Genomic DNA, 273512 nt, shown 5'->3' on the forward strand with positions numbered 1-273512 from the left:
CTTAGTGAACTGAAAAAAGGAGCGGGTGCAGCAGAGGAAGGGGACACGTCCAAACCATTTAAAGACTTCTGACTGGCATGGGGGAGACGGTCCTGACTGAACAGAGAAAGGACCTAAAGAGCTGGCAAGCAGGACCCGGTGGGGAAGGGCGGATGGAGACAGCCGGCTTGGGTCCCTAACTTCGCTTTGTCGCCACAGGGCGGATCTTAAGGAGAGGCAGGGCCTGAGAAAGTTAGGAGCAGTCCTAACTGGCCTGGGAGAGTGAGGGGGCGAGACTGAACGAGGGGCGGGAACTGGAAATGGAGAGTAGAGAGTACTTTGGCGAGACTGGCACTAGGCTGGACTGTAAGGAGGAATAGGGACTGAGACCCAGTGAGGAGGAGCGGACGTAAGCGAGGCCTGGAAACCTGAGAGCGTCTGGCCAGGACTAAGAAAGGGGGCGAAGTAAGGAAGAGGAGGGGCCGGAGCTGCAAACTTGTCCTGGTTAGACAGGGCTGGGCAGGGAAAATGAGGGTCAGGATGGATGCAACGGATCTGAGGAAGGTGGGCGGGGTCTACGAATGGTAGAAAACCTCTTGAAGGGCGCTGTGGGAAGGCGGGAGTATGGTTCTAAGAGGCTTGTAAGGAACTAGGCTAGGCGGGGTGGGGTAGGGTTCAGAGTAGAGAACGGATGATGGGTACGCTATGGGAAAGGTGAGACCTGCAGGGTACAAAGATACTGGGCCGGTTGGAAGGGTGGGACCTGGAATGGGGAGTCTTGGGGCTCAGAACCTGGGAGAGAGTCGTAAGAGTCAATGGGGCTTTAGAGGCCGATACCAGAACTTCCAACTGCTGATGAAAAAGGGACCAAGTCTACACAACAGCGAACTGCAGACTGGAGAACCAAAGGATGAATGAGGACTGGTGAAGAGGGAGCCTTAAGGGCGGCGGAGGGGAAAAACCTAAGCGCTGGGAAGGCTAGGAAATAAGCAGGACCAATGAAAAATGGGGCGGGGCTAGGTGTCCGGGAGTCCCGGCGGGAGGGGAGAGAGGGAGGTATGGGGCGGGGCTAGATGAAGGGCGTGTCCGGCCCCGCCCCCTTGGCTGGCCAGACGCCGGGTAGCAGGGCGCAGGCGCTGGGGCGGGGCCAGCGGCTGCTGCCCGGGCTGCGGCGGGAGGAGGCGGTGCCTGCGGGAGCGAAGGGGGCGGGTCAGGGGCTGCGGGCTTCCTCCCGCGGCACTGTCCCTGGCCCGCCGCCTCCCTCTGCAGGTGCGGCGGCTGGTTGGTATCGCCTACCCACCCACCCCCGCTCCCGTTTCTGTGTCTCTCGATGTCTTTCTCTCCCTTTTCTCTAGTATTTGTCCCCTCGTCTCTGCCCTCACCACTCTGAGACTCTGGCCCCTCTTTTACAAGTCTCTACCCTCCCTCTGGGTCTCTGTCCCATTGTTCTCTGAAGGTGTCCCTCTCGTCTGAGTCTTTGCCCCCATCCTCTCCCCCAATTGTGTCTCTTTCGCCCCTCCCCCCAGTCTCTTTCTCCTGGTTTCTGTACCTTTTTCTCAGGGATTTGCCTCTATCTCTGGGCCTCTGTCCCCTCCCGGTCTCTATCCGTCCTCTTTGTGTCTCTGACCTCCACTACCCCATCCCCGCCCCTCCTCGCCAATCTGCCCCTTCTCTGGGTCGCAGTCCCCCTTGCTCTAGAACCCTGTCTCCCACTCTCTGGGCCTCTGTTCCCTCCATCCCTCTGTCTTCTTTGTGTCTCTATCCTCCACTCCCCTCTCCCAATCTCTACGCCCCACCCCCTTCTCTGCTCATTCATCTGCCTTTCTGTCCCCCTTGCTCTTGTTCTCTTACAACCTCCCTCCCAGTGTCTTTTTCCTCTCCTCCACCACTTTCCCTCCTTTGTAAGTGCCTTTTCTCTTTCTGCCCTTTCTTTTTCTCTGTCCCCCTATTTGGGTCTCTGTCCTTGCTCCCTGTGTCTCTTTTGCCCCCTTCTGAGTCTCTCTCCCCATTTCTTTGGGACTTTGTCCCGCTGTCCTTTGGTCTCTGACCCCCCCCCCATCACACCCTCTAACCCCCATCCTGGCCAGGACTCGAGGCTGCGTCACTGCGGTGAGAGTTGCAGAAGTGGGGCCCGTCCTGCAGACCAAGGAGGTAGCTTCCCTCACCCCCCAGACCCTGGGCTCCTCCTCTGCCCCCGATTCAATATCCTTAATCCAGTATCCGTGAGCAGTCCTGAAGCCCCCGATGGGACCCAGGAAGGCAGAGAAAAGACATCGGAGCTTCCTACTCCTCTCTGCCCAGAATTCTGGTGTATCCCCAGGCAGAAGCAGTGAGTCTTGAGGTGAGGGACTGGACTTAGGCTGAGGCTTGGGTTGGGTAAGGTTTCTGAGCAAGTCGGGTGTGAGGGTGGTGACTGGAGGAGGGGTTGGAGTAGGGGCTAGAATAAGGACCTAAATCAGCCATGCTCCCTTATATCCTCTCCCCTCCCCCCAACTCTACTTTTCTCTTCTGCTTTTGACAGCAGCCAGGCACGGGATCAAGTTACCAAATCAGCGATTTTTGCGGAGGTCAGAAGGTGTGGGAGAAGGTGCGAAGGAGAGGGAGGAGGCTGCCACAGGGGTGAATATGGGATGAGACTCCAGATTAGAGACCATAGGAGCAGGAAGGAGGCCCCAGGCTAAGGAGTAACAGGACAGTCCTGACTCCATCAGGCCCTGGAAAATTGAATGCCGTCACTCCTTCATGGCCCTCCCCAGACCCCACCAGGTTATGTGGGGGGATTTGTGAGCCTGGATTCTGTACCCGTGGGGGAGGCTTCTGGAGGCATAATGTACGCTCCAGCTATGGGACGCCCAGCCTTGCAGACAGACCAGAGGGAAGTGGACTCTATTTTTGGCCATAGACACTAGTAGGGTGTAGGCCAATATCTGTCCTCGTCTTCAGACCTTTCTCTTTCCTCCTCCTTCCCAACCTATCCTTTCCCTGAAATTTCTGAAAGCTCCAAACTCCCACCTCCGTCATCCTCGGCGCCCTCTTAATTTACCCTCCCCCATTCTCCAAGGCCTGGAATTGGGAAAGGGTATCCCGCTTCCCGATTTCTAGGAGCCCAGGTTCGTTCCTCCGCCCCCATTCCTATCAGTTCTAGGAAACGGGGTCTCCCGAACACTAAAGCTGAAAATATGGAGACTCTGCCTAGGAACCTTGGTTCCCCAGACCCTCCAAGAACCTTGGCCCCCAAACCTCGTTATTAAGGAAGAATCTCTCCGCTGTAATTTTTGAGTCTTCATCTCCCGGGTATCCCGCCTCCCAAACTGGGATCTGGGCCGTCTTACCGCCCCCGGTCCCTGTGCCTTCTCCCCCTCCCCCGTACTCACCCCAAGTCGAGGCGGGGCGGGGATGGGGGAATCCGGGGCTGGCGTTGGGGGAGGGGTGACCCAGCCCCGGCAGCTCAGGGCAGCAAGAGGCTGCGGAAGGGGGGCAATGACATCATCGCCGGAGGAGGGACAGCACAGCTCCCCCCAACCCGGGGGCTTCAAGCCCCGCCTTTATGGCGGACCCAGGGGGGTCTCAGAATCCCAGAGGAGAGAAGAGGAACAGAAGATGAAGTCTGCGGGAATCGTATCCCCACCCCTTAAAACAAGGGTTGGAAAGCCCTTTACGATTCAGCCACCACCCCCCACTGCCACCTGTCGCTGTCGTCGCGACCTGTCGCCTCCCACGCATGTTGTGGCTGCGCCCGCCCCCGGCAAGAGAACACAGCCTGGAATACAAGGTCCGTGATGCTCCGCGGTGCTGGGCGCCTTTGTCTACAGGGGGCATAGGCGAAGGGCTTCATGGGATTCGTAGTACAAGGCTCCCGCACCGGTGTGAGCCCTTTTTTCCTTTCTTCCTCAACTCCAGAGAGCTGAACGCTAATTTTTCTCTCCAAAAATCGTGCGCTTAAAATTTTTTTAAAAGCGGGGGGGAACCCAGGTAGGGTCAATGTAAATAACGGGTTTTTACTGAGTAGCTAGCAATGCTTCGGCTACTACTCGGTGCGCGTGCGCCTAGCCAGCGCGCCAACCGGTGTCCTGCGCGCGCGCGGGCCCGCCCCCTTGTGGTCCTGCTTCCCGAGAGCGAGCGCGAGCCAGCCCCACTCGGGCCCCGCCTGTTAGGTTCCCGCGATCGAAGACCGCTACGTAGGTCCGCAGGAAGACATCGCCGAGAATCCAGAGGGGCCCTGCAGGCGGAGGCATGTCCAGGGCCTGGAAGCCAGACAAGCAGAGGCGGACACCACCCCGAGCAATCTGCAGGGCGACAAGAGAGACCACTGGGTGTGTCACGCGCACCGAACCCTCCTCTTCCCGGGGAGCCAGAGCCTTGCCCCCGCCCACAATCCCGGGCGCCAGAAGTGTTTCTGCGGCCCCTCCTCGGCCCTGGTGATGTCTCACTCCCAGCTCCATCCCCTCAAATCCCATCTTACTGCATCACTCTGACTTGTTACGGCCACCTACCTGGATGACATAGTCCTGGGCTGTAAGGTTAAACCAGACCCCACCAAGGAGGAAGGAGACTGGAGGAAGTGTTGGAATTTTCGAGCACTGGATGAGGTACTGAAGGAAAAGAGGAACAAGGGGAGTTGAAGGATTCCTGCTCTGCTTAAAATAGATACTCAGAGTCTTGTGTGGTCAAGCTCTGCTGCCTTCTCTATCCTTACCGGCTCTGCCCACCACACATGTACATAATCATTGCCACTTCCTTTAGGCTCCCTTTTGATCAAACCTTTTCCTCCATCTACTTGTAGATCAAAAAATGCTGGCCCCGTGAGGCACACAGAGCCCACAGGTGTATTGCAATTGTCTAGCAGTTTCAAAAATGTTTTAAAAATTATTTACCAACTGTACACCACGATGGTACAGATTGTCTCCTTGGAGTCCAGTGCGGTGCAACCTTAGACAAGTCACTTAACCTCTCTGTGCCTCAGTTTCCAATTTGAAGGTGTTAGTTGATAGGAATACTTCAGAGATGTTGTGTGAGAAATAAATGAGTTAGTTTGGAAGAATGCCTGACACATACTAAAAGTGTTATTATTCATGAACCAGGAGGTTTCAAATAATGTTTTCAGCTTTCTCCAACAAACCGGAAGATCTGGCTTTCCCTGCACGGAAACACTTGGCTGGAACTGAGCGGCTGAGAGCTGCCTTTTTTAGATTGATGGGGTACCTGCTCTCCCATCCCACCACCCCCAAGTACGTAAGAATACAAAGCTAGGCTGTAAATATTGTAAACGTTTACACTTGGAAATGACTGTAATGTAAATGACTACCAGGAAGTCTATTTTCCTTAAAAACCAATAGTAATTACCTTGTTAGGAAGGTAAGGAATGGTGAGAATTTAATTTCAAGTGTATATCTCTCTTGAGAGAGATGACAGCATCAGAGCATTGTTCTGAGTACCTTAAGTGGGTTAATTGATTCAATCCCACAACATACCTAAGAGGTATTAGTGACCCTACTTTAGAGGTTAGGAAACCAAGACCAAGGAACACTAAGTGACTCGTCCAAGACAGCATAGTTCTTCCGTGGCAGAGCTGAATCCCAACCCCAGGCAAGCCACATTGAACCACTATGATCTCCCTGGTTCGTTGGCTCATTACGAGCCCGCATCCTGGACATTTGACTCAGAGCCCCACAAACCGAGTTTTCTCTACCCTCTCAGTAGTGCCAAAGAAAACAGGGATCGAGTCACAGAAATCCTGACCTGGAAGAACCCCCCTGTGCCCCCCTGGAGCTGCAGGGCTTCTTGACATAGAAGTGAGCAAGCAGCTTTGATGTGGCACCGTGCCCCCCACCAGGCCCGAAACCCTCTTGGCACAGCTTCTGTGAGCCTCCACTCTCCCGTGCCTCGGGCTGCTCCTGCCCTGTCTCCACTTCTGCTTTATGTGGGTGCTCCCCAAGGCTGCTTCTGGGATCTCTTCTCTCTCCCAGAAAGGGCCCCCCTCTTCTGTGGCTGCTTACTTTGGGGGGGCTAATGCCCCCGACTCTTCTTGAGCTTCCTTCACACCTCCCCCAGACCCCGCCAGGCTCCTTAGGCTTCTCACTCCCATTCAGTCCCGAATAAACCTCCATCACCATCTCCTCCTGTCCGGAGTGACTCGGCAGAGGCCTGGGAGGGGTCCTTGCTCCCTCCCACTACCCCCCCCCCGGCCTGTTGCTCGTGATGCCCAGTGCCTTTTGCCCTGGGATACCTCTTAACCATTTATTCCCACCCTGGGGCCTGGCACTGTTTTCCATCAAATCTCTACCAGACACTGGGTCCTCACCTCCCCCAACAGCAGGGAGACTCCTCCAATGGCTGCATGCAGGGCCTGGATCTCTTCAGTGGGTCCCGTGATGAGGGATGTGCCCGTGTCCAGGATGGCAGCACAGCCCTGAGCGCAAAGAGTCAGCCCTGTGCCCACGTTCACACTGTGAGACGGGAAGGGGTAGACATTGGAGCCAGTGTCCTAGGAGTCCAGGCCCTCTGCCCTTCCTCCCTCAAACACAGGAGCCCTAGCCCAGCCCGTCCTCCCTCAGACCCAGGAATCCTGGCCCCCAGCCCCTCCTCCCTCAGACCCAGGAATCCTGGCCCCAGCTCCCTCCTCCCTCAGACCCAGGAATCCTGGCCCCAGCTCCCTCCTCCCTCAGACCCAGGAGTCCAGGCCTCCAAGCTCCATTCTCCCAGGACACTGGAGATAAGGCTCTAGCCCATTCCTCCCAGACCTAGAAGGCCAGGTCCCTCACCGCTCCATGTGGATCTGCCAGTAGGCAGGGATCGTGACTGGCAAGAAAGTGAGGGGTGGGACATAGTGAGCTGGATCTGAGCCACCCAGGACCAACTCTCCTCCATCCGCTGCCTTAGGATCCCTGTAGAGGCAAAGGACTGGCAATGTCATGGGTGTTTCCCTTGCCAGCCTCAGGAGGGGCCAAGGAAGGGAATTCCTGCCCAGGAAAGGTCTCCAGGTTCTAGCTGGGAGTAGCGGGATACAGGCAGGGCCGAGGCGTGGCGACTGGAAGCAAAGCAAGAAGTGAAGAGAGAGAGGACTGTTCTTGAGGAAGGTCAGGATTGTAGGGTCCTGAGGGCTTTCTGAAGCGAGGATGGGACTTCTTAATTTGGCTGTGGGAGATGCAACTTTTGGGGTGGAATTTAAGTGGAGCATTGGGGTGTGTGAATTGGCTCTGGCAGGTGTGACTTGGGTAGAAATGGGGTGGCTTCCTGGGTGCATGGTGAGACCTTCTGAATTGTAGGTCTCATAATTCAGAGGTGGTAGACTTCCTACTTGGCTGAGAGTGGCGGGGAGGAAGGGCAGTGATTCCTGGAGGTGCAGGAGGAGAGATCTACACAGTGGGTTCACTGAGCGGGGCGGACATCAGGGTAACTGAAAGTGCATAGGATTTTATGCCTATGGGGGATGGGCCTCCAGAGGGAACGCGGGGACTTCCTGGATGGTGGGTGGAGCTTTCTGAACATAAGGTCAAGCTTCTTAAAAGGTACCTGGGACTTCTTAGATTAAAATGGGTAGCTTAGGGACACCTGGGTGGCTCAGTGGGTTAAGCCTCTGCCTTCGGTTCAGGTCATGATCTCAGGGTCCTGGGATCGAGCCCCGCATTGGGCTCTCTGCTCAGCAGGAAGCCTGCTTCCCCCTCTCTCTCTGCCTGCTGCTCTGCCTACTTTTGATCTCTCTCTCTCTCTCTCTCTCTCTCTGTCAAATAAATAAATAAATAAATATCTTAAAAAAAATAAAATGGGTAACTTCTGACTTCAGGAGTGTGTTCTCAAATGGCATTTGGGCTTTCTGTATGGTGAAGAGGGGGTTCCTAAGTTGAGTAGGTAGAGCATGGAGTTTCCTGGTTTGGGTTTGGAACGTGGAGCATTTAAAATGATGGTGAGTGTCTTTCATAGGTCTTAAGGTTGCTTGGTCAGTGGAACTTTTGAACAGGTATTGCTTATATTGACTGGGTCGGTGACTTGGTGAGTGGAGGATGAGACTTCCTTTAGTGGGTAAGGGACTTCCTAAAAACAGAACGCACTTCCTGGGGCTAGGACTCATAGGAAGGTAGACCCTTCCCCATTACCTGTTGAGGTAGAAGGAGAAGATGGGTTTATCCAGTAGCCCCTCGTCCACCAGTGTATCCAGTGGGGGCCGAACTCCTCCCACGGCCAGAATGGGGAAACCGAGGCCCAGGACCCCATCGAAGTGGGCAAAAGTGAAGACCAGGCTGGGTTCCCACAGAGCCTCTCCAAAAATCACTGATGCACCCTTAATTCCTCCAATCTAGGGATAGATGCAAATGAAGCAAGTTACTTCTTGGAGGACATTACCTTTGTAACCCTGAGATCTTGCAAACGAAGGCCTGAATCCGACATTTGGAGACATTTGAAGACAACTCCAACTGCCTAGGAAGCTTTGCTTCTCCGCTTAAGAAGCCCACCCCTTTAACCAGGAAGCCCCGCCCCTGCTTGAGAAACCCTGCCCCTTTTACCCAGGAAGCCCCGCCCCCCACTCCAGAAGCCTCATGCATTTGCCCTGGAAGCCCCGCCTCCTAAGCCACCTCCCTAAGCCAGATCATCTTAGACATTGGGGTTCTCCCAGGCTCAAGTCTTCCTGGGATCAAGGGTCACGCACAGTCAGCTTGTCCTCACTCAGGATGCCATCTAGCTTCCCAGTTCCATACTGAATGGCAAACTTGGTCCCATTGGGTTGGAAGGAGCTGGAGGCTTTGGAGTTGAAGCGGTGGTGGAACCCTAGGTCAGATCAGGGAGGTGTCACTGGGGAAAGGGAATATCCTCGGTGCCTCCTGCCTCTGTGCCTTTGTCACCCCTGAAGGCTTGTCAGAAGAGAACAATGCCTCAGAAATCCTTGGGAAGCCAAGAACCAGGCCTCCCTTCTCTCATCACCTCTGTTCAGCCTTATCATCCCTCATGAAATCTCACAGCAGCGGGGCGCCTGGGTGGCTCAGTGGGTTAAAGCCTCTGCCTTTGGCTCAGGTCATGGTCTCAGGGTCCTGGGATCGAGCCCCACATCCGGCTCTCTGCTCGGCGGGGAGCCTGCTCTGCCACCCCCGCCCCCCCACCCCTGCCTGCCTCTCTGCCTCCTTGGGATCTCGGATCTCTCTTTGTCAAATAAATAAATAAAATCTTAAAAAAAAAAAAAAAAGAAAGAAATCTCACAGCAGGGCAGACTCAAGAAGTGACATCTTATGGACGGGACCCAGAGGTTGGAGGAGCCAGTGTCAAAGACGACAGAGAAGTTTTGTGGAGGTGTTCCCAGTCCAATTTCCCCATAATACTGGGCCTGATGGCAAAACAGGAGAGAGGGGGAATGAAGAGCTTGGCTTCCTAAGTGGGGAGGAGGGCAGGGACTCTCTGGGGCAGTGACTCACATTTAGGTAGTTAGAGAGAGGTACAAAGACAGGCTTGTCCCCAGGGGATGGGGCCTCCAAACTGGAGGGCACTGCTGGCTTCCCCCATCCCCTCAGTGGGTTCAGGGTCCCATGTCCAGGGTAGACTTGGCGGAGAGGGATCCTGTTGGGGAGAATACTGACAGTTAGGAAACTACTCTTCCTGGAGACCCTCTATGACAGAATGTTCCAAATAGGATATAATGATAAAGCAAATGTCTCTATGGCCCTACAATAACTGTCATTACCAGAAACCCTACAATAACAACCTTCCAGGAAACCCAATGAAACACATATCAAACCATGATGACAAATTTCCCCAAAGACTTTATAAGAGAAAGCCATCCCAAACAGAGCTTCCCCCAGAATCTTTCAATAAGAGACATTCCAAATAACGTAAAATAAACCATCCTCAGGAAGTTGACATTCACAAAGGTTTCCAAAGACCCTAAACATAAAACTAGCCTTTGCAGGGCGCCTGGGTGGCTCAGTAGGTTAAAACCTCTGCTTTCAGCTCAGGTCATAATCCCAGGGTCCTGGGGTCAAGTCCCACATCGGGCTCTCTGCTCAGCAGGGAGCCTGCTTCCCCCTTTCTCTCCGCCTGCCTCTCTGCCTACTTGTGATCTCTGTCTGTCAAATAAATAAATACAATCTTAAAAAAAAAAACTAGCCTTTGCAGAAATTGTTCCTTGCATGCTTCTCATCATGATGTTAGAGACAATTTTTCTTACTATTGGTGGGGGGGAGAGGACAAGCACCAAATCCCAGTTTCATTCTTTATACTAAACTATGTTCCAGATAATCAAAGAGTTAAGGTGAAATGTAATTTTTTAAAAGATTTTTTTCTTATTTGAGAGAGAGTGAGCAAGAGAGAAAGAGTGAAAACAAGTGGGGGAGGGGCAGAGGGAGAGGGAGAAGCAGACCCCTTTTTGAGCAGAGAGCCCGATGCAGGGCTCGATCCCAGGACTCTGGGATCATGACCTGAGCCGAAGGCAGATGCCTAACTGACTGAGCCACCCAGGCAGCCCATTAAATGTAATATTTAAGAGCACTAGAATGAAGTAAATTGTTTAAATGACTCTGGCTTTTCAAAGCATAATAACAAGATCAGAAATTATTGGGGAGAATGTTGATGAATGGGACTCTATAATTTTAAAACTTTGTACTCCCTTTTCCCAACACACAAAGCTGTTAGAAAGGTTTTTTGGTTTTTTTTTTTTAATCTAGGGGAAATAATTACAGGTTATATGTCAAAGAATTAATACCTTTAATATGCAAAGAACTTTTACAAACAAATAAGAGTAAGATAAACAACCCAGCTTTGGGGAGATAATTTGCCATGGTTCTCTCACATTTCCAAAGAGGGACTTTGTCAAGGATTTCCTTTAGTGAATAGCCTTGGGAGAAAGACAGTGTCTCCCTCTGGGGCAAAGAGCAAACAGGTTTATGATCCACTATAAAAGGTTCAGTTTCCCTAAACTTTGGCTTCCTTTCCTGTAATATACCTTACTGCATGTGCACGTCTCAGCCAGCCCTCTTCATCTCACCCCGTGGTAACTGGGGTTCAAAGAACCGATATCCTGGCTACTACTGTTGCCAAGAGTAATAACCCATCCTTGGGGTGCCTGGGTGGCTCAGTGGGTTAAAGCCTCTGCCTTCGGCTCAGGTCATGGTCCCGGGGTCCTGGGATCGAGCCCCGCATAGGGCTCTCTGCTCGGCGGGGAGCCTGCTTCCTCCTCTCTCTGCCTGTCTCTCTGCCTACTTGTGATCTCTGTCTGTCAAATAAATAAATAAAAATCTTTAAAAAAAAAAAAGAGTAATAACCCGTCCTTGTCTCTGACTTGGGAGTTTTGTGTTTTCTATGAGCACCCATGAAATGAAACTGTGGCAAGCTAACTTCACAGTTCTTGATATCCGGTAGGAAAATAGGCAAAGGACATAAACAGGCAAAAGAAGTACAAACAGTTTCTAAACAAATAACATCTTTTTATGTTAGATGTTCAACCCCAGTAGTTGACAAAGGAATACAAATGACAAGAGTCAGAAACCTTTTCTGACCCTGCAGGTTGGCAAAGAACCACCGATACTGTTGGCTTGGGGTTGTGGATTGATACAAACTTTCTGGAGGATGATTCGGCAAGTATGTACCATAGAGCTTAAAATTGCACACCTTTTAGCCCAACTTAATTTCGGTTCAATGAGTTTCATCTACAGGAGATCACTGGACAAGTGCACTAAAAGGTGTTTATGAGGATGTATCTAATTTTGAAAACTGGAGACCAACTAGTTAGGACTTTGCTCTGCATGGAACATGCATAGAATGGAATCCATTCAACCACTAAAAAGGAGAAAGTAGGGGCACCCAGGGTGGCTCAGTTCTTAAGCGTCTGCCTTTGGCTCAGGTCATGATCCCAGAGTCTTGGGATCAAGTCCTGCATTGGGGCTCCTTGCTCAGTGGGGAGCCTGCTTCTCCCTCTGCCTCTTCCCCTGCTTGTAGGCTCTCCCTCTCCCTACTCACCCCCCCATCAAACAAACAAACAAACAAACAAATGTTTATGTGGTCAAATAAAAAAAAAAGGAGAAAGTAGCCCTCTATGCCAGTGGTTCTCAAACTTTAGCAGGAACAGGAACCACCTAGAGCAGGGGTGAAGGGCAAAGATTTTGTAAAGACTTCACCCACCATTGGTGTCTGTTGCAACCACTCACCTCTGTGAGTATGGCATGGAAACAGTCCTGGGCAACATGACTGGGTTTTGTCAAACTCCATAGCAGGATGAATTTGGCCCTTGAACTAAGTGTTTGCCAACCCCTGACTGAGAGGTGAAATTCAGAGCTTGTCCTTTCTGATTTACTAGGTCCGAGATGGAGCCTGAGAATTTGCATTTCTACCAAGTTCCTGGGTCATGCAGATGCCGTTGGTCTTGAAATGATTCTCAGAGAATCACTATCCTTTGTGCTGGCTTGGGAAATGGCCGTGAGCTTTTTGGTTCAAAAAGCAGGTTAGCAAACATCCTGTGCAGTAATATTTTTGTCCCGTTCTTAGTCACTCCTTGGAGCCCTGTTCCCTCCCTCACATCTTTGTCCCCCATGACTCAATCTTTGAGAGGCTCAAGAATGTCGAGTAGGGAAAATGGTTCCTGGAAGAGGACCCCCCCCAATCAAGAATTCCAGGGGATGGGAGAAGAGAGGAGAAGAAGTGAGAGATTGGGGTGTGGGGCACCGGAGGCCAGGGGAAGGGGGAGGTCACTGGGGTCCCCCAAACTGGACTTCTTGAGACCTAAACAGTTTGGAAGATGTGAGTCTGGGGGAGTCACAGCTCTGAGTCTCCAAGATCTTGTTGGGTTGGGGTATGGGGAGTTGCATGTCTGGAGACCCCAGTACAAGATCATCAGAGCTCAGGGTGGGATCTGTGGGGTCCTCCCAAAACTTGTCTGGAGACAGGAAGGACAGAGGAGTCCCCCAGTCCAGGGTCTCAGGGTTGGAGGACCTTAGACTGAAAGGGCTGCCCTCTTAGGACCTAACAGGGTGGAACCCTCCCTCCCCCTGCCGGGTGAGAGCCCCCTTTGGAGATCTGTGAACCCAAGAGATAGGAATCATGGGTCTTGGAGTGCTAGGCTTGGGAGTCACTGAACTGGGGGGCCCCAGACTTAAAGGGCAAGAGGGGGAGGGGCCGTCCCAGGTTTGGGGTGGTGATGGGGTCCCCGGTACCGGATCAGCGAGGCCCGGGCGGGCTCCACAGTCAGCGGCGAGGGCGGCACCAGCAGGAGCAGCAGCAGCGGTAGCGGGGACATCTCTAGGGACCCGGTGGAGACCCAAGCGTTTTCTTCCCCCAGAGTCTCCACCCTGTTCCCCGCCCACCTCCGGGGTTCGGAAGTGACCCCGGCCTGAAGGCTCTCTGGGAGTGAGGGGGGATGGGGGACGGGGGTCGGGAAGCTGCTGGTGTTTTTGCAGGGATGTGTGGAGTAGTTTTGCGGGGTCGCCAGAGAGGGTCAGCTTGTGTCCCCGGCGCGCCTCACTCCCAGCTTCGGGGGTGGGGGAGGGGCGGTCTCCTGCAGGGGGAGCCCCCCACCCCCACTCAATCCTTCAGCGGCTTTCGCTCTTATCTATGACTTTCATTTCACTTCACTGTTCTGAGACTCATTAACCACAAGAGTTTTCTTGGGCAGGAGAAGGGAGGGCGGGGGCTTGTGAAGGATGTGGGGGAAGAGGGAAGAAGGTTAGACAAGAGAGTTCCGTCCCATGGTAAGTGGGACCCTGACTCTTACGGGTTTATTTGGAAAATACTGAAACACACACGCCAATAAAAATAGCCCATAGCTCCATTACCATGGAAAGAGCATAAAATTAATGGGTAGCGTCTTTGTCTCTGGGCCTGCCCTCTTTTTCACTGACTCAGCTTCTCAAATATTAAATGAGGATCAGAAAAATCTACTGAAAGTGCAGATTCCTGGGCACCACTCCCAGGGATCCTGATTCCAAAGGCCTGAGACAGAGCCCGGGAATCTGCATTGTTAGCCAAGCCCCCTGATCAGGATGCTGCAAGCGTTTTTGAGGAACTATTTGATGTTTTTGGTTTCCTAGCTTAGCTCTGCAAATCAATATCAGCTTGCACGTTTTTTAAAGTAAATAGAAGCAGGGGCACCTGGGTGGCTCAGTGGGTTAAAGCCTCTGCCTTTGGCTCAGGTCATGATCCCAGGGTCCTGGGATCGAGCCCTGCATCAGGGTCTCTGCTCAGCAGGGAGCCTGCCTCTCTGCCTACTTGTGATCTCTGTCTGTCAAATAAATAAATAAAATCTTTGAAAAAATAAATAAATAAAATAAAAAATAAAGTAAATAGAAGCAGACTGTACTTATTGATCAGTAACTTCTGTTTCTTTTTCTGCACTTAACCATGTAACTTGGACTTTAACAAAAATTTAGAGGTGGGGTGCCTGGGTGGCCCAATCGGTTAGGGATCTGCCTTCAGCTCAAGTCACAATCCGGGAATCCTGGCATCGAGTCCCGCATTCCGCTTCCTGCTCAGCCTGGAGTTTGCTTCTACCTCTCCCTCTGCCCCTCCCGCCTCGTGCTCTCTCTCTCAAATAAATAAACAAAATCTTTTTTAAAAGGAAAAATGTAGATGTAACTTACATATAGTAAAATGCACTAATCTTAAGTGCATAGCACTATAGCTTGATTTATTTTCCCTGACAAATTATGAAGATAGCAATATTGAAGCGATAGCAAAGTTGAAAGAATTGTATAGTGAACCCCATTACCTACCACCTAGATTCTACAAGTCATATATTTTGCTGCATTTCCTCTGGTACACATCTATCCAGCTTGTCCATTCCTCTATTTGTCCAACAACCCATCTGTATTTTTGAACTCATTTTTTAAAAAGATTTTATTTATTTATTTGACAGAGACAGAGATCACAAGTAGGCAGAGAGGCAGGCAGAGAGAGAGGGGAAAGCAGTCTCCCTGCTGAGCAGAGAGCCAGATGTGGGGCTGGATCTCAGGACCCTGAGATCATGACGTGAGTGGAAGGCAGAAGCTTTAACCCACTGAGCCACCCAGGCGCCCCAACCCAGCTGTTTTTATTACATATATTTCAAATAAGTTGTAAACATGATATTCCTCTCCCCTAAACACTTGGCATTTATAAACATCATTAGCTTGATCCCAGGGTCCTGGGATCGAGCCCCACATCCGGCTCTCTGCTCAGCAAGCAGCTTGCTTTCCCCGCTCTCTCTCTGCTTGCCATCTGCCTTCTTGCGATCTCTGTCTGTCAAATAAATACATAAAATCTTTAAAACAAACAAACAAACAAATAAATAAATACCGGGTGGGATACCCGGCTGGCTCCGTCAGTAGAACATGCAACTCTGGATTTCGGGGTTGAGCTCCATGTGAGGGGGCTTTAAAAAGTGAAATCTTACAGAAAAAAGAAAAGGAAACACAGCATATAGATATACTTCATTCCTTTTTTTCTCCAGCCCTTAAGTATGAAAAATTTCAGACATAGAACAAAATGGAAAAATTTTTAGAGTGAAGACTCAGGTACCCACCACCTAGATTCTACCATTGCTTTATTTGCTTGATCACATTTCTTTCTTGTTTCTTTTTTAAGATTTTATTTATTTATATGACAGAGAGAGAAAGCGTGAAAGAGCACAAGCAGGGGGAGCAGCAGAGGGAGAGGGACAAGCAGACTCCCTGCTGAGAGGGGATCCTGATGCGGGGCTCTACCCCAGGACCCAGCTGGGTCCCAGCTGGGAAGCTCTTTTCCCTACAGGGATATTTGACATTGTCTGGGGACGTTTTGGGTGTCACGACTGGGGTGGGGGTTTACTGGCATCTCCTGGGTAGGGGCTAAGGAAGCTGCTAAGCATCCTACAATACACAGGACAGCCCCCCACCCCACCAACAAAGATCAGTAGTTCTGTCCATTCCTCAATCCGTCTGCTTCTCTTGCTTTCCAGGCAAGTGGCGGACATCAGTATCCTTCACCCCTTGCACTCAGTATGGTTTGTTCGTTTGTTTTTAGCATGTCTCATTCTTCAAACAGCTACACTGTATTCCAGGGGCTCCTGGCTGGCTCAGTAGGAAAAGCCTGGGACTCTTGATCTCAGGGTGCTGAGTTCAATCCCCATGTTGGGTGTAGAGATTACTAAAACAAACTAGCAAACTTAAAAAAGAAAAAAAAAGCTACATAGTATTCCAGAGTATAAATGTAATACAATAAACCCCTTGCCCCAGGTTAGTTATGTTCCTTTTTCGATATTATAAACAAAGCAGCGGTCATCTTCTGCATATGCATTTTCCTCTGGACTCATTCCATAATATCTGCATGACATTTTCTATTTTTTTTAAGTGATCTCTACACCCGACGTGGGGCTTGTGGGGCTCAAACTCATGATCCCAGGATCAAGAGTCACATGCTCTACCGACTGAGCCAGCCAGGCGCCCCTGTGTTACTATTTCTAGAACCATAATTGCTCCGGCAGTGACCAGATATAAGTTGTAGATCTGGATACATATTGCTTAATTACTCCCCAGAGAACCTGTAGTGATGTACAGGAGCGAGAAGGCTACATGTTATCTGATAGGTAAAGGGGGAAAGAAAAGTTCTTCCATTGTTCTTGAAACATTCATTCCCTGATTATTTATTTATTTATTTATTTATTTATTTTAAAGACTTTATTTATTTGACAGAGAGGAAGAGATCACAAGCAGGCAGAGCAGCAGGCAGAGAGAGAGAGAGAGTGGGAAGCAGACTTCCTGCCAAGCAGAGAGCCTGATGCGGGCTGATCCCAGGACCCTGAGACCATGACCTGAGCCAAAGGCAGAGGCTTAACCCTCTGAGTCACCCAGGTGCCCCCATTCCCTGATTATTAAAAAAAATTTTTTTTAAGATTCTATTTATTTTAAAAAAAAGATTCTATTTATTTGACAGAGATTCTATTCTAAATAGAATAGAATAGTATCTAAATAGAATCTAAAGATTCTATTATTTGACAGAGAGAGAGACAGTGAGAGACGGCACACAAGAAGCGGGGAGAGGGAAAGGGAGAAGCAGACTTCCCGAGGAACAGGGAGCCCAACCGGGGCTCAATCCCAGGACCCTGAGATCATGACCTGAGCCAAAGGCAGCCGCTTAACAACTGAGCCACCCAGGTGCTCCTCTACCCACACTTCTTACATGCACTCTCCCCTTTCCTGTTTAATATAGTTATGTAATTATTTTTGTTAGATTAACACCCAGCCCTGGGGCTCCTGGATGGAATTATAAGTGGGAGGAGGAGGGAGCTCAGGCAGAGAAGTGGGTCTAAGATCCGCAAGTTTCAGGAAGTATTCTCAACAGCACCATGAGGAAGTGTGGGCATTTGACGAAGGGGAATCCTAAAGGAACAAGAGCTCCATGGGTGTACAAACAATGATGCAAGAGAGAGAAGGAAACATTGCAAGAGGGAACGTTCTGAAGTAGGGAGAGGGGAAGGGATTGAGCCCAAGTGGAGGCGTTCAAACATGGTCATGGTCATGGGAGGGACAGCACTGTATGTACCTCTGTAGGTGAGCTAGCAGTGACCCTGGGGTAAGCATCGAAGTTTTCTTCTGGTGGCTTCTGTTTTTTCAGCAAAAGAAGAAGTGAGAGCAAAGACGGGGAGGGACGCTGGAGGTTTTGAGAGAGAGGGTGAGAACACGATTTCTTCGAGAATGGAGAACAGAGCCAGAGAGGCCTTGCAGATCAGTTCTGAATGGTCACTTGAGCTTTGCTGTCACACAGCTCAAGTGTGTCCACTTGCAAGCTCAGCTGGGTGGGAGCAGGCACAGAAAAGGCAGAGTCCGTTTTAACCAGGGCTGGGGGTTGGCCGGGCAGGTGTGCTGGAGGGAGAAAGAGCAAGGAAGTTAATGTCACGTGTGCAAGGACACGACTGCGGTGCTTAGAATCTAAGACAGGGAGAGAGGACATGAGAGGAAGTGAGACAATAAAGAAAAAAAGGGTAGGATCGAAGGATCAGAGGTATCTTAGAATCTAAGACAGGGAGAGAGGACATGAGAGGAACTGAGGCAATAAAGAAAAAAAGGGTAGGATCGAAGGATCAGAGGTACCAACGGCATCACGGAATTGAAAGGCCCTTTGTGGGGTGCCTGGGTGGCTCTATTGGTTAAGCATCTGCCTTAGGCTCAGCTCTTGATTCTGGGATTGAGCCCCACATCGGGCTCTGCTACCCCCACTCATTCTCTCTCTCTCTCTCTCTCTTTTAAATAAATAAATAAAATAAAAAAAGAAGGAAAGGCCTTTTATGATTTTGGCCTCATTCCCTCTCTGACAATTACCTCTCCCCACTCCCCCTTGCTCATTCAATCTAGCTACATTGGCCTCCTTGTTCCACGACAAACCCAGACACGCTCCTACCTCAGGGCCTTTGCACCGTCTGTTCTGCCTGAGTGTTTTCCCTCCAGAAAAACCCTATTCAGCCCCTCTCCTCCTTCAAATCTTTATCCAAGTATCACCTTCTTAGCAAAGTCTATCCTGAACACCCTATTGAATGTGGCAATCATCCTCTCCCCAAATTTCCAATCTCCTTTACCCTGACCTATTCTTTTTTCATAGCCCTCAACCCCTTTGAATATTTAATTGAGTCCAAGATGTCATCAATTGTAAGCTACGTGTATCTTAGGATCACTGATACTGTCTATACTGGTAATTCTGTTATCACATTGAATGTCTGTTTCCGCATTATAACCTAATCTCCACGAGGGCAGGCATCTTGGTTTCATTTACCACCGTGTCTCCAGCACCTCGGACAGTTCCCAGCATCCAGTAAATGCTCAAGTAAATACTTCCAACAACCCACTTTGAGCACCACTGCTTTAGGGGATATCCCTGACACAGAGGATGGAGAGTCAGTTTCTCCACAAGAAATCTTACATCTCCCCCTCCTCTGTCTTGGCAGCTGGAATATTCAGTCTGGACCCCTCAGCATCCCCTCACCCGGATTCTGCCTCCAGTCCTAATTCTTACTTGCCCCAAGTGATTTCTGAAAGGTGCTGCCTGCAAATTCCGAAAACGGCCACACGGTGGTGGTGTGGGCCTATTTCCCCAGCCAAGATCAGTCTGTCCCTACCCACCTCATGAGTAACTTTTCTTTTTGGGGGTGGGGGGGGCGTCCTAGTCCTGATTTATTCACTCTAAGAACCATACTCCCAACACCTAGAAGTGAAAAGCCTTGTGATTATTCTCTATTAGCTATGGGGGAAAAACTTTTCTAATCAGTCTATTTTACATGACTTCCAATAATACAGTTTCTTTTTTTTTTTCACATCAATTTCAATATACATTTTCTGAAAGTCTTAAAAAGTTAGTACACATGCTATAAAAATGGTGGAGTCTACACACATTTTTACATTAACAATAAAACTCAGAGCTTTTTTGTAATCGTGAAGAACCAGTCTCTTTCTTTAAAAAAAAAAAAAAAAGAAATTATTGGGGCACCTGGGTGGCCCAGTCGGTTAAGTGTCTGCCTTGGGCTCAGGGTCCTGGAATCAAGTCCTGGTCCTCCTCCCCCCTCCCCCATCATGCATGTTTTCTCTCACTCTCTCTCTGACATAAATACACCTTTTTAAAAAAATTTATTTAAAAATTTTTAAGTTAAAAAAATTTTTTTTTGGCTGGGTACATTATACTTTATTGATGGTACATGACAAAGTAGGGCTCCCCAAGCCCCTCCCCTTCTCCAGGGAGTCTGGGATGGAAACAGTGGAGGTTGGGAGATTCTCAGTGTTTTGGGGGATAAGTTGGGGCAGGGATTCCCCAGCAGCTGAGGGCCTCTCTCTTCTTCTTGCTCTGGCTGGGGCTGGTGGTCCAGGGGGCTCTTACTCCTTGGAAGCCATGTGGACCATAAGGTCCACCACCCAGTTGCTGTAGCCTAATTCATTGTCATACCAGGAAACGAGCTTGACAAAGTGGTCATTGAGAGCAATGCCAGCCCCGGCATCGAAGGTAGAAGAGTGGGTGTTACTGTTAAAGTCGCAGGAGACAACCTGGTCCTCAGGGTACCCCAGGATGCCCTTGAGGGGGCCCTCTGATGCCTGCTTCACCACCTTCTTGATGTCATCATATTTGGCAGCTTTCTCCAGGCGGCAGGTCAGATCCACGACAGACATGTTGCGGGAGGGGACACGGAAGGCCATGCCAGTGAGCTTCCCATTCAGCTCAGGGATGACCTTGCCTACAGCCCTGGCCACACCAGTGGAAGCCAGGATGATGTTCTGGGCAGCCCCTCAGCTGTCACGCCATAGCTTCCCAGAGGGGCCGTCCACAGTCTTCTGGGTGGCAGTGATGGCAAGGACAGTGGTCATGAGTCCCTCCATGATGCCGAAGTTGTCATGGATGATCTTGGTCAGAGGAGCCAAGCAGTTGGTGGTACAGGAGGCGTTGCTGACAATCTTGAGGGAGATGTCATACTTCTCATGGTTCACACCCATCATGAACATGGGGGCGTCAGCAGAAGGAGCGGAGATGATGACCCTCTTGGCCCTGTCCTTCAAGTGAGCCCCAGCCTTCTCCATGGTGAAGACCCCAGTGGACTCCACAACATACTCAGCACCAGCGTCGCCCCATTTGATGCTGGTGGGATCTCGCTCCTGGAAGAAGGAGATGGACTTCCCATTGATGACAAGCTTCCTGTTCTCAGCCTTGACTGTGCCATGGAATTTGCCGTGGGTAGAATCATACTGGAACATGTAGACCACGCAGTTGAGAGCGATGAAGGGGTCATTGATGGCGACAATATCCACTTTGCCAGAGTTAAAAGCAACCCTGGTGACCAGGAGCCCAATATGGCCAAATCCATTCACTCCCGACCTTCACCGTCGTGCCTCGGGCACGCGGCTGGCACTGCACCTGAAGATGCGGCTGTCTGTCGAACGGGGAAGAGCAGAGAGCCCAATTTAAAAATTTTTTAAAATTTATTTATTTATTTATTTATTTAATTGAGAGAGTGCCCAAGAGAGTAGGCATGGGGGAAGAGCAGAGGGAGAGAGACAACGCTCACAACCCCTGAGATCATGACCTGAGCCAAAAGCTTAACGGACTGAGCCACCCAGGCTCCCCTTGGGAAAAAAAAAAAAAAAAAAAAAAAAAAAAGTCTCTTAATTTGACATAACTTATTATAATCCAACAGGCATTATTTTTTAAGATTTTATTTATTCGACAGAGAGAGACACAGTGAGAGAGGGAGCACAAGAAGGGGGAGTAGGAGAGGGAGAAGCCGCTTCCTAGGGAGCAAGGAGCCCGATGTGGGGCTCGATTCCAGGACCCTGGGCAGATGCTTAAGGACTGAGCCACCCAGGCGGCCCCCAACAGGCATTTTTAAAAAAAGGTTTATTTATTCATTTTAGACAGAGAGAGAGCTTGGGTAAACAGGGGGAGGAGCACAAGGAAAGAGAGAGAAGCAGGCTCCCCACTGAACTCAGTGCCCCAGATCAAGCAGGGCTCGATCCCACACTCTGAGACCATGACCTGAGCTGAAATCAAGAGTCGGATGCTTAACCAACGGAGGCACCCAGGCACCCTGGCATTTTGTGTTTTTTAATATTTTTATTTTTAAGTCATCTCTACACCCAAAGTGGGGCTCGAACTCCCAACCCGGAGACCAAGAGTCATATGCTCTTCCGACTGAGTTAGCCAGGTGCCTGCTGGCAAGCATTTGTTAAGCACCTGGCCCAAGGAAGTAGTTAAAAAAAATTTTTTTTTTTGCTTTTAATTTTTAAACTGCACCTTTCCAGTTTCTTGGGCTGAAGTCCTGAAACATCAGGGTCTTTCTAGTCTCCCCTCCATTGTAAAAGAAGAAGAATAAACGCTTCATCTTTGGCGGCCCCCTGCCCAAGGTGGCCTTTCTGGGACTCCACACTCAGTTTAACATAATCCCACCAGAGGACTCAGGATTTGGCTGGCTAAAGGGTTACAGAATTTTTCAAGTCACCATTTTATGTAATCTCCTAGCAATCCTGTAAGAGAGGGATTATGATCCACACTTCACAGAGGGTGGAGACTGAGGAGTGGGGATAGGGGAGGGAACGGCCCTGGTGTGCTGGGCGCGGGTGGGGGAGGATTTGAACCTCTGTGTTGAAGTTTCAGACACCTTGGCCTCAGGCTTTCATTCAAATCGCCTATTACCTTTGCTCGTGTTCCATTGGCCAGAATCCAGTCACGTGGTTGCACCATCTGCGAGAATATGCTGGGAAGTGTAGTCCGCTGGGGTCACACAGGGTAAGGGACCGGTTTTCTGAGCGCTGAGCCAATGCTGGACACATCTGGCCTGCAAGGCCTCCTGATCCAACAGCCTTCAGGTACGATCTTGTCTCGCACCCTCCCCCATCCCCATCTCACTCAGCGGCTTCCAACCTGGCCTTTTAAAAATATTTGACCACAATTTGACCCTGCTTTCTTTTAATATTTGACCACAATTTTGGAAAAATTGTGTTGCACGCGACAGTGCTGCCTGAGCCCTCCTGTGTCAGACTGCTCTGTCGCTTTCAAATGTACAATAATTCTATCTTTTGAAATAAGATCTGGCTGTGTGTCTCTTGTGCGTCTCTGTTGAAGTGGGTGTCACTTTATTACACGTTAGCTTCTCTTTATACATCTTTTGTGTCGCAGTTGGTGAAGCAAATGTTATTTTGTTATGGGGACATAGTTCAGCTATATTACCTTCGGGTTTCACTTCAGAATAGTAAAGGCAGGGGCGCTAGGGTGGCTCAGTGGGTTAAGCATCCCAGTCTTGGTTTCACTTAGGTCTGATGTCAGGGTCAGGGGATCCACCCCCGTGCTAGGCTCTAAGCTCAGTGGCCGTGGGCTTGAGTTTCTCTCTCCCTCTGCCCCTATCCCGGCTCCCTCTCTCTCTCTCTCTCTCAAATAAATAAATAAATCTTTAAAAGAAGAATAGTAAAGTCAGAATTACACATTGCAAAGTATCTGTGAGAAAAAGAAATAGAATTAGCCACCAAAGAAGTACAAATTAAAACAACAATGAAATATCACAACAGTGAAATATCACCTCCTAGAATGGCTATAGTCAAAAAGATATAAAAACAAGTACTGGTAGGGGCGCCTGGGTGGCTCAGTCCGTTAAGAGTCTGCCTTCCGCTCAGGTCTTGGTCCCGGGGTCCTACGATCGAGTCCCACATCAGGGTCCTTGCTTAGCGGCGAGCTTGCTTCTCTCTCTCCTGCTGTCTCTGCTTGTGTTCTCTCGCGCTATCTCTCTCTGTGTCCAATAAGTAAATCAAATCTTAAAAAAAAATCCCAACTTCTTAAAGGAATGGATATATGTTCCATATAGATCTGATCATCATCAAGGAAAGACTTCAGGACAGTTTCCTTCTACCTAATCAAGTACTGTGGATTTTCCTTAAAAGCTATTATTTTTATCATTTTGGCATGAGAAGGCTATGCTTTTTTTTTTTTAGTACTTTTTATCAACAAGTTATTTTTTAAATGTATTTTTCCTGGGTCTAGGTTTGTAATTCAGTTCATTTAAAATCAATAACCAGCGCGCCTCTAAAATCAAGAAACTTGTTAACAACCAAAAAAAGACAGACATGCCTCAAATCAAACGTGTGCAAAAAGGAGCTAAAGGTCGGGAGGTTTACGCCGAGTATACCCTCGGCCCGGAGCCCAGAGAAGCACAGGGATGAGTTAAAGCCGCCCAGCTTCTGGACCGAAGGTTTGGGACTGGCCACACCCCCCGGCGGCCCGGCGCCCGATCGAACCGTTCCGGAACTCTTCTGCCAGGCCTCAGTGGAGCTACCCGTGACGGTGAACTTCCGGTGAGCACACAACTTCCGTGCGGGGCAGCCGATTTGGCTAGTCCTAAGCGGGCCGGAAGTCCGTCACTCCTGGCTACCCGCCCCTTTCCTAAAGTGACGCACGGCGGGGTTGCCGGAAGAAGTGGCGAAGTTACTTTTGAGGGGATCCGAGAAGCGGCGGCGTGCCAAAGGATACAGAGAAGGAGGAGGAGAAGCAGAGCAAGGGGACAGAGGCAGGTGCACTAGAGTGTGGGGGAGACGCGGGAGGCTCCCCGGGCCCGGGGCTTCCCGGCGTTCCCTGCGCCGCTCCGCTCAGCCCCCTTTCTCTCCTTTCCCCCCCTCCCTTCTGTAGCTCGCGCTGTCTCCGGTTGTTTCCAGGGCAACGGGAGTAGGAGACCCCGCGAGAGGCCGCCCACAAGACCCTCGCGCGCAGCCATGAGCCCCGCCCCCCACTGGTGTTCGGAGAGGGGCGGGACCTGGAGCGAGGTGTGGGGGCGGAGCGTGATGGGAGGAGGTGGAGGCGGGGCATAATGGGAGATGGGGCGGGACCTGGAAGGAGGGGTACCGGCGGGGCGGAGCAAGGGGGGGTGGGCGGAGCATTATGGGTAGAGTCAGGGTGGGACCTGGAAGGGTTGGGCGGGACCTAGGAGGAAAAGATGGGGGCGGAGCATGGGGAGCAGGTGGGGTCAGAGTGAAGTTGGGGGTGCTTCTTCCGCAGGGGTGGGGAGTAAGAGTAGGTAAGATAAAACTTGGTGGGGCGGAGGAAGTGAGGGTGGAGCACGATTGAGGCCGTACCTGGAAAGAGGGAGTGGGCGGGATCTGGGGTGGGTGGGGCCTGGGGGAGGGGCGGAGTCTTGAGACCCTGCAGAGACCTGGACCAGTAGGGGGTGGGCTCTGTCAGAACCGGAGAGGCTTTATAGGCTGGCAGGGATTAGGGGTGGGTTCTGCATGCAGTAAGGGAGGAGTCTGGAAGGATGGGAAGAAAGAAGTGTCCCATCAAGATGGGGGGGACTGGCCTCACCTGACCCTCCCTGGCCCCACAAGGCCCTCAGTCCTCCTGTTATCTGCAGGTTGCTCCGTGACTCCACCATGTCCACTCCCACCACCAGTTCCCTGGACACTCCCTTGCCTGGTGAGTGACCTCTTTCCAAGCCCAGTCCCCACTCCCGTTGCACACTAGTCAGGAGAAACTCACTGTGCTTCCCTCTCCCAGGAAATGGCCCGCCTCAACCCAGCGCCCCCTCTTCTTCACCAGCTATAAAGGAGGAGGGTCCTGAACTGTGGCCTGCGGGTCCAGACCCTGATGTCCCGGGCAGTGATTGGGCCCGCTCAGCCTGCAGCGTGGGTGAGATGGGGCTCGGGGGCAGGGGCTGGGAGTTGATGGGGGATTCGGGAAGGGATCTAGGAAGGGAGAAAGATCAGAAATGAGGATGGGAGGCTCCCGATTTCTAACTGATTTTTTTTCCCATACCTATTTGCCACTTCTTTTTTTGTCCTGTGAGTGTATTTTTTTCCTATTTGATACCTCTTATTGTTGTTTGTTCTTTGGGGTTCACTGACACACACACCTTTTCTTCTGAATTGCTGTCTCCCTGGATCACTCTCTGTGCTCTAGCTCTTTGTTTCTTCTCTCTTGTGGGGGGTGACTCTGGCTGCTGTTTCCGTGTGGCTCTGTCTCTAATGGCTTCTATCCACCTCACCCCAGTCGTTCCAGACCCTGCAGAGGAACCGGAGCGCAAGCGAAAGAAGGGCCCAGCTCCGAAGATGCTGGGCCACGAGCTGTGCCGCGTGTGCGGGGACAAAGCCTCCGGCTTCCACTACAACGTGCTCAGCTGCGAAGGCTGCAAGGGCTTCTTCCGACGCAGTGTGGTCCGAGGCGGGGCCCGGCGCTACGCCTGCCGGGGCGGTGGGACCTGCCAGATGGATGCCTTCATGCGGCGCAAGTGCCAGCAGTGCCGGCTGCGCAAATGCAAGGAGGCCGGGATGAGGGAGCAGTGTGAGTGTTGGGGGGGGGGCGGTGAGCGGGCCCTCTGGCCCTTCTGGCCCCTGCCCAGCCCTGGGGGCCTCCACTGAGGCCTGTGTCTCCTGAATAGGCGTCCTCTCAGAAGAACAGATCCGGAAGAAGAAGATTCGGAAACAGCAGCAGCAGCAGCAGCAGCAGTCCCCCGTAGGGCCGGCGGGGGGCAGCAGCTCAACCTCTGGGCCTGGGGCCTCCCCTGGAGGGTCTGACGGAGGTGGCCAGGGCTCCGGGGAAGGCGAGGGTGTTCAGTTGACCGCTGCTCAAGAACTCATGATCCAGCAGCTGGTGGCTGCTCAACTGCAGTGTAACAAACGCTCCTTCTCTGACCAGCCCAAAGTCACGGTACTGCCCGCCCCCCCTGCAGCCTTGAGGGGTGATGAGCCCAGTTGGGTAAAGCCAGCAGGGCTGAGGCCCAGCGCATGGGGAGGGATCAAGGCTCCAGAGGGCAGGGCCTTGGAGAAGAGGGTCCCCTAGGGCGCAGTCTTTGCCCCAAGGTGTCCCTACGGGCTTGGGCTCAAGGGAGGAGGCCTGATAGTGACCCTGGCCCCTGTGTCCCCAGCCCTGGCCCCTGGGCGCAGACCCCCAGTCCCGCGATGCCCGCCAGCAGCGTTTCGCCCACTTCACGGAGTTAGCCATCATCTCAGTCCAGGAGATTGTGGATTTCGCCAAACAGGTGCCTGGCTTCCTGCAACTGGGCCGTGAGGATCAGATCGCCCTCCTGAAGGCATCTACCATTGAGGTAATGGGCAGCCTGCCCATCCTCTACAAGGTCCTTTCTTCCTGCCCACAAGGAACCCCAGGACGGCTGTTGGGGGCATAGTGATGAGCCAGATTTCTCTAGTTGTTGCCCTTGTGGGGAGGATACCTTATAGGGGGATGCAAAAATACTAAACAGATCATCAGAGCCTCCCAGGGGCCAAGGAGAAAAAGGGAACGGGCTGAGGCTGAGAAAAATTGAGGATTGGGCTAGAACACTGCACTTCAGAGAATGTGGTGCTGGGAAGGCTATTCGGGAGAGTTGGCTTTTTTTTAAGATTTTATTTATTTATTTGACAGAGAGAAATCACAAGTAGGCAGAGAGGCAGCCAGAGAGAAAGGGGGAAGCAGGCTCTCCACCGAGCAGAGAGCCCGATGCAGGGCTTGATCCCAGGATCCTGAGATCATGATCCTGGGATCATGACCTGAGCCGAAGGCAGAGAGAGGCTTAATCCACTGAGCCACCCAGGTGCCCCAGAGTTGACATTTAAACCAAAACAACTGTAAGAAATAAGGTTTGAGTTCCTAGCATAGACCAGGCTCCATTCCAAGCGATGGGTATGTGGCAATGAACAAAACAGGCAGTGCCCATCCTCATGCCTCGTAACCACCTGGGGAGGGTATCCTAAGTGGAGGAAGGGTGCTGTGGGCACTAAACCTGGTTGGGAGAGAGCCTGAGTGGCTGGCACGCTGACTGCAGCAGGCTGGAGTGGCTGAAGGGACAGACAGAGGCAGAGGGGCAAAGGATGATTCTGGCAATAGTAGGTCCCCCCATAGGCCAAGAGAGCAGAGACCAGTGACTAAAGGGTCATAGGGACTCCAGGAGCCCCTTCCCCTGCCTACTCCTCTCCCTGTTGCCCCCAGATCATGCTGCTAGAGACGGCCAGACGCTACAACCATGAGACAGAGTGCATCACTTTTCTGAAGGACTTCACCTATAGCAAGGATGACTTTCACCGTGCAGGTACGGCAGAGAGTGGGATGGGAGGGTGCAGGGCTGGTGCCCCTGCTGGACCCCTATTGGACCCCTACTGGTAGGAGATTCCCAGGCCACCTCATTCTTGTCTGAGCCTCCATTCCTTTATTTCCAAAGCTGGGTGAGCCAGCGTCACATTGACATAAGGGTATATGTTCTGAGTGTCATGTCTGTGCACTGGGATGCCGTGTGAATGAGGCAGAGGGGTCTGCTGTCACATAGGGCATTTCGGTAGGAATTAAGAGAAGACACTCCCTCCTCTCAAAACCTGGTGTGACTGCAGGGAGCCTGGAGCTCAGTCCATTGTGAAGTATGCAACCTACCCAACTGTACGGGGCAGTCCTGGTCCCTCCCCTCTGAGAGCACTTCTCTGGGGATGACTTAGGCAGTGGGCTTCTGGAGGAAGTGCAGTTGAACTGAGACCTGAGGGGTGAGATACATCGCTTAGGAAAAGGGAGTTGGGGAGTGGCATTGCCCGCCAGGGAACCCCACATACAAAAAAGCTGTGTTACTTCAGTCTCGGCTTTGTAAGTTCAGCGCTCTCCCATCGTTTCTTCCTGGGGCACTTGTCTGTACTCCCACACTGTGTTCCTAACCCCATCTTCTTCCTTTCTTCTAAGCCCTGGCCGTCTCGGAGTATGAGTTTGACAGGGGAGCACTGGGTAGGGAGAATGTTGCTGGCAGGGGGCTGAGCATGTACAAAGGCTCTGAGGTGAGGGAAGAGCTGGAACTCCAGGGAGGCCAAGGCATCTGGAGCACAGGGAGATGGGGCTGGGAGAAAGTTGGGGTCCTGCCACTTCTCTCCACGCTCTGCCACTGTCCAGCGTGTCTCCTGGAACATTCCTGGGTCCCCTCACTGGGTTGTCCCGAATATGTCTGTTCACACAGCGGTCAGAAGGGTCCCGTTCATACCAAGTCGGCTCATGTCTGTTCTCTGCTCAGTACCCTGCATGACTCCTGTCTCGCTGGGAGACAAGCCAGAGTCCTTGCTATGGCCCACAGGCCCTGCAGGGGCCTCTCCATGCTCATCTCCCATTGCTCAGCTTCCTCCCGCCACACTGGCTTCCTCCCCCTTGTTTGCACCCACCAGCTGTGCTCCCACTTCGGGGCATCTGTAGCTGCTGGTTCCTCGGCCAGCATGGGTGGCCAGCTCATCCTGGCTCGCGTGGGAGCTTTGTAGTTTCAACGTCAAAAGTCTCGAGGCCCAGAAGGCTGCCCGGTCCTGGGCAGAGCAGACAGGTGGCACCTGCCTGGGACACTCTCACATCCTCATGACTCGTTGCTTTCCCTTCTGCAGGTTGTCGCTCAAAGGTCCCCCTATAGTAAGGCCTTCCTACAGCATCACTATGCAGTGGCCACCTTGTCTATGATGTTGATTTGGTTTTCGATGCCCCCATTACCCTTCTGTGCGTTAACCTTGGTCCACCAGCACCCATCCCTCTGACAGGCTGGATGGTGACAGTTCGCTTACGTGAATGCCTGTCGTCTGTCCCCACAACCCCCAAGTGCAAGTACCGCAGGAGGGGAGGCTTTGTCCTGGAAATAGCTCTACCGCGGGACCTGGCACATAGTGGCGCTTGATGAAGCTTGATGACGGAATGAATGGAATGAGCTTAGGCTTTACTCTAAGCCATGGGAGCCACCGCAGGCTAATGAGGTGTGACCTAGGTTTAAAAATCTAGGTCCAGGGAAGGTGGGATGGAGTAGTAGGAAATACTGAGTAAATGTTCACTCTTCTTACTTGTTCACTTATTCAGGCATGGTTAGGGCACACTTACCATGTGCCGGGTGCTCATCTGGGCAGCAGGGACCCAGGTGAACAGACGTGACCAGAACACTAGAATTACTGCTGTTTGCCTCACCCTGCTGACTGAGCAGTGTTAGGGCCTGGGCGTGGGGCCAGTTTGGGGCTGGGGGAGCTTATTGGGCCAGGCCTCCTGCCCCCACAGGCCTGCAGGTGGAGTTCATCAACCCCATCTTCGAGTTCTCACGGGCCATGCGGCGGCTGGGCCTGGATGACGCCGAGTACGCCCTCCTCATCGCCATCAACATCTTCTCCGCTGACCGGCCCAACGTACAGGAGCCGAGCCGCGTCGAGGCCCTGCAGCAGCCCTACGTGGAGGCACTGCTCTCCTACACGCGCATCAAGAGGCCACAGGTATGCAGCTCCCAGAGCTCCCCATAGCCCAGCCCCTCCCAAGGCCCTGGCGGGGGGGGGGGTGGGGGGGTGGGGGGGGCAGGAAGTCCACACCCACGTGGAGTCAGCCTGGGGCTGCGGTCTTGCTTCCTCTTCTGAGCTCCGGCTCCCCTGGCAGCCGTCTGAGCTCCAGCTGATGTCCTCTCCACAGAGTCTGTCCTCAGGCCTTGGTCCCTGGCCCAAGGAGCCAGGCCCGGTGCCGGCATAGGGATGGGGGCTTGGTCCCCGCACTGCTGTCCTGGTTCACCCCAGGGAGGGAGGTCCTCTTGGTGCTCCAGGAGGGCTGACCAGAGCCTCGCAGGGCAGGAGCCTGGCCAGCACCCACCTTCCTCCTGTCCCTCTGCAGGACCAGCTGCGCTTCCCACGGATGCTGATGAAGCTCGTGAGCCTGCGCACTCTGAGTTCTGTGCACTCGGAGCAGGTCTTTGCCCTGCGGCTCCAAGACAAGAAGCTGCCGCCTCTGCTGTCTGAGATCTGGGACGTCCATGAGTGAGGGGCCTGGCCTCCCTGCCCCACAGCCCTGTACCTTCCAATGAATGGACATTGTCACCCCTTCCTCCTCCTGGAGTGGGAAGGGGCCAGGCCTGGGGGCCACCTTGTGGCCTAGAGCATAAGCCCTGGCCCCACCAGCCCTCAGCCCTCACGTGAGCCCCAGTGAGGCTCCAGGAGGTTCCCTCCCTGCCCACTGAGTCTTCCTGGGAGGGCTGGATGGGTCATAGATCCCAACCTCTGACTCTCCTAGCACTACCAGCTGCCCTCCCCACCCAGCTTACACCTCAAGCTCACTGCGCAATGCACCTTGAGCAGAGGGATTGGGGGGCCTGTGGCTCTCCCCTACCTGCTGAGAAACCACAGGCCCCCCCTCTCTGTTCCATTTATTTAATAAAAACTAAAAAAAGACAAAAACAGAAAAATAAAGTATGAATAGAAATCTGCCCTGAGCCAGAGTGAGTCCAGGATATATACTGGGGATGGGCTGTTAGGGTCTTGTGCCACTCGCTAGGCTGATGGAAGGTTCAGGGTGATGTGACTGGGTTCTGCAGGGGGGAGTTGGTTCCAGGAGAGGCTGACAGCCTTGGTATCCTCTCCCTGTATAAGGTGAGTTGAAGCCCATTGAAGGACAAAGGAATTTTCAGTGGCTGAAGAGACCCGGGCTTTCACTAGGCAAAAAAATATTTGCTGAAGCCACTTGTGGGCGAGGTGCTGTGCTGGCCCCTGTGGGGTTGCAGGTGTTATTCATCCAACAAATATATATGGGGCACTTACTATGTGGCAAACACAATTTTAGGCACTGGACACATGGGAGAACAAGCTAAAATCCTTGGAGGTGGCTACCAGTCAGGGCTGGCAGTGGGGGCACCGAGGGGGCCAGCTAGAGTGTAAGAGATGAGGGGCTTTAATGGGGGCTGCATGTGGCTGTGTGGGGACCTAGAGGTAGAAGGCAGGCAAGTCCTCACACAGGATATAACGGCCCAGCAGGGACATAAACCAAGACGTGGGGGCTTGGCCCCCAAATTGAGGGAAGGGACATGCTGAGTCTGGAAAGGGAGAGGCTCTGGTGAGTTCGGTCCGGTCAGGCTGTGGTGTTCTCTTAGTTCCTCCTTCCCCAGGGCCAGGCCCTGAGCCGTCCCCGCAGTGAGCTGGGCGGACAGTCCTGGCTAAGGTTGAAGGGGGTGCCGCTTGGAGGGATGGGCTGGGTACTGAAAGGTGTGTTTTCCGGAGCGGGTCGGGGGAAGGTGACGGGGGAAGTGACTAGTTAGAAGCAGTTGTCCCTTTCCAAGCAGTGTGCTTGGCGGCCCCAGGTGGCAGATAAGGAAACAGGCCGTGAGACAGGAGGCTTGACCGGACTTCCCCTTCACGTCTGCTGGCAGACGTCAGGTGGCCCGCAGAACGGCACCCAGGAAGTCCTCCCGACTTAGCCTCCGACAGAAAGCAAACCCGCTGGCATAGGAGGCGCGCGGCGCCGGCGGGCGGGGAGGCGGGGCCGGGAGGACAGGGGACTGGCCGCGCATCTGCGTGCGCGGTTGGCGGAGACCCGCGAAGGTACCTTAAGGAGGGGGCATGGCTTGGGAGCAGTCGCACCCCTCCTCAGACGGGGCGGGGTTTGGCAAGAATTTATGGAAAACGGGAGGAGGCCGCATCCCAAATTGGAAAGACGGGGCGTGGCCTAGCGCCCGTCGAACGGGGGGGCGTGGCCCCGAGCCCTATGGGGCGTGGTCTCGCCCTACTTGGGCGGAGGGGTGTGGCCCAGCTCGGCGCGCGGCATCTCTGAGCCTGCGCGCGCCGGAGTCAGGGGTCACGGCGGCGTAGGCTGTGGCGGGAAACGCTGTTTGAAGCGGGTGAGTAAGGGGAGTAGGGAGATTGCAGGGATTCGGCTGACAAGGAAGGAGGGTGGAGGAGCTGGGCATGGAAGCCTTAGAAAGGGTTACGAGGGTCATGGAAGCGGGAGGGATCCCTTTGGCTCGGGGGCGCGCGGTACACGGGCAAGGGCCGGTGGTCGTGGGAGCGTGCGCGGGGGCGCGCGGGAAGATGAAGGGGTCTGGGGGTGCTCTCGGCGTGCGGTGGGCGCTTGTGCTGGGTGCCTGGCCCCCGGGGCGAACTGGGGAATGCACTCTGGAGGGTCTTTGGGGCGACGGGACCCCGGGCGCATTGGAGGACTGAATGGGTGCACGTGGGGGCATGGTGTCATCCTTTATTCACTAAATATTGAGTACCCTGTGCCAGGCACTGTTCTAGAAGCAAAGACTACAGCCCGAACAAGTCAGAGAAAGTCCTTGCTCAGGGAGAAGACAGACCGTAGACAAGTGATAAGTAATAATGATAAAGCAGTGCTTTCGGGGTTTGATATATCATACTAAGTGAAATAAAACAGGGTAGCCAGTCTCTTTAGCTGGGGTGATTTCAAAAATCGCTCCTCTGGGGAAGTGACATTTGACAGAAAAGTCAGTCATGTGAAGAAAGCCCTGGACAGAGGGACCATCAAATGCAAAGGCCCTGAGGCAGGAAGAAGCTTGGTGTGTTTGTAGCTGGAGCCAAGAAAAACAGGTGAGGTTGGAAGACATGTTGGGGAGCCCGATCCTTGTAGAAGTCGGTGTGGGGTTTGGCTTTTATTCTAGCTTCCCCAGCGAGCCACGGGGGCTTTTGAGCATCAGAGCAACAGGACCTGCCCTGTGTTTTGAAAAAATCAGGCTACTGAGTGAAGATGGTATTGTAGTGGGAACAGAAGTGGGAGGATAAAGGCCGGTTAGGAGGCAAGAGGGGGTAGTAGGTGGCTCAGACTGCACTGCCATCTGTCAGTCTCAGGTTGTCTTTGGGGTTTGAGCCGCAGGGTGTAAGGAAGAAGAGCTTAGATGGCTGGGGTATGTGGTTTGAGCAATAGTTTGGATGGAGAAGGCTGAAGAGGAGCGGGTTTGGGGCGCCACTCTGAGGTGGCAGTGAGTGGACAGGGTGATGTTAGTTTCTCAGCTTTATAGCCCCACCTATATGTGCCGGGAACCTATGGTTACCTGTGTCTCCCCCTCCTTGCTGCATGTCACCACCCAAGCCTCCTGTACCCTGGAGAAGGTGCCTTACTCGATGATGGCTTTTGCAATGCTGTTCCCTTCTCCTGCAATGCCCTTTCTTCTCTTCAGGCCTTCTTTCAGTCAGCTGTGCTTACATCAGGCCCTTTGCCGGGCACTGGGGAGCCGATGATAATTCAGTTTGGTCGGTGGAGAATAGATCTCAGTCCAGAGTGCTCTGAACCGATACGAGGCAGCGCTAGTCTTGGGGAGGCGAGAGAAGCAGCAGGGGCTCAGGAAAGACTTGTGGTGTTGGTGGCCCTCAAGAGGAGTCTAAACTGACACAACTTTAAGTGGCCCGTGTTCCAGGCCCTGTGCTGAGTCATGCTGGGACCCCGACTTGAGCGAGACCCTGACCCCTGTTTTTGAGGTGCTCATAGTCTGAAGGAACTGCTTCAGACTATGCTTCAGTTCCGGGTGCAGTGGGTGCCCCGAGGGGCCAATGAGTGGCCTGGAAGAGTTGAACTGGAGCGGAGTCTCTGTGGAGGCCGAGGAGTAAAGTGGCTGGAAAAGAGGGCGATCTCATCCAGCAAACATGTCCCAAAGTCAGGCTCTGTGCTGGGCACGTGACTCATGTTCCAGCAGGGGGAGACAGACAAAAAGCAATGCACAAAAGAAAGTTGCAGAGGATCTTAAGAGAGCTGGAGGCGCTGGGAAGTGGTGAGACTCAGATCTCATAGAGCCTATGAGATTTGTAGGTGGAACAAACAAGTGGTCTGAGGGGAAGGGAGAAGCTGGAGTGACACAATGTTGTTGGCCTGATGGGAGCTACCCTTTGCTGAACTGGGGGAGACTGTGGGGAGTTGGTAGGGAGCAGGTTTGCAGGGAGATGAGGGGCCTGGCTTTGGAGTGTGGGATGCAGAAACAGACATCCTCATGGTGAGCAGCTGCCTCTGTCAGGCCGAAACCCTGGGGAGGGGTCTGCGCCAGAATCTGGACAGGAAGCCCGGTGAGCATAGAGGTGGCAGTGAAAGCCGGGGGATTGGGAGAGATGGGACGAGAAGACCGAGGGAGGGAGCGTCGCAGAAACTAACATCTTAGCCAGGGCCCACTCGGCGTTGTTGTCTGTTTGCCAGTGAAGGGTCCAGAAAAGGAGAGATCACCGTGTTTCCCCAGCTCCCGTCCTGTGCCTGGGCAGCTGAGAGGGCACACACAGGGGTCTTTTTCCTTCTCCCATCACGCCCTCCAGGTCTCTCCCTGAAGGTTGGAACTCTGTGTGTCTCTGTGGCCTCCACGCTTTTTCCTTCCTGTGAGATGAGCCACCTGTAGAAACAGTTTGCATTCAACAGTCACAAAAAGGAGAGTCTGTCCCAAGTTTTCCGTCCTATGCAGAACTCTCGCAGAACTCTCATGCACGGTCAGAGCAGCGCAACTTGTAATAGGCCAAAGGTGCAAACAGCCCCATTTGTTCACTGATGGACAGATGGAAGTTTAAGCACAACGTGATACAACCGCATGGTGAGGAAGTATTCAGACCTGAAAGACAGACAGGACACACTGACCTGTGCCGCGTCACGGGTAGACCTTGAACACATTATCCTAGGTGGAAGAAACCAGACTCCAAAGGGCACGTATTCTAAGGTTCCTCATATAGGAAATGCCCAGAATGGGCAAATCTGTAGCAATAGACAAAGTAGCTTAGTGGTTGTTTTGGGCTGGGAGAAGTGGGATAGGGTCGGTCTGGGGTGAGGGTGATGACCAAGGAGTGCAGGGTTTCATTTTTGGGTGATGGAAAGGTTCTAAGATTGGCTATGGTGATGGTCACACAAGCTCTGAATATACTAAAAGCCACTGAACTCTACATCTGAAACGCATGGGGCATTTGGTATGTGACTTCGGTCTCAATAAAACTGTCCCATTCTGTCCCTTGTGCCCCCACCCCTGCCCCGGGAAGCCAGTGTTACCAGTTTATGACCTATCTTTCCAAAATTAGGCATTGAAAACAAACATGCTTTGGAGCGCCTGGGTGGCTCAGTTGAGCATCTGATAGTGACCTTCAGCTCAGGTTGTGATCTTGGGGTCCTGGGATCAAGCCCCCTGTTGGGCTCCCTGCTCAGCAGGGAGTCTGCTTCTCCCTCTGCCCCCCCCCGAATAAAATCTTTAAAAAAGTTTCCTGCCCCTATTCCCTCCCTTTTGTGACATTGACATTTTTGAAGATTCCCGACAGGTAGTTTTGTAGTCCAATCCTTACTTTGGTTTGATTGTTTCCTAATGGAAACATCAGGGCAAACATTTTTTAGACATTGTTTTAAAAGATTTTATTTATTTATTTGACAGACAGAGATCACAAGTAGGCAGAGAGGCAGGCAGAGAGAGGGGGGCGGGAAGCAGGCTCCCCGCTGAGCAGAGAGCCCAATGTGGGGCTCGATCCCAGGACCCCGGGATCATGACCCGAGCTGAAGACAGAGGCTCTAACCCACTGAGCCACCTAGGCACCCCAGACTTTTTTTTTTTTTTTTACTACAAGAAGATAACAGTGTAAGTGCACCATTCTGCACCTCGCTTTCTCTAACAATAGGTCTTTGAGAGCCATCCACATCAGTACATAGAGAACTTCCTCATTCCTTTACACAGCTGCATAATATTCTACGGAACAGAGTTAATGTAGTTTATTTAAACAGTCCCCCAGGTGGGGACATTTAGGTGGTTTCCAGTCTTTTGTGATCACAAACAGTGCTGCCGGAAATAACCTCGTAAATGCAGATTTTCGTATGTGATAGTATATCTCTAGCATAAACCCCTAGATGCAGAACTGTGGCTTTCCAGCTTTCCTGTTTTCACTGTGGTGGAATTGACATACAGTGAAATCCACAGGTTCTCAAATGGACAGTTGTAGGTAAGTTAAAGATTTTAATTATTTATTTGAGAGAGAGAGAGAGCATGAGCAGGGGGCAGAGGGAAAGGGAGAAGCAGGCTCCCCACTGAGTAGGGAGCCTGATGTGGGCCTCGATCCCAGGACTCTGAGATCATGACGTGAGCTGAAGGTCGACTCTTAACCAGCTGAGCCACCCAGGCACCCCTGAGATTAACCATTTAGTATGTTCATGCATCCACCACCTCTGTCTACTTCCAGAACATTTTCATCCCCCCCAAAAGGAAACCCCATGCCCCTGAGCAACATTCCCCGTTCCTCCAGCGCGTACTCGTGTGTCTGGCTTCGTCCAGGCAGCATGCTTTCAAGATTCGTCTGTCCTATGTGTCTATCAGTAGCTGCCTGCTGACTAGCGCTGAGAAGTATTTGCAACAACACATCCCCCGTCAGTTCAGAATTTGTCTATGCTGTATTGGTTAGGGTCTAGGCTAAGCTGCTGTAGCGGAGACCCCACAGCATACAGTGGCCCAAGCAAGACCCGAATGTATTTCTTCACACAACTGCCCTGAGGTAGGCAGCTCTGCCCCCAGAAAGTTGTTGAGGGGCCGGGGTTCCTTCTGTCTCCGAGCTTTGCATTCTCTGCGGTGTTGTCCGTGCCCCCGCGGTCAGGGTTGGTTCACCACCACTATATCCACATGCCAGCCATCGAGAAGGGGGAAGAGGCTACAGAGGCAAGCTTCCTTTGAAGGTTTTCTGGAAGTTGCACGCCTCCCAGTCATTCTTTCCATGGGATAGCTCAGCAATGTGACCGTCCGTAGCAGTGCACCCTGGGAAATGTAGTCTTGGGCTCGGCTTCCTGTGGCAGCTGCGAGGCAAGGTGTCAGTCCCAGAAAGGACAAAGGATGAGAGGGGAGAGTGGATATAAGGTTGGGTGGGAGCACTTATGGGATCCAGAGGTGTTAACTGGAAGCCAGGGCAGCTGACCTATCTACTCCCCACTGGGCCTGGAGTCTGCCCTAGGTTCCTATAATCTCTCTCCCGGCCTAGGTGCCAGGAGACATGTACTTTTTAAAAACTTCTTTCTCGGGCACCTGGGTGGCTCAGTTGGTTGAGCGACTGCCTTCAGCTCAGGTCATGATCCCGGACTTCCAGGATGAGTCCCGCATCGGGCTCCCAGCTCCTTGGGGAGTCTGCTTCTCCCTCTGACCTTCTCCTCTCTCATGCTCTCTCTCACTCATTCTCTCTCAAATAAATAAATAAAATCTTTGAAAAAAAATTCTTAAAAAAAAAACCCAAACAAAACTTCTTTTTCTTTTTAGAATAACTTTAAACTTATAGGAAGATCAAAAGAATAATAGTACAAAGAACACCTGTATGCCCTTTACCCAGTTTCATGTCTTTTAACATTTCCCCATCTTTGCTTTCTTTGTTTTGTGATTTGCATGTGCTCAGGCAGAATATTCTCTAACTGAACCTTAGTGAAGTTAGCAACCCGAATGGGCTTGAATACGGTCTTTGGTCAAACCTACCAGAGGATATGTACTTTCATGTCACTACATCTTGTCAAAACATAATGCAAAATAATTTTTTATATGTTGCAATCAAGAAAACGTATAAACAGGGGCACTTGACAGCCTTAGTTGGAAGAGCACACAACTCTTGATCTCAGGGTTATGAATTCGAGCCCCACGTTGGGCATAGAGATTACTTAAATAAACTTGATTTAAAAAAAAACAAAACGAGAAAACATATAAACATGTAAATTGCAGCCTCCGTTTGGTTTTTCGTTGTGTTTGCTACATTGGATCCTGGATGGGGGAGAGTACTATAAAGGGCATTTTGGGGAACAGTTAGAAAAATTGGAACATGGATTCTTTGTTTATGTTGTTGTTGAGTTGTTGTTAAATGTCCTGGATTTGATCGTCACACTGTGCTTGTTTAAGGGAATGTCCTTAGACTGCCTGGGTGGGTTGTTCGGTTAAGCGTCTGTCTTCAGCTCAGGTCATGATCTTGGGGTCCTGGGATCAAGCCCTACATCGGGGGGAGAGGGGGGGTCCCTGCTCAGCAGGGAGTCTGCTTGTCCCTCTCCCCTTACTCATGTACGTGCTCCTCTCTCTCTCAAATAAATAAATAAAATCTTCAAAAAGAGAGAGAAATGTCAATGGGGTGCCTGGCTGGCTCAGTCAGTAGAACACGCCAATCTTGATCTCAGGATTGTGAGTTCAAGCTCCACATTGGGTGTGGTACCTTTTTTTTTTTTTTTAAAGATTTTATTTATTTATTTGAGAGAGAGACAGTGAGAGAGAGCATGGGAGGTGAGAAGGTCAGAGAGAGAAGCAGACTCCCCTTAGAGCTGGGAGCCCGATGCGGGACTCGATCCTGCGACTCCAGGATTGTGACCTGAGCTGAAGGCAGTTGCTTAACCAACTGAGCCACCCAGGCGCCCTTGGGTGTGGTACCTACTTAAAAAAAAAAGAGGAAGAGACAATGTCCTTGTCTTTCAGCAATACATGCTGAAGTATGCAGGGGTTAAGGGGCATGGTATCTGACTGATAGGCAGCTAACTCAAACACTCAGGAAAATAGATAACGTGCTGACGTGTGCATATTACGAATAGGGGGGCTGATGAAGCCAGTGTGGCAACAAATTGATACTTGGGGATTCTGGGTAAAGGGTAAATAGTTCTGGCAATTTGGAATATTTCAAAATAAAAAGGGCTTTGGTTTGGTTTTGTTTTGAAGGGGGATGGGAAGCCTCTCAAGTGTTCTGGGCTCGGAAGGGACCAGATCCAATTTGTGTTTCAGGCCGCTGCCTGGCTCCCAGCACAGTGTGACCGGCCTAAGGGTCAGCCGCCCAGTTGTTTGTAGAACAGAGGCCTGGGCAGGTGGGGAGATGGGTGCGTGACGGCGTCAGAGGCAGAGGTTTATGGTAAAGAGAGGGGTGTGCTAAGGACTGAGTTTTTGGGGGTTGTGGGCAAGCAGCCAGGTGAAGGGATGCGGAAGGTTTGCGCGTGTGACGAAAGGGTTAAACTGAGGTGGGGAGTGGGCTGTCATTATAGTAACATTATAGTCATTATAGTAACATATAGTATATGGTGGTTTGGCACAAGGAATGTGCCAGTACCCCATGATCATGCTACTCCCGGGGCCCTCCAGGGAACAAAAGGCTCCTGGCCATGGTGGGTGCATGGGGGGGGCCATGAAGAAGATAGGAACCCTCCCCAGCCCTGACTTGCCCGGCAGGATGGATGGCAAGCGGCGGCCGGGCCCAGGGCCGGGGGTGCCCCCGAAGAGGGCCCGTGGGGGCCTCTGGGATGAGGAGGAACCATGTCAGCCATCCCAGTTTGAGGAGGAGCTAGCACTGATGGAGGAGATGGAGGCCGAGCACCGACTGCGGGAACAGGAGGAGGAGTTGGCGCAGCCGGGCCTGGACGGAGCAGCAGATGGTGAGACCTGGAGCGGGAACCCCCTGCACCCCCACACCAGTCCTGCCTGTGAACCGGGTCAGCCATAAAGCTTGCCTCTGACCTCTGACCTCTGGCCCACACTGTACCCCTACAAAGTGCTAACCTTTGACCCCATGCTAGTATGCCACCTTTGTTGCCTACAGCTCCAAGTCTGGCCTTGACTCTTGACCCCTTAATCTCTCCTGAGTTACTTGCCTGAACCAGAGCACCCTATCCACCTGACTTCCCTTTCATACATCGGATGCCACCTGGGAGGTCATGGGCTGCGCTGGGGGACCACGACTCCGTGTACCCTGCTTGTCTTCCCTCCCCTCCTCACCCAGGGCAGTTCTCCCCAACGGCCATAGATGCCCGCTGGTTGCGGCCCACACCGCCCCCCCTGGATCCCCAGACGGAGCCTCTCATCTTCCAGCAGTTGGAGATTGACCATTACGTGGGTGAGCTCGGTGGGCAGAGGCCTGGTGGGTGGGAGGTGGGGCCCTGGGCTTTGAGGGAGGAGATGGACCCACAGTGCCCACGCAGGTGACCAGGGCTGTGGGTGCCCAGAGGGGCAGCAAGAGGGGAAGGGGGCACAGGTGTCGCACAGGGCTTCTTGGAGGTGGGGAGTATCTTCCAACTGAGGCCTGAAGGTAAGAGCTGGCTCCTTGCTGAGGCGAGACACCTGTGGTTTGACGTCCATCCGTCCCTCTGTCCATCTGGTATCAGTCAGGAACAGCTGAGCATCTGCACTAAGACAGGCCCTATTTCAGTCAGACCAAGTCCCTGTTCTTCAAGGCTTACCTGGAAGGATAGGCAGAATAAAAAGGAAATGGAACCTCGGGTGGCCGTGAGGGTTATGGAGGGACATGGGGTAGGGCAGAGGTGCCAGACTGCGCATCTCCGAGGTCCAAGGAGGGAGAGGTCTGGAAAGTTTGAGGAACGGCCAAGAGACCGGGGCGGCAGGAGCAGGGGGCAAAGATGGGGGGAAGGGGCAGCACGTGAGGCCCTGTCTGCCCAGGCAAGGACGTGGGGGCTCCATTCTGCATGGGCGGGAAAGCCTTTGGCTCTGCAGAGATCACGCTGACTCGCAGGTTAGTAAGGCTCCCCTGTGAGAGAGTGAAGAGACAGGAGACCGGCAGGGTGGAAACGTCCGCCATCCACATACTGGACACAAAACCAGGACCGCGAATATGTAAAGAAGATCCAGGTCTCAACAGTCAGAAAACAGTCCGGTCCGGGAAGGGACAAAACACTTGATCAGACAGTTCACTCAAGGAGAGACCGTGGCAAATCAGCACTGGGGTGGACACTCAGGGTCACTGGCTGTCAGGGTGATGCAGAGGACAGCCACCATGAGACACAACACATCCTATTAGAAGAGCTCACACCCACACACACACACCAAGGGCTGACGAGGATGTGGGCCAGTGGATCGCTTGCTCGCGCCCTCCCCGGGGGGAATGCTGTGGTTTGTAGCCCCTCTGGGAAACAGCCTGGAAATTTCTTAAGAGTTCAGCCTACCCTTTATTCCTCCTCTAGCTTTATTGAGATACAAGAGTTAAATCTACTCTTTTCTTAGGACCAAGCAATTCTACCCTAGATATTTCCCCTAGAGTGACAGGAGCCAGTAGACTGTGTGCTCCCGTGTATGTGGACAGTCTCTAAACGACAGAAGTAGAATGATGGAGAGCAGACAGACCACCAGGGCCTGGGCTTGTGGTGGGAGGGGGTGTGACGAGGAAAGCACATCTCTCAGGAGCTGTCTGGAGTGACAGACCTGTCTTGTGCCCGATTTTGGTGGTGGTTCCACGAATCTACATATGTGTATTAGAGCTCATAACATTGGACCCACAAAGTCAGTATTATTTTCTAAAAGGAAATACTTCTTTGCAAAAAAAGACTCCCTCTAGCTCTACAGTGGCAAACGGACTGTAGGGACAACGATGGAAACAGAGGCTAGCAGGGAGGTGGTCGGGGCAGAGTGAACAGTGGACAGATGCACCCCAAGATGCAGGAATTAGGGGGCTGTGTTCCTGGCCCAGGAGGCGCCTGGGGAGGCAGGCCTTTGAGGAATCTGGGGGTTGCCCCTGCCTTATCTCATGACACCCCCAGGCCCAGCACAGCCCCTGCCTTGGGCACCCCAGCCGTCCCGCAACTCCGTGCCAGTGCTCCGTGCCTTTGGAGTCACCGACGAGGGCGTGTCAGTCTGCTGCCACATCCAGGGCTTCGCACCCTACTTCTACACCCCGGCGCCCCCTGGTGAGTGGCCCTGACCCACCAGACCCCCTCTCGCCCCCACCCATCTGGAGGCCCCCGCCCGACCCCACCCCCAGTGCTTCTAACAAGCTCTCCCACGGCCAGGTTTTGGGCCCGACCACCTGGGTGAGCTGCAGCGGGAGCTGAATGCTGCCATCAGCAGGGACCAGCGTGGAGGGAAGGAGCTCACGGGGCCGGCGGTGCTGTCCGTGGAGCTGTGCTCCCGGGAGAGTGAGTGCTGCCCAGGGGCCAGGCGGGTTGGGGTCCCTCCAGGCCGGTGCTAACTTCATCTGTCCGCAGGCATGTTCGGGTACCACGGGCACGGCCCCTCCCCATTTCTACGCATCACCCTGGCGCTGCCGCGCCTCATGGCCCCTGCCCGCCGCCTCCTGGAGCAGGGCATCCGTGTGGCGGGCCTGGGCACCCCCAGCTTCGCGCCTTATGAGGCCAATGTCGACTTTGAGATCCGGTACAGACCCTGCCTCTCTCCAGCCTCCACACCCCCTGCCCCCCACCGCCCCGGCCAGCTTCCGCCCACTGATCCTCACCCCCTCCAGGTTCATGGTGGACACAGACATTGTCGGCTGCAACTGGTTGGAACTCCCAGCAGGGAAATACGTCCTGAGGTCGGAGGGGAAGGTACGGGGCTCCCCAGGGGCAGGGGGGCCACAGAGCCAGTACCCTGCAGCCACTGACAGGCCCCATTCCTACAGGCCACACTGTGTCAGCTAGAGGCAGACGTGCTGTGGTCTGACGTGGTCAGTCACCCGCCAGAAGGGCAGTGGCAGCGAATCGCACCCCTGCGCGTGCTCAGCTTTGACATCGAGTGCGCTGGTCGCAAAGGTCTGTCTCCAGGGCCCGGAGCTCCTCCTGCTCTCGCTTCAGATATTGGTGACATGCTGGTCTCCTCCCAGGAGTCCCCATACTTCTTGAGCTCACTCAGGGAGAAGGGAGTGAACATGCAGGTAGACAGGTCGTTGTAAGATTCTCCATTGAAGAAGGATGGTGGCGGACAGTGACAGGACAGCTCAGAGAGGTGGGCAGGGAGGGCCTCAGGGGTGATGAGGCAAGCCTTGTGGAGAGGGATGAGGAGCCTCCCCCAGCACGCACGTGACTCTGCAAAGAATAGCAAGTGCAAAGTCCCTGGGGCAAGACCATCCCAGTCTGTGAGGGACAAGGAGAGGGCCAGAAGCTGAGGAAAGGGGAACCAGGGTGGGTTGCGTGTGGTCTCTAGGCAGTGGAGGCAGAGGGGAGTAGATGGTCTGGGGAGATTCGGAGATGCAGCCACCCTGATGTGTCATGAAGGGAAAGGAGGAGCCCGGTCCCCTGCATCCCCTTCTTCTTCCCTGTGCAGGCATCTTCCCTGAACCTGAGCGGGACCCTGTGATCCAGATCTGCTCACTGGGCCTGCGCTGGGGTGAGCCGGAGCCCTTCCTGCGCCTGGCACTCACCCTACGGCCCTGTGCCCCTATCCTGGGCGCCAAAGTGCAGAGCTACGAGCGGGAGGAGGAGCTGCTCCAGGTGGCTCTTGTTCTGTTTCCCCTCATTTCCTCAGAACCCCCCACCCAGCCTCCACATCCCAGGCTCAAGGCCTCTGGATGCTGAGACGCCTGGTCCACAGGTTCAGACCCCTTCACTTTGCAGGGGTGAACATTTCCCCTCTGGGTTCTGTGTTATTTTCAGAAGCACCTGCTCAGTCTTTCTACAGTGGGCAGGAGAGCTCTTGGGTTTTTCTGTGGGGCTTCTGGAATGTTCCAGGAATGGGGAGGACCCACGCCAGGGGGATGATCAGGATGACAACCAGGGTGACCCAGTGTGCTCCCACCCCCAGGCATGGTCAGCCTTCATTCGTGCCATGGACCCCGATGTGATCACTGGCTACAACATCCAGAACTTTGACCTTCCGTACCTCATCTCCCGGGCCCAGACTCTCAAGGTAGGGCAGGCAGGTCAGGGAGACTTACCCTACTGGGGGCTTGAGGGGTGGGCAGCCGCTCTGCTCCTCCTTGCTGCCTTCTGGCTTGTGGCTCTGTCCGCGGCGGGTGGTCCGCCTTGCCCTGTACCTGCAACCCACCACCCCCAACGGTTCCAAGGACCTCACTGAGAACCCAGCTCTGGCCCCATCCCTGCCTGGCTCGAAGTCCAGAAGGTGATTGTGGCTTTTGCAGAGGCAAGGAGGGCATTTACAGTTAAGTAAGGAGGGGCTTGTGTGTTTGAGGGGCAGACTGAAACGTGCAAGGGTATAGCATCTTCTGGACTTTAAAATATGTCAGCAAAAATTAAGGAACAGCGAGGGAGGTTCCTCGAAGCATATGGCAAAGACTTGATGTGAGGAGACACAATTCAGCTCACAATGGAGGTCATATTGTATTATTTCTTTCTTTTACTTACGTTTGGCCAATTTTGTAATGACAAGTAAAAATCACGTTTGGGGCACCTGGCTGGCTCAGTCACTAGAGCGTGCAGCGCTTGATCTCAGGGTTGTGGGTTCAAGACCCACATTGGGCGTGGAGCCTACTTAAGAAAATCAAATGCTATAAAAAAAAATCACGTTTATGGTCTCCTACAGCGCCAAGAAGTTCATCCTGGTCAGTTCCTCACGGGACGCTGCTCCTCTCCCCTCCGCCCCCCTGCCCTGCTACTCCACTGGCTCAGGCCTCTCCTCTCTACCCTGGCCCTCCCGCCTTCTCCTCTCCTGACCTCAGGCCTAGCTCTCTGTGCTGCCCCCTGCTGGGCTCCGACCCAGCTCTCCCCAGGCCCCTCACCCCATGCACACAGTCTCCCCACTGAGCTCAGCATCATCCCCAACTCTGCCCCTCCTCCAGCTGCCCATCTGAGGGCGGCTCCCCGGCCGCAGGGCGCCATCTGTAGCCTCTTGGCCCTGCAGCCATCAGGCCTCTGACTACCCGGTCCTGACCTCCTGTCTCTCACCTCCAATCCCTGCCTCTCTGACCGCAGAGGGCTTTTCTGCATCAGAACTGCTCCTGCTTCCGGGCTCTCCGCGGGAAGAGCGTGGCATCATGGGTGGCGTCACGGCCCTGGGGTGGGGGTGGGGGTCCCCGATCTGGGCCACGGCTCCCCACCGCAGCCCCACCCTGCCCACGGGCTTTGTCCTCAGGTGCACACGTTCCCCTTCCTGGGCCGCGTGTCTGGCCTCCGCTCCAACATCCGGGATTCGTCCTTCCAGTCCAAGCAGACTGGCCGGCGGGACAGCAAGGTGGTCAGCATGGTGGGCCGCGTGCAGATGGACATGTTGCAGGTACATGGCTGGGGTGGGGTGGTTGCCCCCCTCACGGGGCCGCTGGGGCCCAGGGCCCACCGTGCACCCCCTGCCTCAGGTGCTGCTGCGTGAGCACAAGCTCCGCTCCTACACGCTCAATGCCGTGAGCTTCCACTTCCTGGGCGAGCAGAAGGAGGACGTGCAGCACAGCATCATCACTGACCTGCAGGTGCCCGGCCCTGGCCTGTGACCTCTGACCCCTGCCCCTCCTGCCCCCACCCCCCCATCTGACTCTTCGGTCGACTCCTCTGACCTCGGCCTCCCGTCTTCCTGACCAGGGGGCTTCAGCCTCCCAGCTGTCCTGACTTTCACCTTGACCTCTTGGTTTTGACTTGTGACCTCACCCTGCAGGTGTAAGTCCCCACTCCTGCCCATTCACAGGACCTCTGGCACTGCATCCTTTATCCTGCAGTCCCGCCCGCATTTCTGGTCCACACTTGCTCTCCAGACGGCCCCCTCCTCCCTCTTACCCTGTCAGCTCCCCGACCTCCCCCTTCCACGCTCTGCACCCAGACCCTCGCCCTCTCCCTGACGCAGCCTCCTCCCCTGATGCCACCCGTGCCTGTCCCCAGAATGGGAATGACCAGACACGCCGCCGGCTGGCTGTGTACTGCCTCAAGGATGCCTTCCTGCCCCTGCGGCTGCTGGAGCGGCTAATGGTGCTGGTCAATGCCATGGAGATGGCACGAGTCACCGGCGTGCCCCTCGGCTACCTGCTCAGCCGTGGCCAGCAGGTCAAGGTTGTGTCCCAGCTGCTGCGGCAGGTCAGTGGGCGGAGCCAAGGGGGTCCCGGTCACGACACCCCCAGCAAGTCCCGACTCCTGACCTCTGGTCACCCTCTGTGTCTCCTGGGAGGTGACACCTGGATGCCCTTCCGTGCTCCTCCTCCTCCCTCTTCCTGTCTCCCCACGCCTGCCTCCATTTCCCGACTTCTCCCCTCCTAGGCCATGCGTGAGGGACTGCTGATGCCCGTGGTGAAGACAGAGGGCGGCGAGGACTACACCGGGGCCACAGTCATCGAGCCCCTCAAAGGGTGAGACCCCGTTGCTGGGTAGGGGCGGCTTGGGATTCCCAGGGCTGACTCCTCCTCGACCCCCCCAGGTACTATGATGTCCCCATTGCCACCCTGGACTTCTCCTCTCTGTACCCGTCCATCATGATGGCCCACAACCTGTGCTATACCACGCTTCTGCGGCCTGGGGCCGCCCAGAAACTGGGGTATGACCCCCTCCTCATCCTGTGTACCCCAGGACTTCCTGTGAGCCAGCTTCAGCCAGGACAGGGCCGGGAACCCAGAAATAGTGGAGAGGGGAGATTCGAGAGGTGGGGAGAGCCTGAAGGATCTGGAGGAGGAAGTGATGGGGAGGCCAGGTTCATGCCATCCTCCCCATCCTCCTACCCAGTCTGACTGAGGATCAGTTCATCAAGACACCCACAGGGGATGAGTTTGTGAAGACATCAGTGCGGAAAGGGCTGCTGCCCCAGATCCTGGAGAACCTGCTCAGCGCCCGGAAGAGGTGGGTTCTGGAGCATCGTACCCACCCCTGTGCAGACTTGCTCCTCGTTAGTTCCTGTCCCTCATGGTCACCCCAGAATTGCCATGTCAAACTTAACTGCAGCTGTATGTGAATTAGAACAAGACACCCCTCCAAACAGCTCCCATTTGCCTCTTCTGCTGGGTGCCTCTGTGCAGTGCACAGCCTGCACAACGGTACATGGCACCGATTTCTAGAAAGGCACCCTAACCAGAGCCCAGCCCCGGCCTCTCTTCTTTCCCTGAAACCTGGTGGACTGTATCAGTGGCCTTTGCTTCTGTCCTTCCAGGGCCAAGGCTGAGCTGGCCAAGGAGACAGACCCCCTGCGTCGGCAAGTCTTGGACGGGCGGCAGCTGGCATTGAAAGTGAGCGCCAATTCTGTATATGGCTTCACTGGTGCCCAGGTGGGCAAGCTGCCATGCCTGGAGATCTCCCAGGTGAGTGCTCAGTTGCCTCAGTAGACAGCCCCTCCCTAGGAGAACCAGGTCTCCGTGTGGTGGAGGTTGCAGTGCCCCAACTTGCTGAACATCCTCTGTGGGTCTGGCAGGTGGCGAAACAGATGAGGGTTCCTGCCCTCCTGCAGCGTGCAGCCACATGGGCACACAGATGGTGACAGCCGTAAATGCATATAGGAAGGTGGTTGGTGCCAGGGGCTCTGCAGACAGATGAAGCAGGAGGGAGGGGGAGTGGTGGGGTGAGCAGAGGTTTTGTTCGTTGCTCATTCGTTCCATTCATCATAGTCCATCTGACAGACCCCACCCACCTCCTCCCCTGGTGCCCGTGAGGGTAGGGATGCGGAGGGCGGGTTCCTACCACATGGATGGGCAGAACAGGGCTCATGGGGGCTGGGGCGGTGCTGGAGGCCGACCAGTAGCACACCCAGGCTCTGACGCTTCACGCGCTGTGTGAGCTCTGTCGCCAAAGGAGCCAGTGCGAGGGTGCTCCTTCCCACCCCAGCTGTGTGGTGCTTGCAGGGTGCTTGGTCAGTTCCCTGCTCTGAGAGGGGATGTAGACTGAAGACCCCACAGTGGGGTCCCAGGCCTGTTTACCAGAGGCAGCTCTGCTGCTCCAATGGAGAAACAGATCCATGCTTAGACCACAGAGGATCTGGGTCCAAGGTTCTGCCAAGCTGGGATCAGTGCCTCAGCTCATGGCCTGAGAGAGCCTTAGAAAGGTCTTCCTGTCCAGTCCCTTGCACTGGGGTTTGGGTCTCAGCACATTCTAAACTTGGTTGCCCCCTGCCATGGGAAGCTCCCTCTGTACCTGGGCACTATGTCAGTCCTCATGTGGCTCTGCATGGAAGACTTGGAAGAACTGCCAGTAGCTGGGCTTTTGGGTGGGAGAGACATGTGTACACTCCCACGCACCTTCAGTCCCAGAGCCCCCAAGATCACGCTCCCATCCAGTGATCCACCAGAAGGCCTTGAACTCAGAACCTACTCACGATTATGACTTTAATACAGTTAAAGGGTAGGGATTAAAATCAGCCGAGGGCAGGGTGCCTGGGTGGCTCAGTGGGTTAAAGCCTCTGCCTTCAGCTCAGGTCATGATCCCAGGGTCCTAGGATCGAGCCCCGCATCGGGCTCTCTGCTCGGCAGGGAGCCTGCTTCCCTCCCTCTGTCTCTGCCTGCCTCTCTGCCTACTCGTGATCTCTTGTCTGTCAAATAAATAAATAAAATCTTGAAAAAAACTTAAAAAAAAAAATCAGCCAAGGGCAAAGGCACAGAGCTTCTAGTTGTCTCTCTCAGTGGAGTCACACAGACAGTGCTCATTTCTCCTGATGCTGGTCTGTGACAACGTGCGCGGAGTGTTTCTCACTAGGAAAGCTCACCCAAGCCTCAGTGTCCTGGGTTTTTATTGGGGGTCAGTCACATAAGCATGGAGCCTCTGTGTGACTGACCTTTGTTACTCAGTCTCCAGACCCTGCAGACAGAGGTCAGGCTGACACCATGTGGCCCCAGGCCTCACCGTGAGTCATGTTGTTAGTACGGTCCAAGGTGCTAGGTGAACAAAGACACTTATTTTAGGTAGGAGATTCCAAGGGCTTAGAGGTTTCCTCTAAAAGTCAGGCCTCTCTTTGGCAAGGTTCATCCCATAGTGCATCCACCCAAACTCCTCTCATTGGCCTTCCATAGTCCCCTGGGGCCTCCCCAGTCTACTTGGTGGAAAGAGGTGGGTGTTCACCTGTTAGAGTCCAGCCGGTGAGAGGAGAGGCCAGGCCTGGAGGGTTTGGCTTTCCTTCCCCTGGAGCGCCCTCATCAGGACTGTTGCTTCCCGGTCTGTCGCTCTGTCTTTTCCTTCTTCACTCTTCTCTCTGTCCCTCTGTTTTACCTGTTTCTTAGCTTCATTTCTTATTGTTGTCTCTCAGGCTTACAAAAACAAAACAAAACAACCCATGGAATCATTCCAGGAAAAGATGAAGGGAAGAAGGAACACAAAACAGGTGGAACACACAGAAGGAAGATAGTACAGTAGTAGATTTAAGCCCAGATAAGATCTGTAATTATACTAAATATAAGTTGCCTAAACATTCCAGTTAAAAGACAGAGATCTCTGACTGGGTCCAAACAAACCAAAACAGAAGAGTCATACCCGTTTCTCCTTGGTGTGTGCCCCCTAGCCCCCCATTGCCCCATCTGCAGCTTCCTGTAAAGTAAGACTGTTGGAAAGTTTCTCCATGAGGCTAGCACAACTCTAACCCTGGGGGAGGGGGCACTTAACACATAGGGTCATTTCCTGTTGCCCAAAGATGTGGGGTGGCACTGCTGGCTTTTGGGGAGGGGGCCGGGAGCGCCAGTGGTCCTGTACTGTGGAGAGCTGCCTGCAGTGTCACCACATGTCACGGCCCCTCTGTGGAGGGAAACACAGTGTTGATGGCCCCTCCAACCTCAGGCTTGCCAACACGCACTTTTTGCAGTCATTCCTCTTCTGTGCCCAGAGCTCTGGGCCAGGGACCCAGTTCTTTCCAACAGACCGTTAAGGAGCAGCTTAGTAGCCCCATTTTGTAGATTCGCAAATCAAGGCTCAGAGGGTCAGAGTCCCTTGGCTGAGTCCACGCCCCCAGGAGGTAGTGGAGGTGGCAGCCTGAGCCCATGAGCTGTAGATGGCTCCGGGGCCCTCACTGCCTGGTTCTCTCCCTGACAGAGCGTCACTGGGTTTGGGCGCCAGATGATTGAGAAAACAAAGCAGCTGGTGGAGTCCAAGTACACGGTGGAGAATGGCTATGGTGCTAATGCCAAGGTCAGAGGCTACCCGACTTGCTGCCCAGAGATGGGCCTGGGACTGTTGGGGGGTTGCAGGGGGCTGGCCCCCTTCTCCCCCTTCCTCCCAGTCACACACACCCCTCCCCAGGTGGTGTATGGTGACACTGACTCAGTCATGTGTCGATTTGGTGTCTCGTCTGTGGCGGAGGCAATGGCTCTGGGGCGGGAGGCCGCTGACTGGGTATCGGGCCACTTTCCCCCGCCCATCCGGCTGGAGTTTGAAAAGGTAAGTGGACCTCCCTTGGGCTTGGAGTAGCCAGGTTTCAGAGGATCTCTAATTTTCAGGGCCTGCAAAGTGTAAGAAGGCATTCACATGAGGTTCTCCTGGTATGTCAGCATCTGGAGAACCCCAGTGTTGCTCAGGGTCTCTCCTTTTGGGGTGCCCTGTTCTGGGTACTCTGGGTATCCCATTCTCCATGTTCATATGCCCCAGTTTTGAGGAATTTTGCTGCCTGGATTGTCTCAAATTTGAAAACCTCTGACACCTTGGGCTTCGCTATGCAGGACGGTGTCTATTTTGTGAAAACCTTGTCAGTCTTCAAGCATCTCTGGTGTTGGGTGTAGGGGCTGCCTTAGGTGCTGGGGACCCTGATGGGGTGAATCCTGGATTGGGGTGCCATTGGCCAGTGCTCCTTGGAACTGAGGAGGAATCAGGCTGGGGTCTGGGGACACACACTACATGTTCTTTCCAAGGTTCAAACTTACGGTCAGGTCTTGGGTATACCTGCTCTCAAATTTGGAGCCTCCCAATTTTGAGAAGCCCCTATGTCAGGGCTCACTCCTGGGCCTAAGTCTCAGCTCCTTGAACCCCTGTCTGCCTCAGGTCTGTCCCAGATCCAGATGTGGGGCTGTCCAGGCTACACCCCCATGTCTGGGTCTCTGTGTTTATCCCAGTCTCTATTTCATGTCTGAGGCCCCTAGAATGCTGAGGGTGCCCCTGGGCTCAGGCGCTGGAGTCTTAGGGTCCATGTCCCCCAGTGTCCCCATCCCGCATGTCACAGATCAGCCTTGTGTGTCCTCAGTTTCTGAGGGAAGTCTCGGGCCTCTGGAAGTCTCGGGTCTCAGCCTCGGTCCTCCCCCAGGTCTACTTTCCCTACCTGCTCATCAGCAAGAAGCGGTATGCCGGCCTGCTCTTCTCCTCCCGGCCAGATACTCACGACCGGATGGACTGCAAGGGCCTGGAGGCCGTGCGTAGGGACAACTGCCCCCTTGTGGCCAACCTCGTCACTGCCTCCCTGCGCCGCCTGCTCATCGACCGGTGGGTGGGATCCCCTCCCCGAGACCAAGGAGCCCCGGCCCCCAGCCCCCTCCTCCCCTGGGGACCCAGGTGTCAGGCCCAGCTCGTCCTCAGTGGTGGAACGGTGGAAAGAGTGTGGGGTGGGACAGCTGTGGGTCTAGGCCCCGCCTCAGCCACCTTGCAGCCTGTGGCCTGGCCACATCCCTCCCTGCCTTGGGCCTCAGCCCCCACGGCACATCCTGGCCCCCCAGCCTTGGGGGTGGTGGAGGTACCAGCCTGGCCCTCAGCAGCCGCTGGCGACACCCCCCACCCCATTCCGGCCCTGCAGAGACCCGGCGGGCGCTGTGGCCCACGCGCAGGACGTCATCTCCGACTTGCTTTGTAACCGCATTGACATCTCCCAGCTGGTCATCACCAAGGAGCTGACCCGCGCGGCTGCTGACTACGCCGGCAAGCAGGCCCACGTGGAGCTGGCCGAGAGGTCTGCCCCAGGGGGTGTGCAAGACCGCCCAGAAATAACCCCTCTCCTGCCAGCTGGGCACCACTTCCTGTGCCCCCGGCCACCCCTGCCAGCCCACCTGCCCTCACCGCCTGGCCTCCCCGGTCTCCCCGCAGGATGAGGAAGCGGGACCCCGGGAGTGCGCCCAGCTTGGGCGACCGTGTCCCCTACGTGATCATCGGCGCTGCTAAGGGCGTGGCTGCCTACATGAAGTCCGAGGTCAGACCCACCTGGGCTGCCCGCTCCGCCCAGCTCCCCTCAGCTCTCACTTCTGCTTTCCAAGCCTGGCCGGGAGGGTGTTTCCCTCTGTGGGCCCCAGAGGGCCCTGAGAACCGCCCCCAACACACCCCTGGGAGTTGGCTCCATGATGCCTTTCTCCCAGGCCTCCTGTGCCCTCTGGAGGCCCCCCCACCCCGTTATTCTGACCCCCCCTCCTCCCCCTGCAGAAGAAGACCCAGCCTCACTGTGCACACTGAGTCTCACCATCTGTTTCTGTGTCTGTCTCCTTGGTCCTTCCTCTCCAACCCATAATTCTGTAGGATTCAGGTCCTCCCCCTCTACACCCTGATGGCCAGTGACCTCTGACCCCCACAACCCCTTCCTCAGTCTCCAGGTCTGGTCCTGCCCCCTCAAATCTTGGCTTCTGGCCTTTGCCTCTAGCTACTGTGCACCTTCACGCCCCCCCCCCAGTAGGTGACCTCTGACCCTTGCTTGGTATAACCTGAGGACCCCCACCCATGGACCCCAGCACGGATCATAGCTCATGGCCAGGGACCCCTCGGGGTCTCCGACACCATCCTGGATCCCTGCCCCCCCCCCACTGATGCCACCCCCTGCAGGGCGGCACCCGGGTCCCGTGACTGCCCCACACCGTTGCCCACCGTCACAACGGGGAGCCCCACCCCGTGGCTCGCAGTGCCCTTCGCCCCGCTGCCTGCGGAGGACCACAGCCCCGGGCCCCGGCCGCTGTGTTTGCAGGACCCCCTCTTTGTGCTGGAGCACAGCCTGCCCATCGACACGCAGTACTACCTGGAGCAGCAGCTTGCCAAGCCGCTCCTGCGCATCTTTGAGCCCATCCTGGGCGAGGGCCGTGCCGAAGCTGTGCTGCTGAGTACTCAGGGGCAATGCCCAGAGGGGAGCAGGGGGGCACCGGGGGTCTGGGGGGGGCCTGGGCCCACTGCCTGCCCTCACCTGCAGGGGGTGACCACACACGCTGCAAGACGGTGCTCACGGGCAAGGTGGGCGGCCTTCTGGCCTTTGCCAAACGCCACAGCTGCTGCATTGGCTGCCGCACCGTCCTCAACCACCAGGGTGAGCACCGGACTCCAGCCCTGACCCCAGCCCCTCGGGGGGACCCCAATCCCCCACCCTCCACCCTCTACCCAGCTCCTCTATCACTGAGGTTCCCGGCACCCGCCCTCCCAGCTGGCAGTGCCACCCGGATGGGCCTCAGCCCCTGGGCGGGGGCTCCCGTTCACAGGCGCCCCCTCGAGGGTCCTGGGCCCCCCGCCCCGGGAGTTCCCCGGGGAGTTTTCCCCCACACACTCGCTCCCTTGTTCTCTTGTCTCTGGGGACTTTCAGAAGCCGGGATGGGCAGCGGGTGGGGAAGGGGCAGGGACAGGGCAGCTCGGGCTCTGGCTGGGCCCCAGCTCCCCTGTGCCGACCCGCCCCCTCTGCCAGGAGCCGTGTGCAAGTTCTGCCAGCCTCGGGAGTCTGAGCTCTACCAGAAGGAGGTGAGCGGCAAGGCGGGGCGGGTGGGGGGTCGTGGGGACGGCAAGGGGAGGGCGAGGCGGGGGCCGGGGCCCCCCTTCAACTGTCTCACCCCCAGGTGTCCCACCTGAACGCCCTGGAGGAGCGCTTCTCGCGCCTCTGGACCCAGTGCCAGCGCTGCCAGGGCAGCCTGCACGAGGACGTCATCTGCACCAGGTACGCAGGCCCTCCCTGCAGGCTCCCAAGGCCTGGGGACCAGACCCCTGACCCTGCGGTGGGGGGGCACGCTGCCCCAAATGGCTGATGTTCTGGGTGTCCCGGCCTCGCTGTGGGGAGGGCGCTGCTCTGGGGACCAGCATCTGCCCAGGAAATGGCCACAGTTCTCTCTCTCCTGCTCTTTCTCTCTCTCTCACACACGCATCCATACACGCGCGCACACACACATGCACCATGGCCCAGCCCCCTCCCCCAGGGCGGGCCAGGCTTTCCCCAGGGAACGGGTGGGCGGGGCTGGTTCCCACGCCAGGTGACAGGTGATATACGGCTGGTGGAGCCCAGCGTCTCCGCGGGTGCCCGCTGTTACGGTTCCCCCCCATGCCCGCTGAGCAAACAGCCTGCCCCCGAGGGGGGTTGGGTGGGCAACAGGCGGGGGCCAAAGTCCTGGGAACGGCCCCGGCCCCATCACTGGGCTGGGCAGCGCCCCAGTCCTGACCCTGACCCCCACCCCACCCACAGCCGGGACTGCCCCATCTTCTACATGCGCAAGAAGGTGCGGAAGGACTTGGAAGACCAGGAGCAGCTTCTGAGGCGCTTTGGCCCTCCTGGCCCTGAGGCCTGGTGACCTCTGGCCCCTGCAGGCTTCTCACCAGGGCTGGGGGGGCGGGGACAGTCTTGGCGGAGAATTAATAATAAAGTTCAGGCCTTTTGTTTCCTGGTGCTTTGTGGTCTCCGGTGGGCGAGGTCCACTGTCCTGAACCCTGGCCCAGGTGGGTCATCTCCACTCAGTGGGGTCCCCTGACCCCAGGAAACCCCCGCTGAGTTCCTCACCTTCCCTCCAAGAGCACTGCTGCAGCCCCATGAAAGCCAGGCCTGCCTCAGTCTCCCCCTGAGACCCTGAAGGCCCTGAGGGAACGTCTAACCACATATCCTCCTCTGCCTGGACTGCCCCGCCCTCCCTCAGCCCCCACCCCCCCCTCTACTCCGCCTCCAGGTGCCGGACTGTTTCCTCCTGGCCTGGGGCAGCCCCTCGCTCAGAAGCCTCCACTCCAGGCACAACCCAGGGGACCCCCCTTTCCATGTCATACACCCACGATGTTTCCACCTCCGGGTCCTCACAGGCGCTGGGCCTGGGTTTTCCTCAGAGTAGCCCCCGCAGCCCCTCCCAGTCCACGTCCACTCCTGGGATTCCTGGCATCCCCACCTGGCCTTCAGATGCCATCGGTGTTTTGAGTCTGCTCCTCAATGTCATGTGCCCCCCACCCCCAGCAACCCACTCCCCCCCTCTGGCTCCTGGGCCCGGACCCCCACTTCACTGACCACAGGACCCCTTGGCTTCCCTACTTCCTTAAGGTCCCCTGGAATCCAGTTCCTCTCCCATCTCCACCACTCAGGGTCAGCCCCCCATTCCTACCCCAACTGTGGGGATCCCCAAATCCAGACGGGCCCTGGGCCTGCCCTCTCCACCACGTGTCCAAGGTGTTGTGCAATCCAGCCCCCTCCCCTGACCCTCCCCGAGGGGATTTTCGAGGAGGGCTGTGCTCTGTGCGGGCCAGCCGGCACCCCTGCCCCCCCCAGGGGGCTGGGCCAAGGCATAAATAGGGGTGGTGGCTGAAGCAGACAGCAGACCCAGCCCGGCACCACCATGCTTGCTCTAGAGGCTGCACAGTAAGTGGGGGTTCCCTAAAGGAAGGGGTCCCCCTGCCCTTAGGACCCTCTGCCAGGCCTCCCTCAGGGGTAGGGGGCAGGGGGGTGGGAGGGAGAGGGTTCCCCCTGCCTTTTGCCCGTTCTAGATCTCTTCCTTTCCTTTCTTGGCATCCTTCCTCCATCCTATCCCTGTCTCTCTCAGACATCGAAAATCTCTCCTTGGGATACCTGCCTGTCTCCCCTCCGGCTAATCGCCTCTCCCAGGCAGCCCCCCATGGGGCCTTGCGGAACCTCTGGCTTGCTCACTTGTTGCCCACTCGGCTGCTCATCACATTGTTTTGTTTCTGGGGTTCTATCCTCTGCCTCTTGCTCCCTCTCTGCCTCTGTCTTTGCCCCGGTCTCTTTCCAGTTCTTCCTCTGTCTGTCTGTCTGTCTGTTCTCTCCTGCTATCTCCCTGTCTCTCCCCCAGCCCCTTCCGCCGATCTCTGGGACTCAACTGCTTCCTGCATCAGCGAATGTGTCTCTCCACACTTTCCTCCCATTCTTGCCCAGTGGCTCTCCCATCTCCTCTGGTCCAGAGTGGACCCATTTAATGGACTTGATGACGGAGGCCCCCTCCCTGCCCCCATCAGCCCACTGGTGCCCACAGCGCCTCTCCAGGGACTTTCTCTCCCTCACTTTCCCTGCCCCCCAACCAGCCTCTGCCTATGCAAATCCCAGGGGAGGGGGGACATTTGCCTGTCCCCCCACCCCCCACTTCCTGTCCCGCTTGAGTGTGGTGGGGCTGGTCTCACACAAGGACACACAGCAGAAGAGCTGCGGTGGTCACAGCTGCAGCTGCCTCCCCCCTTCGGCCCCCCCACTGGTTCCCAACCACTCTGAGACTCCAGGCTGAAGGCACCCCTGACATGCCCCTGTGTCTCTCTCCCTCCAGGCTCGAGGGGCCACACTTCAGCTGTCTGGTGAGTCGGGGCCCTGGGGACCAGGGAGGGTGGAGGGGACCCACATGGCCCACCTTGACCCCCCTGCCTCAGTTTCCCCTTCCATTCCTTCCTGTCACTTTGTCTTTCTGACTCTCCCTCCATATCTCCCACCAGCACCGTCCTCCTCACCTGCCCCATCTCCTTCCTGGACCTTTCTCTGCCAGCTCTTGCCAGCTCTCAGATTCTGGGTCCACTTCCTGTCGTGGGGAAGGATTGGGGGTCCTTGTGTCTTTGGCTTTGTGTCTCTCCCTCCACCCACCCCACATTCAGCAAACTTATCGATTCCTTCTTTCCTTCTCTTCCTTGCCAAATTGTTTTCTCAAAAGCGTAGTCTAGTAGTTCAGACACACAGAATACTATGCTCTCACCATCCATAACCCACAACCCCGTCCAAGAACGAAAACCTCGCTCACTCCCTGTGCCCCATCGCCAGCATGTCCCACCTTGCTTCAACTTGATGAGTTTTTTGCTTTAAAAAAAAAAATGGAGGTTTAACCTACAAGTTGACAAAGTGGCAGATCTGGTGTGCAGCCCAGTGACATTTCACATTATGCACACACCTGTGTAACAGCTAACCAGACCAAGACATGGAATGTTTCCATCCCTCTGGAAGATTCCCAAACAACAACCACCCCTCCCCGCTGGGATCTTTTCCAACATGGATCCGTGTTGCCTGGTTTTGACCTTGATATGAAGTGTATCATGCAGGATGTCCCCTTTGGCTCTGGCTTCCTTCATCAGCATTCTGTATTGGGCATTGTTTTGCTGTGGTATTTAAGTACACTCTGTCCCCCATGTGGGGCTTGAACTCACGACCCGAGATCAAGAGTTGCATGCTCTACTGCCAGCCAGCCAGGTGCTCCAGCCTTGGTTCCTTTTCTCTGCTGTATAGTGCTCCGCTGTGCCCCCGCCCCACAACACACACACGCCACGATCACCTGTTTATCCACTCTCCTGTCCATGGGCTATTTCTCGCTTGGGGCTCTTGGAAAAGCTGCTCTGATTGTTCTCAAACAAGGCTATTTTGTGGACCTATGTTTTCAGTGCCGTGGGGTAATACCTGGGAGTGAGGCCGCGGGGACGTCTGGATGTCTAGCCTTGGTCTTGACTATAATGGCTAAAGCAATACAAGATTCTCGAGGGGTAGATCAAAGTGACAGATAGGTGGATAACAAGAAGCATTGAGATTTTCTTTGCCTCTGTAGAAACACTTCTACCCCTGGGACAGGTGAGCCTGGGGAAATTCTTCCCTGCCTTCCCCGCACCTTCCTAGGAGCCCATGGTCTTAGCAGGTGTTGGCTGCCATGTCCCTGAGACCCTGGGTCTCGGGGTTTCTGTACGTCTCCTGCTGTGTCTTTCATTGTGTGTGTGTGTGTGTGAGTGTGTGTTCCTGCTGGTGTGTATGTGTGTCCCTGCTTTCTGTATCTCTGTATGTCTCTTTCTTTGCCCCTGTCTCTGGTGCCTGGTCTCTATGGCTCTTTCTGTCCATCTCCCAGCCTTCCCCTCTTCTCCCTTGTCCCTGTCAGAACCCTTCTGCTGGCCCAGGATGGGTGTGGGGGCTCCCCAAAGCCTGGGATGACCCCTCTTCCCCCCACCCATCAGTATCCAGATGGCGTCTTCTATGATCTGGACAGCTGCAAACACCCCAGCTACCCCGACTCAGAGGGGGCTTCTGGTGAGTGGCCCTGCCCTAGCCATCCTCCTGACCTGGACCTTGGGCCCATTTCACAGATGGGGGAGCTGAGTCCCAGGGGAGGATGTCACCTAGTTCAGCAGGATAAGATTAGCCCAGGTCTCCAGACCTCCCCCCTTTTCCTCTCCCACCCACCCTCTTGCCCATGCAAATTCTGGGGAAAACATTTGCAAGGCCCACAATGGCCTCTCTGTGCTGGGGGCTTCAAGTGGGTGGGGCTGAGGCCAGACCTGGCTTCTGACTCATCGCCCTCCCGCCCTCTCCCAGACTCCCTGTGGGGCTGGGACCTCAGTCCAGCTGTCCCAGCCACATCCTATGAAGCCTTCAACCCGGCTGTGGCCACCTTCAGCCATCCTCAGGGTGTCCAGCTCTGTTACGGACCCTCGACCTACAGCCCCGTGGGGAGCCTGGACCCAGCCCCCAGCGTAGAGGCCCCGGGGCCCAGCTTCCCAGCATACCCCACGGAGGACTTCACCAGCCAGGTGAGGGGCAGGGACACGATTAACTTTCCCATCATCGGCTCGAGATTTCCTGGATGCCAGGCAGCGTGTGAAAGCTTCTGGGTTAAGTACCATTTCTGCTCCACTGCACGGGCCAGACAACAGAGGCGTGGATGTCAGACAAGGAGCTGCACGGGAGGCCATGTTCTGGGTTGGGCAGGCTTTCAGGGAGGGGGCCCGGGTATCCCTTGGCCATGCCATGGAGATGGGAACTGAGGCCAGAGCACAGGCTGTAAAGGGTGGGGGGGCACAGTGGGGAAGGCCACAAGGAGGACCCAGGAGGAGGAAGCTGAGGGAAGAGCAGAGGGAGGGAGGAAAGGGGGCCCCCGGACTGCGGGTGATCCTGACCTTTTGCAGACCATGGGCCCCCCGGCGTATGCCCCGTACCCCAGCCCTCTGCTGTCGGAGGAGGAAGACCTCCTGCTGGACAGCCCGGCCCTGGAAGTTTCAGACAGCGAGTCGGATGAGGCCCTCATGGCTGGCCCCGAGGGGAGGGCATCTGAGGCAGGTACGTAGGAGCTAGTGGGGTGTGGTGGGGCTCCAAGAGGAGATGGGGGAGGGGCTAAAGGAACCCCCGGCTTCTCAAGCACCTACTGTATACTCCAGTGATGAGGGTATTTCCCTGTGTGTGACCTGGGGCAAATGACTGTACCTCTCTTGGCCTGACTTTCCTATCTACCATGGGGATGACGTAAGTGTCTATTACTGGTGTGTGGGGATTAAGTGCGATAATACGGGTGAAGGAGAGTGGTGCTTGGCACAGAGCAGTCAGTCAGTACGTCTCCACCCTTTGCAGACATGATAGCAATGGACACAATCATATCAACACAAGTCCCCGGAACCCGTTTCTGCCCATGTGACTGACTCGTGGTTTGCCCAGTTCCTGGGCGGGTAGAATCGTGAATTACTTTCCCTACCTGGCTCTCGGTTTCCCATCTGTAAAATGGGCGGCAGCAGCAACAGCCCCATCTCCTGGGCTTCTGATGAAGATCAAATGAGCTCATAACTGTAAATGCCTAGAACTAAGTGCTTCACAAAGGTTTGTAAAACACACACACACACACACACACAAGCCTCATTTACAGCTGAGGAAAGGCCAGCTCAAGGTCACTGCTGGGAAATGGCAGACCTGGGGTTCTGGTACCCAATGGCCTGCTATGAACAGCCCCTGTCTGGCTTCGTGGGGGTCTCTGCTGCTGGTAGGAGCAAAAAAGAGACCCCCAGCCACCCCCACAAATTCTTCCAGGATCCCAGTCCCTCTGGGGCTGAGAAATGGCTAGCCGCATTCAAACCCACTTCAGATCTCTTTACCACCACTCAGCGCCCCGTTATAAGCCTTTGAAGGGCCCTGGCAGTCCATTCCACGGATCCTGTCCTCCACACACAGGGCAGACACGTATTACTACGTGCGGGCCACCAGCAGAGCAGAGGAGAGAAGCAGGTCCCCAAGATAAAGCAAGGCAGGGGGATGGGAGTTGCGGGGTAACAGCTTCGGGGAGTAGAGAGGCTTGCCTCCGATGGGGGTGGTGGTGGCCCAAGGCGGACCCAGGCAGATGCCGCCTCCCTCGTCCCAATGCTCTCGGCTGGGAGACTGAGGCTTGCTGGGGACCCGGGAGGGGTGAAGCGGAGGAGGCGGGGAGGCGTGGCGCCCCAAGGCTCGCTCCCCTAACGCGCCCCGACCACCGCAGGGGCCCGCAAGAAGCTCCGCCTGTACCAGTTCCTGCTGGGGCTGCTGACGCGCGGAGACATGCGCGACTGCGTGTGGTGGGTGGAGCCGGGCGCCGGGGTCTTCCAGTTCTCCTCCAAGCACAAGGAGCTCCTGGCGCGCCGCTGGGGCCAGCAGAAGGGCAACCGCAAGCGCATGACCTACCAGAAGCTGGCGCGCGCCCTGCGCAACTACGCCAAGACCGGCGAGATCCGCAAGGTCAAGCGCAAACTCACCTACCAGTTCGACAGCGCGCTGCTGCCCGCCGCCCGCCGGGCCTGAGCCCAGTGAGGGGCTCTCCGGGGCTCCACGTCTGCGTCACGTTGGCGTCCCCACACTCTAGGTCATAGGACCCGTGGATTCCCCACGCTGTTGGGGGTGGGGGGCTGCCATAATCCCTAAGCTCTGCCCAGGGCCCCTGTGGGACTCCACTCCACCCCACCCCAATCATGTCTGGGGCCCCTCTGGGATTTCCTTGTCATGTTCAGGATCGCCAGGATCCTCGTGTCTTGGGTTACAGAACCCATGGAGGACTATACTCTGTGTCTGTGCGGAGGGGGTGGGCAGGACCCTGCTTCCAGATTGCCTTTTAGTGTCTGAGATCGTCCAACCAAGCTCTCTGAGCTCCCTTGTGTGTCTGGGATTCCTCAGTCTCATCTGGGGAGGGTGAGCTCACAGCTCATCACACAGGGAGGGGGTTGCTGCTTGTAACCCTAAGCCCCGTCCACCCAGGGTCTCTCTGGGATCCCCTTCTCATGTCTGACACTCTCCTGTCAGATCTGAGATCTCCTACTTATGCCTTCTGGAAACCCTTTATCATGTCTCAAATCTTTATGCCCATCTGTGACTCTCTTGTCCTGTTCCCCGAAATATGTTTGCCATCTTGAGATCCCCCAATTCTCTGGAACCACTGTGCTATCACTTTTTTTGTGTGTGTCTGGAATTCTCCAGTCACATCCAGGGTACCTCTGGGATCCTTTGGGCATGTCTAAAAACAACCTTGTCAGGTCTATGGGAGACCTCAGTGAACTCTGTCTTGTCCAGGCCACCTCTGGGATACCCTGGTCTGTCTGGGATCTTTCCAATCACATCTGGGGCCTCCCTGGGATCCCCTATCTGCTCTGCCCCTTTGGGGACCCCATCAGCAGACCTGAGTTCTCACAGGGACCCTCCCCTTCCTGGGGTGCCCTCTGCAGGGCCAAGCTAGAGATCATTCTGGCCAGTCAACTGATTTCTGGGTGATCTTGGCAGCTCTCCCATGTCATCTCTAACCAGAGGTCTCACATTGGTACCCCTACCCCTCTAACTCCCTTTGGGGCAAATCAGATCTCCGGTGGTGGGTCCTTCTTTAGTTCCCTGCAGCAGTGAAGGAGATTTTACAAACTCCTTCCCTTCAGAGTTTGCACGATCCAGTAAAGGTGGGCAGCTTTGCGGTGCAGAGAGGCTGGAGGAGGGTGCCGGGCACCCTTAACGGGGTGCCTGTTCTCCAGTCTGTCCCAGTCCCCGCTGCCCCTGGCTGTCAGACCCCAGTGGCTTCTCTCAGTTGCCTGTTGGCCCCTGACCATTTGTGTTTCCAGCCCTGGTGTGAACCCACGGAGGTGAAGCTTGGGTTCACCGTGGGAGCTCTGATTCAAACCCTGTGGGGGTGTCACAGACTGTGGGCTAAGATGCCAGAGTCCCAGTCCTTGAGTCTTCGTGACTGGGGGATCTAGGGTGAAAGACTTGCTACTTCTGGGCCTCAGTTTGTCCCTTCTGTGAAAGGGGAGAGGAGGAGGAGGAGGAAGATAGAAAAAGTCCCTTGCAGCCCTGCTGAGCCTTTGATGCATCTTCTGGAAATCTACCCCACCACCCATTCATTGACGTCCAGGAGGAGGAGGACAAGGAAGTAACTTCAAGGACCCAGAGAGGGAAAAGGTCCTTATGGGGCACACAGCTGCTGGTAGCAGAGCCCAGGCTGGGACCTGCCCTCCAAAGGACAGCACACACCTTCACACTGGAATGGGGGCAGTGTGGGAAGGGAGTGCCAGGGACAAAATGTTCCCAGGGCCTCCTCTTGCAAATGAGGTACCTTTTGCAAAAACTATCATCATCACCCCAAGTGTGGAATAAAATAAAATAAATCAAGGTAGACAGGCTTCCTAGGACCCTTTGTTAGGGATGGCTCTCTGTCGGCCCAGGCCTGCTGACTGGCAGGGACACTGAGGCGGAGGCAAAGCGGACCACAAGAGGGGATGGAAGAGGCGTTCAGAGCCGCATCAGGCTGAGCTTTGAAGGCCGCGGTAAAGGGCTTCAGATGCAGGCACTGCTGGTTCCGTTCAATTTTTGCCTGTCTGCCTTTTTTATAAAGATTTTTTATTTTTAACCAATCTCTATACCCAACGTGGAGCTCCAACTCACAACCCCGAGATGAGGAGTCGCCTCTTCCGGGTTGAGGCAGCCAGGCTGTCTCCCTCTCTTCCCCACTGTCTCCCTGCTTCCCTTCCCGTCAAGGTGTCTGTCCCCCTTTCTGAATTTCTGCCCTTCTCTGTACGTCTGGATACAGCACTCGGACGGGCAGATAGGGCGGGAGGCTCCCGGCGGCGCGTCGCCCCCTGGCTCCAACCACTACACAACCCAGCCGGGCGCGCATGAGCGGTGTGGCTGTCTGCCTAGCAACCCGTGACATCATACAGAGGCTGCGCCGGGTTGGCTTGGCGCTCCACGGAGGCGGGGCAGTTTCCGACTCGCAGGGGGTTTTGGAAGAGCCGGGAAGGGGGAGACCGAGAGGAAGAAAATTGGGAGGGACTTGTATTCACTCAAACCTGCTCCCTCCGCCGGAGTTACTTCCTCTCCCTTCCTCCGCCTTAACCCCAAACCCCCACTCCCTACTCCCTCTCACACTCGCCTTCCTCCCCATAACACCCACTGCCTCTCTGAGACCCCTCTCTTCACCCCACTCCCCGGCTCTGGCCTCCTTCACCTCCCCCCATCCGGCGTCCAGCCACCACCACCCCCATTCTGAAAGCCACAGGTCCTCCTGCCGGGAAGGGCGCCGACGTCCGGGCAGCCCTCCAGGGCCTTCCCGGTCTCCCCACCCGCCCCGCTGGGGGGCACTCGCCCCCCTCCCCCGCGTCCGGTGCCCGCCGCGCCCGCTCCGGGAACCGTCGAGGGGAGCCGGCCGGTTCGGTCCCAGGAGGGGCACGCGGCCAATCCCGGGTCCCAGGTGGCCGCGGCCGCAGGCCTTCGGATGTGCTCTCGCCCAGGGGCGGGACTCGAGAGTCCTCGAGCCTCCGTGCCCTTCCTGCGGGCACAGAAATCGCCTCCCCACCCCCGCAGCCGTCTTGCCTACGCTGGGAAACCGGACCCTCCCTCGCAGCTCCGGTTTCTCGAAAACTCCTGACTTGCAGATACTAAGAATGGCTTTCTAGACGGTCTTCCCCTTTGGCCCCCACGGCAGAGTTCTGGCTCGGAGCCCTCACCCATTTTAGACCCCAGCCCCTTCATCTCCCGCCTCCCAGGAGTCAGGAGTCCAGGCCCTCATCCTCCATTTTCCTGGACCCAAGAATCCGAGCCCCAGACCCCGAAGTCCAGACCCTCCTCCTTCAGACGTGGGAGTCCTCACCTCCAGCCCCCTTCTTCCTGGGACCCGGGTGTCTGAACCCCAGGCCCCTCCTCCCCAGGGACTTGGCATTCGGCCATCTCGCGCGGTCCAGATGTTATTTCTCACCCTTCAGAACACGCCCCGCTGAATGTGGGGCAGCAAGGAGGGCGGGGAGACCAGGCTGATGCCTCCCACAGCCTCCTGGGAGTCTCCGGACTTCTTAAAGGGCTCCCCCTGGGGGCCCACCTGTTCGCCCCAGGGCGCTGAGGGACAAGCTGCGGTCTGAGGAGCCCAGGAGCGAGGTCTGCTGACATGCCTGAGGCGAAACCAGGTGACTTTCAGGACTGCCCTCCCTGGGTGGAGATGCGGTCCCCTTTTCTGAATGGGGGCTAAGGGCTCCTCTGTAGGTTTCGGAGAATGGGATGTGCTCTCTGTGTGGCGAGGGCTTCCCTTCCTTCTGTGGGGTGGGGGGCCGCATATCTGTGTTGGGTTGGTGGGTCTCCTTCCCTGTGCAGTGAGGGTGTTCCTTTCTCTGTAGGGATTTGGGGGCGGCATTTCTGGGTGCAGATAAAGATTATCTGACTTTGAGTCCTTTTTCTGCATAGGGATGGGAGTGCTGTGTATGTAGACCAGAGAGTCTTTGCCTGGTGATTGGGGTCCTCTACATTTGGGGATGGAGTTCTCTCCATAGGCATCAGGGTGCTTCTCTGAGTGAGGACTGAGTCCTTTCTCTGTAGGGGAGTGGGGTCCTTGTGTGTATAGAGGTTAGGGGTTCCTGTCTGGTGAGGAGAGCTCTTGTCTGGATAAGGATGAGGGGACCTCCTTTCAATAGGAATGTGGGCTTCCTCACGAAGGAATTAGGGAGCCTTCTCCATATAGGGGCCCCTTATGGGAGCCTTTCTCTGCCATTTGATGCTCTTCTCTGTATGGGACTGCGGACATTTTTAGCGTGGGGGTGTGGCTTTCTCTTTATGAAGAAGTGAACACATGAGATTCAAGTCCCTGGGAGGGACCCTCCTCCTGGGGTGTCCAGACCGCTGGCACCAGGCCAACCAGGCTGTGGAGTGGGGGTCCAGCCCCTCACTGCAGCTGGGTCGTGGGTGGGCCAGGAGCCAGCAGGCAGGGCGGGTGGAAGATGCCGTGGTCAGCACACGGTGTCCAGTTTCCAGCCCCGGGAAAGAGCTAATTATACCCCCAGGACCCAAAAGGTCAGGGCCTGGTGGCCTTAGTGGATGGGGCACGGCTTGTCTGGAGCAAGGGGAAACCTGATAGCTCAGACTCTCAGGATTAGAGATTAATTTACACCTGAAGGGACAGGACTTCTGCGTCTGAGGGAGGATGGGGGGGAGGGTGGGGGGCTAGAGTCCTGGGTTTTGGAAGAGGAGGGCACTGAGCACTTCCTCAACTGTGAACATCTTTTAACTCGCAGTAGCCAAAAAGGCCCCCAAAGGCAAAGAGGCTGCCAAACCAGCTCCCAAGGAAGCCCCCCCTGAGGAGGCTCCTGCAGAGCCCCCCAAAGGTGAGACAATGTTCCTGTGGGATCTGCAGAACCTGGCTTTTCATCCCCCAGGCTTCCTTTGTACCTCTGCAGCACCTTGCTCTCTCTCCTTTAGTCCTACCTCCAGAACTAATCCATCCTTCCCACACTCGCCCACAACCCTCCATGGCTCCCCGGTGCCCCCAGGTTAGAGCCCTGCCCCTCAGACTGGTCCCCAAGCCCCCGGCAGCTGGCTGATTCATCACGGAGTCCTGCCCAGTTCTGGATGCCGCGGTCTATTTCCACACCTCTCCTGCCCCAAAGCCATGTTCAAATGATCCAGTCCACCTCCCTCCAGTTCACAAATGGGGAAACTGAGGCCCAAAGGGGTGGAGGAGACTGGCCAAAGTCATGCAGCCACCTGCGTGATACATGGTCTTTCCGAAGTCACGAGAAGCCACTTTGCTCCATGCTTTGGCATCTGAGCAGAGGGGCCCTCACAGGCTCTAAGCCCCACTCATTAAGTGGCCTGCTGCCCCTTCCCCAGCCTGCCTCAGATCCCCCCAATCCTGTCTCCTAAGCAGAAGCTCCACCTGAGGACCAGTCTCCCACTGTCGAGGAGCCCACTGGCATTTTCCTGAAGAAGCCAGACTCAGTGTCGGTGGAGAATGGTGAGGGGGGATGAGGGAGGAGGGGGCTGGAGACATGACTCCTGGGTCTGAGGGAGGAGGGGGCTGGGGGTCTGGACTCCCAAGTCTGAGGGAGGAGGGGACTGGGGTCCAGGGCTCCTGGGTCTGAGGGAGGAGGGAGCTGGGGCCTGGACTCCCAGGTCTGAGGGAGGAGGGGGCTGAGGACCTGGACTCCTGGGTCTGAGGGAGGAGGGACTGGGGGCCTGGACTCCTGGGTGTGAGGGAGGAGGGGCTGGGGACCTGGACTCCTGGGTCTGAGGGAGGAGGGGCTGGGGGCCTGGACTCCAGGGTCTGAGGGAGGAGGGGGCTGGGGACCTGGACTCCTGGGTCTGAGGGAGGAGGGGCTGGGGGCCTGGACTCCCAGGTCTGAGGGAGGAGGGGGCTGAGGACCTGGACTCCTGGGTCTGAGGGAGGAGGGACTGGGGGCCTGGACTCCTGGGTGTGAGGGAGGAGGGGACTGGGGCCTGGACTCCTGGGTGTGAGGGAGGAGGGGGCTGGGGACCTGGACTCCTCTGTCCAAGGAAGGAGAAGCTCCCAGTCCTCTCTGTAGAGCCTCACAGTTCATGTCTGGCCACTCCCTCCCATCCCCACCCCCCACCCAGGAAAAGATGTGGTGATCGTGGCCAAGGTGAACGGGAAGGAGCTCCCAGAGAAACCGACCATCAAGTGGTTCAAGGGGAAGTGGCTGGAGCTGGGCAGCAAGAGCGGGGCCCGATTCTCTTTCAAGGAGTCCCATGACTCTGCCAGCAATGTGAGGACCCTGTGGGGACACTGCGGGTGTATGTGCTAAGGATGGAGTTTGGGCAGCCCCCGATTCTCAGAAGGCCTGTTGCTTGAAGCCTGGAGCCCCTGTAGGATGGAAAACAGGACCTCCAGGGATAGAGGTTGTGCGGGGCTGCTTGACGGAGATTGTGGGGAACAGGTGGGGACAATGTTTGGATTAGGGCAGGGCACACTTGGTCAGTCCGTGCATTCCCAGAAAGGTCTCTGGGGTCAGAGATGTGTGCCCCCAGGGTCAAGTTTGTCCAGGCATGTGAAGAGACAGCTGGCCCTTCCAGTGGGGCCAGGGTGAGAACCCAGAGAGGGAGATGTGAGGTGGGCTCTGGGGGGTGTGGAGTGGGGCTGGGGAGCAGTCACGCGCACCCACACCCCTGGCCCCCTGCCCCCAGGTGTACACCATGGAGCTGCATATTGGGAAGGTGGTCGTGGGGGACCGCGGGAATTACCGCCTTGAGGTCAAAGCCAAGGACTTCTGCGATAGCTGTGCCTTCAACATCGATGTGGAGGGTGCGCTGGTGGGGGGGGGTGGGGGAGCAAAGGATTTTGGGGGATGGGGCTGGGGTGGGTGTTTCAGCCTGGTGTAGAGAGCATCCAAATGTGGGGAGTGAGATTTGGGGAGGAGGGAGTAGATGCAGGGGTCGGGGCATTCAAAATTGGGGAGATAGTCTATGGGCTTAGACCATGAGGAGGTGTGGACTCGGGGTGGAGAGGGTGCAGGGTTTTGGGTGCCCAGCGAAGGCTGAGAAGATGAGCTAAGTAGATCCCAGGGTCTCAGTGGACAGGCTAGAGAAGGTAGCCATGAGGGCTTGGGAAGCAAGTGTGTCCAGGTTTAGGGCGAGGGTGTGCAAGCTTAGTGGGAGGTTATTATAGATTTGGGGGCATATGTATGGACCCCAGAGGGTGTACCGGCTCTGGGGTCTACAGCCCAGGATGCGTGGGGCTTAAATATGGGGGTCACAGGGAAGGCGGCTGCCCAGGCCCGGGGAGAAGAGTGTGCCAGCCCTGGTGTGTGGTGGGAGAGGCTGCTCGTGGGGCAGTGTGGCAGCAAGGGAAACGGGAATCCACGCTCAAGTTGCAGGATGTACTGGCCCACAACAGGGGGCCTGGGGGGAGGTTGTGCAGGCCTGGAGGGGCACTCTTGGTCTTAGATCAGGCCTTGCTTCCAGCTCACCTTCTGTCCCCCCATCTCCTCTCCCCAGTACCCCGCCAGGACGCCTCTGGGCAGGGTCTAGAAAGCTTCAAGCGTTCGTAAGTGATCCTGGAGCCTGGGAAGAGGTGTGGGGGGTTGGTGTCTGATGGTGCCAAAGACTATGGAGTGTCTTCCCTGGGCGGGGAGCTGTGGGAGAAGGGAAGAGTGGGGATCCAGGGCGGGCCTGAGGGCACCGGGCCTCCATGGGGTTCACACACCCTCTCAATGGCCACAGGGGCGAAGGGAAGTCAGAAGATGCAGGTGAGCTGGATTTCAGCAGCCTGTTGAAGAAGAGGTAAGCCTACCCCACTTGGCCTAGAGATGAGACATGGGGACTCATAGAGGAGGAGGTTCCATTGCCAGCCCTGGATGCCCCGTTTTCCGCTCTGTGACCTGCATCTACCCATTTCCCACCCATCCGGCTGTCTGTCCCTCCACCTATCCACGCACTCACCATTCACATTTACCTACAACCGCACCCACTCAGCCATCTGCCGGCCAGTTCCCCTACCTACCTGCCCTTCAACCCATCATCCTCACAGCCGTTTTCCTGTTCACTCAGGCTCTAATTCACCTGTACATCCCCCTGTGCACCCAGTCAAACACCCATCTGCCATTCTGGGTGAGGCAGCTCCACCCATCCACTCACCAATCACCCGTCTGTCCAACCAGCTACCTGTGTATCCATTGACTAATCCAGCCACTCACCTACCTGCGCACTTGCCCATTCATCCGCCCACACATCCATTCATCTACCCACCATCTCCCACCTGTCTATCCACTCGTCTGCCATTACACTCAGCTACCCATTCAGTAGCCCATCCATTCATCCTTCGCCCACCCGCCCCTTAATCCCATTTCCCAGCTAGGGAGGCACCACCAATCCACTTTCCACCACCCATCTGTCTCTCATCCATCTTCCTTCCCACCTGGGTATCTATCTGCACCTACATCTCTCTCCCAACTGAATCCGTCATCCCACCCACCCACCTGGCTATGCATTCCTCGATCAACGCTTCACCTCTTCAGTGACACACCCATCTACCCAGATAGCTCTCTGTGCGTGATCTATACGAAATTGCTGTTCTTTAGGTAAAAATGATGGGATATTGGCAATTTTATTCAATAAGTTCAATATGATGCTTTTCCGTTCGCTTGGTTATTCATTATCTACTGGTCCACCCATCCATTCTTCTATTCATTCATCTATCCCCATACCCAAATCCACAGCAACCCCGTCGAATGGCAGATTCATCTCCTTGTCTTTACCCAGCCAACCACCTACCTGGCCATCTCCTCTCAACATATCCACCCAGTTGCCGACCCAACCATTTGCCACCAACCCATCAGTCCATCCACTTGCCCAGCTATCTTCCATCCGCCCATTCATCTGTCTTCACACCACCCATCCACCACCTATCACCCATCCATGGACCCACACATCCATCACCCCAGCCATCCATCAACGCCTTGACCCGTGTCTGTATTAATTCTCCACCCAAAGCTCTGTACATCATTGCAGAGAGTCATATGTCCTCCTGTTCCCCACTCATCTCTCCTCTTTTTGTTCCCTTCCCTTCCTTCCTTCTTTCCAAAGATCTACTCACTTTCTCACTCAGCAAACATTTTCTGAAGCCTCCTGTCTCCCAGTCCCTGGGCTGAGATCAGGGGACAGAAAGAAGTTTGATTTGGTCTCTGACACTGAGTCACAGATTGGTTTGGGGAAATGGGTCTGGTCCAACAGACATAGACAGAGACCAAGATTGTTTAGTGTGACCAAAGAGAGGGTCTCACAGAGACCTTGTGAGAACCCAGAGGGAAGGCAACTCATTGCCTGGGAAGACCAGCAGTGCCTCACAGAGGAGGGGGCTTTGGCAGTAGGTCTGAAGAGGAGCGGATTAGGAAGGGAAAGTAGGGAGGGGTCATCTGGGCGGGGAAACATTTTGTGCAAGCCTGGGAGGCAGGAGGTTGGCCTGAGGGTTCAGGAAAGGCAAGGAACATGCTTGGGTGGTTGTGGGGGTGCTGATGGCATGGTGGGTGGCATCCTGACTGTCAGGCTGAGCTGCTGGGGCTTCCTCCTGATGGCAGTGGGGGACCCATGGAAGAATTCTGCACAAGGAAAGGATGTCATCTGATGTGGAAGTAAGGAATACCCTCCTGGGGCCATGTGGCGAGCAGGCTGGAGGGGAAGAGGCAGAATGGAGGCCAGGAGGTCAAGGAGGAGGCTGAGGCATCCAGGCGGAGAGGAAGGGGGCACCAGGCCCAGAGAGAGCGAGCGGCACAGCAAGTGGGTGAAGGCAGAGGGAGGGCAAAGGCAGAGGAAGCGCCTCACCTTTAATCCTAACTGCCCCGCCACCCCCTGTGGCCCCTGCCCACTCTCCCTGCCCTCAGGGAGGTGGTTGAGGAGGAGAAGAAAAAGAAGAAAGATGATGATGACCTAGGCATCCCCCCTGAAATTTGGGAGCTCCTGAAAGGGGCAAAGAAGAGTGAGTACGAGAGGATTGCCTTCCAGTATGGCATCACTGACCTCCGGGGCATGCTGAAGCGGCTCAAGAAGGCCAAGGTCGAGGTCAAGAAGAGTTCAGGTCAGCACTGCTCAGAGGGGAGGTGCGCCCTGCCTCGGGGATCCCAGCATCGTGGGTATTGGATATTTGGACCCTGGACCTATCTCTTGAAGGTTCCAATCTAAGGAGTAATAGAGCCCTGTGGTCAGGCACGTCCACGTTCATGGGAGGCTTCCTGACATTGACCTTGGAGAGCCCATGGTCTGGGGAGGGAGATGTGGCAGCTCTGGGGGTGACCAGGGCAGTGAGAACCTCTCAGCTCCATGCACCCTGCATCCTTCAATCTCCAGCCTTCACAAAGAAGCTGGATCCAGCCTACCAAGTGGACAGGGGCAACAAGATCAAGTTGGTGGTGGAAATCAGTGACCCAGACCTTCCTCTTAAGTGGTACAAGAACGGCCAGGAGATCAAACCAAGTAGCAAGTATGTGTTGAGGGACAGTCCCTCAGGGGGGTGGGGGGAGATCTGAGTCCCAGAGAGGGCCCAGATATAAATCAGACCGCTCTTAACCCAGGAAGAGCTCTCCCTCATTCATATGAAAAGTGTAAATACCTCAACAAAAAAAACCTGAGCCTGGCTGGCTCCGTTGGTGAAGCATGCGACCCTTGATGTCAGGATCATGAGTTCAAGCGCCATATTGGGTGTAGAGATTACTCCTTTTTTATTTATTTTTATTTTTTATTTTTTTCCTTTTTAATTTTTTTAAATTTAAGGGTTTTGTTGTTGTTGTTAAAGATCTTATTTATTTATTTGACAGAGAGAGAGAGACAGAGGGAGACAGCCAGAGAGGAACACAGGCAGGGGGAGTGGGAGAGGGAGAAGCAGGCTTCCTGGTGAGCAGAGGGAGCCCAATGTGGGACCCGATTCCAGAACCTGGGATCATGCCCTGAGTTGAAGGCAGATGCTTAATGACTGAGCCACCCAGGAGCCCCTAGAGATTACTCTTAAAAAAATCTTCAGGGGCGCCTGGATGGCTCAGTCGGTTAGGCATCTCTCTTCAGCTCAGGTCATCCTAGGATCGAGTCTCGCATTGGGTTCCCTGTTCAGTGGGAAGTCTGCTTCTACCTCTCCCTCTGCCTCTCCTCCTGCACATGTACGTGCTTTCTCTCTCAAATAAATAAATAAAATTTTTATAAATAAATAAATAAGCTTTTAAAAAAGTTGTTCAAGGTAATGAAGACAAGAATTTGGTTGAGAAGAAACCAATGGCCAATGTGCTGTGGAGGACACATTCAACCTTGAAAATAACAGCAACAACCACAATAATAATGCAAATAAGTAACAGTCTTTCTGCTCTCCAAATAGGCAAAGACTTTCCAAAATGATAAAACCCAGTGCTGGAGACGACATAGAGAAATGGGTACACAAATGCTGTTGGCAGGAATGGTACCTGCTAAATCTCTGAACGGGCGGTGTGTTAAAAATCTTTCAGATGGTGCAATTTGAGGGATTTATCCTAAGAGAATTATCATGGTTGTGCATATTTCGCTGCAAGGATGTTCCTGAAGGCATTTGCTATTGCAGCAAAAAATGGAAAACAACCAAAATGTATGATTCCTTGCCAAAGTTCTATGTGGTCACTAAGAAGGAGATCCTAAAATGTATACTAGTATGGGAAGCTGGTCAAAGTTTGCAAACGGGAAGAAGCATGGTTCCCATTTCTGCTTCACAAAATGTTAATCTACATACATATAGATAAAAAGATTGGAAAGACAGAGGCTGAAATGTTTGCAACAGTTATCTCTTGGATGGGTTCTAGTTTTATTATTTTTTTCATGGCTGTGTGTGTGTGTGTGTGTTTTAAAGTTATTAATTTATTTAAGTCGTCTCTACACACAACGTGGGGTTCTAACTCAGAATTTCCTAGATCAAGTGTCAGCATGTTCTCCCGACTGAGCCAGCCAGGCGCCCTGGCTGTGTCTTCTAAGTTTCTCATCAGGAGCATGTTGGATAAGATAAAAAGTTAAGTTAGTTAAGGTCCAGGTTAAGTTGCTGTAACAGAGTCCCTAGGTTACATTACTTGAAGTGAGAGAGAAATGTATTCCTAGCTGATTGAGGGTGGTGGGTTGGCTTTCTTCTTAGAGATTGTTTGGGGACCCAGGTTCCACATTTTAGGCTACACCATTTCTTGTGACATTGTCCTCATCCACATGATTGAAGCTGGGTCATGGGAGACAGGAAGGGGGAAGGAGAGAAGTCTGGAGCAAGCAACACAAAGGTGGAGATAAACTAACTAGCAGTTATGCAGCTGGAATCCACTCACATTCCGTTGGCCCAAGTTCAGTGGCGTACCATTCTAGCTGCTAAGGAGGCTGGGAAATGTAGTTCTCAGGTCGGTAGCTGTGTGCTATTGCTAAATGGAAGGGGAGGATGGATATGGACGGCGAGGGGGCAGTTAAGATTTCCCCTATGGGTATTTAAATACTAGAAATTAGACCATCTGTCTGCTCCTGCGCAATCTGGCCCTGAGAGGGAGTGACTTGCCCTAAGAGCTGGTAGGCAGATCTACCCCAGGCCCGGGATCTCCTCCAGGCTCTAGGCTGAGATAAGATTTTTGCACCAGGTACGTGTTTGAGAATGTTGGTAAGAAGCGAATTCTCACCATCAACAAGTGCACACTGGCGGACGATGCTGCTTATGAGGTCGCTGTCAAAGATGAGAAGTGTTTCACCGAGCTCTTTGTCAAAGGTGAGGCTGAGATTTGGGCCTGAGCTTAGGGAGTGGGGCTCTGGGGTGGGGGTGGGGGGTCCTGAAACTACTGACGTCCTGTGCCTCTGTGTCTCACAGAACCTCCAGTCCTGATTGTCAAACCCCTCGAGGACCAGCAGGTGTTTGTGGGTGACCGGGTGGAAATGTCAGTGGAGGTATCAGAAGATGGTGCCCAGGTCATGTGGTAAGTGACTCTTGATCCCTGAGCTCCATACAGGTGCCCACAGCTTCTTTGCCTCAGCTCTGATCTTTATGAGCCTCTTAGAGATTCTGAAACTTTACCCACTAGTCACCAGGAGACCTCAGCTCAGCCTTTCTCTATAAATCCTGACCTGCACCCATGATCTCTTTCTGGAACTTCTGACCTCTCCCTATCTTATCTTCTTCCAGCTCCTTCTCCTGATCCTTGCTATTTCAGATTCATTTACTCATCCATTCAACCAATCATCCATCCTTTGGTCCATCCACTCATGTATCCATTCACCAGCCCATCCTTTATCCATCCATCCACTCGTCTATCCCATTGGTTCATCTGTCCATCCATCCAGCTATCCATCCCCTCGCCCACTCACTCACCCACCCACCTCCTCATCCATTCATCCATCCCACATCTATTCACCCACCCAACAAATATTTATTGAGCACCTATTATATGATGGCACTCTTCAATGTATTGGAGATATAATGGTGAGAAAATATACCAATATGTCACCCACCCTTTTAGAGTTAATAATCTGGTAAACCTCTGGGGTGTATGTGTAGGAGAGGGAGACTTGTGTTAGTCAAGACATCACATGAATAAATATAAAAGTTCTATTTTGACAAGTGTTTCAGAAGAGCACTAACTGAAGCTATAACCACTTTTTTTTTTAAAAGATTTTATTTATTTTTTTGACAGACACAGATCACAAGTAGTCAGGGAGGCAGGCAGAGAGAGAGGAGGAAGCAGACTCCCTGCTGAGCAGAGAGCCCCACATGGGGCTCGATCCCAGGATCCTAGGATCATGACCTGAGCTGAAGGCAGAGACCTTAACCCACTGAGCCACCCAGGCGCCCCTATAACCACTTTTTAATAGGCAGAAGGGACTCAGGAGGTCAGGGAAGGCTTTCTGGAGGAGATGACAATGGAGCTGAGATTTGAATGATAAGGAGGTAGAAAAGAAGTGGGAAGGGAAGAGTTTCTCAGGCAGGGAAGTACCGTTTAGAGAGGCCACAATATTTGATGTCTCTCTGGGACCCCAGGACTCCCTCCATGCCCTGACATCTCCCAGTGACCTTTCATTCCAATCGGGACCTTGCGGCATCTCCCTGTGGCCTGTGACTTCCTGTGACCCACTATCCCACCTGTGACCCGACTATTCAAGATGTTTCTGTCAACCTGAATCTCTCCTCCCTCCTGGGACTGCCCTTCTGACCCTGACCTCCGCTCAGGACTGTCTCTCTGGCCCTCCCCCTGTGATATCCAGACCCAGGGCTATGTGGGTCCCTCACTTCTCTTCTTCCCGTTCCCCTTCACCTAGGATGAAAGATGGGGTGGAACTGACACGGGAGGATTCCTTCAAGGCTCGATACCGCTTCAAGAAGGATGGGAAGCGTCACATTCTTATCTACTCAGATGTGACCCTGGAGGATGGGGGTCACTACCAGGTCATGACCAATGGAGGCCAGTGTGAGGCCGAGCTCATCGTGGAAGGTACGGGGCCTCCAGGTGGGGAGGGGGGTGCTGCAATGTGTCAAGCTTCTCCTCACAGCTCAAAATTGCTCAGGCCCTGGGGTGCCTGGATGGCTCAGCCAGAAGAACGTGTGACTTTTGATCTCGGAGTCATGCGTTCGAGCCCCAAGTTCAGGGTAGAGTGTTTACTTAAATAAATAAAGAAACTTAAGAAAAATTGGTCAGGGGCGCCTGAGTGGCGTAGTCGGTTAAGGGTCCAGCTCTTGGTTTCAGCTCAGGTCATGATCTCGGGGTCCTGGGATCGAGCCCCACGTCAGGCTCTGTGCTTGGCACGGAGTCTGCTTGTCCCTCTCCCTCTGCTTCTCCCCCTCTGCCCCTCTCTCTCAAATAAATTAATAAATAAAATCTTTTTTTTTAAAGATTTTATTTATTTATTCATTTGACAGACAGAGATAATAAGTAGGCAGAGAGGCAGGCAGAGAGAGAGGAGGAAGCAGGCTCCCTGCTGAGCAGAGAGCCCGATGTGGGGCTCGATCCCAGGACCCTGGGATCATGACCTGAGCCAAAGGCAGAAGCTTAACCCACTGAGCCACCCAGGCGCCCCAATAAATAAAATGTTAAACAAACAAACAAACACTGCTCAGGCCCCGAATCTTGCAGTTGTCCCTGACTCCTCTCTTGGCCTCTCACCGGCATTCAGTTCACCAGCGACTCCTGGCAGCTTTCCCCTCAGAAGATATCCGGGATCTGACCGCTCTTCCCCTCCTCTGTTGCCCTCACTCGTCCCAGGCCTCCACCCCTCATGCCTGAACGACAGCACTGGTCAGTGGGTGCCCTGTTTCCATGGCTGCCCCCTCCCCCACTCATACACACCAGCCAGAGAGTGATCCTTGTAAAATGTAAGTCAGATGGTGGAAACTGAGCACACGGCCGTGTAGGGCCCAGGTCACTTTCCTGTTATGTAAGACGTCACCCTCTCCGCCAGGGGAAGCTGACTGACAGCCACGTAGGACTCCATGTATTACATTTGCAAATGCCTGTGAGTCTTTAATTCCTTAAATATAAAAAAATGAACCAACCCCAAACTAAGGTATTTATGAGCCAAATCAATTATGGTATGTCAATACGAAGCCCTTAAAAATGGACAGTGTGACATGCACTGATATGGAAGGATTCCCGATATACCCTGTTGTCAGGTAAAAAAGCAAATATGTTACAATTTGCAAGGAGGGGAGGGGAGGAAGGAAGGAAAGGAAGGGAGGGAGGAGAGAAAACATATATACCTATTTGCTTTCATAGTGATCAACTAAGCGGGTAGTGCCCGTTTGGAGAAGGGAGGATTGGAGGTGGGTAAGTAGGAGATAACCCCTTTACATCTAAATCCATTTCGTTTGTTTTCTTTTTTTTTTTTTTTTTGAGATTTAATTATTTATTTGAGAGAGAGAGAGAGAGAGTACAGGCAGGGGGTTGGGGAAAGGGAGAAGCAGACTCCCTGTCGAGCACAGGGCCCAACTTGGCGCCTGAGCCCTGGACACCGGGACCATGTCCTGAGCTGAAGGCAGATGCCTAACCGACTGAGCCACCCAGGGCCCCCAGTGCCTTTATTTTTAAGGCATATACATGCATTGTTTTGTTAAAAAAAAAAAAAAGTACGTCAGATCCCAGCCATCTTTACAACATTCTCTAGTGGCTCCTGCCTGGCTGGGAGTCCTCTCTGGGGCCCCCAAGGTCTGTGATCTGGCCCCGTCTGCCCCTGCCCAGCTCATCTCCTACCATGTCTGCCTCGCTCACTGCGCGCTGGTCTCCTCACTGCTTCCCACACCGAGCCTGCTCTGCTCCACAGGGCTTTTGCACGTGCTGTTGCTGTCACCTGGGGGACTCTTCTGCTGCATTCTCCAACAGACGCTTTCCCGCCGTCCTTCAGGCTTCGTCACTCCCTCTTGTTATACGTTTCTTTCTTTCTTTTTTTTTTTTTTTTAAATATTTTATTTATTTATTTCTCAGAGAGAGGGAGAGAGAGAGAGAATGCAAATGCATAAGCAGGGGGAGTGGCAGGCAGAGGGAGAAGCAGTTTCTCCAATGAGCACGGAGCCTGTTGCGGGACTCGATTCCAAGACCCTGGGATCATGCATGACCTGAGGCAAAGGCAGATGCTTAATCTACTGAGCCACCCAGGTGCCCTTGTTATATGTTTCCTTGTTTCCCTGGTCACCGACTGTCTCCACATTAGAATATGAGCTCCACCAGGCCGGTGGATGTTTCTGGGCTGTTCACAGCTATATCCCCAGTGCCTGGAACAGCGCTTGCGAATATCTGTGGGCCGCCTGGAGTTCTCATGGGCTCTTATCCTTCTCTCCCCGCGCAGAGAAACAGCTGGAGGTCCTGCAGGACATCGCAGATCTGACAGTGAAGGCCTCGGAGCAGGCCGTGTTTAAGTGTGAGGTGTCTGATGAGAAGGTGACAGGCAAGTGGTACAAGAACGGGGTCGAGGTGCGGCCGAGCAAGAGGATCACCATCTCCCACGTGGGGAGGTGCGGAGTAGACCGTGGAGGTGGTGGAGAGGGGAGGGGTGCGTGCGGGTGGCGTGTGTGTCAGTTGGCTATCGCTGCAGAACAACCATCCCTCTACTTAGTGGTTTAAGGGGAAGGGAGCCACAGGCTGCAGGGTCTTACTGCAAGGGGCACAGATACAGGGAGGGGAGAACCTGTGGCCGTGTCTGCCAACAGTCTCCTACAAAGTGGGGGAGACGTCTAGCTGGGGAAACAAAGGGACTGGAATTCAACAGGTGGCACAGGGACATCCAGGAGAAGTACCTGGTGACCTGTGGGATATGGAGAGCCGCCGTGAGGCCAGAACAGCACGCCCAAGCGCGTGTGCCCCCGTAGGGTGGTGAATTGCATTTCCTGACCGCGGCTCTTGGCAGAACGCAGGCTTTCTTCGGGTTCTGGGTCAGGAACACCGCCTGCCAGGAGTGTCGGTAACTCTGAGAATGAATCGTAATGCTTATGGGGCATTTATTACGTGCTGGGAGAGTTTTACTTCTTTATTTTTCTTAAGATTTTATTTATTTATTTGACAAACAGAGATCACAAGTAGGCAGAGAGGCAGGCAGAGAGAGAGAGAGGAGGAAGCAGGCTCCCTGCTGAGCAGAGAGCCGGATGCGGGGATCGATCCCAGGACCCTGGGATCATGACCTGAGCTGAAGGCAGAGGCTTTAACCCACTGAGCCACCCAGGTGCCCTGAGAGTTTTACTTCTTTACAACAACCCTGGTGTAGAGTGCTATCATGATTCCTCTTTTATAGATGAAGAAACAACACACAGGGGGCTTAGCTAACTTGCCCAAGGTCACACAGCTAATAAGTGGCAAAGCTGAGATTTGAACTCAGATGATAGCATTTCAAAACCCAGAATAAAAATGGTGGGCCTGGGGGAACAGCGCCTGGTGGGCTCAGTTGGTGAAGCGTCCGCCTTTGCCTTTGGCTCAGGTCCTGATCTCTGGGTCCTGGGATCGAGCCCCACCTTGGACTCTGAACTCAGTGGGGAGCCTGCTTCTCCCTCTGCCTTGCCCCTAGCCCCGCTTGTGCTTGCTGTCTCTCAAATTAAAAAAAAAAAGGTGGGCAAGGGGACTTAGAGTGCATCGAGAGGGTGTTTCTCTGGGAGGCTGGCTGGCTTTTTAGGAAAGATGTGCGATTCTCGATCTCTGCATTATGACTTCGAGCCCCACATTGGGTGCAAAGATTACTTAAATGAATAAACTTTAAAAAAAAGGTGTTTCTCGGGGCGCCGGGGTGGCTCAGTGGGTTAAGCCTCTGCCTTCAGCTCAGGTCATGATCTCAGGGTCCTGGGATCAAGCCCCGCATCGGGCTCTCTGCTCGGCAGAGAGCCTGCTTCCTCCTCTCTCTCTCTGCCTGCCTCTCTGCCTACTTGTGATCTCTGTCTGTCAAATACATAAATAAAATCTTAAAAAAAAAAAAAGGTGTTTCTCCATGGTGATCCGTGGGGTGACCCACCTGATTCCTGCCTTGTCCCCACAACACCTTAGGTTCCACAAGCTGGTGATCGATGATGTCCGCCCTGAAGATGAGGGAGACTACACATTCGTGCCCGACGGCTATGCCCTGTCCCTCTCAGCCAAGCTCAACTTCCTGGGTGAGGGTGCCCCTCTGTGTTCCCCAGGGGCCAGAGCACCCACCTTCCCAGACCCCAGAGCCCAGATCCCTCCTTCACGATTAGGTTTCCCTAGTGCGTATTAGGGGTGACAGCAGGTGGCGTCTGATCTTGTGGGAGGAGTCAGATGGAAACATGGAGGGAGAGAGCACTATACATTCTGATGAGTGTCCGCCTGGGGGGAGGGGCAGTCATGGGCCTGGACCCATTCCCAGCCCCCCGGGTCCCTGGGTGATGCCAGACCTTCCCCGCCGCCTCTGGGGTGGGAGGGTGGGATTAGGGGCCCACTGGATTTAGAGCTAACAGAGCCATCTTCTTTGTCCTCCAGAAATCAAGGTGGAGTATGTACCCAAGCAAGGTAAGGACCAGGGGCTGCTGTGCTAACCTGAGGGTCTGGACTCCTGGGTCTGAGGGAGGAGGGGCTGAGGGGCCTGGATTCCAGGGTCTGAGGGAGGAGGGGCTGAGGGCCTGGATTCCTGGGTCTGAGGGAGGAGGGGGTTGAGGGTCTGGACTCCTGGGTCTGAGGGAGGAGGGGCTGGGGGTCTGGACTCCTGGGTCTGAGGGAGGAGGGGCTGAGGGTCTTGACTCCTGGGTCTGAGGGAGAAGGAGACTGGGGGTCCTGACTGCTGGGGCTGAGGGTCCTGACTCCTGGGTCTGGTGGAAGAGGGGCTGGGGGCAGGACCCCAGGATTTCTATGGCTATTGGAGCCTAGCTCTTGGGGAACCCAGCTTGCCTTGGTGGGGATCAGGATGACCTAGCTGCCCACTCCCAAGTTCCCCAGTATCTCTTTTTTGCCACTAGAGCCACCAAAGATCCACCTGGACTGCTCAGGGAAGACCTCAGAGAATTCAATTGTGGTTGTGGCTGGAAACAAGCTGAGGCTCGATGTGTCCATCACTGGGGAGCCTCGTCCTGTCGCCACCTGGCTGAAGGGAGATGAGGTATGGCGGGGCTCCCCCTGACCCCGTGCCCTGACTTCTTCTCCCTCTCAGCTCTGCTGGGCAACTTGGGGCAAGTGGCTTCCCTCTCTGAGCTTCAGTTTCATTGTCTGTAAAATGAGAATGATGGTCCTTCTTTAGAGGATTGAAGGCTGGAGATTGTATTTGTCTATCACATGGTACTGGCCTGCCACATGGTGGGTGCTCCCTCCATCCCTCCTCCATCCCTCCATCCCTCCATCCATCCATCCATCCTTCCCTCCACCCATCCATTAATCAGTCAGCCAGCAAATCCAGCTATCCATCAACTCAACCATCCACCCATCTTTCCATTCATAAACTTATCGATTATTTAATTCATCCGGCCATCTTCTCATCTAGTAATTAATCCATTTGTCCATTTATCCATCAGTCAGTCCGAGGTTCCATCCATCCAACAAATATTTTTATTTTGTATGTTCCAGGCACTGGACAGTTCCATTTTTCTTCCATCCTCTAGGCTTCAGAGTCCTAGTCTGTAAAATGGATAGACTTGACTCAATCTTCATTCATTGCTTCAGTCAGCAAACACAGCCCCTGAGTCTTCCTCTGTGCGGGGCTCTGTGCACAGCACTGGGGATACCACCATGAGGAGGGAGGTGGAGGGAGGCGGACACGTGCCCGAGCAGCCATAGTCCGGGGTGACCGGGGCTGAGATGAAGGGGGGGTACTGGAAACTCTGAGACTTCAGGGGGTAGGGCCATCACTTTCAGCTGGGGGCTTCCAAGATGGCTTCCCAGAAGAGGCGACTTCTAGGCGAGTCCTAAAGGATGAGGAAGAGCAGAGCAAATAGAGGAGTGGCTGAGGGGATCGCGTGCCACATCTTTGGGATTTTAATTCAGGGTGGTGTTTGGAGGATGAGGAGGGCCGCAGGGAAGAATGGTGAGGCTGGGTGTCAATGCAACGGGTCCTCTTGCTCTGGGTCCAAGGCCCTGTGTGTTGTGTGGTGATGAGGAGCCGCTGGAGGACTCTGAACGGTCAGGGCAGAGGTGGGTCTGGGCTCGGGGAGAGATGGAACAAGGCCACCCCGCGGCTGTGTCCAGGTGTTCACGGCCACCGAAGGCAGGATCCGCATCGAGAATCAGACAGACATCAGCAGCTTTGTGATCGAGAGTGCCGATCGAGCGGATGAGGGCCGCTACACCATCAAGGTCACCAACCCCGTGGGCGAGGATGTGGCCTCCATCTTCGTGCGGGTTGTGGGTGAGCAGAGGGAGCTGAGGGAGTGAGCCAGGGTGGCTCCCTGAGGCCCCGAGGGACCCGCTGATCATCCTGTCTCCCACAGATGTCCCAGACCCCCCGGAGGCTGTGCGGGTCACCTCTGTTGGAGAGGATTGGGCCATTCTTGTCTGGGAGCCACCCAAGTACGATGGGGGGCAGCCAGTCACTGGTGAGTGCCCATATGCCGGAGTCCCCATAACCTCTGACCTCTCTTACTCCCCCTGCCCCACCACCCCAACGATCGCTTGGCCTTCAAGAGTTCTTAGCATCCTTGGTGATCTCCCTCTGAGATCGGTTTTCCATCTTGGATGTCTTGCAATTCCTTTGGTCTTCCCTCTCATTCTTTGCTTCCCAGCAACCTGGGGATCTTCGCTTACAGCATAGGGTTTTCTATGATCCCTGACTCCTGATTCATGACTCGTGACTGTTCCTGACCCCCAGCCCCATGACTGGTGACTACTGACTGCTCTGTGACCCTGAGACCAACCCAAGATTCATGTCCTCAGACCTCTCTGGGGTCATGTGACCTTTTGATGTGCCTCTCACTGCTACAACTGACCTGTGACCCCATAGTCTCCCCATGGGCATCACTCCTCTCTGTTGGGCGGGGGCGTCCAGGTTACCTCCTGGAGCGGAAGAAGAAGGGCTCTCAGCGCTGGATGAAGCTGAACTTTGAGGTCTTTACGGAGACGACCTATGAGTCCACCAAGATGATCGAGGGCGTCCTCTACGAGATGCGGGTCTTCGCGGTCAATGCCATTGGTGTTTCCCAGCCCAGCATGAACACCAAGCCCTTCATGCCTATTGGTAATGCTCCTCTGCACCCTCCCCAAACCCCTGTCCATCTCCAACCCCTGCCCTACCTGTTGCTGATCTCTGACCCTATACCTGGCCTTTGAACCCCCAGCCCTAACCAACCTCCCGACCTCTTACTGACCCAGTACATTAGTCACCAATCTCTATGATCCTAGACTCTGTGCCTTTGTCCAGATCCCTTATAGACCCCTGACCTACCAGACCAACACTTCTCCCTCCTCCTGGAGACCTCACCATCCCTTGATACATGTTGTGGTTTTAATGACTCATGATGACATGTCCTGGCTCGTGGACCTCTGGCCCACCATAATTCTCCCTTTCCTGATCAGTGACTCCAGCTCTGATTCCTGCCCCTCCCTGTGACCACCGACCCCTCATTTGCTTCCACTGTCTTTCTCTCTGGATTCTTACAGCACCCACGAGTGAACCCTTGCACCTGACAGTGGAAGACGTGACAGACACGACCACCACTCTCAAGTGGAGGCCTCCAGATAGGATCGGGGCAGGCGGCATCGATGGGTACCTGGTGGAGTACTGCCTGGAGGGCTGTGAGTGGCCCCGTCAGGTCTGGGGGTGGGGGCGCGGTGTCTCACACAGAGCCCTGCTGGGGGTCCAATCCAGGGGACTGCAAAGAGGGCAGTGCAAGGAGAGCTCTTTGGTGGGGTGGGCTGGCCTAGCCCTGTGTCTGTACTTGCTTGAATCCCTGAATGGGATGGCTCAAGCCAGGCCCCGTTGACCAGCTTGTCCTCTCTCCCTCCCTCTCTCCCATCCTCCTTCCTCCTTTCCCTGTACCCATCTTCCATACAGTAATACTTTCCCATCCATCTATCCATCCTCCCTGTAATTACGGACTACCTATATTCCTTCTTTCTCTCGTCCATCCCTCCCTCCATTTGTCCATCCATCCTTCCTTCCTTCTTTCCTGTCTTCCTTCCTTCCCTCCTTCCCGCATTCTTCCCAATCATTTGCCCACCATTGGTCATCCATCCAACCATCTGTCTATCCATCTGAAAATATTTTGGATCAACCAACTATCCATCCGTCTTGTAACATGTTTTCCATCTGTATATTTATCTCTTCACCACCATTTTTCTTCCCTCTTCCCTCCCTCCCTTTCACCTTCCTTTCCTTCTTCCCATTCATCCATTTCCCTATATGACCACTGTCTACTGGTCATGACATCTGTCTGCCGTCTCTCCATCTTTCTGTGTATCCATCCACCCATCCACCCATCCACCCATCTTTCCACACATCCAACTCTCCATTCTCCACTGAACAAACACGAACTGAGTGCTGGACTCCATGCCAGGCTCGGTGCCACGGCTGTTGGGGTACCTGCAACACGGTCATCTCACTGGGAAGACAGGCGTGATCATCTCAACACCGTATCCCAGGCCTTAAAGTCAGACAGACGGGGGTTCCCATCCTGCCCTACACTTCCCTTCATCTAAAAATGGACGAAGACAGTTGCCTCCTTGACAGGGTACAGTGATGACTGCGTTTGGTAATGCATGTAAATGATGGATGGTTGGACTCTCATCACCTTCTTCCCTCTTTCTCTTTCCAGCGCTCTTTACTCCATTCTTGCCCTTGCCTATCCCTCTCCCATCTGCGCCAGGCCACTGTGATGTTTCAGGACCTAGTCTCGTTAGAGTTCGCCCTGGTGGTTGTTGGTCTGACCCACATTGGTTCACCAACCTATGGCAATAAACCTAAGCTAGAAAGCAAGGGGGCAGGAAATCCGAGAAGCTGTCTCTAACCAGCCCCCCATTCCCTACACCTCTGAACCTTGATTTCCCCATCTCTAAAATGGGGATAACATAGGACAGAGGCAGAGATCAGTGAGCTAACTAACACGTGTGCCGCCCTTCCAGCCTGGTCATAATAAGTGCTTAACAAATATCAGCTGCTGCTGTTCATTGCGGTCAGCCCCAGGCACGGGAAGGGACAACCAGCTGAGGGGCTTCTAGAAGGTTCCCAGTATGACTTCTTTTTTGTAGCCGAGGACTGGGTCCCAGCTAACACGGAGCCCATAGAGCGCTGTGGCTTCACCGTCAAGAATCTCCCCACGGGAGCAAAAATCTTGTTTCGGGTAGTGGCAGTCAACATCGCGGGGCGCAGCGAGCCCGCCTCCCTGTTCCAGCCCGTCACCATCCGGGAGATTGTGCGTAAGTGACTCTGAGCCCGCTCTCCCAAAGACCAAGTTGCTGTCATCCAGCCTGCCCTTGCCATGTCATCATTAGGGCCTCCCCCAAGAACGTCATCGCCACAGTCTCTCTGTCCCTCCCTCGAGTGTCCCCCAGCCCAGCACTGAGCCCCCATTCCTGTGTCTGTGCCCTCAGAGCAACCCAAGATCCGGCTCCCACGCCATCTCCGCCAGACTTACATCCTCAAAGTGGGGGAACACATCAACCTCGTCATCCCCTTCCAGGTGTGCCGAGCTGGGGTCGGTCTTAGGGGTCAGGGCCCAAGGGTAAGGCCCAGGGCGGGGCCCAGGGTGAGACCCAGGCTGACCTCTCGGCCTCCCTTCCCTCTGCACCCCCCCAGGGAAAGCCCCGGCCCCAGGTGGTGTGGACGAAGGGCGGGGCACCCCTGGACCCCAACCGCGTGCACGTGCGCACCAGCGACTTCGATACCGTGTTCTTCGTGCGCCAGGCGGCACGCTCGGACTCGGGGGAGTACGAGTTGACCGTGCAGATCGAGAACATGAAGGACACGGCCACCATCCGTATCCGGGTCGTGGGTGCGCGGGCAGCTGGGGCAGGGGGAGGCACTGTGGCCCAGGAGATGGGGCGTGAAGAGATTGGGACGGAAACGAGGACGTGAGGCTGGGATGGGGCCAAAGGGCGAGGAAGCGGGAGTGGGGAAAGGCCTAAGCCTGATCAGAATCCCGGGACCAGGTGAGGGGGCTTAGGTGGGGAGAGATGCAGGGAGGAGGGAAGGGGTTGGCGTCTGACAACCGCCCCCCCCCCACCATTCCAGAAAAGGCAGGACCAGCAGAGAACGTGATGGTGAAAGAGGTGTGGGGCACTAACGCGCTGGTGGAGTGGCAGCCCCCCAAAGATAATGGGAACAGTGAGATCACGGGCTATTTTGTCCAGAAAGCCGACAAGAAAACCATGGTGAGAGACCCAAGGGCCGGGGTGGGGTGGGGTGGCCAAGATCTGCAGAGCAGATGCCATTGTCTCCGGGTCCCTGCTGGGGAAGGGAAACCCTCCTTGGAGAGAGTGGGAGCACAGGCTGGGGCTGGGAGGGAAGCCTTCTGGGCACAAGGTGGGTTTTCTTTTCCTTTTTTTTTTTTTTTAATAAACTAAGGTAAAATTCACATAAAATGAAGCATTAACAATTTTAAAGCTTTTAGTCTGTTCCCACTGTTGTGTCACTAACACAACTAGTTCCAAGACATTTTCATCTCCCCAAAAGGACACGTCACACCCACTAAGCATTCGCCCCTCCCCCCCCAGCCGCAGGCAGCCACTAATCTGCTTCCTATTTGTATGAATTTGCCTTCTCTGGACTTTTCATATAAATGGGATCATGTGATACGCACCTTCCTTCGCTCAGCAGAAAGCTTTCCGGGTCCCCGCAGGTTGCATCGTGGATCGGGGCTGTAGTCCTTTCCATGGCTGAGTGAGAGTGCCTGGTTTGGACCTACCACATTTTGCTTCTCTGTTCAGCCCCTGACGGGCACGTGGACTGTTCCCACCTCTTGGGCCATTTTGAACAGTGCAGCTGGGAACCGCAAGCTGTCTTAGCGGGGTGCACGCTTTGGTGTGCTTTGCTCACGCCCTGGGCTTTCTTGTGTCCGTGTTCCTGTGTCTGATTCTTCCGGCCCCTCCCTGTCTGTCCCCCACTGCCCCAGGAGTGGTTCACCGTCTACGAACACAGCCGGCACACCTCCTGTACGGTGCCTGACCTCATTGTGGGCAATGAGTACTATTTCCGCGTTTTCAGCGAGAACATCTGTGGGCTCAGCGACTCCCCCGGTGTCTCCAAGAACACGGCCCGGATCCTCAAGACAGGTCCTGCCACCCCACTTCGCGGAGTCCGATCTCCTCTCTTGGCTGGGATCCTACCTTGACTCCTCTCCCCGCCCCCAGACTCAAACCAGATGGCACCCGGTGACTGAGGAGAGGCAGTCAGGGGTCAGTCCAGATGGGCACCTGACAGGTGCACCTCCCTTTCCCCAGGTATCACCTACAAGCCGCTTGAGTACAAGGAACATGACTTCCGAACACCTCCCAAGTTCCTGACGCCTCTACCAGACCGGGTGGTCGTGGCTGGTTACGCTGCTGCCCTCAACTGCGCAGTCAGAGGCCACCCAAAGGTGCCGTGTGTGTGCACGTGCATGTGCGTGCGTGGATGTGTGTGTGCGACCCTAGAGGGACGTCTTCACCCAGATCCAGCCATACTACCTCCTTCCCCCTGACTTCTCTCTCCTCTGCTCATGCGATTTACTCGCTTTTAACCCACTTCCTGCCTCTCCCCCCTTCAAGCAGAGCCCAAGTCTCATAATTACACTCCAGCTTCCCTCGGAAACTGAAGACTTTGGCAGGAGCCGGGGGGAGGTCTGGACCCCCAGGGCTCCCTGGCAGCTTCTGTCCCGTCCAGTTTCCTGGCCGCTGTTGGGAATGTGGACACTTGCAACCTTGAGTTCCAGTGACTCACCTGGGCCAGGGGCTGGCAAAAGAGGGCTCTCTTTTCTGCTTGTCACCAGGATCTCTAAATCAAATGTTATTGGGATGCGGCTGTGCACGCTTCAGAGCCTGAAATAATGACTACCTGGCCCTTTACAGATGAAGTTTGCCGGCCTCTGGTCCAACTCCAAGTTTTCCGCTTCAGCCCCCGGAGGCCCCCCGTGGATTCATTAGTTCTCCTCCTCCATCGACGTCCACCCACTTTGTTCGCTAACTGTAACTCCTTCATTCATTCCGTTCATTTACTCGCCTACCAAGCCATTCGTTTCCTCGGCTCATTTATTCTCCCCATTTGCACTCTTAACGTCACTCACGCATGCGGTCTGTTCATACGCTCAGCACACGTTTTCAGAGGCTGTGTGTGTCGGTGAGCTGGACGGGAAGTTCCTGAATGTTGGGGGAGACTGACATGAATCTGAAGTCATGCACATGACGACGACACTACGAAGGGTGGGATGCATGTCAGAGCGCTGAGGGTAGTTGCGAATGTACAGCCGCAGCCCAGGGGCCTGAGAGGACATGTGAGCAGAGACCTGAAAGATAAGCCAGTGCTGATTAGGGGGAGAGAGGAGGGAAAAGCAGTACTGGAAGAGGGACCAGCCGGTGCGCCAAGGTCCTGGGATGGGAGCCTGTTGAGTCTGTTTGAGGAAAAACGAGGCGGCCCGTGTGGATGGAGCAGAGGGAGCGAGCGACAGGATGGGGAGAGGGCAGAAGAGTAATGGGACCAAATTGCATAGGGTTCTGTGGGCCACGACAGAGCGTGAGCTCTTCCTCTCACGAAGAGGATTCTGAGAGTCAGAGAGGAGAAATGACTAGTCCAAGGTCATCAATCAAAATCAGGTGGCAGGACAGCCAAGAATTGCATCCAGATCTGCCTTCCAAAGCCCACTTTGCCATCACCCGGGGACCTTCCCTAAGCTGGCCTCTTCTCCCACTCCACTCAACAGCCGAAGGTGGTCTGGATGAAGAACCAAATGGAAATCCGTGAAGACCCCAAATTCCTGATAACCAACTACCAGGGAATCCTGACACTCAACATCCGCCGCCCGTCTCCCTTTGATGCGGGGACCTACTCCTGTAGGGCTGTCAACGAGCTGGGGGAGGCGCTGGCCGAGTGCAAGCTGGAAGTCCGAGGTGAGTGCCCTGCCTGGCTGCCCCGAACCCCTTCACCCCCCCTCTCCCACACAGGGACCTGGAGGCCCCGGGCCCGAGCTGTGTGGAGGGCAGAGCCCAGTCATCCCGGTGCCCCTAGGTGTGTAACGGGGAAGCCGGATTCAGACCCCTCCAAGAATGATGCAGGGTGACGTGTGCACAGGGCACTGTAGGGGTGGGGCTGGGGAGCACCTGATCCGGCCGTGGCAGTCATCTGAGGAAGTTTTCAAGAAGGAGTTGAAGGACAGATAAGAGGTGAATGAGCTGGAGAAGAGCTGGCAGGTGATCACCAAGGCCCTGCTGGGCCTGGCCTGTGTGGGGAGAGGTGCAGGTACCCAGAAAAATGCCTCTTCTCCCCAGGCTCTGTCCCTCCCGTCCCTTCCTACCTCCCCCCACCAGCCCCACCCTGATCACTTCTTCCTCTGGAATTCTTGCCTGGCCTCCCTGCCTCCCATCTTTCCCTCCAGCCCACCCTGCACAGGGCCCCAGGGGCTGTAGGGGGTTATCCGGGGCTGACTTGCCCCTCTCCTGCCCGTGGCCCTCCCCAGGTTCCCCAGCAGCTCTGAAGCCTCTCAGCCTGGTGTCCATGGTCCTGCGCCTTCTCCCATGCGCCCCGCTCTGGCCTCATGTACCCCGTTTTCCTCAACACTGTTCCAGCCACACCAAGCTGTTGGCAGTTGGACAAACTGGCTGTGGTTTCTCTTGTCCCTAGGACTTTGCACATGCCATTCCCTCTACCTGGAATGCTTTTCCTCACCTCCTCTGCCTTGGGCTCCAGCCCATCAAACATCTGCCAGTCCAGGCTCACTGGAGTAGCCGCTACCCAAGTCCCTCAGATGTGACTGGTAGAAACACGGGCTTCCAGGGTCCCTCCCCAGTTGTGACTCCCCCTGGCCCTGATGACTGCCCAGAAGACAGATGTGACCATAGACTCTTAACAAGCGAGACCATCTCCGCAGCCTTACTGGCTGTCATTAAGAACACTGCTCTTCCAGGCTGAGCCAATTTGTAATGTTTTGCTATCCCCTTTATTAATTATTGAATCAGCTCGGAAATATCCCTACTTTGGGATTCCAGTGACAGCTTGTCACTGGCAGCTTAGAAATCCCTGATCAGAACATCCCAGTCTGGGGTTCAAAGACACAGGTATTGCCCGCACCATGACAGTGGTTTCACTGCCCCACTGAGACGTGAAGGACCCACGTGCTCCCCCTGCTGGCCCTGCAAATCCAGGGGCAAAGGAGCCTGGGGGTGGGGCACAGGGACTTGGGAAGCCCACCCCACCTTACCCGCTCTTTTCTCATTTCCCCTGCAGTGCCACAGTGAGACTGTCTTCCACCTGCCGAAGTAATTGGCTGCTGGGTCCTAACCTGGACCTCCCTGAACACTGTTTCCCTATTTCCTCCCACCTCCTCCCTATTTCCCTACTATTATCTTCCCAAGACAAGATAATAGTCTTGTCTACAACCTGTGTGTGTCTGTCCTTCTTGAATCTCTAGCTCCACTGCCTTCTTCCTGTAGGGGGTTAGTCACCTGGGGGTGGGTGATGGGGACAGCAGGTCGGGATGGTAACCATGATAAGACAGCCCTGATGAAACAGACCACGTTGAGGCTGCCATCTTGGAATGGCTACTTTAGTGATGCTACCATGTTGCCATGGCAATTACAAGTCTCAGGTGAGCCAAGATCTCATAGAGGAAGCCCTCTGGGACTAGCTACTATGAATGGGGAGGAGGCAGGCAGGCTGCAGTGGCAGCTACAATGAGTTAAAGAGGAAACAAAGCCCAGATGGGGAAGACCACTCTAGTGAGGTCGCCGTGACGGAATGGTGGGCACTAGGTCTCATGGTGGCCCCAGGAGCCACACATGATGAACCGAACACCATGTGGAGGCAGCCAAGTTGAACTGGTGATGTTGACAAAAGTGCTCATGACCTGCTTGTTGGTTCTTAAGTGGCCGATCTTTATTAACTTTAATAATTCATCTTTCTGGCCCTGAGATAGGGTACTTTGATCTCTGGTCCTTTGGTGACCTCATGGGTATTGGGAGGAATCAGAGTCCCCAGAGCTCCGAGGTCTGTGGGTCAAGTCTGGCTTCCATGGCTTGAAGCTGGGTATAAGAAAGAATGTGTCTCAGAGGCCTCGACCTGTGGATGTATCGGCAGTTTGCGGGTGGGTAGGTGGGGTGACTTTGTACTTACCTGGAAGGTGGGGGGAGTGGGAAGACACCCCACAGGTTTCAATGCTCCCACCTTCAAAGACTGGTGTTCCTCTCCTCCCCCTGGCCTTATAGGGAACTGGACATCCGGTTTGGCCCACCCTAGCCCTTCTGGGCCCAGGTGTCCCTCCCCCATATCCCACTGAAGTAGGTCAAGGGGAGAGAGGCTGGGGGATGGGGGTGCCCAGTTAAGAAACTTGGCTCGTGTCCCCAGCCCTGCCCTGCCTTGAGATCTTGCTGTCTCTACACAGAGATTTCATACCCTTTCAGGATTCAGGAGTGAGGCCTTCCTTGGCGCCCTGCGCTCTCAACACAGGAATCCAGGCCCCCAGCCGCTCCCACACACTCAGTAGTCCAGGTTCCCAGCCCTAGCTCAGGGTCGTCCAAATTTCCAGCTGCTTCCTCCACCCCCCCGCCCCCCGCCCCAACCCCGGAGTCCAGCCCCAGCCACGCCCTCTCCCCGCCCCTCCTCCTCCTCAGCATCCCCGCCCCTCCTCCCACCTCCTCCCGCTCTATCAGGTCGTAGTCCTCGTCGTCCTCGTCGTCTTCATCCTCCACCGGCGAGTACTCCTGCGTGAAAGGCACGGCTCCCTCGGCCGAATGGAAACGCAGTCGGTAGAGCAGCCGCACCCACTGGCCGAACTCGCGGTCTCGGCTCTCGGCCGGGGCCCGCAGCTGCAGGTAGAAGGCGCGGCCGGTGCGGAACTTGACCTTGAGCTGCCAGCGGCTTTCGTCGTGGACGAAGAGCTGGACGAACTGCAAGGGGAACAACCTGGGAGGGCGGAGGGGGCAGCGTCAGGTTCGGACGCTCCGTGGCTCGGCAGCCTTGCCATCCCGGGCGCCTTCAGGGTCGGGGTCGCCCACCCCAACGCCCCTCTCTCAGCCCAGAGACAGTCCCTTTTCACTTTCTCTGCCTCTTGAATTTTTTCCATCCCCACATTTCTTCCATCCCCACAGTACCTCTGTGTCTCCCGCTGGTCCTTCTAATAGGTAGCCGCCTTCTTGAGATTTCCAGCTGGATATGAGAATGACATCGGACCCATAACAGGTCCAACGACCAAATTCCTGACCTCCCCAACTCAAACCTGCTCCTCTTGCCTTCCGCATCCTAACTGCATCCTCCCACTTGCTCCGTCAGAAGTCGTGGGGTTGCTCCTGACCCCACGGTGCTCTCATATCCTCATCCAATCCTGCCACCAAATCCTGACAGCTCCACCGTTAAAATGCCACCGTCTCCAGGATCCGGCTACTTCTAACCCCTGCCGCCACCAGCCGGGGCCCACCACCCGCCCAGGCAGCGGCCTCAGCCTTCACCGCTCCGTTCCCATGCGGCCGCCAGAGGGCGCCGGCCAACACCCGAGTTCACGTCCCTCCGGTGACTCCTGTGGCTCCGAGAAAAGGCAAGGTCCCTCCGCACCTTGACCTTGGCCCCGCAGGATCCGCCTCCTCTGTTTACCTCTCTGCTCACTCCCCTCGCTCACTCAGCCCCAGCAACACCAGCCTCGTTGTTCCATAAACCTACCAGGGGAGCTCCTACCTCGGACCCTGGGTCAGGGCCGGAATCTTCCTCCAGCCAGCCCCATGGCTTGGCCACTTAATCTTGTCTTTCTCAAGAGGCGCCTTCTCTCTGGGGAAGGTGTTTTACCACCCTGTCCACCCTTGCAGTCCTCTCCACCCCCTCTGCCCCATCTGTCTCCACAAACCTTACCCCCTTGGACAAATTGTCATTTATTCTGTTTGCCTTCCCAGAGCGGGAGTTTGAAGGCAGAGATTTTGATCTCATTTTGTTCACTGCTGCTCCCAGAGTACCCAGGGCTCACACATGGTCGGTGCTCAGTGGATGCTTGTTGAGAGGGTGGATCATTTGGCCCAAGCCACACAGCAGGGATTTGGACCCAAGTCTTATCCACGACAGGTCAGCCATATACCACCCTCTGGCCCGGCAATGCTACCTCTGGGGACAAACACCCTCATGCCCGTGCGCATGGACGCCCTCTGCCTACCGTACTGGCTGCAATCCCAAGTCACCGGGCACCACTGTCCCTCAGTAGGTGGCTTCATCTCTTTATGACATTCCCAAGTGGCAGAATAACAGTTGACATTTACAAGGCGCTGACCCCTTGCCAGAGGCTGTTCCAAGCGCTTCACAAACATCTCAGTTATCCCCTGACAGCCCGGGAAGGTGGGCTCTCCTCTAATCCCCATGTTCCAGATGGGGAAATCGAGGCACAGACAGGTGGGGAATTTGGCCAAAGCCAGTGAAGAAGAGGTGAAGTCAGGATTTGAACCCAGGCAGGATGGTAACAGCACGAGATGAAAGCTTGGCGTCCAAGCTCGTGTATGTCCAGAAGAGGATGTGGGGCTTGTACTTATGTTGATATAAAGTGAATGCTGATACAGTGCTGATGAGGGAATGAGCAGAGAGGAAAAGTAGCATGCACCTGCCCCTGGTTTTAAAGGAAGGGTGAACACCCATAATATGCTTATAGAATGGGCCCAGGCCAGCTCCGGGCTGCAAGCTGGAAGTGAGGGACTAGGGACTGGTGAGTCTTGATGCTTTATTTGCAGAGCAAGTTTGGTGCTTTTACCTTGACGGTATGTTTTTTGGGGGGGATGGTGTTGAAGGGGTTCCAAGCACCCCTTGGCATGTCATTAGTGTCCCTCCCACTGCAGCTCACCACTCAGTGAGCGGTGAGGTCGATTGGTGGGACAGATTAGCACTGAAAGGAAAAGAAGCAGTGTAGAAGCGAAAATGCCCCCGTGCGCCGTAAGGTGTCAGCACACCGCTTTGTGGAATGTTCTAAACTTATACAGGGGGGATACATTAAAGGCTGTAAGTAGCCTTCATTTAGTTGAGGTCAGAATCAGATTCTGCCACCAAGTGGGTTGCAAAAGAACTTTTTAGGTTTCAGAACTGCAGACAAAGAACTGTGGACCCCTGTGTGTATGTGTGTGATGTAAGTCTTTCTTTCCTTTCCTCCCTTTCTCTCTTTAACTGTGAGATGTAATCAAAAAAGTGAAAGCCACTGGCAGAATGCTGTTATAGTATACTACACGTATGTACATGTTTTGTTATTGGCAGCTGGAGCTGGAGGCAGGAGCCTGGGATGGGCGAAAGGTGTTATTTTGTGCTTTGTAGGTTTTGTACCTTGATGTGTATTTGCATTCCTTTTTCAGTGAGAAAACGAAAGACCTGTAGGGCTTGTGTTTAGTGTGGCACTGGAGCTCAAGAGTCATGAGGTCAGGGGCGCCTGGCCGGCTGGGATCTAGCCCCGAGCCAGGCTCCCTTCTTGCTCTCCCTCTCCGTCTCCCTCTGCCATTCCCCCTGCTTATGCTCTCTGGCTCTATCTCTTTGTCAAATAAACAAAATCTTAAAAAAAAAAAAAAAAAGGAATCATGAGGTCAATAATCCCAACCCAACCTCTGAACCACTGTGGGTCTCTGGGTAAGTGGCTCCCTTCTCTGGGCCTCAGTTTATCTCTTCAAAGGATGGGACTAAGGGGCCCCACCATATGAGTATATCAGCGATGAGATTACCTGAATGGCCTACAGCGTGCCTGGAATGCAGCAGGTGCTGCATACATGGTTATTCTCCTGATCCTTGCCAGGGTGAGGCTGAGGACTGTCCCTCTCATGTCCATCTATCTCTGATTTCTAGCCCCCATGGATTGCCCTCCCTTTGTTCTTCTGGGTGTACAGCAGGCCACAGCGGGCTGGCAGCTATCCAAGACTCCTGGCCTGGGAGTCATCTGTGTGAGAGGAGGTGCTGCAGGGAGGGGGCCCAGGATGCCCAGAGCTGGGGAAGGAGGAGGTCTAGGCTGGGATGGGGGCAGTCACCCAAAGAGCTGCAGGCGTCCGTTATCCTTGGCAGGGCCGGCCAGCAGCAACAGGTCTGGGAGTTCCAGGGCTGGACTGGAGGCTGCCACCCCCATGGTGACCTTGTTGGCGACTTCTCCTAACCGGGTCACCTGGGGCCAGGGATTAGAGGTTAGAAGGCAGATAGATGGAAGGCAGGAATGGTGGGGTTAAGGGTCATGAGCCAAGTGTATTAAACACTGAGTCTGAGGTCAGACATCCTGGGGTCAGAAGTCAAGAGTTATCCAGGTGTGAAGTCAGGGAAAATGAACCAAGGGAATCAGAGGCCAGGGTTCACAGAGAAGCTAAAGGTCTAGAGGCATGGGGGTGGGGGTTGATCCAGAATGCCGGGAGATGAACGTTATGGGAGAATGGTCAGAAGTTGGCAGATCAGGGGTTCCCCAAGTCAGGAGGTCAGGGCTCAAGGTAAGGCTCGGTGTCAGGGGCTTCTGGGGCTCCACACCTGCACAAAGTTGCTCTCAAAGATGGGGAAGTCTCGCAGCTGGTCGAACTCGCCGCTCAGGAGGTGGCGTTGGAGCCGTCCGGGTCGGCCCGTAGGATAGCCCGGAACCAGGGGGCATTCTAGAGGGGCAAAGTTCAGGGGTCTAGTCCAGGAGACTGGGCCGGGGGCCCCTCCAGCTCGCAGGGCCCAGGAAGTCCCGCTCTGCCAGTAGGGGAATCCTGGCCATCAGTTTTCTCAACGCCAGCCCCATCCCTCACCTGGTTCCCTCACCTGGTCCAAGCCAGTCAGGCCCGGCTCCGCCTCTCACCTGCCATCCCACCTGGTCCCTCCTCACCTGTTCCACTGGGGGCCGGCTTAATCTCGTGCCCCCGCATCATCGCAACGCCCCGCCCCATGGGGAGAGCGGAGGGAGGTGCCGGCAGAGAAAACGGGTGGGTGGTGCCGCGGGCTCTACACGTCACAACGCGGCGGACCAGGCTTAAACGTCACCGAAGAAACGCCCGTCGTTGTGACGTCATCATAGGGGGGCGGTGCCCAGATACCTGGATGAAGCTACCGCCACCGGGCTGGCGTCAGACCCCGGTAGGGGGAGGGCGCTAGGGCGCAGGCGCGAAGAGCTGGCGCAGGCGCTTGCGCGGCAAGCTCCCAGCGCTCGGCTCTTTCCCTCCCCTGGCCTGATGGGAAGCGGTCAAAATGGCGGCGGTCGGTGCGGTGGCTACTCGACTCCTCCTGCTATTGCTAATGGCAGCAGCAGTCCCCAGCCGGGCCCGGGGCAGTGGCTGCCGGTCCGGGGCCGCTCTGCGGGGGGTGAGTAGTCATTGGTTCTGCACAGGGGGCGGCGCTGACGGAAAGCTTGGGTCTCGGGTGTTTAGGTCCGGTAGAGTGGGAAGGAGGTATTGCAGGGCCAAGAGAGGAGAAGACGTGAAAGTGAGTATAGTTAGGAAGGCTCTAGCTCGTGAGTATGCATGAGAGGGTGGGGCTCGGATGGATTGGCGCTGGGCTTTCGGTGCTTAAAAAACGAGGATGCGCCGAAGGAGGTTGGGGCAAGAACCCAGTGTTAACGTTGGAACGCCGGGAATCCGCAGTCGTTAAATATGCATGAGGAGGTGTGGCCCTGGCGAGCTTTTGCAAATGAGACGTAGGGGCGGCTAAAACGAAAACAGCGGAGAGGCTCTGGAGAGATAGGATAGGTGCTTCTTGCATATGCATGAGGAGGGCGGGATCTTGAGTTGGAGGATTAAAATCTGGACACGGGGTTGCGCAGGTGTGAGGGTTGCGTAGGTGCAAGGGCGTGGTTGGAGGATGCAGAGGTAGGAGAAATTTGAATTTGGAGAAGTGGACGGCGTGGAGTCTTAGGAGCCTTAGCCTAAGGAGCGTCTTTGTTGTGGCTGTTAAGGTGTAACCGAGGCCTCTTGTAGAGGCGCCTGGGTGGCTCAGTGTTAAGCCTCTGCTTTAGGCTCAGGTCATGATCTCAGAGTCCTGGGATCAAGCCCCACATCAGGCTCGGCAGGAAGCCTGCTTCTCCCTCTCCCGCTCCCGCTGCTTGTGTTCCCTCTCTGTCTCTCTCTCTTTCTGTCAAATAAATAAATAAAATCTTAAAAAAAAAAAAGGCCACTTGTATAGGTTAGGAAGGAATCTCAGGTATCCTTTAACCCACGAATGTTTACGATGCTAGGCATGAAGATAGTTGCCTTGGAACTGGAGATGGTTGCCTTGGAAACAAGGTTACACATCTTTGCAGGCTTTGGGTTTCTGGGGACCATCCAGATCATGAATTTTCATGAAATGGGCGGTTCCCGTTGGAATCGCGGTGGACAGGTGTCAGTGTTTGGATATGCATATGAAAGTAAGGTTCCTCTTTCAGCCTGAGTCTGTCTTGGGGTCCGGAGGTCCTGCCTTCTGCCGTGGGCTCTGATGGTCCTCACGTGGGGACCTCTCTCTCACCTGCAGGCGGGAGCAGAAGGTCGAGAGGGTGAGGGCTGTGGCACCGTGGGGCTGCTGTTGGAGCACTCATTCGAGATCGGTGAGTCTAGCAACGTCCTAGTCTGGGTACTTAGCCAGTGTCCTGTGAAGTCAAGAACTTGGGTCTGGATGCCACCCAATGTGAGACACACCGTCCGTTTACTGAAAGCTTTGCCCCTCAGAATGTGTTTGCATTATTCCGGGAAGGTTGGGGCAGGGAGGGCATGAGAGAGAAGGAACTCTACCTTTGAATACTCCCTTTACTGTAAGACACATCCTAGTTGCCTAGGGGCAACAGTAGAGCGGACTTCTCAGACCAGTCACTCTGTGGCCTGCACTAGGGGCTGGATGTTCTGTGTGTATTCACTCTAATGCCCTCCCCGCAGTCCTGCAATGTATAGGTATTAGAGAGAGCCCCATTTTCCAGAAGGGGAAGCAGGCCCAGAGGGGCATCACACAAGGTCCTTCTGTAAGTGAATGGTAGAGCCAGGACCTGCTCTGTGGCCCAGCTTAAACAACTACGGTTCAGGTGTTCAGATGCCCAGAGCACAGAGGTCAGTACAGTCCAGAGGTCTGAGCCCCCAAACCCTGGGGCACTTATTAGAAACACTGAAGCCGGGAGCCTCCACAGACCTCCTGACTCAGACCTTGGCCTCTGCTCGGGAAAGCCCCACTGGTTCTGACATGGCCCCGTGGGTGGAAGCCCCTGTGCTCTGCAGCTGGGAGAACTGAGGCTCAGAGAGATGAGGTGATGGTCCCTGGGTCACCTGGCGAGGCAGAGGCAGGGCTTGGAAGCTGTGGCGTTCAGACATCTGCCGTCAGCTGCCCTGTGGGATAGGAGGGCGGGACGTGGCGGGGGTGCTGGGGGGGGGTCCCCACTTTGCAGGTGGAAACATGGGGGCTTGGGAGGGGGAAGCAGCCCGGTCATTGCAAGGGTCGTGGGGTTCAGTGGTGGGGTGGCTGCTGAGTCCTGACTCCCCACAGATGATAGTGCCCACTTTCGGAAGCGGGGCTCACTGCTCTGGAACCAGCAGGATGGCACTTTGTCCCTGTCGCAGCGGCAGCTCAACGAGGAGGAGCGGGGCCGGCTCCGGGTGAGCAGGGCACCCAGGGCTTGCTTGGGGTGTGGGGGGACCTGTGCCTTGGACCACGCCATGCGTGTTTCACGGCCTTTGCCCTTTGCCTGTGCCATTCCTTCTGCACAGCACATCCTTTTCTCCCATGGTTTTCATATCGTTGCTCCTCTCACTCCTCCAGGTTCAGTCAAGATGCTTTACAGTCAGTTAGGAGGAGATTTGCTCGGGAGGAGAAAGAGATCCCCGGAATGGCCACAGTTAAATAAAAGAAGGTTATTTCTGTCATAGCCCGTCCTGTGGCTTCCTCAAGGCCAGGCTCCTGCCAGGCCTGGCTTGGTTCTCCCTAGGGATGGTGCATGGAGGTGCAGTAGGCCAGAGGAAGAGAAAAATGAGGGGTAGAGAGAGAAGCCGTCTTTTGGGGGTGGCCCACAAAAGCTGCCACAGTGCACTTGCACTCTTTCCCTTTGGCCGGATGTAATTGCCCGGGAGGCTGGGGACACCGGTTTCATCGTGGGCAGGCACGTGCCGGTGGGCACCCTTCCTGTGGGAGGTAGTCCATCCTGGCCAGCCGTGCTTTGTGCTTCCCACGTGGTTCTTTGTCACAGCTGTCACTTCTGTGGCTGGGTACGGGGTGGGCCTAGGTGCAGCTGGATCCAGCTTTGAGGAAAATGTCTTGGGACTCACTTCCTCCCTGGGCTGGGCTCTACTGCACTTACAGTGGCTTCTCCCAAAGGTGGAGTACCCGGTGGCTCCTGGCCTCACTCACCAGCAGGGCCACCCACTGGGCTAGGGATGAGGGGGATGCAGGCGGGTGAGACGGGGGAAGGGTCCCCTGGGCCCAGTGGTGGTCCGGGCCTGGCAGGGGCCGCGCATTGTCCTCACTGCCACCCTCCTCTGCCCTGCAGGATGTGGCGGCCCTGAACGGCTTATACCGGGTCCGGGTTCCTCAGCGCCCTGGGGTCCCTGATGGCTCAGAAGCTGGCAGCTACGTCTCCTCTTTCGTCCCCGCGGTGAGTCAGTGATGGGACCGTCCTTGGGCCCTCCCACGTGCCCCAGCCTGGCTTCCACCATTTGCGCCCTGGCGTTTATGGACAGGGAGGACTCAGACCTGGCCTTGGCCTCAAGGGCTGGAGGGGGGATGGTCCGGGTGGTGGGCCCTTTGATGGGACAGCACAGGACCTCATGGGGAGGCTGTTGCACTTGGACTTGTGCCCGAGGGAGGGGGGAACCATGAAGAGCTTTGAGAGATCCTCTGGGCCCTGTGAGAAGGGTTGGAGGCTTGGGGGTCTTGGTGCAGGCAAGGTCTGGGTGGCAACCCTGATCCCCCGTTCCCTCTCCACCCCAGTGCTCCCTGGTGGAGTCGCACCTCTCGGACCAGCTGACGCTGCACGTGGACGTGGCTGGCAATGTGGTGGGCGTGTCAGTGGTGACGCACCCCGGGGGCTGCCGGGGCCATGAAGTGGAAGACGTGGACCTGGAACTGTTCAACACGTCTGTGCAGCTGCAGCCACCGGCCACCGCCCCAGGGTGAGGGCGCACGGGGTGTGGGTGCTCCAGGGTGCGGGTGCAGGGCAGGGGCGTGGGCAGCACCCCCCACGACCTCCGCCTCAGCCATCCTTCTGCTGCCCTTGCTGTGTCCTTGTTGGCTGACCCCGGCCCCATAGCCTCTCTCCTCCGCCCACCCCTAGTCCGGAGACCGCGGCCTTCATTGAGCGCCTGGAGATGGAGCAGGCCCAGAAGGCCAAGAACCCCCAGGAACAGAAGTCCTTCTTCGCCAAATACGTGAGTGGAGCTCTGCTTGCCCCTGGTCCCTTCCCTCCTGAGTCCCGCTCTGCCCTTCTCTCCCCCGTGGCCCTTGGCCTGTTCCTCTTCCTCCTGGCCTCCTGTGCGTGGGGCTTGCCTGTCGCCTCCAGGCCTGTCCCCTGGCACCCGGGCTGAGCCCAAGGCCTGGATGGAGTTGGGGAGGACTGTTGAGCTGTGCTCCTTGCCCCTGCCTTGGTCTGCTCCTGGCGGCGGTCACAGGGTATCCAGGCTCAGCAAATGGCCTGCCCAGAGCCAGGCCGCTCTGGGAAGCGGGGGCAGCCTCTCAGGCTGGGGGCAGGAGGGGCACAGGCCATGCTGGTGTTGAACAGAGGCCTCTCTGGAGGAAGGGCAGTCAGGAGGGCGGTGGTCAGCGGAGGGCGGTGGTCAGTACTAGGAGGGGCTGGGAGCAGGCCTGGGCTGAGACAAAGCCTAAGCTGGGCAGGTGCTGTGAGGCTGAAGAAGGGAGGGAGGCAGAGATTTCAATGGGTTGGGCGGATTTGGAAAGGAGAGGACGGGTGGGGTCCTCCAGGTGGGGCTGGGATGCCTTTGGCTTTGGGAGGGCACAGTTAGGGGAGGCAGGGCTACGGGTGGAGATGCTCAGGAGGCTGGTCTGGAGCTGGAGAGGGGCCGGGCCTGTGCTGCCAGGCTGGGGCTGGTAGGAGGAGCTGGGGGCACTGAGGCAGAAGGGTGGTCTACCCAAGACAAGGGCAGGGGACAGCAGAGGCCACTGTGGGTGGGAGGATGCCAAGCCTGACTGCCCTGAGTGTGGTATCAGCGGGGCCTCAGGTTTGCCAGCAGCTCCTGACAGCTGCACTGCGGGGAAACTGAGGCCCAGAGAGGCCAAGAACCCACTTGCCACAGCTCTGCCCTCCCCAATGGCCACAGGACCCCATGGCCACCCCTGGCCCTGACCTGTGCCCCCTCCCTCCTCAGTGGCACCTCATTCTCGGGGGGGCTGTGTTGCTCACGGCCCTGCGTCCTGCCGCCCCGGGGCCCACGCCGCCGCCGCAGGAGGCCTGAGTGAGGACTGAGCCCCCTCCCGCCTCCACCCCACCCTGCGCCCCACCAGCCCTTCCCCAACCTGTAGTGATGTAGGGGACCTGGGCCCCCTTCCCTCACGTGGCCTCCCCTTCTGCCGGCTCCCCCACCTTCCCTGCCCTGGCAGAGTCTGGCTCATACTCACTTCTCTTCTTTCTGTCTCTCTCTTTGTCTGTCTGTCCACTGTCCCATCCTCCCATCTGGCCCACAGTGGATGTACATCATTCCTGTCGTCCTGTTCCTCATGATGTCGGGAGCACCGGACGCCGGGGGCCAGGGAGGGGGCGGCGGCGGGGGTGGTGGCGGGGGCAGTGGCCGCTGAGGGCGGGGGGCATCAGCGCCTGGTCTTCTTTCATGCAGGCAACCCCCTCCTGCCAGAGTGCTCTTGTCCTTGATCATCCCAAGAAAGATTTGCTAGCTCCTCCTGTCCCCATCCGGTGATGGTAGGGGGATACTCCTCCCAGGAGTCCTTTCCCTCTGGGTGGACGGGTGGCTAGATTCTGGCGTACCCTGCCTTCCCCTGTGGTCCTTCCATAGCCCCAAAGGCTTCCTCTTGGCCACAGCATGGAGCTCGAGCTCCTGGTCCAGCTCCGACCTTGTGTTTTTCCCCCATTCCCCTGAGCCTTGTAGTTTGGGAACATGCCGAGTTCTCTCCAGCCTCTGTGCCTTTGTTCGTGGTCTTCTTCTCGCCCTGCCTGTCCCAGGCCTGGCCAGAGGGTCCCCCTAACTTGTCTGACTGGATTGGGCCACACACTTTACACCTGTCTGCCCTTGAGGGGCCTGGCACAGAGCAGGTGTGGGCTGGCTATGGGTGTCCCTTGGCCCCATTCCAGCAGCCCTGCCTTGGGACCCCGCTTCGGCCTTTATCTGCCCATGGCTCCAAGCAGGAGTTGGGGTGTCCTGCCCTGTCTGGATGCCAGGCCTCCCACAGGCTTTGGGGCATGAAGAAATGTTTAAAGTAAAAACAGAGTAATGTCTGGTAGAGTTGAGAGCAGATGATGTAAATAGAATCCCTTCCCCGGCCTGGAATGTCTTCCCTGGGACAGGCCACCAGGAGAGGACTGCTGGCCTTTCCTATTTATCATCCCACCCCGCCGATCTATTTAAAAAATACCAGCAATCTATTGAAATACATCAGTGTTTTGAAAAGGTATGACTTCCAGCAACCAAATGCAACCGTTAACTTGGTTGCAGGGAAGTTCTGATGTTCAGGCTTTATTGAATTTTACTCTTCGCTCTGTGTATTATCCAGAAACACACAGAAATGGCTGTCACGGTCGCTGAAATATCTGTGTAACGCTTTGTGGTGTTGTATGGCGGTTTATTAAACTGTTCCCCAAATGTTCAACATTTAGCTTCCTGCTGGATATGGTTATAAATAGCATGGCAGCGAGTGCTCTCCAGTCTCTCTTTGGTGAGTGTGAATTATTTCCTGGGGATGCATGACCAAAATCACGATGGCAGATTGGAAACACTTATGAGAAAGTAATGCGTTTGTGTCATTCGACTATCAAAACAACATCAAAGGTGTGTGGTGGACAGGTGTCTCCCCCAGTTGCTTTCATTTGCTTAACTTCTCCATGTGTCAGCCTGTGCTGGTGCGGGCAGGGAGGGACACATGCTCTCCTTTTTTTGTAACGCAGAAATAGCAAATCCCCTCCACCACCTCGCCCTTGCCTCTTGGCTCCTGCGCCTAATGTTCTGGAGACTTCTCCTATTGGGGGAGTGGCCTCATCCTTGCACCCCACCAGAGACCTGCGCCGGAGCTCATTCAACCTGGCCTCTACCTGCGGCTGTCACTGTTTCCCGGATGCAGATGTAACCGGGATAAAACCCCAGCAGCAGAATGACCGGCCAGAGGAAGGTGGCATTTGTATAAATGTGACCCATGTTGCTAAGTTGCCCCCATTGAGCAGATGCCGGTCACCATTCCCCCACGGCCTCGCCAGCAGATGGCTCAGACCTCTCCGTGTCGTGAGGCTCTGAACTGTGTCAGGAGGGAAGTGGAGCCCAGTAGCACCACTGGGATTTTCTGGGAACCGTTCTTGTCCTTTGCTCAAGGGCAGCATTTAGGATTTTGAATTCCTCTTGTGATTTGTCTGATGTTGCTGACGCCTCAAGCCACCCCTGTTTTCTGGAGTACACTGCAGGGGAGCTCTGCCCGCTCCAGAGGGATTCCTGCCCTGCTGCGGCCCTTTCTTTGGCCCTTCTCTCCCCTCTGACCTCGCTCCCAGGGGCCAGCCGCTCCCCGCTGCGCTGCGACAAGTGGCCTGAGAGTCCCAACAGTCCCACCGATTTGCAGTTCCGCAGTATTTTCTTCGACTGTGTTGTGTTACACACCCACCAGCAGTGGGGGTTATCATTCGACCCGTTTCTTTGTGGCTTCAATACATAAAACAGTGCCCAAGGGGTGCTCTAACTTGGCCATGTCTTTCCTGTGCGCTCCACGTGAATTGCCCCCATGGTGTTTACTGCTGCTTTCTTGGACAAGGTCAGACTCAGAGTTCCTGACCCTTTGCCTCGTTGGCAGGTGCATTCTTGCCCCAGGCATTGGTCGGACCATTTTCTAATTCTGTCATGGACTGAGATGGAGCTCTTTACCCATCTCATTACCTCCTTTTCCTCTACAACTCTCTGGATCCTTCTGGAGCGGGCAGAGCTCCTCTGCGGTGTACTCCAGCCACTGTCTGAGCTGGCACAGGCTCCGTGGGGCTCTGTCCTCATGCAGCTTTTCTAATACTTGCCTCTTCATGGAGAGCTCACTTACTATTTCGTTTTCTTGACCAGGGTGTCCGGGGATATAGCACAGAACTCAAAAGATAACTGTAGGATCCAAAGCCAAGAGGCTTCTGCTCAGCACAGCCTGGCACCTGTTCCCCTCACCGGGGGCGGCCTGACTGGCCAGTCTCCTGCTCATTGCTCTGGAGATACTCTCCACATAAACAAGGAAACGTTTGTGTAAATCATTTTTACAAAAATGTGTAGCTCTAGTTTTTTTTTTTTTTTTAAAGATTTTATTTATTAGAGAGAGAGCACAACAGGGTGGTGGGGGGAGAGGCAGAGGGAGAAGCAGACTCCCTCCTGAACAGGGATCCCGATGTGGGACTCAATCCCAGGATCATCACCTGAGCCAAAGGCAGATGCTTAACAAACTCATACGCCCAGGTGCCCTGTAGTTCTAGGTTTGTTTTTTTTTTCTCTCTTTGAGTTGGAGAGGTTTCCATCTTGGCTGTAAAGTGCATCCTCCTACTGTGATGTGGCTGGCTTGGGGGTGACATCATTGGTCCCCATGGAGGGACTCTCAGGTTGTTGCAAGCAGAGCTGCAGGGATCCCCATGTGCACACGTGCATGTATGTCTGCAGGACATGCTGCCAGAGGGGTACTTGCTGGGGCAGTGTTGGGCACCTCCCATCCACACAGGAGCCCCTCTTGCCGACTGTCCTCAAACCCGTCTCCCGCTCAGACTCCCCTCCTGGTCTCCAGACCCATGGCTCCTTCCCCAGGCAGTGCTGCCCGGAGAGTCTCTGCCACCCATCCACCCCCAGTCGGAGCTCCTGCAGGAATCCTACTCCAATAAGTGGTGCCACCATCTACTTGGCCTCATAGGCTGGAGCACTGCGGTGCCCGACTCTGTTGTTCTTCCTGCCTCACCCCTTCTCCTGTCCCCCATGGCCCCAGCCCTGGCCTCATCCTTCCCCACCTGGACCTGTCAGCCCAGCCTCCTCCCTGGCCTCATGGGGGACTTCTGACACCAAAGCTCCCCCCCCCCACTCCTCCTCTGTTCCTAGCCCTCCCATGGCTGCGCAGTGTCCTCAGGGCAAAGTCCCAGCCCCTCAGCCTGGCTTTGGAGGTGTTTCCAGTCTGTTCCTCTTTTTCAGCCTCACTGAGGAGCACGTCCCAACCTTAATGAGTCCCTCAGATATCACCCTCTCTGCCCCTCTGTCCCTCCCTCTCCATGTCCACGGAGCTCAGTGCCCACTGTCTCCCTCCTGTGCCTTTCCCCCGGCCTCCTGACCTGTGGTCTAAGATGCGAGAACACCTGCAAGGTAAATAATGCTCAGTGAGAGGCCGGCCTCCCTCTCCAGTTTCCTGCCTCACCCTTTGGATGCGCTTCTTTGCCCCACAAAATGTTACCTGCTCTCTGGCATTTAGGAAACCCTTTTCCCCAGCCCAGCATTTCCTATGGTCATTTAGGTATACTTAACACAGTTATAGGACAGGCAATCTTTTAAAAAATATAAGGCTAATTTTAGTATTTGAAGACTTTACTATCCCAGATTGTGCATTGTAGCAGGTGGCTTTTGGAAGGAGTTCTATAGGCGCCTTTATTTAACCCATCAGAGAGACGCCATGGTGAGAATCGGGGACTAATCCCCGAGGCCTCTTTAGCTGTCAGTCATTCATCTTTGCCTGCACCCACCTCCCAGTCAGCAAGGCATAATGGTGTCATTACAAAGGAAAACTCGATGTGGCCCGATTCCTAGATATAGGCTCCCAAGCAAACTGTAAAGCAAATCCCACTTTCCTTAGTTTCCCATAGTGGTCATGTGTGCATTTCCATGGCAATGCAGAGGAGAAGCCAGCCATAGGATGACTTGAAAACACGAAGTCAGTCTGGAGGTGTACGTTGGCACACTTTGAAGCTTGCTGGGTACCGTGTTTACATATTGACCAGGAATAAAAATTTTCATTTTTGCAGAGTTTTGCTTGAGACCATTCCTGGTGTCTAATACAGCTGGGTTACAGTTCCGTCCCCTATCAGTAGGTGGCGATAAAAGAGTTCACCCTGCTTGAGAATGCCCCTCTGGCCCGCAGCATGCTCAGCTGGATACTCTGGGGAGGTCAGGCCCATGTGGACTCTCTCTCTGAAGAAAAGAGCTTTGCAGGGGGCGCTCTTGGCCCTTGAGGAGGTTGGGGTTCCCACGAAGCCTCTATCTTAGCAGGTGCTGGTCTTCAGGAACACGGGTGCCTATGTTCCCAACTGCGAAGTGGGATTCAGGTGAAGTCCTCCCATGCTCCATGCTTCCTGAGGAAGAGAAGATGGTGGCAGGTTGGGGAGAATGGGCCAGAAAGGAGGCAGCCCCCTTCTCAGCAAACTCAGAAGTTGAGGGATCAGGAGAGTGGAGAAGGAGCCACTTCCTGGCCAGCTGCAGGGTGGTTCAGCCCTTCCCAGCCCTGGCACTTACGTGCAAGTGTCTTAAGGCAACTCCCTATCTCTGAGCCAGCTCCTCATTTCCTCCTCGCTAGGCCGGGGGCAGGCGTCCTTCCTCCAGGCAGTGGGCAGCGTCCAGGACAGACAGAAAAGAGAGAAAATGGGTGTCACAGAGGCCCTTCCACCCTCAGGGTGGGGGTGGGGGTGGGGGTGGTGCTGGCTTGGCAGCCCTGTTCCAGGCTGCACAGATCCCTGGGAGGATGTCAGCTCCGAACTTCAGGAAGGCAGAGGGAAGGAGGGGAGGCAAAGGGAGAGGATCTCGGAGCTCGCGCTGAGGATGTGGCTGGCAGAGCCTGGAGGGGCCTCCCTGACACTGGGAGACAAGGTGCAGAGGAAAGGAGGCCAGTGGAGGGGAGAAGTCTGGGAGGAGAGAAGAGGGGACAGATTCAGAAAGGAGAGAAAGGAAAGAGGGAGAGAGATTGGGGGTGGGGAGAGAGAAGGGATGGAGATGAGCAAGAGAGGGGAGCAAAGAGGAAAGACGAAGAGAAAGTGTAGGGGGGAAAAACGAATGAGGAGAGGGGGAAAGGAAGCGAGAGATGAGAGAGAAGACAGGCTGGGGTGGGGGGCGGCCCCGAGCGAAGCAGGCGGAGAGGCGAGAGGAAAGGAGACCGTGGCGGGGAGAGCGAGGCTGGGGGAAGGAGGAGGGAGAGAGACGAAGGGACAGAGTCGGAAATGGAAGGCCGGGCGGAGGAGCGGCCCGGGAGCAGCCCAGGCGGACGGGGTAAGAAGGCCCGGACGGCGGGAGGGGAGGGGAAGGAAAGGGAGAGAAAGGGGGAAGCAAGGAGCGGAGAGCTTGCTGGCGGCCCGGATGCAAAGGCCAAAGCCGAGCGGGGCAGGGGAGGAGAGCGGAGCAGGCAGGAGGAAGGAAAGCGGAGGAAGGGAACACAGCAGGCGGGAAATAGAGAAAAGGAGAGAAATGAATACGGGAGTGTGGAGAGACCGCGAGCGTGCGAGCGCGCCGGCGGGAAAGAGAAGAGCAGAGGCGGGGAGAGGCCGAGAAAGGAGGGGTGTGAGGGAGGGGCGAGGAGCCGGGCGCGGGGAGAGGAGGTGAGAGAGAAGTGGAAGAAAACTGAGAGGAAAACGCCGAAGCCCGAACTGAGAGGAGTGAGGTGTGTAGTGCGGGTGGCGGGGCCGCACGGCGGGAGAGCGCGAGGAGGAGGAGAAGGGGTGCGCGGAAGGCGGCGGAGGGAAACCGCGGCGGGAAGAGCGGCCAGAGCGCGCACGCGCACAGCCGCCCCCTCCCCCGGCGCGCGCACAGTGAGGCGCGCGCGCGCGCCCCGAGGCCCGGGCTGGGGGCGGCGGAGCAGGGAAGCCGGGGAGAAGCGGCGGGAGACGAGGAAAGCCGGGAGCGAGGGCGGCGGGAAGGGCGGGAAGCGCGCGCGCGGGGCTCACATCCGGCCGCCGAGAGCCCGCTCGCTCCTGCCGCGCGGCCGCCGCCCAGGGAGAGAAAGGCGCGACGGCTGGGGAAACGGAGAGCGTGGCGAGCCCGCGGTGGCGGGGCGGGAGCCGGGCGGCGAAGGGGACCGGGGGTGCGACGGAGCCACAACTGCATTAGAGGGAAGGGAGGGCGTCCGCCTCCCGCGAGGAGACGCCGGTCCCGGGCAAGGGCGGCCCCCCCCCGCCCCCGCCCGTCCCGGGACGCGAGAAGCTGCGGACACCGGCGGGCTCCTGGTCCCCGGAGCGGGCAGGACGTGACACGAGTTTCGTGACGTGCGAAACGCAAATCACGGGGCCGTTTGTTCGGAGGCAGGAGACGCGTGTCACCAGCTCGCGGGGACGCCCGGCCCGCCCCGTGGGTGCTAGAGGGGCCTCCCGGCCGTGGGAGGCAGCGGGGGTGCAGCCCACGGGGGGGGGGCAGATGTGGAAGGAGAAGAGACCGGGAGACCGGAGAGGGTGGGCGAGGCGCTCGGGGGCGCGAAGAGGCAGAAAAATGGTCAAGGACAGTTGGGGGGACAGTTTTCCTGTCCAGGAAAGTGGGTTAGAGACGGAATGGCGGGAAGGGCCCCGGCGGTGAAGGCGAGTTGGGGAGAAGACGGAGGAGAGAAGAGTAAAAGAATCGATGAAAAGAAGGTACAGGAAAAGCCGAATCGGAGCGTGGTTAGCCGGGGGGCGGGGGCAGATAGGAGACCCCGCGGACCCCGTGTCTGTGTGAGGGACAGAGACAGGAGGACAGAGGGGAGAAGGGGACGGAAGCGGAAAGCAGAAGGAAAAGAGGCGCTCCCTGACTACAACCAGAAGGACGCGGGGTTGGTGTGAACCAAATATAAGGAAAAGAAGCTGGAGGCGAAGCGGGCAGGAGGAGAGGCAGGGGAGAGGCGCAGAGCAGCGCAGGGAGGGAAGAGGGCGCGGGGTGTCCACCAGCGCGCGGGGGTGGGGGGGAGGGGGCGCCACACGGTGCCCCAGAGCGGCCCTCGGGTCAGAGCTGTTGTGGGAACCGGACGGAGCAGGAAGCTCCAGGCTCGGGGATGCCCCCCCCCCAGTACCTCCTGGGGAGCAAAGGGACCCGGTAGGCGACGGGGCAGAGTGAAGCGCAGGGGGAGGAGAATGTGAGGTGGGGTAAGTCCTGAGGAAAGGAGACAAACTTCCAGAGAGGGTGAGAGCAGCAGGACCGGAAGCCAGACAGGTGGGGTTGGGGTGGATGAAGGTGAAGAAAGACAAGCCGCATGGCTTCTGGGAGAAACAGGAGAAGTGTGCGTGTGAAATAAAGGGTAGTTCTGAGGAGCACGATGAGAGGAATAAAGAAGACCTGTGTGGGGAGAGACGCAGATCGGGACAGAGAAGAGAGGAGGAGGAGAAGCAAGGCACAATCAAGAAAGTGTGAGCAAAGGAAACCAGAAAGTAGTGTGAGGAGGAAAGTGTGTGTGTCATAGACAGGCCAGAGACAAACTGTGTGGGGGACAGAGGAACAGAGGTGAGAAAGGAAAAAGATGAAGAGAGACAGAGGGAATCAGAGTGTGAGAGGGAATCTGAGAGAGGGAGAGTCAGAATCAGAGGAGAGACAGAATCTGAGAGAGAGAGAGTCTGAGGGAGAGAGAGAGAGTCTAAGAGAGGGAGAGAATCTGAGAGACAGAATCAGAGACAGAGAGAGTCTGAGAGAGGGAGAGAATCTGTTGGAGAGACTGAGAGAATCTGAGAGGGAAAGAGTCTGGGAGAGAGAGACAGTTTGAGAGGGAGAGAGTCTGAGAGAGAGGCAGAGTCAGGGACAGACAGTCACACGGAGAGAGACAGAGAGAGTCAGAGAGGGAGACAGAGTCAGAGAGGAAGAGAGAGAGAAAGAAACTGAGAGAATCTGAGAGAGGGAAAGAGTCTGGGAGAGAGAGACAGAGTTTGAGAGGGAGAGAGAATCTGAGAGAGAGGCAGAGTCAGAGGGACAGTCACACAGAGAGTCTGAGAGAGGGAGACAGAATCAGAGAGTCAGAGAGGGGGAGAGAGTGAGAATCAGAGAGAGAGAGAAAGAAAGAAAGAAACTGAAAGAATCAGAGGGAAAGAGTCTGGGAGAGAGAGAGTTTGAGAGGGAGAGAGAGTCTGAGAGAGAATCTGAGAGAGAGGTAGAGTCAGAGGGACAGACAGTCACACAGAGAGAGACAGAGTCTGAGAGAGGGAGACAGAATCAGAGAGAGTCTGAGAGAGGGAGAGAATCTGGGAGGCAGAGAGAAAAACTGAGAGAGAATCAGAGAGGGAAAGAGTCTGGAAGAGAGAGACTGAGAGAGAATCTGAGAGAGAGTTTGAGAGGGAGAGAGAGTCTGAGAGAGAATCTGAGAGAGAGGCAGAGGTCGGAGGGACAGATAGTCACACAGAGAGAGACTGAGAGTTAGAAAGAGAGAGAATCTGAGAGAGGGAGACAGAATCAGAGAGAGAGCCAGAGAGAGCCAGAACCTGAGTCAGAGAAAGAGACTGAGAGTGTCTGAGAGAGAGTCAGAGAGATAGAATCTGAGTGAATGAGAGAGTCTGAGGAGAAACAGTCTGAGTGAAAGAGAGAGTCTGAGAGAGAGAGTGTGTGTGTGTGAGAGAGAGAGAAAATCTGAGTGAAAGAGTCTGAGAGTCGCAGAGAGAGAGAGAGAGTCTGAAAGAGTCTGAAAAAGAGTTTGTCAGAGAGTCAGTCTGAGAGAGTCCGAGTGAGACACAGAGTCTGAGGGAGAGTCTGAGTGGGAGAGAGAGACAGAATCTGAGTCAGAGAGAGACAGTCTGAGAGAGGGAGAGAGAGTCTGAGGGAGAGTGTGAGACAGTCTGAGAGAGAGAAGGAGAGTCTGAGAGTTAAAGTCTGAGAAAGAGAGTCTGAGAGAGAGTTTGAGTCAGAAAGAGAGTCTGAGAATCAGAGAGAGGGAGAGTCTGAGAGAGAGAGAGTCTCAGAAAGTCTGAGAGAGAGAAATAGAGAATCTGAGAAAGTCTGAGAGAAAGAGTTTCAGAGAGTCTGAGGTGGTCAGAGAGTGAGAGAGTGGGGGGAGTTTGAGACAATCTGAGAGAGAAAGAGTCTGAGAGAATCTGAGAGAAGGAAAGTTTGAGAGAGTCTGGGAGAGAGTGAAGAAGTCTGAGAGGGAGAGAAAATCAGTCTGAGAGAGGGAGAGTGAGATTCTGAGAATAGAGGGAGAAAGAGTCTGAGAGAATCAGGGAGAGTCAGAGAGAGTCTCAGAAAGTCTGGGTGAGTCTGAGAGAGAGAAATAGTCGAGAAAGTCAGAGCTTGAGAGAGTCTGAGAAAGTCTGAGTGAGGGAGAGAGAGTTTGAGAGATGCTGAGAGAGAGAGTCTGAAAAAGAGAAAGAGTCTGAGTGTGTGTGTGTGTGTGTGTGTGTGTGTGTAAGAGAATCTGAGTGAGGGGCGCCTGGGTGGGTCAGTGGGTTAAGCCTCTGCCTCTGGCTCAGGTCATGATCTCAGGGTCCTGGGATCGAGGCCCGCATCAGGCTCTCTGCTCAGCAGGGAGCCTGCTTCCCCCCCTCTCTCTGCCTGCCTCTCTGCCTGCTTGTGATCTCTCTCTGTGTCAAATAAATAAAATCTTTAAAAAAGAGAGAGAGAGAGAGAGAGAATCTGAGTGAAAGAGCCTGAGAGTCACAGAGAGTCTGAAAGAGTCTGAAAAAGAGAGTTTGTCAGAGAGTCAGTCTGAGAGTCCGAGTGAGACACAGAGTCTGAGGGAGAGTCTGAGTGGGAGAGAGAGAGACAGAATCTGAGTCAGAGAGAGAGAGTCTGAGAGGGAGAGAGAGTCTGAGGGAGAGTGTGAGACAGACTGAGAGAGAGAAAGTCTGAGAGAGAGTTTGAGTCGGAGAGAGAGTCTAAGAGAATCAGAGAGTTTGAGTCAGAGAGAAAGAGTCTGAGAGAATCAAAGAGAGGGAGAGTCTCAGAAAGTCTGAGAGAAAGAGAAATAGTCTGAGAAAGTCTGAGAGAAAGTTTGAGAGAGTCTGAGGAAGTCAGAGTGAGAGAGTTGAGGGAGTTTGAGAGAATCTGAGAGAGAATCTGAGAGAAGGAAAGTTTGAGAGTCTGGGAGAGAGTGAAAACGTCTGAGAGGGAGATAGAATGAGAGAGGGAGAGTCTGAGAGGGAGAGTGTGAGATAGTCTGAGAAAGAGGGAGAAAGATGTCTGAGAGAGAACAAGAGTCAGAGAGAATCAGAGAGGGAGAGTCAGAGAGTCTCAGAAAGTCTAGGTGAGTCTGAGAGAGAGAAATAGTCTGAGAGAGTCTGAGAGAGAGTCTGAAAAAGAGAGAGAGAGGGAGAATGCAAGACAATCAGAGAGAGAGAGAGAGAGAGATCCTGAGAAAGTCAGAGAGGGAGAAAGAGTCTGAGAGAAAGTCTGAGAGAATCAGAAAGGGAGAGTCAGAGAGAGAGAATGAGTTTGAGAGAGTCTGAGAAAGTCAGAGTCTGACAGGGGAGTTTGAGACAGTCTGAGAGGGAAAGAGAGTCTGAGAGAGAAATAGAGTCTGAGAATGTCAGAGAAAGAGAGTCTGAGAGAAAGAGAAAGTTTGAGAGGGGGGAGTTTGAGACAGTCTGAGATTGGGAGAGAGAGTCTGAGAATCAGAGAGAGTCTGAGAGAGTCAAAGAGGGAGAGAGAGTCTGAGAGAAGGAGAGTCTGAAAGAGCTGAGAGTCTCAGAAAGTATAGTGTGAGTGAGAGAAATAGAGTCTGAGAAGGAGTCTGAGAGAGAAAAAGAGAGAGTCTAAGAGAATCAGGGAGAGAGTTTGTGAAAGTCTGAGAGAGGAGAGTTTGAGAAAGTCTGAGAGAAAGAGAATCTGAGAGGGGGAGAGTCTAAGAGATAGAGTGTGTGTCAGAAAGTCTGAGAGGGAGAGTCTGAGAGGAAAAGTCTAAGAGAGCCTGAGAGAGAGAGTCTGAGAGAATCAGAGAGTGAGAAAGTCTGAGAGAGGAAGAGTCAGAGAGTCTCAAAGTCTGAGAGAATCTGAGAAAGTCTGAGTCAGAGAGAAAAAGAGGGAGTTTGGGAGAGTTTGAGGAAGTCTGAGAGACAGAGAGAAAAAAAGAGTCTAAGAGAAATAGGGAGAGAGAGTTTGAGAAAGTCAGAGAGAGAGGGAAAGAGTCTGAGATAGAGAAAGAGTGAGAGCATGGGAGACTCAGGAAGTCAGAGATGGAGAGTCTGGGGAAGTCGGAGAGAGTCTAAGAATCAGAGAGAGGGAGTGAGAGAGTTTTTGAGAAAGTCAGAGAGGGAGCGAGGAAACAGACAAGAGAACTGCAGTGGGACAGACACTCAGAGGCGGGGAGACTGGCAGGAAGGTTCTCTTCCCCTTCTGACCGCCAGCCCTTATCTGCTGCTCCAGGTGATGGGAGCCCGGCCGCGGGCCGCAGGGCAGGAGAGAGAGTAACTTCCGGCTTCATGGCCGGAAGAACCAGCACCTCCTCCAGTGGGCACTAGCTGCCTCCCATGTTCTGTTCTAGTATTTTCTATCTTACTTTCTCTCTCGGTCTTAACTCAGTCCCCTTGTCCCTCCCCTACACCAGAGAGTGGCTATTATCCGCATTTTTTTTTCTAATGAAATCAAATTGGAGCTGAAATCTGTTGTCACCATCACTGTGAGGGGAAGACGATCTGCTTCTCCAGTGGTGGTGACCGAGACTCTAGAGTAGCCCTACATCCCTTCTGCCTAGAAAATTCAGAACTTCTACTACTGAGAAGGAACAAAAAGAAAGAGGAAGCCAGTGGAGTGGAAGGGGCAGGGCAGAATAAAAGGTTTAATGAGAGGGGTGGGTGTGTGTAAATTACCTAGCACACAGTTGGTGCTCAATTAGTGCCCCCGCCCTTTTCTGTTGGAGAGCACTGAGAGCAGGAAGGAACAGAAGAGGCGCAGAGAAGGGAAAGGGGGAAGGAGATTGGGGGGGTGGGGGGCGCTGTGCTTATTTAGAGCCCAGCACATAGTCGGTGCTCAATAAATGTCCATTCCAGTCTTCCAGAGAGAGGAGACAAGTCAGAAAGAAAGTAAAGAAACCACCATAGAGGAAAAGCAGCCTAAGGAGAGAGTCAATGATGCAAATTGCTGGGCATACAGTAGGTGTTTATATTAAGTGTTCTTTTCCCAGGAGAAACAAGAAAGACAGAGAGGGGAAGCTGCAGCAGAGAGAATGAGTAGGAGAAGCTGTGAGGGAAGGGACTGGACACACAGTAGGTGCTTAATACATACCCATAACCCTCCATGGTAGTGAGCACAGAAGCAGCAGCCAGGAGGAGCGAAGAAAGCAGAGAGGAAGAGAGAAGGAAGAACAGAGCCTGTGAGGCAAACAGTGACAGGGTATATGAAGAAGCAGCACACAGTAGGTGCTTAATACATGCCTATTTCCTCTCCCAGGAGAGAGCAGACAGGGCGGAGAAGAGTGGAGAAGCTGGAGGAGAGAAGGGGCCCAGGAGAAGAAATGAGAAGAGTGTGTGTATAGGTTAGGCTGTGGGCACCCAGGAAGCACTCAATAAATGCACATTGATTTCCTAAGGGGGTGGAGAGAGCAAAAGGGAAAGGAAGGTGCAGGCACAGGCAAGGGGAAAGGAAAGTTGGCTAAGGAGGCTGATTGCATAGGAACCCGTAAAGCCGGCAGGCCAGAAGGTGGAGGTAACCTCGAGAACTGGCAAAGGAGAGGACGCACACAGAGGAGGCAGTACCGGCAAATCATGGGGCACACAGGAGGTGCTCAGTAAATGCTTGTTGTCTTCCCCAAAAGAGGGCCTAGAGAACACAGGGAAGGGAGAAGCAGGCAGAGGGAGGGGGACAGGGAGACAAAGGCAAGAGGAGATGAGATGAGACATTAATTGCCTGATATACAGTAGGTGGCCCATAGTTGCTTGTTCTCGTCCCCAAGAAAGAGCAGACGGAGCAGAAATGAGGAAACAGGGAGAATTGAGGGGGAGGGGGTATAAGGAGATTGTCTGGCATACGATAGGTGCTCAATAAATGCCAATTTCCTTCCCTGGCAAAGAGCAGAAAGCAGCAGAGGGTAGCAGAGACCACAGGTCAGTGAAAGGGGAGGCTGAGAGGAGGGTAGGGAAAGCACAGGCCATTGGTTGTCATACCACAGGTGCTCAGTAAATGTCTGTTCTTTGCCTTGGAAGAGAGCAGAGAGCCCAGAAAGACGAGGGGACAGAGGAGAGAAGAGGAAGGAAGAAGGTATGAGGAAGGCAGAAAAGATGTGTAAACTACCCTGCACCCAGTAGGTGCTCAATATATGTTCATTCTCTCCCTGCCCCCCCGACCCTGGAGGGAGCAGAAAGTCAGAAAGGAGAGGAAATCAGGAGAGAGTGGAGAAAGGAATTGAGGGAGAAAATGTGGAAGGAGAGGAGACTGTAAATTTCCGAGCACACACTAGGTGCTGCACCAGTGTGCATTCTCTTCCCAGGAGACCAGGCAGATCAGGAAGAAGTGCAAGGCATCTGGGTGGAAGGGACAGGAGAGCAAAAAGAGTAGAAGGTGCAGAGGCCGTGCAGAAATTGCCTGGTAAACATTAGGAACTTTAAAAATGCCCCTTTCCTCCAAGAATGGGAGCCAGAAGCTTAGGAAGAACAGCAGAGCGCGGAGGGGAAGGGGGGTGCCAGAGGAGGCAAGGAGGCATTTCAGGTGCATACAGCAGGTGCTGCATAAATGCTTGTCTCCTTCCCTGGCAAAGCAGAAAGTGGGCTGGGAGCTCAGGAGGAGGATGAGGGAGAAGGGGGAGTCTGAGGGTAGAGGCCAAAGGCAGGCCTCCTGGTGGCTTTCCCTCCCCTGGGGCCCAGCCCACCCTCCAGCTGCCCGACTGGGACAAGGGCGCATTGTCCCCGGCCTGGCTCGGCCTGGGGACAGGGAAGGGGCTGCTGTGTCTGGGGGTGGGGCGCTGCCTGGTCTCTGAGTCACTCTGTCTCTGCATCTCCCCACCTCACTGTGTGCGTCTCTCTGCGTCTCTGTGTCCTGCCATCCCACTGTCCCACTGTCTCCCCTCTCTAAGTCCGTGGCCCCCTATTTTGGTCTCTGTTTCACCGTTTCTGGGTCCCCCCTGCCCATCTGTCTTTCTGTCTCTCCCCAGTTGCTCAGTCTGTCGTTCAGGCTCTGTTTTTGGGAGGGAGGAGCAGGCTGGACCCAGGCGGATGAGAGGCGAGGAGTGAGCAAGGAAAGGAGGAGACAGGGGAGCGAGAGAGTGAGGACAGAACCGCTTTATTGAGCAGAAACCGCAGCAGAGGGCCTGGTGGCCTCCCTCAGGAGCTTGGGGGCAGGGGTGGGGGGTGGCGAGGGGCAACGAGAGGGACTGGAGACAGAGGGACTGAGAGACGGTGGGGGGAGAGGCGGAGAGACACAGACAGAAAGGGAGAGAGAAACTGAGGCTAGGAGCAGCAGGGGGAGGGATGGAGAGATGGGAGGAGGAGGGAGAGATGTGGGTGGGAGGAAGAGTCCGAGACGGAGAGAGGGAGAGAGAGAGAGAATGAAGGGAGACAAAAAGAGACAAAGGAAGACCAGGGAGCAGGAGAGACGAGGGAGGGCAGGCGGAGATCTAGAAACGGGAGAGGAGGGAGGGGAGCGAGAGGGACCGAAATGGGAAGAAACCGGAGGACGGAGAGAGACAAAGGGGAAGAGGGGATGGAGCAAGGGAGACAGACGGATGCGGAGAGAAGGGGGCAGGCAAGAGACAGGGACAGAGAGAAAAAGGGAGAGAGAGAGAGAGAGAGAGGCCCCAGCTGCTGGGTGGACAGCGGAGAAGTCGAGGAAGGAGCGCGGTCCCTCTCACCTGACATCGGCGGCGGCCGCCCCCCAGGCCCAACTGGGCAATTTAAGGGGCGCCCTGGGGGCGGGACCACCTCCCCTCACTGCCTTATCTGGTCAGCCCTGGGCTCCGAGAGCTAAATCGGGCCTCAGCTGTCAGCACCCCGGTGCGCGGGACAGCTGTCACCCCGCCCTGCACCTGCCACCTGCCACATGACTGCGGCCGCCCCAGCGGGGAGCCCGGTGCCCGGGGCTGGCAAGGGGGCAGGGGGCGCGCTGCATGGTGAGGGGTCAACGGTAAGCGCACCCTCAGCCCGCAGGTCTTGGAGAGCAGGAGGGGTTAGTGCCCCAGGGGGGCTGAGAGCAGCAGGGGAGGGAGGGCCCGACCCCCGCCCGCCCCGGGGTCCCACCCTGGCGCTGCGGCTCCTCGCTCGGACCATATTAGGCCACGGCTGAGAAGGCACCTGGGGAGGTCACTCAGGCCCAAGAATAGAAACACTCAGGGAGTCCCGCCAGGCTGTCTGGGACCGCAGGGGACCGGCGACAGGCACGGAGGGCAGGAGGGGGCCCCAGAGGACCCAGGGAGACAGAAGCTGAGAAAGACGTGGAAACATCCCAGAAGGGAGACAGAGAGAGGGACACACAGCGAGGGACGGAGGAGTCAGAGACCCAGGTGTGGGAGAGCGAGCAAGCTGGAGAGGCACAGAGGGGGCAGGCCGGGTGTGGGGACCGTCCCCCAAGTTGGGGTGTCCCGGGACCCCAGCAGTTTCTAATGTGCTGTTGACTTTTTACTTTACAAGTTGCCCTTTGACCTCCAGAAGTCTTGGGAACCCGAACCTGCCAAGCCCCAGTCCCAGCAGCACCCGCGGGCCTGACAAGCCTCCGGCTGTGCCCGCACCCCCATCTTCTGAGGGCCCTACCTGCTTCTCCCTGCCCGTGGCCTCCCTGTCTCTGGGTCCCCCATTTCGCCCACTCCTAAAAGGGGACCCCGCTTTTGCCCAAGCCCCACTCTACCTGATTCCCTCCCTGGGCTCACACACACTCATGCCTCCTGGAACAGGCCAGAGACCCCCAAAGCCATCTCCGGAGCCCCTGACCCGGCTTCCCCTCCCCCCCCACCATTTGTCACATCCCTTACATCCCGCATGTCCACCAATCCCCAAACCACTCTTCATCTGTTGGGGGTGGCCGCACTGTCCCAGGGTCCTAGGGCCAGATGCCTGGGCGCCGCCTTCATTCCTTCTCACATTTGCCCCCAGAGCCGAGCTGCCGGACTGTGTCCCTCCTCTCCCTCCCCAGGGTCCCGGCTCAGGCCCCCATCCTTTCCCCTCTGGATTCTCAGCCTCCTCCCAGGCTGTCCCCACCACCCGCCCCACGGGGGCACTTTAGCCCGGGACTGACTTGCTGCTCCCCTTGCGGCCCCCACCCGCTGTCCTGGACAAGGTCCAGCCCTCAGCGTCCCCGTGGAGGCCCTGTGGCCTGGGCCTGGTGGGGACCCACTCTCGTCCGTCAGCCCCTGGTCAGTGACAAGTAGCGACGGCTCCCCTTGTATTGCGGGGCTCTTGCAGAGCTGTCTCCCGGTCTGAAAGAGCCCCTTCCTCCCGCTGGCCCTTTGCGGAGGGCCAGGTCCTCCCCCCAGGTCCCCTCAACTTCCTCCGGCCCCCTGGGGGTCCCTCTTAAAGCCTCCCGCCCTGAACTAGGACTGGGGAGGGGGCTCCTGTCCCCTCGTGTCTGCCTCCCAGCCTGAGAGCAAGCGCCTGGCTTCATCTGCGGACGTGCCCGGAGGTGCTGCAGGACCCGGGGGTGGGGGGTGGTGGGGGAGTGTCAATGCCAACAGGACAGGGAAGCTACAGCAAGGGACGGTGGCGGCCCCTGGGGAAGGACACAGAACAGGAGGGGGTCCTGCTCCTTCGAGAATGTGGAAAGAAGACACCTGGTGGGAGCCTGTCCTCCTGCTCAAATCCCTGAGGGCCCCCATCGTCCCCCTTTGCCACACCAGCCTTCCCAGGGCCTTTGCGCTGGCTGCCCCCTCAGCCCTTTCCTCTGCACCCCCGCAGCTCCCCTTCCCCTTCTTCCAGTTGCGGCTCCAAGGGCTCCGTTGCCCTAAATGAATCCCCCCACGCTGTACCGGCTCCTAAGGCTGTTTCTTCGCTCACACGTGCGGAGGCCGGAAGTCTAACGTGCCTCGCTGGGCTGGAGTCAGGGTGTGGGCAGGGCTGGTTCCTCCTGGGGCCCTGGCCCTGGTCTGGGCTGCCTCCACTTCCCCGCTCTGGCCCCTTCTCGTCTCCAAAGCTGTCCACCACGTAGCGTCTCTGACCCGCTTCCTTCGCCAGGTCTCTCTTGGCCTCTCCTCTCCTGCCTCCTCCGCCGTCAGGACTGCGGGCCCGCCCGGATAACGCGGGGTCTTTCTGAAGGTCAGTGGGTTAGCAGCCTTCGTTCCCCTCCGCCACGCAGCCGAACACGGGGATAGCGGCGTGGCCCCCTCTTGGAGCCACTGATGGAGAAGAACTGAGACTCCAGGAAGAAACTTGCTTTCTTCTCAGCACTTAGCCCACCGAACACTCTAGATTGTGCCTATCGGCTCCCGGTCTCCCCCGGCCCACAAGAGCAGGGATTTGTGCTGTTTCTGGCTGTGCCCCCCGACGAGGAAACAGAGGCCCAGAAAGGTGGGTGACTCACCCGGGCTGGTGGAGCGGGAAGGCGGGGGAGCATTTGGGCTCCCGGGCTCCCCACAATGCCCGCCTGGCTACCAGCCTCTCTGCTCCGCGGGAGCCCCGGAGGGAAAGGGTCGCCCCAGGCAGATGCAGGCCAGGCTGGGAGCAAACGAGCAGATTTATTGAGGCAGCAGCGGCGTTGAGCAGGGGTATGGGAAAGGGGTTGGGGCCTCCGCGGGGTCCAGGAGGAGCGGGGCCTAGTCCTTCCCCGGCACTCAAGGGCCAGCCGTGTGGACGCACAGGGACTGCCCGGGCGGCCTGGTTCCCTCCTCTGCGGGGTCAGTCTGTCTGCAGCCAGCAGCCCTTTTCCTCCACCTCCTTGGTCACCACCAGCAGCACCTCGCACAGGCCCTGAGCCAGCGCGGCCGCCAGGAAGGCCCTGGGCAGAGAAATGAGGAGACTGAGGCCCAGGAGCCTGTGTGTTGCCTCCAGGGGAGGGGGGCCCTAGCGCCCTGCCCCAGCCCTCGAGTCACCTTGCCCTCACCTGACACCGTCCTCGTCCCCCAGGACCTCGGGCGCCCGCAGCTTGGAGTCCAGGTTGTAGTAGACGCCGTCCACCTGGCGGAGGGCCACCCAGTGCCGCCGGCGCAGGGGCAGGGACAGCAGCCCCAGAGACATGGGTGATGGCAGGTTCAGGATCAGTCCCAGCACCTGGGGCAGGGCCAGCTGGGACAGGGGCCTGTGTGGGAGGAGTGCGGACCCTGCCATCAGGGTCCTGGGCTCACCCGCTGGCCCAAGGGTACTGAGCTTGTGGGACCCCGGCTGGCAAGGCAGCAGTGGCCCCCCCGAGCCTGCCCAAAGACGCTCCTCCCTCAGCACAACCTTTGTCTCCTTCCACTCACCCGATCATGCGTGCACCCAAACCTCCCAGCCATCTAGTGACCACCCCCGACCAAATACCCATCTGTCATCCACCCAAACATCATTCACCTACTGACGCAACTGACCAGCCAGCCAGCCACCAACTCAGCAACTTACCCACCATCCTCCAGTCCTCAATCACTCTTTACCAATCCATCCATCTGTCCATCCAACCATCTAACTACCCAACCACCTGTTCACTATCCACTGTCTACCAATCATCCATCCTTTATTCATTCACCCAACCACCACCTACTCAACACATCCAACTACCAATTTACCGTCCACTTCATCACCAGATGACCATCTGTCTCTCCGTCATCCACCTCTCAGCCCATCCTGTTGTCCACCCAGTCATCCACTCATCTTTCCACTATCTCCCAACCCATAGGTCTACCATCCACCCATCATTCAGCCATGCCAACCATCCACCCATCTATCCCTTCTTTCTCGCCTCCTGTCCACCCATCCCTCTCCTGCTTTGTCCCACATGGATACTGTCATGCTGTATCCACTGTCCAGGCTTAGCACACATGACACGGTACTTGGGGTCCCACCTCCTTCTGTCCCACCACACGGTGGCCAGGCCCAGCCCTTGCAGGGCGGCCATGATCACGTTGACGTCATAGTTGCCAGTGCCCAGGAGGCTGCGATGGGGATTCAGCCGGGAGTCGGGGGCCAACCTGGTCGGGGGATAGTCAGAGCTTGAGTTGGGGGCCCCTGAAAAGGTTGTACCCTCCCCACAGAGCAAGAGAGGCCCAGGGTCCTTGAATCACCCAGCCTTTGGACTCTTTCCTTTGTTCAACCCAATGGCTTATCAGCCCCAAGCCTGATTCCTTCTGTCCCCACCTCTCTCTGCTCTGTCCTGGAGCCACATTTCCCAGCTCAGGCCTTGTCTTCCTCCCACCCGGGACCCTCCTCTGGCCTCCAGTCTCCAATCTCAGGGGCTCTTTCCACACCCGACACTCACGCTGCATTTCCCCTGCTCCCAGCCTTCCCTGGTTCCCTGTCACCCCAGGATAAAGTCTCAGCCCCTCAGCTGGCCTCCTAGCCTCAGTTCCCCCCCAGCCACCTGTCTGTGCTCCTGCCTCCCAGCCTCTCTCCTGCAGCTCTCCCCCAGCTCCGGAGGCCCACCCTGCCACCACTTGTCTCTGGATCCTGCCTTCTCCAAACAGTGGCACCTTTGTTCTTTCTCCGGGCCCTTGGTGGGCAGGGCAGGGGGAGGGGTTGGAGAGGAAAAGTCCGTGTATTAATTTCCTGTGTATCTGTCTGCCTGGCCTCCTGCAGGGGAGGGCTCCTACTGGACTCATCTCTGGGTCTCCAGCATAGCCTCTGTGTAAAAGAGTTGGTGGACCGCTGTTGTGAATGCCAGACGAGATGAATAAATTCTGTAATAATCGGTCTGAGGGGCTGGGACTCTGTTTGAGGATGCCAGGGGTCCACGAGAGGGCTGTAAGCAAGAGTGGGAAGACACGGTCTTCTCTGGGTGTAGCATCATGTGGGTGGTTACTGACAGGAGGAAGGATCCAGGAGATGACGGGCTTAGGCTAGGGCCGGGGCTGTGGGGACGGAGAGGAGGAGACAGGGGAGAGCAGGAATAAAGAAGTGATGTTTGAAATCTTGCAGAGTGAGGAGAAACATTCCAGGCTGCCGAGAGAAGGAAGCTGTTCCAGACAGGAAGAATAGCTCATGCAAAGGCCCAGAAGCATCATAGCAGGGCTCATTCGGGGACTGGGGAGAACTGTGGTTTGGGGGTGCAGTGAGGCATGATGCTGAAGAGGAAGACGGGGACCAGAGCATGCAGGGCTTTGGATATATTAGGCTGCAGGACCTGGGGCTTCTCCCAGGGCTGCTGGGGAGCCACAGGAGGGCTGTGAGCAGTGGAGGGCACGCTCAGTGCTGGGGCTGGGCAGAGCGTGGACTGATGGAGAAAACCGAGAAGCTGAGAGGCTGGAGGGGATGTGGGGATGAGGGTCCAGATAAGGGAAGATGAGGCCTGAGCTGGGGCTGTGGCTGTGGCAAAGGGCAGGTGTGAGAGGCCACGTCTCCATCTCTCAGTCCCAGGGTTCCCCAGGCAGGTGATGAGGCAGCTCTGTCGCTGCCTCGCTGTGAGACCTAGTTGGTGGTTCTGCCCACGAGCCCCGCTTCTCCAGGGGTTAGGATGGGTGACGGTCACCTCTTGCAGATCTCATCGGCAGCCTCCTGGCTAAAGAGCTGCTGCTGCAGAACGTTGTTGAGGGCGTGGACGGCACACAGCTCCAGGCGTTGCCGTTCGTGATAAACAGAAGGCGCGTTCGGCTGTGCTCCTGGGGCCTGGGACATGCCGTCCTCGGCTCCTGCTTAGGGGCGACGGAAGAAGGTACTCGGCCTGGGATCTGGAAGCCCAACCTGCCAGCAGGCCCTGGGGGCACTGCCATTGAGGTGGGGGGCTCAGGGCAGCCTGAGGGGACACCGGGTCACTGAGCCTGCGCCCCAGGCACTCTCCTGGCAGTGGGGTACCTCCATCCCCTACTGCTAGTGAAAAGGCTCTCCTCACCTAGCAACAGAGAACCCCCCCCATCCCTAAGTGAAAGGGTCCCTATGGTGGTCACCTAGCAACCCCCCCTCCCCTGTCTCTAGGTAACAGGCTCCCTCTCTGGTTACCTAGCAACGGAGGACCCTCTCCCCAACTAGGTAACAAGCCTCTCTGGTTACTTAGCAATAGAGAAATCCTCCTCCCCTGTTTCTAGGTAACGGGGTCTCCTCTGGTCGCCTAGCAACAGAAGACTCCCCTCCCCTATCACAAACAACAGGGTTCTCAGCTCCTGTAACTCAGCAACAGGGCCCCCTCCCCGGACACCAAGGAACAGAGCCCTTTCCCCGACCCGTACCCCAACCGCGGCGCTCCCCCGTTGCCTGGCAACGCCCCTCACCCCGCCTGCCTCTCTGCTCCCCGAGACCAGGGGCTCCCGCATCCCCCTGGGCGGCGGCTGTGGGTTCCGAGTGCGGGGCGGGCAGCACGGCGCTGACTGGCCAGGCCGGAAGCACACAGCTCCCGGCGGCCCCCGCGTGCCGGACTACGTCTTCCGGCAGCCCCTGCGAGGGCCCGCTGCTCGGTACGGAACTTCCGGGCGGCTTGGTTCAGAAGTCCACTGTCGCCCCGAGAACTCGGAACTGCAGTTCCGCCGCTGCGGTGAATCCCGGAAATATGCCCCACGGCGGCCCTCCCCCACGGCCACGCCCCCTGGTGCTCAGAGGATTCTGGGAAATGTAGTGGGTAGGCTCTCGCGATAACTTCCGGGAGTGATGCTCCCTCGTGTGCTGTGCTCTTCCTCTGCGGTGGCACCAAGCCGGGTGTGAAGTCGCAGCGTGACGTCAAAGAAGGGAAACAAGGGACGAGAGACACCAGACCATGCAGGGAGAAGAGCCTCCACTATTTACTGAGACAGGAGGGAGGTCGGGGGTAACCGAGGCCAGGGCGGTGGTGGGGGGACGTAAATGAGACGAAGGTGTCCCCTAAGGAAGGAGGCGGCTTCTCAGCAGAGATGGATCCCCGGCCTGGAGGGGAGCTGGCAGCAGCCTGCGGGGGAGATATAGGGAGTAAAACGCTGGGTCCGAGAGATGGGAGACGGACGCCTGATGGGACGGACAGACCACGGTGGGGGTGGAGGAAGACAGAGAAGGACTGAGACCCGGAGGGGGACCGAGACACACAGTGAGAGAGGTTATAGGCTCCCAGCGAGAGGAGGATACGGAAACTCAGGGAAAGGAGCCTTGGACAGAGATAGATCTATCAACATTCAGAAACGTGGAGTAGAAGGTGAAGGAGACACAAAAATAAAGATCAGTCAACTGAGACAGAAACAGAACTGCAGAGCCAGACGGAGCCCGAGACCCAAGCTCCGCAGAGCATGGGGCCCAGGGCTTGGGGAGAGGGGCCGCACCCAGGAGGCTGCGCCAGAAGGTGGTAACAGTGGCAGAGCCCGTGACAGCGCCGGGCTCAGCAGGATTCTCTCTGTGGGTGTGCACAGCAAACCTTCGCCCTGTGGGGCCTGGGGGTCCACTCAGCTCCACGTCCACCACGTGCATGTCTGTGAGGCTGGGGCAAGCAGGGTGGTCAGTCTGGCTGGCCCGGCCCCAGCCCCAACCCCCACAAGCCTTCGCTCACCTGAGATCTGCCACAAGCACCCCAACCACGCCGTCAAAGCCCAGGCTGGGGGCGGCCAGTGCGGCAGCCGCCATGGTGTTGGAGTTGCGGGGGGCAAAGGGGCAGAGTCCGCGGATGGGGCCTTCATAGAGCACAGTGCGACGCCCAGTGCTGGGTACTGCAGCCAGCGGTCCCTCTAGCCGGAAGCCATCGGGGTGCGTGGCCATGGTGACGCGAAGACTCTGGAAGTGACAGCAAGGGTGACAGGACCGGGGGTCTCTGTAGGCCCGCTCTGGTTCGACTGGGAGCCCAGCGGGCCCTCACCTGGAGGCCCCCAGCTGCGTCCAATCTGGTGATGTCCTCAGTGCCCCACAGGGCCCCCCGGGCCACAAACACAGCGTGGTTCCAGCGGTGCGAGGCCTCCAGGAGCTGGTGCTCTGTGGCCTGGTCAGCCAGGGCTGAGGGGGATCCCACCTGGGGTGGGTGAAGGTGGGGAGGGTCTGAGGTCAGGGGACGGACCCCACTGTAGGGTGGGGTGGAGCTGAGGCAGGCTGGGCAGGGCTCACCAGGAGATTGGCACAGCGCAGGATTTGTGCTCCAGATTCCTGGATTATTTTTGGATGGGCCACTTCCACCACAAGGTCGGGGTGCCTGGGAGAGGGGAGAGATGGGGGAGGGCCTTGCAGAGGTATTGGGCTTCCCCTCCTCCAATTCCCTCAGAGTCTCCAGAGGCCCGTCACTCTTCACCCTGGCCTAAGAGGGGAAGCGGGATGGCTTGTCCTGTTTCACATTTGGCCCAGAGAGGGTAAGAGACTTGCCAGAGGTCCCAGCGCCTAAGGGAGGTCGGAGCAGGAGCTTCAGGGAGTCTAAGTCTTTCATGGTGAGATCACTGACCTCTCCCCAAGAGCAGCGAGGTTCTGGAGCTGCAGGGAAGGGGGCACATTCCCTGCCATTCGCCCTGGGTCACGATTCCAGACAAAAACAAGTTCTAGGCCCAGTTCTGGTCCCTGAGTCAGCAGGTGAGAAACAAGGGACTGTCCTGGGGAGAGGGAGGTTCAGTGAGAGAGGGACAGGGACCACAGGGAGGGGGACAGGGACCCAGGGGGAAGGGATAGGGACCCAGAGGGAGGGGGACAGAGACCCAGACGGAGGGGGTCAGGGGCCCATGGGGAGGGTGGCAGGGACCCAGAGGGAGGGGGACAGGGACCACAGGGAGGGGGAAAGACCTAGAAGGAGGAGGTTAGGGGCCAGAGGGAGGGGGACAGAGACCCAGAGGGAGGGGACAGGGACCCAGGAGGAGGGTGGCAGGGACCCAGAGGGAGGGGGTGATGGGGCCCGTGGTGGGAAGTGGATGGTTCTCAGGCAGACATAGAGGCAGAGCCAGGTGCACATGAAGACGTACATGAAGGTGTGTTTGTGGAGGGCAAAGGGCTTCGGGGGATTCTGGTCGGGGCCTGCAGAAGAGGCCCCAGAGGGTCAGTGACTCACCAAGGCGGCCGTAGCCCACTACCCCTACCCTCCTCGGGACCCGGTCGAGAGCCATGCCCTTGAATCTGGTGGTCTGCGTGAGGCCTGAACTCGGTCAGCCGCTCGCTGCCCCCCCCCCTCGAGGACTGGGCAGTGGCTGATCTTTGGACATTTGACCGTTGATCCTCTCCAGAACCTTCCCCCTTCCCCACAGGGGCCCAGTGGAGAGGGTGTAGGTTTGCTGGGGGTGGGGTTGGGGGATCCTGGGGCAGTGGACACAACGACTTGGGGTTCCAGGACCCCATGTGGCCCCCACTATACCCAGCCCCTTCCTTCTCTGTTTTCTACCCTCCTCCCTTCCTGCTGATGTGGAAAATTTCCTCTGCAGTCCCCAGCCCCCCTTTCTGGCCAGCCAAGTTGTCATGGAAACTGCATCCTGCTTGGGGTGGGGGTAGAGAGGGTTGGGAGCCAGGGAGAAGAGAGGCTGGTGGGGACTCTGGGCTCCCAGTCTGTCCCTTGCTCCCGAGTTTCTGGTCCCCGCGCTCGGGCCTGTAACCCACCCCCCGACCCCATGTCTCAGCACCCGTGTTTCTTGTCAACATTCCTCCCCATCTTTTCCTCCTTTGGCTCTGTCCCCGACTCTCTCCCTCCATCCTGTCACTGTCTCAGGGCCTCTCCCTGGACCTCCAGCCCTCCGGCCCCGCCCTGCCTTCTCTGGGCTGGCTGCCATTCTGTCCCCAGCTGGGCCAGGCCTGCCTCTCCTCCCCACCCCAAGTTCCCAGGGAGGCCTGGCCTGGTGGTGCCCCATCTCCCGCAGGCAGCAGGAGCTGGAGTCTGGCTCCCTGCAGCCCTGCACCCCCGCCCCCAGCCCCGCTCCAGCCTGGTCTCCTTAGTTCACCTTGACTTCTCACCTTTCATCCATTCGTCTCCCAGCCACGATGCCGCCAGCACCCCCCCCCCAATACCATGCTCTTGCTCCCACCCGCGCCCCATCCCCCACCTCCCATTGTCCACGGAGAAGTCCGCGAGGCCTGCGGAGGCCCTGAGGTCCCCCAAATTGAGGCCTAGCCAAGGCGCCCTGCAGGTGCCTGGCCTCGGAGATGGCGGAGGCTGCAACGGCAGTGCGGCTCCCTGCCCCCAGCCACCACCTGGTACCCGCTGCAGTATTGCCATGGCAACCAGGATCACACTGAAAGAGGACGGGAGAGAAAGAGAGCATGAAAGGGAGTGACAGGGCGCTGGGCTCCAAGAGTCCCAGGTTGACAGGCAGGAGCAGAGACCCCAGACGGCCATCACAGAGGTGGGCGCTGTCCGGCCCCTAAGGGAAGAAGGTGCTTTAGTAGGAGTCCCAGGTCGGGGAGACAGGAGATGTGGGCGCATGCAGCCACCAAAGGGGGCACACAGCACACAGGGCCCAGGCCTGCCAAGTGTGGGGGCCCAGCTGGACCGAGAGGAAGAAGAGGGCCCAGCCTCGTGTGTCCATGGGCCGCGTCTGCCCCAAGTGGACCCTCTGCGGGCCGCGACAGCGTAAGACGGCAGCCCTGGCGGGGTTGCCTGGCGGACCCCTGGGGTTCGCTCCCACCCCTGGCTCCTGTTCCCTCCCAGGGCGGCGTGTGAGACCCTGAGCTTCTGAGTTACCTCACGGCCCCCTCCCGCTCCTCCCCCCCCCCCCCCGTGGCTCTGTGTAAGCAAGAAGGCAGAGCAGCATCCTGGGCCCGGCCCGCCTTCCCCCTTTCGGCCTGACTCCCTGGCTCCCGGCAGTGGCTTGTGGGTTTGCGGAGGGGACGGACAGGTCTGGTTTGGCTCTGTTCTGAGTTGAACTGTTTCCCCTAAAAAGATACGCTGAAGTCCTGACCTTCAGGACCCGTGAATGTGACCCGTGAATGTGACCTAATATGGAAACAGGGTCTTTGCAGATGATCGAATTAAGATGAGGCCCTGCTGGTGGAGGGTGGGCCCTAATTACGTGCGCCCCGTGTCCTTATAAAAAAGAGGCAACTTGGACAGAGAGCTGGAGCGTGGGTGGAAGGAAGAGGATGGGGAGACTGGAGGGTAGCTGAGCGGGAGGAGGCAGGGAAGGATCTTCCTCACAGGCTCCAGAGGGAGCAGGGCCCAGCCCCAACCTGTGGACCACCCTACCCGCGCCCCCCCACCCTGGCCCCCGCATGAGTGAGGGTGGGGTGGCGACAAGGGCCTCAGAACATCGGGGGGTGCTGGGTGCCTGAGCCCTGTCTGGGGCTCCTGGGGGTCAAGGGTGAGGGGCCTAAGAGCCCCCAGATGTGCTGACCCCTGCGGCGGGGCCTGTGACACTTGACTTTTCCATCCTCATTGCACCCCCGCCCGCATTCACTGGTTTCTCTGTCCTCCATGCGTTCATGACCCAAAAAGAAATTTTTTTTTTTTTTTACTTTTTCCGTGTTTTTTTTTTTAAAGTAATTACAGAGCAGGTAGTCGTTGACGCAAACCTCCCTTCAGTATCAAAAGAGTCTGTGGGCCAGGTGAGGGCTGGGGGTGAAAGGGGCAGGGCAGGGTGTCTGGAGGCTCTGACCGCGCGTCTGTCTCTTCAGTTTCCGGGCGGAGGGGCGGGAGGGGGGACAGGCGTCAAACTGCAAAAAATGAACCGTAAAAGGAAGGTCGTTGGGGATGAGGGGAAAGGACACCCCCCAAAAAGCTCCGCTCTCCCCTGGAAGGCGGAGGGCTGGGAAGGGTCGGTCGAGAGCTCGAGGAGGAAAAGCGGAGGGTTCCAGCCACTTCTCCGGAATCCCGCAGCCCCTCCCTTCGCCTGGGATGGGGGGTGCGGCCAGAACCGTGGGGGGCCCGGTTCCCGGAGCCCCGCCCTGTCCTCGCGGGAGGGGGGATGAGCCGCCCTGGGGTCCGAACGCGGGCGGGGCTGCGACCCCTCCTTCCCCGACCTTCCCTGCGAGGTCCGGGCACAGCGGAGGGGCCAGGGCTGCGGGGAGGGTCCCGGTGTGGCCCAAGCCCCCGGGCGGTCCCCCCCCCCCCCGCGGCTTCAGATCTGCGTCTCTTGCACGTTCTCCTTGGAGCCACTCTTGAAGAGCAGAGGTTCGTGGATGGAGTTGAGCCCTGGGGGGCCCTTGCCCCCGCAGCCCCCGCCGCTGGGGTTGCCGCTGTAGTGCGCCTTGAAGGCGGCCGCCACGTAGTGGTGGTGGTTGAGGTGGTCGCGCTCCAGGGCGGGCAGGGCCAGGTGGCTGTCCCCGCCGACGCCCCCCGCGCCGGCCACGGCGGCGGCAGCGGCCACCGACACGGCCGAGGCGGCAGGCAGCTCGTCCTCCACGTTGATGATCTCCACCGTGCGCGTGGGCCCGTGGTGCTTGTGGAGCTGGTGCTGCTTGCGCAGCTTGTAGAAGGCCACGAGCATCACGGCGGCCATGAACGTGATGGCCACGAAGCAGCCGATGATGATCTTGGTGGTCTTCATGACGTCGTCCAGGTCCTTGAGGGCGTTCTCCGTCACGTCCGTGATGGGCACCGTGAACGCCTTCTCCGTGGGCCGCGAGGAGCGCGGGGCGGGCGCCGTGGTGGACGACGAGGCGGGGCCGGCGGCGTCCCCGGGCCGGCCCCCGCCCCAGACACCGTCCGTCGTGGGCCCCGGCGGCTCCTTCTCCGTCCCCCGAGGCTGCAGGGTCTCCTCTCCCGGCTGCGTCTCCAGGGTCTCCACGGTTACGGTGGTGAAGTACGTGTAGCCGCCGCTGCCGCCCCCGCCGCCGCCCGGGCCGCCCGGGCCGCCCGGGCCGCCGGCACCGCCGGCCGCCACGGGGTCCACGGCCGAGACGTTGAGCGTGGCCGAGGCGGTGGTGTTGCCGGCCGAGTTCGTCACCATGCACGTGTACTGGCCCGTGTCCTGCACCGTGACGTTGGTGAAGTTGAGCGTGCCGTCGTGCAGGACGGAGATGCGCACGCGGTAGGAGCCGTGGGTCATGAGGGTGCCGTTGGGCGTCAGCCAGTTGACGGAGGTCATGGAGGTGCCCGTGCGGCACTTGAGCTCGGCCGCCATGCCCTCGGTGACGTTCAGGTCCGTGGGCGGCTCCACGATGACCGGCGCGTAGCAGGTGAAGTGTGACTGGTCCAGCTCGCCGATATAGCGGCCCTTGAGGCCGGCGGGCGCGTGGCAGCGGGCGCAGCACGTCGTGTTGCTGGGCACCGTCTCCTTGAGCCACCAGCTCAGCCAGAGCACGTCGCAGTTGCAGTGCCAGGGGTTATGGTTGAGGTGGACGCGCTCCAGGCGGTGCAGAGGCGTGAAGAGGTCGTGGGGCAGCGACATCAGGTTGTTGTGGGACAGGTTGAGCTCCTCCAGCGACTTGAGGTCGTCGAAGGCGTTGCGCTCGATGGTGGCCACCTGGGCGTGCATGAGCCACAGCTTGCGCAGGCTGGTGAGGCCCTGGAAGGAGCCCGGGCGGATCAGGTCCAGCCGGTTGCCCGACAGCTCCAGCTCCTCCAGGCGCACCAGGGCCGTCAGGTTGGGGATGTCCTTGAGGTTGCACATGCCCAGGTTGAGGTAGCGCAGGTTGACCAGGCCCTCGAAGGCCGCCTCCGAGATGTACTCCAGCCGCTTGAGCTCGCCCAGGTCCAGGCGCCGCAGGGACGGCACGCGGTTGAAGGCGTACGAGGGGATGCTCTCGATGGGGTTGTTGCGCAGCCAGAGCTCCCGCAGCTTGGACAGGTACTCGAAGGCCTGCGTGGGCACCGTCGTGAGCCGGTTGTCGAACAGCTCCAGCGTGTTGAGGCTGGGCAGCCCGTTGAAGGCGCCCACCTCGATCTTGCGCACCAGGTTCTTGCTCAGCTGCAGGATCTCCAGGTGCCGCAGGTGCTTGAACGTGTCGGTGCGGATCACCTGCGGTGGGGGAGGGGAGACACCGTCAGCGCGGCCCCTGCGGCGGCTAATCACGCCGGAGTCCCTTGCGCCCCGGCACACCCCCCCCCCGCCCCCATGCGAGTGCAGAGCCGCGCCCCAGCGCCCCCCGCCCCAGGACTGTAACCCCGGAAGACCACCCTGGGAAACCCTTTGTTTCTCCCCGAGGCGGACGCAACACACGTGACGCACATGCGTCACGCACCCCTGGGCCCGCCTCTTCCCGCGTGTTTCCCCCGCGGGACAGGAGGGCCGTAGTCCTTCCCGGGTTTGGGGCGGGCGCTCCCAGACCCTGCGTTCACTGCGGCCTAACCAGACGCGACCTGAAGGTCTGTCCGCCACTCAGGGACCCAAGCTGTGTGCGCTCCGGGGAACACTGTGGCTCCCGAGGAGGAAGCAACTGTCCGTACACACGGCCGGGTCTCAGCGGCAGGCGTCCTGTCGCGCAAGAGAAGCCGGACACGAAGGAGCGCCGGCGGTAGGGTCGCGTCCGTCCTGTGTCCGACCTGGGCTAAGCGGTCGTCTCTGAGTGTGGCGGGGTCAGGGGTGGAGGCCAGGCTGGCAAGGGGCACGAGGGAACCTTCTGGGGTGATGGAAAGGTTCTCAGCTGGGGTGGTGGCTGTCTGGATGAATAAGACTGTCAAAGCTCCCAAAACTGTACGCAAAACAGGGGCATTTTGTTATATATAAATTACACCTCAGAAAAAAAGATTAAAAATACTCACACCAACAGCTAACAGGCACTGAGCCCCTCTTTGGCACCAGACACTCTTCTAAATGCCTTATGGGCAACAACTCATTTAATCCGCCAAACTGTCCTACAAGGTAGGTACTTACTCAATATCTGGGACTATGAAATCCATAAAGCTCCAAAAACCAGAAGATTTTCCCTAACTTTGGCACCAAATGCCATTCGGTGGTACAGCCTGATCAGAACTCATGTGAAGCTAATTTAGAGCTTTTTATTGAGCCCACTCATGTGACTGTTCCAACACTTTACTCTGGAAATAGTCCCACACTTGCTAAGAGGTAGAGGTGGGGGGCGGGGAGTATAAAATATGTGCTGGACATTAGGGCCTCACCTTTTACCAGCAGATGTCAGAACATCTGGCCTCAAGGGTTACACAGGAGGGATTATGAATTATCTCCATCCTAGCGGGAGGCAGAGAGAGGTGCAGTGACTCAACCAAGGTCACACACAAGGAGATGACAGACTTGCTATCCGGCTGAGGTCATCTCAGGGGGATGACTATAGTCTGAGGGGACTCCAGAGTCCCCGCTCTTAACCCCTGAGCTTGGCTGCAGCCTCTCCAGGCAGGGCCCGAGGGGCCGCAGGAGGGCGGGTGCTGGGAGCATGGGAGGCAGAATCTTACCAGATTCTCTTTAGTAGTCCCAGTGCGGGGCGCACTGAGGCGTGACCGACCACGCAGCCATCAGATGGCTTTTCTGAAGGCTAGTCAATGCCCCGGGGAATGCTTGCGTTATAATATTGGCGGGGGGGGGGGGATAGAAAACTCCAGAGAGCATACTATGTGGATTTTACTTTCTTTAAAGTTTGAATTTTTACATAATCCCTACACCCAGTGTGGGGCTCAAACTCACAACCTTGAGATCAAGAGTTGCGCGTTCCACTGACTGAGCCAGCCAGGCGCCCTGTGACTTTGTAGAATTTTAAAAAGAAGTTGAGGAATTAGGTGTGCTCACATACGCACCAAGAAGAGACCATGAGTACGTACTCCAGGCTCTGCTTGGCAATGAAGTCTGGCTGTCGGGGATTATGGGCAATCTTTCTTTCTTTCTTTCTTTCTTTCTTTCTTTCTTTCTTTCTTTCTTTCTTTTTTTTTAAGATTTTATTTATTTATTTGACAGAGATCACAAGCAGGCAGAGAGGCAGGCAGAGAGAGAGGGGGAAGCAGGCTCCCTGCTGAGCAGAGAGCCTGATGTGGGGCTCGATCCCAGGACCCTGAGATCATGACCTGAGCCGAAGGCAGAGGCTTTAACCCACTGAGTCCCCCAGGCGCCCCTCCAGCAGCTTTTTGAACTAGGACTGTTAGTGCCCGTTTCCGAAAGGCAGGAATGGAGGCCCACGGAGGTGGCCAGTGGCTGGGACATCAGATGCGCCGTGAAGACAGGGCCCAGGTCGCGTCCCATTCCCCTCTCTCCTGGCTGTGGGGCCTGCTGGTTGGACTCTCTGGGCCTCCCATCCAGGGTGGCTGGGAAGGGAGAATGAGAGCCACTTTGGAGGCCCCAGTGCGATCACTAGAGAGTGTTCCGGGGGGCCCTTGTTGGTGTTCAGTAACGTGCCATTGGGATCAGAGCCCGGGGAGGGCGGCTCTTGGGGCAGAGAACCGCTTACTGCACCATCTAACTGAATATCAGGGACGTTAGCCTGACACGCTGGGGCCCGGCAGTCCCCCACCGCCCCTCTGCTCGCTGACTCCGTGTCCCATCCCTTCCTCTCCATCCCATGGCCCAGCCCCACTCAGCCTCCCCCTCTCCCACCGGGACATCCGGCCCCAGACTCCTGTTTATGCCCACACCCCCGGTCCCTCCAGGAACCCCATTATTCCCAGCGCAGGTTTCTCCCACTCCACACTGACGCAGACCAGGAATGACTCCGATAATGCCATCCCATAATAAGACCCAGTCTCCGCCCTCCAGGGGCATCCATGGGCTTGGCACCATCTCCCCTTCCTCTTCCAGCGTCACCCCCTCTGCCCTTTGCTGCTCTCGGCAGGTCCCAGAACACAGCCTCTGTGACTCCGCGCTTGCTGTTCCCTCTGCCAGGAAGACCTTCCCCACTTTCTGGCCTCCTGCCATCTGTCCTTTGACACCCAGCTCCCATACTGTCACCCCCCAGCCCTGGCCCCAGCTGTCTTTGCCCTTATCATCAGAGTCCAGGCCCCTCCAGGGGTCGGAGTGCTGCCCTGGGGCCCTTCCCTCCATGGAAACCGGATTCCTGAGGAGAACAGCCCTGGACACCTGGCCTGAGGAACGAGTCGTCGTGGGCTCAGGGTGAAAGGGAGAGATGAGATACATTTGGGCTGTTAAAACTCTGTGATTCTCAGATCATGTGAATGGTTTCCAGGAACAGTGGGATGGAGTTTGGGGGAAACACCCAGCTCAGAGTAGAGACCTGTAAGGGACATCAGCTCAAATCTCCTGCAGGCAGGGCCTCAGTGGACATTAGATAGAATAACAAAGCAGATTTCCATATGCCTTCCCCACCCCCCGCTGCTGATGAAAGTATATATACTGGGGCACCGGGGTGGCTCAGTGGGTTAACACCTCTGCCTTCAGCTCAGGTCATGATCCCAGGGTCCTGGGATCGAGCCCCGCATTGGGCTCTCTGCTCAGTGGGGGAGCCTGCTTCCTCCTCTCTCTCTACCTGCTTCTCTGCCTACTTGTGATCTCTGTGAAATAAATAAAATCTTTTTTAAAAAAGTAATATATACTAATTTCAGGAAAAAAGTCTTAGGAGGAAAAGAAAAATGAGCCAAAGGACCTCTACTTATATTAACTTATGTTAACAATTTGGTATACATCCTTCTAATCTTTTCTTTCTGCATATAATGTAGGGATATAACTCTTTTTCACCTTTTTTTATATTTCACAAAATTTTGGTGACATGATATTTCCTCCTTGGCCCTGAATTTCCCTTAGTAGTAGTATTACAGTGTAGGGGCGACTGGCTGGCTCAGTCAGTAGAGTGTATGACTCTTTGATCTTGGGTCATGAGTTCGAGCCCCATGTTGGGAGTAGAGATTACTTTAAAAAAATGAAACTTAAAAAAATAGTATTACACTGTACTTTCCCATTTCATGATACATGCTTCAGAAACAAATTTCATGGCTATCTAGAATTATTTACCAGGGTTATACCTCCTTTGGGACATTGAGATGGAATTGCCAGGGTCAATTACTTATTTTCCTTAATACGCTTCTGCCTTCTCTAATTTCCTGCAGTGAACATGGCTAACTTTTACAGTGGGACAAAACCCCAGTAAATACTATCAGATGAAGGAATCTGGTCTAAAGCTCTCTGGTGGCAGCTGCAGGATCTGGGATGGAGGTGGGGGGACCCAGGGGGAGGAGCAGAACATGCTGGCAGGTTGGCCTGGAGGAGGGCTGGCCTGGGGTCTCTGCAGGCCCCCCAGGGTGTGTACCCAAGACTGGGGCCGCAGCCCCAGGACCCTGAGAGGCCCTGGGACCTGGCTCCTGTGGTCCCGTGGGTGGCTGCAGCCTCGGGTCCCTCCTAGGAGGAGCACGGGGGAGACCGGGCTAATCCCATGAGGTGATATCCGACAGCAGCAACAAAAAGCTTCCCTGATCAAACATGTCTGGAGCCGCACGGTCCCTCCTGGAGGCGCCACTGCTGCAAGCTGAAAGTCCGAGAAGTCCTATGGGGAAGGACGGTTCCACTTTGCTCCACTCTGGGTTTCCCATACATCACAAGCACAGAACCCTCCTCGCAGGGTGCCTTTTATCATCGCCCTGGGAAATGCTGGCGCGGCACAAAGCAGGCCCTCACTCGCCCGCAGGTTCTATTAAAATAATAGTAAGGACGACTGTGGCAGCAGGAGGATCCCGTCCTCGCTAATCACCAGGGGGAGAATGCAGTGGGCTCTTAAAAGGTTAGACTTGAGAGTTTGGACCTAGAAATCCAGAACAAAAGGGCCGCTGGTCCAGGGGCCAGAGACAACTCGCCCTCACCTAGTCTCCATGGCACTTAGCTCTGGGGCCTCCCCAGTTACCAGTGAATCAATTGGCAAGCTGAGCAGGAAAGCATTGTGTGCCCGTCGGCTCCTCCCCCCTTCCAGGGTCCCTGTTCACAGTGCAGCTCCCCAGCCCAGCTTCCTGATGGAAGGTGGGCCTACAGCCCTCCATGGCTCCCCAGTGCTCTCAGAGGAAATTCAGCCCTGCTTGGCCGGCTTCTGCTTGCCTCTCCCCTCCCCTCTGCACAGCCCCCTGCCCTTGGCAGTCCTCCTTCTGGTGACATTTCAGTCAATAACCACTCCTAGAACTATCTTTGCTTATGCTGCTCTCTTCTCAGGATGTCCTTCCCTTTTTGTCTGCCTGGAAAATTCCTGCTCACTCCCTTGGAGCCAGCCCAAATGTCCCTTATTCATTCATTCATCCACTGCTTTTTATTGCATGGGGATAAAGCAGTTCTGAAGGTGCAAATGGGGGGGGGGCACTCATTGTGAAAGGGCATCGTGACGTCGACCTTACAGTTGTCCCTAAGACTCAAGGGAATCGCTGACATTTGCTCAGCACAGGACTTGGCACTGCAGGTGCTCACTGAGACGAGGTGACAAATGCCAGGCTCTGGGCTGGGCATTCGTTTGTCCCCTCAGCTGTCCCCCACCAGCCCTGCAAGGCAGATTGTTGTCAGGCTTACTTTTCAGAGAGGAACCGGTTCAGTGAAGTCACACAATGAGGATGCCGCAGACTTGGGATGTGTACCCGGAGGCCAAGGCTCAGTGAGGTCCAGTGACTCAGTAGGGAATCCCACTGTGCCCACTGGGAAGTACACAGCTGGGATTCCAGCCCACATCTCCCTGGGCCTCTGGATGGAGAGACCACAACTACCCTATGTCCGTATGTCCGTAAGGTGCTTGCTGGCAGAGGCTGCTCCTGCTCTGAGCTTTGTCTCAGGGGTGATGGGAAGGGCGTGTGTGAAGGGAGATGAGGGGCATTTCCAAGGGGGGTGGGGTCCCTCCAATCACTTTACTAATGTACTTGAGAGCTAAGCAGGACGGGGGTGTTGCTGCAAAGGGAAGCCTGGTTTTATTGAAGATGTGCTGTCGGGTTGCTTTAAATAGCGAGGGCTTTTATTTTTACCAGAATTCCAGTCAGTTCTCCCTCCTCTGCAGGATGCCTGGGGAACAGCCTAGTGGGGAGTTGCTGGGTCTGGGTTTGAATCCTGGCTTTGCGGCTGACCAGCTGTTGTGACCTGTGGCGAGTGTCCTAATATCTCTGAGCCCACTTTCCTCACAGGTCCTGCAGGATCACTGTGAGACTTGGACAAGATCTAGAGTGCTTAGGACATGGCAAGCATGCAGAAATATATATATTTAAAATTTTTGATTCAGCTTATAGTGATCATGACCATTTGTCCAAGTCTGGGCATCCAGTTTCTTCCTCAGCATCTTTCTTCTACATTAGCTAACGTGTCGTTCAGACACCACCACATCTTTGCTCACAGTCCTCCCGTGGCTCCCTATCACTCTCGACCTGGGGTCAGAGGCCCTGTAGGACTGTCCCAGTGCCTCTCCTCTACTCCAACCATAGGGAGATGTGTGGGTTCCACATGCTGGCTGTACTGTGCCCAACATCTCTGCCTTTGCACAGGCTATGCCCTTCTGCCTGGGATGCCACCCTCATCCTTGTTCTCTGAGAAATTTCAGTTGCCTTCTCCCAGCAAGCCCTCTGTGCTTCCCTGATCACGAAAGTGTCACGCACGTTCTCTTACCATACTGGCTTAATGCATCTTTCTCCTTGGCTAGGCTTTGAGTCTTTCTGAGTGGACACCATCTGGATGGTTTCCACATTCCCTGTCCCCTAGTTCCTGGCCACCTTCAGCCAAGTGTGTTGAGTGAATGGGCCAGAACGGACAAGGGTCTGATTTGGAGAGCACCCCAGTTGTGTTAGTTGATGTGCGCCTGCACACCTTTTGGCCTGGGTGACAATGCCAACATGTGGAAACCCTCAGTGATGGAACTGGTTCCAACTAACTTTTTTTTTTTGTTAACGTTTGCCATCTTATTTGTTTTCATCCATACTGACCTGCTGTCTTAGGTGTGTCTTTTGGATTTCGTTTTTAATATAGTCTGAATATAGTCTGAAAAATCTCTGTCTTTTAACTGGAAGTTTAGTTCACTTACATTTATTATAATTACTAGTACATTGGGAATTATTCTGTTATTTTGTGCTTTTTCTTTGCCTGACTTTTTGCAGCCTATTCTTTCTCTTTCCTGTCATCTTTTTCATTGATTTCCTTATTCCATTTCCCTTATCTACTATTTTATAATTTTTTAAAAAGATGTTATTTATTTGATAGACATAGGTCACAAGTAGGCAGAGAAGCAGGCAGAGAGAAAGGAAGGGAAGCAGGCTCCCCGATGAGCAGAGAGCCCGATGCGGGGCTCAATCCCAGGACCCTGGGATCATGACCCGAGCCGAAGTCAGAGGCTTCAACCCACTGAGCCACCCAGGCGCCCCTATTTTAGAATTTTTAATAAAAGATTTTATTTATTTGAAAGTGAGCAAGTGAGAGAGAGCACAAGCGGGGGAATGGCAGGCAGAGGGAGAAGCAGATTCCATGCTGAGCAGGGAGCCCAACGTAGGGCTCCTGGGATCATGACCTGAGCCGATGCAGTTAACTAAGGCACCCAGGCACCCCTCTAGTTTAGAATTTATGTATTTTCCCTTTCTCTTCTTTTAGTGGTCACCCTTAAAATTTAACATGCATACCTGAAGACCACAGTTGGCCAGTTCCTCTCCTCTCCTCCCAAACACTACGAGGCTGATCTATCCCTACTCTGAAACAGTGTCACCCTGGGCAGGTTCCCGATGAGGCAGAAGGGCAAAGCCATTACTTGCTACGTGACTGTTGTGTACCAGACCCTGTACTAAATGCTCCGAGGTGGTGATCTTAGTTCTTGTAGAAATCCTGTCACGTGGGGGTTGTTGGCCACATGTCTCTGTCTCCCCTCATATTTCATAGTTTACTGCAGGGAGGAATAGTTAATCTGCCTTCAGTCTCACAGCTCTGAAGTAGTGGAACCAGGACTCGAAGTCTGCTTCTCCTCAGTGTAAATAAATATGAAGTCTCCGTCGTGTCCATCCACCCTGAGCCAAGAGGGCTGGGCTCTCTCTTGTTTTCAATGTATTCTTTGAGCTGTGGTGCCTGTTCATGATTCAGCCCTTACCCACGTGTTGATTTGCTCATTTGACGGATATTCTTTGAGTGTCTGCTATGTGTCAAGTGTCTTGCTGGGCTCTGGGGATCCAGCTGTGGACAAGAAAGACACAGCCCTGACTTCCCAGAGCCTGACCTCAAGTGGGGAGGACACTAAACATGATAATTATGCAAATGATCATTTGAGTGGCCATGGTGTAAACAGCTCACAGGTGCTGCCCTGCCTGCAGGGGGAGAGGCAGGTGTGGGCCGCTCCACGGCACAGTTTGACATTCCCCCAACCCCGGCAGATAATCTTAAACCCGGGCACTCTTGTGACCGCTGGCCCAGAGGAGGATGGATGCAGTGGGGACTGGTTCTTGGAGAGGGCAGTTCCCCCGGTCCTCCCGGCCTGACGCTGGGCCTGGAAGGACACTGATGTTCTGTGATGTTGCAGAGGAGGGAGGTAGTCCTGGGGTCTTGCTTCTGACAGGCACCTAATAGCCAAGTACCCACAGCCCCTCACTCCTTCAGCTGAGCCCTCCTCCACATGAGCCTGGCTCTGTGCTTAGTGACAAGGGTATGGATGCCAGTTAGGCAAGGGAGGGTGACCCCCATTGAGGACCACTCCCAACCCTAAGGGGGAGCCTCTCCTCTGCTGTCATCCTGGAAGTTGGCCTGTTCTTTAGGGGACTTTCCGCTTCAGCTATGGTAGGTAAACGTCACTAACACTGAAAAGCCCCACTGCATTCTGTTGGGGTTTTTAAGAAAATAAACCATCAAGAAATCCTTTATTAAAAATTTAACTGTGGTAGGAAATGATTAAGTGAATTGTTCACCTTAACGCTATGAAGATAAATTGTTTTTCTACATTTTGAATGTATGAACTGATAACAAAGTTTAGTAGCTTACTGTCTTTTCTTGTGAGTGTTAGTTCTTTGCATGCACAATTTTAAAAACATTGTAGTTTTTCTGTACCAAGTGCTTTTGTGATGACTTCTTGTAGTTCCTACTTCCCTGAGGCAAGGGCCCTGTGCCTCTCTTTTCAGTTGGGACCCCCTTGAGGGAATCTGGCAAGCTTGGGGGCTCCTGCACTGAGCCACTTGGGCCTAGACTCAGCCTCTCGGGGCCTCAGTGTCCTCCTCCGTAACAAGGGCACAGGGGTCCTGAGGACTAGGTGAGAACAACCCCGCATCACGGTAACTCAGCACAGCCCGGGGGCAGGGTGGCCATTTAGAACACAGCATCTCCTCCTTCAGTGAAATCCATCATTGTTTCTGTCAACTTTAATACTTTTGCTGCCCCAAAACAAGTTCTAAACCTGCTAGAAGTTTCCAGGCCATACTGGCATTGAGCTCTACCGGCAGGTGCCCAGAGGCTCTGTGCTCCACCTTCCGGGAACCATGCTGGGTGAGGGCGGCTGGAGCCAACCTCTCAGCCCCCACAGGCTGGCCTGCCGCTGCTGCACAGAGTGGTGGGTGGGGAAGGGCTCTGGCCAGAGCTCAGCGGCCCCCACTATCAACCCAAGAGGAGAGCCCAAACTGCTCTCTTCCTTAGTACCCTGGGCAGACTTAGACTTGTCTTGGGCCTGCCCCAGCCCTGCCGACCGTTTTTGTTGGCACGCCGCTGGAGTCCTGATGGCTGACCATTTACTACCTCTGCGACCGGGGGTCAAGTTTAGGCCTGCTCCCCCATCTGTGCAATGGGGATTATAAAATCGACTTCCTAGGATTGGTGAGAGGATGAAGTGCCTTTTCACACATTAGGAGCTTAGAGCCTGAGAGCTCCTGTCACTTTCCTCCTCCTCCTCCTCCTCCTCCACACTTGGGCTCATGCTGTCCCCTCCTGGAACACCATCCCAGCCTCTGCACCTGCTCAGGGCACTAGTCACTCAAGGCTCTCTTAAAAAAAAAAAAAAAAAAAGCCTTCTCCTTGCTAAGGCCTCCCAGCTGTCCTTGCCCGTGTGTGCCTCTTCCTCTCAGATGCCGGCCCCATTCCCACGAGAGTGTGTCCACTCACCCAGGCCTATTCCCCTCTCTCCTGCCCTCCCCCTCATCTCCTCCCATTCATCCACCTAGGAGCTGCCTTCTCAGGCCTCCTGGGCCAAGCCCTGCCCTGCTGGTGGAGTCTGGTCTGTTCCCCACCTCTGCATCCCTACCCCCAGCCCAGACAGGCATCTGAACCTGGGTTCAGATAATGCCTGCGGAGGGGAGGTAAGATCTATATCGGGAGCTAAGTGCACCCCAGCTTTGCCTAAGGCAGTGAGTGGGTGGGGTTCAGAGAAGGCTGGGGGGTGGTCAAACTCATCCTTCCGAGGGAGGCTCCCTGCCTCTGCCCGCCCCCCACTCTTTGCTCAGCTCCCACCTCTATCAGGAGCACAGAGCACAGGGTGCCTTCACTGCGCCTACAGCAGAGCCTGGCACACAGTAGTTGCTCAATAAAGGAATCAGGGACATGAACTAGGGGCCACAGACTGACAAGCCAGGGCCAGGCAGACACAGGAGGGGCAGACCATGCAGGGAGAGGGACTCATGGTCTCAGGGCAGCTTCCAGCGTGGATCCTGCTTCCGTGTGGGGAGGAGACTCCCTTCATGGTGTCAGAGTTGTGAGGATTAAATATCTGGAACCCGCGAGGAAGGGAATGTGGCTGTGGCCCTTCAAGGTCAAGGTCTGTTTTCCGCAAGGCTGGAAGGGCAGGGCTGGGCAGCGTCTGGGCCCAGCAGAGGGCAGCCCCGAGCGTGGTGTGGCTGGGACAGGGACAGGCCAGCCTGGGAAGGGTCTTTGCGGCAAGGGGAGCACGGACCGGTTTAGAGTCCAGGGATGACTCTGACTACGGGCAGGAGGCCCGGAGGAAGCTGGGGTGAGTGTCCTGATGAGCACGGAAAGGCCAGAGCAGGGGCTGGCTGTGTGGACAGAGTCAGGACTCTAATATGCTGTTGTGATTGTATCACCAAGGATACAGAGAGCCCAGATCACTGTGAGTTAAGCGACGTCTGGAATAGTGTTGAAAAAGTCCAGTTCTCCAGCCAGACTGCCTGGGCCAAGTCCCAGTTCCTCTCCGAACCGTGGCCTCCGGCACAAGGGCCTTCCTCTCCCGCACCACAGTCTCCCCAGCCTATGAAATGGCGTAAGAACAGGACTTATGGGGCTGTCGTGGAGGGAGCCTGGAGCATGGCTGGGGGCCACACACATCCCCCTCTTCCCCCCCACCAGGCGAGAGGCGAGCTCAGAGAAGTGATGTAATTAATGGAGGGGAGACATGGCTCTTCTGTCTCTCAGGCCTCAGCTACTCAGCTGAAACATGGGGACCCTCACCTGTCCCTCTCCTGGGCGGCCACACAGCTCTGCAAGATGGCAAGACGTTCTCTGATTTGTTAAATTTCATGGTTGTGTTTTGGGCCAGTGGTGACTTGACAAGTGTGCACACGTGTGATCAGTACATTCGGGGTGCCATGGGGACCAGGGGGCCTTGATCTGACTGGGAGTTCAGGGAAGGCACCTCTGAGGTTGAGACGTTTCCCTGAGTCAGGAAAGACCAACGTGACCGTGACAAAGGTGTCACCGTCAACACTTGCTAGAGCTGCTCAGCAGCAGGCCACTTGCCAGGGTCCCCTGCTCGGTCCTCCTAAGTGAATATATATATGCCGCCTCGTGTGACGCTGCACCCCCATGTGACCAGCATCCCCACTAGCACACAGTGGCAGTCAGTACGTGCTTGTCTAAAGAGCGAAGGCACTGAACTCAGCAGCTCTGTCATTATCCCCATTTCCCTGATGATGAAACTGAGACCCAGACGGGTTCTGATAATGTGCCCTAGGAAGAAGAGTGGAAGAGCATTCCAGAAAGAAGGAGCACCAAGCATGAAGGCCTGAGCTGAGTGGGAGCAGCAGGGGGCCAGCAGGGCCGAGTCCTGAAGGGTTCTGTCTTGGGCAGGCTCAGTCCGGGAAGGTGACAGGTGGGACACCTGGGGGACTGAGCTCTGCTGGCGTCGGACTCCAGCAACTGTGCGACTCGCTGACAGTGCCAGGGGTGTGCGGTCCGGCCCAAGCCCAAGGCACTCAAGGAGTTCCCCTGTGCCTGCGCTGGCTCTAAATCTATAGTCAGGCCTAGGGGGAACTCCACACCGGAAACAAGCCAAATGCCCATCACTAGGAAGCGGAAGAGATCCTGGTAACTTCATCAGACAGAATATCATCCAACGATAAAGGGGTAAGAGGGGAAGCACGGTGGCTCTAGGGTAGGACAAGGAGGAGCCCTGGAGCCGCGGGGAGCAAACAGAAGCCAGACAAGCAGGAGCGTAGACACGGGATTCTGTGCGTGAGGCTCAGAAGTGAGAAGTCAGAGGAGGGGCTGTCTGACTTGACTTCCGTGAAATGGGGGAAGTTATCCTATCCTCAAGGGAATGCAGAGTTCCCTGCTGGCAAAGCACTGGCAATCCACACCCCCAGGGTCAGTGCTCAGGTTTCTCTTCCCTTTTCTGGGGGCTGGTGAGCAAATCCATCTGCAGCTTGTACAGTCTTTTGTCCGTATTATTTTTAGGTATAACTTTTCCTTGATTACAAAAAGTACTCAGTGCCCTCACTGAAGAAAATTTAGATACTAAAAGGAGCGAGAAGAAACGCAGCATCCAACCAGAACAGTGGTGCGAGGAGAAAGGCAGTCTGCGCAGTTCTGAGTGGTCCCTGCGTTTTATTTTTGCTTTCCGTGCAGTGTTTAAAACACATGGGACGTCCTACTTGCATCTTTTGAAAGCTCAGGATCCTATTCTAAGCATTTCCCTGTGTCATTGGATATTCTTCGAAACTCTGTTTTGAATAGCCGCAGGCCGTTCTGTTGTAAGAACCGGAGCCCAGGTGACCAAGAACTGAGCCGCTACCCTCTCGCTATCCTTCGACCTCACTCTTAGAAGCCCCTCTGAGCCCCTCTTTCGGGTGGGTGGGTTGGTTTCTTGAGACAGAGGCACCCTTCCTTGTCAAGTGCCGTCACACGCTGCCCGCAAGACCTCCTGGTGGACCCCCGAGGGACCCCGGGCAGCTCCCTGGATGCTCCATGGCTCCGAGTACTGTGTTAAGTATGTGCATGACCCCTGACCCAGCCGTCCCCCCGGCGTGTATGCCGGAGATGCTATCACGCAGCTCCCAAAGGGGTCTTGAAGAATTTGGGGTGGCAACTCCATGCCTCTTGGGTGTCTGTCCTGACTTGGGAGGTGGAAGGCAGGAAGTGGGGGGGCACCCATCGAGGAGAATTCTGTAGCAGTTTAAGCAACAGAGTACACACACACACACACACACACACACACCGATGTGGATGGCTCTTAAAAACCCAGGCTGGGTGAAAACATGAGACAAAGAAAGCCATCTATAATGCAGCTTCATTTACATAAATTAAAAATACATGCACACAAAGCAACAATAAGCATTTTGCAAGAACACACACAAGCAGAAAGATCCACAGTAAACACATTAGGACGGTTGGCTCTGGGGAGGAGGAGAACGGAGCGGGGACAAGGATACAAAGCAGTGGAGGAGGAAAGAGAAGGCACGAGGCCTCTGTGCCCAGGGAGGACCCCAGCCTCACGGAGGAGCGCTGTCCCACTGCAGAAACAATTAGGGGGCCCGTGGAAGACTGCAGATAGTTAAAAATTATTTCGCTCCTTAGGGGCAGTAGAAAAGTCACAGCCACCACGTGTTGTCCCTGTCCTGTCTCAGAACAGTGTTTGAACCCTCCCCGAGGGTGGACGCCACTACTCGAGAGAGGCCAGTGGGTCTCGCAGGCACCACAGGAACCCCCCACTTCCGTGCGCGCATGCACGCGCGCACACACACACACACACACACACTGCCAAGTTCTCAAGGCAGGAGCTCAGGAGCCAGCCTTCCTTCCATAGACACATGTCTGCTGAGCCCCTCCTGTGCACCAGGCTCTGTTCCTGGGGCTGGGCATACGGCAGGGAACGCGGTGAAGTCCCCACCCTCACGGGACTGACTATCGATGTGGAGCCAGATATCAAGCAAGTGACCATGGACAGGACAGGGCGGGCTCTTTGATCCCCAGAACTCTGGGCATTTCTATGGGGCTTTGGTGTCAGGCTCTGTGTATGTGTGCATGTAAGTGTGTGTGTGTGTGTGTGTGCATGCACACACTCCCACGCAGGTGTGGGGAACTACCAGCCACTGTGGGGAGGACGGCACTCAGGAGGAGGACACACAGGACTTGTGGGGCAGCGCCTCTGTGATCTTCCCTCTGACCCTGAGATTCTACTTCTAGGAATTTATCCCAAGGGCAGATTCCAGAAAGTTCCAAGAACACGCACTGGGGGATGTTGACCACAGTGCTGTTTCTATCACTTCAAACGCTGGAAAGAAGGGACAGGTGCGGTAATGGGAAGGCGGTGCACCGGGACCCTATGCAGCCATTAGCACTGACGTTTTGGACGATGTCAGTGTCAGGGGGAAAGGTGCCCCTGTTACGCACTCAGGTGTCTAAAGTTAGCTGCAAACCGGTATCAAAAGGTGTGATTTCATTTCTTTCTCCAAAAGCGGAAAAAAAACCACAAACAAACAGGAATCTGTTGGCCAGGGCTGCCCACCGGGCACACACTGGGAGCATGCGCAGAGAGGATCTGAGCGGAAGGACACTAGATGCTAATGGGAATTACCTATTTGTAGAATTCCGCTTGACTTTTGTCCCTGTGTTTTTACTTAGGTGTATTTTCTAGTTTTTCTAAATTAATTTGCATTCATTCTGTAATAAATAATTTAAAAATCCATTGACATGGGCACAGGAAAGAGCCAGGAAGGCTTTAAAGCAAAATACAAACAGTAGCTATTTATATCTAGGTGGTGGGATTAGGGGTGATTTTTTTTTTCATTTTTTTATTTGGATAATTAAAAAGTTACTTCCTTAAGCTCCTCTGATGGTTCCCTCGGCAGGCTCACTCCCGTCCCCCACCTGCAAGGTGTCCCCGAGGGGAGGCCCGTTCCACTGAATGTTCACAAGTGTCCACTCTTGGGGACAGGACACTCTCCTCCCTGGGGGAGCAGGCAGTTTGGGGGTGTATGACGCATGCCTACAGCAGAACTATGCTTGACTTACAAATAAGTTCACCCACGTGGACATTCTGACAAGGATGTGGATCAAAAGTCTGGAAGCCAGAGGCCTGGGAGACGGGTGACAGACACACACGCAAACAGGCCCAAGCAAAAGGACCAGCTCAGACCTAAAACCCGGGAGTCATCCTTCCCTCTTCCCACACCCACTCTGCTGGAAAATCCTGTTGTCTCCACCTTCAAAACAGACCCAGAATCTGCCCACTTCTCACCACCTCCACCGCAACCAGCCTGGTCCCAGCCAAGCTCCAGGCATTTCTCTCCCAAATTCTGCACCAGCAAGAAAACAGCAGATCCAGGATTCCGACCCAGGGCTCCTGGCACTTGATCATGTGACTTATAGGCCTCCTGCACCTCAGCCGGAGACCCAAGTCAGCAGTCCACCTGTCCTCTGCTCAGAGTTTCCCCTGGCCCCCGTCTCATTCAAAGAGTCCAAGTCCTCACCCAAGCATGAGGCCCTGCAGGATCTGGCACTTTGGCCTCACCTACCATCCTTGCCCTGGCTCACTCTGTTCCAGTCACACCAGCCTTGTTGCTGTTCCTCACACACACCAGGCAGGCTCCCACCCCAGGGCCCTTGCACTTGCGGGCCTCTCTGCCTGGAATGCCCTTCTATAAGGCTCCACTTTCAACTCTTGCTCAAGTGTCACCTTCTCCATGAGGCCACCCTGACCTCATATCTTTAAGGCTGCAGCCAACCACCCCTCCTCCTGCACCCACCATCCCCTTCCCCCATGTCTCTCCTTTTCCCACAGCCGTCTGCATCCTGAACACACACCATTTACTTCCTTGTCATGTCTGTGTCTGGGGGTGTGCAGGCCTGGTTGTCCTAGACTACTGCCCCCCACCCAGAGGACAAGAGATATATAACAAATACAGGCATCAAGGGCAAGGGCACAGATGGCCGGAGGGGGAGTCCGTAGGCTGGGATTGGAAGGCAACAAAGGGAGGCTTGCCTCTGGGACCCAAGGGCCAAACAGAGGCGTACTCAGGCAGAGTGGTGAGCTGAGCGACTTCCAGCCCCAGGAGGACAACTGGTGTCAACTCCAGGGCTGGGCTGACAGGCCGTGCCCAGCGGCACTGGACTTAGTCATCCCAACAGAGAGCTTGGACCTCATTCTGGAGTCCAGGAGCCTGCAGACGGTTTTAGGCCAAAGCCAGCACCCCTTGGTGGCCACTGTGGGACTGGACTGGGCACGGGGTAGGAGCGGGTGGGGCTGGGGGAGGGCATCTCAGGTCGCTAGGACGAGTCTGTGGGTGGAGCCTCATGCAGGGCCTCTGTGGGTGCTCAGCGAATGTTCGCTGCCCTGAATCATTCACTGAGCTCCCCAAAGAGAAAAGCACAGCAGAGCACAGTTCTGCTAAGGGGACGCTGCCGTGGCCTTGGGCTGCTGGGAGAACTCAGCACACAGAGGTACTCCTGATGCGCTAACATCTACCCTTCCAGAAACGTGCCATCCCATTTGTTTCCTGTTTCTTCCCTTCTGCAAGGTGAGCCGCCCAGAGCAGGAAAGGGCCCTGCGCATCCTGCTCCCGGACAAAAACAGGGCCTGGCCCTGAGCTGGTGCTGGCACATGTGTTGATGTCACATGAACAAATGAAGGGCGGAAACAGAGTCCAGGGAACAAAGGCATGGATGGGGAGAACGAAGCGAGGGTGTCGGCCCCCCTGCAGGTGTCAGGGGCAGGTTGGCTGAGACTAGAGCTTGGGTATGCAGGGTGGACTGGAAGTGCACCAGGAGGACAGGGACCCTGCCGTGGAGGTAGGCCTGGAGCCAGAGGCCACCATCATGCAGGAGCAGGGATGGGACTACGGGATGAGGCCCCTACTGTTTCTGGACCTCAACCCTGGCCTCACTGGTGCTAGCCCCACGGCCATGTAGGACAGCCTTCTTGATGCGGGCAGCCCCTTTGGCACCATGCCCTTAAAAGACCCCTCTCTTCTGCAGAGGGGAGCCCTGACCCCAGACTCTTCGGGACAGTGAGATGGGGGCACTGACCCATTTCCCTCCCAGGGACAGACTAGGGTGTGCCACGGGAGAGGGGAATGTTAGCTTCCAGGCTGGATCTGGACACCACACAGGAGCCCTCTTCTCTCCTGGCTTTATGGGCCGGGGTTGGGGGAGGCTTGCATGTAGGGTACTGACCACAGGTCTTTAAGACGGTTGTTCTCAGCTAGGGCAACCCCCCCTCCCCGAATATCTGGCAACATCTGGAGCTATCTGGGGAAGTGGGGGGATTGCTGCTGGCATCTAGTGGCCAGGGGTGCAGCTCAGCATCTTAGAGCACACAGCTCGGCCCCCACAACTGGAGCCCACAGGGCCCCAGATGCCAGTAGAGTAGAGGAGAGACCCTGCTTTAAAAACACACGGCTCCAAGCATCATTTATAGCCCACCTCAGTCACGGTCACAGTGAATCGGATGGCAAGTGCCCCATCGGGGCACCAGCCATGGGCCGACATGGGACTAGGCACATGGGAGGCTTAGATCTCTGAATGTCACACCACCTCTGGGAAGCAGGCACATGAGCTCCACACTGCACTGTACACTGCGCCAGGTGCGAGAAGATTCTAAGTCCTTGACCAGTATGAAACCCATCAGCCCTCACCCAGCCCCTTGGGGCAGGGGCTCTGTCATCCCCATTTTTCAGATGAAGAAACTGAGGTGCAGGGTCATGCCCTCAGGATCCCAAGGCCACACAGCGGGTGGAGAAGTGTGGATGGCACAGGGGCCTCGTGCAAGGGTCGCTCTCCACACTCATGACTCCAGGGCCGGGCCAAGGGCTCGCCTGTCCTACACTGTGGGAGGCAGACAGGTGGTCCAACCCCTGAGCCCCAATACCCTGGCACAAAGACAGGGAACCTCGCGTGAGAAAAGCCAGTATGCAAACAAGATCTCCTAAGTGCCAAGGGGACACCCAGAAGGCCCTGCCAGCTCAAGCAGGAGGAGCCGGCCACCACCTGTGCCTCCCCTCGCCCCCCCCCCCCCACCAGCTGCTCTCCCAGCTCACCTGGATGCCATTCTCCTGTAGGTTCAGGTACCGCGTGTTGACAGGGATGCTGGCCGGGACCTCAGCCAGCTCTCTCCGTGTGCAGATCACCCGGCTGGCCTGGTTGCTGCAGGAGCAGGCCGCGGGGCAGGAGGTGGCCGGTGGGGAGCCCCCTCCGGCCGCCAATGTTATGGCCACGCCGCCCCCGCCGGCCCCCAGGGGTGGGGAGAAGAGCCAGAGGAAGAGCAGGGCCCCATGGGGCCAGGACATCCTACCGGGCAGCAGTGGGAGGCACGGGGAGCTGCGGGCGCACGCCATCCTCAATGTTCATGCTCCGCGTGGGCGCCGGGGGGCTGTGGGGGGGAGATAGAGGGAGAGGATCAGTGAGGGACAGGAACCCCATGTGGCCTGCCTGCTTCCCAACCCCCCCAGTGGCTCTCTGCTGCTGTTGCCACCATCCCTGCTCCACTCAGGACCTGAACGACGGGTCTCCCCCAGCACCCTGGAGGGCTGACCCACCTGCTGAGGGCCGCAGAGATGAAGACTAGCCCTGCCCTCCCTGCACTGTCTCAAGTCATTCCTGACCGGAAGATTATACCCATTTCACAGAACTGACAACCAAGGCAGGGGTGGGGTGAGGAGAGAGAGGCTGCCCAAGACACTTGGCCAGTAATGAAGTCAGCCCAATTCAAACTTAGTTCTCTGCATGGTTTCAGAAAGGTAGATAAAGAGGTAGAGATGGAGGGAGAGAAAGACAAACAGATGAAGGGAGAGAGAGAGAGGGTGACATGCCAGGTCCGGAAGTCTATGGGGGTGGCGGTCTGGAGTCTGGCTTCCCTCACAGGCCCCGTCCAAGTGTCCTCACTGCCTGCAGGACCTCCTGTCCCTTCATCCTGCTCCTGCACAGGAGTGTTTGCCAAGAGACAAGTTTCCCAGCACCAAACACCCTCCACACGGGGCCCAGCCGCAGGCTGCTCGTCAGACTCCCGTCACCCGTCAGCGGTCCGGGCCGTGGGCCTTGCGGCAACCACAAAGAGAGTTGAGTTAGACTCAAAGGAGGAACTCAAAGAAGGTGAGGTGCCAGACAAGGCAACTGTGGAGGTGAAGTGTGGGCAGGAGAGGCTGGGAGGCAGCATGGGGTGGGGGTGGGGGTTGGGAGAGAGGGAGCAGACTGGAGAAGACAAAGGGGGAGGAGGTGGCCAAGGGGGTCCTGGGAGGGCCGCACCCCCATCTCCCCTCCACCCCCGTTGGCCCTGAGGTTGCAGGTGCTCGAGGCAAGGCAGCAGGTGGCCTCTCAGGTGGGGGGGGGGTCGGTGGTGGGACGCTGGTGGGGAAGGGATTGGGGGCGGGGCGGCTCTGGGTGCAGAGTGGGGGGTGCTGCCAGGACCAGACAGAAGGGGATGGGCTGATCATAACAACAATGGCAAGAACTACAACAATAATAGCTTCAGCGTTCGAGGGAGCCCTTTCTACAGCCCAGACTCTGCACACATGGTGTTCTCATTTAAGCCTCACAGAAACCGGAGGAGGAAGCTGTTAGGACGCCCAATGGACAGATGAGGACACTGAGGTGCTAGGAGGGGGAGCAGCTTGTCCCAGTCCAGAGCTGGCCAGTGGGTGGCAGAGGGGGACTGTGGCCCCGGGTTCACCCTCCCCTCCACGCAGCACCTTGAGTACACACACAAGTGCACCCACATCAGCAGGCTCGGTTCCAGCATAGACCCGAGTTCCCCACGGGTGAGGGGCAGAGGGAGGCGGTCTGCCCAAACATGCGCACCCTCAGACGGACTCTCAGACCCACGGACACGGGGCCACCCCCCGCTCAGTGCGTGTGTACGCACGCGCACACGCACACACATTCATTTCCTCCTCCTGCAGTTTTCAAGATCATTTTAACTCAGATAAAAATGCATGTGCGTAGTCTGTGTGCCTGAATGCATGTGTGAGAGCCCATGCTGGGGAGACAGAGAGAGAGACCGAGAGAGACAGAGAGGGGGAAGCGGTTGGTTTGAGTCTGCATCCTGGACTCATATTTCCACCTGGGGGCCTGGGGGCTGTGTGTGCCTCTGTCCCTGAGTCATGTGAGCACAGTGGGGTCTTTGCTTCTTGAGCGTGATGGGGTTGCTGGTTCTCGTTCTGCACCCGCACCCGCCATTCCCCTTCCACCACCTAAGATAGGCAATGACCCGGCCCAGCGGCCGGCGCTGACAACGGGGCCAGAAATTGCAGCTGGAGAACCCACAGGCCAGGATGCCCGCAGCAGCCACCCCAGGCCCAGGCCTGCTGCCTTGTCTCTCCTTCCGCATCTGTCCCCATCTCTCCTGCAGCTAGCCTGCATCCCTCCCCCCACATCACAGCTTCTGCAGAGGCTGGGCCTCCCGCCCCTTCCCTCCTTGCCCTCAGCCATCTCCGTCCTTGCCCCCCCCCCCCACCACCACAGTGAGGGACACTCACCCCTGTGGCTCCGCTTCTGCTGGGCCTCTCCCTGGGCCCCAGGTCCCCCCCTCCACATGCCTCCAGCTGGCAGGGGGGCTCTGCCTCCCCAGTTCTCCAGGGCTTCCTTCGAGGTCGTGCTGGGGGGGGCGCAGGGGCTTCTTGGGTCTCCCCGCGCCCCCCCCCTCGCCGGTCGCCCTTCCCACCCCAGGAAGGTGCGTCTAGGCCACTGCAGCGGTCTCCTCCTCCCCTCCCTGCTGGCCTCCTCCTGTCTCCTACCCCCACCTCTACCTCCACTCTCCCCCCACCGCCAGCCTCTTTTCTCTCCCCTCAGTGCCCCCAGCCTCCTTCTCCTCTCTGCCGGTCCCCTGGCCTACTCCCTGTCTACCTCCTGGGCCCCAGCCCCCTCTTCAGGCTCCCCCTCACTCTCTCGCCCCCCTCGGGACGACCAGGCCCCCTCTCTCCTCCTCCTCCATCTCCTCCTCACTCTGGCTCTGTCCCCATCACCCTCTCGTAGGTTGGGGAGCCCGTCTTGGTCAGATTTTCTGTCTGTCTGTCCGTCTGTCTTGGTCTCTCTCTCGGCCAGGCTCTGTCTGTCTCTTTCTCCGCGATTACAATTTCTAGTCACACGGCAGTGCAGAGCCAAGCTGTGCCTCAGCTCCCTCCCTCCCCACCCCCTCCCTCCTTCTTTCTCTCCTTCTGAACGGGGAGGGCGCCTCTCCTCCCTCCTCTTTCGCCCCCCTTCCCTGCACCGGGAGGCCTCCCCCTCCCCCGCTAATCAAAGGCTCCGTTATCTAATTAACCCATTGGTTCTGGGTGGCAGGGGAAGGTCGGGGGAAGCGGGGGGAGGAAGGTTGATGGCTGGACTGCCCTGGGGAGGGGGGGGGGTGTGGGCTGTGCCAAGCCCGGGCCTCGTGGCACAGACTCTGGCACAGTCTCCGCTGCATAACCAGGCTGGGCTACTGCTGACCCCACCTCACACCACTGGCCACAACTACCCCTCCTGAACCTGTCCCGTAGCCCAAGGGCAGACAACCTAGCAGAGTCACCCTGCAGGAGCCACCCCCGGGACCCCAGGAACTCCCCAAAGCCCCTCACCACACCACACAACCCTTTGCTCCTACCCCCACTGCTGATATACCAGCGAACCCGGGCCAACAACACTGTCACCCAGTCCTCAGCCAAGGGCCAGCCCCCATTCATGGCACAAAGAAACCCAGCCCCAGATACAGCCCTCTCCCCTGGACCTTAGCCAGACCCGGAGATCCACCTCCCCAGACACTTCTGCGAAAAGGGCAGGGCAGTGTGTTCATTTGTTGGATTTGTCTGTCGGCCCATCTAGCTTACAATTTTCTGAGTCCCTACTACGTGCAGGCACTGGTGTAGATGCTGACAAATGCTGCCTCTACACTCAAAACCCAGACATGCACCGACCACAGGAGACAAGTAGCTGTAGATGCTATAGATGCTGGGAGAAGGGGTAATGATAGCACTGGCCTCCTAGGACTGTTTGGGGCCAACTAGCTAAATGCTCAGTAACCCAAGCAGATCTGACCACTTTTCATCCCCCCATCGCCCCCTGAGATCAGAGTCCTTCCTCACTGGTCTCCCACTTCCTTCTTCCCCAGCCTCCCTCCCAGTCTGTTCCCACAGGCAGCCAGAGGGGTTCTGTCACCATCCCAGCCAGGAGCCAGACCCTTCCCCTCCCCAGCTCCACAGCCTCTCAGCCGGGCAAGTCTCATGAGGTACAAGGGCGGAGACATTACCTTGGTTTACAGGCCGCCCTCCCCAGGCCTCTCTGACTTCAGCACTCACTTCCTCCCCTGCTCACTCACTGACCTCAGGCCACACTGGCCTCTTCATGGTTTCCAGAACAGACCGCAGACACTTCTGCCTCAGGGCCTTTGCTCTTGCTCTTTCTTCTGTCTGGATGTCAGAGGGTCCCCAGTGTGTGCCTGCCTTCTCTCAGGTCTCTGCTCAGATGTTACCTTCTCAGTGAGGCCATCCTGACCACCTCAAATCACACCGTATCCTGCCCCTCTCCAGAACCTTCTCTCCTTTACTTTTCTATATAACATTTGTCACCATCTGGCCTCTTACAAGCCCTCACTTGAGCCTAAGCTCCTCAAGGGCAGGCACTGCCTCTGTTTTGTGAACAGTTTGATTTCCAGCATCTATGGTGGTGCCTGGCACATGGTAGGTGCTCAGTAAACATTGGGCGAAGGAATGAATGAGTAAAGTTATCATCGCTATTTGTCTGTGTTCCCCACAGACGAACCACGTTCCCTCATACAGTCACACAGAGACACACTCGCCCACCCACATCCCTCACTCTGCACTCCCAGCCCAGGACACACTCCAACAGCTGCACATCTCAAGTTCGTACCTCAGCTGTCCCTGATCCCGAGGTCCCCTCTCATCACAGGAGGCCTGCCTGGAGGAATCAGCACCTCCATACGCCACAACACACCTGCCTTCAGCTTAAGGCAGTGCCCACGCTGTGCCCACGCCATGGCGCTACCTGGATGGCCAGGTCTCAGATACTATAGGCTGGAGTCCCAAACAGCAGGTCCCCAAAGCAGCTCTTGCGTCCCACTAAACATTATACCTTGAGGAGAGCTGCACCTAGGACACAACCTGTGTGAGCTACACTCCTGAATATTGCTTTGTGCCGAGAAGATACCTGTTCCCAGCTGTCCCTAGATCCATCCCTCCAACAGATGGCAGGAGTGCCAGCTAACCTTTCCTCTTCTGAGCATGGGGTACATGTCTGAGTGGTACCAACTCCTTGAATACCACCACCACTATTATTGGTGATGTCTGCCACATACCTGGCATTGCCTGGAAACCATTCTAGGTGTTGTACTTGCAATAACTGTAGTTCTCCCCTTGGCCCTCTGAGAGGGGTTGGTATTCACAGATTTTACAGATAGGAAAGCCAAGGCACAGTGAGGCAAAATCACTTGTCCAGGGCTATGCACACCTAGGAAATGGTCCCCGCCTGCTCAGCCTCACCCGAGCAGAAAGGCTCCAGAGTCCCCCAAGCTTGTCAGGACAGCAACCACAATTCCCACGGAAGTCTCTTGGGGGCCATGTTGAACAATGGCCATCCTCCTGCGGGTCCTGCCTCCTGCCCCCTGCACAGGATGGGACAACCCTACTCTGTTCCACACCCTGCTGGTAGAGGTCACCTGACCTGCCGGCGACGACCCCCTGCTTGCCACCTTGCGTCCGTAACAGTGATGCGATGCATTCACTGAGCGCCCACTCTGCGCCCAGTGCCGTGCCGAACACTGCCCACACCTCCAGCCACTGGCTTCTACCCATGGCCTGGTCTTGTGTCTAGTTAACAGAGGGGGAAGCAGATCCAGAGGGCTGAGGACACTGCTTGGTGGTCACACAGTCTGTATGGGGGATGGTTGTGGCCAGAAGCCAAGGCCCAGGACCTCTCACACCCCCTGTGTCCTGGGAGAGGCCTCTTGCCCGTTCTCCGCCACTGATGCAAGGAACGAAGTAGAGCCGGAGACGCAAGAGGCTCCGAAGAGCCAAGAGGCGTGCAAGGCGGAAAGGGGCAGAGACACAGCGAGACGGGAACAAAGAGAGAAGCCGGAGACCGACACACCACACACAGCCGTGACCGTGCACGTGAGGGGGCAGGAGAGAGCAGGAGTCTATAAGCAGGGCAGGAGAGCACAGAAAGCCTAAGAGGGAACTGAGGACCAGGGGAAGGTGCGCGGCCAGGGCCTCATGAGCTTCTCCATCCTCCCCAGCCCGAGCTCCGAGAGATCTCGGGCGCTGTGCCTGAGAGGATTCAGGCAGATGGCAGATCGGAAACTCAGGGGCCCAGGGGAGGTGGGGTGAGGAGAAAAGGGAGGCAGGGAACATTCCTGTCAGGCATACTCATTTTTCTGGGGGAAGTTCAGAAGGTGAGAGAAAAGATAGGAAATTGACTGCCATCGCAGCAAGAGGGACGGAGGTTAGATCTAAAGAAGAACTTCCCGACTGTGAGGGACTGGGGCGGAAGTGGAGCCTGGAGCCTGGAGGGTGGAGAGACATCAAAGCCGGAGAGAGCTGAACACTTCTCTCTCTGGATGCCTGTCATGTGAGCAAGGCTGGGAGCTGTTAAGTTGGTTGGGGGAGGGTATGGGCAGAGCCAGCCTCAGGGCTAGATGAAACAACTTCACACGTGTGTCCCTCTAAACCAGTCCCTGTCCTGAATGCTTTTCAAATGGAAGCAGGCCCACAGCCCGGAGAATTGACGGTCCTCTAACTTTTGAGATGGGGGAACCCCGGGAAAAGGGTTGCCCAGTCTCCTTGTAGCTGCTGCTGAGGAAACAGGTTGGGGGCTCAGTTCTTGACTCGCCCCAGCCGCCACCCCGGCTGTCACTGGCCAGCAGGACCAGACGTCGCAGGGGGATGACTTGCTGGGAGGAGGCGGGGTCATCCTCTCCATTGTCCCAACTCCTCACAGAGGCGGCCGTTTCACACATATATACTGAATGGCCCTCACCCCCCACCCTCTCTGCTCCAGCCATGCTGGCCTCAGGAGGCGCGCGGACACCAGGCACATCCCAACCTCCTCAGAGGTCTGGCTCAGCTGTTCACTCATCTATGTGGCTGCCTCCCCCCAGTCTCTGTTCCGGGGGTCCGGCAAGAGGGTGTCTTGCCCCGCCCCCACCTCTTACATTCACACTCCTTCGCTTCGTAGCCCTCGGATGGCCAGAAGGTACCCTACAGACAGCGATTTGTTCTGTCTGTTGTCTGTCTCCGCCAGAAGGGGAGCTCCCCAGGCAGGGAGTTTGTCCGGCTTGTTCACTGCTGCGTCCCCAGTGCCTAGGACACTTGGGCCCCCCTACAAAGCCTCAGTGGACACTATCAGAAAGGAGAACGAGTGCGCGAGCGCCCCCTACCGCCAGGTGCCCTGCCGGCACTGGGTAGGTGGGGTCAAGGAGACCCCTGCTCCTCTGTAGGGAGTTTATGGTCCAGAGGGAGCTGGACGGAGCTGGACAAAGGCTAAGTGAGACGGTGAGTGCAGGGTGGGGTCCGGAACGTCTAGGAGAAGCACCGCCCTTGGCCAGTGGAGGGGAGTCTGGAGGAGGTGATGTCAAAGCTGAACCTGAAGGATGCGGTGTGCTGGGACCAAAGAATCCCCCGGGTGCAAAGGCCTGGGGGCCCGAGAAGCAGGTGGGAGTCAGGGAGCTGCGCGGAATCCAGCTCAGTCACAAAGATGTCCTACCTCCACAGGAGGCTGAGAGGCAGGGGTGCTGGGGGGGGCAGGTTGAGGCAGGGGAGGGGTAGGGAAAGACCCCTCTAAGTGAACTGGGCGGAGGCTGAAGTCTGGGGAGGAGCTGGGCCAAGAGTCCAGGAGAAGAAGCTGAGGCCATGGCTGGGGCTTTGGGCATGGAGAGGAGGGAGACAATGAAAAGATACAGCAAAATGGCAAAAACGGCAGAACTTAGAGATGTAGGAAGTGAGAGAGAGGGAGAAGCCAAGTCCTCCTTAGAGATCTAGGGTCAGATTCTAAACGCTAGGAGAGGAGAGAGGGCGAGAGAGGAGGCTGGGGGCGGGGGAAGAGAAGAGAACAGGTCCCTGGACACAGGACCACCAAACTCAACCTTTGCTGGTAGGGGGCGAGCCCGCTTATGCCGGCAACCTGCATGTTCCCGGATGCTCCAGGAGCCGTGGTGGAGGGCCCCGGTCTGTCCCCGGCTTGTGAGGTTGTGGGCCAGCCCCTCAGTCTCTCTGCTCCTGTTTCCTCTCTGTAACACAGGCCATCGGGAACACTCTGCCGCGGCCAGCAGGGCCCAGGACAGAGTCTGGCACTTTGCAAGTGACAGGCAAGGGTGAGCTAGGATACAAGGTTTGGCTGGTATGTGGCTCCAGGCCCGCGTGGCTGCCAGTCTTCTGCTAGCAGCCTTGCTGTCACTTCATTTCCTCCTCTGAGAAATGGGAATTAGTAAGACGCCACATGACAAAGGGCGGGGAGGGCGAGGGGCTAGGGGACACTGCAGCAGCTGTCTGCCAGCCGGGAGAGAACTGGTCCAGGACCTCATGTGTTGCTGTCCGGTGGCGCTCTCTGCGACTCGGCAAACGCTCTTTTTCTGCACTGGCCAGTATGGTAGCCATGAGCATGTGTGGCTAGTGAGTACTTGCTGAGTGGTGAGTGACTGAGGAATTGAGTTAATTTAATTTAAATTAATCTAAATGTCAATGGCCACACGTGGCTGTGGCTGCAGTGGTTTCTGTATTGGACAGCGTGGTTCTAACTGCTGCTGTGGCTGTCCTGGTGTGTCCAGCTGGACCCCAGTCCTGCCTGGAACTGGTTCTGTCTGAGTCCCCAATGCTTGGGCTCCTTCTGCTCCGACGCCCTGCCAGGCGACCTCACAGGGCTCTTACGGGACTCTCCAGGAGCCACGGAGATCAACCCTGGGGAACCAAACTTTACTGAGGGTAAGATGCTCTGCCTGTGTCATCCTAGGCCTGCAGGAAAGGAACTACAGCAAGTCCACTTTACGGATGGGCATACTGAGGCCTGGTGACATCCTTGCCGTACCCGTGAGCACCCAGACCAGCAGGCTCCAAGTTGGAAGCTTGACCTCCAGGCCCCTGTATTCTGTGTACACTCTGCGATTCCGTGTGGTTCTGGGATGTGGGAGCTGTGTAACACCGCTGAACTGAATCTACTTGGGAGAAGAGCTAAGGCCTGGCCTGGTGTTCGAGGTTTTCAAAACAGACGTCACTGCCAAGGCTTCAGCAGGGTGTGTGAGGTGAGTTTGCAGGTGGGAGGGATGCAGGGCCGGCCGCCTTGACCGTTGCCTCCCTGGTTCCTTCTCTTGCTGTCCCCTGGAAGGGCAATTTTGCAATTTGTCTTTACTCAGGATGTGTATAACTAACTTTAAAAAGTAGGAGGGGGGAGGATGTATACTACTAAAAGTAACAAAAAGTTGAAAACCACTTGAACTGGAGCAGTATTGAAATGTAAATTCTGACCAGGGTGAGGGAGGACTGTCAGGGTGAGGCCGAGGGGCCTCCCTTCCTGGGACTGCTGGTCCTGGAGCACCCCACACTCTATTTCAGGATGAATCACGAACTTTCCTCCTCCCTCCCCCTGCTCTGAGGAAAAGTGTGCTCAAGGGTGAGCTAGACCCTGGTTAGAACCTCAGCCGTCCCAGTTACCAGCCATGTAGCCTGGGAAAGGGATATAACTTCTTGGGGCCTCACTTTGCTCATCTGTGAAATGGGGAAAATGGCTAATCTACGTGCAGCGGTGGTGGAGACTCAGTGGTCCGATATCCGTGATGGGCCGGGCGCAGTGCCTGGCACACAGGAAGTTCTCCCTGGAATGATTCTCTCACTGTGAACACCCTCCTCCTCCGCGCCATCACACCATCACTCCAGGACGACGGGCAGCTGGAGAGAGCGCTGGTGTCCTGGAAACTTGGGTTCAAACTCTGACTCGCCACTTGCTCACTGTGTTCCCCCCACTCCTGTCCCCGTCTGGCTCTGTGAAGATAATGACACCCAGTTGGTGGGAATTCATGGTGACATGTCCAGTGCTGGGCATTTAAATGACAGGGGCATTAAAAGTTATTTATTCTCACTGGGTCAGAAGAACAAATCTCTTTCTCATTCTGTGACTTAGTCTCCCCCCCTTCCCATATGTAAATCCAGCATTTCTGGCTGGATCATATCAGGGAGTGGGGGGCCCACTGAATCACCTGGGGAATCTCTGTCCCTGCTCCACCAGCTAGACATGGATTGGACACCCCACGCCTCATGAGGAAAGCCCCCTGTGGGAATCGGAGTGGCTAGGTCCTTTCCCCTAGGGGGCATAACAAGGGCATAAAAAAGACTGAGGGACAGGGAGCCCTTAAGTTACAGGACTCCTAATGTCTCTTTTAAAGTCTAACCTTCTATGAGTCTACTGCTATTAACAGTCTGATTATTGTTATTATTAGCAACCCTAATTTCTACTTGGAGGGCCTGCTGGACCCACAGGTCCACTCTCTGGGGCTCAGCTCGGGGAAGCAATCCGCAGGGCCGCCCACTCCTGGGTTCGCAGTCCCAGCCGAGCCACTTCTGGCTGTTGGCGTTGGGCAAGGGGCCTCATCTCTCTGAACCTCAGTTTCCCTGTACGTCTAACTGGGGATGATGATTGTGCTTCCCCTGGAGGTCTACCATGAGAAGTAAATGGAACAGATCCACACAGAATGCTAGCACAGATCCTGGCTTGTGGTTATTATTATCTCGGGCCCTGTGTCTGAGGGTTCTAGGCAAGAGGAGGGCATATTTCAGCAATTTACTGCCTGGGATTTGTCCTCCAGGGAGAGCTGGGCCTGGCACTGCTCTCCGACCTTTGTCTCAGCATTTGAACAAGACCTCCGAAGCCTAAGTTCAACTCCCTGGGCAGAGAGAGGGCTAGGGGGCTTGGGGGGTGGGTCAGGGCTGAGACAGAAGGGAGTGGCCTGGGCTGCTGGCCCAGCTCCGCCTCACTCCCTCCCTCTTCCCCTTCTGGGTCATATACACGCTTCCCCACTGGACCCAGCATTCTCACTCTTGGCAGCCCTCTAGGGGACCCAGTGGTCCCCTGGAATGGACTCCTGCCTGACCCCCAACTGCAGGGTCCCTTACCAGCCGATCTCCCAGGCCTCTAATGCAGCCCTCCCGCCCCCTGCCTCCACCTGCCATGACAACAGTTGGGCGTGCGGGTTTCCAGGCAACAAGGGGGGCATTTTGCCACTGTTCTTACTCTTCTGCCACTCCCCTGTCTGCCAGAGCCACCTTACTCTCCGGAACCTGGAAGGGAGGGGAAAGAGGCTTCTGCTCAGTGAGGATGGAAGGGTCCTAAACTCAGAGATGAGGAGGTTTCCTGCACCACCACCAGAGAGGAAAGAAAGATGTGCTCCTTACACCCGGAAAAGGTGATGATGGAGGACCTAATGCTGGGTCTGAGCTCTGTAATGGCACCTGCTCCCCGACCTGGAGGTAGGACCTAATGAAGTCTTTCCGAGAACAGAGCCCCAGGCCCACCACCACACCCCCTGTCCTCTAAGACCTACACTCGGACCAGATGAACTTCCAAATATGCACCCGTCCTCTGACGCACAGGGAAATCTACCCCGCCTGGGAGGCAATCCTACACTAGGGGACAAGTGTGGGGTCTGTGGTCCCCCCAGACCACTCACCGGCCCAGGACAGGCTGCAACATGGTGGCTTCAATGCAGCACTGAGTCTAGAACACTGCAAGGGGCCTGCGGTTTCACAGCTGACCCTGACCCGTGACCGTGGAGAGCTTGTGGGTACCCTGCACCCTGGTGGTCTCATGAGTTCCTGCTTTGGCCCCACAGGGGGCAGGTTAGCTGAAGCAGGGCCCAGTTCCAGCAGGCCGCAGAGCTAGGGCAGTGCCAGGGAGGAGGATGGGGCAAGAGGAGCAGGCAGGTAAAGCCCCTGGCCGAGGCGCCCAGATTTTGGAAAGAAACCCAAAGCAGCAGCATGGGGAGAGTGACAGGGCAAAAAAAGAGCCACGAGGAGAGGAAAGAGCCAGGATTGAAAACTCAGCTGCCTACAGAGCCAGGCAGGTAAGACAGATGGAGGAGAGTGCGGAGTGGTGGCCAGCAGGCCCCTGAGCACGGCCCATGGCTAACCCGGAAGGAGAATTTTTCAAAAGAAGCTGATAATCTGGATGTTTTGTGATGGAACCGACATAGCACATTGCATGAGTTTCAAGTGTACAACATAATGATTCGATATTTGTGAAATGATCACCACCACAAGTCTAGTTAACATTCATCACCACACACAGCTACAATTTTTTCCCTTGTGATGAGAATGGATTTTTCTGTGAAATCACTTTTTTTTTTTTTTTAAAGTTGACAACACGTGAAACACTTTGGAAGCACTGGGGGTAAAGAACACTCTCAGCCCACAGGACAGCAGGGTAAGTGCTCAGGAATATGGGAAAGTGAGCACAGGGAAGAAGCAGCAGGAGGCAGGGAGGACGGAGGGGCTGGCGGGGCTGGCGGAGGTGAGGGAGAGTGACCCAGAGGAGCAGAGGGCGGTGCTGAGCCCAGACTGGAAACCAAGGCAGATTTCACAGCAGATGGGCCCTGAGAAGGAAAGACTGATGCATACATTCAAGGTGTAGCTGGCTAGGCAGGGGCAGGAAGGCACTGGCCTGCAGGGGGAGAAGGGCAGCCCAGGGGAGAGGTGATGGGAGGGGGGCTGGATAGAGACACCTTAAGAGAGATACCGGGCCAGAGGTGGGGAAGGGTGAAAGATGGGGTGCGACAGTGGAGAGAAGGCTGCCACCCCAGCAAGCAAATCAGGTGAGCACAGGCATGGGGAGGAGACAAAGATGCAGACTGTGGCAGGAGCCAAGGCATTGGAAGAAGCCGAGAGAGAGTTCAGCGCCTCCCCTCTGCCCTGCCTCCCAGCACCTCTGCCCGCACCTTCGGGACTGTCAGTGGCCTCTCCTACCCGATGTCTTAATTCTGCTGTCCCCTCAGTGACGAGACCCCTGGGAGCCCTCTGACTCGGGGAGCATTCTGCCAACTGCCTCTGGGTGGGATTAAGGGTGACGGCAGGGGTCCAGCGGGAGATGTGCAGTCAGCACATGCCTGTGCCCCTCGTGCTGGGCTGGGGTGAGGGGGGGTGGATGAGCTTGGGTGCAAGTGCAGCTCTGCAGCTGCATCAGCGGCCTTCAGGGCCGCATCCCCAGGGTTCCAAGGCCACCCCGTGCCTCTCACTTTGTGTCTCTTTGTGCGTGTGAGTTCACGAGGTGACTGTGTTAGCGGCCTCTCCGGCCAGAGTGCTTCTCCGTGGGGTGCCGTCTTTGTCTCTCCCTCTGGGTCTCTGTGTAGGAAGGACAGTGTGTGTCTGTACGTGCACATGACTCCAGGTCTTTCTCCTGGCCTCTGGCTGGCTCTGGGTACCGCAGCCCTGTTTGTAACTGGGTCTCTGGCTGCCAGCATGTGTGTGTGTGTGTGTGTGTGTGTGTGTGCGCACACACCTCTGCCCACACATGCCTCTGTGTCTTTCTCACACACTCTCACCCTCTGCCTAGGGCTGATTTGGGTCCCTCACAGTGAGACACTGTGCCCCTAACGCCCCTGCCCCTCTGGTGCTGAAGTGTTCCCTGGCTCCTTCTTGCCAGCACCGGTCGCTAGGCACCCTCCCTGAGTCTGTGGCTCCCTGTGTCTCTGCCTGGCCCTCTTGCTCTCCCTCCTGTGTGTGTGTGGATGGTGTGCGTTCCCCTGGCTGACTCTTGCTTTCTTTCAGAAATTAAGTGAGTAACTCTGTGTATGTCTGGCTCCGTGGTGATGCACCCTGATTGTGTGTGTGTGTGTGTGTGTTTGGGAGTCAGGTCCCCTCTCTCACACCAGCTGTGCCTCTCTCTCTCAGGCTCCCACCCTTCCCTGCCTTGTCTGAGGGTCTTTTTCAATGCCTTCTGCTGCTTCATTCTCTGCCCCTCCTGAGTGCGTGTGTGGACAACTGGGTGGCCAGGATTAGAGGAGACCCAGGGAAGAGCGGGAGGAAGGCGGGAAGTGGAAGAGGGGGCCTCAAGATGCGGGTTAGAAGGAGCTAGGAGACACAGGATGCTACCGGAAGAGGGAGGGGCCCATCCTGGCCATGGTCCTGGGGAGTGGGGAGGTTTTAGGGGGGAGAGGATGCTGCTGGCTGCCTGGACCAGGAGGGAAGCGACTCCGGCTACTCCCAGCTGCCGTTGGAGCCCGAGTTCCTGTCTGGCGGCTGCGCGGCGGGACTCAGGATGTGAGGCGCATAGCAATGGGGCGCTGCGGAGGCTCGACTGCAGCTCCCAGCTGGGGAGGGGGGGTGGGGAGGGGGCTGTGGGGCAGCCCTGAGGCTCCCTTGCCCCTCCCCCTTCCCAGCTGGGCTCTCCCCAGGGGATTTCCCCACCCTGAGAAAGTGAACCCCAGCTGGGCCTGAGGCCGCAAGGAGCAGGGCAGGGAGAAGGAGAGGGTGTTCCAGAAGAGCAGCAGAGGTGGGGGTGGGGAGAGAAGGGTCAAGATGGGAGTGGCAGAAAGAAAGGGATGGGGGGGTGGGCAAGGGGGCATCGTGGGCATGGCGAGTTGGACCCTGGAGAGAGACTGGCTGGGCGCCTGGCAGGAGAGAAGGGAGGAGCTCACGGAAGTGGGGGCCCGCAAACTTGGGTGGAACCCTGGACAGAGCCTGGGCCACGGGCTCCGGGACTGATGAGTTGGAAGGAGGCAGTGGCAGGAAAGAGAGGCTTCAGAGAGGAGGGCTTTCAGAATGGAGGGTCTGGGGTTGGGGGATTCCATGCGGCGGGCAGACAGGGAGACAGGGCCAGGGTCTCTGAGCGAGGAGAGGTCATAAAAGGCAACCCCAGACACGGATGGGTATGTGAGAGAGACACGCTGGTGGTAGTGCTAGGGAGAGCCCCCACAAGGATCCTAAACAGAGAGGGGAGAAGACAAGGGTTCCTGAGAAGAACAAGGTAGGGAGGGTAGGGAGTGAAGCTAGAGGAGAGAGGGGCTAAAGTGGGGGTCTCCTGGAGAGAAGGTCAAGGGAAGGGGTCTCTGGGGGCAGAGTACCCTGAAGGGAAGATGAGGTACAGTTAGAAGGTCTTAGAAGAGCAGGTGTGAGAGTGGAAAGCCAACAAATTGTGGGGGAGGGGAGGTCCCCAAGAGGAGAGGGCTAAGGAGGGTAGGAGGGAGGGAGGTAGTGGTTCCGCGGAGACACATGCCCAAGGATAGAAGGCCCCCCCGAAGCAGAATGGGGTCAAGGAAGCGGGTCTTGGGAAGAGGGAGGGAGAGGGGTTTTGCTGCCCACCGGCAGGGGTTGGGGGACCCCAGGGGGAGAAGGGCTGAAGATTGGGGAGGGGGTAGTCTCGCTCCCCAGTCACCCCCTCCGTCTTTCCCATTCTCACTTCCCAAACTCCCCGGTTCTCCCTGGTTGCCAAGGCAACCGCTCCTGCCAGGCGCGGTCACCAAGGAAACCCCGTGCCCGCCTCTCCCCCTTCCCCATCACTGGCGTGCCCCCCCCACCCCAAGCAGCAGCGGTGTGGAGGGTGGGAGGGGCAATGGTGGGGGAAGAACTCGGGCTCCCACCCCAGAAAGGGGGGCCCACATCTACACCCATCAAGCACCCCCCCAAGCCTACATCTTCAGCCCCACAGCTGGATAGGCGTAGCGACTGCCGGACGTACACCACCACCACCACCCTGCCTGCCCCCAAGGCAGCGGCGACCCCCAACACAGAACTCGCCTGGCCGGGAGAACCCCCACCCGACTGCCTCCCCCACCCGCTTCGGCTCTCCATCAGGCCCCGCCCACTGTCCTCTGCCGCCGACCCCCCCATCCCGGAGGAGGCCTTAGACCACGGTCCCCTAATTAAGAGAATGCCCCCCATCCACCCTCCGCGGTTCTGCCTCCCGCCCCCACCCGGCGCCCCTCCGCGGCTACTCACAGCGAGGAAAGGGGCTCCTTCTGGGGGGCAGCATGCCCGGCCCGTGGGGGGAGGACCCCCCCAATGAGGCACAGGGATTTGGGGTGCGAGGCCCGCTGCGGGGAGGCGCGGGGGGCGGGGCTGCGGCCGGGCCTGGGTCTCTTGAGTTCTCCCCCCTCCCCGGCTCCTGGATGGGGAGGGGGTTTCCGCAGTGGCAGCAGTGAGATTCGGGGGGCCGCTCTGCCTCCTCGCTCGCCCGCCCGCCTGCCTGCCGCCCGGCCCGGCGCCCTCGCCTGCCTCCCTCCGCCCGCCTTCCTTCTTGCCTTCCTTTCTTTCCTTCTTTCTTTCCTTGCTTCCTTCCTTCCAGCCTTCCTCCCTTCCTTCCTCCCTCCTCGGGCCGCCGGCGCCGCTCTCCCCCCACCCCACCCCCCCAGGCCCCGGCCCCGGCCCCGGCCCCCGCCTCGGACGGTGCGGCAGCGACCGCGAGCAGCCGAGAGCGGCGGAGACGGGAGCGGAATACTGATGATGGAGGGGGAGCGAGAGGGAGGGGAGGGAGGGTGCCGGGAGGGGGGGGGAGAGGCTGCCCGGGAAGGAAAGGAGGGGGGAGAGGAGAGAGGGGAGGGAGGGCAGAGAGGAGGAGAGGGAGAAGAAGAGGGGGAAGAGAGAGGAGGGAGGAAAAAAAGCAGAGGATGGTTAAGGGAGAGGAAGGGGGAGGGACGAGAGGGTGGAAGGGGTAAGGGTGGAGGGTGCAAGAAACGGAGGGAAGAAGGGAAAGGGAAGGGAAGGAGAAGAGAAGGGAGGAAATCGATAGGGAGAGGGAGAGAGGGGAGGTAAGAGGGGGAGGAAAGAGAAGGAAGAGGAGGAGGAGTGGAGGGGAGAAATGGAGAGACGGAGAGGGAGGGACAGTGTCCTGGACTGAGGGGAAGCAAGGGGTGGAGAAACCCCTAGTACACCCTGGGTCAATATTTGCAGAATGAATGTGGGAGGGAAGGGAGAGAGAGATGACACCAGGGAAGAGGGGATGCGCAGAGGAGGAGGGAAGAGGCCCCAGAGGGAAGTGGCTAGGGGCCAGGGACAGGAAAAGGCCCAGGAACAGAGGCGAGGAGGAAGGAAAGAAGGCCTCCTTGGCAGACAATGCGGGGAGAGGGGGCTAGGTGCTATCTGCTAGAGCTGAGGGCCAAGGGGAAGCTTGCAGAACAGGGGAAGAGGGCAGGGAGGAACGAAGCTAGACAGAACCGAGAGGACAGAGGATGGGGAAGACCCCTAGTGAGGGGGAGGAGAGGAAAGAGCCCGGCCAGGGAGACAGAAGACTGGGAGCTGGAACTTCGAAGGCACTAGGTAGGGGGAGCCTGAGGACAGATATGCGGGGCATTCCTCCTTCCTCCAATCCCACTGTGTGCCTCCCCGCTCCCCCAAACCCAGCACCAAGAGAGAAGGATCCATTTTCTACACAAGGACACTGGGCTCTCAAAGGATCAAGGGCAGGATCCAAATCCAGAGTCCTGGGCTCTGGAAAGGGTATTTTGAAGGGGCTCCTCCCTAGCCCAGACCTGTCAGGTGGAGGCGCCTGGAAGGGGACAGAGAACAGAGCCCCATGGACTCCCCACCCTCATCCTCTCACCTCCCCCAGGTGTCGGCAGCGGGCGCTGGGGACACATTTAGAGCTGTGAAGTGACACTGAACCTCGGGTTCAGGGAGTGGGGGAGGGAGGATGCAGAACCCCAGAGGTCACCTTGCCTTCTCTCTGCCCCATCAACTCCCCCTGTCCACTCTGCTGAAAGACTGTAAATTAGGGGTAAAGAAACCTAGAAGGGGGCTGAAAGGAGGCAGCCTTTCCAGGACACTGAATTTCCTTCCAAGTTCTGAAATTAGGGCAGAAATCTCACCTCTTCCTTGTCCCCCCACCCCCCAAGAAGTCCGGCAACAAACTTGGGACTTGGGGTAGAGAGAAAAGGTAAAAATTCCTTTCCTCAGTCCCAGAGTCCCAGAGAGACCGCCTCCTTCTCTTTGTCCTTCTCCTTCTGAGAGCCCCAGGGAGGGAAAGTGTGGTCCCTTCACCCCCACAGGCAGAATTGAGATGCAGTGGAGGCTGTTCTGGGGAAGGAGGGCACTGGAAGGTGGGAAGGAAAGTGCCCCAGAGAGACAGGTGTAATGAGCCAGATCGGGAGACAGACCTGGAGTTCATGAGTGACAAGTGAGGTCACATTTGGGTGCAGAAGCAGCAGCTGTGGATGGGGGGTGGTTAACCTGAGGACAGGAGAGCTACAGAGAGGGGAAGCCATGAGAAGAGAGACAGGCAAGGGCCACAGAGCAACAGGTGGGTTGTGAAGCTTTGGTTCCCACCTGGATGCTGCTCAAGCCTGGTTTAGGAGATTGGAGGAGTGGATGTGTGCGCACCCCAAAGTGTGGCATAGCGCAGGCCCAAGGTAAGTGGTGGCAAACATGTAGTGATCATGGCAGCCGGTGCGTCCCGCAGGCATATTACTGCACTACCATGGTCTGAGGCTCAGCTGAGCGCTTCATGAGCATCTTGTTGGCTCCGTGCAACTACCCTGAACTTGACTCCTGGGGATGTGGGCGCCCGCGGACACAGGCCAGCATTAACTTTTTTACTACTAGAGGGTCCCTGGGAGAGGCCAGTGTGGAGAAGCAGGGAAGAACTTCAATATCTTACCCACCTGTGAGTTTCCGGTCCCTGGTCTGAAGCTCTGCCTGTAGGGAGTGATGACCCCTGTGTGAGGGAAGGAGAAACAGGTTACCATCAAGCACCAGTATTCACTGAAGACCGGCTCAGTGCCTGGTGCTGGTCTCGGGGCCCTGAGAATCAGCTGGAGAACAGGACAGAGCACCATCCCTGCGCTTGTGGGGCTCAACTTCCAGGAGGGAGGTAACCCAAGGACCTACTTCAGATAAACAAAAGGGGGTACTATGGAGGAGAGGGGCTGGTCGGGCATTGGGAGGACAGACTTGAGATGGCCAAGGGAGGCCTCCCAGAGGAAGCAGCTTCTGAGCCAAGACCTACATGATGAGAAAGAGGCAGCTATGAGGGGGCACAGAGAAGGGGCCCCTGCAAGAAGGCACATGGGGAGCCGAGGCCCTGAAGGGACAGCAAGCTTGGGCTGTTTGAGAGATGAGATGGGTGTGGCGGAAGATGGTGAGAGACAGGGCGAGTGGAAGAAGAGGATGACTGAGTGCTGGCTTTGGCTCAAACACAGTACCAAATGTTGACAACATACCTTTGGACCCTAAATTTTGCCCTAAAGCTTAACTCAGGTGGCAGTCCTGGGTAACCTAAAACCCTGACCTGCATTTTTCTTTCGTGTTTTCAACACTGACTGGGGCTTATGATGCAAACCATATCACCTAAGAAGGGGTGGCAGTGACCCAGGAACCCCTGTAACAGTGGAGACTCAAAGGTATGTTTACTATTTCAAAAAACTAAATGTAAATTGCGTGTGTCCTTTGGGAGGGCATTTCAGAGGTTAACCCAAACATCAAATTTCTCTGCTTCAGGCTGTTAAGAAAAAAACATTTTCCTTCCTTCTTTTTTTTTTTTTTAATTTATTTATTTGACAGACAGAGACCACAAGTAAGCAGAGAGGCAGGCAGAGAGAGGGGGAAGCAGGCTCCCCGCTGAGCAGAGAGCCTGACACGCGGGGCTCGATCCCAGGACGCCAGGATCATGACCCGAGCCAAAGGCAGAGGCCCAACCCACTGAGCCACCCAGGCGCCCCCCCCCCTTTTTTTTTTATTTTGACAGACAGAGATCACAAGTAGGCAGAGAGGCAGGCAGAGAGAGAGGAGGAAGCAGGTTCCCCGCTAAGCAGAGAGCCCGATTCGGGGCTCCATCCCAGGACCCTGGGATCATGACCCGAGCCGAAGGCAGAGGCTTTAACCCACTGAGCCACCCAGGCTCTTTTTTTTTTTTTAAGAAATAATTTTCTAGAGGCACCTGGGTGGCTCAGTGGGTTAAGCATCTGCTTTTGACCCAGGTCATGATCCCAGGGTCCTGGGTTGGAGCTCTGCCTCTCGGCCAGCTCCCTGCCTGCTGGGATGGGGAGTCGGCTTCTCTCTCTCCCTCTGCCCCCATCCCTGTGCTCTTTTGCTCCCTCTCTCTCTGTCTCAAATAAATAACATCTTAAAAAAAATGAAAAAAAATTTTTTAATCTACTCAGTGTTAACAGCTTGTCTCACCCTGATCAGAAGTTCTGACGGGTAGTTAGGTGTACCTTTGATAGAGTGTGGGCAAAGGAAATTTTCCCTCAATGTAGTTTGGTTTGCTTAGAAAACACTTTCAAAGTGGGATCCATGGGAAACAGAGGAGAGGTATCACCCCCTTTCCACCCCCAGTGTTTATGTATTTTGTCCAATATACGACACTGAGCAACTGCCATGGGCTTTCGCCTCCACTGGTACATAATCACGATCGTCACCAGTGATGGAGAGTTCTAGGAAGGGGGAAACATCATAGTGGGTGCTAACCGAGACCCTAGGCCTTACCCCCAATTCTGTGCTTTGCTGTATCTCTAACTCAAACCCTAACCTTAATTCCAAGGAGAGATGGTGACCACCGGAAAATGAACACAGGGTTAGATGCTTGACTTTTACACAGAGGAACCTCCTGTTGCCTGCTCCTCAGATCGCATTTCCCAAAGACAACAATGAACTCCTCCCCACACGCTCTGACACTCCTCTGCGTGCTGTACTTGTGTTGCCCGTTGGACCCAGAGGGCCCTGGTGACTTTTTAGGCCAATGGAATGTGGCAGCAGTAATGCCACGTGACTTTCAAGGCTAGGTCATAAAAGAGATGAAGCTTCTGCTTTATGCTGGAATATTCGCTCTTCAGCCTTTGGTGGCTATATCAGCTGATGGCCCGCCCTGAGGGAGGCAGTTCAAAGGAAGCCAGAGAAAGGAAAACAGAGAGAGGCCTGACACTACCAGGGGCGGGACTGAGTCCTGGCCAACACACAGCTGCTTTAGCTCTCTTGTTACAGTGCTCACCACCGTCTCGCCATGTCCACTTTAGAGATCCAGAGCCAGAACTGCCCAGAGGAGTCCTTCCCAAATTCTTGACTCACAGAAACCTTAAGACATAATAGAATGATTTTGTTGTTTTAAGCCACTAAGTTTTTTTTTTTTTAAGATTTATTTATTCATTTGAGAGAGAGAGAGAGAGAGAGAGAGAGCACATGAGCACAGAGGGAGAGGGAGAAACAGACTCCCCATTGAGCCGACAGTCTGATGTGTCCCCACCAAGTATTGAGAGTGATTTGTGAGTCGCCTGGGTGGCTCAGTTAGTTAAGCAACTGCCTTTGGCTTGGGTTATGATCCCGGAATCCTGGGATCGAGCCCCACATCAGGTTCCTTGTTCAGCAGGGAGCCTGCTTCTCCTTCTCCTTCTGCCTGCCTTTCCCCTTGCTTGTGCTCAATTTCTCTATATATAAAATAAATAAATAAAACCTCTTAATTAAAAAAAGAGAGAGTCATTTGTTACACAGCAATAGGTAACTATGACAGTCAGCAACACAGACCACTAGCACCATAGTTCTTTGTCAGACAGGGAAGTCTCAAACCATCTGCTTCCACCAGTGGTCGAAAGTTTGGCGGAAATAAGCATGTATCCCACCCTGGTCTTAGTTTCTAGATATTATTCCCCCCCAAAAGACCCAGACTCCTTGGAAAAGCAACTGCTTCCAGGTTTGGGGTAGGGCAAGTACAAAGTAAGCTTGGGATATCTTTTGCACAAAAAGACAAGAAAGTGCTCCAAGTCTAATGGCTTCACATTAAAAGGACACCAGAGCCAGCTTGAAAGGGTTCTACTGGCAAAAATTGGGATGAATCGAGCATCACAAGGAATGACTATGATGGTAACATGTTTTGTGTGTGTATGTCACACAGACGCAGAAATGTGTGTGTAAATGTACACACATATCTATCATGTATAGATATGGCAGATATGATGATACATACACGTGACAGAATGATAATCACTAGCTTGAAGCCCCAAATTCATTCCTGCAAGGATCATCAGGATACTCACATGTTGCTAAAGTCTCACCCTACAGATTACTCATACCTTCCTAATGGAGAGAAATAGTGGTTGCCACCTTCACAAAGCTACGAAAGCAGCATTAATCATGGGACAACCTGGCATATGTGCCTCCTGGAGTAATGCACAAAGAAGAAAAGCATCATTTATGAAGCTTCTTTACCAAAAATGTTTAAACTGACTCCAATTAAGCTTCAAGACCCCTGGTTCCCAAACTGTATGCTGAGGCACCCAGAGGGGGGCTGCAGCAAATGCACAGGAGTGCTGTGCTGGTACACTATTAAAAAAGTTCTCTGGGAGGGGCACCTGGGTGGCTCAGTGGGTTAAGCCTCTGCCTTCCACTCAGGTCATGGTCTCAGGGTCCTGGGATCAAGCCCCATATCGGGCTCCCTGCTCAGCCGGGAGTCTGCTTCTCCCTCTCCAACGCTCATGCGCGCGCGCGCGCGCGCACACACACACACACACACACACACTGTCTCTCTCTCTCAAATAAATAAATAAAATCTTAAAAAAAAAAGTTCTCTGGGAAAAAAGTGGTCACTGAACACTGTGACATCAGCCTTCAGTTGAAAAGAGATGCCCTGTGCCGCCTTTTTCTTGGAAAGCCGGTACTGGCTGCCTCCTGGTTATAGGGTATTTAAAGTTTTCAAGTGAAACAGTGGTACTTGGTATCTATCAGACGCCACCTGACCTACCAACCCTGAGGTGGTTCACGGTTTCAGCATTAGATTTGCGCTACATTTTTTTGGACAGCAGGTCTGGGTGAAGCTGGGTTTTTGGTAGTTCTGTCATTAAAAGCAAATACTGCCCTGAAAATTGTTGTGGAACAGGATATGAAGGTGGCGGTGACCAGAGTGATGCTGAAGTTTGAGACAGTGTATACTGCCATCCTGTTAGTAAGTAATTAGTGTTGCTTAAGAATGAAATAAGATATTTTCCTTTCAATTTATGTGCATTACTTTTTCAACTGGTACTAAGTTGTTAGGACAGAAAAACTTCTTAGGTTGTATGTGTATAACTACTTAATAAATGGGAATTTTAGTTAGGTATTTCTTTTGAGCCTATGTGCATTGTGAAAGAATTACCGAGATACTACAAGCCCCGTGAAGTGAGGATGTTTGGGAACTTCTGCTCCAGACCTGATTTCCATCTAATTAGAACATAGGATAGGGGCGCCTGGGTGGTTCAGTGGGTTAAGCTTCTGCCTTCAGCTCAGTTCATGATCTTGGGGTCCTGGGATCAAGCCCAGCATCAGGCTCTCTGCTCAGCAGGGAGCCTGCTTCCCCCACCCCACTCTCTCTCTGCCTGCGTCTCTGCCTACTTGTGATCTCTGTCTGTCAAATAAATAAATAAAATCTTTAATAAAAAAAAGAAAGAAAATAGGATAGAGGAACAAGTTAAAGGACACCACGGAGAAACCATGAGACAAATCCAGATTATGGGTATTTATATAATAAGCAGCCCAGTCACTTAAAAAGTCAATATTGCAGAGAAGATAAACAAGGTTGGATTAGTTGCTCTAGATTAAAAGAGATTAAAGAGATATAATAACCAAATGTAATGCATGAAACTTGCTTGGGTCCTGATTTGAAACATTTTTTTTATAAGCCCTAAAAGACAGTCTCTGGGCAGCTGGGAAAATGTGAATTTGGTCTTAATCTCAGAAACATTAAGGAATTAGTGTTAATTTTCTCATGTGTGATAATATGATACTATGATTATGTAACAGTATATTCTTATTCTTAGGAGGTTCATGCTGAAGTATTTATGTCTGCAACTTACTTTCAGGTAATTCTGCATTTGAATGTGAAAAATTATTGAGTCTAAGTGGTAGGTAGATAGATGCTCCATGTTTTTTCCATTTTTTTCTATGTTTGTCATTTTTCATAAAAAATTTCGTGAGGATTTGGCTGAGAGAAATAACACTTAGGGCAGTTTGCCACTTGCAATTAACCCCTCCCCTTCCTGCATAAACATTATTCCCTCTTTGAGTTAGCACTTAAGATGGGCCTAGATGATCTCTTAAGATGGCCCTTAAGATGATCTCTCATCTTAAGAAGTAATAATTCTTGGGGCGCCTGTGTGGCTCAGCGGGTTAAAACCTCTGCCTTCAGCTCAGGTCATGATCCCGGGGTCCTGGGATCGAGCCCTGCAGCGGGTTAAAGCCTCTGCCTTCAGCTCAGGTCATGATCCCGGGGTCCTGGGATCGAGCCCTGCATCGGGCTCCCTGCTCAGCGGGGAGCCTGCTTCCTCCTTGCTCTCTGCCTGCCTCTCTGCCTACTTGTGATCTCTGTCTGTCAAATAAATAAATAAAATCTTAAAAAAAAAAGAAGTAATAATTCTTCAAATTCCCTCTTTTGAAACCACATTTCCCTGCAGGGCATCCTATTCTTTATCCTTTTCTGCAAAACCTCTACAACAGTTGGGAGAACTATCTCTACTTCCTCATGTCCTATTCTCTCTTCAATTGTCAGCTGGGAATCTACTCCCCCCACTCCACTAAACCGCCCTTGTCTAGGTCACCAAGACCTCCATATTGCAAAGCCGGGGCCACTTCTCCATGCCTACCCTACTTATCCACTTAGCAGCACTTGACACAGTACCTCCTTGAAACCAGACCTTCTCTTGGCTTTAGTGACTCCAAACCCTCCTCAGTTTCCTCCTCCCTCACCAGACTCCTTTGCTGGCTTCTCTACCCTCAAATGGCCTCCCAGTGTGAGAGGAGGGCTGCAGGGGCCAAGCCCTCTCTGGTGCTGTGCTCTCTCTCCCTAGGTGAACTCACCCAGTTCCACAGCTTTAAATCCCCCAGTCAGTTGATGAATGTGGGTCTCCAGCCCTAACCTTTGCACTGAGCTCTCCCTCCCTGCATGCACACAAAGGGCTACTTGACATCTCCACTTCTCAAATGCAACATGTCCAAAACAGAGCTCTAGACTTCCACTCCCCCCTCATACACACATGTTTGCTTCCAGTCTTCTTTATCTCAGCAAATTGTACCACCTTCTATTTAGTTGAGGAAAGAATGTAGAAGTTGTTCTCAGTGGTGCTCTTTCCTCACCTTCATCCCCCCAATCATCCAGTCTTGTGGCTCTACTTCTAAAATATATTGCAAACAGTCCCTTCTTTCCATCTCTTCTGCCACCACAGTAGCACCAGTCAGCATCCTCTCTCCCATGGCCAGCTAAAGGCCTCCTCACTGGCCTTACAGCCACTCCTGCCTCCCTACAATCCATTCTCCACATAGTAGCCAGAGTGATCCTGTTAAAATGTAAATCAGATCATATTATCCCTCAACTTAAGACATTCTGAGGACTTCCCACCCTACTTCGAATTAAATCTGCCCTCCTGAATGTGGCCTCTAGGGCCCTGTATGGTCTGAGCCCTGATAGCACTCCGCTTCATCTCCTACCACTCTGCCCTTCACTCCAGCTTCTTCTACTACAGTGAGATCATTTTTACCTCAGGGCCTTTGCACCAGCTACCCTGTGCCTGCAGTACTCTTCTCCCAGATCTTCACGTGGTTGGCTCCTTCTGATTTTCAGGTCTCAGCTCAAATATCACCTCCTCGGAGAGAACTTCTTCGTCCAACTGATTTAAAGGAACCCTCTTACCTACTCCTAGCCACTCTTTATAACATGGCTCTGTTCTGTTTTCTTTATAGCATTTATTCATAAGTGAAATTTCCTTATTTGTTTGTTTACCTACTTTTCACTGTTTTTCTTCTCTAGATGGCAAACTCCTTGAGAACAGACACCTGGTCTATTCTCAGTGATTACTAAATCTCCCGTGTATAGAAAGTGTCAGAAAAATTCAGTATTTTCATTAAATTTGTTGAATACAATAATCCATCCAATCTTTCACGTACTTTAAATGTTCTTCTTGAAACAAAACCATCTCTCAGTATAACAAAACACTACCTGTGTTTGCTGCTCCCACTGTGCATCAGAGAGACACCTGTGTTATCTCTAACCCCTCCCAACAATCCCATGAGGAAGATGGTCTTATTCTCCCTATTTTACAGAAAAGACTCAAGTTTGAAGAGGCACGTACTTATACAAGACCACACAGGGAGGATGTTTAGATTGGATTCCAAATCTGCTCTACTTGACTCCAAAGCACATGTTCTACTCTGCCATACTCTTTGAGACATAGTTGAATCACAATTTCTATTCATTATACGACATTGGGAATTCCTGCTTAGGGCCATGATGAAGTAATTGGTACCAGACTTGCCCTCCTGTGATAAACAACTATTAAAGTGGACAAAATGTATGAGGCCCCTGTTTTCAGACACTGAATAAATAAGAAAGAAGAGGACTGTGATCCTAAAACCTGTGCTATCACCCAGTAACTTCACTCTTGGTATTTACTCATGAGAAATGAAAACAAGTCTCCACACAGTCCATACAAAGAATTAGGGAAGACTGGAGCATCTTTATGAATAATAACATAAAACTGGAAACAACCCCAACTTTCACCAAACCCATTGTTGTGTATTCATAAAATGGAATACTATTTAGCAACAAAAAAGAAAAAACTATTGATATATTCAACAACATGGGTAAGTCTCATAGACATTCTGTTGAGCAAGAAAAAAAGACACAGAAGAATACATATTGTATGATTCTATTTGTGTAAAGTTCAAGAAAAGGCAGAATTAAACTTCAGTAATAGAAATCAGAATAGTGATTGACTATGGGGTTGGCGATTAATTGGAAGGGGGCAAAAGAGAACTTTCTGGGTTGATTGAAATATTGTTATCTTGAATGAGGTACTATACATGTGCCTATAGATTTGAGGTACTATACATGTGTCCATAGATTTGTCAAAACTCACTGAATTGTAACCTCAATATCTCTGCATTTGACTGTATATTAATTGTTCCTAAAAATAATTCATTGGCCTCTATTTCATATAACTTATCAAAGTAAATTCTAGATGTTTTATAGATCTAAACTAAGGGGTAAAACAATACAACTTTTTAAAGAAAGCATAAGAGAACATTTTCATGTACATGTGCAGAAAAGATGTCTTAATCAAGACCAAAGTTAACCATGGAGGGAAAAAGTGATAAGTTGGGCTATATAAAGATCTTCTGTTCATCAAAAGAAAGTGAAAAGGCAAGCTATAGACAAGGGTGAATTCTTATCCAGAATATGTAAAGAATTCCTTCTAATTAACAAGGAAAAGTCAGACAAACCAACAGAAAAAAACGGGCAAACTCTTACCCTGCTGGCGGGAGCATAAATTAGTATAAACACTCTGGAAAACAGTTTGGCAGGATCCTCGAAAGCTGAGCATCCACATACCCTATGACATTTGTCCACCAGAACCGCATACGTGTGTTCACACAAAGATATGTACAGTGACTTTCACAGTAGTAGTGCTCATAATAGCTGAAGTCTGAGAACAGTCCAAACGTGCGCTGACAGCAGAATAGATGAGTAAACTGTGACATAGTCACAAAATGTGAACCGTCCCCACAGCAATGAGCATGAATGACCTACAGTCACATGCAACAACATGGATGGGTCTCACAATTAGATGGACTGAAAAAAGAAGCTCATCCCAAACGAGTAAAAACTAATCCATGGGATGTGAAGTTAGGATACTGAGTACCCTCGGATGGAGCATGGTGCCTGGAAGGGAACATGAAAGGGCTTCTGGGAGCCTGGGTGTGCTCTCTCTCTTGATCTGGCTGCTGATTACATGGGCTTCTCCCTTTATAGAAATGTATGGAGCTGGACACTTACAATTTGTGTATTTTTCCCTGTGTATATTATAAATTTTTAAAAAGTTTTATTTTTTTAAAGTAATTCGTGGTTGTATTAGTTTTTTCTATTGCTGCTATAACAAATTACCACAAATTCAGTGGCTTAAAACAACACAGATTTATTATCTTGTAATGTTGGAGGCCAGAAGTCCAAAACCAGTCTCACCGGGCTAAAAAGATGTATTCTTCAGGAAGATCCAGGAGAGAATCTGCTCCCTACCCTGAGGAACCTACACTCCTCGACTCACGGCTACACCACTCCAACCTCTGCTACCACTGTCACATCGTCTTCTCAGTCTCTGATCCTCCTGTCTCCCTCTTGTGAAGACCTTGGGCCCACAAGGAAAACCAGGATAACCTCCCTATTTCAAGATCCTTAACCTGGTCACATCTGCAAAGTCCTTTCTGCCACATAAATCAACATATTCACAGGTTCCAGGAATGAGGATGTGGGCATTTTATTCTGTCTGCCATAATGATTATGAAAGAACAGGTGTCAAAGAGAGAAAAGTAGAAAAAAATTTTTATGCACTCGCCTTCCAAATACAATTGCTCTCTAACACTTTGGTACATTTCCACTTAGTCTCTAAAAGCACAGTTATATTCATACTTCATATAAAATGTGTGCATTCTGCTTTTGTTCACTGAACATTACCTCACCAACATTTCCATGCTAGTATGTATTTTTCAAAACGTCATTTAAAATGGCTGTGTAATACTCTATTGAGTGGACACAGCATAGCTAACTTAACCATCCCCTTCTAGTTGGATACCCTGGCAATTTCATTAAGAAAAAACTATTATAAATAACATCATGATGAACCTCTTTATTTATAAGTCTGTTCGACTTGCAGGTGGATTCTCAGGCCTTAGGAGCATGACCATTTTTCCTGCACTTGACACCTACTGCCAAATTGCTTTCTAGAAGGGTAGCAGCAATTTCCATTCCGACACTGCATATGGGCATGGGTGTCTGTTTTGCTGCTGCACTCTCACCAGTGTTCAGTGGAACCTTAAAATATTTGTTGCTCATTTGATGGGCAGAAGAAAGAATCACTGAGTTGTTTTAGTGCTATGCCCTTGGGCTTTATCAAAAGGAACAAAATGAAACAGTTTACTGCAAAGTTTTGTTAATGACCCCGTAATTCAACTCATAGGAACTTTTATTAAAGAAATAACCAGAGAGGTAGACAAAAAAAATACACTGATATTTGTGTGTTATTTGTGATAGCCAAATTTGAAAACAACTTACATGTTAAAAATGGAGCATATGTGACCTTGGGGAAGTCACTGTACCTGTGTCCTATAGTTTGTATTTCTAATCACCTTGTCCTATTTATTGATTGTTCATTCATTCATCTCATACATGTACTGAACTCTGTGTTGGGAGCTGAAGATGGAGTGATGAACAAAATAGTGGGAAACAAAAATGCTGCACTCGGGAACCTTACAGTGTTGGCTAGTAGACTGACCTACCTTACTGGAGGGTCTCTTTGCCTGTTTTCCCATCTTTCAAAAGGAGGCAAGTTGGGGATGCCTGGGTGGTTCAGTTGGTTAAGTGTCTGCTTTCGGCTCAGGTCGTGATCCCGGGGTCCTAGGATTGAGTCCCTTGTCGTGGTCCTTGCTCACCAGGGAGCCTGCTTCTCCCTCCCTAACCTGCTTATGCTCTCTCTCTCTCTTTCTGAAAAATAAATTAAAAAGTGGGGGGGGGGTGAGTTGGAAGGAGTTGGAATAGATACCGTCTGGGCACTTCCAAAGCCAATTTCTAGGTCTTTAGTTAATCTACTTCTTACTCCCTTTGTTAGACTGAAATCTCCATAAGGGAGGATAGTGGGGGATCTGCTCTCCTGTCAGCCGAGGAGGGGCCTCTTTCAGGTAATGGCACTATCACTTTCCTCCAGGAGCTCTCCTGTCCCACTGTGCCTCTATGTGACTTCAGTGAAGCTAACCCATCCTAGGTGTTAGGAGAAGGTGCCCCATCCAGGCCTGGCATCTCCCAACCAAGGAGAACCCATCTCAGGACCTCTTCTGGGGTTACCAGGGAAAAGGTGTTGGCTTGATCCTGGGGTTGGTTAGCTGGTAGAAATGAAACCTGGAGCTGTCAGTGACCGTTTGCTAGACTCAGGGCTGCTGCACCTGTTTGGGCAGTTTGTACCCTGCACAAATTCAGCCAGTGTTTCTCTTGCCAAACTGTATGTCCTGGATATAAGACTGTGCTAGACAGATGGAAGGGATGCCTTTTTGAATTTATCCACCCAGAGGTAGTGGCTTTTTGTAACTTGTCCAGTCCAGGGGTCTTCTTTTTTGTTGTTTTTGTAATTTTCCTTTAAGGAACCTAGTGACCCTGCCATAATATAGAAGAGGCTGCCTGAGAATAAAGCAACACAGAGGAAAGCAAAGGGGAGAAACAGAGAGACATGGTCCAGCTAGCAATGTTTGGGTGCCTGATCCAGCCATTCCTGATGCCAACTCTAATCCTGAACTTTGTAGTTACATGAACCAAGAAATGTACACTCTCCCCCACTTCCTTCCTCCCTCCCTCCCTCCCTCCCACCTACCTTCCTTCCTTCCACCCTTTCTTTCTTTCTCCCTCTCTTTTTCCTTCTTCCCTTCCTTCCTTCTTTTTGCTTAAACCAGTTTTTGCTGGGGTTCTATTACCTGTAAGTTGAACAGAACTGACCAGTACTGTGAGCAACTGCCTGCTATTCGATCTTCTCATACTGCACAACACTCTCTCATTCCTCCTCTATGGGCTGTAGTTTACTTAACTCTAAAATGAAGGAGTTGAATCAGAAGTGCTTCTTATTTCAATGCTGAAAAAAAAATATATATATATATATATATTCCCCTAAAGTCATATTCATATATATGAATATGACTTTAGGGGAATCTTGTTACATGAAGTAGGGAAGGTTGAGTTTATTGGCCCCATTCTACAGCTGGGATAATGGCAGTTGGGAGCAATTAAGTGATTTGTTCAAAGTTACATAAAACAAGTACACAGAGCTGCTGGAATTTGGACCTTGAGCTGTCTAGCTCCAAGTCCTGTGCTCCATTGACAGGTGGGGAGGCTGTGATCTGTACAGAGAAAGTGACTTTAAAATCACAGGGAATGGAATAAGGGGCAATTAGTGGCAGGTTCTTCTGATTTCCACCTGGTGCTTTTTCCTCTGCATTATGCTACCTCTTGGCCGATAGTAGCCATAAAAGCATTTTGGAAAAACGTCAATATATATATCCCCATAGGACTGGGAAAACTAAATTGACTGGTGTATTATGTGTTGATGAGGATGTGGGAGAACAGACCCTCTGTCCCATGGCTTGCAGAAGCAAAAATTGGTATGCCTACACTGCATCCACCACCTTGCCATGGCCTTGTGTGTGCAGGGTACTTGCCTGTCTTTTAACTGTCATGGTCACATGACTTGCTTTGGCCAATGGCATGTGGGCAAAAACAACAGTGTGTCAATTCTGAGTCTAGGACTTTAGCCGCCTAGCACGTGCTCATGAGTCCTCTGAATCTCTGCTCTGGCCACCAAAAGCTTTCCATAGTGGCTGATGCTCCCTCTGCCTGAGCCCCAGTATGAAATACCTGGAGCAGAGTTGAGCCAGCCAGACCTGTATCCTAGACAAACCAAGCTAGATGAGCCAGCACATAAGCAATACCACGATTATTATTTGAAGTTGCTGAGTATCCATTATATAGTAATAGTTTAAAGTTACAGGAAGTGTAACTTTATTAATATTAAAATGAACACACCCAGGTGACCTGATGATTCCACCTATCCTTATTGACCCTGAGGAAACATACCTTTACCCAAGGGAACCTGTATAAAGATGTTCACAGCAACATCGTTTTTAAGAGCAAAGAAACAAAAAATAGCCCAAATGTCCAGCAATAGGAGAATAGATAAATAAACATGAGTTTTCTGGAATACCACTGCAGTTCTTAAAAGAAATGGTACAGAGCTATTTAAGTAAATCTGGATAGATTTCCAAGACATATTGTTGAGTTAAAAAAGCAAGCTGCAGAACAATATGTACAGTATGATCCCATTTATGTTAAAACACACTCACATGCTTGCTCAAAACAATACTAGTCATTTACTATACAATACTATGCATACACTATATTACTAGATATATATACGCACTTTTAGACAAAAATCTGGAAGGACCCACCATAACAATGATCATAGTGGTTACTTCCAGAAAAGACACCTAGTTTGGAGAGAGGTGACCAAAGGGGACTTGAGATTTGTCTGTAACACTGTTTTTAAAAAGCAAAGACAATCTATCCATACATTATTTGTGCAACTGAAAAATAATTTTTTACAAGGAAAGAAGTACATGTGAGTATATGTACATGCATACTACAAATACAAACCTAAGATTTTGTTTTAAATGTCCTTTAGAGGCAGAAAAACTTGAATTCAAGTCCTGTCTCTGCCACCAGTTTACGTAAGTAACTCCACCACTCTGAACTTCTATTTTCCCATACGTAACATTGGGATACTAATTTGTATTTAATAGGGTTGTCACAAGAAGTAAATAATAATGTATGTAAAGTCCCAAGAATAGTGTCTGACAGGACATGTTCAATTAGATGTTCATTCCCTTCCATTTTCCAGTCCCTCCTAATTCTGATCTTGCTTCTAACCCAGGAGTCAGATGTTGGTGATGGCTTCGTGGGTACCTCATCAGAATTTATCCCATGTAAGCTAGGATAATGGCTCCCCAAACTATCCTAATTCCCAGAACCTGTGACTTTGTCAGGTTTGATGGTAAAGGGGAATTAATGTTGCTCATCGCTGACTTTAAGATAAAGAGGGTAGCCTAGATTATCTTCATGGGCCCAAGAGAAGCCCAAGGTCATATTTATACCAGGAGGGGCTAGCCCGCCTGAAGAAGAAGCCAATTAGAGGAAATTAGAGGGCTCAGAAATTCAAAGAGACACATTCCTGGTGACATCCTGTGAGGGCCTGGATCCATGCAAGAAGTTTTGGGCTAGTCATAACTTTTCACTTACAGTTGACCCTTGAACAGAGAGGGAGTTAGAGGTGCTGACCCCTTCCCCCGCACAGTTGAAAATCTCAGTATAACTTTTGACTCCCCAAAACTTTAACCACTAATGCCCTACTTGGACCAGAAAACTTAACCAATAGCATAAAGTCAATTAACTCATATTTTGTATATGTATTATACACTGTATTCTTATAATAAAGCTAGAGAAAGAAACTGCTATTAAGAAAATCGTAAGGGGCGCCTGGGTGGCTCAGTGGGTTAAAGCCTCTGCCTTCGGCTCAGGTCATGATCTCAGGGTCCTGGGATGGAGCCCCACATCGGGATCTCTGCTCAGCAGGGAGCCTGCTTCCCTTCCTCTCTCTCTCTCTGCCTGCCTCTCTGCCTACTTGTGATCTCTGTCAAATAAATAAAAAAATAAATTAAAAATAAAAAAAAAATTAAAAAAAAAAAAAAAAGAAAATCGTAAGAGGGGCATCTGGTAGCTCAGTCAGTTGAGTGTCTGCCTAAGGCTCGGGTCTTTCTCTCTCCTGCTGCCCCTCCAGCCCCTCTCATGCTCACATGCTCTCTCCCTCTCAAATAAATTTTTTAAAAAAGATTTTATTTATTTATTTGACAGATAGAGATCACAAGTAGGCAGAGAGGCAGGCAGAAAGAGAGGCAGGAAGCAGGCTCCCCACTGAGCAGAGAGCCTGATGCTGGGCTCCATCCCAGGACCCTGAGTTCATGGCCTGAGCCGAAGGCAGAGGCTTAACTCACTGAGCCACCCCGTTGCCCCCTCTCAAATAAATTAAAAAAGAAAAAAAAGAAAATCAGAAGAGAAAATATATTTACAGTACTGTACTGTATTTATTTTTAAAAACTGTGTATAAATGGATCTGCAGTTCAAACCCATTGTTCAAGAGTCAACTGTATATGAGGCAATAACCACCCCCTCTTTTTTCAGCCAATTTGAATTGCAGTTTTGTTCTTTGCAAATGAAATATCTTGAGATTCTGATGAGCTAGAAACTCATTCCCCAGAGAAAAATACATGCAGACAAACCTTTGTATACAATTCCAAGGAAACTTTTGACCCCCTGAAGTCAGGCCCCAGGTTATGAAGTCCTGCTCTGTTCTAAACATATCACTGCCAGCAGGCATCAAAGAGAAGGAAAGAAGAGAGAAAGTCTTCAGGGAGTCCAGGATCCCTCCTTCTGTTCCTGTAGAGGAGCTTTGATATGGGTCAAAGACAAATGACTGGATCAAGGAATAAAATGGGAGCTCTCTGTGGAAGGTGCAAAAGGCTCTCTGGGATCACTTCACTCTGTTTCCTTGAGAAAAATCTCTGCCTCTCTTTTGGGATCTGCTGGAGGGAGGGTAGAAAATGGGGGGTAATTCAGCATCTCTTGGATCTCCTTCCTGGATTATGTCTCGATCTTCCCAAACTTGGGACAACTAAAGATCAGAGAGGTGCAGTGAATTGTCCAAGATACACAGCAAACATGTGAAGAAGTTTTTGAATTCTGGCCTAGTTAGAGCTTTTACATATAAAGAGCCCTGCCAAGGCTTCCCTTTCTCTTTACAATAAAAAACAAAAACAAAAACAAAACAAAAACAAAAACAACAAAAAATATTTCCCTGTGGCCACAATTTGGCCCCTGCCTCCATGCCCTTATTTTGAACCCCCCTTCCTTTCATTCATTACACTCCCTTCAGTTATTCTGACTTTCTGTCTCTCAAACATGCCAAATGTGTCCTTACCTCTTCCTTCCGCCTGGAACTAATACTGGATTACCCAAGAGGCAAATCAAATACATGTTCAAGTACCAGCTAAGTATGGGTTTTTCAAATTTGGGGAGGGGGAAAATTAAATATTGCAATGAAGTCATCATTATGGGAAAAATCAGAACATGGATTCCCTTACATTTTTATTATTTAGTATTTTTAAAAGAATATTGGCCTATAATTTTCTTATCCCATACTTATTAGATTTTGGTATCAAAGTTAGGCCAGCCTCACAAAATGAGCTGGAGAGTGATCACTCTTCTAGTTTCTGGAAGAGTGTGCATATTAGAATTATTTCTTCCTTAAATGTTTAGCAGAACTTGCTAGTGACAGTGTCTGGACCCAGACTTTTCTTTATGGTTTTTTTTTAATTACTGATTTGATTTGCTTAAACGGTTTTAGAACTAATCATATGCTATATTTCTCCCTGAGTAATTTTTGGTAGATGATAGTTTTCTAGGGATTTGTCCATTTCATCTGTATTTTGAGATGTATTAATATTAAGTCATCTATAATATCCAATTTTTACCTTGTTGATATCTATAGCACTTGTAGCAATGTCCTTTTTTTAATTCCTGATATTGGCTATTTATAATTTTTCTCTTTTTATCTATTTCTTTTAGTGATTATCCTAGAAAGCAAAACTCACAAACTAACTTAAATGGCTTAAAATTAATCAATATGATAGGAAATAGTCAAGAATATTGTAAAAACCGTATAGTGACAGATAGTAACTAGACTTATCATGGGGACCATTTCATAATATATACAAATACTGAATCACTAGGATATACACCTGAAACTGATATTGCATGTCAATTATATTTCAATAACAAAAATTAATCAACCTTTACAATACAAGGACTTTTAGAATACTTTAACACCATACAACCTCTCCTAACATGTTTTTATTACGTGTTTCTATTCTCTTTCTTTAATGTACAAGATATTATTATTCAGATTTATTCACATATTTATCACTTTCTTTGCTTTTTATTTCTCCTTGCATCTCAGATATTCCATCTGGGATCTTTTTTTCTTTCCTGCCTAAATTAGATCCTTAGAATATTTTTTACTAAGGATCTGCTGCTAGTGGTAAACTCTCTTCACTTTTTAAAATCCCAAAATGTATTTTGATCTCATTCTTGGAATTTATTTTTCACTGGGTATAAAATTGGCAGTTATTTCCTATAGCACACTGAGCCTATCCTGGTTTCCATTGTAATTTTTAAGAAGTCAGTTGTTACGCATTGATCTTTTGAAGGGCAGCTGTTTTCTCTAACTGCTATTGAGATCCCTTTGCCTTTGGTATTCTTCAAATATGTAATAATGTTTCTAAGTGTGGATTTCTTGATATTTATCTTGATTGTTCATGGGGCTTCTTGAGTCTTTCCATTAGAGTTTCTCACCAATTTTGGAAAACTTGAAAAATCTACCATTATGTCTTCAAATATTCCTTTTGCCACATTTTCACTCTTTTGGGGACTCAGAATAAATACATAGATAAGACCTTCTCACTCATTCTCCATGTGCCAACTTCTATGTTTTCTGCCCAGTCTCTTCACGGTGCCTTGTGCATAATTTTGTTTGACTTAAGTTCCAGTTCACTATTTCACTATTCAGTTGTTGCTTTTAATTTTAAATCTGTTCAGTAAGTTTTTAAAGATTTTTATTTATTTATTTGACAGAGAGAGATCACAAGTAGGCAGAGAGGCAGGCAGAGAGAGGAGGAAGCAGGCTCCCCGCCAAGCAGAAAGCCCGATGCGGGGCTCGATCCCAGGACCCTGAGATCATGACCTGAGCCAAAGGCAGAGGCTTTAACCCACTGAGCCACCCAGGCACCCCTAAATCTGTTCAGTAAGTTTTAAGTCGCTACTAGTTTCGTCATTTTCAAAGCATCTAGGTAATATGTTATGGTTTTCTGGTCCCTGTAACAACAATGGCAATCTTAGATTTTTCTGTGAACAAATCATATTGTCTGATAATTCCAATATCACAAGTATTTAGTGGGTTTGTTTCTAGTGCCCTTTACTTCTGCTGGGTTTTGCTCCTGGCACTTTTTCCACTTGGTTATATCTGACTTATGCTAGTCAGAATGACCTGAGGTCTTTCATGAAGGTTCTTTTCACTGGAGAAAATGTTTTTGTGTGCAATTGTCAAGAGTTTAGAAACACTACTAGTCTGAGGCCAAGTTAAATTCACAATCTAAGGTCATGACTGCAACTTCACAAATGGGGGCCAATTTCCTTCTAGTTTCCCTACCCTTCCTGAAGGTATAGCCATTGCTTTCACATTTTAATGTCGACTCCCCACCTTGGGTGGGCCTGAGCTTCTCTTATTCTCCTCATCTATAAGCCATCCAAATAAAAGTTCAAATTTGCCACGACTGTAAAATTCCTTCAGGGCAGAAGTACTCTGATTACTTCTCTGGGTTCTTGATTTCCCTTCAGTTATGACCTGATAAATCTTGTGACACCTTCCATGCTTATGAGACTTAACTTTTTTTTTTTTTTTTAATCCGGCGTGTTTAGTTGTTGCAGTGGGAGGGTCGATCTGAATAACCTAGCTTGCTATTATCGACAACTTCAATTATTCTGTCCTCTTAGCTTTGCTTCATTTTTCTTCTCAGCACTTAACACTACTTGACATTAAATAAATAATATATATATGTGTCTACTAACTAGACTGAAAGCTCCATTGGGTGCATGTACTTTGTTTTGTTTGCTGCTATGTCCCCAGCATCCAGAATAGTGCTGGCATATGGTTGAGTACTCAATGTTTGTTGAATGAATGAATGAAAAAAGGGCGATTTTGCCACCTCTTTGTGCTGTGGCTACAGTGGACCAAAGCAAGATAAACAGGGGGTTCAGAAACTTGATCACAAATCTAGAATCTGTGTGGAGACCTTTCAGAACACAATCCCAAATCAAGGTCACAACTTACCAACGTGGCATAAAGAAGAAAGCTCAAGGCTCCACGGTTTTCAGTACTTCCCAGGATGAGGTATGAGGCTGCGTAGTGAGTCTTAGTTGGTATCCACCTGTTGGTGTGTCCCTTTTCCTCTCCCTGGTATTTTGTTCACTTCTCCCCAATCTTTGCTTTCACCTGTCATCCCGACCTCTCACCTAGTCTCAGGTGACTGACCCGTCATGTTCTTTCTCTTTGCTCTTGTCTCTCCGTTCATCTCCATGACTTGGTCTCTTTCTGTCCCTGTCTTTCTCTGTTGTGCCTTGGTCATGTTCTCCTGTCTCTACCCTCCTCTAGAAAATGCAAGTTCAATTTTTTCTGACTCTGCCTACCCCTACTCTTTAGCTGTATCTCCAGGATATCTGCTAGGCCACCCTCTGTCTTGGTCACCAATCCTTGTCTCTGTCCCACTCCCCTTTCTTGTCTCTTTTGTTTCTACACTGTTTCTGTCTCCATCACCTTCATCCCTGTCCCTTCCGTCACCATCCTTTCTGCCTCTGTGTTTCTTCACCTGTCACAGGGTCACTGAGTGTGCTTTGTCACTCGCACTCTGGTCCTGTCACCACTATGGCTCTCCGCTCTGAGTTTGTGCATTGTTGCTATTCCCTCTGGATCTGTCTTTTCTCTCTGACTCCTTGAGCCTGTCTCCCCCCAACTCTGCTTCCATTTCCTCTATTTCTGTCATGGGCCCCTTTCTGCCTTTGAACCTTCTAGCTCTGTTTCTGCCCCCGCTACTTCTGTTCCCTCTGTCATCCTGCCACTTTCCATTTTCTTTGTCCCCTCTTTGTATTGGCATGCTCCTTATCTAATATTGCTTTCTGTATCTCTAACATTGTTATCTTGATCTCTGCCCTCTCTGCCTGCGGTTATTGTCTTTGCTCTGTCAATGTTGCCTTGAACTTTGTCTCTGGCACCTTCTCTATTTTTGTCACTTTTCCCTATATTACTTCTGTTATCTCTGTCTTTTCTCTCTGTCACTGTCCTCTTTTTGTCGCCTCTGAGTGTGTCTTCCCTGTCTCTATGATTGTCCCCTTCTATCTGGCACGGTCCCCCTTATCTCTTTCCTCTCCATCACTGGCCCCTTGGTCTTTGTCCCTTCTGTCACTGTCCTCCTGCTCTCCCTGACACTGTTCTCTGTCTCTATCACCGTCCTCTTGCTCTCGCTCTCTCCTTCTCAGGCTCCCCGGTCTCAGGTCAGACCCTCGGGGAGACCTTGTCTCAGGTCCCCTCAGCCTCTGGTAGCTCTGTCTCCCTCTCCATGTCCTCCACAACGTTCACCCCTGTCTGGTTCACTGTCTTCTCTGTCTCTGCGACCTTCCCCTTGGCCCCCACAGTCCCCTTCGGCATGGCTGACTGCACTTGTGACGCGGTCCCCTCTGTCGTCTTCTCTAAGTCTGTCCTTCTGTGCTGCTGTCCTCGGGCCTCCACGCGAGGCCGCGGTCTCTGTCAGGCCCGCTCCAGGGTCCCGGCCGCGGTCAGGTCTGTCTGGCCTCTGGGCCCTTCCCCTCGCCGCCTCACTACCCTGCCCTGCCACAACTGGCTTCTCCTTCACTTTCTAATGTCCGTGAATCGCCTTCTGCCCCTGTGGGTTTGCAGGTGCGGCAGGTTTCTGTCCCTGTGGAGCTGCGGCTCTTCTGGTCTGTCTCGGCACGTCCAGCTCTTCGGGGCTCTGTCCCTCAGCAGGAGTTTTAGGGAGCCCACACCCTCTCACAGGCCTTTCCTGGTGCAGAGGAGTCCCCCGGGGACCCCAGCCCGGCCCGTCAGCCTGGCCGTCAGCCTCGCGCCTCGCTCCCCGCCTCCCGCTCCTTCCCGCCCTTTATCACTTCGCGCTCTGGGGAGGAAAAAAAAAAGCAAAACGAAAAGAAGCATGAGCGCATGCGCACCAACCGACGTACAGGCGAGAGTGCGCGCGATCTGCCTGCGGGCTCGCGGGAGCTCACGCGAACTGGCGCGGCACTCGCTGCGGGGGCCCGCTCGGCAACGGGTGACGTCACGGAGGCTCTGCCCCGCTTTGTTGGCTGCCTTCAGCCGGTACGCGCTCTCTGGAGTAAGCGGCCAAGTGTCACCCGGCGCCAGGTGGCGCTCAGCGCCGGAGCCCACCGACCCTGCAAGCCCACGGAGACGCGTGTCGTCATGGCAACTCTGCCCGTTCTAATTGGACACCTGCACTAGTTCGTTGGAGCCGCTAATCTGATTGGATGCCTGTATTTCATTGGCTGCCAGGGAGTTTTTATCTTCCTTTCCCCTCAGCATTTCTCTTCCCTGGCCGGGCTTTCTCCCACTAAGCAACGTGGAGACGGAAAGTGACTTGAGTCGCCAGGGGGTGGGAAGTGTGTAGCACCCAGCCGGCGTCCCTGCTGGAGTCGGCGAACAGGACTGGCTGTCTCAGACACAGTCTCCCTTTCCCCGCCAGAGGGCGCCACGGTGCGCAGGGTACTTGGAGGCCTTGGTGACTGGTGACGTCACCGAAGAGCCCTTCCTGATTGGCTACATCTCTTCCACTGGCAAAGTCGAAAGGCAGGCCTATAGAACGCTATCAGAGGAGAAAAGAAACGGTGTGCTCAGGAATAATGAATGACCTTGGTCTCAGATACTTAAATATGCAAAGGAAATTCATCTTTTCTATGTCTTCTAGTCTCCATAAGCAACCCAGACATGCAGACGATTATTAGAGTGGACACCTACTGCAGCTAAGGACCCGTATAAAGGACACCTGTTGTTTTTGCCCAACTGGCATGTGTTATCCATGATTTTAAAAATCAATAGACTTTTTGGGTGCTGGGTGGCTCAGTCTGCTAAGCGTCTGCCTTCTGCTCTGGGATAGAACCCCACGTTGGGCTTCCTGCTGGCAGGAAGCCCGCTTCTTCCTCTCCCTCTTCTGCTCCCCCTGCTCATGCTGTGTGTGTGTGTGTGTGTGTGTAATAAATAAATAAATAAAATCTTTTTAAAAATTCACTTTTTTAAAGCAGTTTTAGGTTTATAGAAAAAATTGAACAAAAAGTACAGGGTTTGCATTTACCATTGGGGAGGGAACCATAAACCATATGGGAACCCTGTAACCTAATTCCCTACACCCTTATAGGCCTACCCCAATTCCCATTATTAACATCTTGCATTAATGTGGTACATTTGTTACAACTGAAGGACTGTACTGTATGATTCCACTAATGTGAAGTATCTAGAGTAATCAGATTTATAGAGAAAGTAGAATCGTTGGTGCCAGAGGCTGGGAGGAGGGGGAACAGGAAGTTATTGTTTAATGGGGTATAAAGCTTCCATTCTGCAAGACAGAAAGAGTTCTGGAGATTGGTTGCACAACAATGTGAATTTACTTAATGCTACTGAACTGTCCACTTATAAAGAGTTAAGATAATTTTTATGATATGCATATCTTGCCACACTTCAGTTGTTTTTAATGCATCAACTTTAAGTGTAATGTTCAATGAGTTTTGACGAACATGTAACGCTTGTGACTGCGTCCGCAGTCAAGAAACAGAAAAGTTCCATGATCCCAAAATGTTCCCTTGTGTCTATGTGTAATCAATCCCAGATCCCCACTCCATCAGCCCCAGGCAACCCCGGTCGATTTCTGTCCCTACAGATTAGTATTCCATTGTCTACAATTTCACAGAAATGGAATCATACTGTTTGTACTCTTTTGTGTCTGGCTTTTTTCACAAGACATACTGTTTTTAAGATTATCTACTGCACATATCAGTAGGTAGTTCTTTCTGTTGCTGAGTAGTCATCTATCTTGTGGACACACAATTTGTTTATCCATTCCCATAAACCGACACTTCAGTTATATCCAGTTTTCCAAATTGGGGCCATTATGAATAAGGGGGCTGTGAATATTTGCAGGGACATACGCTTTTATTTCTCAATAATTCCAGGAATAGGATTTCTGAGTCACATGGTAAGTTTGTGCTGACTTTGTAAGAAACTGATAAATTGTTCTTCAAGGTGGTTGTAGTGGACGGAATGATGGGGTCCCCAAAAGACAATGTCCATGTCCTAATCCCCGAAACCTGTGAAAATGACTTTATTTGGAAAAAGGATCTTTGCAGATCAGATTAAGTCAAGGATCTCCAGATGAGATCATCCTGAATTAAGAGTGATTCCCTAACCCCAATGATCGGTGTCCTTATAAAAGAAAGGTAGAAAAAATAAAAGCAGGAACAATTAAAACCAAGTTATGCCTGTTCAAAGTGAACTGGTGAAAAAATTAGTCTCGTTCACATTTTCCTGCACTGAAACATCTTGCTGCCTTCCAGAGCAGCTGACACATATATTAAGTCAATCAATATTCAAATGATCATGAAGATTCCTAATGCACAAATACATTCTGATATAATTATTAGCAATTATAATCATCATTATTATTGTCAATATTAATAGCTACCATTTGAGTCATGTTACTATACACCAAGGGTGTGCTAAGTGTTTTGTGTGCATTCTTTCGTTTAATCTGTGTAACATTCTTGTGAAGTGGGCATTGTCATTCTCATCTTACAGTTGAAGAAACTGAGGCATTGAGAGGTTATACACTTTGCACAAAGTCACAGAACTAGTACGTGTGGGGGAGGAATATGAAACGTGGCTGTCTGACTTCGGAGCTCACTTGGGTACCAGACGAACTCTGGCAGAAGGTAGAGGCATCATCACAGATTGCAAAAAAAGTAAGCTAACAGCATGCCCAAGAAACCAGTAGAATGTGACATTAATTTAAAGCAAAAGTTTCTTTGGCATGATGGACTGTCTCCTTATGGGAATTTTCAGGATATTTATTAGGTTAAAATTAACTTGCAATTCTTGTGGATGCTAACTGGCTGCCCTATTTATCTTCAGAAGAACTTTACAAATGGGACTGTATCTTTATAACCTTGACATTTATTGGGGTTTGAAAAGTGCTCCTCCACTCCTTGGGAAAAGAGAGTAAAGGTACCCCTACTTGGAGTTCAATGAAAACAAAAAATCAAGGCTATATGTGCTCTAGAAAAAGGGCGGGGGGGGGGCGCCTGGGTGGCTCAGTGGGTTAAAGCCTCTGCCTTTGGCTCAGGTCATGATCTCAGGGTCCTGGGATGGAGCCCAGCATCGGGCTCTCTGCTCAGGAGGGAGCCTGCTTCCTCCCTCTCTCTCTGCCTGCCTCTCTGCCTACTTGTGATCTCTGTTTGTCAAATAAATAAATAAAATCTTTAAAAGAGAGAGAGAGAGAGAGAGAGAGAGAAAGGCAAAGGGAGATTTGAGACCCAGAGACACACAGGGCACCAGGCAAGGATGGAGGCTACCCCAGCAAGATGGGAAGGGGAGGAGGACTCCATCAATGTGCCAAGAGTAAGCTTGCCAACTGGATACATGATTGGCCTGAAGTGGTCATCCAAGGCCCTTACAGCACCATTCAGAATCCTTTTCCTGAATGATATGGGGGCAGAGAGAGAGGGAATCCCAGATTTTGTTTCCTCTGAAATTATCTGCCCTGAGGATGATTCCAGTAGGTCCTGTAAATTTCCTACCCAGAGCTCATTCCCCTCTCTGTGCTGCCTCACTGGCAAAACCCACAACTGGTCACTTTCCCAGAGTGCTCTGCAACTCAGGGTGACCACTGAACCCAGTTCTGGTAAACGAGATAATAAGGAGAACATTTCTGGGGAGAAACACATAAGGAGCCGCCCCGTCTACATTTCCTGCTTTAGATGCCACCGTGTAAGAACAAAATGCGTGGTGTTGCTGCAGTTTGTACTCATGAGGGGAAGGCAAGACGATTCTCAGGGATGCCAACCCAGTGCCTGACGCCGTTAAACAGCTGAACTGACATTGGGACTCTGTGTCTTTGAAAGATTTCTTATGTGAGCGAAAGAAATTGCTATCATCTCAGCCTTTTCTGCTGGAATTCTGTTTTATGCAGCTGAAACCATCACAAAAGATACAGCAGGGTAAGCTTGGAGCTCCAAACGGCCGCCGTATTTGGACTCGCAAATACTGCAAAGACTCGCCCGAGACTGAAGTCCTAAGGAGCCAGGCAGAGTCTCTTGAACAGCTTGATGAAGTCCTCTCTATGCTCAGACTCACCACGTACAAAGGCCTTTCAGTTCTGTTGGTGGGTTACACTAGTTTGGGGTGCATTTTGCATCCTATTATCATAGCAGTCCCGGCAAATGTATCGTTTATAAACTAAGGCTCCAAAAGATCAATTTCTTTGCTAGAGGTCGCCCAGCCAGTGAATGAAACATTTGAACGCAGAGCCAGGATGCTCCAACCCAGCTGCCCAGTCCCAAAGAGAACAGGAGGCCCGGGTGGAGTGAGACCCATGGTGTGTGTTTATTCTGGTGTTGGTAGCAGCAGCAGTGGGGGAATCGGCCAGACGCAGGGTGTGTTGAACAGAAAGGGTAGACACAGGTAGGGGTGTGTGTGTGTGTGTGTGTGTGTGTCTGGAGGAATACAGAGGATTAGTCTGGGGACATTCATGGAGAGAACGAGGGTCAGGACACACTCTCTTGGACAAACAGCAAAGAGACAGACAGAAAGACGAAGGGTTTTGGGGGCTGGGGTCCCCCAGACATGCATGGCCCCTTGCCTGGAAGGGGAGCCCTGGGGAAGGGAAGACAGACACAGTGGAGACTGAATGCCCCCCACCCTGAAACAGGGAGCCGGGCCCGCCTGCCTCCCACCCTCACGTCCAGTGGGGTAGAAGGCCGGGCAGGCCCAGGGCTGTCCTGCACCACGCAGCTCGGACGTTATGGCTTCAAGGAAATGAATTCCCAGTCCGGGCAGGAAGGGATGGGGTCCTGAGGGGGCCTGGTCCGATCCCGGGCCTAGGCCAGACCTACAAGATGGGGCAGGGAGGGGATGTCAGTGATGGCAGAGAGCAGGCCCGTGACCTGCTGTAGCTTCATCGACACCCCAGGGACCTGGTCCCTTGTCACTCCACCCTCTGACCCAGGAATCCAGGCCCCCAGCCCCTCCTCCCTTGGACCTGGGAGTCCAGGGCCCCAGCCTCCTTCCTCCCCTGGTCTGGGTTCCTTACCCTTCACTCTGAGTTCTCTTTCTCTGACAATCCTTTGCTGCCTTTCGTGAAGCTGGACAAAGTCTTTTCCTGAATAAGGGAATCCAGAAGGTTCAGATAAAGGGAAACAGAGGCAAGACAGCCGCTAATAATCAACATAGTAAGACATCAGACCTGTTTTCATCATTTGCAATTTTCTTTTTTCACTCAGCTCTGAAGTGATGGACCAAATGGTATTACAGTCCTATTCTATACAGGGGAAACTGAGGTACAAAGAAAAAGTCACTGGAAATGTGAGGCGAGATGAGGCTGCAGGGGTGATGGAGAAGACCCTCGTGGGGGGAGGGGGCTCAGAGAAGCTGAGGCTCTGGTTTGGAGGCTCTAGGGAGCCAGGGAGGGCAGTAAGCAAAGGGGCAGGGGCAGTGCTGGGGGTAGAAAGACCCTCTGGGGCCACGCACTACGGCGCTACTGGCCGAAAGCCAAGGTCAGGACCCCACTCAGCCAGGGTTCCACTCCTCTCTGTGCTCCCAGCATTGCCCAGCACGAGCATAGCACACAGGAGCTCTGGAGAAGTTTGTGGAATGAGTGAGTAAATTAGGAGAAGAATGAGTGGTGGAAGGAGGGAGTAGCTGCCATCTGTCTCTCTAAATAGAGCCACAGTCTTTTCAAAAATCACACTTGAGCTCTGTGCTCTGCTGCTTAAAATCCCTCCCCACCCGTGGAAGCCAAGTCCAAAGCAAGGCCGGGCTACAGTCAGGACCGGGAGGAGTTGACCCTGGGTGCAAAATTTCAGGTGTGCCCAAACTCAGCACTCGAAATAAATACTATTGCAATGCAATATTTTTTAAAAATCAAAATTGACCCCAAAAAATCCATGATGAGAAAAATATCAAATTTTAAATGGAGGCCAGTCCCATCTCATAGCAGAGCCTGAGACAAAAGGAAAAAATCAGCAGCTTTATTTTTATATATTTTTATGGGTATTTTTTCCTGGAAATTTAAAATAATTTTTAAAATATTGAAAACAATGAAGAGTATGTGTAGTGCAAGTCACAGTACATTAAGTTTAAATGTTTATTTACATTCGAAACAGAATTTAGTATGATTTTACTGTCTTGGCTTTAATGACAGCACATTCGTGGGTAATATTTTCAAAATCTACTTCTGCGCTTTTAGGTTTATTTGTTTGTTTCAAATGAGATAATGGCCATATTTGAACATTTCTCTTGACCACGTGATTATCATAAATGATTTTCAGTTTTAAAAAATTAGCAAGTTCATCCTTACGTGACCTACCTGGCTCTGGTTATTTACCCATTTCCTCCTTCCCTCTCTGATCCAGGCTCAGGGGCCTGCCCCTGCCTCTCCCTGCTTCAGAGGAACTCCCAGCCCCCAGCCAATCTCTCGCCCTGTGAGCTTCTTCTAACCTCAAAACCTTCACCTAAGCCCCTTCCTTCTCAATCTCCAGGCTTCTGCTCAAATGTCACGTCCACTGAGAAGCCCTTCAGGGTACCCTGAGCCAAAGGGCACCCCCCATCCCTTGTCCAGATGTCCTCTACCTTCCAGACTTCCAAGCCTTTTGGACTACAATCCACAAGGAAAAAAAAAAAAAAATTGGCAGTACAATCCTTACAACGGGTGCTGCCCTGTGAAATTTTCTGTTCTGTTCTATCTTGATTTCATTTTCTTATGAAGAAAAAATTGTTGATCCCCACCCAGTAAACCACAATCTAGTGATTTTTCAATTGCAGCCTTCTTTAAACCAAACCCAACCCCACCCCCTCAAAACCCCCACCCTGTTCCGTCGGATCACCCAGTTTTTCCCTTTTATTTTGGGCTTAGCTCATGGGAAATAATAGTAACTGACCCCCTGCCGAGCCCCTACTGACAGGCAGACACTGATCCTGCATTAACTCACCGAATCCTCACATCTATCCTAACTTTAGCTACTATTAACAACCCCATTTCCCAGCAGAAGAAACTGAGACACAGAGAGGTTAAGCAAGGTGCTCTTAGTCACAAAGCGATAGCCGGGATTCCGACCCGGGCGGTCTGACTCCGCAGCCCATAAAGACGGATGCTCCCCGCGAATGACTGCATGAGCGCGGGAATGGCAGGGCGAGTGGCCCCGGGTGGCCTCCCCACTCACCTCCACCAGCTGATGCCAGTGCTCCACGGGCTTGCGGGGGTTGGCCAGCATCTCCGCCCAGTGCTCACGGCCGTGGGGGTCGGCAGCGTCCGGGCCCACGCGGCACACGCCGATCACCTCGTTGTGCCCGATGCTGGGGGTGCGAGCGGCGGTGAGCAGCGGGGAGGGAGGGGGCGGGGCCTGGCCCCGCCTCACCCCCTGGCCTCCCGCCCGCCCCCGCCCGCCCCCGCCCGCCGGGCCACGCCCCTCACCAGTCGTAGTCTACCACCGCGATGCTGAGCCCCACGCTCTCCACGCTCTCCGGGGCCACGTCGAACACCAGCGCCTCGTTGTACGTGGGGTTCAGCGTGTTCTTCTTGATGGAGGTTTTCCGCTTCTTCAAACGCCGCCCCTCACTGATCAGAGAGGCCTTCACGTAGGGGTCTGGGGCGGGCAGCGAGAGCACTGAACCTTGACTTCCGCCCTCAGACCCGAGTCCAGACCCCAGACTCCTCCCCCGACCCAACGGTCTGGGTCCCCATTGCCCTCCACCCTCAGACCCGGGGATCCAGCCCCTCAGCCCCCTCCTCCCTCAGACCCAGGAGTCCGGGCCCTCAGCCTCTCCTCCATCAGACCTAGGAGTCCGGGGACCCAGATGCTCCTCCCTCAGATCCCAGCGCCTCCTGGAACCCACCTGAGAAGCCGGTGAGGTCCATCGCTTTGAGGTTAGAGGCTTTGATGATAGTCACGGTGAGGCGCCCAGCCGTGGGGAGGTAGCAGAGTGAGAAGTTGAGCTCCCCAAGATCTGCCTTTTCCTGCAGTTGGGGAAAAGGGTTCAACAATGCCCTGCCTTGGTCTCCCCACCCCCCAACCTCTCCCTCACTTGTTCTCCCTTCTGGAGCCTCCAGCTCTCCTCCCTGATATCCAGGACTGGGTTTCCCATCCACTCAACCATCTGACTTTGCCAAACCTGGTAACTCCCTGGCCACAGCTGCCTGCCACCAGCAAAGCCTATTTGTTCTGCAGGGAAGATTGAAAGAGGCATGAGGGAGGGGGGTGAGCAAGAAGGAGTCAGAGAGAGAGAGAGAGAGAGGAGAACACAGTGAGAAATATACTGTGACAGAGACCAAGACACTGAGAGATATAGTTAGAAAGGCAGACCCACAGAGTCCTAAAGTAAGAAAACCCAGAGGAGGAGTCTAGAGACCCAGAGATAGTGCTGGTCCAAGAGAGAGATCAGAGGAACAGAGACTTCAGAGAGAGGAATAGAGAGCCCAGGAAGAGAGAGGGACAGAATCCCAGAGGAGAGAGACAGAGTTCGATGGGTGGGTGTGTGTGTGTGTCAGAGCCCCCCAGGTGCAGGAGATCTGGAGAAATTGGGGACAGAGACTTGGCGGAGGGTGTGGAGACTCAGACAGAGTGATAGAGACCTAGGAAGGGGTGGGGGGAAGGGCAAAGACCCAGAGGGAGAGAGAGAGAGAGAGAAACCTACATAGAGCAGGTGAGGGACAGAGATCCAGACAGTGTGACAGGCACTGAGAAGAGAATTCAGTCTTAGGGAAGGCAGGAGACACACCAACCTTAAGCGAGGCTGCAGGGGAGACAGAGCCTCCCACACCAACACACACACAGAGACACCTGGAAGGGGGGTCCGCTAGCCGGGACTTCCAACCCACCCCCTGCTGGCCCTTCAGCTTCATCTGGGCCCCTGGCCTCCCAGCTACACTGGCCGAGGCCCAGGTCCCTGGACCCCCTCCACTCACTGTCCCTGACAGCAAACTGTGACAACCTAGACCTGGAGCTCCCGAGGACTGTCTGGGGTCCCCGGGTCCTGATCCTGAAACAAAAAAGCCAGTCGTTTAAGGAATGAACAAATGAATGAATGAAGACCTCCAGTGATAATGAGGGGCAGGGGAGAGAATGAGAAATGATACACACAAGCAGGAGACAGGATGGAGGCTGGGAGAGGGTCGGGACCCCTAACAAGCACGCAGAAGCCCGGCTTGCGGAACGACTAGATGGAAGAGGAAGGGAGGCTGGTGGAGGGGCGCTCCTGGGCACAATCTGGTGACTGGGGGGACCTGGAGGGTGTCAGGACATAGAGGATCCAAGTATGTCTAAGGCCTGGGGGATCAGGCTCTCAGGAACCGGGTGGAGACCAGAGGACAAGATTAGATCCGGAGGTCATGGGTTTGAAATGTAAAATGTTCAGAGATCAGAAGGGTTGGGGGTTCAGGAAGCTAGGGAATTAGAAAGCCAGGAGGTCGGAAGGTGAAGGGAGTCAGAAAAACAAAAGCTGGGAACTCCAGAGTCGGACAGGTGGAGGGTCAGGAATCTGGGGTCACAGCATGAAATTATGATAAAGTGGCTGGTGGGTACAGGGGTGTCTGTTATATTTCTCAGCTGTTACCATCAGATGTGAAAGGAGGTCAGAAGTTGGGAGATCTGGGGTCCAGGCATGATGTCAGTATTTGACAGGGTGTCGGGCGCCAGGGGTCCTATTATAGCAATCTCTACACTTTGCTTGTGTGTTTGCAATATTTTGCGGTAAAGCAAAATTTTAAAAGCCTGGGTCAAGAAGTTAGAAGGTTATGAAGTCCAAAGGCAAAGAGGTCAAACACTGAGGTGTCCGGGGTCCCCAGAAAGACTGACCGAGCCGCCCTCCACGATGTCCCTCCAGAGTGGGCGGTCGGGGGGCTGCTCAGCCAGCTCCAGGAGGTTGTCCAGCACCACTTGGCCGATGAGGTCGTGCCGCGAGAAGCGGTCGAAGTCATAGACGCTGAAGTGCAGTTTGCGCTGGGCCAGCTCAGCCAACGGCACGGAGAACTGGAATGTCTCGTTGAACACAGGGTTCAGCGTCTTCCTGTGGACCTGGAGGGGGTGGGCGAGGGAGGGAGACAGGCACCATTCCCATCAACCCCGCTTCCAAAGGACCCAGGAGTCCAGACCCACAACCCACTCCTCCCTCGGATCCAGGAGTCCAGCCCCAACCTCCTCCTCCCTCAGATCCAGGAGTCCGGACCCCCGCCCCCTCTTCTGTGGGACCCGGATGTCCAGGACCCTCCCTCTGGACCTTGGTCTGGAACTTTTTCTTGCGGTCTGGCAGCAGGTAGATCTTGACGTAGGGGTCTGAGAAGCCGTTGGAGTCCTTGGCCGGGAGGTCCAAGGCCTGCAGGATCCGCACCACCAGCTGGTCTGAGCCATAGAGGTACCGCAGGGCGAAACTGATGCGGCCACAGGGCGCCCCCCCACCGGCATCTCCGGAGCCCGGGGCCCCGCCGCCGCGCCGGCCGCCTGGTCCAGTCCCCTGATACAGCTCTGGCTTGATCTGCCCGATGAGTTTGGCTTTTTCCTCCCCGCCCGGCAAGGGTAAGGGTAGGGCAGGCGGCCGCTCCTCACTGCCAGGGTCCGGTTGGGGGGTCAGGGTCTGCTGGGTGAGGGGCCGGGGTAGGGCCGGGTACCTGTGAGAGCGGGGAAGACCAAGGTGGGGTCACTGGCTGGGGTCTTTGACAGTATCTGAAGACCTGAGAGACTCCTCCCTGCCTCCTTCCCAAGGGCCACAGCCAAATGGCCACAGACCACCCCACCTCTGCTCACTATGACCTTGAGCAAGCCACTTGCACTCTCTGAGCCTCAGTTTCTCCACCTGTATTGGGGGGTATCCCAGTCTCTAAGCTAGCTCGAGCTAGGCTCTGCTTATGCACCAACTTCCAGAAGCTTCCTCCTGACCTCAAATGCATGACCCAGAATAACTTCTCTGAGTACCCCTGGGGCCCCACACAACCCAGACCTCCTAAAGCTTCACCTGCCCTTCTTCAAATTCCCCCAACCTGTCTTAACCCTGGTCTCACCTCTACCGCCTCACCATCACTCCACCTGGCCTGTCCTTTCTCAACTCCTTTCTCCACTGTCCACAAGTGTGTGGGGGACACTCTGGAACCCCAGAGCAGCCCCATCAGCCACCCCGGCTGCTTCTTCCTTCTCACACACATGCTTCCTCTGGACAAGCTCATCTGCACCCCAGGTCTCCACACCCATCAACAGCAAGGTGTCTGCTAAATCTGTTTCCTGGGCTCCAGCCGGGTAGGCCCCCAGCCTCGGCCATCCACCAGACCCCACATATCCCACACACCCCTCATATTCCCCGCCAGGCTCAGCGCCTTCTCCCCAACCGTCTCCTTCTCTCCTGTGCTCCCCCTAGATCTGCAGGTCAGACACCAGAGCCATCCCCACCTCCTGTCCCCTCAAAGCCTGTCCCTTCCTTCTCCCAAATTTCCCCATCCGTGGCTCTGGCTCCTTTGCCCTCTCCTGCAAGGACCATCACACCCGGGGTGAAGTCCATGTGATGGGGTCCCTAACGATGGGTGGTGCTCAGCAGCCTCAGGTGTGCTGAGAGGCACACATGGGCCTGGGGGGACTGGGAGGGCTCAAGCTATGGAAAGGGAAGCGGTGGGGGAGGCTCCTTGAACTACAGATCCCCCAGCCACTCCTTCCTCCCAGGATGACTTTGAGTAGGTCATTAACACCCTCTGAGCCTCAGTTTCTCCATCTGTATAATGGGGGCGGGGAGAGCTGAGACCGTGTATCCATCCACCTCTGTAAGCCCTCCCCAGAGACCCCAAACTACAACTCCCATGAGCCCCTGGGCCCCTGGCAAGGCCTGGGGATGAGACTACCTTCTCTCATGACCATCTGGGACCCAAGACAATCCCTCTGAGGGCAGTTTCCCCTGATTGCTGCTCCAGACTCCTCACACTCAACAAGACCCAGATACGCTCAGGGGCTCCTTCAAACCCACTCCTCTTACTAGATCCTCTGACAACTCCACCATCCACCTAATCACCAGGCCAGGCTGGAGGCCTTCAGTTCCTCTTCCCACCCCTCCTACCCACCCCTAGCCATCAGTCCCAAGTTTCACCTCTCCTGCTCCCTGACTCTCTTTGCCTCCTTCTCTCATCCCCATGCCCATAATCTCAGCTAAGCCTTATCCTCTCCTGCCTGGACTACTGGCTTCCAGTCCGTTCCTCTAGCCCTTCCCCTGTGTGGCCACAGAGAGGTCTTTCTGCACCCAGAACTGACCCTGCCCCTCCTGCTCACAGTGTTCCATGGCTCCCCAGTGCCCCCAGGACAAAGGTCCAGTCCCTCAGCCCCACATTCAAGGCCCCTTATGGTCTGGCCCTGCCTACGTCCTAAACCACATCTCCCTTTCTTTTTTCACACTTACTCTCAGGCCATAGTGACTGCTGGCAGTTCCCACAGTGCACTGTGACCTCCTTCCCCTCTCCCTTTTGCATGGGCCACTCTCTCCTCCTGGAATGCCCAGCTCACACCCCTACCTCTGTGCCTGGCCAACTCTTCCTCATTCTGCAGGTCTCGGCCACAACACCTCCACCTCTGGAAAGCCCCAGCCTCTTCCCAGACTGGAACTGCGACTCCTCAGACTCCCACAGCTGTGGCCCCCTAAGCCACTTTCCGGCAGTACTGGCCTGGGTGGGAGGGGACAGCCAACACCCATCTTGGGTCTGGTTCATGTTAGGTGCTCCATATATCCATGTGCAGAATGAGGAATACAGAACAAATGAACTCCAGGCCCCGCCACCAATCCTGGCTTAGCGTGAAACAGATGAATTGCTTTGTGTCTCAGGGCCTCGGGAGTCTAATCTTGATTCTTCTCCACCTTCCTGACCCCTGGAGGCCTATACCTTCTGAATCTGAGTCCAGATCTCTAGGGTCCTCCTCCCTTAGATCCTGAAGTCTGGGGCCCTAGCCTCCTTTGTCCCCAGGACCCAGGAATCCACACCCCAAGACCCTTCCTGCCCCAGGACTCAGGACTCTGGACCTCTAGGCCTCTCTTCTTGTAGGGCTCAGGAGAACCATATCTGGGAAAGAGACACAGAGGAGGAACAGAAGTTCAGAGTGGAACCCCAGCCCAGTAGCCTGTCTCACCTGGTGGTGGGTGCCAGGCTTGTGACCTGCTGATGCGACTGGGCACTGGGCAAGCCCCCACCACTGGGGGGCAGCAGGAGCAGCCCAGAGCCTGCACCTCCCTCAGAGGGGAGTTCAGGAGATGTCTGGCTCGGTTTGACCCCAGCGGCCACTGCAGCTGCCGCAGCCTCTGGGTATGAGTCCATGTCCAAGTAGGAGGGCTCAGGGGGGTCAGAGCCCCCCAGGCTGCCTGGCTCCAGCAGCTCAGCGAAGGGTGGATGGTGGGCGGTGTGGGCATGGTGGTGTGGACCCCCCAGCAGAGGATGGCCACCCAGGCCAGCCCCCAGGTGGTGCCCACCGCCGCCTACCAGGCCTGCCAGCCCGACCCCAGGGCCTAGGTCTTTGCGCAGGGGGCCCCCGCCCACTGCTGAGCCTCCCTTGTCCCGCCAGGGCACCCAGCACAATTTCCAGGACACGAAGAGGGAGACGCCCAGAAGGACAATGCCACAGAATGTCACGATGACCGACAGCAGGCTCACGGAGATGTCTGGAGAGAGTGAGGACAAAGGTCAGGGGTCAGGGTGGGGTCACAGTTTATCCTCCCACTGCCGTCCCCAAGGAGCTAGCCTCTAGCATTTGCCATGCATTGTCCTAAGCACTTTACATATGCTACTTAAACTATGACCCACAAGGTCAGTATCACTATATAACCATTTTAAAGCTAAGGAAACTGAGGCACAGACAGGTTGAGTGACTTGTGTTATGCTGCACAGGTAGTAAATGACAGATCTGGGATTTGAAAGAGCCGTCTGTCTTCAGATGTGATGCTTAATCACTAGCCCATGCTGCCTCTCCGTAAGAGGACACACCATCTGAGGTACCACCAATGTCTCCCAAAATGCTCAGAGATGATCAAGGAGAGAGGAGGCTGCATGACACAGTTAGGCAGGTCAGGGTTCACATCTCTGCTGTGCTATGCTCAGGAACATATCTTAAGCACTCTGAGCCTTACATTCCCCATTTGCCAAATAGGAAAAATCAGTCCTGCCTCTCAACTATGGTATTGAGGAGTGTAGAATGTGAATAGCTGCATAGCCAGGATAGCCAGCATTGCAGTGGAAGGCAGAGGCACACATTTACTGAGTGGTTACTATGTTGCAGACCCCTAAGCGCTTTATTGGCAATAACTTACTTTAGCTTACTTATGCCTGACAGGCACCCTAGGAGGTTGGCAACATTATTATGCCTGTTTTCCATAAAAGGAAACTGAGGGCAATAGACACAAAGTCTTCTGTATAGAGTCCCACAGCAGATCAGAGGTGTGTGTGTGTTGTGGGGGGGGGCTGGTCTCAGAATTTGGGTCTAGAGTGCCTGGCTCCAGAGCCCATGGTCTTCCTTATGCTGTCACGTGTCAATATTTCCCAATAAATGGTAGTTCAGACATGGATTTTTATTAGACTAACAAATCCTATTGCTGTATGTGTATCCATATGTATCCCTGCAGAGGCCCACAAAGGGCAGTGGCACTCTGAACTTCCTACCTCCCCCCACCCCTAAAGGTGTTCCTTTCCAAGTGACCGGCATCTGCTCGGAGTTCATGGGACCTGATGAAGAGCAGAGCAAGGGCTTTCCAGCCTCCTGAACATGGGAAGAATTAAGAAAAGGGGGTCAGGGGGGCATTTGGGAGGACAAGGCAGAGAAGAGGAGAGAAAAATCAGTTGCTTTCCCCTACCTTCAGCCTCACCCAGACCCTCTCCAAGTCAAAACATCAATCCTCCAAACTCTGTTGGATTTCTTGTTCCTGTCTGCCTGGTCTGGGGAGCCATGTGGGCTTGGCCAGGTGGAGTAGTTGCGCAGGAAAAAGATGACCCTTGCCCGAAGAAATGTTTGGCCCCTGATCTGCTCCTGGAAAGAGGCTCTAAGCCCTTGGGAACATTCTGCTGCAAGCATTTTTGTTTATCCGAGGAAACTTGGACCATGTCAGATGGTCTATGTAACAATGTGATTGATGTTGGGGGACTGGGATGTATCAGCTTGGCCTCTGGAGGAGCTGGAGGTGAAGTTCAGCCCCATGGGCGGTCAGCCATGTCTACATGACCGAGACCGGAAGCTCACACCTGGTCTCTCCTGTACCCTATTCTATGTGGCTTTCCCTTTGCTGATTTTAACCTCCATCCTTTTGCTGTAATAAAACATAACTGTGAGGAGAACAGCTTTTCTGTGAGTCCTTCTAGGGAATCACTGAAACTGAAACCAGAGACCACAGGTGGGCTTGGGGACCCTCAAATTGTGGTAGTATGCTAGACTTCCTGGGGTCAAATCTGGCTCTTTTGCTTACAGGTTGTGAGTCTCTGAGCAAGCAACCGCAGTTTTCTGGACCTCATTTCTCATCCCTGCCCCTGGATACCCCCCACACAAGGTGCCTAGCTCTGCCCTGCACTCAGCAAGTAGGACTGTCATTATAACCTCGCAGCATGTGCTTCCTCGGGGTTCCTCATCTGGACAAGGGCACTCATAATATTTCCTTGCTCTCAGAACCCTGCTGCTTCCTAGATGGGTGACCTTGGGCAAGTTAGTTCACCCTTCTGAGTCTTTCCCCCCCCATCGAAAATGGGGACTATAGCTACCACAGAGGGTCGTTGTGAGTGGTTGATGAAATATGCCAAGGACCTTGCATGCTGCCTGGTACACAGTCGGTGCTCAATAAGGACCTCCCAGCATTTACTGAATGACCACTGTGTGCCCAGCTTGTTCTAAGCACTTCACATGTGTTAAATCATTTGAGTCTCTCAGTTGCCCCAGGAGGTAACCACTTTTATTATCCCCATTTTCGGGAAGAAACTGAGGCACAGAAGAAATGTTATTTGCCTAAAGTCATCCAATAGTAAGAGGGGTGGTGGGATTTGAACCCGACTAGTCAGACAGCCTGACTTAAGAGTCTAAGCTTTGGGGCACCTTGGTGGCTTAGTCGGTTAAGCATCCAACTCTTGGTTTTCAGCTCAGGTCATGATCTCAGAGTCATAGGATCAAGCCCCATGTCAGACTCCGTGCTCAGTATGGAGTCTGCTTGGGAGCCTCTCTCTCCTTCTCCCTCTGTCCCTCCCCCTGCTTGTGCTCACTTTCTCTCTCTCTCTCTTTCTCTCAAATAAAAAAAAAAAAATCTTAAAAACAAAAAGAGCCTGAGCTTTTAAGCCCCATGCAAGATGCACAAAAGGTGTGTGAAGGGGATAAGCATATGGCTGGGGGGAGGGGCCTGAGCAGGAGGCTCACAGGACCAAACCCAAAAGATCGAGGGTCAAATGGCCCACCCAGCTCCTTCTCCTTAGATTGGAGGTTTGGGAGACCAGCAGCAGGCAGGCTGGAGGGGAGACTCTAAGAGGGACTGGCCATGGGCACCTAGGGAACGGAAAGCTGAGCCGGTCTGCTCTGAATCTCTGAAAATACTGAGTGTAGGGGACACAGGGCTGGCTGAGACAGCCTTGGGGGGAGGTGCTGACCTGCATCTGGGCCCCGGGGATAGCCTCGAATTCGCAGGTCGTTGAACTCCTGGCACCTGTCACTGGTGTCGGCATCTCGGACCCGTGCACAGAGGTCTGAGACCAGGATGAGTGCCCGCCGGCAGAGGTCATCCTCGTAGTCGCCTGACATGGTAGCCGGTGGGTTCTGTGCTTGGAAGGGGCCAGACAAGGGTGCCGATGGGGAATGGGATTGAGGGAGGGGTCGATAAGGGAGAAAAAGAGAAAAGAAAGGATAGGCGAGAGGACAGAGATTGGGAGTAGATGGACAAGGGGATATAGATTAGGGAGGGATAGACAAGGAGAAAGAAATTAGGGGCAGATGGACAGGAGACTGATTCGGGGTGCAGGCAAAAAGACAGTAACGGGTTGGACAAACAAGGGGACGGAGATCGGCATGAATGGACAAGAGGACAGAGAATAGGGACAAACAGACAAGGAGAAAGAGACAAGCAAGGCCAGTCAAGGGGCAGAGATTAAGAATGCACGATAAACGGATAGACAGACAAGGAGACAGAGATTAGGGGTGCACAGACAAAGGACGGAATTTAGGCACAGGCAGAAGAGGGGACAGCTGTTCATGGCTCATGCATTCAACAAATATTCATTGAGCACCAACTACATGCCAGGCTCAGTGCCAGCAGCTGCAGATCCAGCAGAGAACGAACCCCACACATTTCCCAACTTCCTGGTGTTACAAACCAGTAAGAGGAGACATGGAGTAAACAAGTCAACAAACACACATAAACAAACCAGACAGGCTCACACTGTGAGAAGTGCCCTGAAAGAAATAGTTGGATATGTCACAAAGGGACCAGGAGGTGGGCAGGTGGGGGGGAGGGCTCTCTGAGACCTGAAGGACAGGATGCAGCCGGCCACGGCCAGTAGGTGGTGGGGCTAGAGTGGGGAAAGCAACCCAAGCGGCGGGAACAGCATGAACAAGGGCTTGGCGGGTTCAAGGAATGGGAAGGAGGCCAGATCCAGGTAGAAAGAATGAGGACCAGAAGAGAGGGAGGGATGAGGTTAGAGAGATAAGAGTGTGGTGGTGGGTGGGGTGGGATGGAAGATGCAGGGTGCAGAGATAGGGACCAAGTTGAGAGAGAGAGAAGAGGAGGGGAGACAGAGATACTGGGAAGGGCAAACTGGGGCCCAGAACAGAGGGACAGATGAGCAGACAGACAGAGGGCAAGTCAAGGATTGAGATTTGGGATGGACTAAGCATAAAGAATGGACTAGTGTGTAATTCATGGGAGTGTGAGAGACAGGCGGACAGAGGGACTGTGTAAGTGCCAGGACAGAAATATCTTTGAAAGGGAAACAGTGGTGGGAAGAATGGATGGGGAGCAGAAATAAAAGACAGATGGACAGGCAATGGCCAGAGACCACAGATGGGCAAAAGGATACAAAGGAGGGCTGGGCAGACAGACATGGGTGCAGAAGGAAGGTTGGATGGGGGTGGGGGCATAAAAGAGCGAGGATGGGGAGAAAGAGGTGGATGTGGGGAGAAGGGGAATTAGCCACACATGGTTTGGAGCGAGACATCAGAGATGGACTGGAAGGAGAGTGCAGGGAGAAAATAGGGGCGGACAGACCAGAGATCACAGATGGACAGGTGTCGTGGGGGTACTGCAGAAGGCCAGGACTCCGAGACAGGCATGGTCAGACTCACCTGCTCTTATCCCTGCCGTGTCCTGGGTGGCAGCCGAGGTGGAGGCTGGCGGCAGCCCATGGGGGATGTAGGGCGGACAAGGGGCTGCGGACCCGTCCCCACGCGCCAGGTGGTGGGAGGAGGAGCTGAATCTGGAGGCCGCGGCCAGGAGAAAAAGCTTAGTCCGAGCCTCACGTCTTGTCCTACTCGGACGGGCTGCTCGACCCCAGGCGACCCCCTGGCAGTCCAGCCACCCCCTCCCACCTCCGGGGCCCCAGCTCCCGCTGAGCTTAGACACTACAATTCCCAGCAGGCCTTGCGCTAGCGCGGCTAAGACTTCACAGACCCGGCGCTGCATGGGCTTCTGGGAGTTGAAGTCCTTAATGCCTCTCCCGGCTGCAGAGAGGATGGGGATTTTTTTTGGAGGTGGGGGGGTTATGAGATACCGGGGTCCCAAGGCGCTGCAGGGGGGAGGAATGATGCCCTGGACCTCGAGAGGTCGCGGAGTCTTAAGTCCTCAAGAGCCATGGAGTAGGTAAACGATTCCCCACGCCCGGGTGATTGGTGGGCGAGGCTGGGGTACACCTAGGTGTTTCGGGACCCCCCTTTCTCGGGCCACGTGCCCCTCCCCCGGGGCGGCCAGCGAGCGCTGCAGCACCCGCACTCTCTGGCAGGAGATCCGCGTGCCTCTGCACTTACCCCCGCCCCCACGCGCTGGGGCCGTCCCCCAGGATCGGCCTGGGGCGGGGGCTGGGGCAGGGGGAAGGGGGAGGAGCGGACTCACCCGGAGCCGCCGCCGCCGCCGCCGCCGCAGCAGCCCCGCGCGCCCGCCGCGGTGCCCGCTCGGCTCCTCCCCCAGCCCCTGGCGCAGGTCCGCGGCTCCTCCCTTTGCACCCCCTCCTTTCCTCCCCTCTGAACCTGCGGCTTGAAAGCCGAAATCGCGCGGCCGCAGCAAGGAAGGAGGGAGGTTTCCCGGGACCCAGGCGTCCGAGACCCAGCTCTCTGACCCAGTGGAAGAAAGATCCAGCTGTCTACGATCGTGACCTTCCGCTCCCCCAGGATTCAGGGGTCCCGGCCCCCAGCCCCTCTTCTCCCAAATGGAAAACTCTGGGACCCCAGTCACTTCTCCCGGAACCCAGGGTACTGAGCTCCCACTCACTCAATTCTCACATCCAGGAATCCACCCCTCGCGGCCCACTCGTCCCGGGGACTTTCCTTCACAGGACCCAGGAGTGGGAGTCCTCCCGTCTGGGGAGCTCTGAGGGCTGGAGGTGGGATGGGAGGCGGGGCCTCAGAGTTAGCGGGTCTGGAGACTCTCAGCCCGGTGTGAGGATTAGCAGGAACCGGAGTTTGGATCCTGCCGGGCGGCTCCTGCCTGTGTGACCTCACGCTCTTTGCTCTTGAGGTCCAGTGTGCTCTTCCAAAAAATATAGACAATAAACCTGTTTCCGAAGGGATCCAGACGTTTGACAAACCAGGCAACAGAGGTAAAGCACTGGCACCAAGTAGGTGCTTAATGACTTTCTCAAAAGCAGCAAGTAAGAGTTAATGCCCTATTAATAGCCGTTAATAATAATTGCCACTGACTGTGATCTGGGCACTGAGCTAAGTGCTTGGAAAGCGCTCATTTAATCTCCACTTTGGCCCTATTAGGTGGGTACAGTTATACTATTCCCATTTCACAGAGGAGGAAACCGAGGTCCATAGAGGCTAAATCTCTTGGAGAGGACCCAGAACCTCAGAGTCACTGCAGCAACGGGCAGGGGTGGCTGGGAGGCCCCTCAGTCTTCTTTAGTGCTGCCCTCCCCACCCCCAGTGACACTCATATAAATATACTAAGTAAAAAATTACTTTCTTCTGCCAAGGCAGCTTTAAGGCAAGTTCCCTCCCTTTAACTAAATTCCATCCCCCCCCCCCACATATTGCTACCTATGTAGCAGTCCTTGTCACACTGTAGAATCACCCAGAAATGCCTCTCAGGTTCACCTTGAATCCTATCCTCAGTGCTTCTTCACCCTGATGGACCTGCATTTGCACCCAAGGAAGCCTGCATGGGGGGAGGGGAGCACATGCCCAGATGGAGGCACACAGGTCCATGCAGCTCAGAGCCCGCTCACAACAAGACCCGCACACCCAGCTGGCCTGCCCAGAGTCCACAGGCAGCCCCTGCCCGGTTTCCCGGGAGAGATACACAAAAGGAAGTATGCAGCAATGCATACATTCAGAGATGTGTGTGCATGGGTGGGCTTGCCAGACTTCCATGACACATCTCCAAAGAGACAGCTCCTCATTGGCTGGCAGCTGTAGGGTACCAGTTGCACCTGTGGTTTGGGAAATGGCAGAGCCAGGCTCCAATCCAGGTCTCTTTTCAGTGTTGTGTGTGAATGGTTTATATTCTCAATGCCTCAGTTCCCTGTCTGTAAATGAGGATAGTTTATGTATTATTTATTTATTTTTAAAAAGATTTCATTTAAATCTTTTAAAAGAGAGACGGGGGAGAGAGGGCACAAGCAGGGGGAGCAGCAGGCAGAGTGAGAGGGAGAAGCAGGCTCCCCACTGAGCAGACAGCCCAACGTGGGACTCCATCTCATGGCCCCTGAGCTGAAGGCAGACACTTAACCAACTGAGCCACCCAGGTGCCCCGAGGATAGCTTTTTAAAAGCCCAGATTCCACTTCATTAAGTTATTTTGAGGATTAAATTCATACAGTGTGCTTAGAAAAAATGGTTAGTATTTAGTATTGTCATAATTAGTAATTATATGCATTTGCTCATGTACTTTTTCTCTCTTTCAAAGTAAACTCTGCAGCCGAGTCTGGGGCTTGAACTTATCCCTGGAGATCGAGAACCGTATGCTCTACTGACAGACAGCCAGATGCCTGCTCACATACTTTTTAACTGCATTTGACAATGAGGAAACTGAGGCTCAGAAAAAGGAAATGTCCTGCCTGAGGTCACATGCCTAGGAAGTGTCAGAGGTGAGTTTCAAAACCATATGGGTCTGAATCTAGACCCTTGCATTCAGCCTCTACATTGTTTGCCTCCAGGAAGTTTGAGGACCTTGCCTGTCACAGCTTCTGGGAGTGTAGTACAGCATAGAGTACTGGACAGGGAGGGAACCAGGAGACAATCCTTCATATTCATTTCATTCCATCCATACTGTCATTTGTTAAATACTTATTAAGCATAGGTGCCTGGGTGGCAGTTGGTTAAGCATCAGACTCTTGGTTTTGACCTCAGTCTGTGGTCTCAGGGTCGTGAGATCAAGCCAGCATTGAGCTCCACGCTCAGCATGGAGTTTGCTTGAGATTCTCTCTTCCTCCCTTCCTGCTCGTGTGCTCGCTCTCTCTGAAAAAAAAAAAAAAATCTCTTCGAAAAATACTTACTGAGCATCTACTATGTGCTAGGGCACTGCTCTAGGCACCAGGGATCCAGCCAGGAACAAAGCAGACAAAAATCCAAGTCTTGCGAGGGCCCATGGTCTGGTAGAGGAGACAGAGAGTCATCAAATAAATATCTATTCGGGGGTGCCTGGCTGGCTCAGTCAGAAGAGCATGCAACTCTTGATCTTGAGGTCATGAGTTTGAGCCCCACATTGGGTTAAGTAGTGATTACTTGAATAAATACAACTTAAGAAAAAAACTATATGTGTTAGAATCAATGCTTTGTGTGTCTGAGGATGTCACAGAGGGCTTCCCGGAGGAAGTGACCGAGTAATGTCTGAACTGAACTCAGAAGGGTGAGTAGGCATAAACCAGGTGAAGATGGGGTAGGGGAGGAGAAGTGCTCCAGCAAGAAGCAACAGCCTGTTGGAGGCCTGGGGCAGCAGGGAGTCTGGCTCACTGAGGACTGCCAGACACATAAGCTCTATGGGGGAAGCACTTTGTTTTGTTTATTGCTTTATCCCTGCTGCCTGATGCATTGCCTGGCACACAGTAGGGACCCAATATGTATGGACTGGTTGAATGAAGGAGTGAACAAGTGCATGAATAAATAGAGGAATGTATGAATGTGTCTATGGATGGATGGGTGGATGGATAGATGGATGGATGGGTAGGTGGATGGGTGGGCAGATGGATAAATGGATGGATGGATGGATGAGTGGATGGATGGATGGATGGATGGATGGATGAGTGGATGGAAGGATGGATGGATGGATGGATGAGTGGATGGAAGGATGGATGGATGGATGGATGAGTGGATGGATGGGTGGATGAGTGGATGGATAAATGGATGGATGGATGGATGGATTGGTGGGTGGGTGGGTGGGTGGATGGATGGATGAATGAATGGATGGGTGAGTGGATGACTGGAGGATTAGATGCATGTATGGGTGGATGAAGTGATAGTTGGATGGGTGAATGGTTCAGTGGGTGGATGGGTAGGTGGATGGATGAGTGATTGGATGAATTTGCATAAATACCTACAGATTCACACACAAATATTCCTGGAAATAGATGCAGCTACACACCCAGAGACATGCACACATGTGTGTAAACAAAGATTCACCTCTTCTGGTGCTGCCCCTGGAGAGAACAAACACCAAGAAGTTGGCCAAGCTGGCTAGGGCCTGTATGGATGAAGATGCAGGGAGGCAAACCCTTTGACCAGGGCTAGAAACAGCCCCACCCCCACTGCGGCAGTGACATAATTTCTGGAATAGGAAGAAAATGCCAATTCAGGGATTTGTGTCCCAGGCTGTGAGCCAGGCAAGGGAGTGGGACAGGAATGGCCCAAGAGAGATGAGGTGAATGGTAGAGGGAGGCATATGGGGCTAAGACAGACAGAGAAAAAGACAGAGAGATAGAGAGACACAGAGAAACAGAGATGGAGAAATAGAGCAACGGAGACAGAGATGTGCAGAAAGCTATAGAGACACAGAGAATAAGAAATGAACAAAGAAAGAGACACACGACATAGAAATTCAAATTCAGACATAGAGCGAGATGAGGCAGGATTCCAGAGATGAGAGAGGAAGAAAAATAAAGACACAGAGAGAAATGGAGACACAGGGAGATGGAAACATAGAGACCCAGACTCTAGAGGGAAGATGAGAGAGACAGAGATGGAAAGAGAGCGAGAGGAGAACACCCAAAGAGGGGAAAAAAAGAGCTCCAGAAGAGATGGCTAAAACTGGGCTCAGAGAGGGGAAGACATTTGCCTAAGGTTGCACAGTCTGGACACAGCATTTGATGCTGGTCTGTTGAGGGCCAGTGGGGTTGGGGCTGCTGAGCATGAGCCACAGCGATAGAGAGAAATAGTCTCTCTATCTAGCTGCTGGTCTGCCAGGGCATGTAGACACAGGACCGAACCCCTGAGCAAGACAGAGTGGACCATGTTTAGTCTGGGAAAGAAGGAGACAAAGAATGAGCAAAGGAAGGAGACAAAAAACACAGCTAGGAGGAGGAGGAGGTGTCAAAGAAGGGTTCTGGAGGAGGGGGCATTTGGGCTTCTTATTAAAGGGTGAGAGCATTTGGGCTTAGGGAATTGAGGAAGAGCATTCTAGGCAGAAGGCACAGAATGTGAAGAGTGAAAACAGGAGTGGGGTGGGAGGGATTTGAGAATGTTTGAAGGGGCGAGGTGGGAGAGGAGAAAGGGACCAGATTGCAGATTTCAAATTCCTGGCTGAGAGACTGCATCATTGTCCAGGGGTACCGGGGAGCCATGGGAGGGCTGCAAGCTGGTGAGGGGCAGGGTCAGCTCTGGGTGCAGAAGGATGCCTCTGGAACCCTGCAGGGAAAGGAATGAGGAGGGGAGGGCAAGAGGAAGGTTGTAGCGAGGGTCCAGGCAGGAGAGGATGAAGCCTGAGTGTCAGGGCTGTGGGAATGAAGAGGAAAGGAAGCAGTAGGAAGAGGCAGGAGGGCTGGAGCTTGGAGACTGAGAGGCTGGGGCGGGTAGGTGTGCCTGTGGTCATGGGAATGAAAGATGTTCCCTGTCCCATAGGGCTGGAGTTGGCCGCTGGAAATGGAGAAGGACAGCCTGATAGGAAAGAAAGACATGAGGGTGCTGAAAGGGAGACAGGGCCACAGAGGAACTGACGATGAAACTGGGTCTATTTAAGTGAGCACTGTTTTAATTGCCAATGACAAGAGACTCAAATGACTGAAGCAAAGGAGGGAATTAGTTGGGTAAATGAAGGCTTCAGGCATGGCTGGATCTAGGTATCCCAATCAGGAATCTGCATCTTTGGTCTCTGTTCTCCTCATGTTGTCTTTGCTTTTGGGCGCATTCTCTCCCCATATAGTTATGAGAGCTCCCAGCAGCTCCAACCTAGACTCTACCAGCCCGGCAAGCTTAGCAGAAAAAGAAAGATCCTCTTTTATAACAGGTACAGTAAAAGTGTAAGGCTGGACTCTATCCTGGGTTGATTTTTAAGCTCACTCCTGAAGAAATCACTCAGAAAATCAAGGCACTACTCCCTAGAAAGCAGAGAGTCTGTGCTTATTAGGTCAAAGCAGAGACCATCTTGAAGGGGAGAATAGAGTACTAGAGATATAAGTAACAGGGACAGAGGGGGGAGGACAGACAGAATAACTAAGAAAGTCCTGCCTCTTCTCTCACACTTCCTGCTCTGCAGACACAAAGAAAGACATGCTTAAGGAACACCTGTGTGGCACAATCCCTTCACTCCTGCACCTGGGCCCAGGAGTCCCCAGACCGTCCACATCCACCTCTGGATCCTGGAATCTGGTCTCTCACTCCCTCCTCCCATTAACCCAGAGGTTCAGGATCTCAGCTCCCTCCTTCCTCAGACCCAGAGTTGGAGTTCCCAGCCCCTCCCCCTCCTTCTGGAGGAACCATGGCGACCAGGCCCCCTGTCCACCTTTCCCTCCCCCATACAGAATCCAGTTTCTGTTTGAATCTGGCCTGTGTCTAACCAGTTCCTGCGTGAGACAGGGATGATCGGAGGGCAAGTGGGACCAGAAAGGGGATGACAGAGGGCAGGGGAGCCAGTTATGAGAGAAGAGAGGTGAAGAAAGATGGGAAAAGGAGACTGGGAAGAGACGGGGAGAGAAATAGGGAGACAGAGAGAGGATGGTAGGCTTGGAGAGAGGCAGAACACTATGAAGAGAAGGAGGGAAGGAGGGCTGGGGAGATGTTGGGGAAACTAGGGGAGAAGGAGACTGGGGGGATGGAGGGAGGGAGGGGGAGAGCAGTGGGGAGGAAGAGGGCAGAGAAATCAAGGGAAAGAGTAGACGAGAGATGCAGAGAGATTGGGGGGAAAAGATGGGGGGAGAGGTGGAGAGGGACAGAGAGATGGGGCGAGAAGGAGGATGAGAGAGGGACAGAGCCAGGGAGAGGCAGAGAGTTGAGGAGACAGGGAAAAACGGACGAAGAAGCAGGAAAGTGGCGAAGAAGGAGTCGGGGCTCACAGGGACTGGAACTCAGTGGGTTTCCAGAGGTTAGGGGAACCCAGATTCCTACGTGGCCTCAGCCTTCTCGTTCTTCCTTATTTTACCCCCGGGGCTTCAGAGATGAGGAGGAGACAGCAGTGGGGAGAACGAGCTGGGGTGGGTGGTCCAGTCAGGGCCCTTCTCCCCATCCTCCTGAGACATCCCCCACCCACCTTCCCAGGATGCAGCAAGAGGTGGAGACCCTGTGCTCCCCCAGCACGCACAGGGAGGCAGGTACTGAGCACTGTGTGTATTGGGGAGAATGGGGGGCCCTTCATCCATGCCCCATGTGGTAACCTTGGATTGCAGTGTGGCCTTAAGCTAGTCACTGGCCTACCAGAAAGCCACCCCAGACTCCGGACATTGACCAGATTCATGGGCAACACCCTTTGGACTTCAAACTACATTTGTCATGAGCCTTTGTTTGCAGTTCCCTGGTCCGTGGTCTGGACCCAGAACGACATTTCCCATGAGCCTCTGGGGCCTTCTCCACCCTTCTGAGGCTATTGTCTCCCTAGGTGCTCTGCCCTGGTCCCTCACACTCTCCTTTTCTCCCACACTGAGCTCAACAGCTTCCCCCAAAGTCACTCCTCCTCCCTCCTTCCCATCCTCAATGGTCCCACTACCATCCTGGTCACTGGGCTAGACCACCGGTACTGGCCCTCCCTTCCCGTCTCCTCCCACAGCCATCAGTCTGCAGCCCCATCTCCCTGACCACTCCCTTTGTCCTCTGCCTGTCTCTCCATCCCCAGAGCCCCAACTCAGGTCTTGTCCTCTTCCACATGGATGCTCTCTCTACCTAACTCCCGGTTCAGTTTTTCCCCCTAAGCCCATTCCCCACTTGGCTCCTGCAGGGTCTTCTGACCACCATCGCTGACCCTGTCTCTCCTCGGCTCACACCTCTCCTTCCTTCTTCATCACCTCCAGGATAGAGTCCCAACCCCTCAGCCTCAGACCCCGTGTGGTCGGCCACCCGCTGTCAACTTCAGCCTCACATTCCAGGGCTCCCTACCTGCACTCTACTTTAGCAGGGTCATTCATTCATTCATTCATTCATGCACTCAGTCAACATTCATTGAGTAGCACCTTGGTGAGGATGCATTCGGCTAGCATGCAATAGAAATTGGACTTGGTGTAGTATAAAGAATAGGAGGACCATTCCCACCCAAACAGAAGCCCAGAAGTGGGGCGTGGCTTGGGTTTGGTTGAGTCAGCAGCTCAGTGATACCACTGAGGACCAGGTTCTATCTCACTGCCTTTAGGCCTGGGATGTGTCTCCTTTGCACACCAGCTTACTTACCACAAAATGGCTGCCACAGTCCCAGGTATCACTTGCCGAGTTCTTCATCTTAAAAACTCCCAAATTATCTCTCCTCACATCTTATTGGCCAGCACTCAAGTCGCCCACTCACTCTTTTTTTTTTTTTTTAAAGATTTTTATTTATTTATTTGACAGACAGAGATCACAAGTAGGCAGAGAGGCAGGCAGAGATAGAGGAGGAAGCAGGCTCCCCGCTGAGCAGAAAGCCTGATGTGGGGCTCGATCCCAGGACCCTGGGATCATGACCCGAGCCGAAGGCAGAGGCTTTAACCCCTGAGCCACCCAGGCGCCCCCGCCCACTCACTCTTGACTCAACCCCTGGCAAAAGATTATCATGATTACTTTTGTCAGCAGTTCTCAGCTCTGGTCCTCACATCAGGTGAAAGGATTAAAAATATATATATATATGCCCACCCTCACTTCAGAGCCAACTTAACCAGAATCTCTAGGATCTGGGTCCTTGCATCTATATTTTCTGAATGCTTGTCAAGTGATTGCGATGAACAGTAAGGGCTGGAAGGCGCTGGTTTAAACTGGATGGGATACCTTTGAGGAAATGAGATTGGTGACGGTCCCATGAGTTGCATGAGCAAGGGATGCACCCTTCTCAAATGGGGGAAGAAGGATGGGAATGGCCGAGTGGGGATCCTTTCTTGGTGTCTGTTCCAAGAGCCTCTGTGCCAGGTGCCATGTCAGGCATAGCAAATGACCTCATGGCCAAACAGACACTGTTTCTGTCCTCAGATCTCTTTTATTTTTATTTTTTTAAAAGATTTTATTTATTTATTTGACAGACAGAGATCACAAGTAGGCAGAGAGAGGAGGAAGCAGTTTCCCTGCGAGCAGAGAGCCTGATGTGGGGCTCGATCCCAGGACCCTGAGATCATGACCTGAGCCGAAGGCAGAGGCTTTAACCCACTGAGCCACCCAGGCGCCCCTCTTTTATTTTTAAAAAAGATTTCATCTTTATTTATTTATTTGAGAGAGAGAGAGAGAAGCAGACTCCCCACTGAGCAGGGAGGCTCCATCCCAGGACCCTGGGATCGCTACCCGAGCCAAAGGCAGATGTTTAACCAACTGAGCCACCCAGGGGTCCCTGTCCTCAGGTCTCTTTTAGGGTCTTTGAAGGCCTCTTTTGGTGATCTCTGCCCCATATCATCTCTAACCTAGACTGAGGCACCCATCTGATAAATAGAATTTATGTAGAGCTCCAGAAAAGTTGAGTGGAACTGAGTTGACTAGTTGGCCACTTTTGTAGATCAGTATTTCAGTTTTGTGGCTGACTTTGTGGTACTTTGGAACCAGAAACATTTTTAACTCACTAGGGTGCGAACTTTGGCGTCAGCCATCAGAAAGCCCGTGGGTCCCCAGTGTTTTTGCCTATGGTGCCCGATTAGTGAAATGACCCAGCCTGTTCCCACATAGGGAGGGCAGACAGAGAGGGTGGACACCATCTCACAAATAATTAATAACCTACAAATGCAATAACCATGCCTTAGTCTTGGGCTGAAGGGAATTCTGAGAAGCTGCTGCAGACGACCATATTCTCTTTTGCTTAAAAACCTTAGTCCCTGGTGGTCCCTCTGCATAAACAAACTTTCCCCTGCCATTTCTCTTTTCTTTCTCTCTTTCTCTTTCTTCCTTCCTTCCTCCCTCTTTCTTTCTTCTTTCTCTCTCTCTCTGTCTTTCCTTTCAGTAGGCTCCATGACCTGGGCTGAGATCAAGAGTTGGACGCTCAACTGACTGAGCCACCCAGGCGCCCCCCGCCCCCGCCATTTCTTTATTTGGCAAGCTCCTCCTTATTCCCTGGGTCTTCCTGTAGACATTACCTCCTCCAAGGAGCCTTCCCTGATTGCCCCTAGATTAGGCTTCGCCTTCACCTCATGACATCTCCGCTGTATATTCTATCATCCTTTACAGTGACTGCTTCCCTCACCAGACTGGGAGCTCCTGGCGAGCAGGGCAGTTGGTCTAGACAGAGTCGGGTGAGAGGCAGCGGACTGGGGAGATTGAGAACACAGAGTCTAGATCCAGATGCTTAGATTTTTATCCTGATTCTATCACTTAAGGCTGCGCCACCTTGGGCAAGTCCCGTGATCTCTCTGTGCTTCCGCTTCATCATTTGTTAACTTGCACTATTTCAGCAAGCTGTCGTGAGGATGCAATGGAAAACACTTTTGAAGTGATCGGCTTTTTATTTTATTTTTTAATTTTAATTTTTTAAAAAGATTTTATTTATTTATTTGACAGACAGAAATCACAAGTAGGCAGAGAGGCAGGCAGAGTGGTGGGGGGGGAGCAGGCTCCCCGCTGAGCAGAGAGCCTCATGTGGGGCTCGATCCCAGCACCCTGGGATCACAACCAGAGCCGAAGGCAGAGGCTTTAACCCACTGAACCACCCAGGTGCCCCTATTTTATTTTATTTTTAAAGTAAGCTCTACGCCCAGTGTAAGGCTTGAACTCACAATCCCGAGATCAAGAATTGGATGCTCTACCAACTAAGCCAGCCAGGTGCCCCAAGGGTTTGGCTTTTTAAAGGGATTGTAGGGGTGCCTGGGTGGCTCAGTGGGTTAAAGCCTCTGCCCTCGGCTCAGGTCATGATCTCAGGGTCCTGGGATCAAGCCTCACATCAGGCTCTCTGCTCAGTAGGGAGCCTGCTTCCCTTCCTCTCTCTCTCCCTGCCTCTCTGCCTACTTGTGATTTCTGTCTGTCAAATAAATAAGTAAATCTTTAAAAAAATAATAAAAGGGATTGTAAACCTATAGTTATTATTATTATGTGGACAGATGTGGGGGAGGTTATTGTGTTGGAGAGATGTAGGGGAAGCCAGTATAGCTGGAAGAAAATGATTAGAGAGGTCAACAGGGGTCGCGACCACACACAGGGCCGGTACTTCTTCTAGGAGATCTTGTTAAAATGCAGATTCTGATCCCGTAGGTCTGGGAAATACTGTGTTTCTTTCTTTTTTGTTTCAATTTGTTTTCCAAGTTGCATACATAAAACGAAGAGATCGGAAATATATTTCAATCAGTTTTGACACCTGCCTAGATTCATCTCACCCAAAGCACTGTGAAGCATAGACTACCCCCATTATACCAGTTCCCCCACATCCAAATCCTGTTTCAAACAAGCTACTGCTCCCCAGATCACACACTGAGGAGCGAGGGAGGACTATATCCTGAAGGCAAGAGGAAGCCACTGGTGGTTCGCAAGCATGGGGTGTAGTGATGGGCTGATCACCCCAGCTGCCCTGTGGAAACAGATGGGAGGTGGGAGGATGGGGACTGGAGCAGGGGACTTACTATGGTACAAGCTCAGTCAAAGACCACCAGGATCATAGCTGTGACATAGCTGTGTGCTGGAGACAGGCTCTTGTGAGCCGACTGTTAAATTTTGCAAGCTGGTTGTTATAACTGTGGGGAGCATGGAATTGGTCATGGTGGGAGTACTGACAGAATGAAAACCGGCAAAAGCTACAGTGGGTGTGGTGTGTGCGCACGTGGGCACATGTAAGAGAGAGATAGAGACAGAGTGATATTAATTAGACATTTACCAGCACACCCCTAAGTTTACTGACTTGTACTGAAGGAGTCCGTAACACATGGAATGTCTTAGTAGGAGGGTGTTAGGGAGGACTTATTATTATGGGAGCTGCTGGGTTAGGTGACTTTGGGAGAATTCGGGGAAGCAGGCTTTGCTCTGGATCGGATGCTGGCAGGAAGTGGAGGCAAGTCTATGACGCAGGAGGGATGAATGGAGCGAACATTGTGGGTGGGGAAGAAGCAGCATCAGCTCTAAACCAAGAGGAGGATGTTTGGTCATTTTGTGGTTTGGACGGTGTTCATGTTGTGTGGTGCTGAGACATGACTCTGCTCTTATTTTTATCTTGGTCTATCATGGTCACAGTGTGGCCTTGGCTGACGTGGGTGTTCTGTGAAGTTGTTTATGTCCGACATAAACAGCCTGGCTGTTGAGGGCTGCTTTCCTCTTTGTTCATTTGCTGTAACAAAGAGACACCCCCACACATGATGGCATGAAGAAGAGAGTGTATTTCTCTCATGGGACGGGAGGCAGGTGGTCTGGATTGGTGGGACATCTCAGCCCCATGAGATGACTCAGGGACCCAGATTCCCTCCATATTGTTGCTCTAGCACGGCCGAAGCTGGCTCGTTGCTACATCCATTCCAGTACAAGGGAAGGGGCAACAAGTCAAAGACAAGCAACCGACTTTTAAACAAATGACTCCAAAGTTTCACCCCTCACTCCCCTAACACAGTTGGTGAGAACTCCGTCACATGGCCACACACAGCTGCAAGGGATGCTGGGAACCGTTATATCTAGCCCCGCGGCTGGTCAGACTCTAAGACTGTAGAGGAGGGGCAAAACGGGTTATGTGGGACAACCAGCAGTTGGCCATTAAGAGAGACCCTTTAGTCAATGGAGGAGTTGCCTAGAGCGGCTCAGATTTGGCAGCTGTTATCAGTCTAGTTGCAATCAGGAGGCCGTTTCTGAGAGTGCTGGGAAAACCACACACTAGATTCAAAGGCTGCTGCTGGGCTGGGGTGACTGGAATAGGAAGCAAAATGCTTGGCAAGCCCCTTCCTCTTCCTCCAGCCTCGCGATCTCTCTCTCTCTCTCTCCCATCTCTCGAGCGCCCCCTACAGGCAGAGCCTAGCAGAAACCCAGCCGTTGCAGCAGCAAAAACGGTGGGGGGGGGGGGTGGGGGCTGGTAGAGTCCCTGCCCTGAGATCAGAGTGGGTGCAGAAGGGAGTTTGGAGCCGAGAGGCAATAGCTTAGTAGGTGGCATAAGAGCTATTCGGGGTGGCATGGACAACCCTTCGTGATGCCCATTTAGGGCAAAAAAATGTCTGAGGAGTGCTCAGAACCGCTGACACTGAGTTCTTCATCCCCAGGAGCCCTCCTTGTGGACCTAGAGACCCCAGAGGAGACGCCAACCCGGAGCCTGGGCAGGCCTGTCAAATCCTCGTGAGTGGCCCCTGGCCCCAAGGCTTCTGATCTCAGCTCCTCCGAGTGCGATGTCAGCAACCCCTGACCTCGGAGGTCCCTGCCCGCTCGCTCTCTCCCCAGAAAGCAGTACCTGCGCCAGGTCATTGCAGAATACGAGGCGCTGGACCGAGAGCTCCCGTGCATCCGGAAGTTCCCCACACCACCCGCTGCCCAGCCTCTCTGTCTGTGCGTGGAGACCTCAGTGAGTGGCCCCGCCCCTGCGCCTGCTCCTGGGACCCCAGGCCCCGAGCCTTCTGCACAGTTTCACTGGGAGGATAGAAAGAGAACTGACTCAGAAATGAGGTGGACAAGGCTTAAATCTAGACTCGGCGGCTTACCAGCTGTGGGCTTGGCACCAGGTTTTAGGCTGCTAAAAATTGATTATGAATTTGTCAGGGGATCAATCATCATATTTATCACTGCTGATCCCAGAGAGGCAAAGAGAAGGGAGGAAAAGGGCCAGAGCAGGGCAGAGATCAAAAGACAGACAGCAGGGAGACTGAGGACACAGGGAGTCCTTTCAATCCATCTACCATGAAATTCTGTAAAGTTTGCAAATGTAGCAAAGACTCAAGATAAAGCCCCTGTTTTTGGAGATTCAGTGTCCAAATCTGTTGGTAATCCCTACCATCAGTCAGAGGAGGTATCTACTAGGTTCTTGCTGGTAAATTAAAACCTTAATGGGATGCTTCCATGCGCCAGGCACAGGACCCAGATGCACTCCCTCAGCCCATCTGTGTGACTTTAGCCCAACAGAGATTGTTGTCCTTGTCTTCTTTGTGGCTCTGAACAGGAGACCCCACCTCCCCCACACATACACCCACAGCTTGCCTTCCTGGAGGTGACCAGTTTCATGATTTCATCCCAGTTCATCAGCAATTTTATATGTTATGACCATAGTATATCACCTTCAACATGGTAATCTCTTGCTGAAAATGTGGTTAGTGGTCAATGTTTCTGAATGGCAAGAAGTCACAACCCCTATGATCCCTATTATTATTATTATTATTTTACAACGGAATATTCCTTAAAATGCTACTAGGAACATAAAAGGAAAAGTGTGCAACCTTAATCCTTGCAGGATCTTCGAGAGTTGCCAAAAGCCTGCCATCCAGCGCAGGTTGCTGGAAAAATTTTTGGTAAGGTTGGCCAAATTGGTAAATCATTTAAGCCACCTGTACATTGGCAAATCGGCTCCTTGAGAATTGCTTTTTGGAGAATGACCTAGAAGGACAGGTAAATGCTTTTCTACCTCAGAGATACCTGTGCTCCCCGCTTTGACTACAGCGATGGGCTCCATACATCGAGTGTGAGTCTTGCCTCGCAAAGGCCACCTGAGATTCTGGCAGGTCCTGCAAGTGGGTCTAAGGTAGGGGCTTAGGAACCTGGACGGAACCTGACTGTCTCGTGCTGACGCTCTCTTGACTCCTCCAGCCAGAGGAGGACCTTACCCACCTAGAGGTGCTGGAGGCTCTGGAGGCCGAGTTACCTGGCGCCATGGAGAGCGGGCGCGTGAGCAGCATCCGCTTTGAAAATATGAATGTCATCTGTGGGACTGCGGGGCGCCGGGACAGGTGAGCCTGCGGCGGGGTCGCGGTCCCGAAGGAACGAGGGGGGCGTGGCCAGGAGTGAGAGTGAGGGGTGTGGCCTACTGAGAGCGGTGGGGAGGGGCCAAGGCGCCGAGTGGGCGGGGCCGGGAAGGGAAGGCTGTGTGGTCTGGAGAAGGGCCTGATGGGTGCAAGGGCGGGGCGATGGGGCGGAGAGAGAAGTGAAGCGGGAATGGGCTCGAGCCGAGAGTGAGAGCGGTGAAGGGGGAGGGCCAGGTGAGATCAGAGAGAAGGCGGGACCTGGAGTGAGGAAATGGACGTTGAGTGACCCGGACAGGTAACACCGAGGTGTGGGGTCGGAGCCTGGACCCATCACATTGAGGGAGTGGGGACCAGGAGAGATCTAGAGGGTCAGAGGCCTGGAGTGTCTAGCTGGGGGCGAGGCCGGGAGAAACCTAAATCTGGGGACAGGCCCGAGAGACACGCTGAAGGGGGCCCGGCCCTGGAACGGCGGTTTGAAGAGATGGAGCCTCGACAGACCACAACTGGGGGACAGGACCAGGCTGAGAGAAGACGGGACCTAGAATGACCCGCGTAAGGATCGAAGTACGGGTTGACTTCGGCGAGACGGCAGGGCTGCTGAGGGGTTTAGGGACAGCGCGACGAGCTGAGCAACCGCAGTGGGTAAACGAACGAGAAGGAACCAAGCAGGGACCCTCCGACGATCAAAGGCGGGGCTGGGACCACCAGCGATTCCTTTCGGTCTCCGCCCCGTCCCTGTCCTCTTGGCCCCGCCCCCTCGCAGGTGGCTCATCACCGTCACTGACTTCCAGACTCGCTCGCGTCTGCTGCGCTCCGGCGTCCGCCTCCGCGGGAACGCACACCCGCTGGTGCGCCACGACGAGCTGCTGCTGGCGGATTACCGCCTGCACCTGCGCCGCTCCCTTGTCCGGCGGCGCATGCTCGAGGCTCTAGGGGCGGAGCCGACCGAGGAAGACTAACATTTAGAGGGCGGGCCCCGGCTGCGCATGCGCACCGCCCCGCGGGCTCGGGCGACCCACCCGGAACCCCCCGAGGGAAGGGGGCGTTGCCTCCCCAGGAAGGAGGCGGGGCCGGCTCGAGGGGGTGGATACTGTGAGTTTAATTATAAAGAATGACCTGGTACAAAAGCCATTTCTCTCTGCAAAATTTTGGTGGGGAGTCAGGGGGAGGGAGGTGATGGGGGGTAGGGATGAACCCCCATAATATAATCCCGCCTCCCTCATCTTCCCCCAGTCCCTGCAAATGGACGCCTGGGTCCCAATCCCTTGAATGATAAACTGAGGCTCGCGAGAGGGAAGACCCGGGCGCCGGGGCTTTCAACCAATGCCGATCAGTCTCAGCGAGAACCAGACGTCCTCATCCGCCCCCCTCCTCTTTTCTCCTCCCACCCCCCTTGGAAGACAATTCTCGGGCTTTTATTTCAGGTTTTTTTTTTTTTCTGGATTTTTTTGTGTGTGTTCTAGTTTTTTTTTTTTTTTTGTATTTTCTTTTGTTATTGTTCCTCTTTTTGCTTTATCCTCTCCGCCCCGCGCTGCCCCCATCCAGTCCCTTCCCCCTCCCACCCCGACCTCCTCCCCCCCCACCCCCTACACCCTCCCCAACCCCGCGGCACCCATCCAAAATGAACAAGCCCTTGATAGACGGGCGCCGCGCAGGCCCCCTGCGGGCGGGGGGCATCCGACAAGGGGGAGGGGGCGGGTAGGGGCCCAGCATGACCTCTGCCCCCTCCTTGCTACCCCTCCCCCCTCCCACGACCCTCCCACAAGGTTCCCCGCAGATCCCTGACGTGGTGAGGGGAGAGGGCTGCAAGCACCCTCCCCCCCCATGGACGGAGCGCCCCCCCCTCGGGGGTAGGGGGCAGCAGAGAGGGAATGGGCTTGGGGAAAGGAGGGGGAGCTCCCTTCTTTGGCAGCTGAACATGGGGGGGACCTGAGGGCGATGCCCTCCCCCCTTTACCCACAGTAGTAGAGGGGGCTTCGCAGGGGAAGGGGTGGCTTAAAATTCCCAAGCCCCAGGAATAAAGGAAGTGGGGAAGCGTGCAGGAAGGGAACAGCCATGCTGGAGGGAGGAGGAATTCCTTGGAGAAAAGGAAAGGTTTGGAGGGGGAAGGATCTTCGTGCAAAATGGATGGAGAGATGGTCTAGGAAGAGCGAGAGGAGGGGGGGATGTGCAAGAGGTCACAGACTGGAGCGGCGAGAAGAGGAAGCGTGGAGGCACGGTGAGCAAGAGGGGAGTGTGCATAGGGTCTTCTCTTGCCAGGAGAAAGGAGTGTCCAAGAGGTGAGAAGTCAGGCAGGGTGAGAATGTCTGGAAGAGGTGTTCCTGCACAGGCACAAAACAAGGATGCTAGGAAAAGAAACGACAGTACAGCCCAAGAGTGTGTGGAAGGAGACAAGTGTGCAAAAGGAGAGAGACGGTTGAGATCCCCCCAGGGAGATTGAAACAGTCCGGGAGCCAACAGGAACAAGGAGAGACTCAAGAATGAGTGTGCAGCAAAGCCACGGTGTGCAGAAACGTTAGAGAAGGAACATGGCTTCAAGAGAGCGGCAGGAGAGCTGGGGAGGACGTGTGCGCAAGAGTTGAGTGTGCGAGAAAGCTCACAAAATGAGCTGAGAATGAGGCAGGACACAGATCTGGAAAAGAAGGGTGCACAGGAGTGGGAACCTGGCAAAGAGGAAGGGAATGAGAGAGAAGCAGTTCCTGGGAGGCAGGTGTGCGGGATGCGGGAGAAGTGATGGTGTGGGGGGGGGAGGGGCAGGGAAGGGCATGGGAGTGTCACTGTGAGACGGAGAGGCGTGGAGAGTCAGAACGTGGGGCTTTGAGAACAAGAAGGAGAAATGCTTAAAGACGATGGGCACAAGCGTGTCAGGAGCCGTGCATGAGATAGTAAGTGCACAAGAACTGAGTCAAGGCAGGTGTGTCCCACAGAATAAATACGTGTGCACAGAGTTTGTGAGTGGGTAGGGAAAAGGGTGTCCCAAGTGTGTCTGCAGCAAGGGTTTAGAGATTTTCAGGAGTGAGGTGTGTAAAGGAAGGTACCAAGGGAAGAGTACGCAGGCAAGAGTTTGAGACAGGAAGGGTATGGAACGTGGAAGAAGAAATGCAATGTGTGCTAGGGAAACGGGGTGTTTGAGCGCTGAGAGGGCCTCGCAAGCCAGAAGCGAAGGCGGAGTGTGCAAGACAGCGAGAGGGCAAATTTGTGCAAAATTGTAGCCCAGGGAGAGGAGAGGCAAGCAGGCGTGCAAAGGAGCGTGCAAGAGGCCGGGGCGGTGTGTGTGGGGGGGAGCGGCGGCTGCTGTATGTGCTGGGGAGAGGGGAAGGTGGGGAGAGCCCAGGGGCCTGGAGAGGGGGGGAAGGGTTGTTAGAGGGGCGGCAGGTGGTGGAATCTGAGGGCACCCCCTTCCCCTGCGGCCGGGGACAACCCGCATCCAATCAGGCTCAGGGCTGACCCTCTATGGCTCTGTCTGTTCCCCCCTCCCCAGAACCGACCCTTCCCTCCTCCTCCATCCCCCTCTGTGATTTCCTCCATCACCCCCCCCCTTTGCTCCCTGCTTCACACACAGTCTTGTCTCAGCTGCCCCCTCCTGTGAGGTGCAAATGTCTGGCTGGGATCAGGCCACCTGGTGACCTCCGGCCTTGGGAGAGGAGGGCAGGGCGCAGTTCTAGCAGAGTCCCTGGCCCAGGGGGAGAGAATGACGGTCAGGGGTCAGAGGTCAAGAGGCCAGTAGGCCCAGGGGTTCTGTGGACGGGCTGGTCCGTCCAGGCCAGCCATCACCTCTCCAGGAAAAATTTGAGAGCCCGGTCGATGTTCATGCGGTGGCCCACCCTGGTCACACCCAGATCGACGTAATCCTCCTTGGTCAAGGCAGGCAGATGGGAGCCATCGATCTCGTGGTCCAGGAACTGCGCCCGGTGCTCGGCCAACCCCAGCCACTCGAGCCAATCAGCCACATCGAACTTGGTCCAGAACCCCAGAGGCTTAGCGCCGAAGGGCTTGTCCGGGGGCAGCGAAAGCAGGCGGGTTGGTGAAAGGGAGCGGGAGGCCCCTGACAAGGCCCCGCCGAGCCCCCCAGACATCCCGGGGTGTGGTGGCACAAAGACGGGGGCGAAAGGATCAGCGGAACCTCCTGCCCCTCCGGTTGGGGAGCTGCGGATGTCAAAGAGGCCCGGATACAGGGGTCCGGAAGGCAGGATGGGCAGGGACGAGGGCCTGGGCGCAGGGCTGACCTTGTGCTCCGAGGCGGGCAGCAGTGAGGGGCTGGGGGCCCGGCGGAGCAGAGGCGGCCGCATCTCGAACTCCACGCCCTGGAGGTGGCGGGTGGACGTGGAGGAGGAGGCTGAGGGTGAGGTGGCCCCCGACGCTGCAGCGGCTGAAGGGGGGACCCCGCTTCCTGTGGGGAGTGGCGGCAGAGGTGGTTTGGGCCAGTTCTGAAACAGGCTGCTGACAGGTTTGGAGAGGAGCGAGGACTGGGAGTCTTCGGAGAGTCTGGAAGGTGACAAAGGGGCAAGGGTGGAGGAAGGGGGTTTGGAAGGCAATGGCGGGGTGAGAAAGAGGCAGAGGTCGAGACGTAGGGAGAGAAGAGACATAGGAGCGGGGGCGGGTAGAGAAGTGGAGGAGAGAGATGGGAAGAGATAGAAGGAGCGAGGGGGTGAGACAGATGTCAGGACAGAAATGAAGGGAGAGAAGAACGAGAGGACAGGGAGAGGGTGACAGTCAAGAGAGATGAAAGAAAAAGAGACATTAAGTGATAATAATAATAATCGCCACCACTTACTGATGCTCACGTGTGCCAGGCATTGTTCTAAGTGCTTTACATATCGCATCTCAGTGTATTCCCCATGACAGCCCTGATGCAGGTTACTATTATTATCAGCAGCACAGAGAGGTTAAGTAACTTGCCTAAGGACACACAGCCAGGAAGTGGCAGAGCCCAGTTATATGGCACCAAAGTCTGAGCTCTTAACCACTACTCTATACTGCCTATCGGGTTATGGCCAGTCACAGCAGAGTGGAAGACAGGGAGACGGTGAGAGAGGAACAAAAAGAGGGTGAGCATTCAGGGGAGAGAGATGGAAGGGGATGGGGACAAGAGAGAGAGAGAGAGGGAGAGAGATGAGGAGAGGGAGATGAAAGAGAGAAGAAACAAGGGGAGAAAAAGGTTCCCCTCATCCCTTTAGCTCCTTCAGAACAGTCCTGCCTCAGGACCTTTGAACGGGCTGTTACCTTGGCCTAGCTCACTTCCTCCATGTAGCCATGGGATCTGCTCCCTCCCTTCCTTAAGCTTCTGCTCATCTTGCTGGTTTATTGCAAGGCATTTTCTGACCATTCCCATCCCTGCCTCGTTAGACTATGAGCTCAGTGAGGGCAGGGCCTTGCCTGTCCTGTCCCCTACGGTGTCCCTGTCACTCGGAAGGGCACCCAGTGCACAGTAGGTGCTAAAGCAATAGCAGTGCATCTCGCCTACATTAAGCATCCTCTCCTCCACCCAGAATACTTAGAAATAATCAGCCGGTTGCCCTAAGATCTCAAAGGCTTGAGAAAACCGCATTCAGACATCACCATAAGGACATCAGACCCTCAGAGTTAGAGTGAGCTCTGCAGGCGGCCAGGGGCAAGGGGATTAAGAGACCTCTCCTCACTCTCTCCTTGTGCCTGAATCAGGAATGTGACTCTACTTGCCCTAAGACTAGAAGGTCTTGAATGAGCTCGAACTTTGTGGCGATCCTGGCTAAGCTAGCTGCTTTAGGAAACTTCTTCACTATCCTGTATTTTTCCCTCTACACTTGCTGGGCCTTGGTAAGAGGCCCCTCCCCTCCCCCAACTCCTGTTACAACAGAGGCCCACATTTAATCCTCTCGAAAACCCTTTAGGTGGGTCCAATGCTGTCCACCTTCTACAGAGAGGTGGGTTTCTTTGCCTGAGGTCTCCCAGTTAGACGTCCCGGGCTGAGCCCAAAGCCCAAGAGGCTGGGCTCCAGGCCCACACAGCAAACCACTATGCCCTAGAGCCTCTCAATCTTGAGCCACACCGGGTTCAAGGGACTTGATTTCAGGGACTGTCAGAAATGACAACCCACCAAGGAAACAGACATCAGCAAGTTGTGCTCCAATCTCCTTTGTTGATAACTTTTTTGTTCATCATGGGGTGTGGGTTGTCATGGTGATGGGAAGAGACCACAAAAGCTACTGAGCTAAAGCATTTGGGAAAGCATGCTTCTGAGGACGGACTCCTGCAAGCCAGCCCCGTTTCTGTTTTCTTTCTACCACCTGGGACCCTCCAAGGATGCAGCTATGGGGTGGGTGGACTCTGGTACCCACAGCATTGGCCCCTGTGGCCTCCGTCACCGACCACCCACCCTGGCTCACCTCTGCCGCTGCAGGGAAGAGGTCCTCTCAGGGACGTAGCTGGATCCCCCGTGGTGACTGTCCCCGCTTCCCCCGCTGCCTCCCCGGGCCCAGGGCAGAGCGCCACCAGCTGCCGAGGAGCCCCCAAATTGTTGAAGCTTGGAGCTGAGTTCACTGATGATGCTGGCTTTTACTGTGGCCAAGGCTGAGGCCTGAGGCTGGGCCAGGGGCCCGGGCAGGGGTGGTGGCGGTGGGCCCGGGCCCTCCTCCCAGGGTAGCAGCTTCCGAGGCAGAGAGGAGGCCGACGGCAAGGGCACTGGTGGGCCTTCCGGCTCTATCGCCACCGGACCCCCAGCCATACCCGCCGTCGAGGGTCCCGTGCAACCACTCAGGGCCAGCAGCCCATCTGTTCCAGCCCCCGTCACGGAGACAGTGGGGCTGGTGGGAGTGACAGGGTCCCGGAGTCCCCCACTGGGGCCAGGCCTCAGGCCTCCACTGGTCCCCAGAGCCCGGCCCCGGAGCTTAGAAGGAGTCATGAGCTGCGGGGGATACGGTGGGCCAGGAGTCCCACTCCCCCCGAAGGCCTGGCCGTCCAGGTAGGCCACGTATGTGTCCAGGAGCTCTGGCCCACTGGCCACACTGGCCCCACCGCCTCCACCACCGCCTCCGGCGGGGCCGCCGCCTTCCGCAGAAAGGCTGCTCAGTGTGGACGCGCTGCTGATGGTTTCCAGCGGGTGGTCGCTGCTGCTCCGACTGTCTACCTCTTCGATTCCCGAATCTGTGCCGGGCGGTGGGTCCGGGCCAGGCTGTGGCGCCGGGGGAGCAGGGACAGCCGGGGCCGGTGGGCCTGGCGGAGGGGGGTCCCCGGGAGCCACGGGGGCCCCCTGGGTCAGTGTGGCCACCTCACTGTCGTAGGAAGTCAGGCTGGATGCCGTGGAGTCCAGGGTGGGAGGTGCAGCGGCGACAGCAGGTGGTGGCACTGGGGGCAATGGGGTGGTTGGCGTGGGTGGGTCCGGCAGCGGATGGGGGGGCCCGGGAGTGAGGGGCGACTCTGGCTTCTCGAAGCTGTTGGAGAACTCCAGAGGCGGAGGCAGCGGTTCCACGAAGAGGAACTCGCCATCTTCCACATCCACCGAGGGGGCAGGGGGCGGCAGGACCAGCAGGGGAAGCCCGTTCTCTTCAGTGCCCCGCGGGGAGGTCGGCGAGGGCGGTACGGACCGGCGCGGGCTGGGCGGCGGAACCCCCGGCCCGTCTTCCGAGGGGGGTCCCCTTCCCCCCGCCCCACTGGCTCTGGGCTGGCAGTTCTCAAGGAACCGCACGTGGAGGGGCAGCCGCTCGGGCTCCTCAGGGGCTCCCGACCTCCACGCCTTGCTCACCGCGGGGTGCGGGGGCGGGGGCTCTGGCCCCAGCTGCAGGAGGAGGGGCCCGACCCCGGGAGCCGTGGGGGGCAAGCGGTGCAGCAAGGAGCGTCGGGCAGCTGGAGGGCTGGCCGGAAGGGACTTCTCCTGGCTGCCCAGCCCTGCACGGTACCCCAGCTCCCGGCGGGCGGGGTCCGGTGGCGAGGCCCCCCAGAGACGCAGCACCGGCTCATGGTGGGCGTGGGGCGAGTGGTGGTGTGGGGTGGGCGGCGGGGCCTCATAGCGGGGCGATGGGGGCCTTGGAGGGGGCTGGGGGGGCCCACCACCCTCCGAGGACTCCTTCAGCGCCCGCTCTCGGGCGGCCAGGGCCAGCCCGAGAGGGGAGGCGGGGTCCAGGGCCTTGCCCGTCAGCGGGTGGACCAGGGGCCGGGGCGGCAGGAAGCTGGTGAAGGCGCTGCTGCCCCCGCTGCCCCCGTAGGCGCGGCTGCCGGCCGCGTAAGCCCCGTAGCCTCCGCCACTCCCCGCGCCCGCAGACTCCAGCCGCAGATAGGGCTCGGCGGAGAACATGCCTTCATCGATGGACTTCGAGTGGCGCAGCCGGGGACCCGGGGGCGCCCCTGGGCCCAGCCCGCTGTCGCCGCCATCCTCGTCCCCCGCGTCGGTGGAGAGGAAGAGCGTGGACCGCCGGCGGGCTTCGTTCTGCCAGCCCCCTTCCCTCCGGGCCGCCCCCACCAGGGCCGCCCCGAACTGGCTGGTGAAATCCAGGGTGGCCGGGCCGCTGGGCGAGGTGGGGGTGGGCACGGGCGAGGGGGACGGCGGCACCGGCGACATGGCCGGGGCGGGGCTCGGCGCCGAGGAGCCTCCCGCGCTGCCGCTGCCGCCGCCGCTGCCGCCGCCGCCGCCGCCGCCGCCCCCCGCAGCCTCGGGCTGGGTTGGGGGCTCGGCCTCGGTGCTGCTGCCCTGGCTGCTGCGGCCGCTGCTACTGGTGGACGGAGCCTTGATGATGATGGTGGGGATGGGGATGGAGTTCTTCTCCGAGGGGGCGGCCGCGGCGGGCGGCGGCTGCGGGGACGCCGGAGACGTGGGCGAGGCGGCGGCAGGGAGGCCGCCTCCCTTCTGAGGCTCGCCTTCCACTTTGGTCTGCTTGACCAGGGGCCCCTTGCGCCCGCGGCCCGAGCGGGCTGGCACGTACATGGCCGCGCTGGCCGCCCGGGGGGGCAGCTGGAAGTAGCGCAGGGCCGGGGCCTGGGAGGAGCTGATGCCTCCGCCCCCGCTGCCATGGTGCGACGGGGACGGGGCCCCCGGGGTGGGGCTGGGCCCGCCGCCCCTCCAGCCGCGCAGGCTGGGCTGGGGCCCCAGAGCCAGTCGGGGTGGGGGGTCGTCGGGGGAGCCGCCCGTCTCCATCTCCGGGGGATGAGGGGGGTGGGCGTGGTGGTGGTGAGGCTGGGGGGGCGGGGCGTGATGGTGGTGGTGGTGGGGCGGGTGGTGGTGGGCGGGGGGCAGGGGTCCGCTGTGGTACAGGCTCTTCTCACGGCTCCCTACACGCGTGTCGGGAGGGGAGGGTCCATCAAAGGATGCGGGGGAAGAGGACGGGAGGGGGCCACCCGAACTGGGGTTGAAGGGCCCTCCCCTGGGGGATGGAGTGAGGCGGCCGGAGGAGGAGGGGGCTGGAGGTGTGCTGTAGGGGGGCTCGGGTGGGGACGTGGTGGGCGGTGGGGGGATGTCCTCCGAGCCAGGCACAGAGAGGCTGCGGCTGAACTTCATGGCTGGGGGTGCTAGGTACGGTCTATCATCTTCTGCAGCCCCTGGGGAAGATACAGTGGATCCAGGAGTGGGGGGAGGGGGTCTCCCTCCTCCCCTATACCATAGTAGTACAATATTAATGCAACAACAACAACAACAACAATAATATGACGCCACTGAGTATATGCTAAGAACCTCACACGAACTAGGCCAGAGATCCCCAGCTGTGGTAAATCGGCTTGATGTCACAGGCTGTGCGTTGCACAAAGCAACCGGCAGGGGGAGCAAGGGGAGGCGGGGCGATATTCGGCTGCACTTCCTCCTCAAGCCAGGAGGGGGCGCCGTTTTCTAATTCCCGCAAAGACACAGCCCATGCTAGTGGTGGCTTGGGGGAAGCAAAAGTGGCTGGAGCCCGGGACAGATGCCATGTTTAGGTGCATAGTCACAGATTTCTTTTCATGCATACGCGGAAATAAAATGTAATTAGCACATAAAGCCTGTGCTTTCACAGACGGAACTGGTTAGGATGAGGCTAACGTTTACGAGAGAGATCCAATTTATGGGTAAGCAATGCTGGGTGGCTTTACAGGTAGTTGAGATGAGATAAAGGAGATACAGCTAGACCTCACAGATCCAAGACTCACTGGTAGACTCTGGACGCTGGAAGTGGGAGAAAAGCTAGACCCAATCACAAAAGGACGTGGATGGGAAGAGCGAAGTCTTCTGCCTACTTATCACTGTCAGGGCTCAGTCCGTGACCCTCTTCTCCCCTCTGACTACTCTCTCTCCTTTGGCAATCTCAATCGACATGCTGCTTCATTCACTAGGTCTCTGCTGAAGACGCCCACATCTGTCCTGGGGCTCAGCCCTCTCCCCTGAGCTCCAGGCTCCTATATCCAAATGCCATATCCACTTAATTGGATGTCTCACTGGCATCTGAAACTTAGCAGGCCCCCAGCTGTGCTCCTGATCTCCTCCCACCCCATAGTCTCCCCCTTCTGAACAAACAGTGGCTCAGTCCTACCCCAGGACCTTTGTCTTGGCTGTTCTCACTCCCTGTAATACCTTACCGCCATATATCCACATCACTCTCCCCCTTCATTTCCACGTTTTGGCTCATATCTGCCTCCCAGAACTCATCTCCCTTATTCTACTCTGCTTCCCACCCCACTAGAACTTACCACTGCCAACATAGAGAACTTACCACTGCCAACACACTACATAATTGTCTTGTTTCTTATCATTATAATCTATTGTCTGTCTTCCCCTGCGAAGACAAGCTCCATGAGGGCAGGACCCTTTCCTCTGTTTTGTTCACTGACATATCCCCAGCAGTCTAGGACGTAGGGTGGATGCCCACTAAACATTTGTAGAATGCATCCATGCATGAACGAAGTCAGGTATAAGAGAGAAGAAAATAGGTAGTGGGGGCTCCGACTCATTGCATCCAGGCAGGAATAATAACATGCCCATTTTTCTAGATGCAGAACCCAAGGCCCAGAGAGGTGCATCTACTTGCCCCAGGCCACACAGCTAGGAGGGACAAGAGCCAGAATTCAGATCCAGGCTTGCCCAACAACAAAGCCTGAGCTCTCCGCCCAGCTGGATGGAACTGTGGTCATATACAGAAGTAGAAAAGAACATTTCAAAGTCCCTTCGTTCCTCCTGTAAACTGTCATCCTCCCAACCTCCCCCTCCCCTGCTAGCATCCAATATACCCACCCTTCCAGGTGACATACCAATAGATTTTTGCCGGAGCATAAGCCCAGGTCCTGGAGGCAGGTAAGAAGGACGTTCATAACTTGGCTGCGAGCGGTGGTGCGGATCGAAGCTTGACTTTAGGGTGGCAGTCAGAGAAAAAAGACAACAGAGAAAGATCAGTCTGGGCATGAAGATTCATAGCTTCACCACACAGCCAGCCTCCAAGCCTGCTCCAAGCCTCTGCAGGAAGGGTGAAAGGCATGGAGGAGGCAAAAGGGAATTCTGGAAGAGGGAAAGGTGTCTGAGTTCGGGCACTGGGGAGAACGAAAGGAAAAGAAAGCAGATTCTCAGCAGCCCTGTTTGCTCTGCTTCCCATACCGAACACTAACCTGGGTCTTTTCTCCATTCCTGCTGTCAACCCCCAGGTCCAAGTCCCCAGAATTGCCTGGCTTGCTGGCTGCCCTAGCCTCTTCCCTCGTCCCCCGTCCCCCTTTCTTACTCTGCCACGTAAGAGTCAGACGGATCTTTCAGAAAGAAGTCCAGGTCATGCAACTGCCCTGCTTAAAATCCCACAGGAGCACCCCGCATCACCAGTCAGGAGGGGACTGGAATTCCCAACTCTGGTCTGGAGTTGTGGTCTGTGGTGGACACTGCTGGTACACACCACATCCCCTTGGCTGGGATGCTGGGACCATCCCCAGCTGCTGAGAGTGTCCCCTGCCTGGGCTCTTGGCTGCCCCTGGGTTTAAAGAGTCCGCCTCCTCCAAAGGAGCTGACAGGCCCAAGCAGTTATGTCCCCCTACTTCTTCTTCTTCTTTTTAAAAGATCTTATTTATTTATTTCAGAAAGAGAGAGAGAGAGAGTGTGCACACGAGTTGGGGAGAGGGGCAGAGAGAGAAGCAGGCTCCCGGCTGAGCAGGGAGCCCAATGCGGGACTCCACTTCAGGACCCTGGGATCCTGACCTAAGCCAAAGACAGCCGCCCTGGCACCCCATGTTCCCCTACTTCTGGGAGCAGCCTGTAGCCAAGAGCCAACTGACAGGGAGATCCAAGGCAGAATTAAGTCCGTGGTGTAATTCAAACTCTCCCAGGGATCAGGCTGAAAGGGACTCCGGCAGGGGCCACGTTTGCTGAGCTCTCACAGCCCACCCTGCCCCCCTCACTCCCTTATAATTCTCCCCTTACAATAATGTCAGAGCAGAAATCCCCATCTCAGGCTCCGGCTATAGGAAACACAGGCGCCCAGTACAATCCAGCCCCACCTACATCTCCTACCTGCTCACTCTGACTCCATCGTGTCCACCAGTCCTGCCCCAACGCCCCAAGGTCCATCCGTGTTTTAGAGCACCCATAAGTCCTGCTTTTGCTTTCTGCAACACTTTCTCCTCCTCGTCACACATTCCTTTCCATCTTTCTGTCCTCTACACAAATGTCCCTCCCAGTCACTGTCTACTGCACTTCCCTGTCCTGTTTCCTTAGGACACTCATCTCCATCTGAGACACCTTGTTTACGTGCTTCCTTCCTGACTCCCTGCCCAGAATTCGGTTCCCTGAGGGCACCAGAGGTATGGTATCTCCAGCCCATGACACCTGCAGGCAAAATATTTTCATTTCCTTTAAAATCAGAGTGGGGGGGGGGGGATAAGAATAGAATCCAGTCTGGATGATAATACTCATTTTTGCACCAACACAGTCATAAAATACAGATTTTTAAGCTTTTTTGGGGGGGGTGGGGCTTAGGAAGGCAAAAGTGACAAAGGCCCATGGATTCCTAACAGTCTGCTGGACGTAGCGACGCCGCTGCTCTCTTTCACTGCTGGGTCCCCTGTCCCCTGTCCCCAACCAGGACCCGATATTCTATAAGCTTGTGTCAGATGAACAGTAACTAAAGGAGAATGAACCAGCATCAGCAACTGACTTCAGTGCTTCTGCCAGGTGACCTCATATGTCACTCTTCTCTGTCTTTGGGGCCCGAAGTACAGAGAAAGGAAACCCTAATTCAGATGAAGTCCCCACCTTACTGCCCTCCCCTCCCATCACGCTCTCTCAACTTCCTGTGCTGTTTCTCACCTCAGGGCCTCCACATACGCTGTTCCCTCTGCCTGGAACATCCTTTCCCCCCTGCTCTGCTTGGGAAGATTTGTTTTCCTACCCCCACTCCGGTCTGGCCTCTCCCTTTCTCTAGACCTACGCTGCCCAATACAACAACCACCACCCGTTCAGATGTAAATTTTAACAAATTAAGATAAAGTAAAATGAAAAATTCCCTTCCTCTGTTTTTGCTGGTCACATTTCAAGGCTTCAGTCGCCACACATTCCTGCAACACAGGAACTCTACTGGACAAGACAGAGCTGCTCTAGACCACATAAGACGCACCTGTCCTAACCTCTCCCTGCACTCACGCCCCTGGATTGAGACTGCCCATCTCTGCGTTTGTCTCACTCGTTCACTCCACAGATATTTACTGAGCGTCTGGGCCATCCCAGGGACTGTTCCAGATGCCACAAATGCAGCCATCAACAAAACAGACAAAGTCTCCCTGCCTACATGGAGGGCAGACAAAATAAATTAGAAACATAACGGGGTCGGGCGGAGGGAAGAGAGGGAGGAGAGGAGGATTTCAACAGGGCCATCAAGGAAGGCCTTTCTGTGAAGATTGAATCTGAGCAGTTTCTGGAAGAAGGGAGCCATGCATAGTCCTGGGGCGGGGCGTGGGGGGGTGGGGGGGTGTGGGGGGGTGGGGGGGTGTGGGGGGGTGGGGGGGAGTTGCCAGGCGGAGGGAACAGCAATCGTCTCTGTCCTGAGGTGGGAGTGAGTGTGGTGTGCTCAAGGAACACTCAGGAGGCCGATGTGTCTGGAGCAGGTGAGTGGGGGCGCTGAGGGGTGAGAGATGAGGTCAGACATCTGGTAGAAAGGTGATAATGGGTGCAATCTGTTAGTTTCAGAAATCTCCTCCCTGGAGAGGCTTCCGCCTGTTACTCTGCACTGTAACTCCCTCCAATTAACCTAGTGTAGACTTATTATAATTATTTGCTTCTTGGTCATTGTCTGTCTCCCTGGGCATGGAGCCCACACCCATTCTACTCTGCCTTGGTAAGAAAAAACCCAACCTGGTTTGGCACCTACTGGAACTACATTTCCCAGGATCCCGCGCGGCTGCGTGGGGCCACCGGAACTACGGTGGGCTGGGATGCCTACGTGCAAGCCTTGTGCGTTACTTTGGGGAAGTCTCCTCAGAGGTAACCCAAGAAGCAACAATGCGCCCTCCTTTGCCTTTCCGCCTTGACACTCTTCCTTGTTCCCGCTACCCGGAACGCTGGTGGCCCAGCTAGAGCTCCAGCCATCTTGGACTAGGAGGAGACCGCACGGTCGGGAAGAAGGCTGGGATGGTAGAGCAGAAAGTGAGAGGGGTCCTGGGTCTTCATGACCATGGCAGCTGCCATACCCACCTACTCCAGACTTCGTTAACATGACAGAGCTACAAGACTCTTCTGGTTCAAGCCACTGTTATTTGGAGGGTTGTCACATATGGAAGAACCCAGTTCTGCAAAATCCAACCCCTGTCCACGAATGTTAAATTCCCTAACGGGAGTGGCTTTAGTGGGTTCGCTCCTCCACCCCCAGCAGGTCCAGAGCATCAAGGTGCTCAGTAAATATGTGCAGAAGGAGTCCAGGCTGAGGAGGGCGAGCAAGGGGATAATAGGGACGTGGGAAGGAAGGTGAGGGAAGCATCTGGGAGTGGCATCTGGGAGTGGGGAGTGGGAGTGGGGATGGGTGGGGGGACAGAGTAATGGGGGAGGGTTCCGAATGACAGGGGAGGGGTCGAGGGGCAGGGGAGGGGTGCCTCTGAATGAAGAGAGGACACAGCGAAGGGAGAGGCGTCAGATTGGCGCGTTGCCAGAAGACATTCCAAGTGGAAGAGGAGGGATTAAATGATGGGTTAACTTGACATAAAAGGGGTCAGAGTGGCAGAGGAGATGTCAGGCTGATGGAGAAGCCATAAAAGCGTCTAAGCAGGCGTTGGACTGCCTGCCTGAGGGGCACACAGACTCAAGGTGGGACAGGTTGACCTCCATCCACGAAACGGGAGCGTCCTCTCCCGCGCAGGAGGGCAGCGAATCAGAGTGCCCGGGTGCGCGTGACGTCACCGGTTGCGGGCAGACTCCTCCCCAGCAAGTCAGCCAGAGGTCCGCCCTCCTCCGGTGCCACCTCGTGCACCGGTTGTGGGTCTGATGCCTCAAGGGCAGAGTGTGTGCCCTGGTGCTGTGCACGGCCTGGAGGCTGAAGACAGACTGAGAAATGCGCGCCAGGGAGACAGCCCCTGAAAGGGGTGATGGGGGAGACAGTGGAGGGGGAAACAGGCGGAGAGACAGAGATAGACAAAGACAGAGATGGGGGTTCAGAGCGGGGGAGACAGGAGGGGAAAGGAGACAGGGATGGGAAGAAAGAGGGCCCCAACAAAGCAGGAAGAGAGGCAGTCCTGAGAGGCCTTGAGGCAGGGGTGGGGGGGTGGGGGTGGGGGTGCAGGGCTGTTCCAGGAGGGTCAGGCATGCAAACAGGAGGGAGAGACAGGCAATGCGATCAAGAGGGTATGGCCAAATAATCAGAGGGAAAAACTGAGCCCAGAGAAAGGTTGAGACTGGTACCCAGACAGAGATGGGGAGGAGGGAAGACAGTGCAAGAGTGGGGGGAAGGTAGGGTACCCCTTGGGGTCAGAGACCAGGTAACAGAGATAGTAGCTGAGGGAGACAAAGCCACACAGAGGGGAGGACAGATGGATGGACAGCAGAACCTTAGGAGGAGACAGCCCAAGAAGCACCTTGACCTACAAAGAGGCCTCGGTGGCAATACTGAGCCCCCACACTGCCTGCTTACCCCCTCTGGTCCAGTGCACAGGGCTCAAATCGAGACAGGGAGGAGGGAAGAGAAGCTGAAGCAGATGGGAAAATGAGAAACAGAAAACAAGACCAGAGGGAGAGAGAGAGCCACAGAGATACAGAAGCAGCAGGAACGGGCCCCTGTGTTGACTTAGAGTGTGAGAAGTCAGGATGTCTGATGGAAAGGTGGGGACAGAGATGGGGGTGAAGAGAGCCCCTAACACAAGAGGTGGGGCTTTGGGAAGGCCCAGGGCTAGACCCTGGAAGGGAGAAGAAAAAGGGAAAATGACCACTGGCCTCTACGGCCCAGAGGGAAGGGAGATGGCATTCAAGAACTCAGGTGACTGCCTAGGAGTCTCATTTCCAGGGGGGAGGGGCACATGGGCACTGGGTGTTATCACTGGCCCATGTCTGGGCCCCTCTAGGGGTGTCTTTGGAGCTCAGATGGTGAATTCCATGAGGGCTGGGATCTTATCTGTCCTTTAACCATGGTTCACCCAGGAAGGGGTTGGCATGTTGGTTGCTGTTTGTTGAATAAATGAAAACAGGGTTTGCCCTATCTGCTCTCGGAGACTCTGCATGTGATATGTTGTTGTAGGGTCTCTGGGGCACATGCAACTCTCACTGGCAAGTCATTGTGGGGTCTCCAGTCTGTTTTATGGCCTAAGAGGGCTCGCCATGTGTTGAGAGCCTGCTGTACTAGGAGCTGACCTCATTGAATCCTCATCAGGACCAGCAAGACTGGCTTTAGCCCCATTGTACAGAGCAGGGAACTGAGGACGCAGAGAAATCAGGCAGTATGGTTCAAGTGACTCAGGAAGTCAGAGGGAGTCAGAATTTCAAGGCAGGTCTGCCTGGCTTGACTGCCCATGCACTTCTGAGTCTACACTGACCTTTGGGAGAAATGGGCACAGAACACGGTCCTCACAGCCTCAAAGATTTCACATTCCTTGAGAAACTCAGGACAGGTGAGACGGGAGGGGCTGCTGCATGCAGGGCACTCTGCCAAGCCCTGAGAAGGTGGCCAGGGACCCTCCGCTTTTACATCTGAGAGCAATTCTATGAGTCTAAGTACAAAATCTGCCACCTTCATTTGAGGCGTTCTAAAGTAGGCAGTCTAACCCTTAGTAGGTCTGTGGCTAGACTTCAAGGGGGCCATGCACTTGGACTAGAAAAAAAATTACATCTTTATTGTCATTACCTTCCAATGAAAACACAGCATTTCCTTGATTAAGGATGTAAGCAGCAAACCAAGCTGGCCTTAGCAAGACCTGTGCCTGTATCCCCAATAGAAATCCCAGATCGTCCCACAGCCCTTCACAGGGGTTGCAGATCTCTTGAAATTGTGTTTATGCGCCTCATGACTAGTTAAGAGTTAAGATCCATCACAAGGTCTTGCTGGCTAATGTGTTAACGAAAAAGCACTGATATTACTATATCATAAATTATGTGTTTACTTTGTGTATGTTTTTAACTGAACCCTAGGCCTAACACAGGGCTCGAACGCATGACCCCGAGATCAAGAGTCACCTGCCCTACCAACTGAGCCAGCCAAGTACCCCACGGATTTTGCTTTTAAAAAATATTTTGATAACTGTATTATCAGTGTAATTCGCTTCTTTTGTTTTCTTAAGTAATTTACTTTACGCTTCTAAGCATTATTCGGAGGACCATGCCAGCCTGCCAAGGGGGTCCAAGGGCCCTCAAAAGCCAAAGAATCCAGTTTTAGAATAAACAGCCTGATGGCCACTAGGTGGTGGGTGTGGCCTGTGGGAAGAAGGGGTCGAGGGCAGGATCAGAGGGCTTGAGCGGAGAAGTAGGGCGGTGTGTGATCTCTGCAGGGGACTCTGGAAGGTGAGAGGAGGTTGCTTGGTGGCTGTTTCCCATAAAGGGGCATAGCCCAATGACAAGCCAGTTAGGGAAGACCATCAGACCCACCAGAAGAACCAGGGCCATGGATCTAGTTGCCTGACTTGCCTGGACTGAAATATTGCCTCCCTCTCTAAGCCTTGGTTTCCCCTCTGTAAATGGGCTAACTGTGTGGATGATCCTAGGAATGAATGAGATAATCCACGTAAAATGTAGTGTCCAAAATAGGATCACCACCCATTACAGGTCAGCCTCTGTCGTAGGGAAAAGCAGGCAGAGTGGAGACAGCGATCATAAATAATATTTTAAAAACTCCCACTTGTAAGCACCTATTATCATGTGCTGGGCCAATGCCAGGGATCACCAGCTGTGACATCATTCTGCCTTCCCTGAGACTCTTGAGGTGGGACTGAGATGGACAAGAGGTGAGAGCAGGGAGTGAGGAAACGAGGGACAACACTTAGGAGGAGAATAAGGAAGAGGATGGGTAGAGAGGAAAGAAGGCTCCCAGAGTGAGGAGAAAAGAGGGGGCTCCAGGAAGGGTGGTGCCCCTCCAGGGCCGACATCCAACACAGCGGGTTCAGGAAGGCTATGCAAGGAGAAAATGGTGTGTGCATCCCCCAAGCCTCCTCTCCACTCTGCTCCCATTCCCCACCCACCCCCCGCCCCGTCCAGGCTGCCTACCTCAGTGGCAAAGAAGCCTTTGGGCCGGTGTTTGCCCAGCGACGCAAGGCCACCGGGTCCAGGACTCTCGCTTGCACTGATGGTCTGCTGAGCTGCCGCCAAAATTTCATCCAGTTTGTCTAAGGGGAGGTGGAAAGAGGCCCTGAAATGAAGCTTGCTTTGGCCTGGGGCAGAAACAGAGCTGCCAGGAGCCCATGCGGTATGTTGTATGAACCAGGAAAGAGCACCCCCGCCTCCATTCCCGCGTACCGATGGCCCTTATGGAGACAGAATCTCCAGCCCAGAAGGCAGGACCCAGCGGTGGGAAGGGGTCAGGGCTGCAAATCGGCACAGGAGGGAAGGTGGAGGGGAGGCAGAAGGGTCGGGGGAGAGGCTGAGGACAGAGGTGGGAGCTTGCACCTGATGGCTGGGGCAAGGCTGGGGTATGAGGTGATCAGGTCGGAGGTGGCGAAAGGGTGTGCAGGCAGGAAGCGTGCTGGAGGGGCTGCGGCACCGCAGGGGGCATGGGGCCAGGGGTCCTGGGCAGCCCGGGGAGCAGGGCTGGGCCATCTTACTGAGTGCCATCTGATACACGGTCCGCTTTTTCTCCATGCTGGGCACCGGCGCCGGCTGCTGCTCGTACTCTGTGGGCAAAGGATGCGGATGAAGTCCAGGGGCGCCCCCGGGGACGGGGCGGAGCGGGCTCGGCCACTGGCGTGGCCAGCGGGAGTGCGCAAGCGCGAGTGGGGCAGTGAAGGGCCCGGGTCAGGGAGAGGGGCAAGTCCGCCGGCGGGATGGGGACGGGGGGCCCCCCCGCCAGTCCTGTGCCCACTCACCACTCTTCTTCTTCCAGGGGGAGACTAGCCCGGGGGAGAGGCAGTAGAGGAGCCAAGAGTTAGGACTTCAGGGGGAGGCGAGGGGTCCCCTCTTTGGAACACCCTCCTCCCTCAGGGTAGGGGCGGTCAGCGGCCTGATCTGCCCCCTGTCAGGGGAAACGGGACCCCCCAGGTCCGCTCGGCCCTGTCTGGGGGAGGGGCTGGCCTCCCTTTCTGTTAGTGGGGGTGGGGAAGCTGGTGGAGGAAGAGATAGAGAATGGGGGTGGAGTGAGTTGGGGCAGATGGAGAAAACCAGAAAGGAAACAGGGACCCGTAAGAGGGACATGCAGACCCAGAGAGACTCGACAGAGAAACAGATATAAGAGGACAAAGCAAAGTTGACTCTCAGACGCCCCTTCCCAGCGACACACACGCAGGCCAGAGAGAGTCTGACCCATGGACTAGGGACAGGATGAGGACAGGACCCCTGGTCACTAACAACACTAACAAACTCAAGGTCTGGTTCAGCCTCCTTCTGCCCCCCCACCTGCCCTCCCCAGCGCCTGTGCCCCAGCAGCCCCATAGGCTCACCCATCTCCTCCAGCTCTGAGGTCATAGACTTTGAACGCAGAGAAATGGCTGGAGGCGGGAGCCGCTTCGCCTGCTGGGGTGCTGAAAAGATGACGGTGGGGGTCAAGCATCAGTATCCCGAGAGAAGGCCCATGAGCCCCCCACCAACACTGCAGTGCTCCCAGATATCAGAGAATGACTGCCACCAGCATGCTGAGCCCTCCCTACCTCAGTTTCTCCCCCAGAAGGGTCATGAACAAGCAGCCTTGGGGAAGGGAAGGCCAGTGGTGGGGACCATTAGGCCATTAGGACCTCTGAGGATCTGAGTCTGGTGGCAGTGGGGTGCCCAGGTCTGGCCACACAAATGAGTGGAGAAGCACCTTTCTTATGGACAGCCTCATCCATGTCCGGGTGCCTGGTGACCATCACCACCTTGACCATCAGCGTGTTGCCCCCTTGTCGGATCATGTTCACCACCTGCCGGTGGCCAACCTTCACCACATTCTGCCCGTTCACCTGTGGCACAGATACCCCGACACCACACAGAGTAGGTGAGGGGAGGGATGCTTTCAGCTTCAGAGTCCCCAACAGAGTGGCCTCCAGCCTTGCCCTGTGTGTATCACTGTTGGCCTCCCCATCACCCCTTCTCTTCGCAAGGCCCTACTTTTCCTTCGGTAACTTTCCCGGCCCCAGGGCCAGGGAAGGGGCTGGGCTCACCCTATTCTCCCCTCTCCCCCCCACCCTCCTCCGTGCCCCTGCATTGTGTGTGTGTGTGTGTGTGTGTGTGTGTGTGTGTGCGCGCACACTGGGGAACAGCTCTGTTTTCTTCTGAAGGTTCAGAGAGGCCTTTTGGAAAGAATCACTGAAGAAAGCAGAGGCTGGCTAGGGGGTGGGCTGCGGGGCTGGGAGGCCTAGTGCTGAAAGAGTGTCTGGATTTGGGCAGATTTGTTGTGGATCAGGAGGAGCCTAGGGATTTCTGTCACCAGGGTCCCAGGGAGAGAGCAGTATCTGTGGAAGGGGTGCTGGGGGTCAGCCCTTGGGAAGGCCCCTGGGGCTGGGGGTCAGGACTCACCTCGATGAGGAAGTCTCCCATCCGCAGTCCAGCTCGCCATGCCACACCCCCCTCGTCCACAGACTCCAGATACTGCAGCGCCGGGAAGGCCGGGGTGGGGGTGAACTCCTCGATGGGGGTCTGCGCTGCAGATGGGAGGAGCCGGCGGGGTCGGAGGGGAGGGGGTGGAGAGGCCGAGCAGGGGATGGGGCTCAGACCCAAGTCACAGAGGCCTCACCGTAGCTGAGGGACCAGGACCCTGGGGGTGGGGTGGTGGGTGGGCTGGGGTCCCTTCCCCTGTCCATCCCCCTGGGTCAGAGAGCCCTTCTCCCGTCTCCTCCCCGGCCGGCACTCACCCTTGGCCCCCCGGAGCACGAACCCAAACCCCTCACTGTCCTTCTTCTGCAGCAAGACTGTCTTCTCCTTAATGATGTAATCGCTGGCAAGGGGGTGGGGTGGGGGTAGGGGGGGTGGAGAAGGGATTATGAGACACGGGAGTCTGAGCTCCACCAGCAACCCGGTGACCCGAGCCCCTGCTCCAGAGCCGTTCATCCCACCTCCTAGGATCTTCCTCACCCATTCCATGTGTGTTTGCTCACAGCAGCCCTTACAGGCCTCCCCCTCAGAGCCCGGAGTGCTTGCTCTCCCACTCAGTCTTCCCTCATTCATTCATCTGTGCATCCAGCCACCCATCCATTCAGCAAGCAGTTTCCAAGCCCACTGTGTGCGGGCGCAGCGCAAGGGATGGGAGATAAGTTGCCAGATCACCAGACAGCCTGGCTGGAGCCCCCCCTGCTAGCCACTTCCTTATCTGTGACCTTGAGCCGGAGGCTTTAACTTCTTGGGCTTCAATTTCCTCATCTATAATGTGAGACAATAACAGGCCCCACCAGACGGGGTCGCTGTGGGAGTTCAGTATGCACAGTATTCAGCACCGTGCGCGGCATGAGCATGTACTCAGTAGGATTCCTTTAATGACTTGGGTCAAGTTACCAAGTCAACAGGACATGGATACTTCGATGATAGCCCTTCCAACTCCTTGACCACGTATCCACTACAGTAACGGCCCCCCAGGTACCCAAGCCGATTGCAGCCTCACTTACTCAGCATTGTGCAAGATGGTGGCCGCTCAATTCATGTGACTATTTATATGCAAATTAATTAAAATTAAATTGGGAAGTTCAGTTTCTCAGTCTCACTAGCCACGTTTCAAAGTGCCCCGTAGCCATGTGCGGCTAGTGGTTATCAGGGCGGACAGTGCAGTTACAGAACATTTCCATCGCTGCAGAAAGTTCTAGTGAGCCCCAGAGACTTTTCTATTCCCTGGGATACCTCCAATGTGTCTCCTGCATGCAGTGGATAGCTTCTAGTAAAAATGCAAACTACCCACGAATATGCAGACAGTCGCCACCATCCGGCCACCAAAGCCTGTCGCACATTTAGGTGATGTTCACATACCCAGGAAAGTTCAATTAAACTCAAATTTTTTCCATGAATCTCAACACCTGCCCGGGACTGCTCAGGTAACAGCCTCAAACCCTTGACATCACCACAGTGTACCTCAAGATTATCTATCCATCCCATTCCAGGAAGCCCAGTATACAACAGGAATACCCATCCACCTTGACTCCAACCCCACTCCCCTCAGGAGCCCCAAGAATACCCTCCATCCACTAGAATGCACACCCTACTGCACCCCGAGCTTCCTGTGGTCACGCCTGAGACCCATCCAGCGCACATGCAGACCCGTTAGCAGATCCCAATAATATCCACCAGCCCCAACACACTCCAATAATAGCCAAGTGTGCTCCCCACCCACTTCAATTACCTACCCCCACAGATTCGGCAAAACAGCCCTTCACGATTACTCCAGTAGATTTCAGTAACGCCCCCACACATCCCAGTATGCTCCAATAATAACTCCCCCTCACTTGGATCTCAGTGAATTCCCATAACACGCCCCCTGAACACATCCCAGCACACGCCAATAATACCCACTGTGCTCCTACTGTATTTCAGTACCATTCCTCTGACACGCAAGCACCCCTGTGTACTCCCGTGACCCCCCACGACTTCCACTGTCACTGTCACATCCATATGTTTGCACCACAGAGACAGCGTTCTGCACATGCGCCGTGTATGGCAGCCCTGCCCCCGTCCCTCCCCCCGCTTATCGTAACTGGGTGTGCTCAACAGCACATGTGTATACGCAGCAGACCTAGCAACCTCTCTCTCTCCAGGTTCACCATGGTCCAGTCAACATGCCACACTATACCCACCATGTCTTCTGGATCTTATATTCAAGCCAGAGAGAGGCCACATTCGTAGCTGGGTGGGAAGGGTATAGGAAGAGAGGAGGGAAGGAGTTCCAAAAGGGGTGAAGGAAGGGAGGGGAAAGGAGGAGGAAGAGGGCAAGGACAAGGTCAACAGAAATTGGTTCAGAGCTGCCTGCTCCTGGCCATGCACTCTGCGACACCCACCTTTGTCCCAGCCTGACCGCCTCCACTGAACTCTTATGCCCTTGTGCTCGCTTCGGCAGCACATACACTTAACCTTATGCCCTTGCTACCCTCATACCCCCTCCAGACCTCTAGGTTCCCAGCAGGCAGAGTGGCCTTGGGACTTTGTTCATCCCTCATTTGCAACCGTTTCTTTTTCTTCTGTTCATGCCACAAACCCCTCTATTTCCCTTTCTCCTACCCCTGGAATCTCTCTTTTACCCCACATTATCTTCACACTCCAGACACAGCCTTCCCCAAATAGACCCCATATAATTCAATAGAACTTCCATGTCCATTGCACGCCAGGGAGAAGCCCTTGCTTTGTGCAAGGCGGTATTTGAAACCCTCCACTTGGAAGTAACTCAGTTGTCTCTCCTAGCCAGCCTCTGACATAGCTGTAAGTACTATTTCCACTTTATAGGTGAGGAAACAGAAGCACAGAAAGGTCAGGCAACTTGCCTAAGGTCACACAACATGTCATCTTAGAAACACAGAAGAAATACTTGGGTGGCTGCAGTTATAACATTGTTCTCTCCACTGCGCCCAAATACTTCAAGCGCATATATATCTGCCACGAATTGACCAGAAGCACCCACCCCTTGGTGCCTAAAATTATCCCAGGTTACGCCCTCAGCACAATGAGTGACATTTACTGACCCATTGCTGAATGCCAGATGCCACTCCACGCATTTAACATTTATCTATTCACACATTCTCACAACACCCCTGCGAGGGGTAACTGAGGCACGGAGAAGTAACATGCTCAAGATCACAGCAGCTAAAAAAGGGTCAAAGCCAAAGACTGAATTCCTCACAGGCAACCCCGTACACCCCAATAACGTCCAAACACCCTCAGATCATCACAACACTACCTCTGTTCCTCCCTCTCAAGCATCCCCACCCCATATGGGCTCCTTTCTCTCCCCACTCCTATGACTTTCTTGCCCAATCCCTGGCCATGGGATGCTTCCCTTATCCCCCTCATCCCACCACATTCTCCTCTAGCTTCCCACCTGCCCTGCTGCCCCAACAGTTTCCCTAAACTCTGTGCTCCCTATCCTCTGCTCTTGTGTGTGTGTGCCCCTTTACCTCTCTGCACCTTGCTCCCTACTCCTCCACGCCATCTGAAAGCTCCATGTTGGCCCAACCCACCCTCATTAGCTTTCACTTCCCCTAGCCCTCCTCACACCCCCCACTGGGCCATCCCTCTATCCCCTATTTCGCCTCTGCATAAGGCCCATCCCCTTCCCCAAAGTGTCCTCCACGGACCTCTGTGACCTCTCACCCCTCTCATGCCCTCCTCACCCTTCCCTTCATCTCACCCCTCTTACATCCTCTCCCGCCTCTGCATGCAACCCCACTGTGTCCCCTACAGCACCCTAGGTTCCTTTCATACTCCCCAGTCCCCCGCATTCTCCTCCGTGGAAGCCGCTTTCTACTTCTGCAACCTCAACTCACTTCCTCACACACCCTTCCGCCTCCTGGTACTTGCAGCTGCATTTCATTTACATTCCCTGCATCCTCTCTGTGTTCTCCCTGTGCTGCCTGAATCCCCACCCCCAAATCCTCCTCACGGTTCCTGCATTCCCTCCTCACCCCATTTCTCCAAACACCCCACGCACCCTCTATGCTCCAGCACCCCCCGTTTCCCCCACTTCGGTGTCCTCCACTTTCCCCTGTTCCATTCTCATCGGCCTCCCTCCTCCTGAGACCCTCTAACCCCACCCCTGCCCCAGCATTCGCTACCCACTCCATACCCCATTCAGGCTGGCATTGCTGACGACCTGCCCTGCAGGAGCACACACAATGCTCTCCCCCCGGCTATCCCTTGGCGACCCCAGAGCGGCCTCCGGAGCTCAGCGGCCAGCTCTTGTTCCCCGGATCCCACACGCGGAGACTGCAGCAGCGTCCACTCCCCCCCCCCACCCCAGAGGTGCCTCTCACACACCCAGGATCCCACAGCCCAGAGCTGGCTGCTGTACGAGGCACCCCCTCCAGTGCTCGGCCCCTCCTCATGTACCCATCTCCATGGGTCTCTCCAGGACCTGCACAGAGGCCCCCTCACTGGGAAGCCAGCCCCCTCCCATGCTGAGAAGTGGCACACACAGGCAGAAGCAGCTCCCCGTGCAGAAGCGCAGCCCAGCACACATGCCCCACACCGGCACGGACCCCCTGGAGGCAGGGAGAGGGGCACATGGGGACAGAGAAACACAGAGGGACTAGAAAAGGGGGGGGTTGGGGGGGAGGGGACAGGCCTGGCATGAGAGGATAGGTAATGGGAAACACAGCCGCAGTCCCTGGGACAGACCCACTCTATCACACACACACACACACACACACACACACACACAATCCTCAGACAGCCTCTCTGTGGCTCCAAGTCACACACAGAGATAGACACCGCCAAAGAGGGACACACAGATGGACACAGCTGGGGGAGGGGGGCTGGGAGCCCACCATCTCTCCATCTCTGTCAGTCTGTCTCTCTCTCTCTCTCTCTCTCTCTCTCTCACACACACACACACACACAAACGCGTGCGCACACGGCTGCAGGCAGTCACACACACGCACATCGACACAGCCACACTGACACATGCACAGTCGCACAGTGACACGCAGCGGAAAAAGAGGAGGGGAGGGGAGGCCGGGGGTGGGATGTGTGTGTGATGGGGGGATGACTGTGAATGGGAGAGAGGGGTATGAATGAGGGGACTTGCCAACTCTGTAAAGGGGTGTGGGGAGATGGGGATCAGTGGAACAGGGTGCCTGAGGGGGAGCCACGGTGGCTCCCCACGGGGAGGGCTCCACAGAGTGGGGGTGGCGAGGGGGACAGAAAGGGGTAGTGGGTTCCAAACCCCGGAGTGGGATCCGTTTGGAGGGTCTGACTGGGGGCAAGGTTTCGGAGGAAGACATGAGGGGGGTCTGAAAGGGCCTAGGAAGGGGGCTGAAGAGTGTATGTGCTGAGGGGGCTCGGGGAGAGAGGCCCACGGACGGGGATGAGAGAAGGGTTGAGAAGAGGGGTCCTAAAGGGTTTATCACAGAGGGAAGGTGAGGGGAGAGCGAGTGGGGGGGGCGGCTTGAGGGGGGAGGAGTCCCAAGGCTGGGGTATTAGCGGCGAGGGGAGGGTCGTCACAGCGGGCCGGGGCCTCCCAGCCTGCCGCGGAGAAAAGGGGCGGCGCGCTCCGTTACCTGTAGATGTACCAGACGCTGCGCCGCCGGGGCCCCAGGGCCGGCCAGCTGGAGGAGAGCGCGGGGGGCGGCTGCGGCAGGGAGCCCCCACCGGGGCCGCCTCCGAGACCCCCGCCACCGCCGACCGCAGACAAAGCCATCGCCGCCGCGGCCCCGGCCCCGGCCCGGGTCCCGGTGCCGGCCGCCCCCGCCGCCGCCGCCGCCGCCGCGTCCCCGTCCCCGCTCGGCCGAACCCCCGTGTCCGGGCCCCCAGGCCCCGCCTCATGCTGACCCGCGCCGGGAGGGGGGAGGGGGAGGGGGCGCGCACCCTCCCGCGGGAGGGAGGGCAGGGCCGGGGGCTCACATGCCGGGGGGCGCGGGGGCGCGGGGCGCGGGGTCGGGCCGCGGCGGGAGCGTGAGGACCGCGGACGGCGCCGGCTTCAGCACCGCGGACAGCTCCGGAGGCGGGCGGCGGGCGCGAGGCTTTAACCCCTTGGCGTCCTGCGCCGTGTGGCGGAGGGGGCCGGGCAGGGGGGGAGGGGTCCGGGAGGGGAACGCGGGGGCCCCCTTGGCGGGAGAAGGGGGAGGGGCGAGGCGCGGGGGGGGGAGGAGAAGGGGGAGGCACTTCCGGTCTGGGCCCCCCCCTTAACCCCCTCCCCCCTCCTGAGCCCTCCCGCGCAGGTGCAGAGCGAGGGAGAGCGGAGAGAGAGAGACGCACAACACCATACAAGATGCCTCGCGACCGCGTGCGGGGACGCGCGAACCGAGCCCCACTTCCCAGGCAGGGATGCCACGGTGAGAGAGGCCCCAGGAGGGGACGCACAGCCCCCCATCGCAGATCGACACATAATGCACCCCGACACAGTCTGGAAGGGCCAGGAAGGGAAGGCTAGAAATATTGAGACTGGGCTCCAGAGCAGTGACAGACACCCCTCCCCCCAGGCCCAAAGAAGCTGAGAGGAGGGACAGATACACACCGCAGCTCACTCCAGAGAGGAGAGAGCATAGACCCCCCAGGGGAACGAGAGAGGGTGGCAACAGGCCAGGACCTCACAGCTCTAGCAGGGATGCAGGGCACACAACACAGACCAGGCCCCCTCAGATGGGGTCAGGGAGGTGGGGGCGGGGGGAGGCCAGAGGGGAAGAGGCTCAGACGCACCATACAGAGCAGCACATGCTAGCGGGCACAAGGAGGGAAGGAGAGGGGGAGGGAATGAAGTTGATGGAGCTAGGGGAGGAGAAGGAAGAAGCTGAGGGCAAGAGGGACCACCCCAATCCAGCTGGTGAGGCAAGTGATTCCCAGACCAAGGCCAAGGAGAGACCCAGAGAGACACTGTCAGAGACAAGAAGCAGAGGCTGATAGGGAGATTTGGGGGGGGTACTTGATACTCACCCGGTGCCCAGAGCCAGAGACGTGCCAGGTGAACACGCACAATGGTCAAGCGCCTCAGACACTCCGGGCGCAGGGTGGCACCCCAGCCCCACCCGATCTCCCCATCTTGTTATTTCTCTCTCCCCAACCCCCTCACCCATCCCCACTGGCCAGAACACAGACACGTAGGTTTGCACACATTTAATGGAAGGATGCTACAAACAAGGAGACCCTTCCCTGGATGGGGGGAACAGTGGGGGAGGGTGTCATCTTTCAGATACCAGTTATGACCATCCCTCCCCCACAGTCTTGCCCTTCTGGAAACCCATGCCCTGGAATCCTCCCCTCTTCTGCCCTCCCCTCCCCCAGTGCCCCAGGTCCTGAATTCCAGATCAATCGGACAGATGCAAATGCATGCACACGATTTTCTGGGCTGACACGCACGGACAGTGGCATGCATAAAAAGAGACAGACGTGTGCAGAAACCCCTGTCCGTAAGGTAAGCAGACACCCTGACATCCCTGGAAACACTTGCCCTCATTCTCAGACACACAGATTCAGGGAAACACAAATGTGCAGTGCCAACCGCACGATTAGCCTCAATCGCGCGCCCATAAGTGACAGCCAAAAATGCACCCATCTACACAGAGTAGGACAGACCCTCTCGCTGTCATGGGCATCTACAGGCACAGGGCTACAGGTCTAGGGGCTTCTAGTCACCCATGCATACAGACACGTGTCATGCTCACCTACAGAGACACGGGGGCAAGGACACAGTCAGAGAATCTGTACAAGGACGCTTGCCAGTGTAAGATGTTCACGCACAGGGAAACCAGCTCTGGTCGTGCACACACAAGTCCACATATCCCCAGGCACCCCTTTCTTCTCATTCCTGACCCCGTGCCCTCCCTTCCCCTCCCCTCTCACCTCCCTGGGCCAATCCCATCCATCAAGCTTCTGAAGCAAGTCAGCCAGCAGCCAGGGAGGGGAAAGGTGTCAGTGTGCCCATCTCTCCACCCCCACCCCTCCTGGCCCAGCTCTGCCTGCCCCTCTCCCCAAACCCGTGCGAGGCATGGGATGCATACACTTCTGCTGCACATGACCGCACAGAGATGGGGCACACGAAGGAGAAAGGCCTCCAGCCAGCCACACACACGAGCTCCCCAGGTCCCCAGACAGCTCCATACTTATCTGTCCACCCCATTGGTCTTAGGCTACCCCAAAACTGGGCAGTCTCAGTGTGCCAAGGATGGTTTGGGACTGGGCTTGTGGTCTGAAGCTAACTCTGCTTTCCCCCACCTCTGGATCAAACTTTAGAGGGAGCAGAAAGGAGGCTTGGAGGTGATGGACATATTTAAAGGTGGAGTATGAAGGGAGGTTGGGGTGAGGGGCACCCAAGGGTGTAAGGACATTTACCTTGGGGCATCAAAGCTGTCGTAGGAGCCCACAGTATAATGCCGGAAGAGTCTCTTTGCCTTGTCACTGCGGCTTTCTGCAGGAGGACAAAGGACGACCTTGGACCCTCACTCTGGAAACCATGGGCCCATTCACGGGGGTCCTGGCCCGTGTCGTCCCCTCTACCCGCCCCAGCATCCCACCCCTGCCGGGAGAACCCCAGGATGATCGGGGACGACTGGGGAGCCCTCATTACCTTGCTTTCCCTCCTGGGAGCGGTTCGCCACCTCTTCTAGGCAGTCCGAGGGAAACCAGCCAACACGACCTTTGACCTGGCCTTCCCAGAAGCCTCCTTCCCCGATGCTAAGCACTGGGTGGGGAGCAGGGACATAGAAACACTTCTGTGTTTCTGTGTCGCCTCCCCAACTCCAATATACTTGATGCACAGCCTTGCCACAATTGCCCAGCACCTAGCACAGGGCCTGGCCCAAGGGCATCCTTAATAAATGTCCAAGGAAGGGATGAGGGGTTGGCTGGAGAACCAAATCCTATCACTCCTGCATTCTTGCTTTCCGAATCCAGTGGGGACATCCAGAGGCACTGGGAGAAAGGGCTGTGTCTGGTGACATGGTCCTCGCAGGTTAAGTCCACCCAGGACTGGCCCTCACCTCCCTTGGTAACCAACCAGGCACAGCTTGACTGTTCTATAATTTCCCGATGCCCTCTTAGACTCCCTAAACCCTTCTGCAGTCCCGCCACAGCCCCCATTTCCCTCCCACTCCCTCCTGGCCACTCAGATTTCTGTCCTTTGCTCCCAGCCCCTGCCCTCTGCCTCTCTTTGTTTCCCCTGGCTCTAGACGGGAGAAGAGATTAGAATCACCTCTTTCTTCCTCTCCACCCCCTGTCCCTGGAGGCCGTTTCCTGCTGGCCCCATCTCTTAGCCACACACAGCACATGTTTGCTGGCTGGCTGTGCTGTGTGTGCCGACCGCTCAAGGACAAAGACGGACATCGGGAACTGCTAATGTCTATCCAGTTCTCACCGGTGACCAGAACCCTAAGAAGGGACACTTTCGTTAAACCCCTTTTACCTACAGGGAAACTGAGGCTCAGAGGGCCGAGGTCATTTGCTCAGAATATACGGCTTATCGTCCATAGAGTCTGGATTTGAACACCACTCTGCGTCTCCAGGGCGAATGCTTGGAGTCACAGTGTTTTGCAGCCTCTCTGTTCAAGCACTGTGTTGCTGTTGCTTCCAATACTGACGATCAAAACAACAGTAACAAGCGCACCGTCTTCCATTTCTTCATTTCTCCTGGCTCCGTCTGCGCCCAGCCCTTTGCCTACTTCCCTCACACCTACAGGGGTAGGCGACAACTGGTTTCCCATTTTATAGACGAAGAAGCTACAGCTAAACAGAAAAGTCCCTGGTCCCAGAGACGGCTCAAGCCACACTGGGATTTGAATTGGGGCCCCCTGGTGGCTTTCTCTGCTTCAACTGCCACCCTTGGGAGGATCTGGGGAGACCAGATCGAGGAGATGCTCAAGGTCAGGGAAAGGAGCGAGCGAGGGAGTAAAAAGGGCTCTGGGCTCTTGGCTAGCCCTCCAGTGACCAGCCGGGTGGTCATGGAATCAATCGTCCGTTCACCGAATGAGTATTTATTGAGTGTCGGTCATGAGTCAAGCACCAGGCTAGACACTGGGTAGAGCGCTCTTGGACACAACCAATGTGGTTCTTGCCCTCACAGAGCTTCCCCGCAGGCAGCCGTGGGAGGCGTAACTCTGTAGGTGACCGCACGATTCAAAGTTAAGGTCAGCACTCCAGGGGAGAAGGACCGGGTGTCCAAAGAAAGGCCAGATGGGGGTCTATAAATCGGATGGCAAAGAGGTGCCAGGACGGTGTCCCGGACGACAGGACATATAGACTGAGACTGGAAGGATCCTAGGAATTGAAGAGGCAGAGAGGGAGGAAAGGTTGTCCTGGGAGAAGGAACAGCATGTGCAAAGCGCCTGGTGTGGAAAAGGCTTGGGGCATGTGAGGAATGGGGGGAAAGAGGTTCCTGGCGCCTTGTGAGGGAAGGAGAGAGTGCCATGGGATGAGGTTGGTGGGTGGGCAGGGGCTGGCAGCCAGGCACAGGCACTGGGGTTTGGCCTGAGAGCAGAGGGAGCCTGCAGCCTCATCGGGATGGGGTAAACCTCAAGGGCATGGTGGATGGAGGCACGCTTTGAAGCAATGACATGTCCTACTGTAAGGGAAGGACTTCCAAACCGGGCAGCATGCAGAAGTACTGGGCGTGAATTTCAGAAAGAAACTTGGAAGTTATTGCACAAGGGCGGTCCCACCCTCGGGCCTTAGCTTCTCCTTCTTTCAAACTCAGTCTCAAAGCACAGACCACACCCTCCAAGTGGCATGCATCCGTGCACGCACACACACTTCCCAGGAACCCTGCCTCTAGCGGCACTGCCCCTGGCCCCCAGTTTGCTCCTCCATATGGCCATTCATTCATTCATTCAGCAGATGTGCACTGAGGCTTCCTGGGTCCTGGGTCCTGACACGGGCCCCTGGCCACCCAGAGATCAATGACATGTGACCTTGCCTTCAGGAACTCAGGCTACGGGAAGAGAACGCAAACAGATACCGATGCATGACCCAGCTGATGCTCTGATCCCTGCACACCCTTCCATGACCCACACAACCTGTCTCCTGTGGGAGGAACCCCCAGCTTTCCCAGACAGCAGGGGTCTCTCTCTCTCCCCTCTGAGCTCCTGTCGTGGGGGCTCGCTGAGGACCATGATCATTGGCGTTTGCTGTGTGCTCAGCACTGTCCTGGGTGCTTTAAGGGAACTTTTAAAATCCTCACCAGGGTCCCATCGTACAGATGAAGAAACTGAGGCCCAGAGAAAAGTCTCTTGTCTGAGGGTGCCCAGCCAGGAAGCGGTAGAGCCGGGATCTGAACCCAGGAAGCTTGGCCCTCCAGCGCTACGCTACTCAGCTCCTCTGCCGCCGAGAGTCGGCAAAGAACTGCTCCCCCGTCTCGCATTCACTGCCACGTCTGCTTGCTTCCCGTTTCCAAGCCTCATTCTATCCAAGAACACACGTCACCAGCCCTGCGAAGTCTGCACGTGAGGGCTACTGGCACCGTTTTCCAGAAGCGCCCAGAAGAAGCAAAGAGAGGCAAACTCCAGGAACGGCAGCCGCCGGCCGCTCAGGGAGCCCTGGGCATGGCCCTGGCTTCCAGCACCTGTCTCAGAGCCCCAAGAAGTGGGCCCCACGCTGTCCCTCAGAGGAGAACACCTGGGAGGGGCAGGAGGTGAAGTCAAGGTGGCTTGGCCCCACGCTCCACACCAGGTGTCAGGAACGACCGTGGGTTCAGACTGGGGACTGGGGCAGGTCACTGGACCTGGGAGACCATTCCTTCAACTGTCAGAGGGGGTCCCGACACCCTCCTGAAAGGCCGATCCTGTGGGGGGACCACTCCCACAGGAACTGGCATGGTGTCGGGGTCCCCAAATGCTCATTTTCCCTCTCTTGCCTCAACACGTCCTGCGACGAGCTACGATTCATGCTCAGGGCGGGGGGTGTCCAGGGGGCTCTCTGGGGTCCCCAGAGTATGCCCTGGACAGTCTAGGCCCTGGAGAACTGTTTGTCCTTGACTGCTTCCTCGGGTGGTTAGCTCCCCTGCCCGCCCCTCGGCCCCAGTCTGGCCCGGCCCTGCCCGGTTACCTTTGATCTTCTCCCCCTTGCTCAGGGAGATCTCCCCCTCCGCTTGGGCCTGGTAGGACTTCACGGCCATGAAGGAGCGTCCGGGTACGGCTGAGTAGAGCTTCCTGCGCCTCCCGCGGCTGCCCAGGGAGCCCCCGGGGCCCCCCGAGCCCCCCGTGCCCCCTGCCGGCCCTTCCCTGGGCGTCCCGCTGGAGCTGCATACACAGAGGGTGTGAGAGGCAGGGTAGAGTGGAGGGAGGGGGCACCTCTGGGAGAACAGGGGTCCGTGGGGTGGGGGGAGATGGAGCATCAGAGTGGGGAGGGGGTCTGAGTGGGCTTCCCAGCTCTGGCATCCTTAGGGGATGAGGGCATTTGGGGGCTCCCTCTGCTGGCCCGCTGCTGGCCCCCCCCCCGCCCCCCGCCCTCCCCAGCCCCCTCCTCTGCCTCCTGGCTTCCAGCTCTGCCCCTCCCACGGCCCTGCACGCTGTGCCTGATTCAGCTTCCTGAGGTGGAGCTCTGACTGTGTCATCTCCCAGCTCCCTCCCGAGCCTTCAGCGACTCCCAGCTTCCTCCCGGTGCACGTCCCACTCCTCTGCCTGCCGCGCCCAGCCCGCCAGGATTTTTCGCTCTTCCGTGTCCTCAGGACATACCGGCCAGCCACAGTCCCCCTTCTCCTCCTCTTGCCAGCCTGGCCTCTTCACCCCCGCAGAATGCCCCCTGCTCGTCCTCCCCTCTACCCTGAGTGGCTCCTCTGCCCCCCCCCACCCCTCCTCTGGCCTCATCCCTAACCTCAGATACCCTTCCCCAAGTCCTTTGTCCATCCCCACCCCATTTGGCTTTTTCTCACCTTGCCCTGTCTGTCTGTCTGTCCTCAGGGGCTGGAACCAACATTTCCACTGGGCTCCCCACCCCTGGCCCCTGGCATCGAGCAGGTGCTCAGCTAAACTGGCACATTCCGGGACGGGTGCAAGACTGCGGCTTACAAGGCCCTCCCCTCCTCAGGGGGCAGGAGCAACATCTGGAGGCCTGAGCGGGGGGTGGGGGGACCAGGGCCTGGGGTGGATGGGGCGCCAGCCTGGGTGGGGCAGTTGCGGCTCCGAGGATAGGATCTGGTTGGGACCAGGGTTGAGCTTTCCCCTACCTGGGCCGTCCACGGGGCTGCCTCTTGGCCTCTTCGGGGTGCCTCCCGCGGGATGGGGAGCGGGCCCGTGCGCCCCGGGGGCTGCTGGCACTTCGGAGGGTCCCACTGCTGAGCTTGGTGCTGGGGGCCGAGGGCTGCGACTGGCCCTGGGGCCCTGAAGTAGGGCCAGGGGCCCCAGAGGATGAGGTCCCTGGGGCGGCAAACACCATCCAGTCGGGCAGGGCCATGCTGGTATCACTGTTGGCCCGAAGCAGCGCTGGGGGCACCGTCAGCCCTGCGCCTGGGGGTCCCCGTCGCCGGGCTGCATACTTGGGGGACTCCTGGAAGGGCACTGAGAGGGCATAGCAGCAGGGGGCAGAAGGAGCAGGGGAGACAGGCAGGTGGAGGGGGTGTGCAGGCAAGGGAGGAGAGGCATGAGGGGAGAAAGACAGCCATGAGAGAGAGTGGGGGGTGGGAACTGCACCCCTTATTACCCTAATTACCCCTTATTACTATTCAGATAGTAGTCTCACTCACAGCCCACTGACTCCCCAGTCCCCCCATACGCCCCCAGGTACCCATGGGATCTCCCCTCAGCCCCACCCACCCCTGCTCGCTCACCCACATCCTGTTCTCGATGGTTTCGGATCAGCTCCCCCAGTTCAAAATTCCCAGCGATCACTGCCACCTGGAGGGAGGGGGCACAGGGAGGTGGGGTGGCCCAGGCAGCAGAGGGAGAGGGCGGGAAGCACGGTGAGGCCCCTGCCCCCCAAACCTTCACCCCAGCAACTGCACCCCCCTTCTCTCCCAAACCACCAAGCCTCTCCGCCAGCAGCCCTACCTGTCCCGCCTTCCTCACCCCCTGCCTCCTTTGTGCACCACCCCCTACCCCCACCAGCCCTCACAGCCCCACACCTGGAAGGGGGTCTGTCCGTTGTTATTCTTCACATCCTTGTTGGCTCCTCGATAGAGGAGAATCCGAGCACAGGTCTCCTGCGGACGAAAGCAATGGTCGGTGACAGAGAGTGAAACAAAAGGAAACCATGAAGGTCATGAGCAGACAGAGGCTCTGGGCTGAGAACTTCAGGAACAACATGATCTAAACCTACTGGCCCAGGACAGCGGCCACTAACCACACGTGGCTCAAGAGCCCTTTAAATGTGTCCGGTCCGAACTGAGCTGAGCTATACATGTAAACTATACACCAGATTTCAAGAACTTAGCATGAAAAAAAATTACACATCTCTAATAATTGTTATATCGCTTGTATGTTGACAGGATAATATTTTTGGAAACCATGGGTTACTGAAATATGCTACAAAGATTAATGTCACCTGTTAACTTTTTTAAAAAATGCAGCTCCTGGGACACTTAAAATTACATGCGTAACTCGTGTTACAGTCTATTGGACGGCGCTCATCAGAATCAGGGATTCTCAACTTCAGCACTACTGACATTAGGGGCCAGATCCACCTTTGTCGTGGCGGCTGTCCTGTGCATTGTAGGACGCTTAGCGGCATCCCTGGGCTCTGCCACTAGATGCCACTAGCACTCCCTTCTCTAGCTGTGAAAACCAAGAATGTCTGCACATAGGGCTAAATGTCCCCTGGGGCCAGGGGTGCTGAAGTCCAGAGCCACCAACCCAGGCTTCACGGAGGGCCTCCTAGGTCGCATGTCAGGGGCATAGCACTTTAGAGGCGAAGCTCACTGTATTGCCCAACAGTTCCCCGAGATGGAAATTGCTATCCCCATTTGACAGAGGAGGAAGCTAAGGCATCACAAGGAGCCCCCGGTCATGCAGCTGGTGACTATCAGCGGTTGGATTTGAACGAAGATCTGTCGGGCTCCAGAGTCTTTCCTCTTATCATGCATTCTGCTAGACCCAGAAGGAAGGGGGTGGGCAAAGGGAGCCAGGGTTGGACAGTGGGAGTTAGGAATGCCATCCATGTCCAGATCGGTGCCTTCCTAATGTCAACCACGTCACTCCCTCTCACTGTCTAGATAAATCCCAGTGGCCTCACCATGGCCCTAGAGACTCCAACGTCACCTGGTTTGCCTGCTCTCCTACCTCCAGCCTCATCAACTTCATCTTCTGCCATCTCTGTTCACTCCCCGTACTCCAGCCACACTGGCCTCCTTCTTCCTCTGACAGGCATGCTCCTGCCCCAGGGCCTTTGCACCTGCTGCTCCCTCTGCTTGGAATTAATTGCCTGCCCCTAGATTTCCACATGGCTCATTTTCTCACTTCATTCAGGTTTCTGCTCAAATGCCACCTCTTTGGAGAGGGCGTCTCTGGCTACCTTGTCAAAATAGCTCCCTATCCTGTTCCCTGTTTTATTTTTATTTATATGATGCCCACTACATGCCAGGCATTCTTCTAAGCCAATATTAGCTCATTTTCTTCATGACGCTATCTCCCTCAAATGACATTTCCCTTTTACTTGTCTCATTAGCATCTCTCCCCCACTACATCGTGAGTTTTACATAGGGGCACCCAGCACTTGGAATAGTGCCTAGACCGCAGGAGCTGTCCAATAAACTGTTACTGGAGTCTTCTACCCTTTGTCTTGCCTGACAAACCCACCTTGGCCCCAGATCAACTCCCCTCTCCAGCTCCCCCCGATGCAATTCAACCAGCATTCACAAAGCACCCCTCGGTCTCACTCTCTTCATGTAACAAGCACGCCAAGGATGCTTGTATGGTCCTGTTCTACAGGACAGGCTCAGAGAGGGCAAATCTGTGCCCAAAGTCACACAGCCGGGCAGTGGAGCAGCTAGAACTCAAACGCGGCCTCTGGAGCCCAGGGCTCATCTATGTCTTACGGGTGTACAACGCCGGTTGCCTAAGTCGATCCCTGAACGGCAAAGTTAGCTCAGTTTTCTGGGTGTGTTTGTGAGGGTGTGAGAGTGTGTGTGTGCATCCAAGTAAGTGTGTACATGCTGACCCCCAATTAGACTGTTAACTGCTGTTCGTGTGTTTTTGCGTGTCTGCCCGCCTCCACCATCGCCTTGCCCAGCCCAGGCCCAGAGCATCTCCTCCAGCCCAACCAGCAATGCACCCTATGCCTTGAGAACCTCAATTTACTGGTGTCCCAGCACTGATCTCACAGCACTGCAATTCCTTGTCTACACAGCTGCCTCTTCGCCAGGTGTGAACACCCCCCGCCCCAGCTCCCCAGACAGGCACCATGCTGAGTCCGATTCATCTCCCATTGGTAGATGCCCACGAAACATGCACGGGGATGTAGGAGGAGGACGAGGAGGAGGAAGGACATGGAGCCGAGTCACACAGAATTCATTTGTTCAAGTCATTCATTCACTGAGTCATTCAGTCTATTGCAAAGAAAATACCTGTTGAATATTCTGAGGGGGGCTCTGTGTGGTCCTGGGGCAAATTCAAGGTAGCTGATTCATAATTCATCCGTCTGCTCACTTATTCAACATAGAGGCACTGAGGCCGAGTACGTCCTGCAGCCCCCGGGGCTGAGTGAATGATCAAACTGAGCCCCCACCCTTGAGGAGCTCATGGCCTTACATAAACATGAACCTGACCTTCACCAGCAGGGGAGAGAAGGCCATGTCAGGAGGCCAGTGGGGGAGAGTGAGGAAATCGGTCAGACCTAGCTCTGGCCCTTGGGAAGCTTAAGGTCTGAGAGGGCAAACGAGGTAGGGAGAAGCACAAAATGAACTCTCTCTGTCTCAACATCTACTAGCTAAGCGCCATGCGAAGACGTCCATCCACTTGAGCCTTTGCTCCGTAGGTGTTACTGACCCGTCGCACAGAGAGAGAAGCTCAAGGAGGCTCCTCCGACCAAGGGTAATTGCTCCCACACTCTAGTTCTTTATACTAAGTTTTCCCTGTTGAAATTAACGATACAGCTTCCGTGTCCCGACGAACAATGCTTCCTTCTGGGGATGAGCGCTCAACACACATGGTCTTTCCTCCCCTTCAATCAGCTGATGTCATCCCCACGGCAGGGAAAGGACAGAGCCTGAGAGAGGGCTTGTATGGGGGGGCGGGGGTGTCTGCCCACAGGCCATGCGCCGAGGCCGTGGAGCGGGGGAATCAGGGGGCAGGAGAGACAGAAACACTGGGGAGGGGACATGACAGCACCGCGTTGGTTGGGTTTGACAAACACGGAGTTCTCCCTCGGCAGAGCAGACTGCTTGCTGCCACAAGGCAGCACGTGGCTACCTGCCACATTCCCAGCACTGCAAGTTCTGATGAGGCAGAAGGGGCTGGGGCTGTCTTGGAAGACTTCCTGGAGGAGGGGGAGAAGTGGTTGGCAGACAAGCACCAGCGTGCCAAGCCCCGCTCTGCGGAGTCCCTGAGGCACCCCTCCAAGGGCAGGAAGCCCTGGATGACAGGGAAGGAGACTGAGGGGCTGATTCGCACAGGATCTCCTAGGGCTGGGGTCAGCAGGCTGAAAGTCACAACCGGCTGGATCTGGTTCTGGTTCATGAGGCCCCCGCTAGCTCTTTCCGGCTCACCTCCTCCCATGGCTCCTGAGGTGGGGGCCGTCCACCCAACCCTGAATTGCTACAACTTGCAATACACTCCTGCTCCCTTCCAGGCTGTGGTTTGGCCTTTCCTCTGTCCCCTGCAGCGCCCCCCAAAAGGCACTGCACACAGCAGGTCCTCCGCGGGCAGCAGAATGGAGACACACAGGAAAGGGGACCCGGGGAGCAGCTCTCCCGTCTGAGGACAGTCCTGATGTGCTCTCTCCCCTCTGGTTTGCTACCCAGGCTGTGCCCACTGCCTGGGACACCCTTTCTCCCCTTCTGATTCAGCTGACTCCTGCTCGTCCTAGCACTGGTACTGCATTTTCTGGGGGGCCACTTCCACCCCAGCCCCAAGGCCAAGCCCAGGCTCAGGCTCCCGTGGGGACCCAGATCCCCTGGGACCTCCCTCCCACTGCCCTAGACCCTAATGGGAAGTCCTGCCTGGCTGGGGGGGGGCGGCTATCTGTCTGGCTCACTACCTAGTCCTCAGCACGGGGAAGGTGCTCAGTAAATATCTGTTGAATGAATGAAGGCACAGACGAACGAATGAATGAAACAGTGATGGAACAGGGGGCGCAGGGAGGCTGGGAGGCTGGGAGGCTGGGGGGCAGGAGGAGGGCCCCAGGCAGGCGCTGCCAGAGCAGACCTTATTGTAGAGGGCGCAGATGTGCAAGGCCGTGTTCCCCGAGGCGTTCTGGGCTCCGGGCTCAGCCCCGTAGAAGAGCAGGTGTTCCAGGTGCTGAGAATGACCCCTCTGGCAGGCCTGGGAGGACAGGGAACCCAGAAGGCCACATCAGAGTCTCCCAACCATGGCATCTATCTGCAGCCTGAGGCCAGCAAACCCTCCTTCTCCCTCTCTTTTCAGCCTCCATTCCTGCCCAGGGGCCCAGACTATCAGCTTCCCGGGTCATTCCAAGACCCAGGTGACCGGTCTGGCCCCACAAGAGGCTCAAGAGGCCATCGCCAGCCATCTCAGGGATCAAGATGTCCAGTGTCCCCCGTCCTTGCCTCCCCCATCTTTTTCTCCTTGGAGACCATGCTCGTCCCGCCCCCATGCTCTGTGAGGACCCCAGCATCTGGATCCCCAGCTCTTTGCACCAGGGTCTCTGATCCTTGCTCTGATCAGGGCCCAGGCACATCCCCTCTGCACACATCCCCCCCTCCCCCAACCCCTCCTGGCCGAGTCTGAAGCACCTGGTGAATCTCCTGCCAGCCGTTCTCATCAGCTATGCCCAGCTGGGCCCTGTTGTAAAGGAGCAGCTCACAGCAGCGGGGGTCGCCCCCCACCATAGCCGTATGGAACAGAGGGGTCAGGCCTCGGCGGTCCTTGTAGTTGGGGGAGCCCCCAAGGTCCAGGAGTGCCTGAGGAGGGAGACAAGAGAGAAGACTGTCCCACTAGTCCTGGCTCAACCTGAAGGGACCAATGGGGCGAAGAGTCTTGGGTGACCCACACTGGCCAAGGCTGTTTTGGGTTCTGCCACGATGCCCTTGTAGGACCTTGAGGCTGGCTCTTCCCCTGCCCCGTGGCTGACTTTGAATGAGACATGGAAGGAGCCTGGTGCCTCAGCGCCTCATCCTAGAAGAAGGACAGTTGGGGGACCATGGGAGAGAATAGTCTGGACGCGGGAGGACCCCTGGCCAGGTAGGAGGCGTAGTTGGGACCAGCATCCCAAGGATGGGATGCAGAAGGAGATCTGGGAAAAGGGCAAGCTCGGACCAAGGGGAGTTGAGCCAGCCTCGCTGAGGCCGGGGGGCTGGGGGACAGGGGGCATCCCGCTCCAGGAACAGCTCCGGGCTCAGAGGCTGGCGGAGCTGAGCATCATTACAGAAGTGTTGGCAGCAGCTGCGTGAGGACAGCCTGCAGCAGTGCTGTCCACCAAGACGTTTGCAGTGACGGAAACAGCCTACAACCGCCCCGCCCATCCAACACGGCAGCCACACGTGGGCTCCGGGGTGCTCGAATCTGCCAGTGAGCCCGAGAAACAGAAGTGTTCATCTTAGTTCACTTTAATTAATTTACATCTAAACAGCCCCATGTGGCCAGTGGCTACAGGACTGGACAGAGTCGGTCTGGAGGCGGGGTGGTGGTGAGAGCAGGATCGGTCTGGGGGAAAGGGAGCAGGCTGGGGGTGCATCCAGAGGGCCTAAGCAGATCTCGTGGCTGGCGTCTGACCGCATTTAGGGCCTTCAGAGCAGTTGGAAAAGGGAGGGGAGGGTCCATTCCGCTGGAGCATCTGCGAGCTGGGGTTTTAGCAACAGCTACATATCTCTGGGGGCGGTCTATCCTGACCTGTGTACGAAGAGGGATCAAGTGCCATTGGGGTGAGGGGAGAGGAAGGGGATTTTAAAATAAGACCACATAAGTGGAGATGCGGGTTCATCTACCTGGGAAAGTGCATTTTAGTTGCAAAACACAGGGAAGGGCTGCGTCTGCTTCTGAGAGAAGGGGAAGGAGCCCCAGACCAGAAGGGTAGGTGAGGGGCTGCATCCGGAGGTATGGGGGGCGGTGCCTGGGGAAGGTAGGTGGACGGGCTGTGTTTGCAGGGAATGTGTGTGAGCACACAGAGGAGTGTCTGCATCTGGGGGCCCAGCAGGTAGCTCACGATGTACTTTAAGGAACAGAGGAGGGAGGGTCGACACTTCAGGGAGACAGAGGCAAGGCTGGGGGTGAGCTGAACAGAGGGAGCCAGAATGTCTGGGTAGCAGGAGAGCACAGGTATTAGGATCTCCCTGGGCTCTTCCAGGGGAAAGCTCCATGTGACAGTGCCCCGCAGGGTGGGTGCACCCGGGGAGCAGCAGAGGGTCTCAGAGTCCCTTGGAGGAGTGAGCACGGGGGTTGCGTGTGTGTCAGGCTCTGGAAAGGGGCTTTGTATTTGGGACACGAAGAGAGACTATTTTTAACTAATCTAAAGAACTGAGGCTCGAGAGAGAACAAACGGGAAAGGGAGAGGAGTCTGAGGGAAGAGCAGAAGTGGCATCCCCACGGGGACGTGGGAGGGGACATCCAGGAGGCGAGATGAGAGGCAAAGGGGAGACCAGATGGCCTTGTGGGGTCAAGGGAGATGACGGGGAGGAGGAGGGCGGGCCTGGGGCAACTCGCTGCAGTTCAACCTGTTAGGGGACCACTGCAGTCTGGGGGAGGGTCCTGGGGGTCTGGCACCTCACCGTGAGAGCGAGGCAATGACGGGCACACGCAGCTTTGTGCAGCGCTGTCATGCCATCCCGGGCTCGGAAGTCGATGTGGGCCCCTCCCAGGCACAGGGTTCGAATCACTTCTACGGAGCCTTCCGTCTGGGCAGCCAGAGTCAGGGGGGTCTCTAAGGGGCGGGAAAGGCCAGTCACATGCAGCCCTTATGCCTCATTCTGGGCTCCCCGCCAAACCTCTTCCAAAGCGCCTGGTTCTCTCCCTACCTCCTGAATCCGAGTCGTGATAGTTGGGGTCCAGCCCCTTGTCCAGCAGCCGCGCCACCTTGTCAGACGTCCCGAGCTGCACGTACTCCAGGAACTTCTTCAACCCCGTCTGAGCCATGGACAAGAGAGAGAAGACAGGCTGGTCAGGGAGCAAGAGGAAAAAGCTAGGGTCCCAAGCAGAGCTGGCCAGTGGAAATACACAGCGAGCCGCATGGGGCATTGGAAAGTCTCTAGGAGCCACCTTTAAAAAAAAAAAAAAAAAGAGGAAGGAGCACTGTTGATTGTACCGAAATTCATCTTAATGACCTATCTTTTTAACCTAATCTAGCCACCATACTACCGCATCAACAGGTAATCCATAGGAAATGTATCAAGGAGAGAGTTTACTCTTTTGGGGCACCGAGTCTTCAAAATCCGGTGGGCATTTCACACTCGCAGCGAGGCTCAGTTTGGACCTGCCACACCGGAAGTACTTGGGAGCCATATGTGGCCAGTGGCTCCCAGAGTGGCTGGTGCAGGTCTGGAGGGATGGAATATTTGGGGGAGGACAGAGAAGAATGCATGGAGGGGTCAGGGTGGGGCATGAGGAGGGGACACAGCCTTTTTTCCCAAGTGTCAAGAAGCCGTCTCTTCACCTCTGGCTAAGGCAGCCCCCTGGTTTCCTCCCAGGTCTTAGGGGACCAGGGGAGACACAAGAGACATATATATGGTCAGAGGCCTGGAGGGCAACATGGCTCCATGTGGCCGGGGGTGGGAGACATCCCAGGAGAGTTTAGGCTATGGGACTGGGGGAACTGTGGAGTGTCTCCAAAACAGCCTGGAGGCAGAGGGACACTGTGTGTCGGAGTTCAGGCCAAGTGGGGGGAGGCAGGGGCTCTGCGTGGATATGGGGGACCCAGAGATGAGATGGGAGAGTCCAAGGAAGAAGAAAGTGGGAGCAAAGGGGAAATGGGGGGCCTGGGCAGAGCAATGAGGGGCAGAGAGGGGAATGAAGAAGGGCTATGATGGAGAGAAAAGGGTGGCATTTGGGGCTGTCCCAAATGCAACACAGCATCTCGAGTTATTGGGGTGCCTGGAAGAGGAACAGAAGGGGCTGGGGAGCGTGGAAGGTTGTGGGGAAGAGGTGGGAGAGGAAGTGGGAAAGTGGGGGGGGTCCCGGTCTCTGTAGGGGATGTTGGGGGGTAAGCTCCAGCAGGGTTCTCTCACCTTCGTGTGCAATTTGGCCAGCTGCTTCTCATCCAGGTTGGTCTGCTTGTAAACCCGGGTCTTGTATCGGAACTGTGGCCAGGGGGGTATGAGGGGAGAGACACAGAAACTTGGAATCAGGGGCTTGGGGAGGAGGCTGGACTCCTTTTGAGCTGGTAGGGGGAGGGCTGGTCATCTCAGGGTCAAGGTGGAAACAACCCTGGAGCCTCGGCTGGGCAGGCAGAGGAGTGCGGGGCTGCTGTGAAGTATGAGGACTGCAACCCCTGACTTGGAGGAGTGGGAGTCTGGACTCCGCACAGAATGTTCTAGAACACCTATGTAATTGTGAATCCTTTCCCACTTTGAAAGGCGAGGAGAAGCCTGGGGCAGGGAAGTGACTTGCCCAAGGCCACTCTGTTGGTCAGAGGCAGAACAGGTTGTCCTTTGAACTCAGGCCTCTCTGACTACCACTGAGAAGCAGATCTGGAAGAGCCCACCGGGTTTTCCCTTGCAAGGCCGTGATGGGGAAAACAACGGGGCTGGCCTTCTCTCCTCTGTGACCAAGCTGGGCAGGCTGTGGGCCTCACCTCCAGGTAGGGCACCCCCTTCTCAAAAGACTGAGGGTACTCCCGGAGCAGCCGCTCCTCCTCCAGGAAGTTGGCATCGCGGCCTGAGGTGGCCGGCTGGAACAGACCGTAGTTAAGCACGTCCTGCAGGCTCTCGCTCAGGGCGCAGAGCACCTGCTGCTTGGCTGTCCAGATGGTGGCATCAGGGTTGAAGCGTAGACATTTCTGGTTGGGGAGGTGACAGGGAGGAGCCTGAGCTGGTTTGGAGAGGGGGTGGGGTGATTCTGGGGACAGGACGGGGACCCTGGGTTGGGGGGAAGCTTGTGGGGGTCTGGAGAGGGGGCCCAGGTGGGAGGACGCCTGCACCAGAAGCCTCCTCCTGTGGGTTGGGGTCCCTGGGCCCTGCTGGCCAGCGGGTGGTCGGTAGGTCACTCACTGTCTGGTGCAGGTCCGGGATGCCAATCCTGAAGACCATCATGCTGAAGTGGGCGTCGTCTGGGACAGACATGGAGCGGCCCTGGAGGCCTCGGGTGGAGGCCAGACTACCAGGTGCTCCGCTGCCCTGGCCCCGGGTCCCCCGGGGGCCTCTGCTGGGCCCGTCTGGGGAGCTGTCGGACTCTGAGCCCCCCTCGGGACACTCGCTGGCACTGTGGCGTTCCTCGTCCTCGCTTGACGCGGGGCTGTGGGTCATCGTGGGGCCACGGGGCGACAGGGGACAGCAGCATCACAGGCGGCTGCCAGAGGGCCAAGGGCGGCTGTCAGATGGAAAGCCCGGGACTCTTCCGAGGCCACAGGCAAGTCGTGGACAAGCGGTCTAGGGCCGCCACCCCACGTGCCCCAGGCAGCCAGGAAGGAGGCTGGACACACCCCCAGATACTCCTGCCATCTCGGCTCGCACACGCCCATCCCTGCCATGCTTCCAACGCGTCTCCTTCCCTGCCCTTGGCCCTGCTCGCAGCCCCCCACCCCTCCTGCGCCCCACTTTGCCGCTGACCCAGCATGGCAGTGTCCCAGAAACCGCAGAATCACCGCGGGAGCTACTGGCCCACTTTGGCAGGCCACGGAAAATGCAGCTAAAATTAGCTGAGGACAGACAGGTGGACGACCCACCGGCATCTTGGCCTCCTGGCCCCACCCAGCCTGGCCCCTCACCCGGGTCCCTCCCGTCGGTCAGCCTCCTGGATAGCTGGTGGTGGGAGGCTGGGATGTAGTATTGGGGAGACAGAGGTGCCGTGAGCCTGGGGCGGCAGAAGTGGGAGGCCGCGTGGTGCCCGGGAGTGGTGCCCGGGAGCGGGTGGAACTGGTGACTTCACTGAAGTGTGGCTGACAACGTGTGCAGAGGACTGCTGGGAATCAGTGTCCCAGGGGAGCAGGGACACTCAGATGCGGGTGTCATGGGGCAGAGGATCACACATGGGGCATCCCTCAGGGAATCACAAGACGTGGCCTCTGCAGGCTGTCGGGGGCATCCTGAGAGGGGTGTGGGTGGGTGGGGAGACTGGCTTGGGAGGGCCGACTGGTGCTGGGAGTGCAGTGGCCTGGGTCAGCGTGGGGTGGCTGTGGATAACCTGCAGGCGCATCTGGGCACTGACACTACAGGACAGGGCGATTGGCATTGCCTGGTAGTGGTGGATCCACTCGGAGGGGGCCTGGGGGGGCTAGGCGGGTGGCTAAGAAGTGGGGTGATGGTCTGGGGGACTGAAGTGGGAGGTCATCTCCAGATCCCCACTATTCTTTCCTGAGGCAGCCTTGTAAGCCTAGGTCCCAAATGGGGTCCGCCTCCCTCTTCTCCCAGTCTCCCACCCCAGCACCGGAAACCAGAATGTCTGGTCTGGTCCCTCCCCCCCACACCAGGCCCAGCTCCTGCACCGTTGCCATGGAGATGGGAAGCAGTGGAGGGTACTGCTGACTTTGGGGGAGTGGGGATGGGCTGGGGGGGTTGGGGGAAGGAAGACAAAATGAGTGTGCGAAGAGGACAGTTCCAAGAGCTGTGGGTGAGCGAGCAGCTTAATCGCGAGCTGGCCAACCCCTTCCCCATGAGTGGCCTGGCTGCGAAGCCCCCCCCCCGCCGCCCCCCAGGTACCCAGCAGAGCTGCCTCACCTTGCCCTTGCGGAGGCCCCCCAGCCTCCAACCCGCGGGATTCCACATCCCACCTCCGGACCCGGAGCCCGCTGCCACTCCCCCTCGGCTGACCCTGGCTGACCCCAGCCTCAAGCGGGCACTAATGGGGTGGCCTGGGGGATGAAAGCAAAGCTGGCCCGGGCTCCCCCGCGCGTGCGGCTGCCCCCAACCCCCCAGACCAGCTCCGGCCCCTCCCCCTCAGGCCCGAGGGAGGGAGCGGGCACACTCCGCCGGGGCGGCATGAATCAAACGCTCCGCGGCTAAGAATAGCTGGCACGCAGCTGGTACTGAGACGGGCTGAGGAATCGGCGGGGGGGGGGGTGGAGAAGGGGAGAGAGGGGGTGCCCTGGGAGGCTGCGGGGGGATAGGGGGCAGCTGGTGTGGCCGAGAGCGGGGCCGGGAGAATGAATGGAGGCGGAGAGAGGCGGGGAAAGGCGGGGAGAAGAGCCGGGGCTGGGGCCGAGAAACTGGTGGGGGAGAGCCACGGGCCGGGGAGAGGGGGCGGGGGCACCCGGGAGCGGGACTCGGAGGCGGGAGCCGAGGGGGCGCGCCGGCCGGTGGAGAAGGGAGAGGAGACGGTGGGGATGAGGGGAGCTTGTGAAGGGGGTGGGAGGGGATTGAAGGAGCCTAGGAGGAGAAGCCAGAGCTAGAGGGGGTCGAAGGGGGCGGAGGAGGCCAAGGCCCAGACCCCCGACGGAGGGGCAGAGAACCAGGGTGACCTGGGGGAGGGGCCTCGCGCGGTGGGGTTGCAGAAGGGGTCTGTGGGCACTGGAAAGCCGGGGTGGGTGAGGCGGGGGAGTGGCCAGGCAGGACCAGGAGGTGGGTACAGCGAACGAGCCCTTGGCCTGGGAGCGCGGGGAAGCGGGTTCGGGCTGGGGGCCTTACTGGCGGGGGATGGGGGGCTCATCCTCGCCTCAAGTCTGCTATATGGGACGGGGCACGGGGGACTGGGGCGTAACCCAATTTGGCGTCGCCCGGGGCAACGCTCCCCTCCTCACCCCCACCCCCCACCGCACACCCGGGCCCGGAGCCCGGCGAGCGGCCAAGGACGTCCGGGGCGCCCCCGCCCCCTCCCGCGGCCCCGGCCCCGCAGCTCCCCCAAACCCCCGGGTTTTCGGCCCCCTTACCTGCCTGGCGGGGCTGCTGAGTCCCGGTCGGCGGCGCCCGCGGCCCCTCCCCCCTCCCCCCACCCCCCACCCCCCCGGAGACGGGGGACCCTCAGGCCATGCCCCACCGCCCCGGAGGGCGAGCGGGCCGGGGAGGGGGCGGGCGGGGGCCGGGGGGGAGGGCGGGGGGGCCGAGGACCTCACCCCCCCCGCGGGCCGGGCCTGGCCATCCGCAGAGCGCCCCCCCTTCTGCCGCGGCCGCCGCGCCCCTCCGAGCTAGCCCGCCCCCGGCTCGGTCCGGCCGGCTCCGGGCGCGGCGTCTCCGCCTGCTCTTCCTCCTCCTCTTCCTCAGGCCGCCGCCGCCGCCGCCGCCGCCCGCTCCGCGCCTCCTCTGCCTCCCTTCTCGCTCTCTAGCTCTCACTGTCTCTCCCTCGCCCTGTCTCTCTCTCCCTCCCTCCCTCTCTTCCTCCCTCCCCTCCCTCCGCCCTCTCCCCTCCCTCCCGAGCCGGCGGAGGAGACATCGCCCCTCCCCGCGCCCCCAAACCTCGCCCATCCCCCGCCACGCCGGCTCCGCCCCCTCCCCCTGCCCTCCCCCACCACGCCCCATCGCCACCAGACAACCCAACCGGGCTCTACCCCTGCTTGCCCCTCTACCCGGACCATGGGGCCCCGCCCCCCTAAGGGTACCGATCCACAGACACACACACACACACACACACACACACACACACACACACACACCCAGGACCTCCCCTTCCCACAGCGCTTCCCAACCAGGCTACACACAGTAGGGCGCAATAAATATTTGTCGCTAGACTCTAAACCTCCAAATTGCATTGTGAGAGCTATAGATTCCGGTCTCCCCAAACACACACACACACACCCCTTCCCCCAAGGCACAGGTGCTTAGAGTCACTAGCTGGCCCTGCACGGTCCCACGTTCCCCCACATACACTCTCCTGGGCATGCATGACCTAACATACCTGAGTGTACATCACCACAAACACACCCAGCTACAACATGCACATATCACACCCGCGTACCAGAGCACACGCGCGGCACAGCATTACCACACACACACACACCCCCCCCCGCAGGGGCACGCAGGATGCTCTGATCTCCCGCTCACGTGCAATCCAGAAATGGACACTCGAAATTGTGAGGGGTAGTGTGCATGCGGTCCCATCTCACCCCCCCCACCACCATCCATCACACAGGTGTGCACGTGCCCATTTAGATGCACAGCTCTGTGCCGTAGCTCCCCTCCCTAGCTGACATTTCCTGAGCACTTCGCGTGTGCCAGGTTCTGCTCTGGACTGACTCGTCAACTTCTCACACCGGTCCTATGGGCTATGGGACTTTCACCATCCCCATTTTCCAGAGGGGGAAACTGGAGCACAGAGAAGCTAAGTAACTTGGTGCCCAAGGTCACCTAGCTCTGAAGAGGTGGTACCAAGGAGCAGGGACGGGCAGCCGGCTCAGTCTTTACACCGCTGCTGCTGCCGTTCACCGCTAGGCACAACATCATGGCATGTCCTGCTTCATTGTACACAGATGCTCCCAAGGTTCCCTCACAGCTCAGGTCTCTGGTGCCCGGGACATCTCAGAGAGACAGGGCAGGTCCCATAGGGCAATGGTAAGGGTGTCCCCAGAGCCCAGGCTCCTATCCTTCCAGCTCCACCAGCGCCTCCAGAGTAGCCAGCTGGAGCACAGGCACCTGCAGAGGGCAGTTCAGAGACACCTCTTGCCACATCTCCAGCTGAGGGCTCCAGGGTACCAGGGATGAGCCAGCCCTGCCCCAGGAGGGCCCGCTCTGCATGCATACACCAGCCCAGGTGGCGAGCATCTGGGCCCGGGGAGAGAACAGCTGCCCACACTGGCACCAGCAGCGAGAGAGGCTGTGTGCCCCTCTACAGTTTACGAGGCCTTTCCTAGCCTGTGCATTCTCTCTCGAGGGCTCTAGCTGCTAGTGAGGGGTCCCCAGGCCCCTAAGAGGCACCCGAAAGGCTCAGGGGGTGAGCAGCCTGCCCTCATGCCACACTGCCTTCTGCTTTCTTGGAAAAGGGAAGGCTGGAGGAGTGGATTTCCAAGCACCCTCCTGGGGCTCCCAGCAGCTGAGGGCCCATGCCCTGCCCTTGCTTAGAGCCAAAAGCCTTGGCTAGTTGTTGCCACGCTGGTGACCTCCAGCAGGCTGCGTCGTCCCTTCTCTGAGCCTCAGTTTCTTCCCTTGAAGAGTGGGCCCTGCAGTCCCAGGCTGCTGAGCTCCATGGTGGCTGGCACAACCAGCCAGGCCCCAGCCGGGAAAGCCCTGCATGACTCACGGGTCTGGCAGAGAGTGGGCCTGGCCTGGCCTCCTGTTTCCCTTGTGTCTGCAGCTTCTCTCTCATTGCCCTCACCACCTCCACCATAGTGACCACCAGCCCCTCCCCAGCATGCCCCTGTGCCCCTGCCCCAGGGAACTTGGGATGCCACCTAAACACAGGTGGTCCAGCCTTCAGCCTTTGGCTAAGTTGTTACCCTACCAGGAATGGCTATTTCTTTCCTCACGGAGCAGAATGATTGAACACCTACTGTGTGCTAGGTTGGCCTTGTCCTCACTCTGGGGATGCAGCAATGAACAAGAATGCCTGCCTTGGTTGGCAGGAGACGGACAACAAACGGGGAAATGAACAAACAAGACAATCCAGTCTTGATTAGACCAACAAGATAAAATGGGCTGTTAAGTTGTAGAAGTGTAGCTTCCTTGGATGTGATCGAGAAGGCCTCACTGAGCTGAGACCTTCATAATGAGAAGGAGCTGGGGGAAGATGATCTAGAAGGAGCAAAAGGCTAGTGCAAAAGCTTGAGGTAGGAAGGAGCTTGGCATTCAGGAAACAGTGGAGAGGCGGTGTGGCTGGAGCCTGGGGGGCAAGGAGAGGGGTGGGTGATGAGCTTGCGGAGGTGCCAAGGGCCCATCCTTCCCAGCTTCCCACTGGGCAGTCCAGGCCCCTGCTGAGGACAGGGTTTGGCTTCCCTCCTGCATATGATGGGAAGCTGGGGGAGCAGGGGAGTGGGGAGTGACGTGATCTGATTTACGGTTTGGAAGCATTGCTCTGGCTGCGGCAAGCAGTGTGGATTGGAGGGGCTCCGGAGAAAGGAGGGAGAGAGCCAGGAGGTGGTGACTGCAGTGGTCCAGGCGGGAGGCGAGGCACGGCTGAATGCTCAGAGCTCCACACAGCCAGCCCTGCGTCTGTCTACTCCACCTCCTGGAGGAAGCTTCCTTGACCACCACCCACCCACTCTTCCCCCCTCCCTTTTGCCCTACTGTCTGCTTGTAGGTGAGGGCTGGAGTCCCCAGCATTGCCCCACCCAGGGCCTGGGCCTGCCGGAGGCTTCCAGGAGAGTAGAGCCAATGAATCCCAGAACCCCGCCTTCTAGAGTTGCCGGCACAGTGACGTGCATACTCTCCATATGTGTCCCCACAGACAGGCACGCACACTCATTTTCATCTTGGGGCAAGGGCTTGAGGCCAGGCTGGAAGATCTGGGGGCAGAAGGCGCCCTAGAGCCTGTGAATCCTGGGAAAGCCTCCTCCAGCAGGGTGCGTAGGCGGTGGTGGTCACAGGGTAATAAAAACCTTATGGAGACCCTGCAGTCTCCCTGCTCCTGAAGAGTGACCAGGAGGCGGAGTAGGGAGCAGGGCCAAGCCCCAAGAACCCCCTGAGGGTGTTCCTGGGCACAGGTCACATCCCCAGGATCCCTTGGAGAGCCAGCTCCATCCTCTGCAGACCATCTGAGATTTTGGCCATGGTGGAAGGAAAGGGCAGGGCGGAAGTGAGCTCTGGAAAGTGGGAAGAGGGGGGTATGTGGGGAGACCCAAGGCGGGATCCAGGCTTTGGAACGTTGGAGGTTTCCGGCCACAGAGGCAGGGCCTCAAGGGAGCCAAGAGAGGCGGGGAGAGACACACACACAGAGGAGCAGAGACCAACGGACGAACAGACCGGTGGACAGAGACAAGAGCTGGGAGGAAAGGGACCGGAGAGAAGCTGGGAGAGGCAGAAACCAGGGGCTAGTGATTTGCACACACTCCCCAGCGCCCAGAGACATCCGTCTGCAGCCTTGGGAGCTGCAGAGCTCAGCCTGATGCAGGCAGCCTGGCTGCTTGGGGCCCTGGTGGTCCCTCAGCTCCTGGGCTTTAGCCATGGGGCTCGAGGAGCGGACAGGGAGTGGGAGGGGGTCTGGGGAGGCGCCCAAGAGGAGGAGCGGGAAAGGGAGGCCCTGATGCTGAAGGTGAGTTGCTTAGGATTTTGATGGGGAACTGTGGGTGTTGGAGGGAGGGTATTACAGGGTTAGGGAAATAGGCAAGGGAGAGTGATGGGGCAGGCTCAAAGGATGGGGATGATGGATTCCGACAAGGGACTCAGGGACAAGGCTCACTGCTGGAAAGGGGTGGTTGGAGCGTGTGGGGCGTCTGAACGCAGCTGGGCTGGCCCTAACCATCCCTCCCCCGCCTCAGCATTTGCAGGAGGCCCTGGGACTGCCCGCTGGGAGGGGGGAGGAAAACCCCGAGGGAACCCCTGAAGACAAAGAGACCTGGGGGACCGAGGAGGACGGTCAGGGGGAGGAAGAGGAGGAAACAACGCCAACGCCCTCCTCTAGCCCTAGCCCCTCTCCCACCCCTGAGGACACCGTCACTTATATCCGTGAGTAATCATTAGCTCCGTCCTGCCCCCAGGCCTCCGTGGTCCTTTTCTCAAAAAACGAACCGTCCTTTCACTGCCGCGGACCTTTCAATGGCCCACCGCCCAGCCCCCACCCCTCACGTCCCTGGGAGCTCCGGGTGCCTGCTCTTGCCCTCCCAAGAGCCCCTACCTTCCAGAAATCCCGAGTGCCGCCCACCGCAACTCTACCCCCAAAAGCCCTAGCTGCCCCCCAGGCCCTTTGGTCCGCCAGCTCCGCTTCCCCGGTCCCGTCCAGCGTGCTCCCTGTCTGCCCACAGTGGGCCGCCTGGCCGGCCTGGACGCAGGCCTGCACCAGCTGCACGTCCGTCTGCACGCGTTGGACACCCGCGTGGTCGAGTTGACTCGGGGGCTGCGGCAGCTGCGGGAGGCGGCAAGCGACACCCGCGACGCCGTGGAAGCCCTGCAGGAGACGCAGAGACGCGCCGAGCGCGAGCATGGCCGCTTAGAGGGTGAGTCCGCGCTGCGCGGGGCAGGGAAAGTGGGACGATCCGGGTCAAGTGGAGGACCGGGGCGAGGAGGGGGCCCGGAAACATCTGAAGAGACGTGAGGACCCAGGGTGTTAGGGACGAGCGGTTTCCTAGAGATGTGCAGGGTGCTGGCTTGTGGAGAGCTTAGAGTAGCCGGGAGGGTGAATGCGGAGAGCGGGCGCGCGGAGGGGGAGGCCCGCTCCTTCCGAGCTGTGCAGCGTACCCGACTCGGGCCGCGCCACGCCCCCTACAGTCCGGTTCCAGCCGTCTGGCCCCACCCCCAGCTGTGCCAACTCTCCGCCTCCTTACTCCCGGTGGCTCTGACCCCGCCTCCTCCCAGCCCCGCCCCGGAGGCTCCGACCCCGCCTTCCCCCCCGCCCCCGGATCCCCTGACCCCGCCCCTCCCCGCCCCCAGGCTGCTTGAAGGGGCTGCGCCTCGGCCACAAGTGCTTCCTGCTATCGCGCGACTTCGAGGCGCAGGCGGCGGCGCAGGCGCGGTGCGTGGCACGGGGCGGGAGCCTGGCACAGCCCGCCGACCGCCAGCAGATGGAGGCGCTCACTCGCTACTTGCGCGCGGCCCTCGCTCCCTACAACTGGCCCGTGTGGCTGGGCGTGCACGACCGGCGCTCCGAGGGACTGTATCTCTTCGAGAACGGCCAGCGCGTGTCCTTCTTCGCTTGGCACCGCGCGCCCCGTCCGGAGCCCGGAGCCGGTCCTAGCCCCGCGCCGCACCCGCTCAG

General features: G+C 55.3%; 14 protein-coding genes, 1 long non-coding RNA gene and 1 pseudogene across 25 annotated transcripts in view; 7 read left to right on the plus strand and 9 right to left on the minus strand.

Annotated features, from left to right (window-relative positions):
• Window positions 1-3899: 3899 nt before the first annotated feature.
• On the minus strand, window positions 3900-13254 carry NAPSA (napsin A aspartic peptidase). The gene is made up of 9 exons (XM_080828106.1): window positions 13107-13254; window positions 9381-9522; window positions 9169-9292; window positions 8624-8742; window positions 8073-8272; window positions 6741-6863; window positions 6281-6425; window positions 4473-4571; window positions 3900-4265 (listed from the first exon to the last, which is right to left on the minus strand). The coding sequence occupies exons 1-9, from the start codon at window positions 13187-13189 to the stop codon at window positions 4026-4028; spliced, it is 1275 nt and encodes a 424-aa protein (XP_080684232.1). The 5' UTR covers window positions 13190-13254; the 3' UTR covers window positions 3900-4025.
• A 6506-nt stretch (window positions 13255-19760) lies between these two features.
• On the minus strand, window positions 19761-20826 carry LOC308358267 (glyceraldehyde-3-phosphate dehydrogenase-like; annotated as a pseudogene). The gene has a single exon. The product of its transcript is annotated as a glyceraldehyde-3-phosphate dehydrogenase-like (transcript).
• Window positions 20827-24047: 3221 nt separating this feature from the next.
• Window positions 24048-30584, plus strand: NR1H2 (nuclear receptor subfamily 1 group H member 2). The gene is made up of 9 exons (XM_080829482.1): window positions 24048-24179; window positions 24764-24825; window positions 24907-25038; window positions 25399-25689; window positions 25787-26055; window positions 26273-26452; window positions 27334-27433; window positions 29395-29603; window positions 29989-30584. Exons 2-9 carry the CDS (start codon window positions 24783-24785, stop codon window positions 30133-30135), a joined length of 1371 nt encoding a protein of 456 aa, XP_080685608.1. The 5' UTR covers window positions 24048-24179; window positions 24764-24782; the 3' UTR covers window positions 30136-30584.
• A 1343-nt stretch (window positions 30585-31927) lies between these two features.
• POLD1 (DNA polymerase delta 1, catalytic subunit) lies at window positions 31928-54177 on the plus strand. The gene is made up of 27 exons (XM_080828857.1): window positions 31928-31981; window positions 39257-39459; window positions 39804-39917; window positions 41572-41718; window positions 41821-41946; window positions 42016-42184; window positions 42273-42354; window positions 42429-42558; window positions 43070-43236; window positions 43547-43651; window positions 44834-44974; window positions 45054-45164; window positions 45568-45759; window positions 45940-46028; window positions 46097-46213; window positions 46399-46512; window positions 46820-46967; window positions 49675-49770; window positions 49882-50019; window positions 50876-51051; window positions 51359-51511; window positions 51646-51748; window positions 52508-52640; window positions 52727-52840; window positions 53210-53262; window positions 53358-53455; window positions 53975-54177. Exons 2-27 carry the CDS (start codon window positions 39258-39260, stop codon window positions 54078-54080), a joined length of 3324 nt encoding a protein of 1107 aa, XP_080684983.1. The 5' UTR covers window positions 31928-31981; window position 39257; the 3' UTR covers window positions 54081-54177.
• Window positions 54178-56010: 1833 nt separating this feature from the next.
• Window positions 56011-62081, plus strand: SPIB (Spi-B transcription factor; the record flags this gene model as incomplete). 2 transcript variants are annotated; one of them, XM_080829114.1, is made up of 5 exons in its annotated part: window positions 56011-56064; window positions 57688-57760; window positions 58046-58260; window positions 58636-58786; window positions 59967-62081. In XM_080829114.1, 5 exons carry the CDS (start codon window positions 56011-56013, stop codon window positions 60263-60265), a joined length of 792 nt encoding a protein of 263 aa, XP_080685240.1. In that variant the 3' UTR covers window positions 60266-62081. The 2 variants fall into 2 exon arrangements, with proteins under 2 accessions (XP_080685240.1, XP_080685241.1); XM_080829115.1 differs by lacking the exons at window positions 56011-56064; window positions 58046-58260 and having other exon boundaries at window positions 57695-57760.
• Window positions 62082-63471: 1390 nt separating this feature from the next.
• Window positions 63472-89809, plus strand: MYBPC2 (myosin binding protein C2). 3 transcript variants are annotated; one of them, XM_080827930.1, is made up of 28 exons: window positions 63472-63894; window positions 64993-65082; window positions 65625-65711; window positions 66332-66480; window positions 66899-67016; window positions 67709-67757; window positions 67934-67993; window positions 70090-70283; window positions 70553-70685; window positions 72826-72950; window positions 73050-73155; window positions 74492-74664; window positions 77009-77174; window positions 78688-78794; window positions 79141-79170; window positions 79614-79753; window positions 80833-80992; window positions 81075-81179; window positions 81629-81817; window positions 82240-82374; window positions 83827-83994; window positions 84169-84257; window positions 84374-84569; window positions 84809-84948; window positions 85689-85848; window positions 86017-86153; window positions 87471-87657; window positions 88991-89809. In XM_080827930.1, the coding sequence occupies exons 1-28, from the start codon at window positions 63876-63878 to the stop codon at window positions 88999-89001; spliced, it is 3423 nt and encodes a 1140-aa protein (XP_080684056.1). In that variant the 5' UTR covers window positions 63472-63875; the 3' UTR covers window positions 89002-89809. The 3 variants fall into 3 exon arrangements, with proteins under 3 accessions (XP_080684056.1, XP_080684057.1, XP_080684058.1); XM_080827931.1 differs by having other exon boundaries at window positions 84169-84242; window positions 84407-84569; window positions 88991-89686; XM_080827932.1 differs by having other exon boundaries at window positions 86017-86096; window positions 88991-89145.
• On the minus strand, window positions 89614-94726 carry GARIN5A (golgi associated RAB2 interactor 5A). Its single transcript, XM_080827933.1, has 5 exons — window positions 94545-94726; window positions 94211-94329; window positions 93730-93860; window positions 90394-90664; window positions 89614-89784 (listed from the first exon to the last, which is right to left on the minus strand). The coding sequence occupies exons 1-5, from the start codon at window positions 94603-94605 to the stop codon at window positions 89728-89730; spliced, it is 639 nt and encodes a 212-aa protein (XP_080684059.1). The 5' UTR covers window positions 94606-94726; the 3' UTR covers window positions 89614-89727.
• A 164-nt stretch (window positions 94727-94890) lies between these two features.
• On the plus strand, window positions 94891-101494 carry EMC10 (ER membrane protein complex subunit 10). Of its 2 annotated transcripts, none has more exons than XM_080827939.1 (7): window positions 94891-95017; window positions 96161-96233; window positions 97157-97266; window positions 98154-98258; window positions 98594-98775; window positions 98937-99030; window positions 100301-101494. In XM_080827939.1, the coding sequence occupies exons 1-7, from the start codon at window positions 94904-94906 to the stop codon at window positions 100409-100411; spliced, it is 789 nt and encodes a 262-aa protein (XP_080684065.1). In that variant the 5' UTR covers window positions 94891-94903; the 3' UTR covers window positions 100412-101494. The 2 variants fall into 2 exon arrangements, with proteins under 2 accessions (XP_080684065.1, XP_080684066.1); XM_080827940.1 differs by lacking the exon at window positions 100301-101494 and adding an exon at window positions 99985-100182.
• A 1602-nt stretch (window positions 101495-103096) lies between these two features.
• Window positions 103097-115483, minus strand: LOC308357990. The gene is made up of 3 exons (XR_013968273.1): window positions 115466-115483; window positions 105277-105662; window positions 103097-105116 (listed from the first exon to the last, which is right to left on the minus strand). It is a non-coding gene; the product is annotated as an uncharacterized lncRNA (long non-coding RNA).
• Window positions 115484-118255: 2772 nt separating this feature from the next.
• JOSD2 (Josephin domain containing 2) lies at window positions 118256-122209 on the minus strand. Of its 4 annotated transcripts, none has more exons than XM_080829539.1 (5): window positions 121928-122209; window positions 121192-121351; window positions 119573-119698; window positions 118639-118833; window positions 118256-118533 (listed from the first exon to the last, which is right to left on the minus strand). In XM_080829539.1, the coding sequence occupies exons 2-5, from the start codon at window positions 121335-121337 to the stop codon at window positions 118434-118436; spliced, it is 567 nt and encodes a 188-aa protein (XP_080685665.1). In that variant the 5' UTR covers window positions 121338-121351; window positions 121928-122209; the 3' UTR covers window positions 118256-118433. The 4 variants fall into 4 exon arrangements, with proteins under 4 accessions (XP_080685665.1, XP_080685666.1, XP_080685667.1 ...); XM_080829540.1 differs by having other exon boundaries at window positions 121886-122204; XM_080829541.1 differs by having other exon boundaries at window positions 121192-121354; window positions 121928-122189.
• A 187-nt stretch (window positions 122210-122396) lies between these two features.
• Window positions 122397-124798, minus strand: ASPDH (aspartate dehydrogenase domain containing). The gene is made up of 7 exons (XM_080829616.1): window positions 124630-124798; window positions 124036-124180; window positions 123708-123792; window positions 123466-123615; window positions 123163-123383; window positions 122939-123093; window positions 122397-122574 (listed from the first exon to the last, which is right to left on the minus strand). The coding sequence occupies exons 1-7, from the start codon at window positions 124682-124684 to the stop codon at window positions 122531-122533; spliced, it is 855 nt and encodes a 284-aa protein (XP_080685742.1). The 5' UTR covers window positions 124685-124798; the 3' UTR covers window positions 122397-122530.
• Window positions 124799-127043: 2245 nt separating this feature from the next.
• LRRC4B (leucine rich repeat containing 4B) lies at window positions 127044-147795 on the minus strand (the record flags this gene model as incomplete). The annotated part of the gene is made up of 2 exons (XM_080828460.1): window positions 127044-129460; window positions 147499-147795. 2 exons carry the CDS (start codon window positions 147793-147795, stop codon window positions 127619-127621), a joined length of 2139 nt encoding a protein of 712 aa, XP_080684586.1. The 3' UTR covers window positions 127044-127618.
• Window positions 147796-191208: 43413 nt separating this feature from the next.
• Window positions 191209-205985, minus strand: SYT3 (synaptotagmin 3). Of its 2 annotated transcripts, XM_080828747.1 has the most exons (11): window positions 205917-205985; window positions 205154-205284; window positions 203467-203632; window positions 199991-200516; window positions 197118-197505; window positions 196697-196915; window positions 194739-194859; window positions 194317-194488; window positions 194066-194198; window positions 191938-192006; window positions 191209-191736 (listed from the first exon to the last, which is right to left on the minus strand). In XM_080828747.1, the coding sequence occupies exons 3-10, from the start codon at window positions 203615-203617 to the stop codon at window positions 191941-191943; spliced, it is 1776 nt and encodes a 591-aa protein (XP_080684873.1). In that variant the 5' UTR covers window positions 203618-203632; window positions 205154-205284; window positions 205917-205985; the 3' UTR covers window positions 191209-191736; window positions 191938-191940. The 2 variants fall into 2 exon arrangements, with proteins under 2 accessions (XP_080684873.1, XP_080684874.1); XM_080828748.1 differs by lacking the exons at window positions 205154-205284; window positions 205917-205985 and having other exon boundaries at window positions 203467-203637.
• A 6102-nt stretch (window positions 205986-212087) lies between these two features.
• On the plus strand, window positions 212088-221401 carry LOC308358555 (uncharacterized protein C19orf81; the record flags this gene model as incomplete). The annotated part of the gene is given in 7 exon segments (XM_080828786.1): window positions 212088-212102; window positions 212106-212147; window positions 212707-212755; window positions 218760-218832; window positions 218935-219055; window positions 220288-220427; window positions 221206-221401. Coding segments are annotated over 7 exon segments (636 nt in total).
• Window positions 221402-224212: 2811 nt separating this feature from the next.
• Window positions 224213-265048, minus strand: SHANK1 (SH3 and multiple ankyrin repeat domains 1; the record flags this gene model as incomplete). 2 transcript variants are annotated; one of them, XM_080828858.1, is made up of 24 exons in its annotated part: window positions 224213-224927; window positions 226808-229949; window positions 231627-231723; window positions 239020-239138; window positions 239574-239642; window positions 239835-239858; window positions 240405-240485; window positions 240764-240899; window positions 241456-241580; window positions 241791-241873; window positions 249403-249429; window positions 249892-249967; window positions 250127-250240; window positions 253594-253787; window positions 254714-255044; window positions 255314-255380; window positions 255608-255685; window positions 259842-259958; window positions 260390-260557; window positions 262361-262512; window positions 262607-262715; window positions 263813-263884; window positions 264379-264582; window positions 264794-265048. In XM_080828858.1, 24 exons carry the CDS (start codon window positions 265046-265048, stop codon window positions 224213-224215), a joined length of 6555 nt encoding a protein of 2184 aa, XP_080684984.1. The 2 variants fall into 2 exon arrangements, with proteins under 2 accessions (XP_080684984.1, XP_080684985.1); XM_080828859.1 differs by lacking the exon at window positions 239835-239858.
• A 6484-nt stretch (window positions 265049-271532) lies between these two features.
• Window positions 271533-273512, plus strand: part of CLEC11A (C-type lectin domain containing 11A) — a 2349-nt gene continuing 369 nt past the window's right edge. Inside the window, exons 1-4 of the mRNA XM_080829069.1 lie at window positions 271533-271853; window positions 272080-272266; window positions 272563-272754; window positions 273188-273512. The exon at window positions 273188-273512 is cut by the window's right edge and continues 369 nt beyond it. Of these exons, the coding sequence (XP_080685195.1) occupies window positions 271707-271853; window positions 272080-272266; window positions 272563-272754; window positions 273188-273512 (851 nt within the window). The 5' untranslated portion in view covers window positions 271533-271706. The remainder of the gene's footprint in view (window positions 271854-272079; window positions 272267-272562; window positions 272755-273187) is intronic.

This window comes from Martes martes (assembly GCF_963455335.1).
Source record: "Martes martes genome assembly, chromosome: 17".
NCBI classification, from domain to species: Eukaryota; Metazoa; Chordata; class Mammalia; order Carnivora; family Mustelidae; genus Martes; species Martes martes.

What these genes read in the sequence shown, in the direction of transcription:
- NAPSA (XM_080828106.1), bottom strand. Translation starts at nt 13,189, where the DNA reads ATGTCCCCGCTACCGCTGCTGCTGCTCCTGCTGGTGCCGCCCTCGCCG. An exon ending in CTCTCTCTAACTACCTAAAT is followed by an intron (nt 9,293 to 9,380) that starts GTGAGTCACTGC and finishes TTTTGCCATCAG; the next exon opens with GCCCAGTATTATGGGGAAAT. An exon ending in TGGCAGATCCACATGGAGCG is followed by an intron (nt 6,426 to 6,740) that starts GTGAGGGACCTG and finishes CCCGTCTCACAG; the next exon opens with TGTGAACGTGGGCACAGGGC.
- NR1H2 (XM_080829482.1), top strand. Translation starts at nt 24,783, where the DNA reads ATGTCCACTCCCACCACCAGTTCCCTGGACACTCCCTTGCCTG. An exon ending in CCTGGACACTCCCTTGCCTG is followed by an intron (nt 24,826 to 24,906) that starts GTGAGTGACCTC and finishes TCCCTCTCCCAG; the next exon opens with GAAATGGCCCGCCTCAACCC. An exon ending in CTGACCAGCCCAAAGTCACG is followed by an intron (nt 26,056 to 26,272) that starts GTACTGCCCGCC and finishes CTGTGTCCCCAG; the next exon opens with CCCTGGCCCCTGGGCGCAGA.
- POLD1 (XM_080828857.1), top strand. Translation starts at nt 39,258, where the DNA reads ATGGATGGCAAGCGGCGGCCGGGCCCAGGGCCGGGGGTGCCCCCGAAG. An exon ending in GGAGATTGACCATTACGTGG is followed by an intron (nt 39,918 to 41,571) that starts GTGAGCTCGGTG and finishes TGACACCCCCAG; the next exon opens with GCCCAGCACAGCCCCTGCCT. An exon ending in CTACACCCCGGCGCCCCCTG is followed by an intron (nt 41,719 to 41,820) that starts GTGAGTGGCCCT and finishes TCCCACGGCCAG; the next exon opens with GTTTTGGGCCCGACCACCTG.
- MYBPC2 (XM_080827930.1), top strand. An exon ending in GGCCGAGCTCATCGTGGAAG is followed by an intron (nt 74,665 to 77,008) that starts GTACGGGGCCTC and finishes CTCCCCGCGCAG; the next exon opens with AGAAACAGCTGGAGGTCCTG. An exon ending in CAGTCAGAGGCCACCCAAAG is followed by an intron (nt 86,154 to 87,470) that starts GTGCCGTGTGTG and finishes TCCACTCAACAG; the next exon opens with CCGAAGGTGGTCTGGATGAA.
- GARIN5A (XM_080827933.1), bottom strand. Translation starts at nt 94,605, where the DNA reads ATGGGGCGGGGCGTTGCGATGATGCGGGGGCACGAGATTAAGCCGGCC. An exon ending in GCCGGCCCCCAGTGGAACAG is followed by an intron (nt 94,330 to 94,544) that starts GTGAGGAGGGAC and finishes TTGCCCCTCTAG; the next exon opens with AATGCCCCCTGGTTCCGGGC. An exon ending in ACCTGATAGAGCGGGAGGAG is followed by an intron (nt 89,785 to 90,393) that starts GTGGGAGGAGGG and finishes TCTTATACCCAG; the next exon opens with CTTCAAGCCATGGAAGCCAG.
- EMC10 (XM_080827939.1), top strand. Translation starts at nt 94,904, where the DNA reads ATGGCGGCGGTCGGTGCGGTGGCTACTCGACTCCTCCTGCTATTGCTA. An exon ending in CCGGGGCCGCTCTGCGGGGG is followed by an intron (nt 95,018 to 96,160) that starts GTGAGTAGTCAT and finishes TCTCACCTGCAG; the next exon opens with GCGGGAGCAGAAGGTCGAGA. An exon ending in TCTCCTCTTTCGTCCCCGCG is followed by an intron (nt 98,259 to 98,593) that starts GTGAGTCAGTGA and finishes TCTCCACCCCAG; the next exon opens with TGCTCCCTGGTGGAGTCGCA.
- JOSD2 (XM_080829539.1), bottom strand. Translation starts at nt 121,337, where the DNA reads ATGTCCCAGGCCCCAGGAGCACAGCCGAACGCGCCTTCTGTTTATCAC. An exon ending in GCCGATGAGATCTGCAAGAG is followed by an intron (nt 119,699 to 121,191) that starts GTGACCGTCACC and finishes TCCCCCGACCAG; the next exon opens with GTTGGCCCCCGACTCCCGGC. An exon ending in GGGGACGAGGACGGTGTCAG is followed by an intron (nt 118,534 to 118,638) that starts GTGAGGGCAAGG and finishes TTCTCTGCCCAG; the next exon opens with GGCCTTCCTGGCGGCCGCGC.
- ASPDH (XM_080829616.1), bottom strand. Translation starts at nt 124,684, where the DNA reads ATGGCTCTCGACCGGGTCCCGAGGAGGGTAGGGGTAGTGGGCTACGGC. An exon ending in TGCGCTGTGCCAATCTCCTG is followed by an intron (nt 123,616 to 123,707) that starts GTGAGCCCTGCC and finishes CACCCACCCCAG; the next exon opens with GTGGGATCCCCCTCAGCCCT. An exon ending in GTGCTTGTGGCAGATCTCAG is followed by an intron (nt 123,094 to 123,162) that starts GTGAGCGAAGGC and finishes TGCTTGCCCCAG; the next exon opens with CCTCACAGACATGCACGTGG.
- SYT3 (XM_080828747.1), bottom strand. Translation starts at nt 203,617, where the DNA reads ATGTCAGGCGACTACGAGGATGACCTCTGCCGGCGGGCACTCATCCTG. An exon ending in TCCCCGGGGCCCAGATGCAG is followed by an intron (nt 200,517 to 203,466) that starts GTCAGCACCTCC and finishes CACTCTCTCCAG; the next exon opens with ACATCTCCGTGAGCCTGCTG. An exon ending in ACTGGCATCAGCTGGTGGAG is followed by an intron (nt 192,007 to 194,065) that starts GTGAGTGGGGAG and finishes TCCCTTATTCAG; the next exon opens with GAAAAGACTTTGTCCAGCTT.